This window comes from Zophobas morio, unplaced genomic scaffold, assembly GCF_036711695.1.
Source record: "Zophobas morio isolate AGI-343-1 ecotype UQ-CSIRO unplaced genomic scaffold, CSIRO_AGI_Zmor_V1 ptg000108l, whole genome shotgun sequence".
Classification (NCBI taxonomy): domain Eukaryota; kingdom Metazoa; phylum Arthropoda; class Insecta; order Coleoptera; family Tenebrionidae; genus Zophobas; species Zophobas morio.
In genome coordinates this window covers 5454444-5700230 of record NW_026972213.1, presented here as the reverse complement: position 1 = coordinate 5700230, position 245787 = coordinate 5454444, and the positions used below count along the sequence as shown (strand labels likewise).

At 35.2% G+C, this 245787-nt stretch overlaps 6 protein-coding genes across 11 annotated transcripts; 5 read left to right on the top strand and 1 right to left on the bottom strand.

Moving 5' to 3' along the window:
- Window positions 1–2840: 2840 nt before the first annotated feature.
- LOC135144597 (neuronal acetylcholine receptor subunit alpha-5-like) lies at window positions 2841–5364 on the top strand. The gene is made up of 8 exons (XM_064076624.1): window positions 2841–2893; window positions 3215–3378; window positions 3430–3474; window positions 3742–3851; window positions 3907–4298; window positions 4346–4498; window positions 4553–4728; window positions 4781–5364. The coding sequence occupies exons 1-8, from the start codon at window positions 2851–2853 to the stop codon at window positions 4937–4939; spliced, it is 1242 nt and encodes a 413-aa protein (XP_063932694.1). The 5' UTR covers window positions 2841–2850; the 3' UTR covers window positions 4940–5364.
- Window positions 5365–11731: 6367 nt separating this feature from the next.
- LOC135144724 (neuronal acetylcholine receptor subunit alpha-2-like) lies at window positions 11732–13795 on the top strand. Its single transcript, XM_064076781.1, has 8 exons — window positions 11732–11800; window positions 12094–12254; window positions 12309–12353; window positions 12486–12595; window positions 12769–13151; window positions 13201–13356; window positions 13410–13585; window positions 13637–13795. The coding sequence occupies exons 1-8, from the start codon at window positions 11758–11760 to the stop codon at window positions 13793–13795; spliced, it is 1233 nt and encodes a 410-aa protein (XP_063932851.1). The 5' UTR covers window positions 11732–11757.
- A 3662-nt stretch (window positions 13796–17457) lies between these two features.
- LOC135144596 (neuronal acetylcholine receptor subunit alpha-3-like) lies at window positions 17458–21135 on the top strand. The gene is made up of 8 exons (XM_064076623.1): window positions 17458–17531; window positions 17918–18078; window positions 18130–18174; window positions 19625–19734; window positions 20020–20411; window positions 20461–20613; window positions 20667–20842; window positions 20901–21135. The coding sequence occupies exons 1-8, from the start codon at window positions 17489–17491 to the stop codon at window positions 21069–21071; spliced, it is 1251 nt and encodes a 416-aa protein (XP_063932693.1). The 5' UTR covers window positions 17458–17488; the 3' UTR covers window positions 21072–21135.
- A 2748-nt stretch (window positions 21136–23883) lies between these two features.
- Sbb (scribbler) lies at window positions 23884–206614 on the bottom strand. Of its 6 annotated transcripts, none has more exons than XM_064076923.1 (10): window positions 206320–206614; window positions 171772–172022; window positions 142529–142549; window positions 92898–93194; window positions 82894–83634; window positions 35569–35692; window positions 33035–33122; window positions 29280–30136; window positions 25921–27765; window positions 23884–24807 (listed from the first exon to the last, which is right to left on the bottom strand). In XM_064076923.1, exons 4-10 carry the CDS (start codon window positions 93120–93122, stop codon window positions 24743–24745), a joined length of 3945 nt encoding a protein of 1314 aa, XP_063932993.1. In that variant the 5' UTR covers window positions 93123–93194; window positions 142529–142549; window positions 171772–172022; window positions 206320–206614; the 3' UTR covers window positions 23884–24742. The 6 variants fall into 6 exon arrangements, with proteins under 6 accessions (XP_063932993.1, XP_063932991.1, XP_063932995.1 ...); XM_064076921.1 differs by lacking the exon at window positions 171772–172022 and adding an exon at window positions 163469–163524; XM_064076925.1 differs by lacking the exon at window positions 171772–172022 and having other exon boundaries at window positions 29280–30023; window positions 30084–30136.
- Window positions 57912–59236, top strand: LOC135144734 (uncharacterized). Its single transcript, XM_064076796.1, has 3 exons — window positions 57912–58701; window positions 58753–58988; window positions 59094–59236. Exons 1-3 carry the CDS (start codon window positions 58387–58389, stop codon window positions 59200–59202), a joined length of 660 nt encoding a protein of 219 aa, XP_063932866.1. The 5' UTR covers window positions 57912–58386; the 3' UTR covers window positions 59203–59236.
- Window positions 206615–241463: 34849 nt separating the features above from the next.
- LOC135144695 (uncharacterized) lies at window positions 241464–242974 on the top strand. The gene is made up of 2 exons (XM_064076752.1): window positions 241464–242183; window positions 242238–242974. Exons 1-2 carry the CDS (start codon window positions 241764–241766, stop codon window positions 242925–242927), a joined length of 1110 nt encoding a protein of 369 aa, XP_063932822.1. The 5' UTR covers window positions 241464–241763; the 3' UTR covers window positions 242928–242974.
- Window positions 242975–245787: the final 2813 nt, after the last annotated feature.

The following is a 245787-nucleotide window of genomic DNA, read 5'->3' as shown; positions in this document are numbered from 1 at the left end:
TATGAAGCAATGCCCAATGTACTCTTGATGATCTGATAAATTAAAATATGTAGCGATGTTTTTTGGTATACTCCCAAACGTATACATCCGTACAGGTTGTATGTACAAAAACCTTTCCTGTATCTAACAAAAAATCATTCATAGTTGGTATTCTAACTATTTCCACCATATCAAGTCCCTGGATGTCACAAAAAAAAAAGTAATTCGTGTGTTACGCCTTAAAAACAAAACACTCGGTATAGTAAAAAATAATGTTTTACTATAGCCCTCAAAGAACCGTAGAACTTTAGTTTTTGTCTTTTTTTCTATTTCTAATAAATCTCACCCTGTATATTAGGAATATCGTGTACCTATACGATAAAACGCTAACCAAAATTTGGCTAATCATCCCCACCAACATTTTGATAACGTCATTTCAAAATTGTAAACAGTAAATATAAAAGAACGTAGTCTCCACGTGTACTTTATCAATCCGTGCTGAGTTTTTACCCGAGACATCCAGATATTTGGAAATAAAAAATCAAAATTGTATAACAATATGTTATATCGTAAACAGGGGGCATTTTTTTCCCAAAATATATTTATTTATTCCCTACCCAGCTTCTCAAAATTTTACCGAATAAATCCTATGGAAATTGTGCAAAATATGATGAATTGCATATACAAGGCGACTCAAAAAAAAAATGAATGAGTAAATTTATTTTGTTGATCAATTGGGAACAGGAAATGCAAAACCAAATGCTTTGAAATCTTGGAGATGTTTTAAAGTTATCGTAAGCATGATAGATTTTTAATCAAAATACTATATCCAAAAAATTTATGACGTCCTCTCATTTTAATTTTTCGAAAAAACTGGATATTATTTATTGCACTTCAGAGGTGAAGGAAATTCTGTCGAAATAACCTTCGACCAATTTTTTTAGCTTTTGTTAATGTGTTTAAATTTGAAAATTAAATTTCTTCTACAAGAAAATAATAATTACAACATTTTATTGCAAATATTAAATTATTATTAACATTTGAAAGTATTAAAATTCGTATAATAAATACATCAAAGAATTTAAAAAAATCTACATGAATCTAATTCTGAATTAAAAACAGGGTGATCATTAAAAAAATGTCGTACCCAAATACAAATGAACGTTAAACGTTAATTTCTCAAATCTGAGTACATCGGTATAGTATATTTAAAACGATTTAATTTGACATATTACACACAGTGCTGTACTCGACAAAATAAGACAGCAACTGGCCTGGGCTTGCATTTCGTTGTATTCCACAGTTTTGACCATTCATGCTCACATGGTCTTATTGTAACGGGATCCAAGGAAAAGGGTAATTAAAATGTTGACCCAAAGGGCGAATTATTCATCAATACTTCCATAAATGACTGAGAACGAAGTGAACGAAATGAGAGATATTTGATGACCGGGTTGCAGTAATGCGATTCGTTCACGATGTTGATCAGATCTTCCCATCCATATATGAAAATATTTGTATAGTCCTTTAAAAGCCCCTTTTGCTTCCAGGAATATACCATATCTCTGAGATCAAGATTAATTTTCTCTTAGATTGCCGCGGACAGAGACATCTAACGGCAGTGAAACAAAACAAGACACTTGCCGGGCCAGCAGATCAAACTTCGAACTGCAGTATTTGATAGCACTACTCATAGGAGTGTTTTAATCAGAAGATGACTGATTAGTGATTACCTGGTAATACGTACGATGGTATTCGGGTTCAGTTTGTTTAAATTTAAATGCAGTGGTTAACGTCATTTTTAATTACTATAGCAAACTTATAGTACATGTTTGGCTGAAACTTAAAATTAATAAATTCACTGTTGCTCTGGCAGTTCGGCTTGTAAATAGGGAACTAGAGAGTGTCTTGGCAACTGCTCTAAATAGTTTAGAAGATGTTTTGTCCCATACACTCATCTGACGTTACTGCGAGCGTGGGTGTTTTTAATGATAACTTCCTAAATTTATTTAATCATTTAGTCTAATGCATCACACTCTACTATGGAACAAATAATATGGATGAAGTCACTAGAGAAACGAATATCGACATTATCAACCCTGGTTGATTTTATTTTCATACGTGGCCCAACCTGATATGATTTTAAACAAGTGTACGTCAGGTGATAATGCAATTTCTGTTCATAAATAAATTCATATTGTTGAACCTACCTGAAAAAGTAAAACAGAAAAACTTTTACAGACTTCAAATATTTTAATTGTAAGAAATTTTACACTCATCTAACCGAAGAATATTTGACAACGTATTAAGTTTAAATGACTATTATGCTCCTGTTCGCACAATGAGTGAATGAGACCAAACTTACGATTGTTATAAAAAACGTCCTCAAATTTGCGGCTTTTAAGAGAAAAAAAAAATGGTCGAAAGTTATTTCCCCTGAATTTTTCGCATCCGAACTCCGAGTTCTGCGCTAGTAAGTATCGCTGCGCCACGGAATCGTCGTATTCACTGTCGCTTATAAACGGTTGATTTTTTGTGAAGATTTTGATGCCTTGTGTAAAAATTCTAGTTTTTAATAGTTTTATCGAGAAAAAATTAGACACGCAGTGGTCACAAATACTGAAAATGTGCTTTCTCACATTGTATTGTTTTAAGCTTTAATCTAAAAAGCATACGCTATAATGATTATTTATAACTAATTACTTTTGAGTGCAATATTATTAACATATCATGGACGTCAAATCATTATTTCGAAATTTAAAAACAATCCACTGGATTATCTGCTTTGGTGTTTGTAGTGGGAGTTCCCTGGAGGCACCTATTTAAATTCATTTTCGCCCACATTCAGTTAGTTGAAAACACTATTTGAAAATGCATGTTTTAAATCTAGTGATTCTACTGTTACTTCCAGCAGGTAATACATTTAATTTTTATTGTAGATATGTTAATATTTACATACGAATTGATCTGTTACATATATTACTAGTATATATTATTAAAAATGTACAGTCAGAAACCAGAGTATTATGTAATAAAAAAAGCATGTTCCTCAGATCACAGATATAATTGTGCTAAACACATTTCAGTCAACAGTTTTGGAAAATTGCAGTGGTGAAATTAAGTTTTTTACAAGTATTTCTTTCATATCCAAAAGGGTATACACAAGTTATTACTATTAGTTATTAGTTATTACATCTGTTGTTTTGTTACCACTTCTAGAAAAAAGCTTTTTCAGTGAAAAGTGAAGACGACTGTCCTTCCACTGCCAAATCTCAGTTAGCTGAAATTCGGCTGAGAAGGCATCTGCTGTGTGACTACGATAAGTACGTCCGACCTGTTTTCACGAAAAACCAAACTGTATATTTGAAAATAGGATTGTCGTTAAAATATTTTCAGTTCGTAAGGTACTATACAAAATTGTAAACTGTTTCTCAATGCACAAAATTTCAGGACATGCATGACAATAGTTTTACACTTGAAAGTTGGATGAATTTGGTAAGTAAAAACTTTTTTTAATTTGGTTTTAATGTTATGGTGTTATTATAACTCTCCATATCCAAACAAAATATGACTTAAATCAGTGATGACATAGTCATTTGATTTCCCTTTATTTTCCAAAAGAAAAATGAATCTTTTTAATTAAGTAAGTCCTGCTACAATTTTTGCTTTTCACCATTCCTTCTCTCACCTTCTTCGTTACATTTCATACTTCCAATTTAATTTTTTATTAAATAACTAACTAATGATGCTGACGCTTTATAGTACTGGAGAGATCTACATCTTACCTGGAAACCTGAAGAATACGATTCCCTTGAAGACATCCGTATGCCTATTAACGACATATGGATTCCTGATCTTTCTGCTTATAACAAGTACAAACTTTGATTAAATTTATCTTTATAATACAACTGTCCACTCTAATTCTAGAAGAATTCAAGGTGGAGAACAATCACTTGCACAAAGTACTATCTGTATAGTGGAATTCACCGGCAACGTCACATGCGTACCATCAATAAGTCTTACAACAACTTGTACACACGATTTAACTAAATATCCATTCGACACACATAGTTGTTACGTCTATTATGGTTCCTGGACCTACACAGGAGAAGAATTAAAGCTAGACTTTCTCTCATCTCCGATAGATCAAACAGACCTAATAGAGAATGGAGAATGGAAAATACTCAAAAGCGATTACAATCGTAGTTACAGAGTATATGGCTGTTGTCCTAATAGTACCTACCCAATAATAACTATTCACTTCGAGATTGAAAGAATACCAGGAGCTCATATTATCAGAGTCATTTTACCTGCCATTGGTAGAAAAGTGCAATTTTTTGTCTTTAAATACAACTGTTTCTTTTAGCTTTGGTGATTATCACCTTAACGTCCTTTTGGATTGCTCCAGACAGTTCGGATCGTTTGAATTTATGTTACATTAATTTTATTGCTGCGTTTCTTTATGTGCAGTACATAACATCTTTGGTTCCAATGAAAGCTGATACAATTCCATTAATATGTAAGTATTCCTAACAAAAAAATGTGTATATTATGTGTAATGATTTTATTACAGTATTTTTTGCTAGAGATTCGCTGCTGTTATCGACCTTCACAATAATTTTCAGCTTGATTTTGAAGTATATGGTTAAGAATGAAAATCCAGCTCCGCTGTGGATGTCAAGGGCTCTAATGATCTTCAAGTGGTTCAAACTTAGAAAAGTACTTCTCCGACGGAATCTTTCATTGGAAGTAAAATACGAAATATGTAATTAGTACTATAATACGTGTGGACTTATTCCAGATTCTCAGTTTAAATAAGGAAGATGGAAATGACGTAAACGTGAATGACGACGGTTTGCGAAAAAAAGAGTGTATGATATTTGCTCAATTTTTAGACAGATTGTGTTTCTTGGTTTTCTTAGTTTTATATTCGTGTATGTTTGTGGCTTTTACCCCTTAAAAGCAATCGTTTTCAATAATTACAGAGTAAGGATTTATTCTCGTATTTTTGTGTTTTAAAATAATATTTACCAGTGGCGGCTCGTGAACTTTTCTTCAGAGGAGGCTCAAATTTGAAAAGCACTACTTTTTATATCTTTTATTATCTGAATAATTTTTTTCGTCATGCCCACGAAAAGAACACTCTTGCGTTGACAGATAAATTATATTGCATCGATTAGTCTTTTCAAAATTGCCCAATTTTCACCAACTTTCTCGTAATAGTTCTCCCTTTTATGAGCCGAATCTAAATTATTGGCAATGTTTTGCTTACCAAGCATTTCTAATTTAATCGAAGAAAATATGTGTTCCTGTGATTTTTCATGTCTTTCTATAGCTCGTGACAAATTTTGTAAATTATTATAGCCTGTTTTACCCCAAGCGGAAGATTTATCACTAATACACAATTCCAACAGTATAATTTGTTTCTTAAAACTGAAGCCGTTAACTATTTAGTTTTATTATAATTATTTTCATGAAATGCTCTGTTTTGTTTCTAATTGTAACTGTCAATACCATTAATGGGAGTGATGGTGTTGGTCTTCCCTTTTATACCCTTACCTACGTAAAGCCTAAACACCACCACCACTGAACAGGGAGCTCGCGAAACCACCTCAATGTTTTTCCTACTTACACCCGATTGCTGCAACTAATAAGAAAGAGATAAAGTTATCTGTACGACTTGATCTGAAAAGAGATGAACTAGCCGGAGGCTAGCGGCTTGGAGCGGCAGTGCGATGAACGTTTTAGCCAATGCAATACACACTGACGATGCGTCAAGGTCACGGTCTCATTGTTCAGATGCATCGTCGTTCGGAGGCTAGCGGCTAGCAAGCCTCTGCCGCTGAAACCAAACGCGGAGTGGTGTGAATGTGAATTATGATTGTGAGGGCACAAATATAAATTTTTCCGACATTTTAACCTGATATATGATGAAAGTAAATGAAATCCAAGAAAATATTCTGAAAAATGACAAATGTCTACAAAAATATAAATTCTTTCATCGAAAAAAATTAGAGGAAGCTCAGCTCCAAAAATAGAGGAGGCTCAGCCTCCCCTGCCTCCTCTGAGGAGCCGCCACTGATATTTACCTTTGTCAAAATTCATTGTCTGAGTTTTGTTTATCTTTTTTCTGAGCCCAAAAAGGCCACTATAGACGCTGACAATTTTAGTAAAAAATAGTCACCGTGTGTGATGCAGATGAAAATGATACTGAAATATATTTTTCTCCAACAGGGAGTAAAAATAATTATTTTCTACAGAAATCAAGTCTTGTCAAGATTATGCAATGATGACATTGTAACAAAGTAAAACGACTTTCTTAGAATTACGGCATACAGATTTTTTTGATACTATTCTCTAACTTTCCCCATTCCAATGAATATGGCGTGACTAGCGCTCATTTATCTAGATAGAAACCCAACATGAAAACGGTTGGATTGTACAATTCTGACCCTTCCCACAGTGACATGAACACAAGGATAATGTAACGTGTGCCTAAAAACAGTTTTTTCGATTTTTACAATTACTGATTTTCAACTAAGCTGCTTGATTCTTTAACGACATTGGAAATTACTAAAAAAAAAAAAACTAATAACAGAGTCGTAATTTTGTAAAAATTTAGAATTGTTGCTTCTGTATAAATGATCTTGCTTGCGTTGTCATGTCTAGGTTTATATGTGGGCGCTAAAGGCGAAAATATTTCTTCAGTTGTGAGACTTGCATGCTGGATAGATTTTCTAAGTACTGGAAATCTCTTCCAGTAGATGATTTCAGATGATGTCTTTGGTATTATGTAAACACTTTTTGGTTTTTTAAATTTTCTAAATTAGTTTGTGGTCAAAAGGATATGTCAGTAGCGGAATAACGGAATGTTTTGTTCGTTTAATTAGGTGTTGTCAATGTGAGAAGGCCGATTAAAACCAAGATATTGTATGTTTCATTTCAATTTTCTGCTTCGATCATTTCCCTATTTTGTGTTAATTGTAGGATTAATTGTTTGAACACTTCTTGTAATTGTACTTTACATCTGTCTATACCAAAACGCATTCCGTCTCTACAAAACGTATTCGTTAGCTTTAAGAAGTTGGTCAACTGATTTTTAGTACATACTTGCTTATGTTCATAAAGTGGGCTTTTCCGCACATTTTTCGAGTAAATTTCAGTCAGTTTGGCATATTTTGTGCACTTTCGCACTGGTGCCAAACTACCACCGCACCCGATCGGCAGTTCGGCACGAGATTTGGCAACATGGTAAAGGATCTACAAACATGCAACAGAAAATCATTAATTGAAAGCAGAATTTCTTCTTTCCACAGGTAGATGGCAATATGAGAATATTTATCATAAGCAAAATCGGAAAATAGTGAATAATGCCAAAGTTCGGCGTGCGTAAGTGTTTGACTTCCACCACTAGTCCTCAGTCCAGGTACAATTTATATTGCAGAAATACTTTGTTTTGAGAAATGTGAAAATTTGAACCAAATACTGCGCAGTACTACGTGCAGAATGCTCAAAATTTTCTTACGTATAACGCAAGGCCTTTTGTTGTAGAAAACCAGTTCTTTTTTGAATCTATAATTTTTTGGAAAAAAAATGCGAAACTGCCTGTTGAATTCGTGTTAGCGTACGAACATTCTGAGCATGTTACACTTAGTATTAGTATTAGGTATTTGCTTCATTTTATCAACAACATGGAATGTCTGCAGTATAGATTGCATCTGGGCAAGATAAGTGGTTTTTAATATTTCAACAGACCAATTCAAGCAGTAATTCAAATTTTTAACAAACAATTCTAGTACTGGGAACCAAAGGCATTATTAACTGTTTAAATTTTCGTATTTTGGTGACTGACAGCTATTTTCTTGTGTGCCAAACTGCCTGGTGCATGTGTACGGTACGCAATTAACAGGCAGTTTCGCATGATTTTTATTTTTTTCTAAAATATTTAATCATTAAAAAAAATATTTTTAACAACAAAAGACTTTATATTACGCGTAAGAATATTCGGAGCAAGGTAAGTGTAAGTATTATACGTACAGTATACGTATTTTTTTTATTAAAAAAAAACATCACATTATAAATTGTGTTTGGACATGTTAAGTGGTTGCTGATGTTCCAACAGACCAACTCAGTCGGAAATTGACATCTAGAGATTTTTTATGGTGTAATGGTCCAATTCAAGCGAAAATTTAAAATTTCAACAAAAATGATATACTTAGAAATTAAAAACGTCATTAATTGTCATAATTTTCTCATTTCGCTGACTGTGACATTTTGATAAATTTTAACGTGTGTGTCAAACTGTTGCTGCTTGCGTACAGTACGCATAATGCAGTACTTACTTAATTTTTTCGAAAACAAGCAAGTTCTGCAGTAAATAATGTATCTGAACGTAAAAGTCGGTTTATTAATGTTTCAATAGCCTAATACAAACTGCAATTTACATCTTAAAGAAACAGGAGATACTAGGGAAGTAAGGGTGTAATTAATTGTAATAATTTTCGTATTTTGATGACCTTGACAGGTATCTTTGGTGCCAAACTGCCTGTTGCATGCATACGGTACGCATTTAACAGGCAGTTTCGCATGATTTTTATTTTTTCCTAAAATATTTCATCTCTAAAAAAAGGGATTTTTAACAACAAAAGACTTTATATTACGCGTAAGAATATTCTGAGCAAGCTAAGTGTAAGTATTATGCAGTATATGTTTTGTTATTTAAAAAAAAGTATATTTCTACATTATGAATTGTGTCTGGACATGTTAAGTGGGTGCTGATGTCCTAACAGACCTACTCAGTCGGAAATTCACATCATTAGCAAACAGAAGTCGTTAAGGAAGTAAAAACAAAATTAAGTTTCACCACTTTCGTATTTAGCTTAAGTTGCCATGGATTTACGTATTTATTGGACAAACTAATTAGAGGTTTTTAATGGTGTAATGGTCCAATTCAAGCGAAAACTTAAAATTTCAGCAAAAGTGATATACTTAGAAATTAAAAACGTCATTAATTGTCATAATTTTCTCATTTTGCTGACTATGACATTTTGATAAATTTTAACGTGTGTGTCAAACTGTTGCCGCTTGCGTACAGTACGCATTATGCAGTACATACTTAATTTTTTCGAAAACAAGCAACTTCTGCAGTAAATAATGTATCTGAACGTAATAATCGGTTTATTACTGTTTCAAAAGCCTAATACAAACTGCAATTTACATCTTAAACAAACAGGAGGTACTAGGGAAGTAAGGGTGTAATTGATTGTAATAATTTTCGTATTTTGATGACCGACCTTGACAGGTATCTTTGGTGCCAAACTGCCTGTTGCATGCATACGGTACGCATTTAACAGGCAGTTTCGCATGATTTTTATTATTTCCTAAAATATTTCATCGTTAAAAAAAGGGATTTTTAACAACAAAAGACTTTATATTACGCGTAAAAACATTCTGAGCAAGTTAAATGTAAGTAGTCTGCAGTATGTGTTTAAAAAAACAAAGAATATTTCTACTTTATGAATTGTGTCTGGTCATGTTAAGTGGGTGCTGATGTCCTAACAGACCCACTCAGTCGGAAATTGACATCTTTAGCAAACAGAAGTGATTAGGGAAGTAAAAACAAAATTAAGTTTCACTACTTTCGAATTTTGCTTAAGTTGCCAGGGATTTACGTATTTATTGGACAAACTAATTAGAGGTTTTTAATGGTGCAATGGTCCAATTCAAGCGAAAATTTAAAATTTCAGCAAGAATGATATACTTGGAAACTAAAAACGTCATTAATTGTCATAATTTTCGTATTTTGCTGACACTGTCAGGCAAATAAGTTTGTGCCAAAATGCCTGTTGCATGCATACGGTACGTATTTAACAGGCAGTTTCGCATGATTTGTATTTTTCCACAAAACTGTAAATCGAAAAAAAGCGGTTTTCTCTACTTTTACGTTTTCTCTACCTTCCGTGACACCTACAGTACGAAGGTGTCCCGTTTCTGTCTGTCTGGCCGTCTGTCTGTACGTCTGTCTGCGGTCCCGGATTTTTATGAATTATGATACAGATAATCTACGTCAAATTTTGTATTTATATTAGGAATATCTTGTAATATCAATTCCCGCTTGAATTGGGCCATTGGAACATCGAAAACCATTAGCACACCCAGATACAATCTATCCCATAGAAATTCCTAGTTTTTTAAGCAAAAATAGTATAATCAGCGTGCTTAGAATATTCTTATGAGTAACACAGAGTGTTTTGTTCTTAAAAATCACTTCCTTTTTCATTTAAAATTTTGGGGGAAAATAAATGTCATGCGAAACTTCCTGTTAAATGCGTACCGAACGCATACAACAGGTAGTTTGGCACACACTTTAGTCCCGGTCACTGTTAGCAAAATGCGAAATAAAGACAACTAATAATGCCTTTACTTCCCTAGTATTTTCTATTTGTTAAAGGTTTCAATTTCCGCTTGACTTGGGCTATTGGAACATCTAAAACCACTTTGAATTTCCAGATACAAACAATTGTGTCGAAATGTTTTATTTTTTAAAAAAGTAATTCTAAGGGTGACGTACTTAGAATATTCTTATACGTAACACAAATCCTTTTGTTTGTTTTTTGGATTTACAATTTTGTTGAAACTTACCGCAAACTTTATTAATTATAACATTTTAAATATAAATGCCAAAGTGCCTTTTAAATATAATTAAATTTTGTTTGGCCATCTATCGTCGAAGGGCTGAACTATGCCGTATTTTCCTTATGTGCGAAACTGACTAATTTATGTGTTTGATCTACTACAGTGTTGCCATAGTGTGCCGACCGTGCCAAAGTTCCGGGATTATATACATATATAAGTATATATTTTTATATTATTCGTATATGACATATGACTTACAATCTGTTCCCTGTTTTAGTTGCAGTCGTTGAGAATGTCTGAAAAAAAAAACCGTAGTGGCCTGAGGCAATGTCCTTGAATGATAATTGGTTTGGTTATTTAAGGTTATTTGAAGGGTTGTCTTCCAAAACTTCCTTGAATATTTGAGAAAGTAGGAATGCAGAATTGAATTGTGGGGTACGCGAAGAAAAATGTTGCCTCTCCGGTGGGAATCGAACCGCAACGTTAACTGCTTGCCGGGCGGGTGCCCTTACCACTAGACTACGGAGGAACTTATCTTTCTTCGCTTACCACTACTTATTATTGTGTCGCAACAGAATCATAACCTTTCCATGATCCGTAAAAGCAGTAGATATGTTTTTGTTTTCTCTTCTGTCTTTTTCTAAATGACAAAATCTGTGGATAACTGTTCTTTACAACTAAAGAATCATTCAATACATATTTTTTGTTTTTCGTTATTGATGTTGGAGTTACAACAATGTTGTTACATTTTTTATGTTGTGCATACTATGCTTTGCTATGTCAAACCATTTTTACTCTATTCCGTTGTTGAATATTTTATACCTACACATTTTGTCTGTTATCACGTAGTTCAAAGACTACTGACTGCAGTGACTTCTTATTTTCTTAAATTACATGAAAGGTTTAGTTTTTCTTTTTTTGCAAAAAAAAGTTTTCAATTATTTTTTATTATGTTTATATCTTTTTTACAAAATATGAGTTATTCCATGCTATTTTTGGGCCAGACGATATATAGGCCACATTGTATGTGTTTAACGTGGGCGTAAGATCGAAAAATATCATGTACCAAATTTGACACATGATATTTTCATACACATAAATGTGATTACATTCATACGCGCAGTTTGTTGAAAGCATTACGTGATGTATATGTACAAGTGCCTTACGCTACTTTTATTTTCAACAGGTATAAACGCATGAACAGTCATTCAAATAACGTACTGAAGGTTTATCGTTTATTCTCTGTATATACTCGATTCTTCGTCTCCTAATTTTAACTAAATCCATCTTAACTAAACACTTATGTGTGTATCTAGAAGCATATTTTTTGTACAAAAATATGTCTTTCATTTGTTAAAGTTATATTAAAAACCCAACTCCTATGATTCTTAGGAGTCTGGATTTATAAGTATATACGTAGAAACACAAAAAAAAAAATATATTAATAAGGCTAAAATAGTTATAACATTTTGTATTCAGTGGGAAGCGATAATTCCTGCTTCTCGGGTCTCTCTCAGTCTGTTGCAATTAGACTCAGAAAATATATACTTTGCGATTACGATAAAAATTCGAGACCTATTCGTGATCACAATCAACCTGTAAATTTGTCAATACAAACAAGGGTTATATATTATGACTACGTAAGTTTTTACTAAGTACAGCGATGAAAATATAATACTTAATAAATATTTTAGAATACGTTCGACAACAGTTTCACTGCCGACAGCTGGATGGGATTGGTAAGACAGTAAATGAATAAGCATGGGTAAACAGTTGGGTGCCATATTAATTTGTCTTAATCGATCATATCACACAAATGTGTTTTCAACTTTCAGTACAATAGTTTAAATATTTTGAAATATTTTTTGTAGCAATGGATTGACGAACATCTTGCGTGGAATCCCGCTGATTACGAATCCATAAAAAGTGTTCATTTGTCGAGTAATAACATATGGGTGCCAGATTTTTCAATTTACAATAAGTAAGTAAAACACCTATTCTTTTTTTTTACTCTATAAATTCGACAGAGTCAATCCATTTTCGATTCTATTCTTAAAACATGAATCGAACCCAAATTTTTATTTGTACTCGATTCCAAGCTTTTGCTTGGACCGAATTTTGTTTTGCTCATTGTGTATGCTATCTTTTTTTCAGGAAAAATGGAAACGGTGAGCAATCAGTTATTCGAAATTCTCACTGCACTGTAAAAATTGACGGAGAAGTGCGCTGTGTAGTATCAACAAGCTACACGACGGTATGCATTTCTGACTACACGAACTTTCCTTATGATGAGCACAACTGCACTGTCCGTTTTGGTTCCTGGACTCATACTGGTGAAGAGTTAAATTTGGAAATTGACGTAATTACAGAAGATTTGGTCCCCAACGGGGAATGGAAGTTAATTAATACGAGTGCCTACAAGCATCCAGGAGTTTACGAGTGTTGCCCCAATAATACATACCCGTCCGTTGATTTAAGTTTTAAGATCCAAAGACTATCCGGTTCTCATACTGCCAGCGTGGTTTTTTCTGCTATTGGTGAAATAATAATACGTTTGTTTAATTTTTGTCCAATTATTTATTTCAGTTTTGATTATTATAACTCTAACATCTTTATGGCTTGCTCCCGATAATCCTCACCGTCTCAATCTTTGTTATATCAACATTATTAGCGAATTCGTCTACTTGGAATATTTATACTGGATGATACCGATGAATAACGATTACAGAATTCCGTTAATATGTAATTTTTACCTTTTACTAAATTTTACCCAGTGCTTGATTCATGTTTTCCAGTGCTCTTTGCCAGGGATTCAGTAGTTTTGTCTGTGTTTACGTTGATTTTCACTTTAGGGTTGGCAAATATGATGAAGAATGAACAACCAGTTCCTGAATTGATATCCAACGTGGTTAGTGTTTTGGTGGCTTTCAGACTTGGACAGTTTGTTTTTTTGAGCAATTGTCTTTTCAAGGTATAAATTTATCTAAACATCGAATTGTTATACACAAAATTCATTTTTCAGGGTTACGAAGAGTACGAACATTATATTACAGCTGTTCACAAAAAAGACGCTACTTGGTCGAAGACACAATGGTTAATATTTTCTAAAATTTTAAACAGATTGTGTATTGGCATTTTCGTCCTTATATACTTGTGCATGTTCATAGCGTTTAATCCATAAAAAATAACATTTGATTTTAAAAAGATTTATTTGCAAAAAGTAGCCCGTCACACTAATTCTCTTCAAAATAATTTGTACAACGTATTAAAAATTAACAAACCAAACTTACATAATTATTTTGATTTATGTTGTGACCAGAATATTTATTTTAGTAACATATTTCCTACAACTGTAAACTAAATGGAATACAATAAAATGCGAATAGTGTTAAAAATTTTAACTTTGGCACAGGTATGGTGTTATTAACTATCGTTTTTCTTTGTGTATTATTGTTCTAAATATTATTTAAACTGTTTTGCACTTGTGAAGAATAAAAATACCTGGTGACTATTCATGCGTTTTTGAAGTTCAAAAGTATCAGTAAAAGTGTTGCTGGCCAGTTTTGGCGAAAACTCAAAAGTGTACAAGCGTTCTATTTATAAAGTCTATGTTAAACTCTACCCGAGTTACACAAGCAAGAAGTTGACAATACTGACATAAGACGTATTTTACTAATTTTTGGCTGAACCACACGATAAAATACTTTGCGACAAACAGAAGAAAGTGCTCTACATTTTTACGTGTTGGAGATTGTTTTAATTCTTAGGGTCTCAGGTGTTTGGTGTCATACAGAATTAATTAGCCATGTTGAGGGCAAAGGCGGAAAATTTATTTGGGTTCATTAAGTTCTGCAAATATTTATACTTATGAAAATTGTGTAATTATCATCCGTAAATAATAAACAATTCTTCTGATATATATTTTTTGTACAAAAAAAAAGTGTGTTCTCTGGATTTCCTATAATATTAATTTGGCAGTTCTAATAACAAAAGGCACGTTAGTTTCTGAGAAAATCAGACGTAAATTTGTACCCTTCTAACCTTATCTCAGGAAACTTTGGGTAGAGAACAAAAAAGCGACTAGATGTAGGAAAATGAAACTTAAATATCTAAATATCTCGGACCGTTTCTTAATTCAAAAATAAAATTAATTTATTCCGTGAATTACAAGTAAAAAAATTGATCGAAGGTTATTTTGACAGAACTTGCAAATTGCAAAATGTCGTTATACGATTTTTTTCTCCCAAAATTTGGATGTTTAGGCTAAAATCTCAAGACGGATTCATAAAGCAGTGGAAGAATATGTTATTTTATAAAATTTAAATAGCATTTACCATTGTAAAAGTTGGAGCTGACGTCATATGTTGGTGGGGATGTTCAGACAAATTTTGCTCAGTGTTTTACCATCTACCTACACGATGTTCCTAGTAAAATCTGACAACAATCGGTTTACTAGTTTTGAAGGTTATTTGTCTAATAAAAATTCGGAGAGACGGCAGACAGACAGACGGAGACGGACGACCTATTTTTTTCGTATTATAGGGGTTATGTAAAGTCGAGAAAACATGAAAGTATCCAGTTGTCGATTACAATGCTTCCTTAACTTACCCTCAGAAAGTAAAAAGGTGTAGATAAAAGGATTCGCAACAATAGCCTACACTTGATTTAAGTGGCAAAATAGAATGACACAAGTGACAAACGTAATGGGGATTTGAACGTTGACCTGAGTATGCACTATAGTGTGAACCTAAATTTTTACCACACTGAATTCTCGATAAACCCATCTGAGTATAGCCTGTAATATATGAATTAAGCAACCAACGTTACTTAAAAAATACAGACTTGATTTTGTAGAACAAAAAATTCCAAAGTAGTGCAGTGAAGACGTTGGGTTTTTTCGGGATAGCATAGTTAAGATTTTCAACTTCTTTTCTTCAATTAAAGCACAAGTTGTTCTATTTCTTTAAGTATTTATATACCTGATACCAGTGGCGGCTGGTGGGTCAAAATTTCGGGTCGGCCAAATATTTTGAGTCTACACCTTGGTGTTATATATTTTCGTAATGTATGGCTGCTACTCATTAACCACTAACATTTTACGTGTCAGGATGTACAAAACATCTCAAATGTTTCGACCTGTTAAAATAATTTTTTATAGGAAATTGACAATGTCAGTTTGATTCCAAATACTATTAATCCTTAATTCTACTTGTTCTGCTTTATCATTAATTGAGAACCACCACCGAAAACATTATTTTTACTGAGTTCCGCGTCGACCGGCGGCTATACGGCTTGCCGACCCCGGACATCCACAATTAAATAATAATAATTAAATAATGACATGCAGTTAAAAAATATAAAAAAAGTAATAATAAAAGTACCAACTGTTAACTATCTTCATTTACATTTATTTATTTTTAATGTATATGACAAATTGTGAAATAAATTAATTGAATAATTGAAAAATTAAAATGATTTAAAACTTTAAATTCGTTTCTGAAATATCTGAAAACGCTTAGATGCTAAAAATACAGAAAAAGCGCATTTATGTTGTAGCTAAGTTATGTACGAAAAATAAAATTTTAGATAATTTAATGTAATTTTTTTCGTTTATTATTCATACACAGAAAAATGTATTAAATCGACAATTATTATTTAAAAAAAAATAGTATGCACTGAAGAACATCGAAGCCGTTATTGTTTTGTAATTTGGTTAGCTATCTTAAATATTAAGCGTTTTAAAAACTAAATTCGCGTTGCTGGGTACGGCGAAGGAGGATTTCGCCGGACCTGGCACAACATACGTTCCGCCAGGTCTTTGTCTACTACAGTGTACTAGACAAAGAGAACGATGAAACCGTAAGCTGCTACGAAGTCGAAACATCGAGCATAATGCATTCCTGGGTACGGCTTGCCGAAATCTCGCCGGCAAAGCGTGTTTATCAGCATTTAAAATTAGCAACAAATGCTTTATTTTGTACCTACAATATAATAAAATATATTTTTAATATATATGATCTATCCTAACGTACATTCAAACTTTATTTCTTTTTTTATTTTCTAATTTCAACGCTTACTAAGTATTTTAAAATGACTGGTACGGCGTGGCCGACCCTGCCGCCCCTGACCAGCCGCCCCTGCCTGATACATTCAAGTTTTTTTTAATGAAGAAGACTTTCAATAAATTGATGTGTGTTATTTAAAACTGAACGTAGGCATTTAACAAACCCATACTTACCTACTTTTTTATGTTCAAATGTCCCGATATGTTTATTCCTGTTTATTGTCAATCCTAGAGATAGACACACTGCTTTTTCTGCTATTTTAGCAATGTGATTATTTATTGTTGTTTTTAATCTCTGATGTGTCCATCCGGGATCGATTTTTTTTAAGTACATAAAAAACAAATAGTTTTGTTTATGTTTAAAAATAATTCACTATTGATCAAGCATTTGTTGTGTCAAGGGCAAAAAGCGCCTGCAACCGTTTTCGGTCCATGCTTTTTTTGTACGTATAGAATCAGACATTTAATTATTACATTAAAAAGATAATAATAATTGACGACAAAAATCTGATGTGAGATCGTTTCTTCAACTGTAAAATTAAGTTGAAATTATCAGGTGATAAAAAAATGTACATTCTGTTACCGTCACATACTTTTACAAAGCTTACATTTATTTATCTCACTATTACAAAATATAAGACTTGGTTCAAAATATTTTACCATATACAAATTAATATGGGGTGGAAGAATCGTGTTAACGATTTGAAGATAAATCTGTTATTTATCTATTTAGGACAGGGGCGTATAATATATAAATATCATATGTCAAAATTCTGTCCATATTCAGTGTGTGTAAGACATTATTTCGTGATGCTTGTGCAAGTTTTGCTTACTTTACTTTTACTTTCGACAGGTATTTTTTTTATTTAATCCTAAATTTCTCTATTTCATTGTGCCTAAGCAAAACTTAAACCTGACATTTTTCAGTTTAAATAACAAATTTGTCTTAAATTTGTGATGTTTGTTTGGCTTTGAACTTATATATTGTAAAAATCTTTCGCGAAATTTTTATTCGTCTATGTCAGAAAATGCATGTTATGTTGCACTCAACGTTGTCGCTGTAATAATATAATATAAATATAATTTAATAACAGCAACAGCGTTGCGAACTCTGCATTAGTGTGATAGATCTTTTGGCCGTTTTGCATTTTCTAAAAACAATTTATGTACAAAACTTTATTCACTACAACCGTGTGCAGTGTATTCGAATCATTATTCAACGGATTTTCTTCTCTTCAGCAAAAACTGACGATGACTGCCGTTCTGATAAATCCAAATTAGCCCCTGTGAGGCTCAGAAAACGTTTGTTGTGCGATTACGATAAAGACACAAGACCTATTCGTGATCATACGAAACCGGTGCAGTTGGTAATGCAATTAATGCTCAAATATTACGCATACGTAAGCAGTTTCTATTTTTTTAACATAAGTGTTAACAAATAAATACTTCAGGATATGCACGACAACAGTTTCACCATTGACAGCTGGTTGGCGCTGGTAAGTTAAATTATCATTAGTGTTATTAATATTATTATTAGTTATTACTACCTACGACCCACCACTCATTTCGAAAAAACCGATATTCAAGCAGAAATTTTATCGTTTGGGATTCGAAAACCGACTACCTAATGAATAATGATAGGTATACTTACAGTTTAAAGATTCAAGATAAATAATATTACTATTATTGTAATGTAAGTTATTCAATAAATGTAAAGGCATTTATAAACCAACTAGCTTTTCGTCCGAGACTTCGCTCCCGTAGACGATTCGTTGTGTTGAAGAGCATTATTACCAACCATCAAGTAGAAAATTTGTTGAAGGGCATTAACACAATTTCCAGGAAAAATCGACATAAAAATATTTTTGCTCATAAAAACGTTGTCACTCCCTTTCATCTTCTTAGGGCTGGAATCTCGAAACAATCTGAAATTTTTTCTGTGTTTCATTATTTGTGTTGGACACAAAGTTTCACGTAAAAATTTAAATTTACAATCGAAATATTCCTACACAAATCTAGCCACCATGTTTCACCCCCTTAGCGATTGAATCTTGAAAAATGGTTAAATACGTGTTTTATTATTTGTGCTGAAGAGCATTAATACCAAGTTTTAAGTAAACATCACCATAAAAATATTTTTCTCATACAAACTTTGGCACACCCTTTTTTACCTCTCGGAAAATGTTTAAATACGTGTTTCATTATTTGTGTCGAAGAGCATTGATACTAAGTTTCACGTAAAAATTTAAATATATACAATAGAAATATTTTCCCATACAAACTTAACCCCCACATTTCACCCCCTTAGGGGTTGAATTTTAGAAAATGCTTAAAGATTTAATTATTTGTGTTGAAGAACGTTAACACCAAGTTTCACGTAAAAATTTCAATTTATAGTAGAAATATGGTTCCTATACAAACTTGGTCGCTCAAACTTAGACACCACTTTTCATCCCCTTAGGGGTGAATCTCCCAAAATGCTTAAATATGTTTTTCCTTATTTGTATTGAAGAGGATTAAAATGTACCAGCTTTCACGTAACGATGTAAATTTTATAGTAGACATTGGTCCTATACAAATTTTATCACCCCTTTTCACCCCCTTAGGGGATGAATTTCGAGAAATTCGTTCTTAAACGATGCCTCCAGTATAAAATGAACATTCTCTCCAAATTTTCTAGCATTAGCGGTTTGGGCTGGGCGTTGATAGGTCAGTCGGGACATTGCCTTTTTAAGTTAAATGGGCGGTTAGTATGCCTGTAAGGTTTGGAATAAATTGCATACCGAATTCAGGAATAAAATTAAAAAAAAAAGGCTCGACATGTTAACAATTTTTACGTTGATTATATTTTAGAATTTATTTTTGGGTCCATGGCATAAAGGTGCAATAAAACATTTCCAGCAAACACTGACCATTATAATAACTTTCTTCTTCGCTTCTTTGCAGCGATGGACCGACGAGCATCTTACATGGAATCCTGATGATTATGAATCTTTGAAACGTATACACTTGTCTCATACTGATATATGGATGCCAGATCTTTCCATTTACAACAGGTATATTTTAAAATAAAAAAAGCGTTACTATTACAGTTAACAATACCACGAGTACGATGAATATCTAATGATAATCCAAGCACAAAAAAAATCATCAGAATTATCACAAATATTCAACAAACACCGTTTTTAGGTCCAGTGGGAGTGTAAGTACATCGGGGTTTACCGAAATTATGTTAAATCTCGATTACAATTGTTGTTAAATTATATGCCTGTAATAATCCCTAAAGTTGCATTCGCACCTAAATAAACAGAAAACTAACTTACCAAATCGTTTTCTCGTAGGAGAACTCAAGGTGGTGATCAATCAGCAATAGATAGTGTTACCTGCATAGTAGCAAACACAGGACAGGTGGTTTGCGTGCCATCAACAAGTCATTCAACAATATGTACATCCGATTTAACAAAATTTCCTTTTGATACTCACAACTGTACTGTACGTTTTGGCTCGTGGGTTCATAGTGGAGAAGAATTAGACCTACAAATTTCTAAAGATGCCTTAAATACAGACGATTTAATTTATAACGGAGAGTGGGATCTAATCGACACTAACGTCTTCAAGCATCCAGGAATTTACAAATGTTGCCCCAATAACACCTATCCCTCCATCAATTACAGTTTCAAGATTCAGAGAATATCGGGTGCTCACACCGCAAGTGTGATTCTACCTGCATTTGGTATAACAACAGCAATGTCTTGGTTCTTTTCAATTATTATTTCTTTCAGCTTTGGTCATCATCACGTTAGTATCTTTGTGGGTTGCCCCCAACAATCCTCAGCGCTTGAATTTATGTTACGTCAACATTATTAGCGAGTTTCTGTACATACAGTACGTGTCTTGGTTGATTCCCATGAATGGTGATCGAGTTCCACTAATACGTAACTTAGTTTATAAAGATTTTCACCTGTGAACTTAATGTCTTTGTTTTCAGTGCTGTTTGCTAGAGACTCGTTATTATTGTCAGCCTTCACAATAATGTTTAGTTTAGTTTTGGCAAGTATGGTAGAAAATAAGAAAACAACGCCCGCATGGATTTCAAGGGTTGTTTCTGTTTTGATAGCTTTCAAACCGGGACAGGTTGTGCTTCTAGGAGATTCTTCGTTCAAGGTATAAGTTTATATTTCTATAAACTTCATCTATCGCTCAAATACGGGTCATTTTTTAGGGTCTGGACAATGAACACGGTGATGACGATGTTACAGCGATAATTAATAACAAAGATACTACTACCTCTTTGAACACGGAATGGTTGATGTTTGCTAAAATTTTAGATCGATTGTGTTTTCTTATCTACGTTATTGTGTATCTGTGCATGTTTATAGCATTCATTCCATGAAGTATCTTTAGGTGTGTAGTATTACAAAAGACGTATTTGCTAAGGTGACATATATAATTAGAAATTTTCTCAAATTAATTCATGATTTACAATTACTAACATTCATAATAAAAAACTGTTATCATTAATTTAGTAAGATTGTTTTCCACTACTCCACCATAAAAAATACGCTGGCAGCTCTTTTGAATATAATTGCAGCCATTAATGATTATAACTATACTGAATCAAGAAGTTTGCGTGAGAATAATCATATTAACGAATTATACTTATTAAAAAAATCGTCAAAAATTATTTCGACAGCACTTCCTTCGTTCTTGAAGTACCTATTGTCTAATTGCTGCGGGAGCGCAAATTTGAAAGGAGCGCGGTCGGGAACAGGCAGTCAGTTAATGAAAGATTAGAGTCTAGTCAAATCCACAGTCAAGTCAAAATTATTCGCTGTTATATTTTCGCTGTGTAACTATACTAATTAGTCGTATCAATTTGTGTTCCTGAGGAATAAATTGTTGAATTTTCCCCGCGCCGATTGTAAATTACCAATCAACGTTAACACTAGTGTGAGATTCAAGATTAATAATTGGTTTTACGAAGATCTACGGGCAGATTGGTCGCTGATGACACTAGAGCTAAAGCTGCGAAAATAGAGGAACAACTAAAGCAGATCATGGCTATTCTCACACAGAGAAATGGACGCCAAGAGATGAGAAAATAAAAAACTTAAAGAGCTTTTCCTAATGCACAACAGCATTGAGCTAGTCGATACGAATGTCTGAAAAAACTAGTCTAGAGGCAGATCCGAAGTTTAGATGAGGAAACAGAAAAATTAATACAAAACAGAAATGCGCAAAAATGTAGCACCTCTTATAACTGAAATGTCTTAGGAACTAGAAAGTCCAGCAAGAATATTTGGTTTCATATATGAGGTAGTGAGGTACTAACAATTGAACATAATCGACTAATTCGTTAATACTGACTAGAATCGCCTAAAAATAACATATAGTACACGTAGTACACTAATAATAACTATTAACATTATGATTTTAAGAAAGTGGCAGAATTTTGAAACAAAACAGTGGTATGTAGTGTAAAATATTACAGATATACAGAAAAGAACTTATGAAAGTAAACTTTCAAGTATCTCGAAAAATACTCACGCAGAATTTAATCATGCCGCAGGGAAAATACATTAGTGCTAAAATTAGCTCCCCTCCCCCTCTCCTTGTAGGTGGGGCAGGGGTTAACTTCGAAACCTTAAATGAGAACTGCTATTTTTTATTGCAGATGCGGGGTCTACGGCTAAAACTACGTATGATTTGTTTGAAACATTTTTTTCGATTCGTGATAGATGGCGCTGAATTGACGAATTTCAAATTTTTCCAATTTGTCCTCCTGCGAACCTATGCATATAATTCTACAATACGTTGACAATAAAAAATACCACGTTTTATGTAAATACTTGAAATTTGTCGTCAAAAGTTTATTCATGTTGCAAATTTCGAATAACTTGGAAATTGTGTAAATGTTTAATGGCTGGCGAATAATCTACTTTTAGCGTAACCCAAGAACAACGATTTGATTTCTGTTCCCTTCGGAATGCTTTAGTCCACTCGCCTTTCACCTATCAGGCTGCTTCATTTATGTGAGTCTCTTCGCCTCTCTTTCAATTAAAGTAAGTGATCAAAATGATCCCCCCGAATTCAATGGATATTGAATATACACTGTATAGACATGTATTGTGTCTGCTTGAATTTCGGCACAAGCATTTCTGATTCGCTGGAAAAGAAATCTGGCGAACTAAGATCTGGTGATCTGGGAGCCCAATTTACCGAACCAGCTCTACCGATCCAGTGACCATTGAAATCATGATCAAGTACTTCAAGTGCTACCAGCGAATGGTATGCTGGATAACCTTAATATTGAAATCATGGTACAAAAAGAACGGTTGAATCCACATGTTCTGTCGCATTTCTAACCTCAAGTTTTCAAGTAATGTTGGCAGTTCATTTTTCAAAATGTCTCGGTACGTTTCACCATTCAAGTTGCCTTTAATAATGTGGCAACTCATTTTGATTATTTACAATAAAAACCTGGTATTTTTTACTGCAGAATTGTATGCATAGGTTTTCAGAAGGAGAAAAAAAAAATGAATTTCGTGTATCTGCCATGAATATAAAACAAATGTTTTAGACAAACCCATAGTACTTTTAGCCCTAGAATTCGTATCTGTAATAAAAATTCGGAGTTCCTATTTAAGATTTCAAAGCTACCCCTCTCTCTACCTACAAGGAGGGGGGAGAGGGACTAGTTTTTTGCACCAAAGTATTTCCCCCATGTAATGATTAAATTTTGAATCTGGACATTTTTGTGTAGAGTGCTCCGTAGTTGGTACCATTGATTTGAAAACGATAAACAGGCCTTGACAAAATAGTGAAATCACTTTGGTGTCCGTTTAGTGGGATCGACAAAAACATATTTAAGATTGACATCACGTAATTCTTAATCCTGTCGTTTACTTGTCCCCATTTTTTTTTACTTAATTCCAAATGTTTACGTAGATATTATACTGTTTGGCTGCTTAGTTCTAAAGTTTACATGTTATTAGTGAATTCGAAGATTAGAAAACAAATTAGAGTTGCTACAGACCGTAAATGTTCTAACTACAAACATCTCACGGGGAAACTTGGGTAACGCTACCCAAAAAATTTGTACTGATTATGAAAGACATTTATTTTTTTGACAACAGATGTAACAGTTTTGTACAACATTTATCAAAAAAATAGATAAGTAATAACAAAAAGATTTTAGTTTATTCATTTTTATTAAGCAACTTTACATTAAAGCCCCTCGTAGTCTGTACAATAGGTAATCTTCTCAAATGTTTAAAAAAAAACCAATAATAATTTGCACAACAATTACAATATCACAACTAAAAAACGAAGTGACATGTTTACGCAAGAAGTAATGTTTTCAAAACCACCAATTTAAATTACATAATTAAATTAGTGCTAGAAAATATGTATCATACGTATTGATATTTTTTCTTGCACGTGTTTAATTATATAAAATAGTGTTTTTTTATTGGAGGTTCTCACAGCTAATGTTGAAGACTAATCGGTGATCACGTAACTTACGTATACAAAAATGTAATGAATGAAGAGTTTGGAATCGCGAAACCACATACAAGGCTCTTTGCAAATCGTTTTGTAATAAACTTTATACATTTTATTTTGTCATGGCTTATTTACAGAATATTACAAGATGTACAGACTCCAATGTTTAAGTAAAAAAAGACAGTGTTTAATTATACAAATATTCCAATAAAACTGGAATGGAACAAATAATATAATAGTAAAAATAAAAAGTTATATCTAACCTTATTAAATTTTATAATAATAAAGAAGACAGTTTTACATTAAAAAATACACAGTACTTTTCTAATAGGTCAAATATCAGTCTACTACAAAGTATCAACTAATTATGACTTTAAAAGACATTGGCATGTCTTTACACTATTTACAATGAATAAAATAATAATGTACAATACGTTTGCATTGCAAAACAGCTGTGGGTCTAGAAATAAAGTCATTAGGTTACATCAGCAGTGCACACTATATAACAAGACACAACTATGGAATGCTTTAGTCACTACGACACGGTTCAAGTTCGGGCACTCACTTGGTCGGATAAGGGTTAATTACTGTCACTGCTGCTGCTTGCTGGCTTGCTAACACTGCGGCTGAAATTTTAATCGAATTAGTCCTACTCGACGGACGACAAATCACAACAATTAAATCTCGGCTCGACCCAGAAAAACATACTCCACAAACAAGTCACAAATTTTACTCATATCCCTTTAAGGTTCACTCATTTAGAATCAGCATGTACAACATAAATGTAATGTATTATACACCTATGACAGCCTCGGCAACGATAAAATTCGTACTTCTGTTTCAGTAAAGACGAGCTTCGCTCGTTTTAAAGATCTGTTATTGACATTAAATGTCTTGAATCTAAATTTAGTTAGAAAACTTCAATCTTACGTAATATAACAAAATACCAAAAAAGAGTCTCATATATTTCGATACATACATACGGAAACTTATAAATACTACAAAAATTAAATAAAGAAAGATCCATTATGAATAGTTTTAAAAAATAGTAACAATAACAAACATACAGTGTATTAGTAATAAAATTTTTCAAATAAATTCATTTTTACAATCGGATGCGGCTATTGAAGTATTATGTGCCAATTAGTGCTGGTTGAAAAACTGTAAGTGTAAAGGGTGCTTCTGAAACTAATATAGGTATATCTTATATACATATATATTGCACATATTTACTTGTAGTGCTTTTTGGGGCCATTCGGTTCATGCTAAAGGAATGTCACTTTTTGTCAAAGGAAGTATGTGTGAGAATTTGTCACTGGACTGGCGTATAGAGATGATTGCCGTCATTGTTTTAGAGACTTTGCTGTTCTTACTGTTCCAAGTGTGTACGTCTTTTATTTATTCACGAATATCTTGATGATTACAGCCGGAATAAATATAGTTATACCACTAGATAAAAACATATAATAAAACATAATTTTTACGACACCGCAGATCTAGAAATGGCACTGCTTATTACTGTGCAAGATTTTATGATGTATTTCCAAATTCAATTAAAAGTGATGGCTTTATTCAGTTTAAAACATCTGTTAAAAATATTAGCAACAGACAATGCATTTTATTCTTTCAAAGTAAATTGTTATAAATTTTAACTTAATCAAATATTTTTATTATTATTTGTAGTCAAATCTTTCAGAGACAAGCCGAGATTCTCCTCTAGTTGTAAAAATTGTACTCACCTCCATATGGGGGAGGATACATGGGATACCCAAGGCCTACGTGTGTATGATGATGCGTATGTACGTGGCGTTGCGGAGGTGGCGACCTCGAGTCTTTGTTGTCCCCCGGCGTCTGTTTGCCGCCAGAGGGCGTCGTGTTTGTCACCTGAGACGTCGGAGGTTGCGTCATCTGCGGTTGGGACGTCATAACCGGCTGTCCGCTGTTCGTCGAGGGACTCGAACTGGCCACTGACGTCTTGGGGGTGGGCGACTTGATCGCCCGCTCTTGCAACTCGTGTATTTTGTGAGACGAATAGTACTGAGCGTGGTGCTGAAGCATGTCGAGGGCCTTTGGCGGCGGCGGCGCTCTGGACAAGTCTTCAGGGGCATGGTATCTCGGGATCTGGGCGTGGAGGTACGGGTTACCGCTGTAAGGCCCCGGAACCATAATGCCCCTGTACATGGGGTGGTTGGGATCGAAGGGTAAGGCGCCGTAGTGGGCCGACTGCATGTAGCTGGGATGGATGTAAGCGTACTGGGAGGTAGGGGGCGGCGGAGGGCCTTGGGTCTCCATCGTGGGCTTCACGCCCTCCTGCTTGATGTCCTTCTCCTTCTTTTCCTCGGGTTTGGCATCTTTATGTTTGAGGTTGGGACTAGGCGGAGGTGGGGCCTTGTTGGGGGTGGTACTTTTGTGCTCCATTGATTGTTGCTCTTTGCGTCTTTGATCGTATACGTAGAACCGGCGCACTTCTTCTTCTCTTTGATTGTGGTGGGTTTGCTGCTGTTGCTGCTGACGCGAATACATGTAGGGGTTCATTTGGTTCTTGATTTCGATGCTCTCTTTGAGTATTTGATGATTCTCGTTTTGATGTTTCTCCTTGATTGGAGGTTCTGTTTTCACCTTGCCGGGGGTGGGGACTTGGATGGGATTCGGGATAGGCGCCGGCGGTTTAATCGGCTGATCAATGATCGGACTAGGACTCTCTTTTATCCTTTCTTCTTTGATTTTGTCTTCTTGAACCATGGGTACTCCTCCGAAATTAGGATCCATGTTGTATGGGTACCCTGGCATATAACCATACGGGTAATAATGTTGCTGAGGTAAAATTTTTTGAGGGTATTCGGATCCTTCTTTCTTACCGTCTTTATCTACCGGCTTTTCTGTCGCTTTGTCACTTTCCTTCTTCCCCTCTTGCCCTTGCTGTTGTTGCACGGAGGGAACCAGATACTGCGGTTGTCCGTAGAAGGGATACATACCGTACTGGGGCATGTGGGGCAGCGACTGCCCCGATTCAGTCTTCTTGTCGGCATTTTTACTCTTATCCCCCATGTCGGACTCCATCACGGGAGCCCCATCGTCGGAGATGTCCGAGTAGGCGGGACTCTGCACCTCGTCCCTGGCAGTTTGTTCGACCCCGAACACCGGCTGTTCGGTTTGGGGCGGATGGGGGCTTCCCGCTGGCGATTTCCGGTTCTTCTTCTTGAAGTTCTGGGGTTTATTACTGCTGGAATTTCCGTTTTGTTGCGGCTGCGGTTGCTGCTTATTTTTGTCTTCAGGCATAAGTGCGGCAGTGGGCTTGACTTTGAACTGGGTGATCTTTGCCGCCTGCTGGCCGGGCGACGGTGGCGCGTGCGGCGACATCTGCGAAGAGATCTGGGAGTTGCTTTGCAGATTTTGCGGAGGAATTATAAGAGTCGGAGGCTGGGTGAATTGCTGCGACGGCATGTTCACCTGAGATTGCAACTGATTCGTGAAAGACTGCGGTTGAGCATTTGATTCAGTCTGGGAGCTTGGCTGGTCGGAAGGTAGCGACACAGAAACATTTCTGACTGTCGGTAGAGGACCTGAATTTGACATTGGTGTTCCTGCAACGATACCTGCGTTAACAACGTACTAAGCGAGTTCCTGGTGGATGACTAATGATTGCGTGAGGACGTGTAGACGCGTTTATGCTTATTCGGTTTTCGACGAAATAGCGGGAGTCCTATTATGTCCGTTGCTGTTGTCTTTTATATGCAAATGTACGGTCTTTCGTCGTGTGCATGTAAACATGTTCGCCTAAAAATTACACAAGTGAGAAGTTAAATAAAACACGGCCGTTGTATTTTGCAAGCTTTCAGCGTAATTTGAAACGCGGAAATCAACATGGGCGTCATCTGCTAGCGAGAACATTAAGCAGATTAACTAAATTGCAAGAAAAGAAACAATAAAAGCAGACAAATTACGTTCTTGCTTTGCACTTCCTCAAAGTTTCTGTTCTGAATAGGAGCTTCCTTATGAACAATGACATTATTAAGGAACATTACGTAAGTTGAAACCCGCATTAAGGAAGCAGTAATATAAAATGAGGCGTCGAGACAAGAATGGTACACAAATGAAAATAAAATGAACATTCTTTACGCGCTACTAAAATGCATCCAAACATGTTGGCAATCGGTAGTTCAAACCGAATTTGCAAGTCTGACGTCTGCACTCTGCCACAGCGTAAAAATAATACACATCTCAACAACCTACTTTTACGTTTTTTACATTTATAGTTTACAGTGTTACTAATGTTTTAAAACGGCTGATAAGGCTCTTTCAGAAAATTCTTCATAAATGGGAAATTCAGACGCTTTGAACTTATCGTCGTTAAAAGTAGTTGATACACTAAGTATGATTTGATGTGGATTTGAAGATTCACTTGGTGTATAAGTCATGTAAACCTTAATTGTTACCACATAATAAATTGTGGCTACACCCAAGTCCCTGGGTGTATATGATACATACAAATCTGAAAATTTTAGGCAAATGACATTTTTTTGTTACTTTTAGGTTAGCCTATTGCTGCGGGTGCAGTTTGTTGCCACGTTTTGTCTGCAACTTTACAGTGAATCAGTGATTGTGTTTATTGGTAGGGTGACAGTTAACCCCAGGTCCCGTGTGGTGTCGTAGTCGTTTAAAATCACAGCCACAAGTACTAAAGAAACAGGGCGCACTAGTGTAAAGTCGTAGAGTCCTCTAATGAACATTGACTTTCTATTTCCAAAAATATTTACTGCAAGCCCCCAACAAACTGCTCACGATTATAATAGTGACGATTTACAACGCTTGCCTATTTTTAAACTACTTTGTTCATACACGTCTGATTCATAGAACCTCTGTTTCTTCCGAGCAAGCTATTGGGGGGGGGGGGGGGGTCCAAGGCTGTACATTATCGTTACTATAACCCCAAGCAGTTTATTGGTGCCTTCAAAAACCGAAAAGTTAATGTCCACTATTTGATGGACTCTACTTATATAGTAGTTAAGTTATGCTGTATGTGTCCGTTTACGTCGGCAACTCGCGACGGCGGTGATGGTCATGAGTGACAAGGCAGTCCAAAAGGCCCAGAACCTACCTGTCACTTGCTGCTTGTTGGCGGCGAAGACCCCGACCGGGTACTCCTCCGGCGGCGTGTATCGCAGCACTCCCGGCTTGACGACGTTCTTGGGCTCGACCAGAGGTACCGTGGGCGAGCCCGCCCCAGCCCCCAGGTCGCTCTGCGGCGTAGCCGGCGAGGGCGGCGTGCTCCTCGGTGTCGCCGGCTGACTAGGCACCTCTAGTAGTCCGGCGCCCCTCAGAATCAGTGGCAGCTCCGGCTCCTTCTTCTGCGGCGTCAGCGGGCTATCTTGACTCTTATCAGGCGACTTGACCGGCGTGGCCGGGCTGGGTGCCTCGATGTTGGATTCATCGTTCTCCGACATGGAGGTGACGTCCTTGGTGTCGTCGTCGTCGACGGAGCCGTGCGCGTGCGACTGGTGGTACTTCAGCCCGTTGATATGTTTGTACTTCTTGGAACAGTTGGGCTCGGGGCACTCGAGTAGCACGGGTGAGGGTGGCGGGCTGCCGCAGGGCGTGGGCGTGCTGGGCACGGGCGGCGTCGGTGGCGGTACGACGATCTTCGTCTTCTTGCCCTGCACGCCGGGCGAGGGGGACTCGTCCTCGCCGGCGCGGCTCTTTCGCTTGCCGCTGGTGTCGGGACGGGGAGGCACGAAGGGAGTGGGGGACGAGGGAGCGGTGGAAGGACCTGAACCGTTCGCAGCCCCGCGACGCCCCTTTACGCCACCGTTCCGCAACTTACTGTGCACGGATGAGCGGGTCTCTGTGAAGTTGCTTAGATCAGTGCTTGGTGTTGCAGCGCCAGCAGAACGTCCTCTCTTACCTCGTCCTTTTGGAGTACGATTGTCCAGGTCACTTGTGGGAGAATCACAGAATCTGCGAAAAAAAACGAAAATCAAATTGCAAATGCAACTTAACAGAGAAAGTAGTGTGGTTAATCCGGCATAAAAAATAAGGAGCCATACATTTTGGGTGGCTTGCGATTTTTTTGGGCGTTTAGTGGGGGAGCTGACTTTTCGGGACTAAAGGTGTTGTCATTCGGCCACCATCTTGAAAATGAGGCTGCAATATTTTTTTTCATTTATGTAACTCTGTAATCGTGAATCGCAACAAAAATTTTGTCAAGAGGATTTCTGTAGATACCTTAATACAATTACCTAATAACTTTTAATATATTAATAATAAAAACGTTATGACCAAAAAAAAATAAAACTAATAGCATTTCATAATCATAACAACAATAATACTAATGGCTTTTATTTTCTGCATATGTTCTCACTCATTAGAGGAAATAGAAAATAACTAATCTATCCATACATAATATACAAAGAACATATACTAAAAAAAAAAGAAAATCCTACCATTTTAATTAATACAACTTTATAACTTTACTATATTCCAAAAACCGAGGTAACCTATAAACTACTTCTTTCAAAATTTAAAGTGCACAAATATGATATTCCTTTAACTGCATCACCATGTAGATTTGACTAACGTACTAGTCCTACAGGTGTTATAATAAAAGCAAGTTCAGTATCGAGTGCTAAAACTTGTAACGAAGTATGAATTTTCCTTATTGATGTTGAGCAAAATGTTAAACAAAAAGTAGGCTACTTATGCGTAATGAATTAATGTTAAGTCGTCACACAGGTCTCTTTCAGGGTAGATCCTATGTATTTTTTTTTTATTTAATATAAAACAAAGAACTTTAGGTAGTGGGTGATGTGCAGATTATCAAGAGGTAACTAAAACTTTTACCAATGTTCTAACTACGTCGTTTATATGTTACACAAACATACGTCTTCGCTGAATCGTATCGTAAACGAGTAATCGGAATTTTTTTTTTGCTTAGAGAAGGTCGTGATGAATGTATCAGTTAGGTTTGTTTAAAATTAGTTGGTCTGTTTGATACTAAAGATATAAAATGTTAGTATCCTCTGGAAGAGTTAGACAGTCGTCTACTGAGGAAATCTTCATATTATCCGCGAACAGCAGTTTTTCACATGAAATATTGGCTAGTAAAATATGAACAAATAACAAAAACAACAAGACCGAGATTCGACATCTATGGAAACCCAGATGTAGGAAAGAATAATAATTGGGACAAACCATACGATATATTATGCAATGGTGACGGTCTCTAAAGTATGACCGAAGCAGGAGCGGCTTGTTCTATGAGGCAGATGAAGCAATGCTTCACCAGTGAATTCGTGGTGTATTAATATTTTTGCTATTTCTAAGTGATACATTTCGGACCAATAAAATGTTTTTTTCGTTATTTTAAAAATTAATGTACAACATTATTGTTATTCTGATCTTAGTAGGTAGGTTCGCTGTACAAAATTTCAATAAAAAAAATGTTGTGAAGTCAGTGCGTGTAATTTATGGCAAATTAAAAATTTTGTTTATTTAATGTAAAGTGAACACAATGGCACAGTGTCTTTTTTCTAGAAACCTTTGCATTAATTTTTTAACAGACTGATATTGTCTTTTATCTTTGGCAAAGTAAGTTCGTTCAGATATTCTCAAAGCTAGGAGCTTGTTGCAAACAGCTTGGTAAATTATGCAAATTTGTATGACCACTTTTTAAGAAAATTTATGGAAAACTTCATACTGATATTTTGCCATCGAAATATCGTAAAAAGAACTGAAATAAATGCTAAACAACAGAAATTAAGGCAAATCTTTTCTGAAACTCTTGATATTATAATTATTAAAGTACAAATTAAATTTTCTGTAAAACGCAAGCACAATATAATTTTTTCGATATTTAGATATATAAATATTACATAAATCGTGTGATTTTTTAAAACATCGTATAATTAAAAAAAAATTGAAATGTCAAAATAAAATTTAAAAAATTTTATGAAAAAAAAAAAAATTGACAAATCTCAAAATATTAAAGCAAACAAATCTATTTTGTACAATCCAATTTAAAAGCCTAAATTCTTCAGTAAATTTTCACGATACAACAACAAATCAAACATAATGAAAAAAAAATACAAGAATTTTAAAAATTTTTGAACTTTTGATAACCATTTTACTTCTTGTCCCAGTACCATTCCTCGTAAATCTCCGGCTCTCTCCGGTTATCTAAGTGAATTTTACTTAATTTAATGCTCCATTTTTTTTTAACTATCGTTTCACTCTCCCAAACTGGTTTGCAACATAACAGTCCATTCCAAAAATAAATATGTCTTCTTTTTGTAATATTAAAGATACATCTACATAAAGATAAATAACTTAAAACTAAAGTTTTTAATTCTCTTTTTTTTTTCAAATTTTTCGCTCCTAACTTTTTTATTAATGTTACGCCGAAAAGTACGTACATAATACATGAGAGTTGTCCACAAAAATGTATTTTAAATTTTGTTGTCAATTTCACGATACGCAGTTAAGAAAATTATTGCATTCTTATTTTCATGATAGCGGCCAAATGACAATATCCCTAGTTCCTAAAACTCAGTTTTACGACTGACCCTCTAACTAAACCCAAAAAGAAATCGCTGCCAATCCAAAAAGCATGTTCTCATGCCGTATTGACTGCACTAGAGTGGCGAGTGGCGAAACACAGTGCGGACAAAGAAACAAAATAAAAAACCAATGGTACATGGGAAACAGCTTATGTATTTAGAGTTGAAATACATAAAATATACATTATAAAAATATATAAAATAATTAACATAAGTACTAACTATATTTTGGTAACAGCAAGAACGCAGGTATTGGTGGCTTTTATTTGAATTTTGGGGAAGAAATTAGACTAGTTCTCACCTAGGGGGCGCCCAGTCGTGGCGGGTGCAGTCCAGTAAGGTTCCTACGTAGGTTTTTCCTCTCCAAGTAACGTTGACTACCAGAACACCTGCACAGAGTATGTTCGTACAATATCTGCTTCAATTTGTTCGCATGTAGTGTATGAACGTGCTCGTAACATTGGAAACTTGTTCTGTTTCTAATATTAACTTAGAACAGTAACCTACATGATACTTTTTTTAATTTTATTGTTCTAATTGTTAAGAGTCACGTTTAGGAGCTTAAATTTCGCACGTGACTGAGCCGGATGTTAAATAAGTTATTCAAATGTCAAAAATTCGAAATTGGTAGGTCACAATAGTATTTCCAATATTTTGCCAAAAAGAAATAACATCTACAATGAGCAACCAGAGGGCTCATTTAGTGAACCTACCATTATTGGAAGACGGGTACTTCCCTTCAGCATTAAAAAAAACATAACAATAATAGTTTAATAACTTTCTTAACCACAAATAAAATTATTGACAAATGAGAACATTTAACAAAATTAGTTACAAGTACCAAAAACCAAGTCAATGGGTCTTTTCAATGAATTTATTATACGCCATTTTTACTAAAGTAAAGTCTTGTAAGATGGATACTAGAGCAAGAGTTTTTTATTCTAATTGTTTCATTGAAAGCAAATGATGGGGACTCGCTCACTAAAGTGCATTTTTTGTAGATCCTTTATCAATAATTGTTTTTTTATACGGGCAATACTTTTGAAGTCATTTGTTTTAATAGAATAGAATAGAATTTTTTATTCGCATTTAACGACAATGGTTTATGCATGGCAAAAAATAGAAAAATAAAAGTATGTTAAGTAAAAATTGCAATACACACAACAAACAAACAATCAGCATTCTAATCAATTGACAAATTAAAATATTTATCTAAGATACAACAAGCATGCTTTTACAGAATCTCTTTTACAGCAGTCACGAGTGCCTTTATGGCAGGCGGAAATTTGTTGTAGAGTTTGGGACCATGGTAATTTACAGCGTTTTCTACAAAAGTCGAAATAGATATTATCTAGTCTTGTACGGTGGCTAGAAGAACAAATAATTGTATAGTGTTTTATGTTGTTTTTCATAAATATAAATGTACATATAATCCTGGAAGCATTGTTATATTATCAAATGAAAATCGTTTTTACACCATCGTAGTATGTCATCAATCCAGTTACAATTCTATCGCCCATGTCAATATAAAGCAATTTATGACACAATAAAATAAGAAGAAGTATGACATTCATTTATTAATTGTTAACAAATAAATAACTACTTTAATTGACATTTCATTGACTCCTCCCACGTGCATTTAGAGTTCACAAAAATCTCTAGAAATTTAGCTATTTTCTGATCTTTTACATTGCGAGTGGTAAATATTAATTTTTGTTTTGCTTTCGTTTAACAGCATTTTAGTACCATTAAACCAATCCAAAGCATTTGATTATACTTCCTCCATGTTAGCTAAGTTGTTTAATTTTGTGCTAGAACTGCACATGATAGTTTCAGCCGAAAAAAGTATTAAATTTTTGTTGTTTAGGTACGCCGGTAGGTCCTTTATTTAGATCTAAAAAATCAGAGGACCCAGTACAGAGCTTTGTGATAATCCATGATTCAAAAATGTCTCATTTGATGCTAAGAAATTCTCATTGGAATGTTTCTTACACTTATTGATTGTATTTACATAAAGTTTACAATATATGTATGTACTTTATCATACATATTTAGAAATACATGACTGCATATGTAACTATTTTATTTCAAATAACAGCAGTTCAACGTTTTGTCCTATACTATGCAATTCTTTACTATACCTAGCAAACTGTGCAATGTTTATTTTTACGTATATGCATAGAAAGTAGGTAACTAATTTGTTCGTTTTGTATTAATTGTATTGTCTTATTAAATGTCAAATGAATAAAAGAAAGTCACTTGGTACTGAGCAATTATTATTAGATAGATATCTTTGAGACTATAAAGGGTATTAAAGCAGAAGCTAATTGGTGAAACGAGTTCTATCCCATCTTGTCATGTATAGTCTGGTTGTTGAAGTTTCTTAAATTACAAGTTGCTACTACTATCATTAAAGTCATTACTGTTATTACAAAGCCACAACAAAGTTATTCGGCTTGTCTTGGATGAAACAACTGTATACGTTCAGCATCAGTTCTAAAACGCTTTTTAATACTAATAAAATCACTACATTTGTATAAACAAAACCGACTTTTCGCGACATCTGCCGCAGAAATCAATTCCAGGTCGCTTCCTTGCCACCGATAAGCAAAAAGTCCCCACGTCAAAATAAACAAACTATACAAATTTCCACCCGATCAAAGTGTACGTAAACACGCTAATGGTCCCAAGTGTTTGAACGTAAACAAAAACAATAAAACTACACGGAACCATAAATCTGTTGAGCATCAGCAGTCTGGTAATGTCTTTTGTTTATCTTATCTCCATAATCAAATAGGGGATCTAAAGCGATTACGCTCGGAAAAGACTACTCACCTCCTTCGGTCTCGTGCCACACGATTCCCTCAAGCGTGACACTTGTACCAGGTTCGCAGGGTCCCAAACAATCCGGTTCGGTGATGGTTCCAACACTGGTGCCTATACACACGTCCGATACCTCCTGCAACAAACGTAGCGTGTCAACATAAAACGAGCATACGTCACGCGGAAGTTGTGTATGGCATTCGAAATGGGATACCGAACATGACAGATGCACGAAGAATATCAAGTCGACGACCTAAATACAGCGATAAAAGGAGAAGAACAAGAAGCAGTGACATGTGTTGGGTGTTTGTTTTGTGGTTATCGGTACAGCTATTTGGAAAAGAAAGGGCGCAGACGGTTGACTTTATGATTATGCGGTTAGATCCTGAAATGACGTCAGATTTTAAGCGAGGATAATGAATTGGATAATGACGCGGTCCCGCACAATGGAAGTTTGTAAGTTGGTGCGCTATCTTAAAACGAAGATAATGAAATTGGAGGGAAGTAAGATTCAAATGCGACGTTATGCATACTTTACAAACCTCTCGAAAATTTCGAATTTTAATAAAGAAAGTAATAAATAAGTATAAGAATATATAACCAAATAAAATTTAAACTAAAATTACTTTACAATATTGCTTGTCATTTTGGACTTTAAAATTTACAGAACTGTGGGACACTATTATGTACATTATTTAATATCAATTATTCAGTTGCATCATTTTTTCGCTACGATTTGGAAATCACGAGCTTGATACAAAATTATGCTTGAATCTGTTATTCTGGTGACCAAATGACATCATGATTCTTTTATTGAACTCGTAAAAAATGTATGTGGTGTTAGCTTTTCATCATTAACGTAGAAGTTCATCAATAGGTTAATGAATTATTGGTTTGTCCTGGTAATATTCTGTGGACAGCTTAATATTGTTGTTAATATAGTAACTTCATTGTGCCTCAAGTTGTGAAAAATATAAAAGTATAAAAGTACAGACTATTTGTTACTAATTACGAGTATTATTAATTAAGGTTTCTTATTTGCTGAACGCTACTGTTGTTAATTTTTCTCATATACCTATTCGTAGACATAAAGATAATTTTATTGTGCAACTGTAAGACAAAACGTCATTTGAATTATGTTATTCATTTTGATTTGTTAACTTTTTAGTCTTCTACATAACGGTTATACGTCGGGTTTTGAAATCGTGAATTCTAGCCAACAGATTCTGATGCCATTACGTGGGAAACCCAAGCGTTTTTAGAATTTTAGTGCAAATAAATAGCTTAAGAGTTGCTAAAATGAAAAAATACCTTCAAAACCCACCGACATGACATAATTAACATTCACATTTCAGAACAATAGCTATACATCCGCGTACTGGGCAATGCAATAAAAATTTTACTGCGATATTATTAATATTAATACCAATATCTTATTAAAACATAAAATATGTAATTACTATATCCATTTTAGGATAGAGGCATTTAACCTTGAAGTACGTACTAACAAGAACTTTTCGCATTACTAACTTCGATCATAAACATGGTGATTTTAAATTTTTTTTGAACAAACAAATACCTTTCATTATTATTCCAGAGAACGAAGACGCAGCAGTGCGACTTTTGACGAATTTTCAAAGCCATTGAACTGCAGCATTAGCATTATTAAACATTTCGAGCCCACAAAGTTGGCTCTCTTCGAGAAAAATTTAATTATCTCTAACAAACGACAGGCAATCGTGTCACGAAATAGTCAACAAAAGAGATAAATTAAAAGCTTCCAGAAAACGGGCGTGTTCTTTAAAATTAAACTCCTAAAAGGAAACTGGAATTTTCACAATTTAATTTGTTTACGATTCGCGCAACAAAAGATTCGAGTGGCAAAGGGAAATGTACAAATTGCATTTCCCAAGCAGGAAAGAATTCTTTAAAAATCACGTAACTTTATTAAGGTCGCCATTCGAAAAGCAGGATCGTTCCGATGCACAATTTAATCATTCACGAGTGAAGAAGCACTTGGAAATACTTTAATCGGCGCAGTAAGTGGGAGGAACGCTAATTCGTTTTTAATGAAGCTAATTTCGTACAATGAAAATCGATCGTGTGCTAATTTCAACAGTTTAAAGTGAAGTATCATCCGTTGTAACAACTGGCGGTTATTTGAGAAGCAATTACCTCGGAGGTTATTTTGCAAATTCTGTTGCAACGTGAACCTCATTATTTCGCGAACTGGATCAAACAAAAAGCTAAAAAAGCGTCGAGTTTCATTAGCACGAAAAGGATTAAATTGAACCGTAATTTTGTTAAAACACCTGATGACAATTACGTGTAATTTGGCGAAGATAACAGACATCTGTAAGCTCATCACGCATCTGACTAATGAAATATTTAATGACACGTTTGGTTTAAAAAATCGACACACATTAGCGAGTTTTCTCGGAACACTGAAAACCGAAAAAAAAACGCTCCTGGCAAACGCGGATCGGCTGAAGTTAATTGAAGCATAAGTGGACATCTAATGCATGCCATGTAGAGGTCAATTCGGTAGGATGTTGAAATGACTCGATAACTGTGGGAGAGTATGGAGACAAATGGGTGGGATCTTAAAGCAAAAATATCCGTTGACGTTTTTGGAAAGGAAATACGAAACGACGGAGTATAAAAGTTATGGGAAATAACACGGGGGCGTGAGAAATTCGATATTATCTACAGTTATCTTATCAGAGTACGCCGACGTTTTGCAGAGACTATAATTTAATGATGGATTATTACGAGCTTCTCTAAAAATGGGTCACGGCAATTTAGTCGGAGATAAAGACGTTTTCGATGATGCATTCCAATCGAAATCAACACAGTGTTATCACAAATTTTCTTATTAACAATAGCGTAGAACCAATCTTTAATTCAATTCTCATTTATTGCTCGTTTTTGTAAAAATAATTAAGGTTGCTTTTTTAAAGTTTGCAGTCCTAATTAATTATTAATGCAGCTGGCGTCCCGATTATATAATTTACTTTAACAATAAAATAATATGATAGGAATGATTTATGTTACAGAGGTATGTCAGACTACAATTATTAGTAAAAAATATAGGTGGTGTGTGCGGAACGATATAAGCCATTTCTGCAAAAGTGGCAATGTGCGAAAAGACAAAAATAAAAAGGTGGAACTTTTTAGCAGCTACACAAAGAGTAAAACTTCAAATAAAATCTTGGGGAATTTTTAAAATAAAACTAAAAATATGTTAAACAATTCACCTCTTTTTTATAACCATGTACATCCATCAACTTTTGCCGCTCATCGTGAGCTGCATTTCCGAACATTTTTTCAAAAACTTTCCTGTGCTTGCAGCGTAGGTGTTTCTTCAAACCAGTTGTATTAGCGTTCTTCATCTTTATGATTTTGGGAATTTTCTTTTCTGCACAAAGAATGCACTTGCCAAATTTTTCAGAATCAGTTGTACTGTACTCAAAGCAGGACGCATATCCACTTTTAACTGGTTTAGAAGCTGCTACATGTGTGTTTTCTCTCACATCATTTTGATAAGACAAAGATTTCATGTTTTTAGTAAATGTCACTCACTGAACAAACTTATCTCTCACAACACTGTGTGAAAACTGACCAAAGTAACAGAAGAATGGTAAAAGATACCGCCTTACATCCCCTTGCTATTATGTACAGAAATATATTTATGACAGGTGCAATAAAATTGATGAAATGCGTTTTTCCCAAAAACTAATAAAAAATCTGGTTTGCACTTGTGCCTGGAATCCTTCGGAATGAACGACACTTGGTGGAAAGATGTTTAGCAAATATTATGAGTCCTAGGTATTAAAAAGAATAGATATTTTGTTCTGCTGTCTAGTCAACATCCTTGAAATACTTTACTATGCAGTGATCTTTCAAAATGTTTTTTAAAAAAACCTGAATACAAGAAATACGTACTCAAAAGCACCATTAGCATTTGATTATGCAATTATTCGAATACTTAGTTTCGAAAATGATTAAAATATTAAGAAAGCGCTTTCTATTTGAGCTCAGCAAGGATACGCAGGAGCTTTTTGTGACCTGAACCCGAAAGTATTGAATATGTTGCAAATTCTACCCGATTATGTCAACTCTAAATTTAGGAATGTTGATTCGAATCGATTTTTCTTATGGGCCTTTTTACCATCTTATTATGGAATACATATAAGACGGTTTGCCAAAAATGTACCTACGTTCCCTTTATTGAACAATATACCGGACACTATTTTTGGCGTACGTTCAAGTCATACGTTGACACAGGGATAAATATTTTGCTTTAAAAGAAGTATAACGACTGAAAATCTAGCATATTTTTGGGGGTATTTATTTTTACTTATTATTAATCAGATTCTTATCCAAAATATTTCTATGCAAAAGACGTGTTAAAATTCATGTTTAAGTTGCAGACGGTGCCCTAAAGTTTCAGATATATTTTTGTAAATAGAAAAAACTAACGGGTCGTGTTTTTACGTGAAACACCCTGTATATCAAGATACTATTTTAAGTAACACAAATCACCGATGTTTTTATCAATATGTACTCCAGGTTTCTATTTTTGTATTTCACGCGTTATACAAATTTAATGCCTTTTTTATTACATAACCCCTACTCAACAGTCTATTTGCCTTTATTAAATTTTTATTGTGACATGAACTCGCAACAAACTCCTGAAAAAATAAGATTACCAACAGTCGGGATCAAAATAACAAAGCAAACACTACAAGAATGTTAACGAGGCAAAAATAAAATAGAGTGAGAAAAAAGTGACTGCACTTTACTCCGTTGGCAATTTCCTGTAAAAAGTACTTTGTAACGACAGCACAAATTAATGCAACGAATAAAATAGGTCACGTACGACCTGGTCACATTACGGTGGAATCGATAACATGGCGCAGGATATTTCCAAACACATCACATACAATGCATTTATATATGTATTTACATTCCCAACGAAACTAAATTAAATTTTAAATGAAACATTTTTAATTAATTTTGCATGCATTTATATTCTGCAAAAAGCAGTGATTAATCATTTAATTATTAAATAATGCTGTTCATTTCCGCCACAACAAAGCTCGTATGGACGTTTTTATAAAGCGATTGCTGAAAGTAATTAGCTTATTAATTAATTATTAGCATTATTTATGACTTTGATTAATGTTTCCACAAAGAGAGGACAAATTATAATTCGAACAGACATGTTATTAACAGTGTTATAAATTATCCATACAATTAACATATGATTAGACGACTGGTTTATAGTCGAACTTTTACAATGGAGGAGTTCCCGCGGAGGCAGCGATGGGTGGTTTAACTAAAACCGCGGATAAATCATGCATCTTGTATGATCCCACTGCAGAAATCCTACTGTATTCCCCAAAAGCAGGAATTATAAATTCAAACGAACATCTTATTAGTTGTTGTGCTGATATTTATAATACAATAAATAACCTTCGAGGCTTCACAACGCGTGAAATTTATTGCTGCTTGTTGAATCTTTTATGTTCGGCGACTAACGATACAATAGCCAAAATCATCAAATTAACTACGTTCGAGTCGATTGATCCGGCTGTAAACGTGTCAACTTTATATCGCAATGCCCAATTTAATAAACATTTGTTCATGTACCTAATTGCCCGTTGGTTCAATACAATGTTCAGCAATCCGCGTTTCTATGCACTCGTACCGATATTAATTCAAAGTGGAACAACAATGTTAAACCAACTTTATTCCGAACGCATTCAATAAATTCAAATGACGAAAATTCATTTCCATTTAAATTGAGTTCTGTGTTGAACAAAAAATCAATCATATTTCTGTGCAACATTTCTGTGGATCAGCACAACGCGCAGATTAATAATATTTCGCTTTTATCATTCAATAACCAAGATAATAGCTCGCATTCAAAACGACAGGGTGGCAGAATGACTGATCAAATAACGTACGTTTTGCGGTTATGTTAACAAATCGATACGTAAGGGGGCGCGAGGGGTGGATCCACCCCACAACTATCAACTCAACAGCCAAAACACGAGGGTGTCACGCAATATATCTAGTCGGATACATACATGGCAATACACAAGAAAAATGGTTGGTACAAGTTGTTGAATGTCAATAAAGAAGTGATTTAAATGACTCTCTCGTAAAGCGAAATTGGAATGAATATTTTATCCCCGTTGTGTGAAACTGTCAGTTCCAACTGTTCTTTTTGTACGTCGATACTATTCAGTAATTCCATTAGTTTCCATTAAATTACAAAACAAATAAAGCAGCGCGAGCTGCTCGAGCGGAGTCGATATCATTGAACATTTGCGTGGTTGGTTGCCGCCAATCTTGCAAGTGGGAACAGATTTCCATATTTTATATGAACCAACAAAAATCGCACGTATTTGATTGTGATCATTTGCTGAAAGATTAACTGTGATTAGTAGATTTGTCACTTCAATGTCTGATCAATACACAAAAATGGTGAATTCAAACTTCTATTTTTTAGTATAACGTTCTTGAAGACTGATGCATATAAATCAGGGATGTTATCAAGTATTTATTTTGTCTTTAAACAAGGTTTTATTTTTATCTCACAAACAAACCTACAAACCATAAAGTTTTCCAGAATAAAAAAAAGTTTGGAGGTTAAACTTGTTTCGTAGAAATTATTTGTGAAGGCATATATTCGTACGCTTAAGTAATATCTTCTATTGGGTCAATTCTGACCTTTGTAATCGAATTTTTTGCACAGGTGCTCCATGGCTTTAGCAAAGCTTTCTCGAGCCTGATTCTGTGGGATTTAATTGGTCATGACTGACTGTCCAGAGAAAGTCAAGTCATTGTTGTCTCTGAAAACATGTTTCACATATCTTTTTGATACATAGGACATTTACATGTAGATTTAAATAAAAAATTAAATAAATGTCCCATGTAATCAAACAGCTCTTCACACGACATACAAAATTTTTTGAAACAAAACCACGATAGCAGAAACGTTAAAACGTCAGACACGATATAAATACTTTAATGTTTTTTTCTAACCAAAAGGCGCGATCATAAAAAACTGGACCACTATGTTTTGACACACTTCAAATTTAAAAAAAAATCAGAGTTTAATTAATGTTTTGTTTAACAAATCAAATAATTTCAACAAAGTCACTGTCCCGTTTTTCAATTCAAAAACAACTAAAACTTTGTTATGTCAAAGTGGTCCGATTTTAATGGCTACGACTGTATATCTTGATAGATAAACGATTTAATTTACAAAAGAACCTAGATAAAACAATTAATATATACCGAATTCTTATTATATGAATGTGAAATAATACATAAGCTAGCTCAGGTTAGGTCACGTCATACATGTATAACCGATTTGTATTGGTTGAAAATAAAATAAAAAGGAATTCAACATAAAAATTGCATCTAACAACGAGAAGCAAAAAAATACACTGTTTTTGAATTATTAAATCCTCCCTTCCCAAAAAGACATAAAGTCAAGCGGAAAATATCTCTAACGGAAATTGTGAAATATTTAAACACTGTCTAAATTAGTTGCCCTGGCAACGAAATGACATCAATACTTTTTATGGACCACATTTTTTTATTAGGTTGGATTTAACGATTTTTTGTCGATGTAGCCCGGAATTTATTGGCAAATCATAATAATACTGCTTTAATCACAACTCGATAAAAGCACGAGATATTATCGAAAAACATAAAATAAATCTTCCGACGATATCTACAAGTCGCAACAGGGTATTATAAAACTAATAAATTAGAAACTTAATCTTTAATCTCTCATCAATGCATTAAACGAATGTATTCAGGAATGTTTCTGCAGGTTTGTTAAAACTGTTGTTTTTTTTTTTTAACGGGGGCGACCTAGCAAATCATCGTCCAATATCGTCTTCAGTTATTGCCACAGATAATCCAAATGAAAGATATCTGCTATATAAACTCGTAACTTATTACGAGCTGTATCATTCCAGACGGTTTTAAAAGTTTTGGAGTATAATAGCACCATATTTCTATATTTACGCCAAACTTATCTGTCACACAGTATTTTAAAACATAAATCCTAACATCTTGAAATTATTGTCATATTCAGTAACAGGCCTCTAAGAATACAAAAAGGAAATTTCTGGGAAAGAAAAAATTACTTTTGGATAATACAAAAATCCACATTAGATGCGTAGGTACTTTTTCTATAGGAACTGACGTGTCCATAGTTGAGAACTTTTTAATATCATAAATTGTAAGTTAATAATTTAAGGAACAGAGTATCGAAGAACTCATAAATGCACCTTTAATTAGACCAGTAGACCCGATGGAATTCGTGTATCATGATTTAAGTCAGTGAAACGTCAGCTTCTAAAAATAAGCGAAGTATACACTACGCAAAAATTGAAATAGAATCGTTGCGCTTAATTGATTTTTTATTATAAAAAATTATCTCCAAACGTAAATTTTTGCTACTTAAATATAGAAAAAAATATAAGAGACTTAATAAAAACATGAAAAACATGACACTGTAAATACACAGTAGAGCATTTTTAGAAAAAACTTCTATACGAGAAATCATTATGTAAATAGTTTTACAGCACCTATCGTCAAATCAGCATCAATAAATAATTACCGTTACATACAGAAACGCGGCGATTCAATTAAGTTATGCAAATCCCACAACCTCGCTTATTGATAATGCACCTCCTAAAATCCTGCTAAACAGCCTAATTAATCAAACCACCTACCAAAAGCTGACAAAAGGATCAAGAGACAAAACCCACGCGTATTAAGCAGAACGGGGACGCAGAACAGCATAAATAACGACCACGACCTAAACAGCCCGACTTACTCAATAATAATAAATTCTTCTCTAAGCTCCTCCAGATTTTATTCCATAAGCACCTGGTTCGCACGTTATATCGCCGAACATTAATTCTTATTTATCGACAGCATATTTCTCCCGAAAATTATTCACGTTTGGAACGCTCTGAGTTATGCCGTATTATTTTTAGCGCAATGCAAATATTTTAACAAATTTCCGGATATCATTAAATCCGCACTGAATTTAAATTAGCTTTATGACAGCTGCAGGACGCATTTAGCGAAAAACAAAGCAGGATTAATGTTATGCTCGAGCTGTTGATGTTAATGTGGGTTTGGTGTTTGTTTAGTGTGTTCTTTCGTTTAGGTGTTTGCACTTTTATTTAAAGACATCAATTGCCGTTATGATCCTTGACTTGCGTCTATTTGAGCGGGGGAGTGATCGTAAAAAACAAGAGTTTTACCAAAAAGCGTCTTTGAAACTTAGCCAAGACGCTAAATTCATTTCTACGATTTAAATTAGAATTTCGATTAAGTAAGTTCATCGCTAAGAAAAATGGGATGAATATAATGAGAATTTTTTTTCTTACTAGATACTGACTGTGGGTTTTTCGTCTTGGTTATAAATTTTGTTAGTTGAGGTTTTATAGAATATACAAGAATTAGAGACATTACATTATCATGTGCTGCACATCTAAAAATACAAATCAAATAATTCTGATCACTGATGTTGAATTTTTGCATTTTTGTAATTGTAATTTAGCTCGCGGAGCTTCAGAGAATCACTAATAAATAAAGATGTTAGTACGTGATTATAATATAGGTTAGGTCATGTAGATTTATGAAGGCACTGCAATCTCTTCAATCACTGCAAGATTTATGTATTATTCATGATATTTAAACGAATATAAAATTATTTAATGCTCCTTGAATTCAAGACATGCCATTTATGGATAATTAATGAAATATTATTTATTCAAAAGATAAATTGCAGCTCTTGCTCTATCGCATGATCAAAATCGTACCATTACGTGATATAAAGTTTCAATTGGAAGTAGTTACATGTTGAAGTTTAATTTTTTGTACCATGTGTCATAAATTGTGTTCTTTATAATGTAATCTTGATCAATATTATTACATTTCCTTCCGATTTTATCTTGTCGCTTGTTATCCGGTTTTCAATTCGGTGCACAATGTCAGTAATGAAAAACCACTACAAAGCCGAGTTGTCGGAAAATTCAAGCAATCTAATAAAGCCAAAAGTACAAGTGCTAATTAAAAAAGAAAAGCGGAAGTGAATTTTACGCCGTATGGAAATTTTGAAGTTGGAATTAAATAAATTAGAGTTCACGATGTTTTCTTGCGTAAGCAATGAGGACAATTAACAAGTTAAATTCGTGTCGATTCGGAGGGTTTATTTATTCTGAATCACAGCTGCATGGAAAATCGGACATAAGCTGTTCTTGAAAGGAATCCACTTATCGTTCGTCGATATAAAACTAGCAGCTTTGAACTTCCAAACACTATATTGATGTTTTGGATTATTACGTTTTACGATTCGAGTGGAGGTTCAAGTTATGTTTCATTGTTCGACTGGAAATAACAGAGGAAATGTCGGCAGAATTTATACCGAGCGCGCATGGAAGGTCTCGCATTCATCTTTATTATTCCATCAGAATGCCGTGAATGAAATTGGAACGTGGCTCCCTAACTTCCAGTTATTCAATACGCTTTCGAGGGATGAGAATATCGCCCTAGTCGTAAATAACTGATAAAATTGGTCTATTCATTTATTTCGGCGTAACAGATGTAGAATCTTAATAGACTTAATAGAATTAACCGCTTTATTCCAGCGATCCAAGTTGCAAAGTCAGTTAGCAATTCTGAATTATAATGCGATTGTTGTGAGAGGAATAGGAACTCGAGCCAGAATGGACAGTGGCTTCTTTGTTCCGGCGCGACTGGAAGAAGGTTCGGATAATGAAGACGCAGCCATGGTTTAATTGATAATTGCGGCAATTAACTCAGCGCGAATCTAAAATAGCTGGTAATGACAGGAAACAGAACCCCACCAGAGCGCAAAGTGGGCAAGTGCATGTGTAATGGGCGTGAAGCAATTTTTGCTGTCATATCCATTTTCTTGACTGTGCCTCCACCACCCGACCCTTTATCTAGCCCAGAGGTTTCCAAAGCGTGGGTCAATAAAACACATCAGAGAATCTCCCACATTGCGGAATATAAACGAAATCATAATGTTAATACGAAATAAATTACAAAGTCAAAGAATATTGATCCTATATAAATATGTGCTTCTTTTTTCAGAAACTAGTTTTTCAAACCGGCATAAATATGATGTTAAAAATCGAAGGTGGGGGTTTTCTTTGGTCCAAAACTGATCTGGGTTCTGAGGAAAAAAACTAATTTCAGTTCTGTGGAACTGTGTAAACTGAATTGCACCACTGCAAAAACATACTTTGAACTTATGGTACTCTTGGCTAAATATTTCATGAGTTCTTGAAAGCACTTGAAATTTCTTTTTGACTACCGCAGTCGACGATAAAGCAATCTTTTTAAAAATCCGTTAATTTCATCCGTGGCTATTTTATTATAACATCGCAGCCTTGTAAAACAGTATTCAAAGTATTCAAGTGTTCCACAACATCAACAAAGAAAGCCAGCCTAAAAAGCAAAAGAGAATTGAAAAATAGGTTATCAACATCATATTCCGATTTCTCGTCTTGTAAATACATAAAAAGTCTGCTTTTAACTGGAAAATTCTTCTCAAGACGTTACCCCCCAAAAGCCCTGTGTAGTTAATAAAAAACATTAAAAAATATGAGTCGGTAACGCTTTTCCCTTGATGGAATTTACAACATTAATGAGACTTTTCCTTCACACAAGGGTTTCCCAATGTAGGCATATAGAATTTGACTTTAACCAAATCGATGTCCTGTCAAAGTATTGATGCTTTCGATGGAGTTAGTTAGTGACGCATTTCAACCAGTCAATATTATAACGAACGATTAAAAAAACCCTCAAGTCACTTGTTGATTTAAAATTCATTTCGTTTGTTAATGTGTTTAGTTAATTACTAAATTTACAAGAAATTATGAAAATGCCCATCATCGGCTTGAAGTATAACAATGATTTTAATTCAAAATTTCATTTCTGTTTAGGAAATCTCCCAAATATGTGTCCATATGCCGCACATAATTTTGGCAATGTTCTTGGGTTATTGCCCCAGAAGCATTATGTAATATATAACTCGTGTTCGTTTCTAGGCTGATTTATTTCTGAAGAAAGAAATTGCGTAACTCAGTACTAGATAGCGCAGAGTTAATGTTTTAATTTGAAGTTAACTACGAGAGGGGGTCGCCAACACAATTCTTGCAAGAAGGGGTCTTTTTTGAAAAAAGTTTGGAACCACTGTCCTGGTGGATACGCCACTGGCTGTCATACCCATTTTCTTGGCCGTGCCTCCACCATCCAACCCTTTGTCTAACCACTCACTCCACGACTCTCCCCCAGCTGCCATTGTCCGCGTTAACACGAAACCACTTGCTTTGCATTTCAGCAGCATTTGCATTTTTATCGCGAACCGTTCACCTGACGCTAAACGTCCGTGTCGCCGCCCATCGCGCATACTTCACACGAACACCATGTATAATGCATCAAGTGGTTGCAGAAGTGCATACAGTATTCGCATTCGCATTCGATTAGCGGTCCGAATAAGGCCGTCGGGATGAGGTGGTTACACGGTGCGGTTTGTTCGCACATCCCTCTCTCTCCCTCTCGTACCGTCTTCGCCTCTCTCTCTTCCTCATCGTGTAATTTAATGGAATTTGTCTCTACCCCTGGTCCCCCGGTGCGCCGCCTTTGTTAACCCCCAGAACTCGCGAGCGAGCGGCTTTACAGACCGCAGTATTGATTTCGTCCCCACGTGATGCCCACCCCCTTCAGGCCGCCGCCGCCGCCGCCACCGCCAATCGCGGTCGTTTCCAGCACGCTCCACGGATCATCAGACACGACAGCTTCCGTCTGACAGATGGAACTCGTCACGCCAACCCCTCTAAACCATTTCCGGTTGGCGAAACTCCGGATTGCTTTATTACCGTATGACCGATTGTTATGGACGAATGTTGGTACGGAATTGTGGCAGGAAGCCTAATATTATGCAATTTCGCAATTTACACCGCCGTTAATTATGCAGATTATCGAATAAATGTGTACATGCAGAAGTCTGATATTATTGTTCCCAGATTACCTACTTGCTATAACTTGCTGCGAGTAATCACACCATATTCCACATTCTTATTATGTTTAGTTAAAATATTACAATACAAATCTCTTTCAAAATAAATGAAGTCTACAAGGCATGACAGAGGTAATCAAATAAACAATAAATTGGAATGGATACATAAATGCGATGTTATATTCATTCTATAAATGACAGACTAAAAGCTCAAATGTTAACTATGTTTCTAATGTTATTTGCCAATGACAGCTTGCGCACGGGAAGTTCAAATGGAACTTGGAAACGCGCTACTAGACTCAACAAGTTTACTTCGCGGTCATAAATCAACTCGTTTAAACAATTCGCCCTACGGAACTATTAAGGAACAGAAGAATAATTACACAATGATCGAAAAAACAGCATTTAATCATTTTCTTTTGGGCGACGTTATCAAATTCTACGGTTGAATGAATAAGTACATTTTAATTTTACAATAACTAAAACAATCTGACGTGTCTTACGGAATTTTCAAAAGAAGTATTTTGTCTCGAGTCGGGAGGGTTCTTCTCTATGTTTGAGGACAATAGTCACTTCAGTTATTTCAACATCATCAGCTCATAGCATAGTTGGTGTATGATGTATGAATCAGCGGATCGACCGTCGCAGCGAATCTTAACCAATTTCAGCTTAGCTAGGGGTTCATTTCTTGTGTCGGGGAGTTTTAAGTTTCTTGACTTGTTGTAATATGCATTTCATCACTTTCACGGTCATTTTCAAATAATTGGGAAATTGGAAAATTTTCAAAAGAAAACGGAAACGTTAAAAAGACTGAAAACTGGTTGAGGTGAACCTGTTCGTCTTAATTATACTTACTTAGGGAGCGGAAGGTCAATGTTTTGTTATTTCGTATTTTACGAAAAGCTTTACAAAGTAAGGATAATTAAGATTTTTTGTGGACTGTTTTAAGGCGGATACTTTAAATTAAAATTTAAGAGGTTTAGACCTGGTTTATAGAAACCGAAGTTAAAGTTAATTCGCGATTAACTTTTAATTGAGGTTCGTTGCTAGGCGACGTGCAGGTTTTAACCAATCACGAGCTCCCATTCCACATTTTAATCCAGTGTTAAATTAATCGAGGATTAAATATTTAACTCGGGTTTCTATAAACCGGCCCTTAAAATTGTTAATATTTAAGGGTTTCTGAAGCTGAGTATTTCATGACACATACTACTTAACAGAACTTATTTTAACTATTTGAATTTTTAATTGTGTTGCACACGTATTCGGATTAGTAGTTCTTTTTTTATAGATTAAAACTAGAAAGCACTCTTTAGGTAAGACGTTATAAAATCATTTATAATTTTTTATTCTTAAAAATATAAATAAATACATCTCTTAATAAAATAATAAGTAGTAAACACAAACAGGGCAGCCAAAAATTGTCTGAATAATTAATTAAATCTGGGAAAACTAGTAGCAAAACACTTAATCAAAATCGCCCCAAGAACAATCGAACAAAGACAAATCATAAACTTTGATTCTACAAAGTTTATTTTTTTTACAATAATCACTACACGCATAAATAAAATTAAGGGTTGACTATTCAATCACAAGTTAAGTAGTATTTTTTTTCATTTCTGAATATTCAGATACAAATGCAAATCTGGTACAATCTCATTCATTTTAAGAGGAACTTTATGCTACTACTCACTGGCGAGTAAATTAGAGAGTAATAAAACAGTAATTCTTTGTCTGTGCACTCGTCGCCTGTTTTCTAATAAAACGAATACAAAAGTGGTTGAAGACTGCAGTCTGCACTCGATCGAATGGGCGAGAACGAGAAATGAATGAGAGTAAGATTCGGGAAGTCCAATCTACGAAGTCTTTCACATAAACTTCCTTCTAAACTATTGATTACCAACAACCGCAGAACATCGGTAAGTCACCGGAACCAAGTTCAACACACCGACCCCAATACATCACCTGTTCCCAAAATCAGATATCACCATCAGCCCAAATTTACCCACTAACTTTCCCAAAAAGGCACCTTCCACCATGCCGATTCTAAACACCCCACAGTGGGACGAAACTGAAAGTACGTGGCTAAAATTGTGAAAAATAAACGTTTGCATTTCTGAAAAATATTGCCTGTACTAGAGGCCCAGATGTCTGCACTGTTTACTATTCGTCATTATTGTACGTTTTAACATTTCAAGTTATTGTTTGTACTTTAGATTGAATGACATATTTTAAAAGTGTTACGTTAACTTGGAAAACATTTCGTATGCGACTTATCGTTAAGACATTTAGGGTGGCTTTTTTTCACTTAAATATTCTGTGTAAGGTTTCTTGTTTTAATCTTTTATGTTGTACATATTGAGAATATTGTTGTTTTTAAAAGAAGGGTATTTATTTCTTTTATTTTATTGTTTGTTCTGAGTATTACTTATTAATGATTATTTTTTTTAGATGTTACAGTTTTCATATTACATAATCTACTCTAGTAATTTTTGCGGTCATAAAATTTAACAAACCATGTTGTAAAATTACATCAACACAACATAATCAATTTTATAGCGTTTTCTAATTGATTCAGGCTGACTCTGAATTTCTGTCTGACTGTGTGGATTTATATTACACACACGTAATTTCCAAAACTACTGGACCGATTGTTGTCAAATTTTTTATGTATTTTGGGAATATCATGTAGATAGTACAACACTAACCAAAATTTGACCAATCATCCTCGCCAATAATAACATTGTACTACCAACACGGGATATAAGCATTCGTAGAGCAGTGCATTTTTTTGGAAAACGTCGACCCACGATCGCACGGTCGATGCCGAACTTGGCCGTTTCTTTTTTTTTTTTCTTGAATTGGTAATGCGCTGTAACTATTTTTAAACTTAAACATTTGAAGTTAAGCTTGTCATTGGTGCGAAAGAATATTTTATCCCGTTGGTTATCTGCTTTAAATAAATTTTACATTGTTCGTACTTGGGAGCAGGGGCTGCGGGGGTGTTATTTATGTCGCAGGTTTTTATTTAATAGTAATTATCCCAAAACGAAAATCGCAAAATTAAATTTTCTAATTTTTTCAAGAAGCGGAATTCGTCGGATTATACTTCAAGGGCGAGGGAAGTTCTGTCGAATCCCCCTATGCCTCCGCAGAAATTCCAGCATACGTGTCATCCACAGCCGGCAGGTCCGACACGTCGTCCCACCACCGAACAATTTCGTTACGTCACGGCATCAAGCAAGGCGGCAGTTTTTCAAACAACAACACCTACTCTTGAAAGTTGTATTCAATTAACGCGTACGAGCCGAAAGGGTGTAAATCCCCGGCGGCTGCTTTGTCCCAACAACGTACACCACGATCACAGCAAATGGTTTGCTTTGGATCACACCTGCTTCTATGCTGGGGGAACACAGCTCGATAAGCAGGCAGTATAATTAGCGGCAAATGAGCGGAACCGTGAGCCACATCGTACCAAATTGTAATTGATTAGGTTATAATAAAATTAATAGCTTCCGACAGGCAACACGCCGAGCGATCGGAAAACCGCTTTGAATTTTTTAACAAACACGTCAGTCTGCTGCTATCTGCATTTTAAATGGACTGAAATAATGGCGATTCGTGAAGGACGTTAATATTTAATAAAAGCGGCAACGTATTGGAAATTTATGGCGTGGATGTTTGTGGACTGGTTTCAATATCGGAAGCTCACAAATTATAATATTTACTTATTTACCTGGAGGGAAACGAGATGCATTGTATTTGGTGTCGAAGCTTTGGCGGGCTGCAGCGTACAACAAAGGTTCGTCATGTAATCAATAGCATGTAGTACACGCAATAATTTTCCCTTTTAAGACTTGTTAAGTTTGCACTGTGTTCCGGTGTTAGAACTTCGCACTTTGGCGAAGAGGTGCAAATGCTACCAATGCTTTTCGTGCACAAGCGATACAATATGATGCGATATCAATTGGTCTTCGTTGTAATCTCACCCTATTTGTGCGTTGACACAAAAGGGAGAACGATATGGGGAAGAGGGGAAACGAGGACCCATCTTATACCGACTGCTATACACGAAACGCGGGAAACTGAAGTCGAAATCTGCAACTCTGCATGGGCGTGAATGAGTCTGAGACCGCTGCTGAACTTTTTACGATTTTGATATGGTCATGTTTGGTATAAAATTCGTTCATACTTGGCTTTATATTAAACAAATAACGAAAGCACTACACTGTGGACTGTGGATAATTTTTTTGCAATTTCGCACGTTTTAAATCTTAAAATTTGTCAATATTAACTCATCTGAATTTTTTATTAAGGTATGTCTTTGAAAACGGTTTCTATGATGTAACCAAACATGAAGCAGTCTAGAAGGGTTTAACTCTGAGGGCCCGACTGGCTGAGGGTTATCAAAATACACTTGAAGGCATTTATTGTTCGTGCGTAGTACGAGCTCTAGCCCCATCTTGCTGGAAATATCCTTCAGTTAATTCTTCGCCATATAGCTGGTTGATTGAGGACGTATAAAATATATTCCCTATACAGAAAAATTGAACGATACACGTATTGTGTTCAACGGTGTAGCTCCTTATTGTTTGTTGAAGACAGTTTGGTTTCATAAGGGCAGTCGCTACGTTTTTTGCCTGGAATTTTCGGTAGATTTTCAGAATGTCCACAACTTTCTTTATATAACGCAAGAGCAATTTTGTTTAAAACAGTTTGTGTTCATTCTTTTTTGAGTGAAATTTTCGCATAACGTATGTTTAAAAATCAATATCTCAATTATTTCGACTTTTTTTTGTTAGAAACGATACACAGTAAAAAAAAAACTTGTGTCGTAGAGGCTGCTGAACGTTTATTTTTATTATACATCTCAGTTCCAACAAATAAAGTCGAAAATATATCTGATACGATTTCAAATTTTTTTTTTACTGAAAATAGTGGTGAAAACAGCGCTCCAAAATTTCCATAAATAACTGAAATATTGATATTTTCAAATACGCGATGCAAACATTTCAACAAAATTAAAAAAAAATAATAAACTGTTAAAAAAAGTGCCCTCGCATTATATAGTGAAAGTTGTGGACAAGTTAAAATTAAAATGAGAAAGAAAAACTAAAATAGACATTTATTGGCGACTAAGCGACACGAGGAATATGATAAATGTCGCTACGTGTAAGTGAATGAAACCAAAGAAATAATTTGAAGAAAAAAAGAAGAACAATCACCGCTTTAAAGAAAAAGATGCTTAGCAATCTAATCACGTCTAGATTAGTAAATAAATTCAAAATAAAGCCGAGGTGTACAAATAATACGGGAGAGAGCGGAGGATTGCAAATGTATTAACAATAATAATGTTTCGTTAATCCCCGAGTTTTCGACGTTTTAACATTTCGTCATTTTTAATAGTTCTAAAGGCAGCATTTGACATAGTCAGGAGATCGACATTGTGAAATAAACAACATAAAATTTCATAATTTTCATTTGAGAAAGTCTGTACAAAAAACCGAAGCACAAATAAAAAAAAACACCTATGAATTCACATTAGCCACTGAGAGAAGGCAAGGGAAACGACATATGTCTACGTGGGACTTTATGTATATGGGAGACGTTCAAGATTAAAAATTAACTAAAACTAACAAGAACAAAAATGAGAACCACTATTTTAAAGGAAATCATGTTTGGCGATTGGGGTAAGGTCTAGACTTGTAAATATTTAAATTGAAAGCAAAGCCTCAAGGTTTTACACATAATCTGAGACCCATAGCCAAGGATTGGAAAAGTATTAACGATAATGATAATCGCATTTCGTTAAGCGCTGCTTTTTTGGAAGCTTTAAACATTTAATCATTTTTCGTAGTTCTAAAGGCATTTGACACAAGATAAATAAAAATTTAAGAACATCTAGAGAGAAAACATATTGCGAGACTCAAAAAATTCAGTAATATGAAGGAACAAAAACAGGGGATACAACATATGAAGTATTACAGTAAAGCTACTCTTTAAAGGTTAAAGTGTTCATTTTACAAAGCAGACTTTAAGTAGGACGAGGTGGAGTTTAAGAAATTATATTTTGGTATTAAGTTAAACGAATTATGTATGGCTCATATACAAGGAGTAGCTCTTTTTGGCCAACTTTTATTAAAATAAAAAAAAAAAGAACAGTAAAATTGTTGATCTCATCTCCTTCCACAAGTTGTCTACAACTGTTCTATTTCAATACATTTTATTAAATAAATCTGGGATGTTCCTGTTAATTTTTGACTGCTATAACAAACACTATTCTACTGTCTAATGTGCTCCCACAAGATCGAACTGCAAAATACTTGTCTAATAAAAGGGACACTTTCACATCCAACTTTATTCTAGGAAAGCGAAATATTTTTTGAAGATTTCCGTAATAATTCAATAACTTCTGACCTGGATCAGACAAGAAAACATCCGTTTCATCCATCATCTAAGCAAACAGTGTCGAAACATTTATAAAAAAATAAGTGTATAATCCAGTCGGGAATAAAGAGTTTCCAAGCAGCGTAACGATGGATTTTAATTTGAGTAGACAATGATAATTAGTCTGATTAGTGGATGAAGTTCATGAATTAAAAGTCTTCAAGATAAGCAAGAGTGTGTTATATCGAGTTCCTTTGTTCCTAAAGAGAACAATATAAAACGGCAGAAATACAAAGCGCGGTTCTTCTGAATATAGTTATTGCACGCAATTATGCCATTAAAACCTACTGAATATTTCATGTCGTTATGAATTATGAATAACTACACAGTTCGCGTGATTATCCCGAGATAAACCGATGTAGAAAATTGTTTCATTAGTAACTCTGAATATCGCACGTATTTGCTCATGCCAAACAACGGCTCGGTTTGCATGAAACGGTACACAATAGTTGTCCTACGATACAAAGGTCTCATTAATCTGTTCATTAAAATTAACCACCTGTTCACTACGCCATCACAGTGTAAAAATCCCTTCGAACAAGAGAATTAAACAATGGCCGGTTCATTCCGGTGGAGCACAAACTGCGGCTAAACATAATTGGAAAAGTCGCGTTTAGTGATGCAGTGTTTCGTTCTGGGTCAGGCTTGATACACCATCGACACCATTTCCAAAGTTGGGACAAGCGTAAAATTGAATATTCATGAAGCTCGGGCTTAACACGAATATTTGCCGAAAAACTAATTTGCAGAAAATAGAACGATATATCTTTGTAACACCCTTTTTAGCACGACAATCCGTCCAACCCGACCCAAAAAGTTAATTAAAACGGCTGCATTACGGCGAAAACGGAGGAAAAAACAACAAATTCGAAATACGCAATCTCCCGTCCTGTGCGACACCGCGAAGTTCTTTTTTCCCCAACAAACAGACCTCCTTCCACAGAACACACAAACTATTCTCAAGAAAAGTTTATTCAAGACACTAAAAGCGGTGCAAATACCAAACACCTCTAAAACTTCCTTAGACAAATATTAACACTAGATATTTGTCGACCAACAATTCTTTCTCTTCTTCACTATAACCGAGTTAGGTTCTTTACTTAATTTAATATTTAACTTGTGCTTTCCTGTTGCCGTAACGCCACACACAGATTTAAACCTCCATTTAATATAATTTGTAGGCCATTAAAACGGCAAAGAAGATAAGCTCTTAATACCGCCCAGAAAGGTGTTCTACACTTTAATAATTTTCGACTAATCTACAAGGGTATTTAAATTTTCCAAAATTTATAGCATTCTCAATTGTACAAACACGAATAAATCAGTCTTAAATGTAAAATAGAGGGTTTTAGAATGGCACCAAAGCACGAGACGAAAACTGTTAACGAGATTAATTCTTTCCACACCCAACATGACGAAATCAAACACAGAATAGATTCGCGGGTATGATGTGAACAAATTTTGGCCAAGTTTTTGTGTGGTCAAGATCTGAGTAAACTTCATGAATATAAATATAGATAAAATATTACAAGCAGACGCTCCATTTGGTCGTTTAAGCACCCTTCTAAATATTGCGAGTGTTTCACATCTCCTATTTGTCTCGGGAAGTGTGAACAGCTGCCCTCTTTACATACAAAATCAAATACAGATTAGTGATACGGGGAGGGTGCGAATTATGTTTGAACTGTGATGAGTTGGAAGCAGTGGAAATAAATGTACGGTGAAACTGACTGCTTAGATGACAATTTATATAAGAAGATTATTGCTTTCAGTAGTATGATTTTATGAATCATTGCCGCCACCCTAATCCATATAGGATAAAGCCTAATGAATACAATAAGGGAATTAAAAAAATACTTGGGAAAACAGGATCAATAATAATGAAATCTTTGTAATAATAATTCTTGTTTTTTTAATAATAATAGTAAATTAAAATAGAAATATAATCGGATTTGAGCTGCATTCAACTAGTTGTTTTGGTCACATTACAATCTAAACCTATACTAAGTATACCACAAATTAAATTACACTAGTTTTAAAAAACTTCGACCGCGATCCAACTACAAGAGTAACTGCCGATCGAACGATTGTGGCCAAAGTAATAACGCGTCGTCAAGCTTCCGGTACATTGTATTTTTTTTTTTTTTTTGAAAGCTTATTTGTGGTTTTAATGTTTATTATATTTATTTAACAGGAAGGACTATTACAGTCGGTACATGAAAATTTTGAATTCTATGCATCAAAACACAAAATTAGGTAAAAATTAAACATTCTCAGATATTCACTATTCTTCGAAGATACCCTACACCATGGAAAACTGTAGGTAATTGATTCCTGTAGCAATTGTTAAAAGGTAATAATTAATTAAGTACAAAAACTGGAGCAAATTCGGAAAACAATGTTGGCGAACTCAAAACGCGTCTACATACGTGTGAAAATATTGATCACCTGTAAATAATAATTTAAAAAAAATCGACCACTAAATTTGGGAAAGTGAGAAATAATTTGTGTTTTTTTTAATGCAAAAATAGGTGCGTTGATCGTTAACAGCTTGAAAAACAACAATAAAGTTAACAATGTCGCATTACAAGCTCACCACAAAACAATAACGAAGTAATTAAAATTTCTGTAATTAATTAACAAATAATAAACATCATTGTTGCCAGCCATAAAAATTATTTACGACTCATAAAAGTTCCAAACGAAAACCAATTATTACAAATCATGATTAGCAGATATCGTAGTTTATAAATATTGAACGTTAATGTGTTTCCAACAACGGCGTTTCATTATTACATTATCCATTTTCATTATTAATAACTCACAGTGCTAATTCCAACCTGCCATCTTCGCTGAAAATTAACGCAGTTTATGCGGGCACGAAGGGTGTGGCGGCGAAGCAATGCCACTGCAATGTCATACACACGCATATTAAAATTTAGTGCTGAAAATCGCACAATACTCTGTCAAAATTAGGCATAAACAACAAATTGCAACGCAATCTCCAGGCAACTGCCACTGTCACGCAAAAATCCAAATCCATTTAATTCTCCAGTCGTAAACGCGGATTCCAATTTCAACAATTTAACGCAACACCAACACAAGCTTACGTAATTAGCTTTCACCAGCGCAAACACCGCAATTACATTACATTGCATGCAAGACTTGCCACAGCTCATCCCTTCCCCAGCTCTGAACCTACAACTGCGCAACAATAACCCGCTCAGAAGAGTTCCGAATGTCGTGCAACTCGCGTGTGCAACGCAACATATTTCGTGCAATAGACCAGGATGTCCGAACACAGTGAAGAAAAATTCATGTGGGGTCACGAGGCTACGTGTGAATTAATACAGCTGTATAAAAGGCATCCGGTTCTGTATGCGAGCTTTAACAGCGACTACAAGAATAAAGGCAAGAGGCTGGACGCACTGAACGCAATTCGAAGCGAGTTGGTGAGAAGAGGGAGGAACATCAGCATTGAAGATATCAAGCGGAAGATTCATGGGTTGAGGACACAGTACGCCAATCAACTGTCTAAAATGAAGAAAAACGTTGAAGTTAAACCTACGTTGTGGTGCTTCAACCAGCTGGATTTTCTGAGAAATGTAATTTTGCCTGTAACTACTACTCTTGTCTGTTATTATCACATTTTTTAGAGCTACGAAGGCCAGCATGAACCGGATAATGATAACATACACGAATCCAAAGATCTGGGGCATTATAACGTGTATGAACACGATGATTCTCAAGAAGTGGCGAGTTTCTATGATGATATCAACGTCAAACAGGAAGTTACTCCCACGAATGGTATGGTTGAGACGTCGGTTTTCGTGCCGGTTTCGGATATCAAGAAAAGGGAGAGAACCGAAGATGATTTAAGCACTTTTGGCAAGTGAGTACGTCTGTCAGGCAGTATTTGCAGTATGATACAATGTTGGTGAAATACAATACAGTGGATATGGAATTTCCGTGTATCAAATTATTGTTATCATTGCAGACTTGTGGAGCTCGAGCTTCGGAAAATTACGAATCCCCAGTTATTAAGGAAAGCGAAGAAAGAAATTATCAGTGTTTTGATGGACGCTCAAGACGATTCAGATATTTGAGCCGTTTTTGTAAATAATGACATAAATAAATAATGACGGTAAATGGAGTGTTATTATTCGTTTCTTGTGGCTGTGGAATTACTCAAGTCCCGCAGGCAAACAGTTTGCTAACATTCTGTCTTCGTTGTGTTTAATAAGATGTCTCGAAGCAATGGAAATTGTATCAGCACTGAAATGCTGAAGAAAGAGTTCAAGTTTGATGTTGACTGTAACAAAAGTACTGCATACAAAAACTAGTAAACTGGCGAATCTTTATGCAACGCAACTGTTTTTGAAAACGCTGAAGTTGACTTTTATTTCCCAGTCAAGGTATTATATTACAGTATTATCAAGGTCTGGGACACTTTGTACAATGGCAGGCAGATAACAATATAGATATATATGAGCGAATGAAATCATGACGATGTACTTTTATAAAGTGGGACATTTGTTGACTAAATACTAGAGCTACAAATACAAAAAAAGCGACTGACAAGCTTTATTAATGGCAAAGCACATACTTCTTATGCTTTGATGGCTACACGGCAAACTTTTGATCCATGTAAACATCACTGTTACATGATGCTATAACAGAGGCAAATTGACAGGAATGGAAGTCATAAGATTTTATGCTTACAACTTCCCTATAAGTTTCATGTAGGGTGCTTCTGAAGGGAGAATGATATCTCCATAAAAGTAAGCGAAAGTGTTTATCTCAAGGGATCGGTAAAACTTTACTTGGAAAAAATGGGATGTCAATCATTAGTGGAATGATTTTAAGTAATTACTACTCTTGCTACTTGATAAAGAAAAACACCGAAAGATTTATATTCACCAAGATTCAAATCAAAACAAGAGAAGTTGATGAATCTATAAAAAAAAGGTGTAGACAAAACAAGCGTCAAATTATAACTACGTATGTTAGGAAAAAATTAAGATAGACCAGAGAATATTTGATTAGTTACTGAATCATAAAAAAATAAATGTTAAACTATCATCGATTTGAAATTAGTTTTGTAACGTTAAGTTATCTTACAATAAAATTTTGCTTTCTAACTTATTAAACACTGAATGGAAATTCTTTATGTAACAAAAAATAGTAGTAACAGTTTAACAATTATAGCAAAACATGACAAAGATAATTGGACGAATGATCACTTGAAGTTTTAGAAACATTTAAAGGAAAAACAAGATAAAGTGTGAAGGCTCCAAATGAACACAATTCCGTATTTCAAACTCACAAGTACCAGACGAAATTTTAAAGGGATAACATTTAAACTTTAGCACCTACACAGACGAAATTTTGGAATATGAGTTCCTACCTTAGCATAAGGAAATATCCTCGACTCGCACAGAAGAAGAGACAAACAACTGAAATGAACGGAACCTCCTGAAGCCAAAGGTAAAAGATGTAAAAAATAGCGTACAGAAATTTGACAACGGAAAAATCGTTATAGGAAAAAAGAAGAGAAGAAAATCAAGAAACACTGCACACTAAAACGAAGTATATCGGGGAAAAAATCGGTGCACCTGTTAAAACGCCAAAATTGTAAGAAATGCTAGATCGCAAACATCATCCAAAACTTGAAGAATAGAATTAAAGACACAAGAAAATCCTAACGGTAGAAATCGATGACACGATACTGAGTATTGACTAGGCACTCATGGGCAGGAAAATTTTTGACTTTGAAAATTCACGCATACTCCACAGGAAATCCAGATAAATAATATCCAACGTGACCGCCTTAGATCAAGAACAGCCAAGAGACTATGAATTTGAGAAAAACTGCATAATTAAAAAGCAACTGCAGCAAATCGTGAATTACTGCGAAAATTACCACCAATAACGAAAAGGAACTCCCTACAGGAACAACTGGAAGATTGTAAGGAATCAAAATGGATGCGAAATTTTTGAAAATTGTTGTTCTTACCTTATTGATGTTACTAATTCTAATCATTTTTAACAAGTTCCAGTAAGAATATACTTAGAAGAACTCACGCAAATAATTTACATTGATACTAAATAAAACGTCAATAATTCTACTAATTCATTCATTGGTGTTGTCACCGTGGTAAACTGTGGTAAAATTCGTTACAATTTCAATAGTAAAACATGTGATTCTGAGAATGTTCCATCAGATATTGAAGAACAAAAACAACAACACATTAAAATACAATAACCGTAATTGTGGTAATCCAAAGAAAAATACGGACCCCAGAAAGAACGCAAACATGCTGGCTTTTCCTGGAAGAAAATTGAATTTTTACTAAACTTCAAGGAAAAGAGGAGAACAAAAAATCTTAGGAAATTGCTTTGTCAATTTTAAGGTGGTGGAAAGCGCCTTTTATTTTTGAATGTTTATACTTGAAACACCATTTTTGTTACACCCAAAAACATACAGCTGAGTTTTCTTCTCTATAAGAATGAAAACTGTAAAGATTGTAGTCCAATGGTATCCCATACACTGGGCATGGTTTTACACGAATCCTGCATTATTGTTGGGAAAACTTGCACGAAACAGATAATGTTAAAAAAACAACACTTTTTAAATTCACAAAGAAAATAAATCACACTAGCAACCCCACATTGGTGCTGTCAGGATTAACACAAACCAAGTTGCTTCCAAAAAAATTATAAAAAACAAAAAATAAACCAAATTTTACCTCCAAATTGTCGGGATCTTTAAGAGGATGGTTGAAAACTTATACGAATAATATTAAAATTCCTTTCCGATGTACATTTAATAGTTACATACTTAAAAGCATTTAGTTATTCCACACTGAGAAATTTCATTATTTACAGAACATTTTACATTAGAAACATTATTTTATAAAATCAAATAATTCGGCATCCAAATTAATTTAAAAAAGTTAATATACAAAAGGAGTTCCTGTAGCCTGAAACAAACTCTAGCACGAAAAACCGAATAAACACAATCTTATGAAGTTGTCAGTAACATGTCCTCCCACGCAAAAAATCCCCCACGATCGATCCACTAACAGCAACTAATTGCAGCAGAACCCCTCTTAACTTACACTTCATGATACCTCCATTATAATTTAGCACACTCTCAGCCGTCTGAATGACGTGTAATTGTAGTATCATACCGTCAGTAAAACATCAGCCTGATGGTAAATCAACGGGTAAGTGAATTTGATTTGACTCGACTCTCATTATTAGGTGGTTGAATAATTAAATGGGGTTGTTTTATTGAAGCATGTGCCACACAGACGATAAGGGGAGAAGACCCTCTGCAAACAAGAACGTGCTGCTGCGAGATAATTTTAATTCTGGAGTGGGAAGCTTCTATTGTTGGGGGAACAGATGATGCGGGATTGTTTGGTTTTTATATGCCTCTTGTACAGAACAAAGAACAAGATCAACTATTATAATCTTTTGTCAGGAACTGGACGATATGTCGCCTCGAATACAGAGTACAAATAAGCCGTCAGTCCAATTTACGCGGGTGTTTTTCAGCTTTTGTCGCGGCTTTTATTGCAGTAGATGTGGTTTCGATAAGCTAGAGAGAAGTTGGTAAGTTGATGGATTTAGAGGATGGAGAAATATTAAGATCAGATGACCAAAGGAAAACGTTTGTCAGAGCCTACAGACGGATACATTAGACAAAAAGTTAAATACTTGAATATATTAAAAAATGATCCCACAAAAAATTTCTGTAACATTTATATCAACGTTAAATAATCTACTGTACATTATTATTTGCAATTATATATCTGTTTTGACCTAATAATCAAATATATCTAATAATCCCACACTCAGTACTGAAGGAATGAATAATGGTTATGTATTGTGCACCAATATATAGAACCAGAAAAAATTCCATTAGAATATAAACACTGAACCCTGATCAATCGGTAAATAGCAAAAGCCAAAAAATGAACATGTACAACATAATCACGAAAGAAGAATAAAAAAAATCCAAAAGAACACTACTACCAAATCCATTCTAAGAACGCGATTTAGAACTAAATAAAGGTGAACTAGAACACAAGAAGTGAAATTAACTTTTACACTCACATTAGCAAAAATGGATAAAGAAATAAGTCATGGACAAATATAATTATATGATGCAACTGAGTTACGATAATGTAACAACTATAGGCGGGAAATAATGAAAGAAACATGATATTGCTCTCACAATGTAATAACAACGTGGTCAATCAGGCTGAAGATTAACAATTGCCGCGCAATTGTGTAGGCCTGATTTTTATAATAATTAAAACCAATCATCAGGTGGGTGTTCACATGCGGGCGTTATCTTACATGATAGAATGTATCTGTGAAACCTCTTTTTATCTTGTCGCTTTTTTCCGAGAATATAATATCCAATTATAAACAACCTCCATTCTTGTAATTATTATTTTTGGACGCTCATTCATTGATAATTGCCTACTCGAGACTCGGCTCAACATGGCTAATTTTTTTTAATAATAATAATTACAAGCTTAATTACGTAGATGAAACCAACGAAACTGGAGCTCCCTATCGTTTTTAACTTCTGATATAGGTTTCTTCCGTGAATGTCGTCCGATGCCAGAAATTGTCTTGATGGGTGGTTAAATTCAGTTTTCACATTTTTCACCTACCTACTCGCACTGATGTCAATGGTAAAATTAATTTTCATCCAAAATGGATATTGGTGACGGAAAGCATGCAAAAAGCAAACTAGAAGATGTAGAAAAAAATTGGTCTAAAGAGTTTAGCCAGTACTTCCCTCGCTGTTGGAAACGTGACGACTGCATGCCTATTGTGTTTTTTTTCGCAGTAGATTTCATATATTTTTTTTTGAGTTACCCGGTATATGCAAATTCAAAAAATATGAATGGAATGATAAATTACAAGTACAGACTCATCATATTTTGTATATTCTAGATAGGATTTATTCGGCAAACTTTTGAGCTGACGTCAACAAGTTTTTGGAGGGGATAACCAACTATATTCTGACTAAAGATTTATGATGCTCTTTATAACCTTAAAATATCTGTAAGATTTCAAAGCATTCGGTTTTGTAGTTCTTGATTAACTCAATAAAATATGTTCACGCATTCATTAATTTTTTGGAGTCACCCTGTATATAGAAATCCAAAAAATATGAATGGAGTGATAGATCACAAGTACGGACTCATCATATTTTGTACATTTTAGATATGATTTATTCCACAAACTTTTGAGCTGACGTCATCAAGTTTTTGGAGGGGATAAGCAAATATTTTTTGAGTAAAGATTTATGATGCTCTTTATAGCCTTAAAACATCTGCAAGATTTCAGAGCATTCGGTTTTGTAGTTCCTGATTAAATCAATAAAATATATTTACGCATTCATTAATTTTTTTGAGTCACCCTGTATATGCAAATCCAAAAAATATGAATGGAGTGATAGATCACAAGTACAGACTCATCATATTTTGTACATTTTAGATATGATTTATTCCACGAACTTTTAAGCTGACGTCATCAAGTTTTTGGAGGGGATAAGTAAATATTTTTTGAGTAAAGATTTATGATGCTCTTTATAGCCTTAAAACATCTGCAACATTTCAAAGCATTCTGGTTAGCAGATTAAAAATTAAATTTCAAAATATTGTTTTATAATTTTGATTTTTTTTCCAAAAATCTGGACGTTTCGGGTGAAAAGTCGATTCAGAGTTGTAAACTACATGTGTAGGACTATGTTATTTTATACAATTGAAAACCCATTTACTATGTACAATTTTGAAGTGACGTCATCGCATTAGTGGTGGGGATGATTAGACAAATTTTGGTTAGCGTTTTACCATCTACATGATATTCTTAATATAAGTACAAAATTTCACAACAATCGGTCGAGTACTTTCGGAGATTATCTGTCTAATAAAAATCCGGGACAACAGACGGACAGACGGACAGACGGACGGACAGACGGACAGACGGACGGACAGACGGACAGACGGACGGACAGACGGACAGACGGACAGACAGACGGAAATGGGAGACCTATTTCTTCGTCTTCTAGGGGTCATGAAAGATCGAGAAAACGTAAAAGTAGAGAGTCGACCGACGGACTCGATTACAATACTTCCTTTGCTTACGCTCGGGAAGTAAAAAATGTAATTCCAATGGTAGTAAACAAAATTTGTTAGATTTTTCATAGAAACTGAGTAGGTACTAATTTTTGATGACGCATCTTGTTTTACAAAAGTTCTTCTTGTGTGGTGAAAGATTACAGCAATGCCCGTTATTTATTTTTTTTTTTTTTTGATCGACAAACCACGTAAAATCCAATTTTTTATACATAACTGTATAAATACCTTAAATAAATGGTTCAAGAGTTTGTGTGGAGAATACGCAAATCGTACCACAATTTTCAAGCTACAGAGAACTGTTTTCGAGAACACACGATTTTACAAGGTGAATTAAATTGCCAATAAGAGGTTATTCCACCGAAGTAGTACTCAGAAATTACCTTGAGTGCCAAATTGAAGTCAACTATTTTGAACACTTGATTCTACAAAGTTGGAACAATCTTTTGGCGTGATCAATGAGGAACTAAATTGTCACACTACCAGAAATAATTATTCAAATATACAAGGATTCATACTCAGAAAGTTTATTTTTGCCACAATCTGTCCGTTACTTCTTTATGCCTGTCGTTACCATTGTCCTAGTTTCTTTTTATTATCTTATCAATTTATTATTTTTTTGAGATTCTCCATTTTCTTATCTCTTGATTGTCCCGTAATTACTGTTCCATGGACGATAAAATTTAATGAACAGTAAAAAACTAACTACGAAAAATCTATTTTTATAACTAGGTGTATATGTAGGAGTCCAACTTGGCATTTCTATCACGAATTTCTAGGTAATTTGCGGTCAATAACATTGAACTATTTGCTTGTGTGTGACATTTTAAGTTATTGTTGTAACATAAAATATTTTAAAAGGAAAGAAATTCCAAAAAGGTTTATTTGAAGAACCTGCCGCTATAGAAATGAAAATATTGAGAGATCGTGGGTTTAGAATGCAAACAATTAACAACAGTGTGGGGTGTAAGATGGAAAACTTATTTCTCACGAAATGTTACAAAAATTTCAATAAAGAGTTTGATGTCTTAAAGACATGGAAGTTAGGAACGCAAAAGATTCTTAACGAACCGAATTACAGGTGATTTAATAAACTAAAACGAATTTTAATTACGGCGAAGGACGGTGAACATTTAAATATGATTCAAGCGTGGGATGAAGAAACGCCATTAGGTTTGGAACGCAAATTTTATTGAGTAGCTAAATAGGGGACTCGCGTGGAGAGGTAACGACAGAATATACCATTCGGCAGCTTTGCCGAAGGAAGAAATTCATGACCAAGTACAAATGGGTTCACTCCCAATTTTTTTAAACTTGGAAGAATTGTTTCCAAAAATTGTTCAGAAAAATATTGCAAAAGGAAAAAAATCATATGCTGGAATTCTCCATTTAGGATAAACGTAAGTGCGGTAAAAATAAAGACAACAGAACTGAGTATCAAAAGAACATAATAAAATAACAAACCATTTTGCTCGTAATAATATAATTATCAAAACTGGGAATCAGCAAACTAGAATTTATCAAGATTCAAGATTAATTATCACGAATTAAATCACGTTTGTCATATTACTGTTTCAAATCAGTTAAAAGAAAAAAAATGTAAAACTGTTATTGATCGACACGTTATTATACCATCCGAATTTTCAGTGTGAAAGATCTAAAACTTTAGTTTAGACTTTTGATACTGAAATCAGTGTTGTATCAAACTCCCCCTAGAATTAAAAAGACGATGTCAGATTGATCTAAATTGGCTATGAAAGAGTGGAACCCAAAAAATCGACCCACTGATAAAGAATCCCCGAGATAATCTATTGTTCACAAGTGACCAAATCCCTCACCCCCTGCCCAATAAATCACGTCAAATTCTCCTCCGTGAAGAAGCGACGATTTAGTTAAGTAAAAAACCTTCCGCCCAGATGGTGACCGTTGAATCCCGACAAAAACCCCAGCTGTGTCAGTGACGTCAGCCCGCTTTTACATGGCAATATCCCTCCCCAGGCGGCCGTATACGAATTCACCCCGAGTCATTATGAGTGATTACCGCGCTCGCCCCCGGCCCCCGCCCGCCTTGATTACGGCACATCAAGGGAATTCGCCCCTCTCCCTGATAGAGTGATTTCGGCAAGTAATGAGACTACTGCCGCCGCTCGATTTTCAGTCGCCTTTATGAAGTTTGTAAGACTACATAATAAACGAACAGAGAGACACAAACTTTGATATTACAAGGGTGCACGCCCTGCTTATACGTAATCGAGACTCCGAGGATCAAAGCTGCGCAATCTCTTCGGAAAATTCGACACCGCCGACTCGTGTAAGGGCGGAGCCCGGTGTCACTGATATACCTGACCGTAATTGGGGTGGGAAATGTCCGTTTGGGTAAAACCGACGGGGATTATGTTTTGCCGTAGATGCAGTGTGAGGAGCGTTTTGGGGTTTACAATTTAAAGGGCACGCATTACGGAGGCGCTGTTTTAATGCGCCGAGGGCTGTCTGGGGCCCTCCGTGCTTTTCATACAGACAACTGAGAATTAAATTTCCCGAGAAGTAATATTTCCATTTCAACATACATACATGTTTTATTATTCGGAAATCTGTATCGAGCTCATATTGCTCTGTTTTTGTAGATGTCTTCTGTACACGTATGTTGGAAGCTTTTAAATCTCTATAAAACGGAACACAAAATACGACAACAAAAAACAAGACGTCTACGATATCTACTCAAACTAACCGTGGATACTTGCACAAGTTATAAAATAAGAATAAATGGTCGATATCACAAGCAAGCTTTAAAAATCTTGCAAAATTCGTCGTTCCGTATGTTGGAAGAATGATAATGTATGCATTATTTTATATTCAGTACTTCCTTGTGGGGATGTTTGTATCCTGAATATTATCAAATCCGCGATTTTACTGACTTTTAAGATTTTAACGTTTTCACACGGTAAAATGTTCGACATGGAGATTTCACTAAATTTTCACGTGTTCAGGTGCCCTGAATATTTGTAACAGCCTCGGGTTTTAGTTAAAGCACCTCCAACATTCTACACTTCGCCTTGCACAAGCGCTACTTCCCAAACGCCAATTATAAATTGAACAGGTAAATTAAATACCAAAAGATATTATTTGATGTGATAGTGAATTTTTTTTGAAAAATTATTTGCCGTTTTGAAATTCCTCTGTTATCAAGCTAATTTTAAGAGAGTAATTAATTCCTTAAAAAACGAAAAATATGTAAAAATATACAAAATATGCAAAACATGTCTGATTACCATTTCGTGCAGATCCGAAAAGATTTAGTTGTTATATTATTTATTAATAATCAATATGCAAATTGCATACATTTCGCAGTTTACTTTGAGGAATGTAATCGATTAAAAGTCAGCGTTTTAACGAACAGTGAAGAAAAAATGTTAAATGTTGTTCCGTTCATCGGTGAATAAAATCGGCGTGGGTTAAACTCAACAATTCATTTCTCAGTAACTCGGATTTACACGACTAATTACGTAGCGATTATGTACAAAATAATTCCGGCGCAACATTTACTGGGTTTTCTCGACAGTCGTTGATCTCGACTCGGTTAACTGAATTCAGCTCTCATTGCCTGGAAGACTCGACTGAATCGGCGATCGGGGTCTTTCTGGAGTCCATCGCGCCTTTCGCTTCCAGGCCTTTCTCTAGCGAGCGCCCATCATCCAACACACATACTAGAAAAACGTATAGGCGCCGTACCGGGGCGGCGTATGGGTTTATTTCGTAACAATATGTACAAAGTGCAAGTACACAAACAGAATACACCAAGCATCAAGCAATGTATATCATGTATTACACAAAATATTTTTCTTGTGATTCTTTCGTGTTCAAAAAATAAAATGTCATTCTGAGGATTCTTAAGACCGGCATTTTTCGAAGTAGTGAGAATTTGATCGCTTTTTTAAGGATTGATTTGTAAATCTACTAAAATATACCTTCCGATCTTCTTCGCTATATTTTCTTATAATTTATACCTATCATTTTATTTTTTCGTTCGCCTTCTTTTTTTATTTTTTATTATTATTTTTTTTTTTTTTGTTCATTCAAATACACACATTTCATCAATTTTGAGGCTTATAATCACTAAAGTGAAAAGTACAGTGAAAAACTTACATAAAATGAATGTTTTTTTTTGACAAAAAGAAACATTTTTAATACTGGAAGTCAAATTCAATTTTGGTAGCAACTTTTCAATTCGACCTATACAGATTTTCCGTTCTTTTTAACTTGAAGGAAGAAATTTAATTTGATATATTGAAATATGACATCTATGGCATCGTCATTTTAGATTGCAACTGATTTTGATAGATCATTAAATTAAAATTAAATATTGTTATCAGATTTTCCTTACAAAATCTATGCTGTAAAAATTTCTTAAACCATCAAAGAAATCAATACACTGTACACAAAGTTAGAAAGTTGCAAAATTATTATAATTAAATGCAGATACAGGTTCATATTTAACAGTGAAGAGACATAGTGCTTGAAAGTATCAAGTATATGAAACAAAAAATAAATGTTGTATCACTCATAACTGTCAAAAAAGCTCTCTACATCACAGCATTCTGTAACCAAATGAATTTCATTACCTGACCGTAAAAGTTGAAACATACATATATATGTTTTTAAGTAAATAAACAACATGGCGAAGACAAATTAAAAACTAAACTCACCGAAAACATAATATTTGCCTAGCCAAATCTGTTATGACACCTTTAATACACAGACATAATTAATTTTATCTTTAGCATTGTTGTTTTGATATTTGTAACTGCCTGAAACACTTGACCTCATAATGTCAACTAAAACCATAAATAGACACATCGGGCGCACATCACTGTTACGTTAAATCATTAATATTCAGACCTGTTTCGGTATTTGTTATTTCAAGTGATGTTACCCACAGTAACGTTAAATTTTTATCATTTTTCAAATTGCTCGAGATTGTCTTATTATGAAAAATAACAAATTATATAGAAAGTAAAATATGCAGCAAATTTAAATTACGAAATTTTTTAGAAAAAAAAAAGACAAAAATATTTTGAAAGCTGCAAAAATTATTGGACGCACTTCAAGTTTGAGAATTTATTTCATCAGTAAACTTGTAATGCTGGTTATAAAATTGGAAAATAATTAAAAGTCAAGTACTCGGTAAGGACTTATAATTAAAAGCTTTACATGATTACATGAAGGAAGCTTTAGTCCGAAAATGAAATTTATTTTAACAAGTATGTAACAGAGGCCAGATTTCCAGAAATATTGTCGTTAATAATAAGTGATAATTAAATAATTTTAACGTTTAAAAGCATTTTTCTATGTGCAAACTAATTTCAATAATGTTATTTGGTTTCAAACTGTAACAAAATTATATTCTGTCACGAACATCAATGCACACACTGAGTCCATTCTGTCGAATAAGAACTCTACTCTATTTATTATTTATTTTTTAGTCTTATAATCTTATCGAAGTTAATTACTTAAACGGTTAAACATTAAAAATGTATAATATTGTTTGGAGATGGCTTCAGACAGCCGAAATAAATGCACCCATATTTCATTTCTCATAAAACAACCGTAATCTCCTCACATGGCAGAAGGCATTTGTAAGATCCAAGATTATTTATTATTGTCGTAACGTTTCCCATTGTTCACATTTTAGAATGAGAAATTCATCGTTCTCATGCACGTTGTTTCTTCGAACTCCGACTTCTAAACAAAGAGCAATAAAATCACCATCAATATCCATCACCCATTTTAATAAATTAAATAAACCACCGTAACTTTTAACAGGTTCAATTAAGCAGAAAACACCTGTCTGCCACTAAAAACACCAACCTTCGCTGTAATTCTTTGCGTGTTTTCGTGTTTTTCAGGTAATTAAGTGGAGAAGAGCTCGCGTGTCAGTTTATGGTACAGTAATTAACCCGAGATCTCATGCCATGCTAAAGAATTTCCAATTATCCTGCGGACTGTCCATATTTTTTTATTTTTACGACGTGATGATCCACAATAAACACGGAAACTCTTTCCCGCATAATATATTTTTTAATCTCTATTTCGCTTTGGACCAAACGACGAACGCCCCCATATAAACAAACGATAAAACAGCAACAAAACGAGTGAGAAGATTACGCGTTGAAAAATTCGCAACACTGCTACGACAACGTCCAGGTTCGCAACGATATTTACGTAAAGGTGTTATTAACATCGGCATTACATAAACAATTATGTTTATGGAAGACGACGCATCTGTTGATAGCAGTTCTTCACTCCGACCTTGTTTGTTATCATCGATAACAAACTGACAGTTTACGTCAAGAGGAACGATTATTGTAAACCGTATAGTAAACAATGAGATTGCAAACACAACGATCCTTTCACAATCGACAATCCCACACGTTATTTGCTCCACGGTTCAATCCCATTAAATCTCGAAATTAATTCCGCACATGAAGCTCATTCCGCGGCATTTTGACCAGATTTTTAACGCTTATATTTTTAATGTGGCATGAGGATCGCTCGGACATTGGAAAATTAAATTAGACTTTACTGTGTCAAGAGCAATAAATTAATATCGCCATTAGCAACGGAAGGACTAATTAGGATTTAATAGAAGCGGTACGTTTCATAGGAAAACGCTACCTGAAGCGTTAACAATTCAATGCAAATAAGGCGCTTAATTATGTAATTAGACGATGTTTAATTACGTAAATCATGATGTGGTTCACCTGTTTCGAAATGAATAATGCAAAATTGCGTACCTACGCGTCCATAATCGGTCAGTCAGATGGAAGAAATTAATGAAGGTAATTAGTATCAACAAGAGATACACGTATTCTGTGGATGTAGGAAACGCAAGCTTGCACAATATACACTTTCATAATTACACACATTACAATTCATTAAATTGTAATGTGGAGAATTATAATGGTGGTCGTCTGTTGTTCATTCGCGCTAGAATTTTGGTTTGTGTGAAGTGCATGAAATTACGGATTGTTACATCGAGAACTGTTCAAGGCTTTCGAGTGGGACCTCGATTTTTCACATTTCTTTATAATAATATTTACATTACACAATTTCATAAAAAAATCTTTGTTTCGCCAACTTTGTAACAACTTTTGCCAACATTGGGCCAACGAACTATAGATCCTACAGACTGAGTTAAACAGTTGAATATCCTTACTTGAACTTTAAATTCTGGTGATTAAATTAATATAATTTCTCTTATGTCATCAACACTCAAAATAAGTTATTAAAAAAATAAAATACAGTGTTTACATATATAGGCTTTCTAAAGGTCACTTTCAATGTTGTTAACACAAATACTACCCACAAGTTCAATAACATTACCGTATAGTCAACACGATTCCAACATTCAAACATGGTCTTGCTGAAATCTAAGCACTGTTGGAGAGGATTGTTCACACTGTCAGAAGTTTACTGTTCACCAGCGCGGCTTAATTTACGGTAATGGATATTCAAACATTTATCGTCAAATGCTAAATATTTAAGTTCGTTTGATCTTCAAGGAGTTTGTCTTGTAGTCTCCCGAACAATGCATAAACGTAAATCGGAGTAACTTCTGAGGACACCCCTTTTAAAAAATAATTAAACGGTTTTTGAATGCGTTTAATATTTCTGCTTGTTTTCATTATTTGCAGTTTTGAATTAAGGAACACGAAGCATGATTTTTGTTGGGAGTTTGTTTGGTTATTGCTTCTAATAATAAAGATTTAACGAGACTCTTCACTAAAAGTATGCATCAAAAACGCGAAAAGGCCTTGTCGCAACTTTCCGAAGATATAGTACGGCGGAAACTTTGGTGACTGCATATGCATTTTAAACAGAATACCTCGTATAATTCAAGAAACGCAAGGGAACATTGAAACATTTTTTATCTATTGCTCTCACACAGGTGAACTATTGGAAAAGGGCTTGCCAGACAAGCGGATTTAGTGCACCCCACTGTGACGAACTTGTAAAAATTACCACAAGTTAAGTACTAATTACTGCATATCGTACTAAAGCTTGTCACTGTAAAACACAAGTTTTTACAATAAAGTTCAAAGCGAAACCAAAGGTTGAAATCCAGGGTAAGAACTTTCCGTGTATTGCACTGCTGTAATATTTTGTAGAATGTATATATACTATAAACGACACGTCATCTATATAAAAATTCAGTCTGTTTGCATGTATTACAAGCGGATTAAGTACACTAGAGTTATTGTCAATTCAATAATAGTCAGAACAGGGAAGTTTTATTAGGGAGAACATTTAAAATATGAAATCCAATCCCTGAGGTCGGTGAAAGAATGTCATAACATTACAGAACTACCCTCCAATAATAACCCGCAGTAAAAACCTCCGCGTTATCGATCCATCCTAAATGTTTATAGCTTAATATCTTACGTAGAGAAGAAATGACAACTGCATCCATATAAATTTTCTAACATGTCTTTTTCTACTTAATGAACTTACTAAGACAGCGTAACAGTCATTTGCAAAATAACTTTTTTTACCAGACTAAAGTAAGTACTGAAAAAAATTACATTTATAACAATTTTCAAATTTAGCCTAGGGATAGAAATTTATTTTACTTTTGACAGATCAGTTTTAAAATGTAAATCTTTACGTTAAAGACCATTTAAAGAATATTTGAAGTTTTCATAACCAGCTGTTTATTATTTAAGTTAGACAGATGCCCAGAGGGATATTTCGCAGCAACTCAATAAGTTATTGACAATAACTAATAAATCCACTTCTGTTCTCAAATGTTTTGAATCTTTGAAACTCAGTTCATTATACACAAAAAAAAAAACATTGTTTTTAAGGAAAACTCTCCAAAAGTAAGTTAATGTTGTACATTATCCATATTAAAATTTTAAGTGCTTTGTCTCCAAAAATAGACGTAATTCGGTCAATATTTCCAAAATGGTAATATAACACTTTCCTTAGTTTGCGCAACAACTCCAAAAATTACAGTAAATTTAAAGTAAATAATTTTTGTAGTTGACTGTATAGATTCAACAACTAATTTGAAACTGAAAAACAGGGAATTCACGATATTATTATTAAAATGAGATGATTTAACGTGACCATTCACAACTTAAACCTTAAATTTAAAAGAAAAGCAATATCGTCGATCTATTCACGTTCCTTCAAAAAAAAATAACTAAAATGGTATTACAAATTTCAAAACTTGGTTAGATTACAGTAAATAATCACAGCTAAAGAAAATTCCAATTCTGACGAAATTTATTTCATTACGATCTTAATTTAAACGAAACCGCAGCCACTAGTTATTTTCGCATATGAAGTACAGACCAATACATTTATTTGGTTAAGTCGAAAAAGTGGCAGCTTAGATGAAGACGAAGATGAGACACACTGATATTTTGGCGAAATTTTTGGTGCCGACCAAAAATAGTATCTACTATCAAATAGCCCCAAATTATGGTTTTTCTGTATTAATTACACAGAACTTTAAAAATTATTTGTCACAGTCATAATTTCAATTTTAATGTTCATAAAATTAAAAAATGTTTACGTTGCACAATACAGTAAATATTTGTAATTACACAGACAGGTGTTAGACAGAGATGTCTATCAAGTCTCAATCTATTTGGGAAGTACTTAACCGATGTAGACGACATAATTATTTGAAAAAAAAAACACACATTTAGGGGGCTTATCGCGGAAAAAGAAAAAAATCTGTAGGTTGGAGCATATGCTACTAATCTAGTAACAACAGTGAATGAAAAGATAGCAATAAACTTGACGATTAAAAAATACGGAATGGTACAAAAAAAAACAATACATTGAAAGGGAATGTAGAGAATACCCTAATTTTGGTGTCTGATAAATAAAAATATGAATAAAAAGACAGCAAATGGTACTACAAGAAAACATCTTAGAGGAATAGCGTTAATCGATTACGTACATACCAGGTTATAATTTATGGGACAGAACTGTCAACGAAAGAGATAGTAAAACAGACCAAACTGTAAAAACGTTACGCGTCAAGGAGAAATATGAAAGAATTAAAAAGAAAACTGCTGGAAATAAAGGCAAGAGCATTATCGAAAGAATGAGAGAGAGTGGAAGAGATATGTTGGAAGAGGAAGAATTAGTTACATAAAAGAAATAACAAATAATGATTACCATGAAAGGAGACTATAGAATCCAGATACAATGTACAATAAGAAGAGTTCATATTAAAGCAAATATCACAGTGCTTATAATTTAAAAATGCGATAGAGAAATAGAATATAGAGCGAGAAATGAGGATAGAGAGAACAAATATTGGAGTAAAAAGTATGAATAAAAATGAACAAAACGGACTAGAATGGTGGAAAGCAAGAGGAAAAAGAACCAAGAAACCAAGGGAAAAGAAGAAATGAGTGGAGTTGAACTATGGTTTTAAAAGCTAAAATACACGAAAGCATACATCAAGCGTTAATTATCTAAGTATATCTGTTAAAGCATTAACAATTAACAGAAACATTTCGACTTAGGGTTAGCTTTGATTAACGTGCTCGAAGTGGCAGTACGGATTTGGTTGACGAAATGATATAACAATGAAATGTCAGAATATGGTACTTCACCATTGCATTCTGACAAAGTTGGCACTTTTCTAGTGCTACCATTTAAAAATCAACGCTGTCAACTGCAACTGACTCAAAATCACATTGTTTTCGATCCCACAGCACCATTTGCATACCCACAATGTTTGATAAAATCGCCCGATCTATACATTTACAAACAAACCATGGCTACCTAATTAAGCCAGGTAGCCAGGCAGCTCTAAAAATATACCACTTGCAAAGCTTGTAATTTACTTAAGCAAATATGTACGTTGAAGAGATTAAGCAGTATTAAAACAACAATGCTAATTAGTAAAGCTAATTTTAATAAACCCACTGCCATCACCGTAGCTTATACATATTTCATGCCACAAAACAATGAAATAATTAAGTACGGCGTTCTCAACCCGAGAAAAAATTTGCAAATACCATTTCGTTCATGTACAAGCACGGACGGCAATTTTTCTTCCACGTTAATAAATCGTCACAAACAATTCCTAAATGTGAAGTGAACATTCGTACACGATTCCGTACACCCCACACATTCCCATTCGACTGTGTAAACAGGTCTTTGTCGAAATATCATAAATTCCCTTCCGTTACGTTTACGTGTGTAAGAAAAAGATTTATCGCATGATGAAAGAGCAAGCAACCATCGATTCTGTTACACAAGAAACGTGACAACAGTAACAGTGTTAACATACCTGTCGTCGAGCACAATTCTAGTCGCTGACAGGAGATACCGGACCTCGGCAACAACCGGAATTCACAATTAATTAACATTATCTCGAGTTACTGATTTGACCTAATAAACATAAATTACCATAATGATAATTTTGTGGACAATTTATTTTAATGTGCCTAGCAGAAATCATGTCGCGGATGAATTTACATTTCAGGCGAATGCTATTACGGTTTAATTAATAATTATGGAAATCAGGTCGCTTTTATTTGACATTCGCGTGGAAATAAATGAAATTTATTTTAATTAATAGGTGTAAATGCGAGTTCGGTCTATTGTGTTGTTCGGATATCACGGGAACCGGGAAATAACGAATTTAACAACACGTTTGGACACACGGGAAATAAATGCTAAAATATCTGCTTGAAATGAACCGAAAGTTTTATCCCATTGTTTGCCGAAAAACATAAATCATACGCAGAGACTTATTTGGAATTTGCTCTACTTTATTTTTCCAAATTGTATCAATAAATTGCGGATGCCATGACCCGCAATAAATCGGACCAATAACATGAACTACTAAAAATAAACCAGTCGCACTTATCTGAAAAATTGCAAAAAATACTCTTGACGACGAAGTGATGTCAGTTATTTGGTATTCAGTAAAAATTTTAACGATAACAATTAATCACTAGTTGTGTAATTATCTACATGTCATCTACATTCCAATTAATTTGGAAGCGATACGTCATTAGATATGCTAAACAACATCAAAATTATTATTTTTTACGAGCGCTTAGACTTTTGTGAAATCTGATCAAACATTAATTTGAAAAGTGGAATCAACTTCGTACAAGGTTTTCTCATCAGTGCTTTTTCCTGTCTTTCCGATGTTGGCCTTGTTATATACTCCAGTTCAGGTTTATATGGTCGTGAATTTTACAAGCACCCCCACTTACAAAAATGTAAAAAATAATTATTTTTATTTAGTATCCGAAGTTTTATGTTAGTTTATTCAATTAAGTATAAATCTAAATACATATACGATTTTATTACACGAACATTCTAAAAAAATGTTCACACAACGGCGTTTGGTGATTTTCTGCAAGAGTTTTTCTTGTTATCGGAAATTTCAAGCAGATTACAGCGAAAGAATCGAAAGTTATTAGGAAAAAAATTTGATACCTCCGGTAACAATTTGCATCGAACAAAATATAGATTTCTCGAATTTAAAATTTCCTGATTAAAAAAAAAATGGCCACAAATATTCCTCTTTTAAATGGCTTTAAATTGCAACCGTCAATTTTGTCGCTAATTAGATAACGAAAATTCTCAACAATAAAAAAAATCTCGTTTGTTGGAAGTTTTGTGGTCATTGGTTTTTGCATTTTATTTTTTCCAATCTATGATGTATATGGATATTGAGATTTAAATTGTAAATCACATTATGGCTGCGAATGAACTTCATATGGGTTGAGCATTAAAATTAACAAAAAACAAAGACTTTGTAATAAATTGAACGTAATGTGACATTTTAGCTTAACATGTAAAAAAAAAATGAAAAACATCGTCATACAAATGCAACATTACTTTTAACAGCTACATATTTCCAATTTTTAAGTGTTTTTTCTCGCATATTTGGAAAAAAATCTTAATCAGGTATAATTTAGTATGTGGTAAAGTATCTTGCATGGGATTTTAATCGATTTCTGTCTCACACATCGCGAATCGGCGAAATGTTGCCATGACGTCATTGTAGTTTTATAATAAAACAGGGAGTACTAAACGAAAAGAGGACATCGATAAGACTGATTTGGAAGAAGTAATTTAAACAATAGCAAACTAAGATCATCATTAAAAGAAAGGGTGAAGGCAAAAAAAGTTGACATCTGTAGTACGTCCCTCGTTGGAAATAGAATCAGGCTAAAGTGGAAGCATGGAAACAAAATCAAACGTGTTTCGAAAGGCACAAAAAAAAAACGTAAGAGACAAGAGTGAACAGAAACAATTCATTAATGTTCGAAACTCGATAAAAATCTCACATGAGAGTATAAACAAACATAGCTTATTTATACCTTGAATTTTGTGACATAAAGAACAATAAAGACAAAATTTTCAAATGATTTACAATCCTTTTCACATGCCAACTTGCGGAGTTTTGCCGGAAAACATACAATGTTTCGAGGTGATTAGTTGAGCATGTACTTGGCAATCAAATACCTAAATGTTTGTCCACTCACACTTATGCCAACGAATTATTTATTATAAATTCAATGGTCCGGCACCTAGATCTTTTTCGTTTCAACTTTGTAATATTCCTTAGAAATGACCCATCTTTTAAATGTTAGTGTTAGCAATTTATGTTAAATTCGTGGAAATGGTCTTTTATAATGAAAAGGTCCCCTTTGTGACTCCCTAGAACAAATTTCCCTCATTTCATGAAGAAGGCAAGTTCCTCCCCTAGTTGGCCAACCAACGCCAGCTGTTAATTTTCACGCTCCAAAGCATATTTACGTTGCACATAATAAGAATAAATTATTTATCTTGTTTAACACATTTGTGTGCACACGGCAAACATCCAATGTTTTCCCTTTATTTTTCGAGCAGCAGTGGAAACAAACCATTGATATTTATGACGTAACTAATAAATATTAATATCAAGGTAAAACACAACATGCACCTCGTTAATTAAAGACTACAACATTCCAGAATATGTACGAATGTAACCTTTATTTATGCGGTTCTGAAATATCTCCAAAATTAAACTCCGTGTTATTAACCCGTTAACGCCCATGAAAGAGACCGTTCGGCGAAAAAGTGGGCGAGCTTGATATTACCATTACATCATTACCATATTTCGAACGATTACTACAAATTGCGTGCCACCAGATAATAATTTGCAGGGTTATCTGAGTGGAAAAATATTTTTCGCGCAAATATGTACATCCGTGACGACAAGGATTTCAAAATATTTCAGCGATTTTAAAACGTGTTTACCCTAAGAAAAAACTTAATGATCCTCCGGACATAAAACGTTTGTCGCTGAACGTTATTGGGTTAACGCACGATAATTTTTGAATATTTTCCAAATATTTGAGTCGCTCGAACGTCAACATCACAAGATCGACTCAAATATTGAAAATAACTAACGTTTTATTTGAAAAATAAACCGGCATAAAACAAGCAAATAGCAGCTCAATTTGTCATAGCGGCGTTCGATGAAATATCGAGCGCGGAGCACTCAATAATAGTTTGCATCGTTTCACCAAAAACTGGCCCGACTCCAAGTGCTGGAAATTAATTCACGAAAAGCGACAAAATGTAAACAGAAACGTCTGAGTCGTGAGTCAATTTTAGAAGGATCCGGAGAACACCGCGAACTTCAGCACGGCGGATCAAAAGATTAATGGCACTGATCTCGGTCGACGGAAGAGCCCAGATCAAATGCTAAAGCCTTTGTAATCAATGGAACATGTACGCTGCTGCAAAAATCTCCACTGAAGAAACGAATTTATCTGGATCCGAGATTTATGTTGGTGCGGGAGTATCTGATTTCGACAAATTACTGCGGAACGGCTTTAAAAGCAAAAAGAGGGTTAGATCCACATTCCGGCTCAAGGTGTTTACCATCAACATTCCGCTGGTGTGTCTCGACGACTGGAGGATTTTTACGGTATCCTGCGTCCGGTTTGACCAAGCTGTCGCCAGAATTTGCCCCTGTTGTGTTTTGGCCAATCAAAAAATATGATCGACCAGCGACAATTAATAAATGATTGAAAACATACGTGTTTCATGCAGATCGTACTCCCAATATAAAACCTGTAATTCAGTGCTTGGAAATATTCCTCGAGGCAATGTTTATAAAACAGATAAACATGAGAAATGATCGCTTTTTTCGACACAAAAACTGAATGGAAAACAAACATTTTCCTAATTTAATCAAAATAAAAAACCATTGAAAAAGTAAAGATTATTATTTAAATTGTTTATTTTTAATTTTAAAATATGTACTTACATACATAAATAATGTTGTATAGTCAAGCAAACCATTATGCATCTAATACCTGCCAGTAGCGAATGAAAGCGGAATGTTAATCTCTACACATCGAAGACTTTGCCAAGGATTGATGTGCGGAGGCTAAAATTCCGCTTTCATTAGATACAAGTACATATTAAAAGCATAATGACTTATCGCACTAAGAAGCAAAGTTACAAACGTGCTTGACTATAGTCAACTTGGATGATTATTGTTGATGTACAAAACACTTTTGGTACTATAATTATTACATAGTATTCACAAAGCCATCAAATTTGGTTTAACCAAAAAAAGCAATAACAGTCCTGATTTTTTTATATTTTTTCAGACATTCTAAACATGAAACATGACACAAATCGCAACCGAAAACAATCAAAAACTCCTTCTTCTCGTTTAACTTTCAACTACCCAGTTTTCATTCAAAACATCTCCAACCGCAGCCATCTCCAAGAAAAATGATCCCATTAAAGCCCTGACACCGAATCGATTTCAAGATTCAATTACATCAAACGTCAATCTCGTCCGAGATCCGGACAAAGAACAAGCCGCTTTAATTTTTTCTCTCTGCAATTTCCTACTTAGCTTCCATTCGGTCCAGGCTCTCAGGCCGTCACCGTTTATGTCCACGAGGGGCTGAGAGGAAGTGAGATATGGCATTGCTTCAGAAAGCCTCTTCACGGCGTCTCTCCACCCTCTATCGATCGCAATAAGGCAATCCGCCGCCACCGCACCCACTTGACATCGACATCTCGCTCGGAACGACGATCTAACGATATTTGCCCGTCTATATCGTTCGTCCTTTTCCAAGCCCTTCGAGATTTAATAAAAAGTCTTGACGACTTCAAAAGGATGCACCCACAAGAACGAATCAACTGCTTCCTATTTCAAAGCGTTCATAAACAAAGTGGTCGTGATGAGCAATATAGCCCGCGGATATCGTTTCTTCTTCAAGGAGCTCGTTGCCGGATCGGATATCGCACTTCCAAACATGATTTACGCTGATATTGTGTTCGGAAAAATTGGATTTAACATAAATTGGAACGGTGGGAGACGTGACTTTAGTGATTAACATTTAAATTGTGCATTTATGGCGCTATAAACTTGTCACACGGCGTTTTATTGAATGTTGTGGCAGCTTTGTACAGTTACGCGATTTCTGCGGTACAAAGTATGGAAATCCGATGACTCTTTCGCAAAAAAGTGTGAGTTGGGACCGTTATTTTTACAAAAAAGCTAAATGCAATTTTAGAATGTTAAAAAAAAGTATAACGACGATTTAATTCTAACAGGCAAAAATAAAAATTCAGCAATTTGGAATATTATTTCCAATGGTACTAGCAAAACAAAAAATGAACAATCGTAACATAACACGGTTGATAATGGCACAAATATATGGTATCTATTTAATTAGACATGAGTGTGCCATTCGGATCCATCTTGACCCCCTACTATTTAACATTTACAAGAATGACGTTTTCAATTATATAAAACACAATTAAAATTGTTTAGTGCGTTGTTGACATTAATATTTTAATACGATCTAAAAACTTAATTTTCGCACAGACATCTTGAGAAACATTTTTCAAAAATAATGAAGTGGGTAGATAAAAATATGATATAGAAAGGAAAAAACTGTGTACAATTTAAAATCACCACCTATGAAGCTAAAACTTATTTTAGGGAACGGACATAAAATTTAATTTTTTTTCAACAAAACTATTAGGTAGTTGCAAATATTTTAAGTATGTACTTAATTACGAGACACCGGTATTTTTACATCTACCACATTTTTTAATACATCAGATCAGAATTTAAGTTTTTCAACATTTTTGGATTCACGATCATTACAAAATTTTACTAATAAAGTTATAAATCAAAACAAAAAGGCCAATTTAAGTAATTTCTATATTCTCAGTTTCCCAATCCCATGGACGCCACGTGTTGTAATGACCTCGCCCAACCCTTTCTATATAAAGGGATGGAGCGGATTAATGCCACTGCAGGTAGACGTTTCGTCAAAGCTATCTATTGTCGTGAATTACTCAAACCCGCTGGGTCCATTATGATTTACAACTTTAGTCAAAGTTTCTTATTCTTGTGAGTCGACTATACCAATGACGTATGAATCTAGTAAAATTTAAAATATTTCTTTTAGTCTCTTTGTAGTAGAAGCCGATCATGAATAATCACTATTTAAATAAAAACAAATATTGTGTCCACATGTCATAAAACATGCTTTTGTTAGAAATAAAGACGCACGCTGCTTGGTTGTCCCCGTCCCTCTACTCCCCTCCACTTACCTTGGATTCCGTTTTGAGCTTTTTGGCTGGCGGCGGCGAGGAGCTCCGCTCGTCCAGGTTGGTGGAAGGCTGCATCGCCACGCTGGCCGCCACTTTGGCTTGCTCCGGCTTGGCCGCCGATCCCTGCGCGGTGGCGGCGGCCGGCGACGGCGGCGGTCCCGGAGACGGCCCGGTGGCGGCGGCCTGTGGCGGTCCCGGGCCCGTGCTCGCGGGGAACACAGATCGCGGTGGTCCGGTCTGCGGGGCACTCACTCTCACCATACCGTTCATTTCGGCGACGGAGACGGTCACCGCCCCCGCGGGCTGCGGCGCGTTGACGGTCACTTTCTGTCCACTGCTTTTGTCGCTCGACGACGACGACGACGACGAAGACGACGACGACGAGCCGTGCTTATCCCTGATTTTGTCGCGGCGGTGGCCGCTCGAGCCGCGCTTGCTGTTGCCGGAACTGTTCGAGGAGGCGGTGGGCGGCGGCACGGCGTTGTTGGCTGCGACGTGCTTGGCGGCGCTCACGGGCAACGTCGCACCTTTCAGGTCGCTCTGATCCGCGTTTCCGTTCAATTCGTTCGATTTGACGATTTCGTGTTTCGCCTCGGACGTCTTGGTGCCGGGTTTCGTCCTCTTGATTTTCATCTTCAGGCCTTTGTCGACGGTGGCCGAATGCTCGATGGCCATCTTGGCTGTGGCGGCCGCCTTGGCGGCTTGGGGCCCTCCAGCGTTTGCGGCCATCGCGATCGCCGGCTAGGCAGAAAATGCACTTTGTGAAAAATGTCCAACAAATTATTTGAAGTGAAATCGTACGTGTATACCAAAACCACCTTAATTAAGAATTGAGTTCGCACAGACGTATGATTTTACGACCCAGTATCGCTCGATTACAAGTTATCTACCAGACTTATCTATGATTGATCTTCTTTCACTACAACCAGAAATGCCAAATCAGAAATGTATCTTCAACCCCCCGTCAAACTTGTCTATAAAACTGACGATTCGACTACAGCGTATTATTACTTGATTAACAAAGAAAGGAACCTACCTGAATTTTATACCGTTACGAACTGAAAAACATTCTACCTGGAACGGCTTTATAGGGAGATGGTACGATATACTTATAAAATCCTTGATAAGAAAAGTAATTATTTTAATGTGATTTTATAGTATTATTAGAAATATTGCGCGGATTCAGCCTCCAACGTCTATTCACCTTCACTAATTGTTATGACGGCTTAACCGCGCACCCTTGTAAATTTGCCGTAGTCCAGATGGTTGGGAAGGAGTTTGTCAAGATGGACTGTAATGAAAATTTTGTTACAAAAAATGTTCGTAAAAGATAGAACGAACTTTGAGAGTGATTTATACAGCTCACGTGATAAAAACTGAAATAATTTTTGAGTAATTATTTTTATTATTATTATGATTACGTGCCTATCACGTGATGACTAGCTCAACAGCCAGGTTTACACGCTAATGTTACGTAAAGCAGTTGCGGCGGGATTTAAAAAAAATATAAAAGTAGCAATTCGTCCGATGAACTCAATTATTATATTTCCTTGCTTACGATCGGGAAGTAAAAAGTTTTCAAACTAGAAAATTCATTTTTAAGCGTGGCACACTGTGTATACGTATTTAACTTCGATTTAATTAGGCCGGGGACATATCTGGCGGAACTTCAGCTGCGTAATTTAGCGCGCTGTTTTTCAGTTTCAACCACCCCTCGACAAATACAAGCCGAAATTTCGCGAGGTGTCAGTATCAACTCTACCAAGCTCTACAAATTGACAAAAAAAGAAGAAAATATGGAGTGCATCCATTGCTTTTAAAACGCATAAGCATTGGTCAGTTCAATTGCCAATATGATTTATGAATTCCGCGCGCTAAATTACGCAACTGAAGTTCCGCCAGATATGTTCCCGGCCTTAGAAATGACGTCAACTATTGAAAAAGGTTATCTTTTGTTTAAATATTGAAACTTAAAAAAATTAAATTTCAAGAGACAAAGATAGAAGCCTAAAGGTAGTAATAATGGAATTATTATTGTATACCAACTGGGTGTGAAAGTAAGTTGAAAAAAATTGAAAATAAATTGTTACAGATATTTACTCTCTTTAACAAGCAACTACACACAAATGATAAAACTAAAAAAAACATTTATACAGGGTGATGTTCGATATCATATTAAATATTAGAAATGGATAGTATGTACTTACTAAAAAAATCTTGAAAAAGACTGATTTATTGAAAACATTAAACAAAAAGTTGAAACAAAAACACGAAAAAATAAAAGCGAAATATGTATATACAAGGAACACCAGTGAGGACACGAAAGCTTGACTTGAAATGATGTCACTACAACCAGTTTCAGTTTAAAATTTAAGCTGTATAAATCCGACCGGGAGCAGGTACTCGGCAAACATTCCTTGAATATTGCAGCTTTGAAAATTCATGTCAAGATTATCCACTTTTACAACTCCAGAGCTTTGGTAACCATGCTAAAGCAAAACTTTACAACCCCATTAACGGACAATAGCGAACAAGTAGATACCTTCGGACTCTTTAATTCTCGGAAGGGCTCGTTATTGGAAGGTAATACCTAAATAAGACGATAATGAAGTACCTGAAGTTATACACATGAATAATTTTGTTCTTGTATTGCGTCGTGCGAAGACTGGTGTGCCGATAGTGAATAGAAATTTCATGGAGTTATAATAAGTGTTTGTGTACTTATTATTTATGTTTACACAAATTGTACGTTAATTCAGTACGGTCCTGCATTGCTCAAGACATGTCAGAGTAACTGGGCAAATGGACGGTGAAACCGTGATACAAATTAATGAAAATCCATAGACGCTTGAGAACAAATTTTGAGATAACGTCATCAATTTTTTGGGGTTGATAAACAGATATGTACATTTTGATCAAAAATTTACCATGCTTATGATAACTTTCAAACATCTCCAATATTTCAAAGCATTCGATTTTGTAGTTCCTGATTAATTCAATAAAATAAATTCAGGCATTCATTAATTTTTTTGAGTTACCTTGTAGTATACGCAAATCAAAAAAATCTGAATGGAATGATGACTTGTGACTTACAAGTACAGACCCATCATCTTTTCTACATTTTAGATAGGATTTGTTCGGCAAAATTTTGAGCTGGCGTCATCAATTTTTTGGAGGGGATAAGTAAATATATTTTGATTAAAAATTTATCATGCCTATCATAACCTTTTAACATGTGTAAGATTTCAAAAGCATTCAGTTTTGCAGATTCAAAATTAAATTGCAAAATGTTGTTTTATAATTTTGATTTTTTTCCAAAAATCTGGATATTTACCGCAGGTATGGAAGTATGTTATTTTATAAAATTTAAATTCGATATTTTGCAAAATTTTTGAATGACCTTTTCAAAGTGCTGGTGCTAATGATTGGACAAATTGCATGGCGACATAGAACGTAATTATTAGAATTTTTCAAGAGTATTGTTAAAATCAACTGACACATGTCGCCATGAGGTTTACCATAACAACTAAACATCTAAAAACAGCACTTTCCCAAATTTTTGTTTCTTCAGTTTTCTGAAAACCTACGTACATTTCTTCCTGGATACTGTGTGATCAGATTTTCTTTTCCAGACGAGAAAGAATATGTATCTTCATCAATTCAATAACGACAGAACCACATATATATTCTCCTTCTGTTTAATATATCGTCTTCAAGAGATTTAACACTTTACAAACGGTGGAATATAGACCACTTTGTGGTTGATACAAAGCAGATTCCAACAGTTTTTTTGTTCACAGTACCACTATTTATTAAACTTAAAAATGTTTTCTTTAAATGTTTGTAATAGCTCCCCATTACAAAAATTAGTTATTGACACTGTGAACTATCTAAACTTAACAAACATGTCAAAATACAAAGCTATACAAAGAAACAACTAAATAAGACACAAAACAACTCAACTTTCTTTTCCATGTTTTTGCACAGAACATAAGAACTTTAACTTATTAATGATGTTTTTGTGAAGACTATTTTAAATTCACAGATATATGAAAACAATTACTACATAGGAATACACCTACAACCTATATCTAACTCAACAAAAAAAGTTCATTGGTTCAGGAATATAAACGAAAGTAAACAAAACATTCGGCCAATAAAGAGTCAAACTTTAAATTCAACTTTTCTGACCTTTTTTAATTGCCGCAGACAACTATAGTCGTCTTTTAATTATATTTAAGAGAGATAGGACACATAACTTTAAATATATCTTCTCTGCACCAAAGAATTTCAACGAGAATGCACAAGAAACTATACTCCCACGAACGAGCAGGAAGTGATTTCTACTGCGCAGGTTCGCCAGAATGTATCTAGTAAAGCTATCTCGTACTATTCTGCCTTTGTTAATTTTAAGTGTACATCACAGTTGAAATACAGACGTTTGTCGTCACATATTTCATACACATTTTCGTCCTGTAACATTCGCTATAAACACGTTGATTCTGGAGTTAGGATGGTTTACACATAGTAATTTAATCATTAGAAAATGGAGGCATCTATAAAAAGAAAACGACGTTGCTCCTGTGCTGTCTTGTTTAACGCAAAACGAATAAAAGAATAAGTTTTTTCGATTTCCTAAAATATTGAAACGAATAAGATAATAGGAACCAAACTATAAACACTTATTTATAAAAAAATATTTATTAACTGTTCAAGCATGTTTTGTCGACAGACAAATTATTTATATCAGTATGTCGTATGTAAACGTTTATCCTTTCATAACAACCAACTTTCAAAATTCCCGCGTCGTAGCATCCCAACGAAATAGCTGAAAGTCACCAATGTTGACAGCAAAACATCAAAGGCACCGACACAAGTGTCGCTTTTTGTTCTTTCTCTTTAATAATCTTTGTTTGCATGAACTGATCTGAGAGAGATACTTCCTAGAATAGCCACAAAGGGACACTAAGCATCAGCTTAGAAATATCCGGGTTACGAACGTAATGAGTACCTTCTTGGTAATTATTGTCCCCTGTCTTATCGACAATGTTATAATATAGAGATGTTTCAAACAAAACAAAACAAACAAGAAAATTCTTGCGTGCATGTTATGTCTTCAAAGTGGGTGGAAGTATGAATTATTATTGCCACTTTCTTCGTAGCACGAAATAAATCATGCAACTGTTCAAGTATAATAGAATTTAAAACTATTCACGACTTCATCCTGAAATAATTGAGACTGTATTTAAATTACAACAAACATTAAAACCGCAACACTTTGTTTCAACCAAACAGCACAATTATTTTTGAATTGTAACAAGATAAAGAGGAGTCCCCAGCAAAAATAACGGTAAAATCCGTTTGGGTCTGACAAGCTGTCAGTAGTTAACCACCTACCCTGAGTGTCGTATAATCATTACGATAATTTACAATGTTGCCTGCTGCCGATCCCAGCTTTCAGATTCTGGCCAAGTAAATTCATTTCATCTAGTCTGTGTTCCGAAGTTTCTAGATTATTGCAAAATGAATAAATAATAACAATAAATAATAATTACTTCTAACTACTTGCGTTGTTAAACGTAGAAATAAACACAAATAGATATATAACACATATTTGAAAACATTTAATAGGTAGTTACAAAATTCAAGTTTGATTTGACGTTTTCGTGAACTTGTGACTAGTGACATTTTTGCAGCAAAAAAGTTTGTGTCAGTGGAAACATTATTTTAAGTGCATTTTGTCAAAATGTACTCTATTTTGATTAATTTATTACGAAAGAAGTTATCCGCTTATTAAAAAAAGGAACAAAGACCACCCAACAGACCATGCAACACAAAGGGGCGAAAATATTGAACTTTATTTTTGTTATTTTATTAAAACTTTAACACTTTGAACAGTAATAATAATAATATATGTATCATATAAATATATGTGTATATTTAAAATTAGCGTTCTACAAATTATACAAAAATAAAACAAAAAAATTACTCAATCAATTGTTGTACAAAAAAGAATGATTGTAGAAAATAGTACAATCCGTCGATGAATGAAATAATTTGTGAAAGAGGCATCCCTTTTTTCACACACGAACCACTCTGTCACATTGTGTTTTTTTAGAAAAAAGTGTGGTGGATAAAAAAAATCCCAAAAACATGAAACTTATTTCAGTAACTCACTCTGATCGTTTGCATCCGAAATGGAAAAAATTACTTAATGACGCGAATGTCCCGTCTAACTTCAAAGTTTTAAAACTTATGCAACAAATTCTTGCGAAAAGATCCAATTACAAGCAGTATAATTTTGATTTGGAATTAGTTGAAAGCTCTTTTTGTTTTTCAAACCCATTTATGATTTTAAAACTTTACGATAATGTAACTTTGACTAGAATAAACGGTGAAAATACATCAGTAAAAGGAAACAAATAATAATTATTCATTTTAATAAGATAACAATTGAAAGAATTAATCGAAACCGCAACCAAAAACGTCCAATTAATAATGCAGCATGATTTACTTGAACTTTGTAAGGTACAGTAAAATCATATACCCAAAAATCCATAACGTGGATATTCGTTTGAAAACGGTAGACCGTAGGCTGTACAGAAACGTACGAGTAATCATGAAATCTCGCACCATTAATTCTTGATCGAAATAATTAATCGCTCAATAACACTAGGTAAATAATTGATTTGATATTATGCTCCGTTATTGGTAATGTAATCGAAATGTAATAGATATGTAATCAGCGCGTAAATTGCTTTAGTGACAGCTGAGGTCGTTTGATAATAACAATTCGAAACGGTAATGAACTTTCATACAAATCTCCCCATATGCATTTCAACTCAGTTGAATCAACTTTTAATAAGTAATTTACCGTTAAATCTGATGGGTTCCGATGTTTTCCTGAATACGAAAAACTCTAATTATTGTTATAAATTTCCGTCCGATCGATCAGATCAAGCAGTAAATCACAAAAATCGTTTTATGTATATTGATTTTATAATTTTTACATGATTGGTTATTGGCGTAATTGAAAATGCATTAAATATTAGTTATAATTTACTACAATCAATCATTTTACGTAAATTTCTATTACCTAGAAAAATACAAACACTTTCAATTTAAAATGAGGGGTTCACAGTAAATTAAAAAAAACACATTGGTTTACATTATTTTTAAACAGTTAAAGACGTAATTATTGTGAAATTTCGAAGTCACCTTATTTCTTTTGCAGTTAAGATAAACTTTGAAAAATTTGTAGACTTTGACTAATTTTCGAGTTAATAATCATAAAAATGTATCACAGCATTAGATATACATATCATACAGTTCACTTAATTTCTATTAATTTCACTAAGTAATCTATAAGTGGAATGTAAGATCTGTAATCCCCTCCGGAAGAGCTTTTGAATTAAGATTAGGTTTGTTTGAGGATCAAATCCTTTTCTGTACCTGGCGGGGTGGCTAAACTCAAAGATCATCTCCAACAATTAATTTATATCTTTTAAATAAAATTCCTTAGATTCGTAATTGTTATTTACGAGTACTTAGGGATCATATTTTATTAATTCAGTTGGTCTACTAATTGAGAAGTAGAAGTTGAGAATCGGAGGTTTTCACAGCCAGTCTCAATGATCAGGTTTCAAAACGAGGCTACTTTAGTAAGAAAGCATCTTCAGGAAATCAGGGAGATGACATTAACATGGGAGAGATTCATATTCAGTGAATTATTCCCCCTTGAAAATCCCACGCTAATTTCGTTTACTCTAATTTCCTGGCGTTGCTTCTTACAGCAGTGGGAAAACGTGGAAAGTTTTTTTTAATGCTGTATTCCCGAAAAACATATAATGCTTAAGTTTTTTTTTTAAATTTAAACAAATGTTTCATTAGAGTATTATTATTGGAGATAACCTTTAGTTTTTTATTTAGATATCACTAAATTGTACACTCTAGAGCTTCTATGGGTATCATTTCCAGATATCAAAAATTATTTCCACCACGATTTTTCTCAATTTTTGTTACAGACCGCAACAGACACAATTTAAGACATATCAATTTTGATTTACCGCGACAAACAACACAAGAAATGTCTAGACGACCGTTAAACGATCAAATTTGTACTTTATCCCGTTGCAATTATCGCTATCTGATCGATAACACTCATGAATAAAACATCATCAAATTGACTATCTCAAGTAAAGGGGTTGAAGGCAGTTTAGCCATAACTTACTTGCACAGAATTCAATCTGCTTTCTGTTCTGCACTATCCGCTTTAAACTTTTATGTTCCATCTTATATTTATTTATGATGTCGAGACCCGCAATTTTCATTTTTTGTTCGCTGTCGTCTATTATATTAAAAAACCAAACCGCTTTATTCGAGATAAAGAGTAACGTAATCTTTTTCTGCAAAATTTATAACACCTTACCACTTTCATTTTTTTTTTGTTTTGCTGCTGTAGTTGAATATCTTAAATTGTAGAACACAAAAAATATATACAGTGTTATTCACGACACGCTTCATGTCTAAACACTTCAAAACGCAACCAACAATGCAATTGCCAAGTCGCTAAATCAACTTGAAACTGGCCCCTTTGAATTTACTATGATTATTTTTTCAAGTAAAATATAGTTGGCTGTTTGGTGTAGATAATATGAAAATAAAGGCCAACGTTTAAGATAAAAGCAAAAACAAATTCAAAACAAGAGTTCCTAGGCGGATAATGTTTTCTATAAAAAAACGTAAAGCAGTAGCCGTATTTTTTCTGGATTCACCATATATCAAGAGCAGACGTATGTTGTCGTATGACTACATTTTACAGCATCAATTCTGCCGAAATATATCAATTTTAACATGGTAGTATATCTGACATTACGTAAATATTGTTACAACAAAACAGACAACTAAATTTAAGTTTTTAGTATTATATGGAATATCAAAGATTTTGGTATCAAGGACCGCTCTGGAATTTTAATTATTAATTATTTTACCGCATTACGACCACAGTGAATCAAACGACGTTAAATGCCATTTAAAAACGTTTGTCAACGACGTTTCACTTACGGTCTTGTTGTCGTGCTTGCATTTTTCATTCTTTTGAGTGTTTAAGTCAATAAAAACTGATGGACTTTTTTTTGTGCGTTAAGTTGGTACCTATAAGTTAAAGTAAACCAAACTTACTGATTCATTTTTTAGTGTTTATAGCAAAATAATGGTGAAAGATGATCTATTTCTTGGAACAGAATGCTTTTATAATAATGTGCTATTAACGAAATGGCACTTTCATGAATGGCAATATTGCTGTTGTATGCAGAAATGAGTTTTTTGCAAATATCGAGACATTCAAGTTAAAAAGAAACTTCTCATATCATGAAATATAATGGAGATGTGATCAAAATTGATCGAATAATTTTCAAAGATATGTAAGTGATCGATCTGCATATGCTCCACGTTCTCCGGATTTGACACCGTTAGATTTTTAACTGGTTGGGTTTTTAAAAGATAAAGTTTAATTTACAAGAAGCAACCACATTTTTATGGGAGTATTAATAAAGAAATGGTACACAAAATATTTTCAGCACGCATAATTTGCTGTTTGGTTAGATAATTTGAAATTAAACATCAATTTTGAAAGTAAACGAAGACTAATGAGATTTATATTTACAACAAAATGGTGACATTTTCAGTAAACAGCAAAAAACTGAAAAATTTTGTTTTAATATAATTTACTCTAATTAAATGAAAAGTATAATTGTTTAATCGTAATTTCAAACGTGAACGTGTATTTTAATACAAAGCAATTGTATCTGAAAAAGTGCACAATTACATCGTGACTGCCAGACGGTGAACCTAAGTAGGTATATAAAATATATTATTTATAACGTAGTTCAAAACACTGCACGTACTTACTTACGTACAAATCAAAGCCAAAACTAAAAATCTAGGGAAAAAAATTGAGGCCAACCTCTCGTCGTCGGCCAAATGGAGAAAGAATAATTTCTTACTGTGTGGGTGTTGGCACCCTCGTTGGTCTTCTCTATGTCCGCATCCAAGTCGATAATCAGGTCGCCTATTCCTATATCCCACTCGTTGTCATCGTATTCGAAATTTGAGGGTTGGGTGGTGGTGGTTGCGATGTCTGGCTTCGCCGTGGCGTTCCCTGTCCTGGAGTCCGCCACCCTCGCTCGGTGGCCCGCGTCCTGCGAGCTGGATCTCATTGGGGCCGCCATGCGCTAGTCCGGGCCCCGCCGCCGAGTCTTTGCCCCGCGGCGCCCGACAACTCCACACACTGCATCTTACCCCTGCAACAATAAAAATACATACTCATTTTCTATTCGGTCTATTGTTACATCTACGTTACATTTACACGCAACATCGTTGCTGAGAAGTATTTTCATTAATTTATATATTTTTGAAACGATTTTGAAGATGTATGAACTGAATTTAGCAACACAATAGAAATCTATACCGGATAACACAATAAATCCTATTTCGAAGGCGAGCGGAGACCCAGTCACAGGAAATCAAACTAAATCTCAGGCAATAATCAACACGAGACGCAGGCATCAAGTATTAGATATAATGTAGACTGTGCTGGCGAACTTGCGCATGCGCATTACAGCAATTTAAGACGAAAGTGGTGATTATCTTATCATTATGGATATGAGGCTCAATTATGTGGGCTACAGGTAGGTACTTATATACCTACCAAGCTATTTTTGAAACATCAATACCTTGCTAAGGTCCGTGATGGTAGATCGTCGGCTCCAAAGAAATTAATATGATAGTCAGCTCACCCAAATAGTGAACATTGAATTTTTGTTTTATTGGAGGGCACCCGTAAACCGCTTAGGATTATGGTAATGATAATTTATAGCCCAGATTGCTTGCCTGAAAGGAACAAAGGTTCTGTGAATCAGACGTATATCCATAGATTTTAGATTATGATAGTCAACGTCGTCTGATTCGCAAAAGCCTTGATCATTTCGGATAAACAATTCAAAAGAAGGCTAACGTTGTAAATCATAAATATACACAAGTGAGTCTATATTGTTAATTTAAGATACTGCCTTGTAAGGTTCTGCTGAGAATAAATGCATTTGAAAAAAACTTGTTTGATTGATCTTGTGTGGACAGAACGCAGTGTAAAATGTTAACATTAAATTACTAAGCTAGATGGGATAGCTTAATACTGCCTCCAAAACCCTTTCTAGTGAAATTTTTACATTCCTAACATTTGTAGTTTTCATGTTAGATTTCACACGACTACAAATTTGTATCAAAATTTCTCTCGTCTGAAAAAATGAAATTATGACAAATACTGACACAAAATTTGAAATGCATCAACGAAATAACTATGGGATTGCGAGAATTGTTTGAAAAGAAATTATGATGAACAAAAATGAAAGGGAGTTCGCTCAAAGTACTAGGGGAGACTTCACTGCCAAGGGGAAGTACACTGCAATAAGAGCATGCGGGACCGTAAACACGTACTTGAAAGTAGTTAACGGAAACATAAATAACATTGATATCTATAAAAATTCAGAAGTCAAAAACAACAGTTACGGAAATCGAGACAATTAGCAAACTGCAAAAATTGACACAAACTGGTTTAGAAATAATTTGCTCAATACTATCTCTGTATACACCAGTTTCTATTTTTGGTTTCCACGAGTTACATATTCATTCCAAGTTCACAGATTGTGTCAGTAATTAGGCAAATAATTTGTACCAATTTACGAGTGTTTAGCAATCTCCACACATTCTAGTGGTTTAGCACAGGAAACTGTTCTGTTTTTGTTGTCGTTTTGCATCCTGCTGTTGACGTGAGAATAATGAATTAAAATGTTAACGTTAGTCGGAGACAATAAAACCGTAATGAGAAATTTAAGAGTAAACTTTAGCAGAGGAATTTAATACTTTGAGTTTACTTTCGTGTAAATAATGTTCTGTTCGTTCGTGAGATTATAAAATACATCTTCCGGAGGAAATGCACCTGCCTGGCTTGAATGTAAGATTAATCCAATTACAAATTATTCTAAACATAACTTTGAAACGATATTATCCAACCAGATGAATTAAATAAACAGCCAGGAAATAGCTGAGCAGCTTTAATCTCACTGCCATCGTACATTATCTCTGGATTAATATCAACCGTATAATGAGATGTCGTCGCGGTTATTCCAAAGAGCACCTGTTCGCTAGAATTCAGCGAATGTTAAACATCCCAGAGACGAAAAAGACAATTCCCAAATATAACATTTAACCAACATCTACATCTACGCCAACGACTCCCAAATTTGTAAACTCTGCATTTTTACGTGCAGGTGCGGAATTAATCCAGTGACTGTAACCAAAACGTTACAGCTACGAAAATAGCCAGATAAATTCCCAAAGTTTTCCGAAATGTCGTATATAAAACTTTAATTGATTCCTGTCACTTAATGTAAACATCCAGCTGTATTGCTGCCATAATAAATACACTAGGTAATCGTACCTTCATGGCTTCCAACTTCCGCTCATAAAACACTGATCGATTATGCGATGTAAATGAACAAGCGGCTGAAAAACACACCGGAAGAGTAATTTGGTAAAAACATGTTTTGAATCCTCAGTCATGAAAGTAGCTTTGTATTTTTAATCGCTAGTCGAAAAACACCAGCTTCCGCTTTACTAAATATGAAAATACGTTATATTTATTTATGAGCGCATCTACATGCTACGCTAGAGAGAGGTGTGCAAGTAGCCGAAACGTACGAGGGGAATCTAAAAATACTGGGCTGATTGTTGTCATCATTATAATGATGTTAACCTTATGCCTTCGTCAATGTCAAGGTATGTTGCTTTATTGAAGCATGTTGACATAAGTAGATATACGCATTTAATCGAGTTTTTGAAACGAAAGTCGAAGATACTCTTTCCAGAAAGATCCAAACTTTTAAGAAAAACGAAAATATCAAGATTTACGTTAAAAGTAGATCGCATACAATTTCTGATAACTGTTGTATTGACTGTTATTGCAGGGACCTCTACAGTATTAAAAAAAAAGACTGACATTAGTCTTCTCTTACTAGTGATGCCGATTACATATATGTATTTTCTTCCATTATTTATATATTATCTAATATATGTATATTAGGGTGATTCAAAAAAAAAAAATAATTTTTTTTTTTCGTGCAAAGAGGTTCAAAAGTTTCTTTTCAACGTAAAAAAATACCAGTTAAAATTTGAGCTCTTAATATTAATATTAAGACCGTCCGCATCGCGTTTTTCTATTTCCCATAAGAATAACATGGGAAAATTTTTGTTTGCACCTTCTGATTTTTATTGCTAGCCCGTCGTGTGTCGTGAAAAAAATTCAATCACATATTTTTATAGAGAATTGAACGCTCTACAAAAAGTGTCTCCTATGATTGTGCGAGAAACCTGATAGTTGAAGAGTTATTTTAGGCTAAAGTTAAATTTATCCAAATTTTGACGTTTTTGATGCATTACAATAAATTTGATGGTCTTATTGGAATAAATCACCACAAAAATTTATACACATTTTAAATTTAGTTTTTTAAACAGTAATTGTTTATAATTTTATGCTATAATAAGGCCAGTAAAACTCTTTCCGAACATTTTCAGCATCAGTGGGTTAAAAAATCATAGTCAGGTTTCTCGCAAAATCATAGGAGACACTTTTTGTAGAGCGTTCAATTCTCTATAAAAATATGTGATTGAATTTTTTTCACGACACACGACGGGCTAGCAATAAAAATCAGAAGGTGCAAACAAAAATTTTCCCATGTTATTCTTATGGGAAATAGAAAAACGCGATGCGGACGGTCTTAATATTAATATTAAGAGCTCAACTTTTAACTGGTATTTTTTTACGTTGAAAAGAAACTTTTGAACCTCTTTGACACGAAAAAAAAAATTATTTTTTTTTTTGAATCACCCTAATGTATATGTAGATATCGTTTGTACTGTTTTTAAAGCAACTTTATATTTTACGTTTTACTACTATCTAAATAACTGTTTCGTTGTTCATGTGGGCTTCAATTCTCTCACTTACAACCCATTATTATCACCGAAGGGTGAACCGGCACGGGTCATTTTGCAATCGTCCGCAACCCTGCTATTACACCCTTCATAATTTTGTGAAACAATTCTAGTGGGTTCAAAAACAGCGTTCTTCTGTATTTGGCAAATTCTGAAATGACGTCACCAGACATTTGGTGGGGAGGACAGACGAATTTTGGTTAGCGTTTTACTAACTACACAATATTGTCTTAAAGACGCTTAAGCACACTCGAGAACCAACACGTGTAATTTTCCTTCTGGATTACTCTTGTACAATGGTGATTTAACTTGATAACTATAACTTATTAATACGCAAAGCAGAGAAATGTCTCGTGGCGGCACACCTGTGTTACGATCAGTGCTGCCAACCCACGCGCGTCCACCGCTATAAACTTTCCTAATGAAACAGGCTTATAGATGTCATTCCCGTTACACAAAAAGATTTTCTATTTGCCGCTAATCGCTCCAATTGAAGCTACTCAGCGCCGGTGTGGGTAATGCTTGTTTCGTAACAAAGCCGCCATCAATTCCCGTTTTAATGAAAAAGTGCGTGACGTCGAGTACACATAAACCAGCTGTTATCACCACACGTTGTTTAATAATAGAATTGGCGTGTGTGCGAGTCATTTGTGTTCGGGTGTGTATTTGTTCGTCGGTAGTTCAACAGTAAATTAGTTTCGAGTGGGTGCTCGCGGAGTGGGTGACATGACCGACATCTTCATTACGCCCATGGAGATACTCGTGCACATGTTTTCTCATAATGACGCACTAATTGCACGTTTATCATGCTATTGCCGCATAACCGATTTGCATACCTCTCCCATACAATGGCAAAAGCCCGGCAAAAATGACCGGTTAACGAGACTTGCTCCACATCGGCATGAATATTTATCAGACGGTGGGCTATACAATGACTGAAGAGACGTTTCGGTTGCCAGTTTCAAGAACAATTACTTTTACGGTGGATGGTATGACACGAATTTATGATGTGAAGAAGTAAAGGAGAGGCGGGGCTGACAGATGGCGGGGTTGATGATCTTTTAAAATCGATGGTTTCCCTAGGGTGAGAGGGACGAAGGGAGGCACACGTCGCTCGACAGCTTATTACAAAGAGTGATTTTTTATTGCTACTTTATCAAACACCAGATATGTCAATATCGAGATTTCCTAAAGGGGCCCTTCGTGTGAACCCATAAACGTCAAGCGAAATCTCGTGATACTTGAAGTTTAAATTCAACAAATATGGAAAAAGATAAAAATTTTAATTGTTAAAATATGGTTTATTAACACGATGCATTTACAATAAAAAAATACCGATGTGTCTCATACTTATGTTGAACACATTATTGCGGAATTTAATTAACGACGAACCAAAAATATTCAAACACTAACTTATGAGGCGAGAAAGTGAAACAGGAATTATGTTTAATATTTTATACTCAAACAAAATGAGTTCGTACACAGCGTTGAGGTACATTAATTTTGATTTCCGAAAGAACATTCGGTAAATAAAAAAAAACATCATTGACTTATATATAAAATACAACTTGTGGAACATTCAACACTTTTGTAAAAACATAAAAGATAAATGTCTAATTTACAACACCATTAGTACATACATACATACATACTATCAAAAATCAAAGTGAACATGTTGCAACAATTATTTTTTTTGTTTTAACGTTTTTTCTGAAATACATTGCAACACATTCATGAATAGTAAATGACAATGAATTTATAAACAAAAAAAATGTTTGTAAAAGAATAACATCGTCGCAAGTCATGATTACTCGGTATATTTTGAGATCATTCGCACATAACAATGAATTAGATTGGAATTGGCTACCTATCATTAATAAAAATGAGAAATAATAATGAACAAATCTCAGGTCTGTCCCTGAGGGACACCAGAGGTAACATTATACGGGCAAGATCTGTACCTATTTATTCTAAAAATACGTATGCAATTTATGACATAACTCTTTATCCAGGAAAGCGTAGGTTTCTGCCACCATGCAGTGATTGTTAACTTGTGTATTACTATTGCATGACTGACGACGTCAAAAGCTTTGAGAAAATCAGTATAAACACAATGAACTTCAAATCCACTGTCAACAGCATTAACATGTAAGATCATTATTCGTTACATACAACAAGGCGATTAGTGCTAAGAGTAGACCTACCACTAAAGAAACCAGAGATGGAGTAATTACGTACAACGTTTCGAATAATTTAAGTGTTACTATACTTTCACAAACTTACAGGTACCGACAACAAACTAATCAGTCAATGGTTTGTAACACATTGTTTACTACCAGATTTAAATGGTGACTATTAAATGATTGAAGCAAATTTGTATACTGGCAACCTTGGATTTTTAGTTGAAGTTGGTATCATGTTGTTTTCTGTTATTTCCGGTTGTCAGCTGTCAAGATTGACAGATTGTTGACATTTTTTAATGTATCCAAAATATAATCTAAATTTATCGCATGTTCCAATTGACATATCTGTCACAGAATTACTAAAATAAATAAACTAAAGAAGTAAAGTTCACATTTTTGTTTAAAAGTACTGCTAAAAGACTCAGGGCCGGTTTATAGAACAGCGAGTTAAATATTTAATCCTCGATTAGTTTAACAGAGAATTAAAATGTGGAATGTGAGCCCGTGATTGGTTAAAATATGCGCGTTGCCTCGCAACGGACCTCAGTTAAAAGTTAATCGCGAATTAACTTTAACTTCGCTTTCTATAAATCGGGTCTCAGTCATTTCTGATCCCGCGGTTATGTCAGTCCAGAGTTGTCAATTTTGACATGATCCTCCTAACAAACTTGTTGAGAAGGTAATATGTATGTTACCAACCTGACACAAAAAATCAGAAACATTAATATTCACTCGGTACTACTACATGAACGACTTTCAAAATATCAAGAAAAGAACTGGATTGATTAAAACCGAAAATAAACATGCTAAAGGTACAATATTATGTTTTGCAAACATAATAGATCTCTCGCTTCTAGTCTTCGTGTTTTTTAAGCAAAGGAGCGCCCAATTACCATACCACGAAAAACGAAACCTATAATTAACACCCAAATGCAATTACATTTACGCAAATTGATTGAGTCATATCACATGCCATTTCAAACAGGCATTTAGATATTCACTGGATACACCTACTTGTGGTTACATGATCAATAACAATTATTTTGCTTTATGATTTACACTTATTTTATTGAATGATGTGGCACGCAAACAGTCATATGTCGACGCTCTAAACGTAGAACAAACAAAGTCCGCTAAATTGCGACTTTAATTATTGTTTGGTTATACACTTAGTAATGCCAAATACAATGCTCTAATTACTGCGAGTCAATATTTTATCAAGGAAAAATTTCAACAAAAATGTTTTACTTTGTCCATAATTAATTACGGTGCATTCCACAAAGCACGAAATATAAAAGCATTCCAAATTATGTCGTGCAAGCATTCCATACACTCTTTGTATAAATAACGTTTACACCGTACATGTTGTTCCGTTAATAAAAATTCCACATTGTAAAATACGCCTTATTTGCTAACACTGTATTAACATAAAACATGAACTCTCTACTTGTTCTATTACCTGTGAATGAACTAAAGCCACAGATGGAAACAGTGAAGCAGATCGGTATTTCCTGGGTTGTGAAACGTGGACTTACATTCTTAAATTTTAATTAGAATCATCGGAAATACGTATCTCGTCAACTGATGGCGATTTCAATTTGCGAACTTTTTATTAGCGAGTCTCAACTCGGAAAGTTTCGCTTCCGCTTACAACAAATGCGAAGAACTTTTACCATTCCTTAACATCGAACAAAATGTTACTGTATATAATCTGCTATTTTTATGGTGTGTGATATTAAAACTCGCAGATTTTTGTTTTGAAATTAGATTCAGGTTTATGGCACAAACACAGCGAGTTTAATTGCTCTCACTAGCTTTGGTGATTAAAGCCTCTTTCATGTCAATATGAAACGCAAAAAAGTAATCCAAAAACAAGCGCGGGAACTCTTTGTTCTTTATTATTGGTATTAAAAGCTTCATGGTCATTAAGCACTGATGGGAAGCTTTATAAAGCTATTCGCTGGTAGTACACATGTCACACAAACGATGTTTTTTGATGTTTTTTTGTCGGATAGATTTTTAAGGTTGTCTATTGTTTTAATCACACAAAAAGGGTAAAACATCTATTGATATCTTTTTCATTTGATTTTTATCATTTTTGTAAACTTTCTTTGGTCGCTGTTTGAAAAATCATTGGAGGTAGAAAATACACTGTACCTATGTAGTGAAAACAATCGGTTGAAACTGCCACATCGGATTGTCTAACATGGTGTATACATTAACTATAAGATTTTACCGTAAGAGTTTTGTGGTGTACTTTACAATGGCTACAATACATACAATATACACATTTTGAAATAAACGAAAATTACATCATTATTTATTAGGAGTACATATATTTTTTGAAAATTATAATATCGTATATATATTTAAAGCATTTCAATTGAATTTCTTTTATATTTTCAGTAATGCAGCCTCTGTTCACTCACTGGATTTGACGTATTAAAAATTGTATGTATCTCAGATATTTGAAAAACTAAAAGTTTGAAAAGTCGTATATTCACTAAAAATGCTCCTCTACTTATTTCGATATTCCAGACACACGAAAATAATGTTTTTCTTTATTGTACACTGATAGCTTTACAAAACAGTTAATGTGAAAAATACACATAAATTAAAGAACCATCAATTGTCGGCCACCACCTTTTCTTTTTAAAACATTCTAAGGGATTTAAACGAAATCTGATATCAATGATAAAACAAAAAATATGCTTGACTGCTACTTTTGTTCGTTAGTAGTTTTCTTTTGTAGTAATTTTCCGCCAGAAAAAAAGAAGAATATTATTAATCCTAGAACTACCAAAAGTCTCATTTAAAGTCAAAACAGAAATCTAAAGGAAAACTACCACAAAAGCATAAACAAAACACTGTTTTAATCACTTAATAAACACCACACCACGTCCTCTCCGAAAAAAAAGACGTTGATGTCATCTTCTCAAAAATAAAGGTAATACATACATCACTAACACTATACTGATTTGATACTGTTTTTTGTGTTCATTTACTAATCCAAGTTTGTGATGTCTACATTTTCAAATAAATGAAATATTAGAGTGCAAAAGAAAAACTGAAACACTCATGTTTATTTAAAATTAAGTGGAACAGTGGTGTAATAACGTTTAAAATTTGTTGTAAACTAAACACAGTTAAAAGTACTATACAATCTACAAGGTGTTTCCTCCGCAACAAAAAATAATAAAAGCTCTTACATAAATGACCACATTATTGTTCTACACTACTATTGTTCTGTAACAACCGAAATTTGTAAACAGGGTTTTTGCTTTCTAGTAAACTACTTACTTTAGAACTAACACTGTAGAAGTGTGTCTGAAACACATTATAAACAGAGGGTGAACTTATAAAAAAAAAACTCTATTCAGAAGTATAATCAAAATCGCAAGCTATTCCAATTCCGTGCCAGATTATTATTTCCTAAATACAACAACACGCAAATTGTATCAGGCTCCACGAAAAATTTTCGATAAATATATAAAAAACTTATTGTGCTCGTAACTATACTACTATACAGTACATATGTTTGTTTCGCTAAGCCCAACATGGCAAATTAGCAACTGTTAACTCTACCCTTATAATATAACGTGCATTATATTTCAGGTTGATAACTTCAAAAAACACTCTTTATGTCCTTGCTGATGTCACAAAACAGCAATATTCTGCTACATCCAGATTTCAGTAGGTCGTGAGTTAACCGTGCCAAACCCTTATAAAAGGGTTCGCTATCAAAGTTTCGTGCAAACAATAGCACATTGAAACTTGATGAATAACGCATCTCAAGAGTATTATCTGTAGCAAGGTTATATCACCCTCATCATTCCTATCCCTCATGTCCAGTACAGTCTGCATTTGAACCTCACAGTATGTATCCATTTAGCACACTTGAATCCTATTTAACGTGTCTCACATTTACAACCCGCAGTACTTTGCATGTGTAGAACACATGTCATTCGCCCGGATCTAAGCAAATTTGATCTTGAAAGCGGCTTTATTAAATCCCTTTTCTGGATAAATCTACGATAAAACTGTATCTTGTTCACTGCGGTTATTCTTTTCAACAAGATTGACTTCTACCAAAATTTTCAAAAACCAATGACCACTTTGGGTAGCTTTATTTTTCCCATCTGTTAAACAATAAGTTCTTTCATCTAATTTAGAAAGTTAGTGTGTATATATGGTTCTACAAACGGCGTGTGAATTGGACGTGTTTTAACCCCACGCTCTTTGAAGATTTACTCATTTGAACGAGCCTAATTTCAAATTAAATTACGACTTTTACGTGTTTGATAAATGCAGGACGATGCGGAATGTAATTTAGTTTAAGCCAGTATGTAATTTAGGCATTTACCACCCTTCGATCCACTTAGGCGTCTCTCATCCACAGCCCGCAGTATTTTGCATGTGTAAAACCCAAGCCGTTCCCCGGGGTCTACGTAGATTAATCTTCAAAGCAGTTTTATCAAATCCCCTTGTAGGACAAACTCGTGACAAAACGATATCTCGTTGGCATCACACGCGAGCTGAAGCCCGTTGATTGCCAAGAAAGGGGGAACGCGAGGCCTCTGCGGGACGTTGACTCGTTCCAATGTGTGTAAACTGTAAATTGCTTCACTCTGTACGTTCTCATCGCAACATAAATACACATAATGCACGGCACAAACTGCATGAAAGAAACGCTCTCGACGCAAAAAGATCCTTCTTTGTTGGATTAAGCATAACGAGTGCGTTTGAGTGGAGATCAAACGGTTTCCTTTGGAACAAATAACCCGATTTAAAACCGCCATAAATATGAGACAGTTAAGCCAAACGAGCGAAATAAAAAGAACGTGATTCTTTATCGGAACACCAAACATACCGCTTCTGAAATAAATTGCCCACATTTTCCACCGGTGACCCTGCGGCAGGCACACATCTTCACCCTCTGCCGAAACATCAAAAGCTCATTTGAAGGCTTTCACGGTTTCACGCTATGCAAATGACGGGGTTAAGGCGACGCTTTCGTCGCATTTTTTCGCTGGAACGAGGATCGGCTTCCGACATTCCTGAGTCGGTATCGCATAGAGGTCGGTACGATGTATACAGGAAAACCGATGTATTTTTACTGGTATGTTTAGTCATTGCAAAATTTTGCACATAATAATATAAATGGAAAAAACAATTCAAGAAAATAATAAATTATGCATTACAATGTCTAGTTTATTTTCTCATTACCACATTAAAAGTGCATAAGCAATGTATCATTTTTTTAAGTGAAATATTTACGTCACACAACCATTATATATATATTTACATAAATTGTTTCTAATTTGATATACATTATTATCATGTTACTAAGAATAAGAAAGGTACGTACTTTTAGAAACGACTTACCACAAAAACCACCAAAACCAGAAGCTACGCATTTCCATAGTAGCAAATATTTTTTTCAGTTTCCTCTCTCTTGCAACGCTTTTCTTTGTCTAAGTTCTAGGAGCATTAAAACACGATAATTTGCTAGAAGTGTCAATTGACACAAAATGCAAGTGCCTAAAAGAGCAAACATGTTCATGATATGTGATTTAAAAGTAATACGACTTTATTGTCTGTGAGAGAGTTTCTCTCTCCCCTTCGTCCATCCAGAAATCATTTCCTAGTGCAACAATTAAGAACACGTTTATGGAGATCAAGATAAAGCGGAGAAACGTTCATTGTCGGAGCGGAACTTTCATACGAATTTTATGTTTTTCTCGACCTTGAACGTTCAAATCCCTTTAAATTAGTGTATGTATTAGAAACCATCAAGTACAAAAGCACATCCAAGCAATGCAATTACTTTATCTATCGATTTCGCTTTGTCTAAGTGGCGCTTTGGATGTAATAATATTTTCTGTGTGTGGAAATTTGAATAATTTCATTCTTTGTTTTTTTTAAGACGTTTAGTTTTGTTGCATGAGTATTTAATACTTTTATCGAATCTATAAATAGTAAAATTAAAATTTCCTCTATGCCGTGTGTAATTGTTGGAATAGCGCATTGTTCTTAAATTCGAGAATGATAGAAATACTATTTCGTGTTAGAAACTTAAATACATATTGGAAAAAACAAAATTCTTTGATACTCAAAAAGTAAAAAAAATTGGTCTAAAGAGGTTAGACAGTACTTCCCTTGCTGTCTGAAACGTGAGGACTGCATGCCTATGATGTTTTTTTTTCGTATTATATTTTTGAAGCGGGGCATTTTAAAATAAATTGGGTATTGATTTTTTCAATTTTGTCATTATTTGGCATTGACATCTTTGTCATTTTTTTCTGTGATTGCTGATTGCTTATTAAAAAAAAATCAAATTGGACCAAGTTGTCTCTGGGGTGTATAATTTGATGCCTATGCAAAAACTGTCAGGCGTGAACAGATAAAATTAACACCTGTATAGTACTTGTAATTTAAGACAAATAGCAATAACACGTATAAACCCGTAGACTTGACGGTGAAATACAAACTAAACTAAAACATGTTTTCTACGAATTGCAATAACCGGATGAGAATGTCGACGGTCCAGACTTTTTCATTGCTCTGACTTCCGTTTATTGAATAAAACGGAAAAGTATTTTATTGGGTTTTTGGATGCTGTAATTCACATTTGGTTAATTATAACTTGAAAGTGTTTATGTTTATACATCGGAAAAATGTCACGTAGAAATTAGTTTCATTTGAATGAGTTCGTCCCCTGAAAACAATTAACTAGTAAGCTACAATCCACAAAATGTTCTGAATATCATTATTATAATTCTTATTAATTGAAGACGTTTGTATTCTCACATTTTCGGGAAAATAGGGAAGACTCATTCTTAATTTCATCAATAAAAAATATGAATGCTATGATGAATCACAAGTAAAAACTCATCATATATTGCACATTTTGGGTAGAATTTATTCGGCAAAACTTTGAGATAGATAACAGATTTATTTTGATTAACAAGTTACCATGCTTACAATGACTTTAAAACGTCTGGAAGATTTCAAAGTATTCAGTTTTGCAATTCTTGATTTAATCAATACAACAAGAACAAAAAAAATTAATTGGTTCAGTCATTAATTTTTTTCAGACACTCCGTATTGGCAAATATTACAAGTATAGACTCATCATTCTTTACAAATTTAAGATAGCATTTTTTCAACAAAATTTTGGTGTGGCGTCATCAATTTTTTAGGGAGAATGAGCAAATAAATTTTAGTCAAAAATTTACCATGCTCATGATAAGTTTAAAACATCTCCAAGATTTTAAAGCATTCGGTTTTGTAGTTCCTGATTAAATCAATAAAATAAATTCACGCATTCATTAATTTTTTTCACCCTGTATATGCAAATCCAAAAAATATGAATGGAATGATAAATTACAATTACAGACTCATGATATTTTGTATATGTTCGATAGGATTTATTCGGCAAACTTTTGAGCTGACGTCATCAATTTTTTGGAGGGGATAAGTAAATATATTTTGATTAAAAATTTATCATGCTTATCATAACTGTTAACCATCTGCAAGGTTTCAAAACATTCGGTTTTGTAAATTCAAAATTAAATTGCAAAATGTTGTTTCATAATTTTGATTTTTTTTTTCGAAAAATCTGGACCTTTCGGGTAAAAACTCAATTCGGAGTCATAAACTACATGTGTTATTTTATGCAATTTAAAACCCATTTACTATGTACACTTTTCAAGTGACGTCATGATATTCCTAATATAAATACAAAATTTCATAACAATCGGTCCAGTACTTTCGGAGATCATCTGTCTAATAAAAATCCGGGACGGCAGACAGACGGACAGACAGATGGAAACGGGAGACCTATTTCTTTGTCCTCTAGGGGTCATGAAAGGTCGAGAAAACATAAAAGTAGAGAGTCAGCCGACGGACTCGATTACAATACTTCCTTTGCTTACGCTCGGGAAGTAAAAATCAACAATAATGACGACTATCATCGTAACAATTTATGAATACGTATACGTATCTGTATGTAGTAGTATGTAATCAGTGGTTCGTTTTTCAATTAACATACGTAATAATTAATAATTTCATCAAGTTCTTAATACAGAATTTTGAATAGTATGTAACTGTTTCCATCACCAAAGTGCCAGCAGCTTAATCCCCAACCATTGTTCCCAACTAAGGATTTTACGGCAGTTCGGTCAGGGATTATAAGGTATCAGGTAGTTAACAAAATTTTTCACCGCTCGGTCGAGTATTAGAAACGTAGCCATTGCGAATTTGTACCTGATTAATAAACCATTCGGTTCCTACATACTCACATATTACATACTATACGAATAAATTCCCATGGATTATAATTAAATCCGCGGCGCCGTGTAGTCCTTGTAAAAATTTCATCGAGACCATTAAGATACATCCCTTGGCCAATTAGTCTGGTGAAATGGAAGTGTTTGCTTACACTTTTGTAGTATGTTATGTTAATTGACAGTAGTATTGCTATACTATTTAACGTTGCTATGAAACATCAAAGAATCTTTGGTAGACGCTTATTTTTGTTTATCTTTGAAAACTTGTGTTTTATTATGCGTTAAACTTACAGGCCCACCAGCTCTTCCAAACTCATCATAACGTTACGTTACTGTTGAAAAACGACCACTTTTCTTTCCCGCAACATATGCATCGTAAACACCTATCGTACGTACAATATGTCGAACATCGCTACTTTTGTTTCCAATGTTCCCATCTCTAACCTCTGCTAAACCACATCCGCTGCGAAGTTTGTGACATGACCGGCATGCCGACGATACATTTAACGGAACCAGAAGCGTATCTCAATTAACTCGAGTAAATAGTAAAACCACTTACGAGCTCCCAGCTAACTTATCCATCTGATCACATCTTTAACCTCATTAACAAGTCTACAAGAAGCTCCACATGCGCCTATCCTCCTCCTTTAATCCGACACGGAACTGACGAGTGACAACACACTTTGCCGCACAATTAGAACTTTCGCTGCCGATTCATGGAGTTCCACCGCAGAACTGACACTTCACAAAAAGAACGCACATTCGTGATTCGCTCGTATCAGCATTTTAACAATTCAACACGACCAAATAACAAACACAACGTGCCACCGGCGTTTTCGCTTACAACTTGGACCGGTCGATACTCTTATTTATGCTACGATCTGGTTCTGCATTGTCCGACAACCGACAACCAACGGCACGAGAGATTTTCACAATGCGGACCGGAAACTAATTGCTCCAAAGCTTCGGAAAAGAAGTGAAGACACATCGCGCGATTTGCATTTCGGAACTGTTCTGGAGCGTAACGAGGGTAATTCGGGATTGAGCAAGAACTGAATTAGAATATGAATAATGCAGGGCGAGGACGATGTGCTGTTCGGGGAGGGTTCGAGGACTGACGCCGTGGCGGGACCGTTCAGGTAGTGTGCGAAAGACTGAAATTATGAGGTTTTTGTGCCGAGTTTTATTGGTTTAGAGTCGATTGTTTGCTTGTAGTAGTGCGTCAGAAGCCAATTTGGATTATAATTTGTTACTAAAATTAAAGCATTGCTTTTAACACCAACTCATGCAGTAACAAAATCTAGGTGCGCACAGTGTATTATAACAGACAGAGACATCATAACGGGCCCAAAGAAGGTGGCTTAGATAGTAGCGTTTTTCTGTCCCCTACACCTAGCCCCATCCATATCTATCACATCCCTATCCAACAGTTTCATTGCCCTTGCAATTTTTTAGTACATAATATATGTTTATCGAATATGGTAAAGAATACAGATTTAAAACAAAGAACTGATCGAACTTTGTGTGTAATAAAATTCTGTTAACCAAGAAGACATGTTTTTAAAACCGATGAAATGATAGATGGCATGAAAATAAATTGTAAAAACAAATAGACACAGAAATCATCTTTGTTCAATTGCTTACACCAAAATTAGAAATTTACGAAAAAAAAAATACCAATGTGATGAAGAAGATAATAAAACAGATAAGTTTGGAGATTTGGAAAATTTTTATGTGAAAATTTAAAAAGGCCTCCGGGTTCAGTATACAAGAAAATTTCAAAATAAACTTTTATAAGAAAGAATTACAAATTTTTCCCCCATGATACACATAGTTGATTTAATCTCCCCACAACTACTACAATATGTTGGGGAACAAAAAAGTAAAAAACAATCTACAAAACGACACAGACCGAAAGTGAAGGAAAACATGGAAACGTAGGAACTGAAAAAAGTACATTGAAAATTTCGAATGACTTCTGATCTAAAATTATTTTGCAACAGGTGAAAGAATTGCAACATTGAGAACTTAATAAATATAAAAATTGGTCCAAGGTTACTTCGACAGAACTTCTCTCGCTCTTGAAGTACAGTCCATCAAATTCCGATTCTTTAAAATTATAACACAATGTTTTCTGATAACCTTTTTATATTCAAAACCAGTGGTGTAAAATGACACCTCGAATCACCTGCACCGCGGGGGCGCAAATTCCAAGGAAGTGCCATCCACAGACATACGGACAATACGAAATATATTCAAAAGCATATAACCAACGGAAAACATTATCAGTGTACACGCTTAACTTCGATTGTTTATGTTTATACATCGAAAGAATGTCACGTAGAAATTTGTTTAATTTGAATGAGTTGTCTCCTCAAAACAGAGGACTAAAATTATTAATTAAGCCAAAATGGAACAAAATGTTTTGAATTAAGTATTATTCTTATTTGATCATAATTACATAAAGACGTGGGTATTCTCACATTTTCTGAAAAATGAGGTTCTTAATTTGATCAATAAAAAAGTGACCATTCGTCCGATGGACTCGAGTACTATACTTGCTTAGCGTACGCTCGGGAAGTAAAAATAACTGTTGGTGACATTTTTTAATGCAATAATAATTTACAGTTTTTAACCAGCAAAATCTAGAACCTAAAGAGAAAAACTAAACCAAAAAATGCAACCCAGATTGGCTACAATTGGAAAGAAATCTATAAGAAAAAAAAAAGAAACAATTAAATGTATCACAGTGGCCTTTGATGTAAAAGTACATATGATAAAAAGAAATAAAAATCATATAAAGAAGATCGGTTTTTCTCAATTTCAATAAAAAAATATACAAAATAAAGCACCAAGCACTTAATATCCACCATTCTAGAAGAAATCTCGACGATTAATTTTAAAAGAAACACATTAAACCTGGATAATAAATTAATGAAAAAAATAAAATTATAGAGCAGACACGTATTTGATCAAAAAACAAAAGAAGATTCTTGGCTTATTTCAAAATTCAGTGAATAATCAATTCCGAATCTATACCCAAAAATTAATACATCAAATTTTCTACATAATATCATGAAAAAGGAAAACACATTAAAACTAGATACTTAGATACTTATTAGTTGCAAGAACACTCTTTTTGTCAACTAAAAATACTTCCTTTGGTTACGCTCGGGAAGTAAAAAGTAATAATAACTTAATTAAAGAGTCGAACTCTTGAATCTTATAAAATCATAAATTATAGGTTCTCGATCGAAGTCTAGGTAGTTGTCAAACGCTGAACAGTGACGATTCTTCACTAAAGTTAACTGAAGTGTCTATAGGAAGGGATATAATGTAATATCAACGTATTATAAAATAGACAGAATCCATACTACAGGAAGCAGACAAACGTAATGACATTAAAACAATCAATCAAATCGTAATGAACAAATAATATACCAAGCAAAAACTAACTATAACACATATAACGGAGAACCAGAAAACAGCCAAACAAGAAAAGGAGCCCGATTTGGAACAAAAAATTTGATTGTTGGCACATGACCGTGAATACAAATTTTACGTCAAAATGACAACGACACGGAAGCCATTTAAAGTGTCCAAACGTCTTAATTATGATATTTACACTTTATTATTGCAGAAATATATAATACGTATAAAGCGTGTTTCAAAATGATTTTCATCTAGTTAGCTTTGAAATCGCTTCAACTCCTATCGTTCCCTTGATGAAACCATAGGCGACTAGATGAAAATCATTTTGAAACACGTTGTATTATATGAAAAAATGCTATAAAATTGTTTCTTAGAGAAGGTACGTAAAAAATTAATAAGCAAAGTTTGATATTTATAACTTCTGCCATCAATTCAAGTGAATGTATAAATTTTAACACTGTAAATGAAGACTATTAATTTCGCTGTCGTGAATGTAGCACAGACGCATCATTCTCTTTCCAGAATTGCCCTCGTACGTAGTGTTTTTCGCGCCGGAATACATACAGAACATTCCTTTTCCACTCTTAGCGATGACATCGTCGCGAATTTATTATCAGAAGCCAGTTTGCAACAGATACAAAAGGCTTAGAAGCGAGTAATATGGCTCAGACTACACATAAACACATCCTAACTATGTATATTTTTACGGCGAACAGATTGCATCGCCTTGTATAGTAAAACACGTTGGCAACGTCGTTACAAATAACTTAGTATGGACTAAAAGCAGGTTTGCCGTATACATTAAACGAGATGGTAGCCTTGTATTTCCCAGAGCTATTTATTTATTTATGTCATCATTAGCCCATTACATTAACGACAAACTGATCGGAATAGCTTACAAACAAGATTTAATAACCCTGAAAAAAGCAAATGGAAATTTTAATTAAGTCGACGCTTTGGAAATTTATTCGCATCACGTCCTGGAAAGCGCAGGATGGGCGGGGACGTATTCTTTGCTTCCACACGTGGTGCTATTAATGCCAACAGCAAAAAAGACATCGTCTCCTGCAATGCTCGACTCGTCAGAAGTGACAGTGGATGTAATCTGAAACTTTTTACGGCGAACACTTCGAACAACAGCTTGAAAACAGATCGTACAAGCTTAAAGAAACTTTTGTCACATAAAAAGTTACACGAAAACGCTCGAGTAGTTTTATGCCAGGAGCCTGTAATGACATCGTTGTCCTGACAATGAAAGCTTTAAAAAGTTACTTGACAACATAATACGCTGTTTCGCCTAAAAACTCCTTGGGGCGTCTTGTAAAATTAGTCTGATTTTAAGCATGAATAACTTGTGCCACTGACAATACTAAACTTATAACATACAGGTAGTAGTTTTGGAATAATCTGATGGTACAATTAAGATGGAACGAATAGACTTTACTATGTCTACTTGAATACGAATCACAATTATATATTAGGTATTAGTCAGGGTAAATAAATCAGGTTAACAGACTAACTACACGTATATAAGTGCTACAAAGCTAACATTGTTTTATCTTCATCCATCAATATTCAATATAATAGTCGCCAGAGTTGTTGCTAAGTTAACGGAATCGATGAAGTTATCAAATTATTGGTGATTTTCACTTCACCTCGGCTGTTCTCAAAATTTATGACCTCCGTTTTATTCATATCAAGCGGAACATAACTTTGACTGGATTTTAAGTTTTAAGTTCGATTAACGCTTCAAAGAAAGTCGTCCGCCTACTATCAGAAACCCAAAAACACGTAATTGAAATTCAATCATCGTCGGAGCCATCTCTTACACTTGAACCTTCGCTCTTTGACCTCGCATGCCTCCAATAACTCATTATGTTCAATTCAACACCATTTTCCCAGTTTCCCCTCCATTTAATAATCTTAACGCAAATGGAACACACTCGAAACACGATTGCTGTTCAATTGGCGCGAAATTCTCTTAAACTTCCATAACCGTGTGAACGCTCCATCAGAATCCTTCGGAATCATTAACCGACTGAGAAATCGACCTAGGCAATAGTTTTATAAATGCATCCAAGCTGAATGTAAACGCTGAAACGTGCCCAGAATAAATCAACGTTCCCATTTCCCACTAAATTAATTCCATTCAAGTCCCACTGTCTGTGAAAAAGCCACCAAGCACTACGACGTTTGCTGAAAAATTGCTGCGACGTCGAATTTTAACATGAGATTGCAACAAAAAGAATTTGTAAAAGACGCAAATTATTTTAACCGACGAAGCAACTAATCAATCTGGCTATAAAAGGGTAGAAAGTAAGGCATGAGCGGCTGCGGTTTGCGCAGGGCATCGAAATGCATTTTCATGAGATTGCTTCGGATTACATTATGTCACGAGTTGGAAGATGCACTGCAAAAAATCACCTGTAATGGAGCTCAATATGATGCCGGTAATTGTGCAGGAAATTACGGCAGCTTCGAGTTTCGTCATTATGTAATGGCGGCTGTATTAAATAAAGCAAAACGTTTGCTCCATCCGAACTAATGGAGCAAAACGTGATAATTCCGTAGTAAGTGAAAATCATGCTGGAATTAATGAGATGGATGGGTTGTTATCCAGTGCATCGGTCGATGTAAATTCCATAGTATCTGTTATCTCAGAGTTATAATTCAACTTTGTAACAACGTTCAAATTACTACGTAATCTATGTTTCGAATAAATAGAGGATTGTTGCAACATTAACCATAACTAATACGGAGTGCATGCAGAAATATCCTCACATTATTTGGGTTTTATGGCCCATTAAACACTGAAATTGGGCACACCTTGTAACAGCTGCACGTCTAGACTTCTTGCCCACAGTGCAGGGTGTTGTGCATTTTGGTTGCATGAAAAAAATAGTTAAATGCAATAACTTCTACGATAAGTCAATTATTGAACATGTTTAATTTCTATATGCTTATTTATTAAATTGCCCTCAAAATATTTATCAGGGTTATTTATCCACAAGAAAAAATGTGCCTTTTATGCGAAATCAAAATGGTTGTCACCTTGCCTTCCTATTATTTCGACTTAAAACGGGATTTGTATTTATTTATTTTTTTGATAAATAAAGTTCTTGACACTTCCATTTACAGAAATTTCCAGGTCGAGTTGAATTTATCGCTTTTTCTAAAAATTACACCCCACATACACTTCAAAGAACTGGATTCATGGATTTATGACATCCAAGGCTTCTTGAAAAAAGAGCTACCATATTTATACGAGTATACATGAGCTATCTATACCACTTGTCATAAATTTATAAATCTGGTACAATACACACTTTGGTGAATGACTGATAAACTGATTTAACAATAATCTTATGATAACCAGAAAATATAGTGAGAACAATATCTGAAACGAATTTGGAATCTCTTCATCTCGTTTGCAAGGTGCAGCACTGCTTAAAACTTTCTAAAGTTTAGATAAGCAGCTTAAATATTCATAAAGCATTTCTTACAATTTTTGTTTCCCCGAAATGTTTAGAAAATTTTCACAGCATGTGCTAAAACGATAAAGTAAACTTCTAATCATTTGTTGCGATTTTTGGTAACGTCATTTTGCCTACTAATTTAACAGATACTGGCAACTCTTAAACGTTACTATTGTTTTGGTGTTTTTTTTTTCGCATTACTGCGTGAATTCTAAAACGTCAAAGAAGGAGCTGAGAAGTCGTCGCTTTGGAATAAATGAATTGAGAATAAATAATAAATTAAAAATCATTGAATCTGATAACATTTGTGAAAACAAGAAAGTTTAAAATTGGATCGATTATGACATAATCCGCATAGTGATAGCTTTTCAGTGACGAGAAGATTGTAAACATGCATCCTCGCTGGTGGTAGTCATTTTCAGCAGTTCTTGTGGATCAATAATAATTTTTTACATGTAATACGAACTAAAAAAGTATTGTTCATGCGTCAACATTTCCTGACAATAAATGAGCAAACACATATTACCAGTTAAAATAACGAAGCGCACTTTTATGGAAAATCATCATTTCAGTGTTGATATTCGATCGAATGATAAAAATCTGATATCCCTACGGTATATAATTTCGCAACCATTTGAATATTCATTTTTGATGAAAAAACGAGATATACGCCACAATGCATAATAAATAATTCAGTATGGGCCTTCCGATACAAAAACTCTTTTTCAAATGTCAATTTACAAAATATTATAAATATGTAAATACCCAATCAGGTTCATTTCAGTTAAAAGTCATAAATAATAAATTCATCCGCGATCGATCGTTAAATATGCATCCTATAATTGTGTACCTCTTGAATGCAAACGAGCTCAAGTGCAAACACTGCACGGCACCCGATAAAAACATAATAAACAAATACGCCACACCACAACAAAGTTTTTCATTTTCTGCTCCATCGACCAAAGCGCTACAGAATTAATTATCGCTAAGTCCCTGGCGTCATTTTTATAACCGACATCTTGTTTTTACTCAAGCGTCAGTGAAATGAACTCGCATCATGTTCACGCTTTTATACACTCGAACGAGCCCACGAAAAAATACACCGAAAATAAACCTTCTGGTCAAGCGGGGCAGCCACAGGAAAGGAAAAACTCAGCACCTCCGTTTTTACCAATCTGTAATTAAGTCGCAAAAAATGTTGAAAAATCGAAAGGATACGTAACGTAAACAAAATTTGTCAACCTTTAGCACTTTGAATTTGTTTTTGTCTACGAATATTTTAGCAGAAGTTCGCAAGGTTTCAAAACCGGCCCGGTCTTACGACCCTTGGTCCAGAAATTTCATTACTTAATAGACAGTGGACATTATTTTGATAATGAATAGAACGGATATAAATAAAACAATATTTAAGACTGTGGAATTTCCTGAGCTTTTCTTCGAAATTTGCTAAATCTTAAAATGAGTATTTGGCGAATTCTCAGGCTTTAAAAATAAAAATAAGAAGAAGAAAAAGAAGAAAAACTTACAAAATCTCCCTCTCTTGATGTCCCCGCTTTTTTAGCAAGAACATAAGAACAAGAATTAAAAAATATACAAAGCTTCTTATAAAGTCTATGATATTTCTGACCAAAACCATGATATTAAGAAGTCAAATCCCAAGGGTTTGTAGATCCATTAATTGAAATGTGTAACCGCTATACAGTTGGTGATGAACAATAAAAACAATACGTTTGCTAATCTACACACTATTGTAGATCAATTTGCTTGTTACTTTTCTGACTCAACTCTTTCTTTATATTAACATTCTTACTTTAAAAAAGATTTCTTACTACCTCTATTTCAATGCATATGTCTTGCCCAATTTTATCAAAAAACATCTTTTGTTGAAATTCCAAAAAAATAATAAAAATGCTAGGGATGTCCTATTATATAAGTGGTAAAGACAACATATGTTAGAATGTTACTAACATATGTTGGTCGGCCACATTAGGAAAAACATTTCGATGTTAAAACTTTTGGTTTGTTTCAGCACGAACGACCGACTAGACATGAATCCGACGGAAATTGCCTCAACATCCCGGAGTGGGTCAATCTCGTTACTTCTACTATTATCTGATTTCATATTAGACCAAAACATCCCAACATAATCCGGGCCTTACAAGTGGGTATTTAATAGGTCAAACATCGCCATACGGCCTTACAACCCTCCATAAAACACGTTTTAGCCTATCCGGTAGTTTGAACCGCACCACTAAATTATCGAGTTTGGCAGGATACGAGTGTGTGCCATTAAATATTCGTATAAGGGTTGGGCACCGGTTATAAAGGATATAGAGGGGATCCAGCCCTCGGTTTCGATCTTGGTTTAACGTGTTCACGTAATTAGTAATGGCAACGTTACTGAGAGATCCGAGCTGTGTTTGAAATGCGGACGTCACCCTCTGCTTATCCGACTGGGTTTGCAGATTTAATCACCTTACGCATACAATATGGCGATCCGTGGTTCGAATGTTTCATCTCTTGATTACTTAGCAGACTAATCTCGAACATCCACTTGGATTAATGGTATTTTGGACGACAGCCAATATCATGATTTTGCACCCCACGGAAATGTTAATGCGGGTGAAATGGGTACAGCGTTTTAAGCTGATTTAAGGCAACGACCTGCCAATTAACAAACCGGAGTCTTTAATTGTCTGTTACAAAGCTAAAGATAATAAAGGACCGATATCACCATTAAATCAAGTGTGAATTAATGATAGCCAAAGGTCAAATTTATACAAGTAGAAAACTGGTTCAAAAAATTTAGACATTTCTGTTAAAGAGATCTCTATGAAAAACACCAAGACAATATTCCACCATACAATTTGTTCAGTTTACCTGAACAGGGGTTTGGGCGTAGCCAATTTGTCCACCCTACTCCCACCCGTTTTAGGGTAGTTTACCTAATTTTTATTATTTCACTCTCTCGAGGAGTCGTCGAGAAGTATCGAGAGGGTAAAAACGTGCCGACCCGAGAGACCGGCAATTTATATAATTTTTGTGCGATTAAAGAAACCGTGTAACTAAAAGGTGATTTTTATTTCGCGCAAAACACAATTCGTCAATTTTTCTCAAGCTTAAAGCAATGCTGATGTGGATAATTTTAACTTGACGTAAGGTAAAGTTCCCAGAAAATGTCTATTAACACCTTCATTATTTCCAAGACGCTAACTCCTGTTTGTTTTAATGTTTCATTGTACTTAATTATTTATTTTAATTAACCGTGGTCATAATTCATGGACTAAGGACCCAATTTCACGTCGACATTGCAATTAAATTTGCCACATTGCAACACCAGATTGCCTACATATAACGTAGCAACGATGAAAAATGTATGTTCATGACGTACCTACCATTTTAATGGCGTTAAATTTACTTACCCTACACGGTCATTGAAAAAAAAAAACCACACGACCTTAAAATCCGCGAAACCAGTAAAAATCAAGACTTGCAAAAATTACATATTACATATAACATATTACATACGTTAAACTAAACAAAATTTCAGATAATTGCGATAAATTATTTTCAAGATACATACTTGACAGGTTCCATACTTTTACCCCAACCTGTATATTGCTGTCTTTATCCATTTACTTTCATTTCATTCATGTATTTCCTTAATTTTATTTATACGACGCAGTGAGTTGGCAAGTTTTTAAATCAGTGCGTCAAGTTTTATTGCACAATTTTGAATTTTTATTACAACACTCTTCTTATAGAATAAATAAATAAATTCTTATAGTAAATATTGTTAATAGGGTCCAATTGGAAATGGCTAATTTCATCTATTTTTGCGACGATTCATAACCCCAGAACAGAAGTAGTAGGTCTTTCGTTTCCGCCTGTTATCATCTATTGACAATTTTATAAATAATCTCCAAAACTACTGAACTAATTGTTGGAGTGCATTTTGTAGTGTAAAACGCAAACCAAAATTTGTTGATTATCATCTCCCTCAACAGGTAGCAATACATCCTATGTAATTTTTTATTAAATATGTACCATGTTTTCGTACTTGGGGAAAAATGAAAATTGAAAATTTTGAAAGTTGTAACACAATTTTAAAAACAAGTGTCCAAAAATGTTGTAAAACCTCGGACCGTGGTAAATCCAAATGATATCCACAAAGCCAACTACACACCAATAAAAAAGATCCATAGTAGCAGATACTGCACCATGTCAACACAAGAACTATTTGTTTGTACCTTCAGCGAATAATTTATTAGTTTATATTAAAAGCTTACACGGTATACTTCTCTGCTTCTGATTTAAACGTTTACATGTCATTGCACAAGACTTCAATGACGGCAAACAATCGTGAAACAATAATTACAAATTTGCTACAACAAATGCAGCAAAGAAAAAACATGATTCATTAAAATCGCATGCAAATTAATATGTACAACCTTGGCAAAAACAAACGAAACACAGCTTCGCAAACAGAGAAATATAATGAATCTTAAACAACACATTCTAGTTTTGCAGCCACACTGAAACTAATTAAATATTACAGTACAAATTAAAACAGAACGTATACACGAATAAATGCATACATACGTGTTCCCTCGAGATTTTTTTAACTTAGTAAACGCCACAGGCAGCTTTATTTTAAGTGCTGCAAGCTGAATATAAAGTAAATGTTATTCACAGGTATTGCAACGTTCTCATTAGTATTTACCTAGAACAATGAAAATGTAAATTCCCGCATTTTAAGTACTAGAGTCGTCTACTTTTTGTATGGCATGTCTGGAACGTACAAATTCACAGAATTGAAACCAAAATATATCGGTTTTTGAAAAGCTATTTGCATTGATTTGTAACTCTCGTAAATCAAATGTGAGGTAAATAAAGTGACTTAACAAGTGTCCACGAAGTCTGTTGAGTATCCATCATAAGTGATTATTTATATTTTGAAATTTTCACGTAACGTGGTTTCGCAATGTATGGCGGACTTTATGTCGGGGTATTAATTTTCACTTCTTCCATAAAATTGTGCCTACGACGATACTAAAACAAATATTAATTTTAGCTCTTCTAACAAGATGATTTGTTTATAGCCTAAACGCTTAACGACAGCAGTTTTCCTATTTCGAGCCGTCACCCGACGACTTTAGAGGAAAATTCGAATTGATGACTCGATAAATAGACATCGGTCGTAAAAGCTTCAAAGCTTCTAACGCAAATTCGTAAGTGACGTCAAACTGTTTAAAACTATTTGACTATTTACCAGTTCGGTGAATCGTATTTTCATTACACAACCGTTTCTTATCTCAATCGTGTTCCGTATGTCTGTGTCCAAACCGTGACTAATCGTAGCATTTTGGGACGCACGCACTTCAGCACCCAGTCCTTTTACGCTTTTAACGAAAGCAGTTGAAATTCCATTTACTCTTTCACTTCGTCCAGCCTTCCAATTAAAAGTGCTTCAACTCCTTCATGCCGCACACGCTGTAATAACCGATCATTAACGAAGGGGAAACTTGATAATGAAGCGTTCCCTTTCACATACAAAGTGAAAAAAACTCAAGTGGAAAATCGTCGTTCTATAGCTCGATAGCTCTCGTCCAATCGGTTTTCCACATCGCAGACCACCAAATGACATGCCGTTAATTTTAATGGTAAAAAAAACAATCACACCCAAACAATACCTCGTTGGCTTCTACAGTGCAGAACAAATTACAATGAATGTCAATATAAAACACTGGTTAATCTCCATTTAATTGAAGTAATAAAAATTATTTAACGTAACCGGCTTTTGTGCAGCGTGGCGAAGCCTGACGTGAAAACACAACAACAATAGCTGGAATGCGGCGGTGTAACAACAAAGAGAATTCAATTACCATAAGCGCCCGACAACAATGCCATTTTTGATTAATCTTCCCGAACGGGAGACGTCAAAGAAAAATCAACGCCTTCGATACTAACTACGGTAAACAGTGGGCTACTTTAAATTCAAGCGGGGTGGAAAAATGGCCGTGGGATAATAGAGCTTCTTGAGCAAGAACGAAATTGAATGTTAGGAGGTCTTCTGCTGGATACAACTTCCACATTAAGCCCATTAATATTTAAAGCGACGTCGCCGTAATTTTTAAATTAATTATGGGCTCTCCGGAGATAATGGAGCACGTAGGTTTAATTAAAAGCGACCTAGACATTTACACCTTTTCATAACTGTTACGGACATACCCTGAAAGGTCGCTCCATTTCGACCAGAAGCCAAGATTTCCATTATCATTGATCTAATGCCAATCAATGCCAATTTTGTAGTTCTTTCCTTGATGATGGAACAGGTTGGGGTTTCGAAACTAATAAGAGATAAAAACCAGTTTTACTTCAGTTGGTGGAGTTAACGTATTTCGGACACCAGATACGGGTGTCCCAAAGGTCTGGGCACACACTAGGTATACACTTTCCAAAAAAAAATTTTAACATTCTTATAGAACTCAATTAGGGCCATAATTTAAAATTGTCAAATATTATTGCTGTTTTCAGATATTCAGGTTACACATAGAAAGCAAAAAATGATGTTAAAAAAAATGAGTTTTTTCAAGGTATGTATGTACATTTTTATGTAAAAAATGATCATATTTAAAAACTCTTGCTCTGTTAATTTTAAAAATTAGCCTATCTGAGATTGCAGAAAAATTTATTTTTGAGGTTCAAGGTTAAACCATGGGACACCCTCTATATCTTTCATCTATATCATTTACTGTTCTTCTCTTATTTGGCCGCAGTTCATTGAAAACCAATTACAAAACTGACACAAAATGATGGACACAATTTTTGTCCAAAAGACAATGCTAAAATAGGTAATGACGAGGCATAAGCCGAGTTGAAAGATCATTCGAGAACGTTTCCAGATTTTTTTTACAACTGCATTTTAACAGTAGATATAATTTATTACAATGATTCTACTCATTCACTAGCAACAACAGTGTTTGCTTCACATTTAACAATTACTGGTTTGAAACAAAAGGCGTGACGAAGTATGTATGTACGTACGTAATAATTCTTAACTGGGTGTATGAAAAAATTCTAACGTTGTTTTAACGAAGTATGTTTATTGTGCAGATTCTCAAAATACAATCTCGTGTACACACATTTGGAGCTTTTACAGGCTATCAAACTTTTCCAGCTTCAAATTGCCGTGAACTGCATATCGACTTTCGTAAAACGACACTTGGCACAAATAAGTTTCAACAATGTACGAGCAAAGTAGAACCATATGCATCGGTTGCAATTCCGTCTCTCGCTCTTATACATTACCTTTCATATTTTCGTAAGTTTATATTCCAATAAAGAGGACTGACTGAACCTTTGAAGCCGTCGGTGTTTAGCTTGGAATGTTGCCAAAGTAAAGCTTTCAAGAAAAACACACAAAACGTGTGTTCATATTCATATGGATAAACGGAGAATTCCCCACAACATCGTTTCCGTGAAATATAACCATTGCCGGGATAAATTTAATGTGCAGTGCATTTCATTCCCTTTTAGCAGATTTACTGAAAAATAAAACTCGTCCGGAGCTAGATTAAATCGAACTCACGTATACGGGATATGCATCCAATTTATTTCGCGGTGTGAACTGAATTGGTGCTAAATCAAAACTAATTGAAAAAGCAATTACAAAACACTGGAACTTTTCATTCGGCTCGCTTGGAGTTAACGATAACATCATGTGCGATTTGCATAATGTGTAATAACGGCGTGTTATTAAACTGATTTATTAATGGCGGCGACCTTTCGTTCAATTTATGAGGATTTCGAGCCATACGAACTGCTAAAAAAACAAACACTTGGCATAATTTTACGTTAATTGCTACGAATTACTAGATCATCCTTATTAAGCGATCGCTGTGAGTACTTTCCAAGGTTGCGCTTCGAGGCATGCACATTTACTCGCTCGTTCGACCCAGTCTTACGCCGACACTTCATCAACAATCTAGTTATTAATCGAATTAGATTTTCTCGTTTTATTAATAGATGCAAATCACTTATAAATGGTTAGTCTTGTTGTGTTGGTGCTTTAATCGTGTTATAAACCTCGCAGCTTTTATTCTATTTGGAACAAATTATGTGCTCCGAAAGCCGTGGCTTTCAGTTCTGGTTTCTTCGCTAAACTGAAATAATTGGACAAAGAATGAGAAGCTACGTTAAGATAAACGCTACTTTGGAAACTTGGAGGCATTACATCAACAATTTGCATTCGGGTTTTGTAAGACAGTGTAGCTGTGGTAAAAGAGAATGGGACTATTTTGAATTTGTTGCGATAAATTTACATCTTTTTTTAATTGAACTACAGAGGAATATCAACCCCAATACTAAAAATACGAGAAGTCTTAAAACTAATGTATCCAAAACGATTTCCTTGTATGGTGTATTACATTCCAAATGGTGGCTTAATTTCGAAATCTTTTTAAAAAACAAAATCTTGATTTTTGACAAAATTCAACTTAGGGAGTTTATTTCTGGAAAAGTTATCTAGTAAATAAAATTATGAAGACTTGCTGATTTCGAGAGTCGATGTCCTGTGCCATTAAGAAAAAAAGTTACGAATTTTAGCAGAAGTATTAGAACGAATAATGAAAAACGACCTGGAAGATCAATGTGTCTGTCACTCCCTAGAATTAGTTAATTTGAATGCACATGTGATTTTTGAAGAACAACAAAATGAAAATTAAAAAAAAAAACACTGGACATTGAGCGTATTTTTCTTGATTTTCATGTTTTGGGAACGAAAATTCCTGAGGCAATTTGAGTGTTTTCAAAGACACAATCATTTTGGAATGCAACAGCCATAAACGAAAGATGGGTTTACCATCGTGATCTAAACACCTAGCAACAACCAAAAGGAAGGAAACTGTTAGTTATTTTAATCCACAAAACTTCGACAAATAAATATCGTGAAACACGATATGGAATATTATCTAAAGGTGTGTTTGTACGTGTCTGGCTCTATTACAACAAATCGACCAAGTTTTGTACTTTTGAAATTTTGTTCCTTTATTCGGGTTGTGGACTCAACAACTTTTCAACTTTTTGTAATATTTTTATTCTACTAACTAACACTTGACCCCTTGACGTCCTCAGGCTTTTGAAAAATTAATACAATCAGAAATTAAAATTAAACGAACAGTTAGCGGCATTTGTAACGTGGCATCTTCAAAATGAGACATTTTTTAATTCATATTCACTTGATTTAGGCTTTCCATATTCTGATCTATTTCTAACACCATAAGAAATTTTGAAACGCTCGCAAGATGCTTCAGAAACACAGTTTTCGGAACACAGAAAGAAGACTTTCTTAAAAGGCTAAAACTTATTTGATCCACACTGTATTAAGCGGACACGACTAATATTAAAATACATAAATCCTAATTAGTCTCCAAAGTTTCTTCTTGGAAGATTTAAATATTCATTTCCACGAGCCTGCAACAGATTGCTCGTTCTTTGAACAAACGCTAAAAAGCTATTCCACTTTAATGAAGGGTATAATCATAATCAGTTCTTAGTTTTATTAGTTGGAAAGGTGTAAATTAAGGGTTAAGGAAGTCAGTAGGAAGGCGTGAGAGACAGTAACTTCATTAGGGTTTATCTAGGAGTAACAGATGCAGTCAAATCTTTTCGAACCTTTTTTGTTTACTTCAATATTTTCAAATTTTAGTCTTCTTAGACACAAAATTGGAGATCTCTTGGCCCTGATATTTTCATTCTAGTTCATAAGTTAGATGATTTCAAAGCACTGCAAAAATTCGAAACAATCTATGCAAGCTAGATGTTCACTACCTACGTTACAGCATTTAAAAGAGTAATTCAATTTAATTAAGAATTAACGCTTCAGAATACATTCTTGCGTTATCACCTTTTTTTGCATAGAGTTTAATTTTGAAGTTAAGGTTCCATCAATAACATTTGAATAATGAAATTCAGTTCCACTTTGCTCGGTCAGAATGTAACTGCCATCACCTGCATTATTCATTATTAATTAATAATTTTAATTAAACAAGTTGTGCGGAACTAAATATGTAGATATTGCGTAACCTTATAATTATGGAATTCCAGAGAAGTGGTGATTTTAATTTAATAACTCCAGACTTGTTTTTTAACAAAAATGTGCTACCACAGGATATTGATAAATACGTTTTTTACGTAAAAAATATATGTGTGAATTTGGTATTTCAGGTAAAATATTCATTAAAATTTGGATTTGCGCCATCTAGAAAAGTTGGACATAAAGTAATAGATTTTAGTCTTTTTAATAAACAATTAAAAGTAAGTAACACCACAGCGTAGGTTTTACAATATAATTAACGGTTGTAAAACCAGTGTATGATTTACTGCTGCACAGAATTGAAAGGACAAAGTACGGGATATATAATTCGATCGTAATAGCTGTGTGGGAAGAAAATGTATAATGAAAGAATAAACAACGAAAAAGGAAACCAGAGATGTTTGCATCCACAAATCGTCTGTACTCCCTGGCCCCGCATCTCGAAAACGGATAGATTTTGAAATTTTGTAAACGCCGTTGTGTTGAAGGTGTTACGAAACGAACTTTTTTTTTTAATTTTGTCAAGAATCCCACGATTTAATGGTTACAGGACAACGATTAAAATTTATTTTTTCATCCCTCTCTAGAAAGTTAATGACGTTTCTCTTAGATAAATATTTATTTTTAAGTAGTTCTACACAATGAACGAATAATTAATTTTATTGATTAAAACAAAAATTGTGTAGTTATATAAAAAAAATGCAGAATCAAATTATATATCTATTATATATTTATCTAAGAAACGAGGCAACTTTATAACAATATTACAATTACTTTCAGAAGTAGTAATCAGAAAAAATAACAAAATATATAGATTTATATGTATTGCAAATAAATAACCGTGACGATATAAACCAATTAATTATAACGACACTGACAGTTGAAAAAGAAATATAACTTCTGCCAACTCAACGACCTGCATCTAGCGACAGCTGCAAAATGAATTTAACAAATTCATCCCTCCAGCAAAAAAATTGCTTCCTTCTACAAGTTGATTAACATGGCAAGTCTTCAAGGTTGCCATCAGCTTGTATTTTCCTCCTCATCCAATTTGTCATAGCTAATTAACAAGGTTACTCAATCAATTACGGCGTTCGACACCCAGGCAATTTGCAAACCATAGGTGTTACGCACACCTTCCTCGTGCAACCTCGATGAACACCTGAAATAGTTAATTCCATAGGTGATCACGCACATCCTCGTTGTTACTACAGCTAGCTAAGCTTTTCAGTTATAAACATGCTTTACCGAGTATTAAGCAATTAATTTTACACCAACGTATGATATATGAGACATCATAGACGAGTTCAGCATCCATTAGTGTTCTTAAGTAGACGTTCGTGTGTCATTACAACCCGTATCGCTGACGGGAGATTAAAAATAGAAAGTTCATTCCAGAAGCGTGCATTATAGATTAGAGCCGGTACGCGTAAGGCTACTGCAAGATCGAAGACGAAGAAACAAGAACCTTACATATTTCAAGTTGATTAGCATAAGCGAACGTCTTCGGTACGCGGGTGTCTACGAATTTATTAGCGTGGTTTCCATTTCATTTTATAAATTGATAGCCGTCATAACCATAACTGTCCAATTAAAGTAAAAGAGTTATTTTTATTAATGTTGCATTTAAATATTAGGCAAGATGATTAAAAGGCAGCTGTTGTGTTCTCGATCGTCTTTCCCGGTCGCAACTTGGATACGTGTTAATTAAACGTTTTGTACGTAATCGTAAATCTTAACGAAGGGAAACCGAGATACTTACGACTTCAAATGTGTTAGGAGCAGGAAGTCGGACTAAATGAGAGAGGAAATTAGTAACGAATGGCTGAGATTCCGGACGCCGCACATCCGCGTCTACTTTGACTGACGACTAATTGACTCAAAACTGCCACTGCTACTTGCAACAAGCGACCAGGACCACCGAAGGGTGAAGAACGATCCATATCAAGTTACAACGTCAAATTACAACCCAAGTAGCACACATCGGAAATGTTAAATTAACTTCCGAAACTGAGTTTGCTGCCTTCCACACAAGCCATAAATCAAACCTCGTGGCTACCGGAGGCTCTTGCATTGTTCCCCGACTTTTTCAAGTGGCATAAGGTGTAAGAACATTTTTCAACGTAGCTGCTACGTCTAAATGGGTTACGATTCAATTTCTTTCTTTATTCGGAACACTATGACCTTAAAAGCAGCGCATTGTCTAGCACATACATAGAAATGAAACGGTAGATTTCAGACTTCTATGTGATCCGCTTCCAGTAAAATTATTATAAACTCTAGACCAGTGGCTTCCAAACTTTTTCCAAAAGAAACCTCTTCGGGCAATAATTTTATTGGTAACCCCTGTCGTACCTAACTTCATAATAAAACAACCTGTGATTTTTTTACTTGCTCAATACAACCAGAAAATGTTCATTCACTACTTTTATGCACAGTCCTAACAAGTACTCCTACAATATTGGCTGCCTCGCTGTATGCACCGATGATACCAAGGTTATGACAGTACATCAATGAGAGTCTATTACCAAATCACCAAAAGTAATGCCGAGTGCTACACAACTACACTGTTGTACATATCCGGAAGCTCTTGTTCATGTTAAGTTAGTTAAATGTTTAGGGCATTCATAACACATCCACAAGAAAGTAGGAGTAAATTTCAGACTGTGACTCGCTTACATAAAACTTATAAGTCTAGACATACAACTGAAATTCATCTGATTCACAAACACATTAAATAAAGTTTAGACAACGCAGCGACCTATTCAGAGCGAGTGAAGCTCGATAGTGAATATGTAAAAGATAGCACATAATTAATCCGATACAAATAAACTGAAATTATACGAGTGGAAAATAATATGAATAATTTTAATAGAAAACGTTGTTTACACAGGTTAAAAAACTATTACTATTGACGGATCTATAAATAGCACATGTACTTACGAGTTATAAAAAGCTGCATTATTCATTACAAACAGTACGTGGAGAAGAGTTGTTAAGTTAATATTTTATCTCCTTACCTGTTGTATTTTTCTTATACATAATTAATTATTTCGGACGGCGAGTTTAATGGTTTTAAAACCTGTAATTTGCTTTATAACTTAATGAAGCTGTTCTAGTTTTTTTATTTACTAGAGAATTAATTGTATACTTTATTTATTACTCCGTTTAATGCCACGGTGGTTTTCACAGACCAGTCACCCACCTTCCTACCCACATGGGTTTTTTTTATTAATGTAATCAATTAAGCAAAACTTGAAAGAATTTGCTCGCCAAAATGTCGAAACGTTTTAAATAGCGTTAATAAATCTCTGAAGCTGAAAATGTAAATTAATTTTTGTCTCGAATATCGAAAATACTACTTTCAAAGGAAGCATTTATTTAATTTTCAGAGAAATCAACAAAGTTAGCTTAATTTATCATTTGCGTGCACGTTAATTATAATTTCTGATAACTGTAGATGGTTTGAAGAAAATCTCGGTTGAAGTGGAATATCTAGATATAAAAAATTAGTAACTGTATAATGGCGTTCCATTGTTGTGTCGTCCCGACAAAATAATATTAAGTCGATATGTATTTAAAAATGATAAATATCGCCCACGCTAAAACATTCGTTGCAAAACATATTTTTCTGGGTTGAAAAATATCAGGTTTCTGTAGAATGAATATAAAACTACATGTATACCCATATTTTATTCATCAATCTCAAGTCCTGTCAAAACCTCTCTTTGTTGTTTATACAGTCTTTAGTTAATTATCTGGAGCCGCTGGAGTTTACACTGGTTTTTCAGGATTTCTATTTTAACTCATCATAGCTTTTCCAATCTTTTTGTTTCCAAAGTACTTAAAATTGCAGCCCGTTTTTAATATTAAATTATGACATTTTCAACAGAATATTGACATTTCTCTGAATAAAACAGTGATATCTAGTGCTGGAAATGAATAGTTGCTTTCTAAATCGCTAAAAAAAATCCACTCCAATTATAAAAAGTACAAAAAATAAATCAATTCACTGCAATTATTACAAATAATTTCAACAGAGCCGACATTGACATAAATACAATTTTACATTATTTATTTAATCACTCATGATTTTCCATTTAAAACTCCAGTTCGACAGTTCCAATTAAATAACATTAACATACTACATAATTTATTTAATTAATTTACGTATACTGCGGTTCGTTATTTTAGCAATTTTATCTTTACTAACATTTAAATTTATTTGAGCTAAAAACAAGTTCGTTAGATTTTAAACACGTGTGTATACAGAGAACATGGACGAAAGATTTTTTTTTTTTAATAAAGAAAAATGTGTACACAGGTGTAACTTGCTCGTATGTATGCTTTGTATTGTTCACGTTTGTCTGTCCATGAGTTTTCATCAGAATTCATCATACAGATTTTTTTATCGAAATTACGTCAAAATTAAAAAAGAACAATTGGAAGACTGGTTTTTAAATAAATGTTTCCTATTGTCCACTTCGCGTTAAATTTGCAGTGTACAAAATTAGAACCCATTAGTAATACATTTATGTGAGAACTTTGCGGGAGTGTTGCCAATTTGTTGAAAATCATTATGATCCGACATTCACTAAAATTTTATTTCATTTGCTAAAATATAATTGCAAATTGCAACTTCTCTTGAATTTTTTTTAAATTGTATTACTGTCCCGGAATTTCTGTAAAAAAATCTTTCGACAAAAAAATGTTTGTAAGCAAGCATGTTACTGAGAATGTCGAAAGAGTCTCTTTACTAAAATCATCTACAACATTACTGTTGATCGAATCACAACCGCTTATCAATATAAAAGATACATAGTGTGGAGATATTTTTTTGAAGAAATTTTAACACACTCTGTTCTAAAAAAATATGTATTTAATTACCATGAAAAAACAGGTCAAAAGAAAAGATTAAAATTCTATCATCAAATATGGAGGTGCTTACCTTAGAAATTGCAACTTTACGTGTTTTTATACAGGTGTAAATTTGCCAATTATCTTGGGAAATAGTGACTCAGATCAACCACGGCTTGAAGACATTTTATAATTTCCTCGACCAACAACTTTTGCAATAGAAACACGATTCAATGTGAGAGACAACACGAACTATTTGAGTGATGAAGATGGTTTTAACTTGACTTATTATTTGCCAAAGTGGCAACCTTACAGTTACTTGGAAAAAGTGAGCCTGGATCGTGCAAATACCTATGCTTTATTGGCCAGTTTTATAAACAATCAAAAAACCTCCTATTACACGCAGCACGGACTGAAAGTATAAACCAATGACCCTTATCTTATGGCTTGCCTGTGTTTCCAAGAAAGCGATAGTTCTATGAATGGAATAGGATTCAAATAGTAATACCTACGATTTTGAACTCGTCGAAAACAAACGTGACGTGTCACAGACAAGATAAAATTTTATTTCATTATTTTAAACACAAAGATTTATCAGTATTACTCCATGTGATTTATTAAACCTGGGAAATACATAAATATTATACGAAAAATAAGTACTACATAATCTATTATAGTTTCAACTCTTGTGACTATGATTGACTTTGCGTAACAAATTAAAATCAAATGATTTCCCTCAACCACCACTAGACACTTTCTGGTCGCCTACAATTTTTATAATCTGTGTAAAAATCGTTTCCATTTTAATTGTACCCTACGCTTTGAAACATTAGTAGTTGCATGTAAGTTCTGGTGTGAAGTTTGAAGATTAACCTTTCCTTAATTGGCATTATTACAGTCTCTAATACCATACACTAGTTATTAAGTTGCTTCGTTTCGATTGCAGTCAATTGCGTGATTTATCTGAAGCGGTACATCTTTGACTCTGACATCAACATAACCTGTTCGTTTTTTGTATCGTCGTTTGATCCTACCATTAGCACGGTGAGCAGTAATCAAATCAACATCAAATTTGATGACTGCATTGCTGTTGTGGTTATTGGAAGGATCTTGTAACGCTATCAGCTTTTTGTAATGTCTTAGACGTTTTGGATCTTATTTACAAAGACGTCTTTTTGTCATTGCTTCATAAAACTAAATTAAAGCTAATTCACCTTTCAAAACTCATATTTGCAAATGAACATGCCGCACAATTTTCGCAGAAGCGACTGGTGCAACTGCAAGTTCTATATTATATGTACACACAAGAAACTGCCTTTTTGCACCACATTGAAGCCACACATTTATTGGAAGCTGCATAAAAGCATGACCATCGATAGTTAATTGCACTATTATTCCGCGCATATAATTTAACAACCAATCGTAACTGAGATCCAACAGAAAATGTGCCTGTCCCTGTATTCATTATGCGATGGATTATATTATACAGAGAACGTAATCAAAATAATATAGAATCGGTTAATAGATACTGGAAGTTAGAAGGCAAAACATTTGTAAACATTCTTTTTCTTCTTTCCTTATTGAGTATTTTTAAAGAATCTGGCCTACACGACAGTGAGTACTTAGAAACTAATAACGCATATTTAGAAGTATAACGTTGATACGTTTAATAAATTAAGACAGCAGAAAGTTCAAAAATTCGATATGATCAATTCCAAAGATATAGATATCAACTACTTTGCACTGGAATTACAATTTGTTATCTACTAATGCATGAAAAATTTGGAATCTTTAGTACAAGAGCACCGAATTACATTACCAAACATTTGTTTTTTCATAAATTGAGAAACATGTAAATCAAAATCACCACAGATTTATAGGTAACATACTCCATATGCCTTAACTAGCGTCACTTTACTATTTTACCGAAGATTCAAAGTAATACGATAAAAAAAATAAGAACAATTTTGAAATAACTTGCAACTTTGTAAACCTGATATACAGCTTTTAACATTCGAAGTCACCATACATCATTCCGTCCTCTAAAAGCTGTCATTTTAGTCGAGACGGCATAAATCACTCACTACTCCAAAAAGACAAACCCGTATGACTCAGACTCAGAAGCAAAACATTGTTATCTTGTGTTTCATCACCGACATAGGAAATATCTCCTTCCATATTAACAACACTCGGTACTAACTCTATATCCATGCCAACAACGTGTACATCTCCTGGTCCACCAAACCCCCGAACTCCTGGTCTTCTTCCATTCTCGCAGCATCCAGCGACCCGAATTCGTCGAATTCCTTGTCAATTACGTCGTCCCATGAGCGTGTTATTAGAGCTCCTTTGAGCCGATCTAGATCGGCAGATTAGCCATCAAAGCGTCCGTACAAGCAATATATCCATCCCATGCTGCAGGTATTCCATCTCGTGGTCCTCGTTTACCTGGTCACGACGAACGAACCGGTTTCCTTCCACTTGGAGCGAACATCTTGTACAAAACGAATATCCCACGTCTCGAGCAATTTAGTTTGCTTCTCCCCAGCGGAAAAGAGAGCACAGAGTCGCACACACAAAGAACGAGCTTTGGGAAAGCGGACGAGACGGTGCTTTGTCAATAGTGCGCTTTATCGAACTCCCTATAAAGTGCGGTGATGTTTTATTTATCGCGTACGTCTCTCGCACTCCGAGGGTCTCGCTTCCTCCCCAAAGCGGCAAATGCCTCACCAACAGCCTTTATGTAAATATCAAAGGACTCCTGCTGGTTTGTCTCGTCTCGAAACGCTCGCAGTTCTATTTATCGACTACTTATTTAATAGCACCATGTTATTTATTGTTTGCGTTGCTCCGACTTCTTCCGGAGGTGATAAGAACTTGTTTACAGGAGGATTTCCGACCGAATCTGCACATTTTCAACTGTTTGCGTTGGGGTTTATGTGGGTATTTCCATATGCATAAACTCTGAAGGGAGAACGATGTAAACGTCCGCCTCTAATGAGTTTTAATGATAAATTATCGGGCGTCGGGGAAATAAGGCTGCTTTAAACCAGTTCGTGTGGATTGGCTTATTGTAGCTTTGCAAACCCAAAGCAGCTTGAATCGAACTTATTCCTACGCAGAAAACGACAACTGTGTTTACCTACGACTTTCACAAACGACGCATCTGTTGGAATGTGTATTGTGATAGATTTCAAAAGATCAATCAGTTCTAACGATTACAAATACCCTAGCAATATAAGATACTCAGTTTTTTAGACGCAAATACTTGTACATTAAAACAAATAGATTCCTGGAACTAGCTGTTTTTAATATTAAATTAACTTAAACAATGTCTTGGTAAATTAATTGTTAGTGATATGTGGTTGCTACGCTTGAGCACATAAGCGAAACACAATAAATGCTAGACAACTCGATGGGATGGGCTGTACTGATGAGATCCAACAAGATCGAAACTGCAGTCTGTCTACAGCTTCCCAACGGGTTGTCTAGCCTTCGGTGTGATTAAACAATTTGCAAATTAATTGTTACATTATTATACTCGTTTATACATCATAAATAAAGGGCCCGTCAAATCAACCTATATATTCAATCAAAAATACATTAGGATTTATTAATCAGTTAGAAAAAATGATAGTGAAAGACGAAAAGTTATTCTTTCGTCTCACGTTAGTCAACACTAGCCAAACAAAACTTAATTTATCTTCAAGAATTGTTGGTTCAAAGGAGCTCGAAATAACAATCGTCAAAAAATATATCCAGATGCCTTTTGTGAAACACCACAAGAAATAATGAATCGGAGACTCATTTGAATTTGACCTTATCCTCTTGACAATATCATGTACTTGATCGACAGTAACAAATTTTAGATTACAATCATTTTGGTGCGTGAGCATGATAGCAAAAATTTATAGTAAGACTACATTGAGTTATTTTAGCTTTTGTTCTATATCCTCTTATAACTTTATTAGTAATAAAGACTTTAGATTTAAGGAGAAAAATGTCAAATTATACATGACCTAAATGAATTAACTTTGATCAACATGAAAATTATAAAGATTAATCTACTTCCATTTAAACAAATACAAAACTGATGTGTAACAACAGATCCCTTGAACAATGGAAAATTTTGTAAAAAATATACCAAAAAATGTAGCGCATACATGCATTCTTCTAATTTTGAAACAGTGAATCCCGGCTTGCTGTCAGTGGTTTGCTTAAAAAAAGAAAATAAATGATTTCCTGCGAAACGTTTCGTCGGGAAGAACCGAGTTTGTCACCCAGAATGGTCAAGGTTCATTATATTCCGCCCGAATTATCACCCAGTATGGTATATAGGGTAAAGTCAGGAGAGTTGGACCACCTTTTAAAAAACTCAATATAATTCCTGTATTTAACAACTTAAAAAAATATAAAATTTACAAGAACATAGCTGAACATTTATTCTTTAAGGTACAAGTAATTTTTTTGTTCCAACACAATATGATAATCCATCAAAAAAAAAATGGTAAACGCTTGCAACGGTCCAACTATCCTGTCAAGGGTAGGACAGTCGGACCATTTTAGGTAGGATAGATAAACCACCAAATTTTTACTTTTTCTTTTTGTTAATAGTGTTTCCACAGGTTTGACAAAGGGCCTCATAGCTCGTACATCCCTCGTGTAACCATTCTTTGCATAGTACACATTATTGAATCCAAAAAAGAAGCCAACCATGTTTTGCCCGCTATACCTAAAAATTAGTAGCCATAGAGATTCAATACAAATCTACCATGCGTTGGTTTTTCGTGTGTAATTGCTTGGCATTTTCTAAAAAATGGAACGTAAGTTCATCTCTCCGTCACACCGTTGGACCATCTATCCTTTTATGTTAGGACAGATGGACCACTACATTGCGGCACAACTAGGTGATAAAATCACGTAAAGTGAGGTTAAAATCAAAGACAAAGCTTCCATTAATTGCACTATCTATAACTTTTATATGCAAACTTACCAGACTTCCAACAAACGTTATCGCAAACTAAGCGGCTGAAATTTCAGACCCGCAAGAAAATTTTAATGTTGAATAACGCAAGACAATTAATTGAAACAAAAGTATTTTCACATGTCCCGACATGAATGCAGATAAATGCAACTGTAGTTCGCGGAAAATTTAAATTGTTGCAATAGGTTCAGAGTTATTGCTAATGGACCGTCTCTCCCACTGGTCCAACTCTCCTGACTTTACCCTACGAGTTGTCTACTGGCTAGCAGGTACAAAAATTTTAAGCCGAGGTCGTTAGAAAGATTAAATTTCGGTTTCTGCTAGCTCCTTACACAACCAAAGTTTTAAGTGAAATTCTACACACGCTACTAAAATACTGCAAAGAAAAGAAAATCTTGGATATCATACAAATGAATTAAAAAATAATCAAACGAATCGATCTTATAAAGGCAACATTGTGTTATTTTAAGGCATCAAAGAAATAATGTTTATATTCGTTATTTGTATTTGTAGATATGTTCATACATTTTCATGTAATTACAGTTAGATGAATAAGCATAGTTGTCGCATGCATTATTATATATTTTTAATTAAATTTTAATATTAAAGTTGTTTGATGTATCTCCTACTTCATAAGAAATTAGTACTTATGATAATCTAGTACTAAGCTCTTAATCTTTTTACAGTTACTTGTGGGTACTTAGGGACACTCGACCTAAACCTTTTACTCTTCCGGTAAGCGTTTGGTATAGTTTGTCCAGAGGTATTCCGTTTTCATAACTCTGACCGTTCTGAGTGGTAACTATAAACATACAATAGGAGTTAAATAGTAAAGTAGTTTGTTTAAAGATTTAGACAGCAGTTGGTCCTGTCAAATTAAATACCAATAAAGCAGTAAACACGGAATATAGCTGATCCGACTATATTTGGATGACAACTCGACACTGCTCGTTTAGTCAATGTTCACTAATATATAACTTACACGTGTAACCAGAGTTTAATAAAACAACAATTAATAAGACTGACAAACGAATTTTATGCTCAGGATTATCAGTACACATCTATAAGCAAAAAAAAAACACACGACGAATTTGAAATTTACATTAAAAACAAAAACTTACATTGCGAACAATTATCTCGGAACAGTTAATTCTAAGGTTGTAATTATTGTGAAAGAACGTGGTGCCAGCATTGTATTAAAAACAGAGATGACGGGAATAACAGTTGATTTAAAACATGCATAATTATTGTGTTTCACAAAAACAATAAATTATGTGCATATCATTAAATATACACAATGATCAAATGAAAATCATTTTTACAGAAAATAAAATCAAACAGCCGACTCCTTAACAGGTAGATACACAGAATCGACCACCTCATTTTTAGAATACACCTTTGTCAAGTTTAAAAGATTATATTATTAAATGCGAAGGTAGGAAAATAAACTACCGACTCCTCTCGCCCACTTCGAAAAATCGTTCAAACTGTAATAAAAAAACTCCCATCACCCACGAAAAATATTTCAACAGTCTCGACTACGAGTATAAATTTATCTCGAAGAGGTTATAGGCCATCTGCGTTTGAACTAATGCCACGAAATAATAAGCGCGTCTATCTCCAATTACGGGTTTCATCTAACACAGACGATAGCTACAAAATGGCCCGTAGCTGCTTGATTAACTACCGCCGATGCACAGCTCAAGACGTCCACGCTCGTTTCGAATATTTAACAATCTAAAAAAGAAGCCTCACTAACTCATATTTCATTCATCCTATCTCCCGATCGTTTACTGTTACTCATTAAGATACATATCCAATTTCACGTCCGATCAAAAGTCGAAACGAGTCCCTGTCAAAATCTCATTGACCTAGAATGTCGCCTCAATCAGAATGTCTCTTGTACAATCTTAATCGTATATCCCATTACTTATAAATTCTAGAGAAATAAATTATAAATAAAAACTTCACTGTCAAATCAAGCACGTCCATCTTAACTTACGATAGCTACTTTCACTTCCAAATCTGCCACACATCTCACACGCACACTGACTTTAATGATCCCATCTTCAAATTCGATTTTATCTAACGACTATGCTATGAAATCATTTCTGACGTGAATTCATGCCACTTAACCCATCTTTTTTTATAATGCGAGCTCATTATCTTATCCAAATCGAGTTAATGTGAGAATGGAATTAAATCAATCTGCTACATGCAAGTTCAGAATTTATGGCCTCTAAAATTATTATAATTAAGTGCATTGAGTTGCATATAAAATTCGTGCCACAGGTTGCTACACGCTATAATGAAATTCACTCGAGTAATTAAAAGCGTCGTAATTATTAATTAATTAATTAAGTGCGCTATTTCATTTACATTTACTCGGCAAACCGAAAATCGCAAAGTTAAAAGGATAATCTTGTTGAGGAGGTAATTGAACAATTTTGGGCGCAACATAAGGCAAGAAAATTTTTTACCTTAAATAAAAACGTAAGTACTGTGCAACTAAATATTATGAAACTTCATTTTAAATGACTAGTAGAATAGAATAGCAAACAGACGGCGAAAAAAGTGGTCTAGAAATCTCCTAAAAATTTTCATCATCACAAACACATGAACATTGTCAAAACGCGTTTTTGTTAAATTCATGTTCTTTAAATTGGTGAGTTTATTGTGCAAATACTTAACGTGTCAATAACGACACCGTCACTTATTGCCACAAAATATTAACTATGCAGTTATGAAAATTGACGTAATTTTCCGTCTATTCAAAAAAGTTTAACACATTGTATTGAGTTTAATTAATAACGCGAAATCACTAATTATACCTTTTCGCGCGGATTATAATTTCATTTGAACGTGTCTAGACGGATGCATCCACATATCCTGAATAACAACGCTTTCAGTCAATAATAGTATATAATTAAAAATTCCACGTTTCACAAATACCGTATCTGACGCAATCCGATTCGATTATGCATGCAAACATTTAAAATATGTATAATGATTTAAAACCAACATTACAAAACTCGTGATAAAATAAAACAGTATTTAATTATCCGGAACTCGATGTAATGCATTATCGTTGTAGCATCCATTATCTATATTTCAAAATTCCGCTGTTACATTACAATCGCAAAGCTTATTGGATAAAATATCAGTAACAACGTGGGTACAGAAAGTATAATGGTGTGTGAAAAACAAAACATTTAGTGGAAATAATTTGTTGTCGCTGGTATTACGAAAATGGTAAAAGTTAATAGCCAGAAAATAAACTGGAATGACTTCATTAAATCGTCGATAACAACACTTTATTTTTTTACGAAATTAAGTGGAATGGTACTTACAAAATTGTTGCGCTAACAAAACACAAATTAACCTGTAATTATGAAAAGCAAACAGAATATATAATTACGTAAACATAAACATACGGCGCTAGTTAAATGAATATTTTACTTCATGCTTCCCAGCGCATTAAGCTGATTAATATAAACGCTGAATTCGTTGTCCCTGCCGCGCCGAAGTGGCTGTAAATTTCCTGCTCTATTCTGGAGGATAGTTTTCCAGGATTTTCTTGTATCATATGCTTCTATAAAACGCGAAACCACAGCCTGGACACATTCATTAATTAAAACGTACTAATGATGGCTTTTCAGCAGAAACGTGAAAAAATTAATAACCATAACATTTCATGGATTCCTGTAACAGTGATATTCGCAATTTTCGCACACTCTCATCTGGCAATAATAATAATAACAAGTTTTTTATGTTGAATATAACTTAATTTTCGATGTAGCTTTATGATTTGCTGTTTAAACAATTTATAGAATATGAAGGCAATTACTAGCAAATATTTTTCTGTTTCGTGGAAGAAATACTGTTAAATAGAACCATTTGTCATAAAACACATAATAATGACTGAGAATACTAGCATTCCAGCTTTAAATATACGTTCGTTACATTTATTGCAGTTGTTATCGCTAAACCAAGGCAGTAAACGTATTTTTCAATGTTGAAATATTTTTTTGTGGCAATAGTGGAGCGATATATTAAAATAATTACAGTTTTATTATTCGTAATAGACAAAAATGTCGATGGTATCGTCTGTTACGAAAATTTGTAATCAAGTTATCCTTGGGCGTGAAACTGTTTTCTATTAGTGTCACAAAGAACTCACATATTTGTTCACTTTCCACCCTCTGTCAGTATAACATGACTGAATCATTGCACCCTCGGTTATAAATCAAATCACTCTCATTTGATACAAAAACTCAAAACCCTGGACAATTTACTACAATGGTATATTAATCCAACTGCGCCGATTAAAGCTGTTTGCCGAAATAAAAAGAAAATTGCGACCATGTGACCTTTGCCATTTACCTTCAAATCTAACAGTGTCGTATTCTACCAAACTCATATATTATACAATTAAAATTCGTAGTAGGTTGAAAAAATAAACGTTCTAAAATCAATAAAGAAACTAGTTTTTCGCAAGAGCTAAGTTTTAATCAGCCTACTACGAGAATGGTTGACTTTTAAAGCCATGGCATATTAAGACCCTTTGAAATGGTAAGATAATCTAAAAAATTGGTCTAAAGAGTTTAGACAGTACTTCCCTCGCTGTCGGAAACTTGACGACTGCATGCCTATTGTGTTTTTTTCCTCATTACATTTTTGTAGTGGGAATTTAAAAAAAATTGCGATGACGTCATCAACATTTTTGCAAGGACACGTATATCAGTTGGGATAGATGTAGTGTAATACTAAGAATAAAATTATTATATTCTCAAATTTTCGGGAAAATGAATTGGGTCGTTTTGAATATTGATTTGTAATAATCAATAAAGTAACGAAACAATTTACTCACGTATACGTATCAGAGGCAACTGAAAATCGTGTATGTATAAACATTCTTAATTTAAGATGACAGGCGTAACAGCATACGTGAGAGTCAAACAGAGAAACTGTAAACAAAACGACCATCGGTTTTATTGCTTCGACTTCCGCTTATTATATAAAACATTGGGTTTTATTTTAATTCTTGACGGTGAAATTCACAATTGGTTGATTATAAACATGTCTATTTCACATTCGCGGAACCCAGTGAGCGCATAAAACAAATCCAGGTCTGTAATGTTAAAGTCGATGTAAATAAGCGTGCTACCCTTATGTTTCAACCGAGTTTTTCCTTTAACAAATTTTGTGTCTACCAAATTGGGTTGGTTGGGGTGTAATACTAATAATAAGTGTTGCCTTTAATTTAATCAATAAAATAAATTGACTTCATTAATTTTTTTGAACCACCTCTTAAGAAAATCTAAAAAATATGAATGGAATGATAAATCACAAATACAAACTCATCATATTTTTTGCATTTTAGATAGGATTTATTCAGCAAAATTTAAGGGTGACGTCATCAATTTTTTTAGGAGGGATGAACAAATACATTTTGAACAAAAGTTTACCATGCTTATAATAACTTTAAAATATTTCCAAGATTTCAAAGCATTCGGTTTTGTAATTCCTGATTAAATCGATAAAATAAATTCACGCCTTCATTAATTTTTTTGAGTCACCCTGCATATGCAAATCCAAAAATATGAATGGAATGATAAATCACAAGAAGAGACTCACCATATTTTGTACATTTTAGATAGGATTTATTCAGCAAAATTTTGTGGTGACGTCATAAATTTTTTAGGGGGGACGACCAAATACGTTTTGATCAAAAATTTACCATACTTATGATAATTTTAAAATATCTTCAAGATTTCGAAGCATTCGGTTTTGTAGTTCCTGAGTAAATCAGTAAAATAAATTTACGCTTTCATTTATTTTCTTGAATCACCCTGTATATGCAAATCCAAAAAATATGAATGGAGTGATAGATCACAAGTACAGACTGATCATATTTTGTACATTTTAGATATGATTTATTCGGCAAATTTTCGAGCTGACGTCATCAAGTTTTTGGAGGGGATAAGCAAATATATTTTGACTAAACATTTATTATGCTCTTTATAACCTTAAAACATGTGCAAGATGTCAGAGCATTCCGTTTTGTAGTTCCTGATTAAATCAATAAAATATATTTACGCATTCATTAATTTTTTTGAGTCACTCTGTATATGCAAATCCAAAAAATATGAATGGAGTGATAAATGACAAGTACAGGCTCATCATATTTTGTACATTTTAGATATGATTTATTCGGCAAACTTTCGAGCTGACGTCATCAAGTTTTTGGAGGGGATAAGCAAATATATTTTGACTAAACATTTATTATGCTCTTTATGACCTTAAAACATCTGCAAGATTTCAGAGCATTCGGTTTTGTAGTTCCTGATTAAATCAATAAAATATATTTACGCATTCATTAATTTTTTTGAGTCACCCTGTATATGCAAATCCAAAAAATATGAATGGAGTGATAGATCACAAGTACAGACTCATCATATTTTGTACATTTTAGATATGCTTTATTCCACAAACTTTTGAGCTGACGTCATCAAGTTTTTGGAGGGGATAAGCAAATATTTTTTGACTAAAGATTTATGATGCTCTTTATAGCCTTAAAACATCTGCAACATTTCAAAGCATTCTGGTTAGCAGATTAAAAATTAAATTTCAAAATGTTGTTTTATAATTTTGATTTTTTTTTCCAAAAATCTGGACATTTCGGGTGAAAAGTCGATTCAGAGTTGTAAACTACATGTGTAGGACTATGTTATTTTATACAATTGAAAACCCATTTACTATGTACAATTTTGAAGTGACGTCATCGCATTAGTTGTGGTGATGATTAGACAAATTTTGGTTAGCGTTTTGCCATCTACATGATATTCTTAATATAAGTACAAAATTTCACAACAATCGGTCGAGTACTTTCGGAGATTATCTGTCTAATAAAAATCCGGGGGCAGACGGACAGACGGACGGACAGACGGAAATGGGAGACCTATTTCTTCGTCTTCTAGGGGTCATGAAAGATCGAGAAAACGTAAAAGTAGAGAGTCGGCCGACGGACTCGATTACAATACTTCCTTTGCTTACGCTCGGGAAGTAAAAATCACAAAATCCAGACTACTACACTCTAAAATCTATTTCTGACATATTTCAGCATTTTTTTTTCATACTTTGTTCATTTGAACCTGTTTCAATTTGTTAATTATTATTATTTGTTACATCTATGAACGTATGTAGATATATATTGTTGAAAAAAATGTTCGAATCTCGTTTAATAAAAAACTGTTCTAACCGTCATATAAACTTCTTAAATTTTTTTTTACAGAAGTTGCCTCCATTTACCCATAAAAAAGATGAAACGTCCATGCACAATTCTTATAATGCAAATAATCGGTTATTACGCAAAAATAGCAAAGATTACAGCCAAAATTTCCACGCCCCGCTTTAAATAGATACGAATAAAACAAAAAATTCTGTGTTGCTAGAAAAGATCACCATTCTAAGACGTCCAATAAAATTGATTTTGAGATAAGCCGATCAGCGCAAAAGGTCCTACTTTTATTGATACATGGGATCAAATCGGTAAATCGGCGCAGTTTGGTATTGTTCTATCCCGGAGAATGAAGTATCAATCTTCTTCAAAGAAAACTGTAATTCTTTCTACCACGAGAACGAACTGTCATTTTAGTCTTTACTGGCAACAACTCAAAACAAATGGCCTTTCAGATCGAATTTTCCAACCCAAAGCACTATGAATACATAGAAACATCCAAGTTAAAGTGAAGCGACACAATTTCACCTCCAATGATAACTCACTTATAAGACCTTTAGTTTACAAGATTTATAAACAAACTGAAATCGATCTATGGCAGTCTCAAACGTATCCATCTATTGTATGTTTACCGAAAAGACGCAGATTTTCTTCAGTTTCGATGTCAAATTGCAAGTATGAAGCTTTAATATTGTGCACCAATCTCATTTCCTGCTATAATAGGCAAATGACGAAATGCAGTTAAGTCATCCTGAAAACCACTGACATAACGCGTGCGTAATTTATGGCTCATTACAGTCTTATTATTACTTTGCAAAACACGTTCACCGTCCACTTATTTTTACGTTAACGTAACGAAATTGCAATCGTAGAATACAAAATCTTGACGTCTCATTACTTTCATCATTTTCCATTTTGCCGTTAAAGTAGGTTATAATTATTCATATGACGGGTGTATCGTTTGCAATTCAATTATCAATTTCAAGGGTCATTAGAAAAGACGTGTCGCTAGATGAATGGCAATACTTACACTCGATCGGCAATAATCCACCTGGAACAAAAGACAAGAGAAATTAAAATCAAAATACGGCAATCGCTGGTTAATTTAAATTCAAAATATAACAATAGGGGTTAATGGTCTATAAAATTGCAACAATAGACATTAAAAACGAATTCAACAACTGCCTGACAAATTAAATTAGCCATTAATATTCGAAAATAAAAGTCGAACAATTAGCATAAATAAATTCCGATCGGGTTACGACGGCGATAAAACTTTTTGAACAATAAGATATCGAGTTTATTAATTTAACCGTTCATGAATCTAGAGCAGACATTGCAAAACGAATCAGTAATTTTGTACATACAAGCGCTGTTTGCGATGTAACGGTGATATCCGAAACACAATACGCAATAAAAACGTTTTAATTAACACCTTGGAGCCAGTAATTTGGGAGTTTTGCTAAACAGTTCGCAAATCGACCGATTTTCCAGCGTTTGAGCTTTTATGGCAGCAAACACATTTATTCGTGACTTATTTATTAAATTTGACATTTCCAAATGAGTTAAGTGAACGGCTGTTGACCTTATAAATATTAACAACCAACACCTTAATTTACGAATTCCCAAAGCTAATTACTCCAACTGCGAACCGCACACTGAGAACATGCGAAATGCTAAATGCATTAATTCCTTTGATTATGTACTCACATAAATAATGAATTGAAGTTAGGTCGAAGGTTTTTTCGAGAGGGAGTAACGCGTTACCATCCCGCTGTGTTTTTAATACATAATTTAAGAACAAAAGATTGCTCGCCACTTTCACTATGAAACTTTAATCTGTTACGACACGCAATATAATACCATAAGGTGTTTCCCGTCTGTGTAATTAAGCTCTTCGTGAGAACTCTGATTTGTTGTAGAAATACATAATTAAATTAAACGCGGCAATAATTTACCGTTCAAAGATTGTTATTTATTCATAACAGCTACCGCATTATAATGCAATCCGTCTTTCTTCATGTCTCTATTACCAACTCAAATAATAAATTTAGAGAACATGAGACGAGCAGTGGCGTAACCGGAAATGGAAAACGCCCATGCACTGAATTTAAACACTGTTATGCATCATGCGACTTGAAAAAAAATTGCGAAACGGTAGCATCAAGTGGAGATTAATAAATCGTTCGTTATACATTAAAAACGAGTACGTAAATACCCTTCATCTTTACTTTTCGATGTGTTCATAAAAATTGCAACTTTTTTCTTCTTCTACCTCCTAAGCTACGGAAATATTGTTCGTTAGAATCCATTTGTGTGGCCGTTAATTTGGTAAGTCTGTCCTGCTTACCGTCTAGCGTGTGATGTCAACGATTTTCATACGTGATTTTAAAAGAATTCTACATGTTCAATCGCCTGTATGGAAACCGAAGTTTAATTGAAATTGTAGTGCCAGAATTCGAACAATGGTAATCTATGGTTTAACAACTAATCCTAATATTAATGAAATCAGTGACATCAATCTCTGTACAGTAAAAATATTACTTTATTGAAGACTCACAGTTATTATAGTTTAATCTGACATAAAATACTTATTTCTGTGTTCCAAAGTATCAGAAAAACATGAAATTAAAAAAAAAAAGAAAAATTTCAACAATTGCCAAATTGATATAACTAAGACAATATTCGTTTACATAATCCTAAGAAGTTTTTATTTATTTATTTTTTTAATACACAATAAATTTATATCGCGACCATTAAAAACCATCATAAACTGTAACTAATGGCGCAAAATTAATTTTAAAATGATTAAACAGTCTACTTTAGAATATAATTTACCTCACCGAAAATTGATCTTTCTTTCGTTAATAGTTTTGAAATTATAGGCCTGATTTATTACTTTCGAAACACCTTTCCTTCGCTACCAACCTGTTCAAGCTGTGGTAACGTTCTAACATTTGTATTATCCTACAGCATTTGATTTTCTTGATGCTTCAATTCGTATCGCAAATAGAAAAATTAAGTAATTTTAATACCTTCTCAACCAATAGGTATATTACAACTTAAAAATTTAAGTAAATAATTTAATAAAAACAGAGATAAAATAATCGACTGTGTCGAACATGGTTTCACAAATACTCCTATATGTTCATATAAAACTGAAGTACAGGATTACTTACGAAAGCACAGAGATAAGTAAACATTTTAACAAACAGGTAACGAATTTAGAAAGTGGATACTGAATATCTCAAATCGTAAAAATTTAGCAAAAAACACTCACGTTAAAAGGTTTTTCGAACCTGTGTATGACATACACTAAATCAATACCGAAACAGATAACTTTATCAATAATTTTCGTATTGCTGAAATGGGTAATTCGCATACATTGACTAGTCCTTTTAAACAATGCATAAAGTGGATCCAGCAAAAACATTTCTCATTCTTTGCGAATAGCTAGTAGAAACAAAGTCATAATGTTGAAAAATTGTTTGTTCTTGACTTTTTTTCCGAAACTGAAATAAAAGTACCTGGGTTATGTCTTGTCTATTAGATGATCTAATGAGAACGGATCAGAAGTGGAAAACTACATAAGTAATGTCATGTAATTTTAGTATAACAGACAAAGTTATAAAAAAAACTCGCGTTTTCCTCGTCGAAAGAATTTTAAAATTACAAGACTATTGTTATCTATGTCCAGGACTGAACATTCAAGAACTTTACTACTGTTACAGACCTATCAATGGATCCATGTGATTTCTGACTAGCAATCATACCACTTGTTAAATTCAATAAGCTTTAATGAATCGTTGACTTTTACTGATCAAAGAGGACCGTTCTGCTTTTAATTGTTAATAAAAACATAAAACAATAGGGCAAAAGGCTAAGTACTGTCGGACTTAAACAAACAAATATGTATAGAATACACATTATGTATAAAACATATCGAACAAGTTACAGATATAATCAAACAGATAAAATGAGTAGTAATCAGTCATGAAAGCATCAGAAGTGTGGAAGGTAGAAATTATAGTACCAATACCCTTTCTTCTGTTCATGAAACCTACTTTGAAAATCCATCAAAACCTGAAACGGTCTTGATTCGATAACATCAATCTTATGCTGTCGCAAAACTACAATATTATTTTAAACTAATCATTAAAGTTGTTGGCTTGGTTCATAATAATAACAATATAATACTTAGTAGCATTCCACTTTTAACCGACCTTAAAATGAATTGTGTCAAACGCACAACAACTTGCGCAATTATAATTATGTCAACGAATGAAACAAGTCAATCCAAGTTTTAAACAGCAAACAAAGGCGTTCTGAAATAATTTATAGATTAACTTTTTTCGAAAACTATGTAAGCAAATCTAAAAATTTTCTAATATTACCACAGTACAAACAATATATCCTTCAAAATATGTTTTAATAAAAACGTATTTAATAAATGTTTTTGACATCATCGTCTTTGAGCCAAGAGTTGAAAAAGGTTTTGTCACTCTTAAAGTAATTAACTGTCAAAAAACCTTGGCCTACAACAATGCTATTGCTTTACCAAAATTTGAAAACAATTTGTAATTTTTTTTTATTATTATAACCTCGGTGAGTTAAAAACAAATATAAGCATGCTATGAGTATGTTTTAAGTGATTTTTGCTTAACAAAATTTTGTGATGACGTCATCAACAGTGTACCTACTAACGATAACAGACTGCCTACTCCAGTTTTCGAGAAAATGAGATGAACCGTTCCTGGCCTCATTAATTAATTTTTTTGAATCACTTGCGTAAGTTTTAAAAATATTGATGCACTGACAAATCACAAATATAGATCCATAATAATTCGCATACTTTAGATAGGATTTATTCAATGAAATTTTAAGTTGACATCCTCAATTTTTTGTTAGGACATGGACGCATAGATTTTGATTTACCAGAGTATGACTAAGTTAAATTGCAAAATATTACACAATTTTGATTTTTTTTTTTTTCAAAAATTCTAGATGTCTTGGATAAATACGAATTCATAAACCACAACTGCAGGAGTACGTTATTTTATAAAATTTAAATAAAATTTACTACTGTAAATCCCATTGTTGGCGTATATCAGCAGACAAATTTTGGTTAGCGTTTTACCACCTACAGAACATTCCTAACATACATATAAAATTTGACAACAATCGATCCAGACGGACAGACGGAAACGCGAGAATGTGTATGAGTTCATGATCTTTACCGTATAAAGACTTTTATTTTAACACGCTTGTATTATTTACTGAAGCGACTCCTCTTTAATTTTAGTTAATAAATTTCTTTCTGTTTCCAAAAGTGTTTATTGGAAGCCCTCAATAGACCGGTCAGGATTACGGTATTAGGTAATAACAATTTTCAGCCCTGACTTTCCTTTCGATTGCTTACCTGAAAGGAACAAAGGTTATTGTTATGAATTATCATAACGCGTTTTTCGACTATTAAATATATTTCGGCAAGCAACCAAAAAGAAAAACAGGCAAGAGCTGTAAACCATTGCTCTGAGCAGTTTATTAAGGGTTTCCAATAAACATTTTATGGAAACAACAGTCAATGTTCACTAATTTCTGTCATTACTATAACAATAGTGACTTGTCAAAGATCAAAGATGAAATTTCGGAAAAATTCTGAACTTGGGAAGGAGTAAAAGAGAAGGTTGCAACTTTAGCCCTCTACTACCCTTGGTAATAAATGACGTAACACCGCCAGATTATCAAGTAGGGTGTAGCAAGTTGCAAGCAATAGGAAGTGGATTTGAAAATCAGAATGAGGACAACATAATAAACAATTAAAATTGAATTGAAAAAAAAAGAGAACAGAACTGAGGTATCAGGTAGATTTTTCACAGAAATAAGTAAGTTTTTGTCATAAAAAGGTACCAATCTCAATTTTATCTTATAAATAAATACGAAAAGTAGACTATTGCCAATAAAACAAGAATAGAAGAAAAATAAATGCAACAGAGAAATGAAGTTTCCGAGACAACTAAATAACAAAACGAAAAGAGACAAATTCGTAACTAAATAACCAGAAGGCGTAACCCCAATCGTAGAAGGAATTGATGAGGGAAGACAACTGGCTTATTCTGAATACAAGAAAACGACAGGGAAAAATAACCAAAAAATTTACGAAAAGAAGGAAACAGTAGAAAGAAGAGGAAGGGGACAGCAAGAAGAATTTAGGAAGACTGTTCGGTTCACCCAGGTACACCAATTGAGAGGTGTGCATCAAGCTCCACCCTCTCACTCACCAGTATTCACTTTTGAAAATAGATGCACACTTTGTGTAGATTCGAGATTTTGAGAATAAATCGTCATGGAGTAAAGTCATATTTCACTGAGGCTATATTAATAGCTTCACTTTTTGTCGTCCATTATGACCCAATCATTTTGGTCATCCATTGTGGCCTGGTCCTTCAAGTTCGCGTTTCTTTAGGGCCACTTATATCCACTTATGACCTAACAACGGTAGTAAAAGTTACTTAAAAAAAAAACATTAAATGGGGTGAGTTCGGAATGGTTGCAATGCAGAGAAAGAAGTGGAAAAATATTTGCTGAAACAAACACAACGGGAATTGCTTGATGCTTCCGGATACATATAGAACAGTCGAAAGTCGTCGGTATTGCTTTTCACAAAATGAGGGGTAGTCATTTTAATACTTCGCGCGACACAAGAAAGTCGAGTATTGTAACTAAAGGATATGTTCAAAATTCTTAACAAAATAAGAAGAAAACGCTGTAGAATTCCTTGTCGAAGAACAACCGGTAGAAAGAGAGTCATTTGAACAGGGCGAAAGTAACGTTGCTGCAGCCGTATATCTTAACTGTCTATAGAAATAATTATAGGTATACTAGACACAAACATTTTGTGCGTTTATGGCTTCACACCAATTTAATTTCCATTATAATTCAATAGGCCGTCACAGCCGGATGTCTTAAACCCGTTTACTGATAACCTACCTGAAAAGACCTTTTCTGGTAAAAGCACAGGTCAGTACTGTCTCGGCCGTCCCTGACACGTGACATGGTTTGCATTTGCTAAGTTTTATGAAGGGTCGGTTGTAAAGTACTTCAAAAGTCAAAACCATAAACGCACAAAATGTTTGCGTCTAGTTTACATCACTGTAGAAACTATAAAACGTGAATTGCCAAATATCTCTAATTTTAAAAAAGTAGGTACTTTTAACTGGACCACTTATCTTGTACTCAAATTCTTTTCGAAGTATCGTGAAAAATATGTTTTTTTCACTGATATTTAAAAAAAATTAAATTTTTCACACTCGAATGTAGGAACCATTTTTAAAACAACGAAACAATCGTAACACGCGTTTTTTTCATAGCTGATAATTTTAACCATACAGTTATTGCGGAAACCCATTATATTGAACTAGTGGTTGTTTTTAGTTGACTAACAATGACAAACTCACCTTAACCTTTTAATGATTAGTTCTGGTTTAACGGCAGTTTTATTCATTAACGACATGGACCCGTAAATTTAGTATTTTGGCATTTTTCGTAGAGAGTGAGTTTGTTGTTAAAGTAGCACCTTCGGTCTGAACTGTGTGATTCAGAAGTGTCACTAAACTACCCTTTTCAGAATCACAACATATTACATGACTCCGACGTCGGTCATGTAGATTCCCTTTATCGCACACAAACAAACCACTCGACGTAGCCCTTTTCCCCACCACTCCAAAATCTCCCTGCGCACGCAACGGCAATAAGGAACTGCATTACTTTATTGCTTCCTATTGCAGCACTCGTCCGACAAATTAATCAAGTGCGAACTCATTTGCCCGAAGGCCGAAGAAAAGTGCTTTGACGTAAATCTCGGCCCGATGTAGAGCCCGAATTGAATTTTTTTTTTATTACTACCGCACTTGCCCAACTGGTGTTAAACTTACGAGGGTCAAAAAGGTCCGCCGAGGTCAATCCCATGACCCCAGCGGCGAATGGTTCGTTCATATAACAAGATGGAAGCTCTATTTATCATGTCCCTCTCGATGTTCCAGCCGCAGCATAATGTCGTTACACTGCAATATCCATTACATAGTGTCATCGCGATGTTTATCTTGTGATGCATAACCGCGAGCATTACATTATAATTTATAAACAAAAAGCCGAGTTGCTCCGAGCTAATAAGCGGATGTTGGGGAATCGCGGATGTCGCAAGAAATTTATAGGTTCCTTTCGTGCTGGGATCATCCTACGAATTTTAAATTGTGTACGCGATACCGAGAGGTGTCTATTAATCAAAAAGACGGACCAAGGTTAATTTGTCCACCGGGCTCACCAAACCCGAGTCCATTTGCATTTTAATGGAATCTGTATTATGAGTCGTACGTGGGGTTCTCATTCCAAAGCTCACTTTTTAATTTATTCGGAAAACTTTACTCATCAACGATTCTATTGATTGTCTATTCTTTGAATACACCGCAACCCTCCGAAAGCAACCCCCAAACCGCCTCGTATCGTATCATCATCAATTTCTCATAATAATAAAAGGGTACAATTTCCACTGCTCGAAAACCTCTTTCCGTTAAAACCGGCAATAAACACTGCACGTGCAATCGATAAAATGGAAAATTCATGTAAGGGTTCTACCGCTGAAAGTTGAAAACTCCACCCTCTTCGATATTTAAAGTCATGTAATACTATCAAAGAATTTATGAATAAAACTTTCGCGATTTCATAACTCTGCCCTGACGTAAATCCCAATTCATATTTCAAAAGTGCAATTGAAGAAGTTTAAGTAGGAATGGAGAGGGCAAATGTCCCGAGTTTCCATTTCTCAGTATGTAAAACGTACTGTAAAATGTAAAGCGTACTTTTTCGTTATCTTCGAAAGAGAGAAATAATGTAGGGAAGAAAACGAGAGGGGTCTAATCCGGCTCAACACGGGGCTCACAGTTCGATTTGTCGTATTAAATTTACATCATGGGATTATTCTTTCAGTAGCTTTCCAAGAAGGATTTTTTTTCGTCCTAGATATGGCGTGCCTTTTTGTGCTCAATTAATTCAATCATTCTGAAAACAGAACGTAAGCGTATTCTTCGTCAACATTAACATCGATCTCCTTTTTTGCACAATTTGATAATTTTTTGCACAATAAAAAGATTATTTGTATTTTCGAAGTCACAAGAGATGGATAAAAGTATTAGTTACTACAAATAATTAAAAAAAATGCTGTAAGGAACTTATAATTTGTATAAATAAGTACATAGGGCGTTACCTTTAAAGAACGCGGCTTTGATACCTACTACATTTTGTAAAGGAATACTTGTATACTCGCATATGAAAATAATTTTAAATATCTTTTCAATACTAATTTCAACATAATTTATTACTCAACAACATGAATAACGACAAATACAACTTTATATTTAACAATACGATCTTGTTGCTGTGTAAACTGCGAAGAATAAAATAAAAACAATGATTGGTCGCAGTTGCATTTGATGTTGAAAAACAAATATCACAATTCGAGTTCAATGTATCTTATAATGGAAATTTGGTACATTTAAGAACCTCCTATACATATTTTGAAAACACGAAAATCACGCGTACTACATTCCTCACATTTTTTGTGACTGGCGTTTGACGTTTGGGAATTTTGGAAATTAAAATAAACAAGCTGCATGGCAAGAATTAAAAACACATTAAAGTTCAAAAATTATTTTAGCTTTAAAAAAAAACAGCCCCAACAGCAATAAGTGAACATTGTTCGATTGACAAGAAAGCGTTCTACCACATGCATAATAATTGCAGAGTCAATACCACAACTAGCATTTTTGGAAAAGAATTGTGACTCTATTCACATGTCGAAAGATCCCAATTCTAATGATATATTTAGCTCACATTTTTTTTCTTCCTAGATGATGCAAAAAGCAACTGAACAATTTCAGGTTTTCCTTGAACATTAAAAAATCATGTAAAGCAACAAAGAGACACAAAACTTACCCAAAAATTACGCTCTACACAAAGTACCGGACACAAATTTATGTTCATCAATAATAATGCATAACATTACAACATTAAACGACAAATTCAATAACACTGCTGCTATCAACTCACATTATTGTTATTGACCATATTGACAGAATCAATTTATTTTTATTTATGAAATGAACGCCCAGCACCACTAAGTAATAATAATAATAATTTTAAAATCTCTTGACCGAAATAAAATATATAGTATTGTTTTGATTGCAAAGAAATTGATTTTAAATGATTCAAAACGTCTCTATCGTATTAATGTACATATTATCAGCATAATGAAACCAGTGAAGTGAATTAACTAAATCGAATCATTCTAAATTATTACAAGCTACAAGCTCAATTTTCATCAATGCAAGAAACGAACAGGAGATGTCGGTCTTCATAATCAAATTAAATCTACTAAGAATGTGCTGGGCTACTTATATTGTAAGCACTTTTAGTGCGCCGTATTGAAAATACGATAATTGTCGATACGATAGCGCTTACTTCAAAGTGTCATTCTTGATAGTAGTATAGTTCCAGGCAAAATCTTGTAATAAAAAAGTCATTTCGATTCTAAACAATGACCAAGTATTGTACTTCTAAATAGAATTTTTAGAAATCTCAAGACTAAAAATCAGAATCGCAAATGTAGACGAAAACTAAGTATGTGGTGGGAAAATTTGGTCTAGAATATCAAAACTGACAAAACACTCAATTTCGCGAAAGTTAAAATAATATTAGTAGAAATGTTTATTTATTCCATGGGTGGATTTCTTTTACTTAATAAAATATTATCAAAAAAATTAACGTTAAAATGTAGGGAGGGATTCGAATAAAGAAATCAAACACAAAATTATGAGAGCAACGACACAGGTCTACAACCGATGACAGATAGACATTATAATTAAACATTCCATTAAAAATCGATTAGAAAACAATTTAGAACGATTAAAGACGCTTCATTTAACACAGATATTTCAACATTACTAATAAATAAACAATAGTTTACAAGGAAAAATCTTTCTCAAATTCGTTTGCAGAAATTGTGTATCAATACTTACTACTAGTCTATCTGTGGATCCTAAAGCCAAACAAATCATTTTTACTGTGTGGAGCACATTACAGGAAAGGTTAATCATCATTTTTTTTAGACACAACTATACTAAACTCACTTGACATACACCTAGTAAAATTTGTATGATTTAAGCGGCTAAGGCTTATAATTCTATAATTTAACTCAGTTGATACATACGTAGTAAAACTTTGCAACCCCATTATGACAACAATGAACAGTAATAATCCTTGCGGTACCGGTTCACAAAGCTTACAATAGCCAGTCTGACTTCCAAGGATGGTTTGGCTTAAGCCGCTTAAGTCATAAAAGTTTTACTAGGTGTATGTCACGTGAGTTTAGTATATGTACCCACAATTTCAAATTCTTTGGAAAAAATTACGTAATAAAAATTCAGTGTTACAGGGATACTTTTACACAAAGATTCAAAAGTGCTCGAAAAGAGAAAAATATTATTATCATTAAGGTTACGTAAAGAATACATGATTTCCAAAGTGGATTATTTAACAAATAAACAATTCAAAAACGTTAAATAATCCAAAGACTCACTTATGCAAGTTGAGGTGACATGTCATCGAATTGTTGATGGGGGTGATCAGAGAAATTTTGGTTAGCGTTCTACCATCCACAATAATCTACACAATATTCCTAAAATACCCACAAAATTTGACAACGATAAGTGTAGTAGGTTCGGAAATTATGATAAATATCGACAGAGACGCAGACGGACAGACGACAGACAAGCAGATAGGCAGACAGACAGACAGGCGTGCCGGCACTTATGAAACGTCGAGAAAACATGCAAGTAGCCGTTTGCCGGATGGACCGTATTACAACTTACGCTCAAAAAGTAAAAATACACACTGTGGTCCTATTCATACCTTCGTTATTTTCTTACAGACTTGACAAATTAAGTGTCAATTGCTACTACATTGAAATGGGACCAAACCCACACCCCTGAACCCCTGAGCGTCGCTGTAATACAGAAATTCCTTACGGAACGCTTGATATAACTGACTGCAACTTTCGCTTGTATTTTCAACTATTCTATGAAACCATTACTACTCAAGCAAAACTTAACAAAATGGGATGTACTCGAAGTGCTCTCGGTACACTCATTTACATTGTAAAGAGCAAACCTCTATAGTATAAGCTCATTCTCTCTAATACCTCCCTATAATCGTTACGTTAGTTACCGCAAAATTTCTTTTTAACAGTTACAAAGCAAGATTAATTCTCACTTCTAATTAATGACTCCACAGCTTTTTTACGATCCAATTGTGAAAAGACCTCCTGGGGCACTTTTACCATCACAGTGAGTGGTATCATAATGTTTTGAAAACTCGTTATGCTACAAAATTAATATACACATCAAAGCCACAAGAAGTTTATTATTTACACCGATAACATTCAGAAAACACGCAATTCGTCATGCGAACCCTAGATCAACCAGCACTGTGTAAGTACATCTAATTTCAATGCATTATCGACCCGACTACATTACCCGTTAATGTGTCCCGGGGCCCTAATGCAGACGAGTGGACTTTTACACGAAATCGATTCGACCAACCGGTGTTTAATAACGCCGAAAAATAATTACGCGCAACGTTACCATTATTGATATGTCGATTTCCACGGTTGGCCGAAGCTCGGCTTAATGGCATCCTGAAGAGCTTCTTAATAACCTCGCACCGACTACTGGCATTAACGTACAGACCATCATCCTTTATACACACAAATTTGTATAATGACCAACGCGCGGAATTGTGTTTCATACGCTCGATCCAGTGCTGTCGCGGCGATAGTTTGATTACAAATATATTTTTCTTTTGGACTATATCAACATAATATAACATTTCAAGATCACAAATCTGTGGTCCTGTGTTTGAAAAATTAAAAAGGGCATCGAGTATTTTTATTTGAAGTAATATAGTAATATAGAAGTAGTTTTTTAACAAGCTGTAAACACTCCAAGCGACGCACTGGCTACGACCTTGTGGACCAGATCAAAGCGTCCCCGCTACTCGCCGTAAAACACACCTTGCTTCAACTGGGGAATTGCATCCGTAAGATATTTTTCCGCCCAGTGATAATGACGATATCCGTATTCGAGACATGTAATTTTGCTTTCAGCTGTATCTCTTTTGAATACAGAAATAAAAAACCGACGAGCACATGAATGCTCTGCTAATGGTCTTATTTGCTGCGCCTTTACAGGGATGATAATAATTGATAAGAGGCAGGGAGATCCGCACAAGTTTCTTTATAACCGAGGGGAAAAAAGTATATCGTGGAAGTTTTAATGAGCGCTTCTTGTTGGTTTGGATTCCCGTTTCTTTTTGCCGATGCCGATGGCGGAGCTGTTTAGCAAGTAAAATTTAATTTGTGCAGAAACGCTAAGGATAAAAATATGGCGTAGTTAGGAGCTTTAATGTTTGCGTTTTAATGTTCAGCGACCGTGTTTGATGACGGTGGTGGATCAATTAACACGAAACGTCGTCACGAAGGCTTTTTATCACTTTTATATTGCGAACTGCGATGAGACAATAAAGTAACGTTATCGGCTTGTTATGTATGAACACACTCGCTTTATTGGCGGCTCTTTATCGCTGGCCCACGCTTTCATATTGACACTTGAAGAGCCGCTATTATTTTTCGAGCTGGTCGCTTTAATGGCTTTTAAAGACATCAATGCTCGCTGCCAATTTCGTCAAAACACGATTATTGAATTGACCTCGCGCGCCCTGCTCTATTGTAATTCGTGCCCGTGGAAAAAGTTCGCAATTAACGTCGATAAAACGGAAAAAATATGCACTGGATCTCGGCATAAAAAACGCTATTTATTAGGATCGTTTCCACTTGATTTAGAACATTCTGCTTTAATCTTGTAAAGAGCTTTCCTCGGGCCGGAATAATAAAAGACAGATATGAAATGGAATGTGACGGAGAAAAGAGGAGAAAAAGAATTTTGAAAGTAACACCATTTGTCAAATTACTGTCGGGTTTTAAACTGAATAACAACATGAAAAACGGCCTACAAGAATTTAATGACTTGCTACGTGCAAGCAATAAAACTACTAAAATTACCTTGTTGGGGTCGGCCCGTTGAATGAATCAAACTAATTTAGTAAAGTAGTAAAATTCATTTTTAATTTATTTAGTAGGGGCTTCCTCCTCGCCGAACGATTACTCTCGCAGTTTATTGTCCTTACGTCCAAACTATTTACTCGAACAACTTGTCGGAATTCTTTTCGCTTCGGTCGAGCTAGGAATAGAAAGGATGCAAATATTTTAAAATAGTGTACAAAAAAAATTAAATCACTTTCAGAATTTGGTGTACAAGCCTCGCAAAGTACTCGTTAACATTCATTCGCTAAAAAATGAGATCCGAAGTAATCGATCAGTGTCACCTGTAGTAGCTATTTATTCTGCGGAGAAAAAAAAGATCCCCATCAACCATCTAAAGCCAGTATCATTTCCATCTAGACAATTGTGTTTGTTTTATTGACTATCACAGTCATACGAAATACGAATTATTAATTTTGTGGTGTTCTATCAAAACCTTCACATCAGTCGATGTGACATTGATTAAAAAATTGGGTTGATCTTGAAATTCCAGATTATACGAGCATAAGCAAAAAATACGTTCCCATAATATACTACAACACAAACGTTACTGCACTATAATCAAGTCTAATTCAGTAAAAATGTACATATAAATGATAACTAATAACGTCGCTACCACCAAGACTACATAATCCTTCATGATGTTACATTTTGCACTTTAAATAGGATTTGTGTTTGGCATTTTTTTTTGGAGTTTTTAATTTATTCGATTTTTTGTTGTGTTTGATTTTTTGGGTGTTTTTGATTTTTTGGAGTTTTTTTTTTTTAATTTTTTGGATGTTGGAATTACATATTAGATGAGTTTCTTGAGCTTTTTGGATTTCTTCGATATTTTTTATTTCTTGAATTTTTTGGGACTTTGGGGCTTTGAATTTGTGCTGTCGCAATATCTACATAATCAGCATTACGATAAATAATAGGAATTGTTTTCCATCCAATTGCGTTTTCTGTTCACGTTACTATGGCTATTCTTAATACCCTAGGGTATTATTTGGTCAAAAACGAACCTCAAATCCAAGCCATTGTAAACCAATAATAAAACGGTAAGACACAATATAAATTGCGCACGTTAAAAAATTAGTTAGTTATATGAAACAGATCAGATATTAGATCATTTTTTCAGTGTAATATTAGACTTGCGCTAGATTTAAAAATTTTGAAATAAATTTCATTTGATTTACTGTTACATATATCTTTCAGTACTACAACAAATCATACATATACTATCTGTTTTTTAATTAAGGAAATATTTAACAAATTAGGAACTAAATAAATAATAAATAAAATATTCCTGAAAAAGTGGTTTACGTAATCTTTGCAAATCTTTCATGTACATCCCCCATGTTTATCACATTGTTGTAATTCCCAACTTACGGAAAAATTACTCACATAAAATCTATGATGCCGGAAAGGAAACGTGGTTTCAGATTAACATTACATATAATCAACTTTATCGGATGTTTTCTGTCAATAGCGTTGCTTTATTATTTGACTATTAATTCAACACGCATATAACATCTTCACATTTGATTTAAAAAACAAGTATAGACAGTAGTGGGGGCTAGTGACCTTTTGAAATGGGGGGACACAATTTGATTGATAAGTTAAATATGAAGATAGAAAACAGGTTGTTATTAATAGACGAAATTGTGTGACGGAAATAAATACAAAAATACATTCAAGAAAAGTACTTGTCCACATACCTCTGGTTTTAAATCATTACTGAGCAGCCACAAAAACAAAACAATTTATTATTTTTTTCACAACCGCACATCCACAAAAATTTACCATGCTTGTTACGTCTATTAAAATATCTATGAAATTCTCTCGTTCTGTCATGAACACTTTTTTTTATTATTGCGTTAGCAATATACATATATATTAATATTAATTAACCTAACTAAAATATATAGTGAAGGCAAAACATATAGTCTGTGTTTTCCCCCCCTATTCGTTTAAATTATAGCCGCCGTTATTCAACAGTCTGCTTTTTTGTTTCTAATATAAAATGATTTCCTTTTTCTTCTTTATTCCCCTTTTTAACGTTTCTTTTCATCAAGTAGAGCTTCGGTAATTCATTAGTTATCAGGGTCATTATATCTGAATTGCCGTCATGACATTCGTTTGGGTTTTCAGTTACCTATACCTATAATTTCTATTATTTCATAATCAATTTTTTTTTATCTCCAACGTAAAGATATTCGGCAAAACACCAACCAAAAATTTTCTTATCATTCCCACAAAGAATTTGATGACGTCATCTCAAAATGTTACTAAAATAATTGAATCATATGTTGATAACGTCAAATTTCAATGCATATAAAATGTATCACAAAATAAATGCACATTAGCACATCAAAATTTTACATTTACCTGAGAAACTGAATTTGTTTGATTGTGATTCAGAAATTGTGAGTCGTCAACAACAACGTCTTCAAGATGGCACTTGACATTCGTTATTTTTTCGACAATTAATTTGCAATCCCTCACTGCAAATATGCGGCACCTTCTTTCTTTTCTAATGCCAAAACAGGATTTTTTCATGCATTAGCTGGAAGATAATACATAAACACAGTGCACGTTCATCATCTGACGAACAAAACAACTGAATTTCGAGTGCCAACTTACGAATTTTTTTTATTGTCAAGTGGGATTAATAAAATGGAAATGGGCAAGTTGACGTTTTAATTTGAAATGAGAGAATGTACACATCAAAATTAGATTCGTTAACACATACGAATCAGATATGACTGCAGTCAAAAATCAATATAACATATGTCTACATAGCGTTTAATATTGCAGTGCAGCTCACTGGAACGATAATATCTCCAGTATTTATTTTTGTCCATATTTGTTATGAGTTGCTAGATAAATTTATTAGTAAATCGAAAGGTCAACGCTCTCCCCAACCTGTTTCCCAACTCCATTCATAATTCCCCGTTTCATCAATTTGTGCCTAGCTTTAATTAATATCGGATTATAAAATCACGCGCTCGTTATTTATCGTCCATTTTTAACCGAAAATAAATCAGCCACTTTATCACGTCGAAAAGATAGAATCGAATCGGTGCGTCGGACGTTACAATATTTCGAAACGACAATAAAATACCTAAATCATCTCGATTCCGTTTCGTCCATAAATCCAATCATACGCAGAGCACTGTTATTACGTCCGATCCTCCGTAACGTTAAATTAACAAGCTGCACAACAAAATAAATCAATTACGCCCGATCCATATCAAACCGTGCAATTATCATAACTCCCCAAAATCCGGCGAACCGGAGTCGTATCACGTCAGAGTTTCGACCGAGCTTGGAGTGCTTGCACATCGATTTTCACACAAAGAACGGATAAATTCAGCGTACAACGTTTTCAGGACTCGTAGTACAGCCGAAGAGGACATCGGGAGCGACGAGGAGCGCAGCGCTTCAGGAGAGAGAGGAAAAACGCGAGAATGCTGGGCAGACAAATAACTCTGGTGAATTCTTGGAGGAACATTTAGAGAAGAAGGTTCTTTCAGCGACAGATGAACTATTGGGCAGTTTTTACGAGGCCGCTTCTTGCGCGCAAGATTAATAACTCGAGAAAAAGAGCGGCTGCAACACGATATAATAATGTATTGTCAACACGGCCAACAGCCGTTTAATTAGACAAATTCGTTCCGAAAATCGTCGGCATGTCGGGCCGCTTTGCGAAATAGCCTTCGCGGGCTCTTTATTTCCAGGCAAAGACATTACAAAAAGTAAACCATTAGATAGCAATCTTGGCACAATGTAAAACCGTATCTTGGTGGCTTTTGTCTCGCGTTACTGCTGGCTTTTTATGGCTTCGCCTCATTTTAACCATTTCCATTTTATGGTTATCGCTTTGTTTTTGAATGTTAAACCGCAGTTCGGTTTTATTGGGCGCATTTTTATGCAGACCCTGTCGTATTATGACGTCGTTAATTTTAATTGTTTACCTGTCCGATCCGATCGTATTTTAACCAACTGAAACTATCAGCTTACAAAACGAAAATATCGTCGAAAAACTCTGCGGTTGCGGACAGCCGCAAAAATGCTACATAATAAGAATGCGATGCTCAGCGGTGCGTTCAGCGCTTAAAGACCACGCAACGGTTTGCGATCACGCGGAAAACATTCCGTCAAACTTTCAATAAGAATCCTCGATCCCAGGGTCGCACTAAAGACAGAAAATGTGATTAGACCTTTATTTTTTCGACGCTTTCATCGCTTTTTTGGGCACGCAGGTGAAAGGACTGCAACAATAACAAAACTCTGGAATTCCCAGTCTTGGCATTTTTTTTCTTTCACTTTTGCTTCTCCTTTCTAACAATTTAAATTGTACTAATTAAGTCCGGAGTTAGAATGAGTTGGCAGCAAAAATTTTCCGAAAAATTTAACCTGCATCTTTTTTAATTCAATTTTAACTTGGCTTTTTAACGACGAAACAAAGTGACTTCTCCTTTTTGCAGTTCTTTGGTAACACAATTACACTCGAACCATCCAATGTCATAATGTACCGTCAACCAAAAATTCATGTAGTTTTCTAAAAGCAACAACTGCAGGTTAATTTGAATGACAAATTTTACCCAACAAATTAGACCATAAATTATAATTCGACTTGAAAAACAGAAAAAAATGTGTTTGCTTTTTAACTGCTAATTGATATGCATAGGTAACCGCAGACTGTTTAACTAGTTATGATATACAAACTATCATGTTGAATTCCATTTCATGAAGAATAAAAAACATATTTAATACCAAATCGATAAACTTTATTACAAAATTACTTAAAAATGTATTTTCCATCAATTTTGAAGTGTAGTGTTTTATTTAATTAATTGTTTTTTTTTGACACATACTCATATGTTACAAAACTATAAGAGTCTAAAATCTAATTATACCTATGGTTTCATAGTTTCAGTTTTGTAAAAGTGAATATTAACCAAATAACTTCTAATGGGTCTCTAGCTACCCACACTTACGAAACTGACAAACAATAACGTGCTTATGTAGTTTGCCTAATACTAAATATGTATTTACTAATCAAGGTTCTGTGAATATGATTGTATAGTGCGCGTAATGAATTGACGGAATATGACTTTGAGACCAATAGAACGACAAATACTAGCACAAAGATTTTTTGTAGGAATTGTAAATGAGAGTTTCAAGACCTGTGCGTGTTCCAAGTTGAATTTAGCTTTCCCAATTATTTGAAAGATCGAATTATTTTATCTACTTACCGAAGTTGTAGAACTCAAAATATGCACCTGGGAAGTTCATCAATGATGACACAACTGCCTATAATGTTGCCAAGTTCCACTGATTAATATTTGAACTACTATAGGAATATATAAAATATGTCTTAGTTACTTGTATACATGGTTCGGCGTCAATAAAGACCATAAAACAATATTCTATTGAATATAAATTTTGTTTATATTACTACGTGACTTCAACCAATATCTACAGTTGCGGCCAGAAAATCTTGGACGTCATATTTTTGTTACTTTGAGAATTTTAATGTCGTCTATGCTTTGTCACTTTGAGGTTTGAAGTTTAAAAGATTAGTCACGTCGCCTCCAGTGTTAACACGTCCGCACGGTCGAACATGATAAAACTAAAAAAATAAGATCACAATACTTAAGGTGTTTTACACTTTGTGACAGGGGAATGACATTGACATCCAAAATTTTCATCTTCATATTTTTCATCTTTATATTTTTGATGACACTAAATAGCAATACAATATTTTGTAGCAGATAATTCGACTGTACTTTATATTCAGCTTCTACAAACTCAAGTATGCATTTTCCCAATTATTAAAAGAAAAACAAAAACTTGAAATACATTTTTCCTCACTTTATTACGTTTACAGCGACCTTTAGAAACATTGATACTTTTAAAGATATTTTCTGTAAGTTTAACTCCACGATCACGTAAATATTTTTTTACTTTAATAAACTGACGAATCTAAAAGCAAAAATTATTTTTTAGCCAATGAAAATATTGTTACGATGATCGATAATTAAAATCGGCGTGGGTAAAACTCTTTACTTCTCAGTAATACCAATTTATATGACTAACTACACAATGAAAATATAACAGGGGATAACACTGACTCAACTCGTACTCATTAATCAACTCGGCTGACTTCGACTGCTCGCGAGGGTAGGTTCTATTTAAACCCATACGTTTCTTCTTCACTTCACTTTCGAGGTTGTTCTGGAGTCATAGAGACTTTCCTGACTTCCAGCAAACCGCTTCCAAACTTTTCTTTAGTCAAACGCCGCCGTCACCCATGTTATTGCTGTACATACTAAAAAGCCCATTGGCGTCGTACAAGGGCGGCGTATGGGCTTACTTCGTAACAATATATTCGAAAATAAGAACTCTGCAAATATAACAATTACCGCATCCCAATCGTGCCAAAAGAGTCACATATATTGCTACAAGACAAGTTTCGTGTTCACGTAAAAAAATATTTTCAGGTAATCGTTTCAGTAAAAAACGTTATCATTCTGAGATACGAAGTAAAGAAGACACAAAAGTTTAAATAACGTGAAACTTTAAACCCGCATATAAGTACATACTTAATTTAGGAAACAAAAACTTGAAAATTCGTACAATGCAGGGTTAAAGATTTTGTGAAGAGAGATATTATTTCGTCACTCATCAATGTTTTAGAACCAGAATTATAACACAAATACAAGTGGAGTAATGACCCCACGACGAAAGAACTCAAATAACCGAACGTAATTCTGCTTCACAAAGAACAAAGATTCTGTTATTAATTGTAATTAAACTTGTTTGGACCTACTGGTTCAGCAACCCTCGAAAATCGCACACATAATACTCTACACAAATAATACTTCGTATGAAAAGACGCTCAACACGTTCACCCCATGCATTACCAATAAAAATTCGTCAGGGCACAAGAGAATTTGGGGTGCTTTTGATGTGAAATATAACGCACTGTTACGCACTGCGGGTTTGTGGGAGACAGACGACGACTTTAGAATTTCAAGTTCCCAGTTAATGCTCACATGAGTAAAACCCCATTTGTTGAGAAGATCTACAGTGCTAAATTTATTGCTGGCAACGTGAATGTCAATTTGTTCGAGCATGACAATGCCAAGAATACTACAAACCATGCGGAATTTAACGGCGTAAATTAGATTCGCAAAGTATACAATATCTTGTTTGCGATTTTCAAAAAGTGAAGGTGCGAGCCGGCATTTTTATTACGTAGTTAAAACACCTTGGAAAATAACCCTTCCATAATGCGTTGGTGCTGTTAGTAGCTTATCAGGTTGACATTTATGGGTCTGCTTTTAAACACAACATACAAATGGTTTATAATTGCACGATAATGACCGGTTTTATATATGTATTGCTAAATAGAGGTTTTTGTTTAATATTATTGACTTTTCTATTCAAACTTCTCCCCTCTTTTATAATCATCGATAGATGGCTTAGTAAAATAGATATTTGATCGAGTTCAGTTGTCGAAGGAACATAGGTATAGTTGATTCACGGCTTCAGCAAAATTTTGGAAAATTTACCTAGTCGTTGAAGCATGAAAACGAATCGAGCTTCTTAGACATATTATAAAATTTGATTCTGCGATTTTTTTTTCCGTAAGTTACAAAAAAATGTGGTGAATTATTAAGCTACAGGTGAGTAAAGTAATGAAAGTAAAACATACGTACAAGCATTAACAAGCATATTATTTTATAAAATTTAAGTAGGATTTACCTTGCAAATTTTGAGAAGACGTCATCAAATTGTTGGTGGGGATGAACAAATTAATCCTGCAGAACAGAAAATCGTAACAATATAAAATGGTCGATTGATAACTAAAACCTTGATACGTGAAGCGTTTCTGAAGATAATTAATAGGTTATATATATATAAACCTTTTGAAAAATTAATAAATTAAGATCGGTTTACAAAAGGTACCAGCATGTCTTGTGAAGCAAAACAAGCAACAAGGTCAAACAACGAACTATTCTTTCCGTTTCGAAATTATATAAACCTTTATATAATCAAAAAGCCAGAGAGCATAAAAGGCCCTCAATTATCCATTAGATACACCACCTACAATGCAACTAATTAACAACAGAGAACACAATAATTGCAAAGTCTCATCACATTGCACACAGTCTCCATTATATAGAATTTTCTAATAACATAATTATACGCTATTATTCGCTTAATAGATTTTTTTTTAAAGCGACCTCCTAAATTACAGGTTCTAAAAATCTGGTAGAGCCTTAAAATATTATATTCATGGTACGGACCGCCCTACATCCTGCCCACACGGACCCATCTATAAAAGTATCTCTGGCAAATTAAAAATTGATAGAGTAAATGGTAGCATTTTTTATTTAACAATCACATATTGACTTAAGCAACGACAAACACGAATGTTGATTAAAACAATGTTTACCGTGATAAGTTGTACAAACACGAAATTCCTGTGGCGCATACCTATCGGTATGAATTATTATGAAAACACATCGTGTTTATGTAATATGGTTATCTACTATATTTTTCTCAGGCGCAATCGTTTTTTCCCCGACACTCAAAATATCTTAATTAACATTACGACAACCTTGCGTAAGCATCAGCCGAAATAAAAAGCTTTGATTAATGAAAACCGTCTTGACACAAACACATGCAAGCATAAACCATCAATTAGTTTCACCTGAAGCCAGTGGCAAGTCGTTAAGTGATTAATCGCCCATCTTTGTTTCGTCCTCTTGATTTAACAGTCGTCGACGAACATCGCGAGTGTTAAATTGCAAATTTAATTAATTATCTTACGTAACGTCCGCATTCAGACGAACATAAAGATCAGAACACGAGAACAGGATGGGGAACGAAACGATCCAATAATCAAAGCAACGTTCTGCATTCGCACCAAATGCGGCAAATCGGCTCCGAGCGTACTCTTCCAAGAAACTTCGTCAAGTTAAATTAACATCAATCAAGCGGACTTGAGAAATAACCTCGCTTAGAAAAACGACATGAAATTAAAACGTTTCTCATTACGACGACCAGAATTAGTCAACGTTTATGTGTCTCGAGGGAAATCGACTTCCAGACCGGACCATTAATTTGCGGGCACAGGGGCGTCAACGACCCTGGAAGAATGGTCACACGAGGAGACTAAAAGCCTTTGAAGTGCAAAGGGCAAACGAGGGCACGCAAATTGCAGCGATGGTAAATCATTTGGAGACAATTTTAAGCTAAATTTAACGAGACAAGTGTAAAAAAAATATGTACATACATATCAAAGAATGTGTACTTATTTAGAAGAGAACGGAATCGCCTTGCACCAACTTGTTAAAGAAGATCTACTATGTAAATACACTCCAAAGAAATGTCAAAATTGCGGAGGGAATAAATACTAGGTATACTAATTTGGATATGTAGGGTGTAGCACACAACCTTACAATGGAGCCATTCCTAAATCGATAAAATACGATGAATGTCTAGGTGATAAAAAAAATAAGACAAATGTTACTGACGTATTTACGCACATGCAGTGCCGCACCTCGACAGGCTGTATTTTTCAGTCCAAAGTGCCTTTCTAGTTTTTTGAGAACACATCATGAACTTTGGAAAAAAATGAAAAAATAATCTTTATAATCTATAATTAATCAATGTTAGTACCTTAACAAAATTTCCAAGAAATCCTTTTTCCCTCTAAGATGATAAATTCCAAAATTTTAGGGTCCAAATTTAGTGCTTTTGAGAAAACTCGCACATGAATGTTTCAACTACCTTTGTATTATTAACTCGTGAATAAAAAAACTATGTAGGACTCCTTATTTCAGGTTTTCATTCAGTAATATTTTGAGGTGACGTCGTCATTTTTTGAAAAGGACGAGTACCATTTTTGTATTTGTTTAACTATCTGCTATAACTGTACATCAAACAATTTTGAACGAAACTTTTCTTTCCACCACACTTTTTCGTACCAGTCTCCTTCCTCGGCTCTCCAGTTTTACAAATTTAACTACTCCTGACTGGAAATTAATATTTCATATTCTACCAACTTGTTTTAACATAACCAAGAATGTTATTAACGTTCTGATCTAATTTTCAATTGATCCTGGACTTTCCTGCATTTATAAAAACAATTAAAAAAAAACTTGTACAACTACTGTTTGCGTAACTAAAAAATAACACGTATCACACAACGGTTAAAATTATTCTTGACTTTTTTTTAAGTTCAACCAGACGTATCTGCACGTACTTATTTGATGCGTGTTTATGATGTTTCCTGTGGTTTAAGTGGTGTTGACGATTTCGCAACTTCGACCGAATTTGTTTCCGCTGTGTTGGTTTTGTGTATTAGTTTTTAGTTAACTCAATGTTTGTAAAATTGGTCCGTAAGAAATCACTACCGGTTCATTTAAGCGTATCGCCTCCTTTTTATTCTTTAATTTGTAGATTTAAATCGCTTTTAGTAGAGCGAATTTTCTATTTCTTTGTTCGTTATGTAAAATGTTTATCTTAGATACCGTTATTTGAAATGTGAACATTTTTATTCACAGCTAACGATAAAGGCATTATTCTATCGTCTGTCTCTCCTATACATTTCGCTGCAGATATTTTTATCTTAATCCGCAAACTCCATAACTTTTTTTTTACGTCTTCGGAATTGAAGGCGTTGTTTTTTAACCATTTTCACTCTTCATATTGTGTTAAATTTGTTTCCAAAGTTTTTCTAATTTACTTCTTCGTGCCTATTTTCACCACGCTTTCTCAAGTCTGACTGGATTGTTGGATAATTTATTGTTTACAACATCAAAGTACATCTCCTATATGTTTGTATCTCAGTTTTATATCTGCGTTCTCAATTGTGCAGAAAATTTTTTAATTGTTCAATTTTTTTCTGATTTTTTCCTCCCTATAGACATGACGTCCATCTAGCACTCTCTTCTAGACTTCGATCTTCTCTATGTACCTGGTCTTCATTTTGAATATTTTGTTTGGCGAAGTTTTTTTTATTTGACAAAATTCTGTTCACTGATATCTGAGAATCAAGTAAGTATGTATGTATACTTATTTATGTTGCATGTTTTTCTTTTAGGACTATACAATTTTGTGTCCACTTCTTTTGGTATATTTTTTGCTCACATTTTGCCACACTTTTTGTTAGACTTTTTTTACTTATTGTCTTTTTATTGTATTGTTCATTCGAATTTTAATAGATGTTTTACTCGGGTTTTTGTGTTTTAGATGCACTGCTGCTTACATTCTTGTATGTCTCTTATCTCTTGTAGTCTTCATTTTTCACTATTAATATTGGACTATTTTGTTAGCTTTTCCTATTATTCAACTTTCTTCATTCTCTTTCTTTTTTAATTTCTGTATGTTCTAATTTCTTCCAGATTCTTGACTTGCCTTTCGTTACTCCTTTTTAAGTTCAATCAATAAATGAAATTTTGAAGAATAGTACATATTTATAAACATCATTCGTCAAAATTATCCTTTCAGAATTTTTCGCTCAAGAAGTAAAGTGTTCAAATTCCATATATCATCATATTAGAAAAGCAAAGGGAATGCATACTCCATGTAGTGTATAATACATATTTTATATTACGACGTATTGTATTAAAACAGTGAAAACACATAACTATTCAACGCACAATTTACACTCACACATCAAAAACATTAATTCTATCGCTGCAATTTACAATCACCATCTTAAAGACCATCATTATGCAAACAACTCCTTATTCAGTTCAAATTTCGCCGTGGTTTGGCACTACTTCGTGACCAACTAACTCGAAGGTGTGTTTGCGGTTAGCACCCAAGCAGAATTAACTAATAGCGTTTAACAGAGCTCGGTTGGCACCTGCTGGAGCGCACTCGGAAAGTGTGACCCAAGTGTTAAGTTTCCAGGCCCGGAGCCACCTAAACTTTCAGGAATTTAATAAGGAGTTCGGGATAGTTACAACACGAAGCGACATTAAGTAAAGGGTCCTGGTTCGGCCAGAAGTGAGCTCGAAAAGGGAAACCCCATTCCTTTTTTGCGTCGAGCTGCGTGACTCTGCCCCCAACACCCTTAAACATAGCAGAAGCTTTAACGAATGACTTCCATGATGAGATCGGAGCAAACTAGCAAGCCAAACAAAGCATAATCAAATTGACAGAAAGAACAGAACACATACTCTACACACAATTATGTACAAGTAAGTTGTCGTGGTCAATTATTTATCGGTAGATACAACAACACAGATTCATGAAGGCAAACCGACTGTTAGGAAGTTATACACGTTCGTAAATTATATTTTGAATACTGTAGATGATCTAAATAAAGTGCGACATCAATTAATTCTTCAAAACTGCACAGTTTAGATCATTTCATTTCTCCTCTGTAGATAACTGGATACACCAGAAGTTGATTTTGGAGCCTCTTTTTTTATTTGTCAATATAAAGCATCTTTTCAGTGTTTTCTTTTTTCTATATTCTCAAAATATTTTGAAAAATCGTTATACTTACTTGAAGGCTGTTTTATCCTACAAAAGATATTAAAGATATTATTAACAGCCTCTAATTGGAGTGATTCAAGTCACCTGCACCACAATACAGATAAATCCAAATCCATGACGTTTTATCGACAGGTGGAGACAATTCAATTTGTGTACTCAATAAACAATAAATCTCTAAAAATATGTGAATCCATCTGTGATCTACTGGTGTATCTTGATTCTAAATTCACATTAATATTCATGTAAGCGAAATCTGCGCTGTTTCTACTATCCTAGTTGGTTTCCAAGGAATACTAAAAAATAATTCCAGGGAAATTTACTTTTTGCCCTCTCGGGACTAAAATTGATATTTTAGTACCTGTAAATCGGGACTAAACTGGCTCTTTTTGACCCCAGGTATAAAAAGTGTTTACATGACAACCAAAACACTTTTTAACTTAAAGTCGTAAAATAAACACATCGAAAAATTCAAATTGCTCGTCTTATTTACACCTATAGCCTTGGTTACCCGACAAGGGTTACTATCGCGATTGATGATACGTAATTTCGAATATTTTCTTCCGATTTAAAATTTAGTATCTATAATCCCGAAAGAGCAAAAAATAGTACAGACTAAAGTGCGATTTAAACCATCAAGTGGTTATTACTCTTGCTAACGCTCGGGCACTAATCTCCATCTTCGGGATTACATCGTGCACTTTAGTCTCTTGGTATATAATATACTATTATCTATCTTTTTTAACGCTTTTACTGGCTTCCCAACTTGAATATTGTTCTATAGTATGAAGTCCAACACATTATAAAAATATGTAGAGATATGTTCGGACAAGTCCAACATAAACTCTTAAAAAATGTGTATTTTCATAAACATAAAATATTTATAACTAACAATTGTCTACATAAAGACTTGCTGATAGAAACTGACCTCTCATTATTTGATACGCGAAAGGTAATCTCACAATTATTATTCATTTAAATAAATTAATAAATTTTCACTATTGAACTGCGCTCTTTATTCAATTTTCATGCTTCACGGCTTAATTCTAGAAGTAGTACTTTTCTTTATAACCCAGGTTAGGGCAAAAAACATTATTTATCTGTTTATGTGTAGAAATGTAAATTCTTGTTGTATAAATTTAATCTCTTTTGTATTAGTTTGACTGCACTGAAAAATAAATTTTGTGAACAATTTCTACATTTTTTTATAAGACTTTCTTTGCTTACTTTTACTTTTCTTTTTTTTTAAGTAGAATAATTATTATTTGTACCTACTTTATCGTAATTAGGTATTAGATAAGACTAAATGTGTAATAGAAACTAGAAAGATATTACAGTTTCTCCACTCTCTCAAGGCATACAATTTTTGTGAACAATTATCCTGTAATTATCAGAATACCTGCTGTTGCATAATAAAATATTGTTGTTATTATTATTATTATTACAAAAGTTTAAAAACTGTTGATTTTTGGAGCGCAGGTTGAACCAAATAGGTATGTGTCTTTTCCGCACTTGTTTACAATACAATGAACCTTTATATTCTTATTATTATCCGCGCAAGAATAGAGAAGTTTGGAGCTCCCAAAGTCTGAATAAAGCAATGTTTCATGACCATAGAGCGGAAACGCAAAGATAAAAAAGTTTAACGCTGCAATATCACGATGGTACTCGTTCCAGAACCAGTTCACGATAATCCGCACTACTTTCCACGCATAAATCGGCCCAGGTTGCGTGCACAAGAGCAACAACAATCAGTTTCTTGAAACTACACACTTAGCGAAGAAAAAATCTACACACGCAATCATTCAACAGTAAATAAATATTACAACCCCGCTGAACAAAGGCAAGCACATGCGCTCCACATAAATATTCTCACGACAAGTTACGATTTCGCGCAATGGAACTACCAAAGCTGTAACCATTTACACGGAATGCTTGTTTTTACTAATAATAATGGTCTGAGCACAGAACGTGTTTCTTGGAAAAGGAAAGTTGACTCGCATCTTGGAAATGCAAATGAAGCCACATTAAAATTTTAAATAAACGGTGAAGATGTTAAATCGCTTAACCTTCGATCTTACATGATTAGTTCTATAGAATATCATTAGATAATGGAATAAGAGTTGTAAAGTTCCCATCTGTTTGCAGTTCGCTTGACCTCACGCCATTAGCACCTCCGGATGATTTGCAGCTGGACGTCAAAGATGCTTTTCGTTCAGTTTTATGACAGGCTTTAGATTGGGAAAGAACACTATTTTTAAACAGACTAATAAATGATTGATCGCGAACACGAAAACATCTGTCGAGTGCTAAGACTGGCACTTTCGAAAAATATTAGTGTCCAGGATCGTAGATGAATTTGAGACGCACTAACAAGAGCAATTAGTAATCCATTAGATGTTCACGATATGTGTACAAATTAACATTTGTCCCGACGGAATGCGAGGTATCATTTTACCTCTTCGTAAAAGGTTCCAACTCCATAAATTTAAGTGATTTAATCGATTCGGTCATTCCCAACAACCGTGGAGCCTAATTGAATATTTTCATAACAAATTTCACTCTACTGTACATTAGTTCCCAAATCCCTGCTCGATAATGAATTCAGTGGTAACGCAATCCGACGGAAGTTCTAATGGTCTCCACTAAATTAATCGCTCGAAACTTATTTCCAGTCCAGTTATCCCAAAACACTGTAATCCTACACCTGAAGAGGCTCTAACCCTTTTAATGACGAAATTTGGTTAAAATCCACGAACTTCTGCGCGGCTCCATTACAGCCCGAACTTCTCATTTAGAATTGTCAAAGTTTGTTCTCGAGGTGATCGTGCCCTCCCAAGAAAACAAAGTTTTTCTTTGTCTTGTTTCGACTCTCTAAATCGGCAAGTTAGACCGTTTTGTCTTGGTTAATAGCAAGAAACGGAAGCTCCTCGAGCAGACATAAAACAGACGCGATGAGAGCTCTGCGTCCTACACGTAATCTATTGAATCTATTTAAAAAATGGAGGTGCAGTTACTTGCGGGAATTCACTTAACAGAACGTCAAAGCAGAGTAATTGCTAGAAAGTTCGTGTCCGTCCAAATGTCACATTTCCTGCTAAGACTTAATCAATAAACCTGCAAGTTTACGAGGAAACCTGACATACACAATAACATCTACGGTTGTTGTGTGTTACTAAATAGTTTACTATTCTCTGACATGTTCTGGTTTCGCTCTCCGGCTGCTTTGATTCACGAACAAGCATATGCACATATGCAGAATGAAATATGGGTTATGGGAGCACTTTTTTAATACGCCTATTGAATTTCGGTACTGGCGTTGGCCAACACATCCGGCTCAATTTCGTCGCATCTAATTGCTCCTGACAGTAATCCTCGTTCGAAATAACGCAAGTCGTGGGGAAAAAAACGAATCGTTATTAATGATACAGTACCATAATGCTGCAAACTTGTTTCAGTTCCGCTCGTGATTCCCCAACCCGTAATTTAAACAAATTGGAAGAGAAAAGTGAATTACTGTTCCCTTGGCTATAAAAGAAAATAAGACTCACCTACTAGTGCGCTCTTTAAACGCCGGTTAACCTTACATTCAGCACTTAACACAGAAATTAAGGTGGCAGTTCTACTTTTACTCCACTACTATATGATTAAAGGCTGGCTAACATCGAAAAGCACATTCATACTACACCACTCGATACTTGCGTGAATTCAGGAAGCACTTAAACTTTAACCGTCCCAAAGGAATTTTTCCAGCACCGAACAGACCACTTTCGTTGAACTTTTAACCACCGTTGAAACTCACCTGCAACAAAAGGTTACATTAACATGACATGACTTAAATCGACGCAATTAAGTATACATTTATCAAAACGTGATTACCATAAAATTGAAATACAACCGTAATAAATGTTGATAAATACGGTGCTAATTTTTCACGAGAGTGATTTAGTAAACTGTTACCATAAACGGCCGTTCTACTCTTATTCGAGCGTTTTTAAATCACCGTAACTTGGCATTTACTGCGAATGCAAATAATTGCGGCTCTGCCACGATTAGTTCTGGCAATAGCAACTGTTGTGGATATTACTTTAAATAATCACGGATTACCATAACCGCAATTCCGGTTTGTTTGGGTATTTCCGTTCGAAGCATCGATAACAAAACCGCGTTCTGATAACCACTTTCATCAACAACAAAAAGAACAGAAGCCAATGAACTAACTATTTGTTTCTTACACATAAGGAAAGTTTTGAGATCGTGTAAACAAACACACATGGCGTAGTCGCTAGGATTCACTCCACACGCAGTCAAATAAACGCTTTCGTAAGCATGCCACCAATTTGGTAGCTACCTCGACTACGTAAGGTATATGGAATAGAACCGGCATTCAGGTGTTTGTTCAACGTTAACTACATATGAATTACCGCTACGGCGTCTTGTGGAGACTTTTCAGCGGTCACGTTTCATAACGCTAAGAGCTTTTATATGCTAATTAACTGGTGTTGTGTAAAAAGATGAAACAGATTAGAGGGAGCTGTAAAAATACCAATTATACCTTCGTGTTTTATCCGATAATCTTTCCACTTGATTATACTTTCCTGTTTGGTACAAAAGGGTGGCCAGACGAGGTTATATTTTTTGAGTGGGTTGCTCTTACCTGAGCGAGGACCACCGTTCTACCTGGACGCTTTCAAGCCATTATTTACTAATGACCCAAACCAGCAATCTCACAAATCGAGGTTTCCATATAAAATACAAGGTGGTGTCCGGTTCGACGGAAGCCCCTTCTAAATGGGTGGATTTATGGTCGGGGTGAGAAAAAATCGACTTAAATAGCATTTGGCTCGAGGGCGAGAGGGTTCTAGTGTGTTTGTTTTGTGTTGTGACTAATTTGTATGTATAGGGACCAACCAAAAATATTGGTGGATAGTTTATGGATGTAATGACGGAAACATGATTAAGAGTGGAATGGTTCTTGTCGTTTAACATAATAACGGGGCAAAACTTGTTCTTGCTGGTGTAAAAACCTGTATTTTTGTAATTATTCATGATTGCCAACAACTACATGTAAGCACATCATACGGAGGAGAGAATTTTTGTTCGACTATTAAACTCGGGTATCTTGAACTGGCGAACAGTGTATTTACATATTTCTAGAAGCTGCACTTGTATTTTTTCGATTGTACATATTAACAAATAATATACATATTAAGGCTAAAATTCCGCAAAGATGAGTCATTCTAATAATAATTAACAATCATGTCATGATATAAAAAAAAACAAATGGGTACTTCAGATACGTGTACAAGTTTTTAAATAACAATTACACCGCACTATACAATGTACGCGATTTAAAAATTTCATACAATGAGTTGCACGTTGCACAAACACAGTATGTACATAATTGCTTTTGATAATTTATATTGAATTTTTCAACCTACCTCAAAAAACTGTACGCCTAGCTATTTCGTGTTTTATTATTATTTTATTCTTCCAAGTATTATATGTGCATATATACTTCTACTTTTGATAAATATTAACTAAAATAATTTTTTTTCCATCCATTCCCCGATAATGGATGACGCAATCAAAATTATCGAATAATCTTTTTTAAAAAGTAAGCACAAAGTTGCTTTTATCTGTTTCAAATTTCTCCAAAAAAATCTCGGTCATCACAAAAACGGCTGATCTAATTTTCTTCGAACCGTGGGAATATTTCGATTAATTACTTAGATTAGATAAATTACATTTTAGATACCATAACTGATTATAAAACTTCAAAAACTGGTCGGAACTGGAGAGTACTTCCATTACTTCTGAAGCACAACCACGGCATGTAAAAGGGCGTATTTTTGAGTAAAAATTTACGTACCCAGTTTTTTTATTGTCTAAAATTACATGAAGTCATTTCTAAAATAAAAAATATTGTTCAAAGATTATTTCGACAGAACTTCCTTTGTTCTTGAAGTATAATCCAACAAATCACTCTTCTTTGAAAAATTATAAAATTAGATTTTACGAAATTTTATATGTATGTGGTAACATCTATAGATTAAAAAATATATACATAATAGTAATAATCTAATAACAGTGCAAGAAACAAAAAAGCCCATGAAAGATTCTCACGCGCGATGTTCGCATTGCAAGTCCGAAGTCGCCGACGATAATCAGTGCGCTATCGCATATCCTTACAAAATTCAATTCTGCCAAGTATATTTATTTGTTACAGCAACTATAAATTAAAATATTTCCTAAACCTAAACCTGGCCCTAAGATTCTTTCAAACTTTTTCAAAAACAAATCACCACGAGTTGTTGAAATTTTTCAAATTCTTTCAATTGACTATCTACTACACGATATATTAGGTAGACCTACCTAAAACACACATACTGTTCTATGTATAAAATCGCCAACAGACGACAGATTGATGCAAATAGAAAACCTACATTTTCATACTTCGAGAGTTATGAAATGTTGAGAAAATATGAAATTGCCCTTCGTCTAATGGACTATTATAATTTATAATACTTTCCCAGTTTACGCTCTCGAAGAAAAAAGTCGAAAATGTTTACACGAGTAGTTCGAATATATGTTAGAAGTACATAGTGACCACTTAGTGAGAAAGTGCGAATTCCGATCAAAATGAAAATAATGAGAGTGTAAAAAAATATTAGGCCTCAATTTTCACTGTCGAACTTAATTTACTAACACAAAAAAACAGTCTGTTAATACAAATTGTTTTTTGCATGCACAACATTCATGTACATATGTAGTGAAATAATGCTTTGCCAAAGATTCACTAGTGCTTTACTATCTTACCCCTTCAAAAATAAATTGGATTAGCTAAAAATAGACTTTACATAATCATAATACAAAGTAAGTATAACAAAGTTCACAAATAGACACTTAAATACATTAAGTTTTTTCTCGATAATATCTACATCGTTTTAAAATTAAGAGGTTTCTCAATCGGATTGTGAAGTTATTGGTCATGACTTTGATAACGATCGGATCTATTAAGTAAGTAATATTGAAACCGAGGGTCAAAATTTTAAGAAAAGTTCTTAACTAAAAAAAACTGTTAATACGACTTGAAAAAATGATTAATTATTATGTTTCCACTGTCCGTATTACTATAACGATAAAATTTTAACGATGATGTCAAGGTTGCAATTTAAACGTTGGGTAATACCAGTGTAATTTACAGTGTTGAAATAACTTTAAAATATTCGATTCGACACATCAAACTCTTCATTCCTTCAGTTCCATCAACACAAGATCTTGACACTCACTCCCAACACTACTTTATCACGAATCCCGAAAGTATGACAAGCAACTTTTCGTTAGTCAAATATTTCCAAAACACCTAAAAGCAAATATTTATAGTTTATATAACATGAATTATAATCAAATAGAAAATTGCTCAATCTTGGGCAAACAAAGGTGAAATTTACATACTGATTTGCTTGTTGTAGCATAAAATAACGAAATCGGTGGAAATGTCAAGTTCCCACCTATAATAACCGCACCGCTGAACCATTCCGATTTTAATAAGTCGACCAAATAGTTCACATTCTAGCATTCCGCGACCAGACGCAAACTATTACGGAAGCAATTCATAAAAAACGATCAAAATAACAACAAAATAAAAGAAAACATGTGTTAAATATCTGCCGCAATTTATTTCGGTAAAAAAACAAAGACTCTTTTACAAATAATTGATGTACTTGTAAAAATAGACCGCAAGAGCAGGGCCAACAGCTATTTCGAACGCTCAGGACGAGCAGATTTCGAAATAACGCATCGATTTCCGATTAAAGCTCGTTTGTAAGCGATGTCGAGTATGTTCGAGAGTAAAACGTCAAATTAAAATAATCAGTGAAGTATCGCGAATCGGCAGTAATTATTCTAATTAAGTGCGAGTTTGTTAATAGTAACGGATTTCTCATCCAATTAGCACTTTGCAAGTGTGCAAATCTATTTGGAGGCAATAATCTGTTAATGGTTGTTTTAATAAATGCTCATGAATAGGATAATGCGCGTGAGGCAAGTCGCGATTTTTGCTTGTTTGAATGGCGTTTCCTGACTGATAAACCTGTCGCTTGATAAATATTCAAAATATTCTTATTAAATTAACGAACCGATATCAGCGGGTTATAATACTTTATCAATGTATCGCCAACATGCCCGCCCAACACCTGAAAACGACTCAATTAATTTTAGCTTTTTAATGCCGTTGCCCAATTCGCTTCGATATATTTATAGAATTAATTACCGAGTTGAAAAAATTCCATTTCGAGCTGCTATTGACTTCCTAATTGCAGCCCGGAGCGGAAATAAATCGATGTAATAATTACACATTCGAACGCCGATAAAAATTAATTGTCAACAAATTATTGTTCGTATGGAAATTATGGTCGAAACTTCCTTTTTCGGCTCCAATGCGGAAGAATCAATTTAAACTGTAATTGGGCAAGTTGAGGTTCTTTTGTAAGCCGAGGAGCGTTTTTTCGTGAATAATTGGCCCGTACAGCTGTATCTCGACGTCTGTTTGTGTTAATTTGCCGGGACATTAAATTGAACGAGCTTCCATAAAGATGTTACCACACTTAATATAAATCATTAGAATATTCTCTTGTAATCGTTTTGAATAAACGCTGAACTTTGCACACCGCACAGCCATTCATTTGAATAATGAAAGCCGTTTCTATTTACATTAAATTCCGGCCACTTCAAAATATACTTGTGCTTTTATTTAGTTTTATTAACGATCGAGGTTTTAGTATCTGATGAAAATGTAAACATCACCTATATCTACGGTTCAGGAAACGATGCCAATGCGTATTTCTGACTACTTTACAACGTTTACACGATACATTTCTAAATAAACAGCCGAAACGAATTGTATTTGAAGGTATTGTAAATAAAAAATTTCCCGGCTGGAGTAGTATTTGCGGTTAAATTTTTGTGAAATATTTATCTCTGGTTAAAATAAACCCAAAAATTAATACAAACAGTATCCGAAAAATACGTTCAGGATGTGAAACCACAAAAAGGTGCTAAATCTAACCGCTTGTTGGTAAACAAATCAAAAAATTTTTTTTTAATTTTTTGATTGAATTAAATTTTTGAAATGATATTTAAATGTTCAATAAACACTAACAGTGACATAACTGTGTTCTTCCCAGTTCCAGGTCAATTGAAAAAGTCGGTCCGGAAATAGCCAATAAAATAAAATAGAACACATCCTTTCAGTAATTCAAAAAAATGGGTCTAATAAGGCATCGAGGTAGAATGACAGAAGGGAAGGTAGTTTGAAAAAGTGCCTAGTATCGCGCTTTCGACTAGGATCATAAATGGTTCTTCCAGCTCCTCCGAGAAACTACTCTGGTAGTGTGCTCGAAAGCATTTTCGTGTAGTATGGGAAGGATCATAAATGGCTCTTCCGTGGCGTGCTTTGGCGGGCAAATTTTTAACATTGGTAGAATGAGGCATGCTCCCTCCCCTCATTCTACCTCCATGGTCCAAGATTATTTAAACAGAACTTCCTTCGTTCCTAAATGTCAGTACAAAATAAGCAGCTTTTTCGAAAAATTGTAAATTAGATTTTGCAATTTTTTTTTTTTATGATAAGTCAAAATAAATATCTATATAGTGTTAAAGTAAAGAAAAAGTAGCATGCAATGCAAATGTTTCACATGAGGGTTTTCATTACAAAATTTTGTGGCGACATTTTCAAAATTTGAATAGGTGCAGTGTAAAACTAATAACGCTATTGTACAGTCAAATTTTCAACAAAATTGGGACAGCCGTTGTCGATTTGATCGATAAAATTATCATTCATTAGTTTTTTGAACTACTCTGTATAAATCATTCTAAAAACCATGAATGCATATTTATAAACTACAAGTCATAATATTTTGCACATTTTATATAGGATTGATTCGGAAATATTTTGACGTCATCAATTTTTTGGGAGAGGTTAAAAGGATAAATTGTGATTAACGATATATATACCATGCTTACGACATCCTTCATACTGCAAGATTTCAGAGCAATCGGTTTAGCAATTTCAATTTACAGGTTTGTCATTCAAATATTACATACTACATCCTGCGAAAATGGCAATGCATTTAGTTTGTTTACTACGGTATCACGAATGTTACTCGATAAATTTACAATGTACTACAATCTAGTGACTAAGAATAAAGATTTTAAAATATCAAAAACAAATAAATAAGACCCTTAACTTTACAAAAATGACAAGTTTTCAATTTTTCTTAAATTCTACGAAGTGTATTAGATTGGTGACATGCACAGAATAAAGTCATTTGTTTGTATCTTAATCTCCTCTCTTAAGTACTCAAAACCTAATCCCAGTCATTGCAACATTAAGAATATAGGAGTAGTATAATATAATATACAACAATTTAACGTTTATTTGAATCACTTAACAGTAAATACTTTTAAGTTTTTAAACTGCTTAATTTTTTACCGAATAATGTTTATGTTAGAAAAACCCAATCAGGTTCTTTAATAAGTATGTCCGAACAAACACAAAGAATCTATGATGGAATTTCTTTGGAAAAATACTTACGACAGCTGAAACTGAAATTCATTGAATTAAGTGAAATTGATTTGGAATTCTTTTTTGATACTAGGTGTTTTTTAAGTTGTGGAGTGACTGGAACTAAATGTGAAACTGAACGAATTATTATATGACTCTCTATATTAAACGTAAAAAAATTCATCTTAAGAGTGAAAGCTGATATTATAAAAGTACTTTTTGGCTACATGTAGTCAAGTCAATTTATTATTATTATTATTATTATTAATAGTCTTTCAACAGGCTAGGGCCCCTTTAGTGAAAGACATACATGTGAAAAAGGACACAAAAAATAAAAAAAAAGAAAAGAAAAAGGAGAGAAACATAGAATACATGAAAGTGAGTGCAGGATAGTAGCTACCATTATAATTTGTAACAGATTTTGATATCACGAGTTGTGCAATTGAAGATATCCACCTCGTTTTCTATCTGCATAGAGTTTCTTATCATCTGATAGAGGAGTGACGCTTTAGTACCATTGGTTTTTGGTCGTGGTGCCTCTAAGACTGAACTAAATCTTAAGTTAGTTCCGCAGGCTTTGAAGTACAAAAGGTTCAGAATATCTTCACAATCTACTACTGAATGTAGAATATTGTGCAACAACATAAGAAAGGCAATATTCCGGCGGCATAATAAACTTTGTATTTTAAAGCGTTTGAGATATACATCATTTGGAATACCTCTAGGAGGATACACACCATCATCTAGGAAACTTAAAAGAACTTCAAGAATCTGCGTTGAACTTTTTCTAATGCCGAAATGTGACAATTATATATGGGACTCCACACAACCGATGAATACTCTAGGTGTGAACGAACATAAGTGAAAAACAGAAGTGACAAAACTTCTTTGTCTTGTATAGCACTCGAGTTGCGGATGACGAGACCTAGAGACCTATACGCCAAGGTTGACACATTCTCAATATGTTTGTCAAACTTTAACTTTCTGTCGAAGGTGACACCAAGATCACAGATGTATTCTGGTCGTTCTAGTATAGAATCATCAATTGTGTAATTGTAGAACAAAAATTTTATCTTTCTGAAATAGGATTTAACAAAACATTTATCTTTGTTTAGAAGGAGTTCGTTACTGACTGACCAGTTATACAATCTGTTTAGATTATTCTGAAGACGCACACAGTCATTTATTGTTTTAACTTCGCAGATTAGTTTGAGATCGTCAGCATACATAAGATACTCTACATCAATTTGTTGTCCAACATCATCTATGTAGATACTGAATAGTAAAGGACCCAACGCAGACCCCTGGGGTACCCCCGAGGTTTGACGAAACTTGCTAGAGTAAAAGCCCTGATAATACACATACTGATATCTTTCATATAGATATGATGTGAAGAGATTAATCAAGTCATTCGAGAAACCAAAAGAATGTAATTTAAGCAATAAAATTCTATGATTTATGCGATCAAACGCCTTAGAAAAATCTGTATATATGCAGTCCACCTGACTACGCTGATCTAAATAGTCTGAAATAAACTGTGTTTTTAAAAATAAGTTTGTGGTTGTTGACTTTCCCTTTCTAAAACCATGTTGATTTGAAGACAAATAAGTGGAAACGTGATTACATATTCGAGAATGAAGAAGGATTTCAAATATTTTTGCAAAATTGTTAATAATTGTGATTGGACGATAATTTGTTATGTCACTTGTGCTATTTTTCTTATGGACAGGTGTAATGCGTAATAGTTTCCACTTTTCTGGAAAAATAGATGTTCTTAATATCAAATTAAAAATAACAGACAACGGTTCACATAAAACTGACGCACAATCACGAATTAGAAATGAAGGAATAGCATCTGGACCAGCTGTCAAAGTTGGCTTAAGTTTTTTAATCGAATTGCAAATTTCGCTGGAATCAACATTTTTAACATATAAGATGTTTCTATTTAGACTACTTAAGTTTTCCTCAAATACTACAGAGTTGGTGTTATTATCTTGTTTGAATGATTTAACAAACGATTCAGCAAACGCATTCACTATATCTTCTGGTGACGTTAAATCGCTGTCATTATATTTCATCACATTGGGTATTCCGTGCTGTTTCGTTTTGTTTTTAATAAAAATTTAAAAGGGCAGTTGATTTTTTTACCCTAGTTTCCACTGTAGTTCTATTAGATTTTCCGACCATTAAAAGGTGCTTCTAGCATTAGTGAATCTATTTTTATGTAATTAAATTCCTTTATCAATCACCACAGAAGTACTCGGAAATCTAAATTCGATGTTTCCAGCAAACAATAAAAAATCGCCCAACTTTTCAAACTCTATAAAGCGCATAAAACTTTCTATCAAACCGATGACAGTTGGTATCGTTAGATGGTCGTTCAGTTTACTCAATAGACCCATCAATTACGTTTTCTGAAAGGCGAACCCATTGAATTTCCCCTATAAAATTTATTTGAAAAGCTCCCCACTGACGGACCTCGAGTGTTACGTTCTGCTTACTTACTCGTTTTATATTGAAAAGATCTACCGTTTTGTATGGATTAAATAGAATCCTGATTTATATGACACCTCATTATTGGTCACTTAAAAGTCGAAGGATGAAGTTCAACGATAAATTACACCGGCGCCTTCCTTCCTTCTCATTATAGCCTTGCGGAAATCCGACACAAAGGCTGCACATTAAACCCAATTTGAAAACATCATTCGTTTCCCCTACACGAAGATTTGATCCTGATAGGATCTGGTAATGTAGTGAATGAACGTCAACTAGAATTTTTCCGGCTACATTTAACAAACGGGTGATTTGAATCGTAAAAACGGACTAGTTAACAAATCATCTACATCCCGCATTCCGACTTTTTTTAAATCCACAAAGAAGATCTCTGCGTCGAACTGTTTCCCTCTGAGCCTCGCTTGTATCTGTCAAAATCAATTAAAGCTCACAACATTCTTTAAACTCTTTCAATCTAAATCCGTCGAAACCAAACAGATCCGAATTAACATCACTTCTGTCAGACAACGTTCCGCTTTTATAATTGAACGTTTCGATTTAACACATCAACACGTAATTATCAAAGTTCAGCGCAGTTCAAAGCGAACATCAGATAACGGCGCGGAGAGTAAGAGTTCTCTCATCGCGTCGATCACGATAATAATTACCACAAGCATTTAGTTCTTCAGCTGCAGGTGCGAAAATAGCGTCGAGCAACAACTCGAGATCATTCAAAATGATAAAAGCATCTTCCTTACGCGTAGGCAAGCTGGCCTTCAAAGTCTGCATCTGTTATCTTCTTTCTCACGTTTGATATTCCCAGCTTCGGAAGCAATTGCATTCCGACAAGTAGAGATATGTGTGTGTATAGTTTCAGCCAATTAGCTCGATGACAAGTCGATTAACGGCCTTCGGGAGTCAACCAGTGTGGGAATCGAGAGGGTTCGTCGGGAACCCGCTCGGAGGTACAATGTAGAACACAAAACCGAAAAAACATAAAACACGTTGAAAATGTACTCGGCGAAGCATGAAATACTAAAGATAGGATTACTAATTTTATTTACCAGACATCAAATGGACTATTCGTGATTTAATTGATAAAATAAATCGATCTATGTAATGAGTTTTTAAAAATAAAAGAATACTATTTATAATGTAATATACTTTTGAACACAGATTTAATTCCTATTTTGTTGGGACAACGCTGACAAATTTTAGTTAAAGCAAATCAAAACTACCAAAATTTCAAGAAAGTCTGTTATAATGATCTACTATATTGTTAGACAAATTGTAGCATTTGTTTTGAAAACTTCATAACATTTAGGTCCACTTCCACATACAACCTTAAGTACAGTTATAGTTAAAGGAAAACAAAAAATGAACCCTCGAAAAATGTTTCATTATTGACATCATAATAAGCAGCCTAACTAAGTTTGTCCTGAAGCCTCATTTTTCTCTTTTATCATTATGTTCACAAATTCACAAATATTCTTATTTTATCATTATTTTGTATGTACAATGAAAAAAGTATACTTCAGCTACAGAATTTTATTAATACTACTACACATGTTAATACAAATCAAGTCTGTTCAGGGAACATTTCCCTTGAATATAGTAACAGTAATTGTTATTCATCAGAATAAATTAATAATAATTTTGTTGGCTGAAATAAATAACGCTAGTGTTGCATTAAAATTAACATCTAGTCAATTAAAATAGCTATGACAAGTCAATTTAAAAATGAATATTTAAACAAAAACAGTTACCAATCATACATAAAAACTGTTGTAGATATGCCATGGAACTTTATTATGTTAAAATTATGAATGTACGTATATCTTTACTCAACATATTAGTTATTTACATTGTAAATAGGATTATTTTGCAATTTTTACCTATGATTGCGAAATTTACTCATAGTCCAGTTGTGTAATCACGCGAGAATGACTATGCGTTAGCCTACTCATAACGTAGAAAATTTTATCTACTTCAGAACTTATTTAAAAACAATTTATTATAAATATACAAAATTTGATTTATAAAAAAATACGTTAATGTAATTAACTTATTTGTGTTAAATAAAAATTATGAAAGTACGTCGTCACAACTATAATCAATATTTATTTCTGTACGTTTTAACGGAGAATCTCAACTCCGCTCCAGGTCGGGCGTTCACTAAATATACTCTTATTCATATACAGTACGTGAACACATTGACTTCATTTAGGATTACTGACGAAGTGCCTTAATAATTGTTTATTTAAACAATATTAGCATTCATGGAGTTACAAAATTTGTTATGAATTATAACATAATAATGTTATATTTATATAACACACATTTTTCAAATTGTACTACCTTCTGACTTATTTAAATTCACGTTTAGTTTGGACCGGAGTTAAAGCGAGGGATTCACTCCAGAACGAGATAACCTTCGACCGGAGTTGATGCCCGTTATTAAAAGAATTTACTCATCCAAATCATAATGATATATGAGTATTTAAGGAAGGTACAATATAACATTCAAAAACATAAAAATGGCAACACTTTATTGATGAGTTCATCACTATATCCACAGTTGGTGCGATGTTTCATAATGGGCACTCTGTGCACATGTGACAAACATATAACACCGAAAAACATCATAAAACTTATGTATTTAAGTTCAAGGATTTTATTTATATGAATATTAATTCCTAATTGCTTATGAAAGAACTGCCGAAGATATTTCGATTGGGTGTTTACAGAAGACCGGATTTCATTTAAAAAAAGTTGAAGTGTAACTCTATTTTTACAGCCGAGTTATTTCAACTAATTTTTATTTTTATTACATCGTATATTGGGTTGACCGGTGGCTAAAAAGTAAGACTTCATGTTGATTGCTAATAAATTATTAAACAATTAACGATCGTTGGCTGGTTAATTATCCACTGTTGTCATTAATAAATTATCCGTTATGAACAATCTGTCAACCTTTACGGTGTTTTTTCTGTTTAAAAGATTAATAAATATTTCGCAATGACTAGCAACTTAAAACACTGCAATGTGAAATTAATATTGTAGCAACATTTGATACAGTCATTGTCAGAGCAGTGTATTATGTACTTCAACCAGATAAATTACATGTATAAATGAAACTACTGTTTGCTTAGATTTTATTTAGCCTAAGCGGTAACTGAAAAGTAGCGTCACTCTAATGAAATTTCAGTTTTTTGTTTTTGAATATGAAAATGTACGTTTTCCGTCAATGTCTGTTCCGCGCCGGCTACTTTATTAGACAGATGACCTCCGCAATATTAAACCCATTACATATTTTGAAATTTTAGAATCATTAAACGATTAGCGTAAAGAATGTAAATCGCTAGTCAATATTCATTATCGTCAAATAAAATCATTAAATAAATAAATAAATCTTTATTGACAAATATAATCTTACTTGTGTTTCAGTAATATATTGATTTAAGTTGACACAGAATATTAAAAAAAATAACATGATATAATTCATTTTATCGATTAAGTTAAAAACATTTCAATTTTTTCTCAAACGTTGAGAACAAAATAACGTTTCCTTTCTTTAAAAATTTGATGACGTCACTCCAAAACCACCTGAAAATAAAAACGCTGAAAATATGTATGTTAGTAGTTATCTCGATTCTGATTTTATTGTTCATTTCCCTATCTATACGACAAGAGCCTTTCTTATTGTTTTCAAATGTTCGGAAACATGTTGAAATACCGTAATTAAATTAGCAATTTTATCGCAAACATATTGTAAACAGTTATTTACGATAGTTGTTAACAACAGCTCAAGCAAAATGCGTCACAGTAAAAAAACACTTAAGATGAAACGGTTTTTATTGACTTTAGATACGCTAGTATTTTTAAAACGAAAACTAGACCGACATGAAACAAAATATGAATAGAAAAAGACCAAATCAGCTAACACTTCACGACTTTGCACCGGTCCGAACTTCCCAATAACTACTCAAAAGATCCGAGTTACCCCTTTGACTCGGATCCTCGACAACGGCATTTGATCCTTGCTTTCTTCAAGAGCCAGAAAGGAATCGTTCATCCGTGCCACATTGTTCAGGTGGGTCCGAAGCTCAAAACCGGTTCGAGTGGGCGAAAACTCGAAAGTTTTTCGTCGATTTTGTTGCATGTGTAATTTTAATTGGTACTAATAGACCACAGTTATCAACCATTATCAATCGACGATGACTTTGAACAGGTTAACTAACTTGAATAATCATCGAGAGGCCGCATGGCCAATTACCGCCTATCAATATAATGGGGTCGAAGTGTTACTTGCTGTAATTGCGTATGCAATTAAGAGGCAGTTAACAGATTTCTATCGAAATTACGGGAAAGAGTTTACAGATTTTGTGAGGGCGTTAGTAAGACGAAAATGTTGAACACGATGTCAAAGAAAAAAAACAGCACATTAGGTAAGGAAAAATCAGTGATCTGTATACAAGGTGTATGTATAAGCGGTCTGGTAGCAAAATGTTTATCTTTAGCAATAAAAAAAAATAAAAATTGCACACCAAAGTTGTAGCATTTATTGTAAGTGGAACAGCCCCTAAGTTTTTACAAATTTAGATTCCTTAAGAAACAAGAAACCACTTAGCAGGCAAGAAAGTCTTTTTTACCAGTAATCTTCAAAATATTTACAGCTTGAAAAATAAAATTACATTTAAAATTTTACAGCGACGGGTTTGGAACTATTCACAAAACTTTTTGGTACCATGTTTCAACATACTTGCAAACAATTGGTTATTTCGACAGAACTTTCCTCCCCTTTGAAGTACAATACAAATAGCCTTTCTTTGAAAATATGTAATAAAATTTGATTTTGCGATTTTCGTTTTGTAATAAATAACCACTGGGAGGTACAAATTGTGCGGACATTATGACGTATATTTAAAGCAGATAAACCAACAGGAAATAATGTATTCTCAGTACATCGTTATCTTCCGTCTGTTTATCTTTACATACGTTATGTCGAATTCTTTCGAATATTAAACGCGTACAGATAACCAGCATCAGCGGCGTATCATTTGATTGATTTTGTCTCCTCCAAGGACTAATTATTAATTTATCAAGCTATAATGGAGCAGAACGATCCGAATATTATTTTTGGTTAGTAGCTGTTGCTATGATAATAATTATCTTATTCTTATTAAATATGCTCGGGCGCGACATTACTGTATTCTTACATTTCGAAAAAATGAAGTGAACCGTTCTTGATTTCAGCAATAAAAAAAAAAAAAACTTGGAAATGCCGGGGGATCGAATTCGAACCTGGAAATTTGCAAAGCTGGCGCTCAACTATATATGTACCTACTCCCCGATACCCGATACCCGCTAAAACATAAAAATGTTATCTGTCCTCGATGTACGCGAAATTAGGGAGCCGATAGGTAACGAAACCCCCACTATCGTTTGTGAACCTACCTGGGCTCGATGATTAAAGGTATGATGATTCGGTTGTGTTGGGGATCCCCTGGCAAAGCGATGATTGAAGAATGATTATGGAGAAACCGCACAAAACAACCAAAAAAGTGTTGAAAGGGTGTAAACACGCACCGGTAGCTCGAGATGTTAATACGACCGAATACCGTAAGCCACTGCCTTCCCCAATGTGGACCCTATGGGTGTGGCCCAAACCTATATGGGGATTTTTGGGGTATTAAATGTGTTCGCGAAGACAAAACATTTTCTTTCATATTTTTCAGAAAAAAACTGTGTTTTTTATCGAACATGCGGTAAACTTGACTGAAAAAATGCACTTGAAATTTGATGCATAAATATTGACGTTATATTATAATAATTTATTTTGCATTTGGCCCACCAGTAGATATTAGCACACATTTTGAATAAACGTTGTATTTTTTGACAGTATTCTGCATTCATGACTACTGTATGTTGGCAAATTTACATTGAACTACAAACTTTACTATAATCCATATTGCCATTAACGTTGAATTTCTGAGTCGATAAAATCCCCATCAACGAAGACTACCACATAACATGCACGTATTTTGCGTGGGCTAAAACAAACATCTCGGAAAAATTGATGAAGTTGTAAAAATTCTAAAATTTTATTACTTGAAAGCCGAAATCTCTCCAGTATAAATTATGAAAATAAACCAGACATTGCAATCCGACTCACGGTGTGGCGAATGGCCAAGAACAATACAAGTCTCTTAAACGATATCACGGAAAATGCCAAAGTTTACAACAATCGAGGCCACAAAAAACTCCTAAAAGCAATCAATTATGCGTAAATATTTTGTCAATGACATAAACGAAGCTGAATTATGAGTTGGCATCTTTTACGACCAACTCTGTATTATTTAATGTAAATCATCTGTGCGAGATCAAACGATAAAAACTAAAGTAGAACACTTAATTTTATCAGGAGTTGACAAGCTTCAAATCAATCTTGCCTTTCGAAAAGTTTGCGACAGAATCTCATCTGGATTTTTTATCAGAACGAATCAATGACCCGGAAAGTGAGTCATAATGATTAGCCTGAAAAACGCAAGTAATTTAACAGTTTAGGAAACGAAAAAAATAAGCAACCACGAACCCAATTAAGTTTACCACGAGAGCTATTAAAAGCTAATAAATCTTTGGCACATAGCTGCTTTCATCGCATTCTCTAAATCGCCGGTAAAAAATGCGACTAAATCCTTTGAGCAAATATCGACGTCTGAATTCAGCGGACGCTCCGCGATAAATGAAGTCGAACGACGATCCGAATAAAGATGATTGTCATTATTTCAACAGTTATTACTACCTGGCTGCGGTTGGATGGCATCCAAAAAACCCGATACGTACAGAATGACATTTTTTTCACAATAAATCCTGTTAATATTTGTCACGGTTTCCGATGATTGATGGTTATTAATCGATTTAAACATAAAAACCGCATTCCAAGCCAGCAAACAAATTAAGTTATTTCTTAATAGAAAGTTTTCCAAAAATAAAATCGATTCTGGTTTAGGTTGATTGACGAAGCTGCTCACAAACGAGCATGAAAAAACCCAACGACAAGATCTAGATTCCAAGTTTGTAGAAACGATTTGTGAAACTTACGAAATTACAGAAATTGAGACGATGAGAAACAAGACGAGATTTCTGTTGGTTTTACAGCTGCCGCCCACCCGGTGTGTGAAAGACTTTTGTTTATTTTTTCCCAACTGTAAAAGTAGATTACAGATCGCCGGATCCTTAATCGGAAAATAATTGGTTGGAAGTGGCATATTTTTTGTCGCTATAGTCCGAGATAAAATTACACGAATGATGGATTAACTTTTAAAAGCTGGGAGATTAAAAATAACAAAGCTAATAGTTGGGTTTTAGTGTTAGCTGGTTAGAGATTACGCCAAACCAGCGTCTCTAATTAATAACCGGCATGGATTTCAGCCGGGATTTAATCGCAAGATGTTTCACCACAACAGTACGATTTCCATTACGATAATTACGTTAATATTATATAAATAAATCCGATTATCTTGTTAGGGGAATCTTAAATAAAAAGAAGAGGGATTTAGTCGAAACTTCATCGCAACAACCTAATTCCTTTGTTTATTTTTGCAGGCTATACGTTTGTAAACAGAGCGTTTTCAAACAGAATGGGTTTATTTATGATGTACGAAAACTTAAAAAACGGTGGAAGTTTCTTCAATTCGTGTTTTTCGAAATAAAACTGTTATTTTTAGTGTGTGGATTTCAATAGACGGTATTTTCAAGAATCATGTCAAACCCGGGTGGTCGGTTATTTACCCCGACACAGATTGTAAACTCCACGGGAGACGGAATTATCCAAGATCTCCAGGTAAAGAAAATGAACGACCATCCAACAGAGATATAATCCGTCTTATCGCTTCAAAATGGGTCGTCCAAGAATAGAACCATTAAACTCAAGAAAGATTCTCCTATTTATAGCACCATCGATGCCTACACTGCTGAAAAATCGACCCGAATAGACTGATCTACTTAAAAGCATAAACAACGTCTCGATTTAAACTAAATTATATGATTTACATTACATTACCTACATAATACATTTGTTGTAGGTATCGCCTCCCTATAACTTCATAAGTTTTTATTCAAACTACATCTACATAAAATTAAGAATACTTGTATTAGAGCGTATAGTTCTGGTTTTGAAATAGTGAACAAGTGGCTTTTGACGGGTTTATTTAGGCAGTGAGGATTGGAGTCATAAGCACATTACAAAACTCACCGGGGTGAAACGAAAAATCATACATTATGAGGAACTTTGCTTTAATCACGATTTCAAAAGATGAAATGTAAGCACTTCAAAATTTATCCAAACAATCAACATATTTGCTGAACATTCAGAAGACGTAATTATTCTAAATGTTACAAAAATATGGACCACTACAAAAATTAACTGTCTATTGTCGAAACAATCCACTCTTCAATCGCCCACAAATAAGTCGGCGCATGTTTATTTTCCTTTTCCAAGTGGTGCAAAATTACAAATCTTCCACGAACGTGAATGATTTTCTTGTTGCAACATCACAGAATAAAAACTCGCCCGTTCGCAAAACGACAGACATCAAAGACTCAAACTTTTTTTAATTTCCATGATATTCCTTTATGTTGTTTCCGCTTGCCGAATCTTGAAAATAATAAGCATGTTTTCATCTATAATTTCCAGGCGAGCGTAATAACTTGAGTAAAAGTACTGTAAACGAGTTTTTAACGTTCTCATTTTACGATGGAACAATACCGTACACTTGACCATCACCATAAAAATTTTAATTGAAACAGATAGGCATGCAGGCATAAAAGGCCAATAAAAACATTGCCTCGTATTTTACGGCGTCAATTAAAGAGGTAAAAAAGTTACAACCTATGAAGGAAACAAGAACGGTTTAATAAACCCAGAACATTGATTGCTATTTTGTTCGGAGCGTACGTAAATAAACGTGACTGAGCGACTAAAAATATGGTAAAAACAAATAAAATATTGAAGGTATGTTTGTTTTTGCACTCCCACTATCGATCTCGTGTAGAAATAGGCGACTCCATAATTGATGTTTCAACGAACAATTTGTCAAGTTAATTATTAATGGACTATTCCACCCACGTTGTGACAGTAAAAAGTTTTATTACCATCTAACAATTTAATCACTTGTGTTAACAGTTTATAAATCTGAGTATTATGAAAATAAACAATCAAATTCATGTCATGATTTTTTCATGAAAGTTGGACGCTTCATCTACATTTTAAATCGAATTGGAAGCTTCCGCCCATCGCCTACGCCTAAATAAATTATGTTTATTGATAGACAAATATTGATGCAAAATGGCTAAACATAAATCGGCTCGATTACGGACCAAGATAAGCAAACAATAAGACAATATAAATAAATAATTATCAATACCATTGTCGTTACAAAACAAACGCCGGACTAACCAAACAAACCGCCCATGGGCTAATACAAACGCAAAGTGATTTGATACTGATTGTCAAACATAACGCAAATACACTCAATGCAAAATTAGGAACTTCCCTCGGCTCTAAAGTACAATCTAACAAATCCAGCTTCTTCGAATAAACTGCTTATATAAACAATTCTAAAAATACAAATGCGTGGATAAACCACGAGTATGGATGGACTCGTAATATTTGCACATAGAATTTATTCAACAAAATTTTGAATTGACGTCATCGAATGGGGGAGGGATAAATGATTTACTAGGCTTATAATGACCTTAAAACGTTTGCAACATTTGGTGCATTCGGTTTTGCACTCTCTGAATTAAATTGTAAAATGTTGTTATACAATTCTAATTTTTCCTCGAAAATCTGGATGCGTAGGGTTAAAAATTACGGCGGATTCATAAACCACAAGTGCAGAAGTATGTAATTTTATGAAACTTACATGGCGTTTACCGAGCAAAATCTAGATGATATTCCTAACAGACATACAAAATTTGACAACAATCGGTTCAGTAGTTTCGATTATTTTCTGTCTAATTAAAATCGACACATTCGACAAGAGGACAGACGAAGCAGGAGACCTACTTTTAATTCTCTCAGGGTCACGAAACGTCAGGAAAACATGAAAGTAACCGTTCGATGGGTGGACCCTAGCTTACCCCAGGAAGTAAAAATTCGCAAAATTAACTTTTGTAATTTATACGAAAAACTAATAAGTTGTTTGATTGCATCGGAAAAATCCTATCCAAATGACTTTGGAGCAATTTTTTGAATAAACATAAAATTTGGTCAACAATAAACTTCACTTAACCCCGTAACTGACAAGTCAATTTCTGACGCAAAAATCACTGAAATTTCATCACAATCCACATTAATGGTCAAAAGAAAGTCTATTCTAACCTAATACAGATGTTATACCACATCGTAGAGGTACACTTTGTTGTTTATATTGAAAAAACTATCAATAAACCATTAACCCGTCGATTTCGTCGGATGATAAACCAGACAGGTGCAATAAATCGGTCGGCTTTTAGGGTCAAGGTGACGTTTCGAACCTTGAGACCATCCAACAATTTTATTAGATTAGTATTCGAACAATAAATCAAAGTGCACGTAAATAAAGTGTTGATGTTTCTAATGCCGTAAACATGAAGTGATGTCACGCCAGATCCGCTAACAACTTCTCGTCGAAATTATCTCGTGCGAAAAAATTGGATCCACCGAATGCGGATTACGTCATTAGAAAGGTTTCAGTTTTTTCCGACTAATTAAAATATCGCTGATATTTTCAGTATTGTAAATTGAGGCGTGGCGCAACACGACCATTTTTTTCCGATCACGATACATTACACACATGACGTTTCCCATTATAACATAACTGCTAAGTACGTCCCATTGTGGGAGCAAGAGAGCGATGCGAACGAAGAGAGACGGACGCATCGGCCCATTAATTACTTTAAGATTAACTTGTCATTGTGCACAACATTAGCTTACTTTCGAGTTTCAGAACAAGCAATTTAATTTGATGATAGTAATTAGCTCGGGTACGTGTACAGTCGACCAAAATAACAAACAATTAACGCTCCCATTATGATACTACAATCGTTTGGCATGTTTTCCCGTTGGTTCTTGTTTTGTCTGGCTACGTATTATGCGCATTTTTGTTTGCACTACCATTGTTTGGTTAGCGGCAATTTTTTGCCAACGCACTCGCAAAAAATTAATTTATTTGAATCCGACTCAATTAGCTAGCGAAAAAAAAAACGGTCGTAATTGAAAAAGTCCGAGTGTTATTATTCATTCATCGCACCGACCGAACGCCCATCCTGTTTTCGACTGAACGTCCAAAACCTGTTCCTTCAAAATTTTACCTAGAAGTAATTTATTATAATTTAAAATATACATTTCAAACAAACACCTTTGCGGCAAAATAGTTGCTTTTTTATGAGGTTTCTACCTGTGACGCTAGACGGGATGCCATTGTGCTGTGTAACTACTACCATGTATTTTCGACCGCTTCATGGGCAAAAGGCTTTTACCAGAATTACTGTTATTAACGCCAAAATGCACGACTCACCCGGAGCGTTCTCCATTTAGAGACAGTAAAACCAATAAGGAGAAATTATAGCCCGGTATCACCTATTTGGGCTAATTCTGTTTAACGGTATCGTAAAATATTATTAAACAGAAAAACACCCAAATTAAGAGAATGACTAAGGATGCCGGTACTCATTTTCCATTGAAATCGTTTAAGCTAACGATGACGATTTGACTCCTTATAGAAAAATCTAATCGGAGAAGAGAACATTCGAAACTCATTAGTAAATAAATGACTATTATTTCTAAACATCAGCATTCTAAGAAACACAATAACGGTTGACCAACAATTCGTATTGAATTTTGTCGTTGTCAGCAAACTACAAACAGATGACAAAGCATGGAATCTCAACGACTGTGTAACTTTAAACTTCTCTCGTCTGTCAAATACAGTTCGGTCTGGCGAAAATAAACAATGCGCTTGACCGGACAATTTAAGTTTAAATACTTTTGTGGTTTGTTTATGATTGTCCCCAGCCGTCACTTAAAATGGGCACAGGACAGCGAAGCGAATCTGTACTTGCGATTTTCTAAAAAACAAAAATGTTTACACATAATCAATTGTCTCACCTGACAACTAAAGAATAAAACACGATTGTTCGCACAAATAGTGAATTTAATGTTTATGCCTTCTAATTTTACTTCCCGACCACAAGCTACTGAAGTACATACTGTGACGGCTCACCCGGCGAATGAGTACTTTCATGTTTTCAGGACGTTTCATGATCCCTACAGCATGAAAAAATTGGTAACTGTCTCTCTGTACGTGGTCTGTCTGTGTCGAGTTTTTTTATAGACCGATAATTTCCGAAACTACCCAACCGATTATCCACGCCAAATATTTCAAGGGAATGCTTCACTAACGACGTTCTCAAATAACGTTTATAGAAATGAATACTTTTTCCCACAAATTCTACTTAGCAGAAGTTAGGTAAAATTTAACAAAAATATCTCATGGAACACTTGCACGTGAAGTATTCATTTCGTTGAAAACAAGTTTGTGCAAAAATTTAGGACACCATTATTATTATCGACGGTGACTCATAAAATGTCATCCACTAGTAGTATATTTGATAGAAGACCAGTCAATATTATGCTGAAAAGTGAAGGAAATATCTATCTCGAAAGACACTTACTTCACCATTTTTTTTAAACTTTCTGTATAAACAATTCTGAAAAATATCGACACATTCATGAGGCACAAATAAAAGAACGTGTCACATTATAAATATCAAGCAAGATTTACTTATCATAATTTTCAGATGACGTCAACAAGATTTTGGAAGAGATTAATATGTCAGTTCTAATTACCGATTTACAATGTTCGTGATGGTTTTAAAGTATGTGTAAATATTCAGAGCAATCCTGGTTTCTACGTTAAATTGTAAAATTCGGTTACATTTTTTTTAACGTGCATGGGGTTAAAAATAGAGGTGTATTAATAAATCACAGGTACAGGAGCAGATTTTTTGCACACTTTAAATAGGATTTACTTGGCAACATTTTGAAATGTCATCATCAAGATTATTATGATTAAAATATCTCTAAAAGTTCACAACGGTGATTTTAAAATTGACCGTTTCATAGAATCATCAATAGATAATAGACACACGAAAAGAGCTACAGAACGTTCAGAAAACACGAAATTAGCCAAATTATCTTAAGTAAAGTAAAAGTTTCTACGTTAGACATTAGTCACAAAAACAGAAGCTTCTGAAAATGCTCTCTAAAAGTACTGAATTGTTGGTCACAATAGAACTAGAAAGGCTTAAGTCTTAAGTGACAGTTCACAACATTTGCAATCTTAACGCATAAATTTTAAAAACTGAGAAAACTATTCATTAACTGTTTACTAAAAAAAAAATACTCTTTTACGATAACACTATGTACTACAAATTAGCCTTTGAAGAACGGTTTAGAGAAAAGCTTTTTCCACTGGCACCACCAACAGTGTTACTCTAACGGATAATGTAAATTATGACATAGAAACAGAAAACTCCCGTACTGAAGGTATAAATACAACCTTTTTAGACGAAATTTATCGATGAATACAAAAGAAATATGAAAGAAACATGTTATCGTCGTCGGCTTCTAGTATTCTAAAATTCTAGAGAGCCATATCATAACGAAATATACTTAATGTGACACTGAAATCACTTCAACGTAACACTATTCCAAAATTCAGCAGAAAAAGCTGAAAAAATCTGGGGTATGTTAAAACTATTGTAAATTCTTGCCTCGGTTAAATGAAAACAATTATGGACAACAGCGATTTTGAAAATATTTTAATGCTTTTAATTCTACATTGGTGATTAGTTTATTGGTTATTACTAGGGATGTACCGACTAGTGGCCGACCGGTCGGATAAGCCGACTATTCGGCCATTTTTCATCGTCGGCTACAGTCGGCGACTAGTCGGCTAAACAGCCGATCGGTCGGCTTTTTTTATTAAAATTAAAATAGTATATAAAACATTTAAACCAGGTTTACAGAACCTCAATTGAATATTTAATTGCGATTTAATTTTTAACCCCGCCTTAAAGTACCATGTGACCGACTCTACGCCAATCAGACGTCGCTAATGGCCTTGTTAAATGCGCGATCAACTTAATCGCAGTTAAAATATTGTATAAACTGGCCCTAAATTGTGTTATTCTTTATTTTTGTACTGAGTTACTAAAAAAAATTAAATGTTAAAATTATCGAAACAAATTTAATACATTTTTTGGAAAACAAAGGAACTTTAGTTATTCCTGTTATTAAAATTGTATGAACAACAGTTCCCACAAAATCAGGTGTTCAACCTGAGCGCATTCATAATAATTGTATAAATGTAAATACTTCCGATCTTTCGTCTACCTGCCCTACGCTCCTACATACTTTCTTTTTTCCCTTCTAGAATTTTCTAAACTCCTTCTTTACCTACTTCCACCTCTTCGAAACCGAGCTTACCTGTGTACCATTTAAACACCCTTCCTTCTTCTCCCTGGCACTCTCGAACAGTAAAGAACGAAATAAAATCTGAAAACCGTACCGTCGCTTTTAAATCACCAACAATACCCACAAAATAAAACAAATTTTTAAGGTAGTCAGAGAAATAGAAAAAAAAAACATACTGTCTGTCGCATTTATAAACCGGTTTTAGCAAAGCCGAACAGTCGGCCGACTAGTCGGCTTTTACTGGCCGAACAATCGGCTAGTCGGTTAGTCGGCCAGATCTACAGTCGGTACATCTCTAGTTATTACAAAATTTTTATGTTTATTAATTTTAAAAAACGGTTCCAATATTAATTAATGACTTCGTTTAATTTTCCTCTATACCGATCTATTGTTTCATACCAATAGTTATGGTGAAAAACACCAGTGGTTATCATGAGAGCAACTAAAATGTCTCGAAGTTAAACAGCTGACGCATTAAGAATTTTGCATTGTCTACACTATACAGTGGATACAGATGTGGCTTTGAATATTACTAGTCTGAAAAATTAGTACTCAAAAAGTACAAAATTGTTTAGTGTGACTGGAGTAATAAACACATAAAGGGTGTCTTATCGTAAAACCCAGGACGTAACAGCTTGTATTTCTATATCAAAAATTTCAGTCTGAATTGCCGAATGGTTTCAGATCTAGAATATGTCACAAACAAGTACATGTTTATGAGATAGTATAGTCCTCATCTTCAACCAATAAAAGCTGAAGTTACATATACAAATGAATAACAGAACTCCAAAAAAGGTTAAAAAACAAACTTAGTGATCTCAAGGTTTGAACTTTTAACAGAATGGAGACTGATATTTTATCAGACAATATAATTTCTAGATCAATTCCTTAAAAAACCAAAACCACTATACCACCACATTTAAAATTCCAAATTTTTACCCTTCACGTAGAGTAATATATACTTCTAGTTTAATAATTTTAACTCCTAAGTACTATTTATACACTTCACAAAACTAAAGTATTTAAAAAACACATCACATCACGTACAATGTCCGCTCAGTTGTCAACGCCCTTTTAACATCTTTGCATCAAAAAAATTCAATAGCACGATAGATCATCATGATGACTTAACCCAGCATTAGATAACCAGACTTCGTGATCACACAACACAAAGAAATATAGCTTTTTTAAAAATAACAAAACAAAAAAAAACTAACAGAATATCCAAACACCTTATTATGTTTATGTTAATTTAAGTACCTGGAATTTAAACCCCACCTGTACAAATATTCTTGTCCTTGATTCGTTAAACCTTTTTCTGGATTGTAAAAATAGCTCCAACAATACAAGTTGAGGGTATTATTAAATCCCACACACTTGAAGTTTATCAAGCTACCAGTAAATTACACAATTAACCGATCAATTATCGTGTCGATTCCTTGATTACAGAGTTGACTACCAGTTTGATATATGGATAGATTACACAGGCCTGCGATGGTTTTCCCCCAACAAAATCAAGTAGTAATTTCGGTAGGTCTTAGATACTCATGTATAAAAAAAAATTGCAAAAATTTCTATCACGTACAGTTTCTGCAAAAAATATTTTTTTCAATTTTGTTCTTAGTACCATAAAAATTAACTTCTAGATTTTGTGGTAATAATATGTATGGATAATGGTGTTGATATTTCATTTGCTGTTTAGCTTAGTAAGAGTTATTTGTGTCGACTATGCGCTTACTACCCTGAATTTAAACAAAAATTACTAATGTCTTCTCGGAAATGGGTTAATTCTTCACATAACTTCTGTTACATTTGTAGAAGTTATTTAATCAAAAAACAACAACAAATAATTTGTAAATTTATCCAACAACAATGCGAAAGTTATTTTAAAGTTAATATAAAAAACCAAGACAAAAAATGGGTGCCTCATAAAATGTGTTCATGCACCTCGCAAATGGTCAAAAGGAAAAAAAAATCTTTAAGTTTGCTGACACCAATGATTTGGATGGACCCACAAAATCATACAGACGATTGTTACTTTTGCTGTTCAAATATAAAAAGATATAATGCGAAAAATGTAACAGCAATAACATATCCTATCGTGAATACAAGAGAAAACGCTTAAATCAGAGCTTTGAAGAAAGAAAAAAAGAAGCTTCTTGATTTATTTGTTTTTTTAAGTCTTGTTTATAACTAATTTAGTTCATTTAATAAATAAATATTCAATTTTATATTTTTTATATTTTATTTTTTCATAAAAATTGTTTGAAAAACTATGAATATTTAGGCCTACTTAAAAATAAATCTCGATGTGCTACAAAAAAACTAGTTATATTTTAATTCGGCATACATAAATACCTAAAAAAAAAACAATATTATTTAAAAGGGAAATTAAAAGTTATATTTCGCAGGCCTGTGTTATTATAGTGCCACTTTTATTTAAGGCTCAGCTGCAACAACACGTCATTTGGGGTTCTAAAAGTGTCTTTCGAGACCAATTATTCAAACGTGACACACCGTATATGAAAAAATTCTTTGATGTATGCAATTTGCATAGTCAAAGCATAAAGTGGCAGACAGGCTTGTAGAGCGACGAGGAATAAATCAAATTAACCAACGTTTACCTAACACTAATTAACGTAGCCAGGTGTTACAATGAACCACATCAATGCCAGCTCGATAACCATGATACCGGATATGCTGCTCTAGAAGTTCAAAGCTTCGTTCAAACTCTCGCTTTACTCCTCTGACGCTTCAAACGTCATATGTCGTAAAAAATAAATGACATGTAAAGGAAAAGCACCTCATTTGAATCCTCATCTGGTGAAAATCCCTTCCAAAGCGTCTGCTTAAAATAAGTTCCAAACGAAGCAAGGCACCATTCCAACGAACAAACTAGAAACGTGTGGCTTTGTATAATTTACGAGCTGTTAATTATTCTCCCATTTAAATCTATTTTTAGCTATAATTCGAAAGCAAAAATCACTAACCACGGATTCGTAGGGCAACCCCTCTCAACGTGATTTGTGGTGAAGTCTGTAATCTCTGTCAATCGCATTTCGAGCTCCAACGATTTTATCTTCAAAGAAAAGATTTACAAATGCGTCTGTGCAGTCTTATTTGTGGTAGTAAATCTTTTTTAGATGGTGTGTTAATAGCGACATAAATTGTGGAAAACATAAAGTCGTTTAATAATTTTGATAAAAGCAACACGAAGCAAATAGTTGTGTGCATTCTGAAGTAAAGTGCACAACACTGACGGTGCTTAAAACTTAACCACTTTGTCACGGTTGATGGTCACTAAATTGTATGAAGTTTCAAGAGAGAAGAAAACTTCGGTAATAAATTTCAAAGTTATTGCAATTACGAAGTGCTGAAAGTAGTTCACTAACAAATACACTTGCCAAAACTAACAACTCTACTACAAACTTTTTTTAATATTTGAACGAACGATCGTGACATTATCTAAAACAACATCAAACTGGTAGTCTGTTGGCATCGCTGCTCGCTTTACGACCTATTATTTTATCTTCTTCCTTTGAAAAAAAAGTTGAAAGCATGCCCGTGAGAAATTGTTATTTAAGTAGTTTATATTGTGGCATCAAAATGTTGTAAAAAAAAAACAAATTAAATTGTGCTATTTCCCAGCGCCGACAAATTTGGTAGCGGTTTGAAAAATTTCGCTAAACGCTTGATTCCAATTTTAATTTAGGAAGTTGGCTCAATTTCAACTTCGTTAACGACCGGCTCATCATTTACACATAATCTCGTTAAATACTGAATAGTCTGATAAATTAGTGGTTCTGAAAAGGCTATTTCAACACACAGCTACAAAGTTCAGATTAAAAAAAATCTAATCAAGTAATAAACGACGTACGATTAAAACTTTAAACAAACTATAATCTTTTGTGTATCTACCGACACACAAAACAGGCGAATAATTTCCGGTGAAAGTGATGATAACATTTTTGACCATCGATTCCCATAAATCCGGGTACACATTATAGGTCGTTGGGTCGAAATATGTGACTCAATTCTGATAACGAGTTACGTTCTACCGGTTTTACGGATTAAGAACTTTCCAGTTTTATTATCCAATTCCCTTGAAAGCGACTAGAACTGAACCTATAGACAACTACTGATTTTCAAAGTGATGGGTGTGGACGACTATGAATGTCTATGGCCTATTATGGAAATAACAGACGTGGCAGGACTTGTAGCTCGCATACCAAACTACAACTTGGAACAAAAAAATTCATCAAACTACATCCTAGAGCAATACGTCTTCATTATGCAAAAAATTCCCAGTCAATTTATACGTAAACCTATAATTAAAATGTAATGGAGCGCGTACGGAACCTTGAGTAGCACCTTACGTAGCGCAGGTTCTGCGACAGAAACTGCCGCTTGAAAGAGCCGGTGTGTAACGGACTCAAAAAATAAATCATACTTATTTGTTGCTTTATTACTCCAGTGCGCCCGATAATGACCATAATTGTAGATTACTTAATTACATAAACATGAGGAAGCAATTAATTACAACCATCATCGTTTTAATTCTTTCGACAAAAAGTACGCACCCGATGGACCTATTAACGCTCGAGCTCTGCCAAGACCGTCTTTAATTAAACTTTACCGCTCAATTAAAACCTCACGAAAATAATAAAACGAAATTACTTAGTCACAATAAAAATCAAAATTTTAATACACGAAACCGTATTAAAAATAAACAAAAGTAAATATCCATGCGGCCGTCGTAAAAGAACCCTCTTAATACACCTAATAAAAGAGATACGTTATCTTTTTCCATCTCGTACGTCCGTCTCCGTCGTTCACACATGGCTGAGCACGGCAATAAAACCACGGCTGATACTGACACATCCATTTCAAATGTGTTTGCAGTAAATTTATAAACTGTACGACACACAATTTTTAATAATATAGCTTAGAGGATACGTGACGGCGGATTTAGATGCCGCACCCAAGTGCGACGCCGCCTCATGTCGAGCGTCAAACCAAAATCCGAGAATTCGTCGGTAGGAGAAAAATATTAACGGGAAAAGTAAATATTTGAACATTTAAATAATACAATAAGTAATGGTTTTGCTTTTGTCAATACATGATAAAGTTTACGACGTTTCTGCGGCATCCACACCTTGGCGGCTTGGTAATTAAAATTGCAAAATTTAACACCCGACGTTAATGTGTTCCAACCAAAAAGTTTGTTTTCTTGAAAATCAACAAAGACAGTGACATATATATTTTTTTGAGCAGTAACAGTAACTTATCTCACGTAATCTTAACCATTGTAGTGTGAAAAAAAAATGTTACAAAATATAAAACCACGTATTAAACTGAGCTTGATAACCTAAAAAATAAATTTTTATTATTTTCTTAACTAACGTATCTACGACTGCTATAAATAATTTCTAACTTTTTTTTTTCAATGAACACATTTTGTATGGCAAATTTTATCAAAGCTAGTCATTCATTCAAAAAGGGGTGGATAAAAATATCGTAATAACGTCTCATGCTGTTTGCACTGCTATGGTTAGCAGAAATTTACTAGGTTACATAGATGAATAAAATCATTGTCAAAATGAAAAAAAGGTACTACTACAGTAACAAGTTTTGAGTTTGTTTCCACCTTTTTCATAAAATTTAAATTTATTTATAAATTTCATTTTTTAATAAAATAAGTCAACTTCTGAGCTGAATTAAAATTTTCCAAAAATTACTTCCACTTTTCCAAATTTTTCAAAATAAATAAAACAGCACTGGACTTTCCTCCAGTGTTGTTTTATTTTTTCAATTGCGACTATCAAAAGTGAAATAAATATTAATATAAATATAAAATTTTAATTAACCCGTGACAAAAGCACCTAAAGCACAATTCGATAATTAAATAATTAAAATTACCTGTTTATAGCTTGATTTGTTAGTTGCATTAAAATAAACATTTGTGGAAATATACCAATATTCGTGCATAAATCACTACTAATAAAATTTTAACAATGCAGAAAGGCTGATTTAATATCAAGCACAAATAGATATATTTAAAAAAACAAATTCCACACATGCAACTTTAAAAAAAAAACGAATGCATACTGGATAGGAATCTGAACAATTTAATTTCGATTGATTTTATGACGTTTGATAATTATATCCTTGACTAACAACATTATCAAGGGTTCTAGTCCTTAAGTGTTCGTAGGAGTATTTTGAGTTTGTAAAAATTAGAAATGGAGTGATCGATCGAAGCAGATTCGACACACCGTATCTACATATATCGTCACGTAAAATACCGATATCGTTCTAAAATCTCATTATACTGCATTTTTTCTAGTCACGACAACTACCAAAAATAAAAATGACTAACTAGTACATTTAAAGCCGGTTTAAATTAACCTTACACAAGAGGGAATATCCTATTCTATATGTTGAAATAAACAGTATACTTCCAGTTTTGAAATAATGAACATGATACGTTTGTAGTTTGTTCAAATTTTTGAAAAGTTTGTAGCTAGAGTCTGAAAATATCGCCACAGATGTTAACTAAAAAATGTATGCTCAAAAATCTTTCTGCAAAATATGATTAAATATGTTTTTTAATAATAAAGCACATGTGACTGCACAATAACTTTGCATAAGCAAAATAATTGATTTTTCATACCTAGTCTGTTGAAATCCACTTTATTATAAAAGAAAAACAATTTACAATACATGTTTTTTCAATATTTTCTGGTAGAAGAATGGTAAGAGTACTTTTGAAAAACTTTTTTGGAGACTCTACAACTTCTCCCATTACGACTTTGCTATACAATCATCAGATAAGAAAACTGTCACTTATTTAAATTTACGTGCACCTAAATGTCCCATGCATTAAAAACGAATTACTACCCGGTATGTTCTACTCTATATGTACATCAACTGCAGAAAATAACATCTGTGTGGCTAGTGAGCGAAATTACATTTTACCGCACGAGAAAGTTTAAACACTGTTTTTATTATTGACAGAATTTCCCACAAAACTTTACTCACTTGTTACGTTGACAACGGCGGTTTGAAACAATTTTTTTCTAGCATATAATTTTTTTTTGTGATTAAATTAGTTTAGTTCAAAATGATTTCTTTACGTTTATATAACAATATTTAATTTTTACAGTGCCACACAGTGTAAAGACCTAGAATTACATACTTTGCAAAAGACTTTGTAGGCCGATTTAATATAACAAAGTTGGTAACACAGTATTCTTTATTAAACTGAGTAAAAGTTTTCAGGATAAAAACAGACAGCTCTCAACTACGTTAATTACCTTGCGTCTTCTGATTTTGGTCGAAACAAAATTGTAAAGCAATTTTTTTAACAGAGGTTTCAAAAATAACTTCAATTTGGAAAATTTATTTATACGTACATCAGAGTAAGTTTCAGAACTGAAGAAATGTTTCATCAGAACGAAACGAATTTAATGCCGAAAAAATGCACCCCTCACACACTAGACCACATAACTAATGAACCAAGACAAAAGCAACTACACGGAAAATTCTTCATATCATGTTAACAAGATGTCATTAATTTAAGTAAAAAAATTGGTTGAACGTTATTTCGACAGAACTTCCCTCGCCTGTTAAGTACAATAAAACATATCAAGTTTTTTCGAAAAATTTTAAAATTTGATTTTGCGAATTTTGTTTTTTACGAAAACTCCTTTAAGTTAAAATAACGATATGTTTATAGGGTTAAAGGAAATGTAAAAAAGCCTGCTATAATTCAAGTTTCTCCATTACAAAATTGCATTCTTGCAAGGACACGTATATCAATTTGGATAGAGGCAGTGTAGTACTAATAATAATAGTACATACTATATTGCCAAATTGTCGGGAAAATAATTTGCGTCATTTATTATTTTTTTGAGTCACCCTGTATAAATATTTTTAAAAACTATCAGTACATTGATGCAATTATGAGCTATAATATTTTGCATATTTCAGAGAGGATTTATTCGGCAAAATTTTGAGATGACGTCATCAATTTTTTGGAGGAGTGGAATAAACGAATAACTTTTGATTATCAATTTACCATGATTAACGATAACCTTAAAACATCTGCAAGATTTCAAAGCATTGGGTATTGCTGTTTCAAAGTTAAATTGCAAAATGCTGTTATAAAATTTTGATTTTTGCCAAAAATCTGGATGTCTAGGCTGAAAAATCAACACGTGCAGGAGTATCTTACTTTAAAAAATGAAAAACAAATTTGCTATTACAAATCTTAGAGATGACGTCATCCCATTGATGGTGGGAATGATTAGCCAAATTTTGTTAACGTTTTACTATCTACATGATATAAGTACAAATATGCATGTTAAAATTTGACACAATCGGTCGGTTTCGGAGATTATCTGTCTAATAAAAATCCACACAGACAGACGACAACGGGGGAACAATTTTTTCGTAATCTAAGGATCATGAAACGTCGAACGAAAGGAGAAAACATGAAAGTAGCAAGTCTCCCGACGTACCAGTTACTATAATTCTTGAGCTTACGCTCAGAAAGTAAAAATCTAGTATGTATCCGGAATCAAAAGGTGTTTTCTTTGCGATTATATGGACATATAGAATTACTGAAAACATCATCAAAGATCCAAAAGTAAGAAATGACTGTTGTCATCTTTGTAAAATGTAAACCGATTCAACATATCATTTTTTTCTATAGCGTCCTGGAACAAACTAAATACAAAGCTAGACATGAAAACGCAGACAAGATCTTTAAAAAAAATAACAATTCTAAGTTTAATCCAAAATTGTTCCCTATTACATGTACACTCCATCACCTTTTCTTGAAAACACAGACTATAAATTACATCAGAATCGCATAATATTTACAGACTTAATATATTACAGTCAACAGACCAAAAATAGTACTTATAGGTCTCCCGTTTCCGTCTGTCCGATAGGTCGATTTTTATAAGACAGATAATGTCCAAAACGACCGAATCTGATTATTATAAAATTTTAGTTGTATGTTAGGAATACCGTGTAGACAGTAAAACGCGAACCAACTTGTTTAATCATTCCCACCAACGATTTGATGTCGTCACACCAAAATTTTGCATGGCAACTGCTACTGAAATTTTATAAAATATGTTGTACTGTATGTGTTTCAGAGGCGAGGAAAATTATGTCCACCAACATTCGGCCAATTCTTTTAACTCAATCTGAAATGCTACGGCAATGAAACCTTCGTTACTGAAACTACTTTGATAACTTTCTAACTTTTTTATTAAAAGTAATCAATTAATAAATTAATACTTAATAAGTATGAATAATGTATCATGCCTGACGATGTCAACAAGTCTTCCAATTTCCTATCTCGGCACCAACGGAACACATTAAATTCAATTAATCTCATTTTATGCATGACTCGGTGTCACTGGCGTAACAATCAGTGCACCAGGTGTGTCAAATATACAAAGACCACCAAGAGCACCTAATCTGTTGAGATTGATCTGTTACTTTCCATAGAATCCTTTAACAATTTTTTTACTCCGCTTTTAACCAACAGCTTTCAAAATTCAAGAATAATTAAACGAATTGCTCATTTATCATCTTATCATCTTTTAAGAAGTCATACAAGAAAAGACACACAGATACTTGGTCACAACAAACGTTTCTTTAACTTGATCATCAGTATCTGAAATCGGAAAGATTTTTGTTTTAGATCTTTATTTTGTACTTTCCTGTAGAATGCAAGTCCCAATTACAATTCGATTACGTCTACGACATACCATTACCGATATGTTAAAATTCAAGTCATGTAAACGAGCCCCTTAATTAGAGAGCCTTAAGAAAATCGAGCACTCAACCGAGTTTATTACAGATGTTGAAGCATTAATGTAAATAAACTCATAAATATTTATGCCGGTCCCTCGTATAAATAATTTTTTCTCGTTCAATTAATAAATAACGCTAACGGTCGATGCACATACGTAAACCCGCTGTAATCGTGGTGTTTTTACTATTCTTATCTCTCCGATCTAGTTCCTTATTATCCAATACGTTAATCTATTATGTTCGAAAATACCTATGCGCTGGTGTGGAAGTTGATTAATGGTAATTTATGTGGGCGAGATCGCAAATAGACTGAGGAGAGATAACAATTACGCGATAAAGCGCATGTTGGCAGCAGCGCTCGCAAAATTTTCAAATTTTCCCCAACCGTCGTCGTAAAAAAGCTCGGGCCGTAATCACAAAATGGCTTCCCCCAGCGATCGAACTGTGGAACGACGCTTGTTTACAAACGATCGAGCGAGTGAGAGACAAACAGCTCCACTGCGAGTGTGAGAGAGACGGACGATGCCGACGTGCAGATGCAGGCGGCAGCGGCAAGACGTGCGATAGACGGAGACGGGGCGAGAGCGGGAAGGAAGACGTCTTCCAGGCAGGACAAGACAAAGATGCAGGCGAAAATGGCACCAAAACAAACGAAAACGCTTAGGTGTGGTTCACACTCACCAGCGTCGGTCGGCAGGCAGTCGTTTTATTCCACTGCACACTTGACAGTAAAATTAATCCACTGAGGGAATCCGGCGTGCACACTGGCTAACACCACTTCACACAGGCACTGCACACACTAGGGCACACTCATCTGAGGGGTACGAACTGGAGACGCGCCGAATGCCACAACAACACACTCCGTAGCATCTCATCAACTCGAAAAAAAAATTATTTCATACATCTCAGAATGTTGTTGACACTGCACCGTACTCAGCTCACACGCACTGTTCGCCGCAACAGAGACAAGGCAGCGAACTAGCGGACAGCGATCCGGAGCGCTACCGACACGGTCCGGAACTTGCCGACGCCAAAACAAAAGCGCGCTCGCTGACACAGCCAACTTCGACGAAGAGGTAGAAAACGGACGAAAGTGCAATTATCGTTTACGCACAGTGCAAACTGCTGTAGCTAAAGTCAATGCAATCATTCATTGACAATTTTTTGTAAAAACACCCAAAATTCCTCTTTTTCCTTGTTACTTTTGAATTGTTTATGACGTTTTCCACTTTAACTATTTATCAATTTATTAATGCTAATGCACAACAGTTTAACTTTATAAAAGCCAACTATCCGTTACAGTACGAACTACATTCTTCTATAGACTGGTCTCTGGATAATTTTAAAGATGTCAATGATGCATGATCTTTTTATGGTAATTTGAGTGATAATGCTACGAAATAAACCCATGTGCCGTATGTGCGACGATGAGCGGTGGTGACTCATCATCGGTGACGGTGGTGCTCGAATAAATAAAAGAAGGGTACGACGGTTTATTATTTGAAATTACATATTTTGTACATAATCGCTGTTCTTAGTCGTTTAAATTTGTATTACAGATGCCAATTTTAAATACCCGTAAATCGTAACAATACCTTCGCTGTTGCTATTCCAAAATTCGTTATCAACTCTAACACCAGTCGCAAACATCCTCCATGGTTCAGTCACCAGATAATAAATAATTTAAAGTTAAAATTATATCATTACAAAAAATGCAAACGTTTTAAAACGAACGATTTTCTCAACCAGTTTAAACATTACGGTCACTTTGCAAAAGTCAAATTAAATCGGCCTACAAACATTCCATAATTCATACTTCAAAACTCTGTATCAACAGATCAAAAAAACTTTGGGCATTTATTCGTAATAAAAAAGGAAATCCGAAAATTCCTACAGAAATTAATTACAGAGACACCGATTAGTCTACTCCATATGAAATTATCAATGCTTTCAACGATGTTTTTAGCTCCACAAATATTTTGTCCGATCCCAGTGAGAATCAATTGGTAACTACCAGTCTCTCCAGTACTCTAATTTCCCATGCATCTTTAACTGATGAAGAAATTTTGTACGCTTTAAAACGATCCAAATCACAGCTTGCATCGATGGTATTGAAAGTTTCGTTTTGAAGGATTCTGCTTATACCTTTGTTAAACCTGTTCACTACTTGATTATAAAAAAATTCTTAGTTTCCAGGTATGTGTAAAAAGACTAGCATCACTCGTGTCTTTCAAAAAGGTGGTCCAAAATGAATTCAAAACTATATAGAACTATTGCGCTGCTTTGCAATTTTTTCAAAATCTTAGATTCCACAATATACAAGCGTATTTATTACCGCGTTAAAAGTTTGATATCCCCTGAACAGCACGGTTTTGTTGAAAAACGATCTACCATCACAAATTTGGCTGCTTCAGTTTTCTGAAGCATTTGATCAAAAAAGCCAAGTGAACGTAGTTTATATCAATTTTCAAAAAACCTTGACCAAATTGACCACTATACATATTCTCTTAAACAAGCTCCATAACTGAGGTTTCACTCAGTCGCTGTTATCACTCTTTGAATCCTACATATTTAACAGAGTCCAGTTTGTTAGATGCTGCAATTTTCACATATCAAATTTTTCTCCTACTTCCGGTGTGCCCCAAGGATCTGACCTAGGTCCACTTTTGTTCGTTTTATTTATTAACGATACAGCTGACAAAATTCATTGCTGATGACATGAAACTCTTCATCGAAATAAAATCAACTAATGAGGGCATAGCTTTACAAAACGCTTTAGATCAGTTATTGAATGTTTTTCACAAGGAAAAAAGAATTGTATCGGCATTATTATCTCTTGGGTGGTGGTACGCGTAAATCGTGTTGATTCGTTCAAAAGTTTTGGTATTATATTTGACAAGAAATTTTATTTCGCATATCATACACATATTAGACATCTTAGCTAAATCATAAATAAAACTTATGGTTTAATTATTTGGTATTCCCTTTACAACATTCACGTGAAAGAGTTGAAAACACTACAGAGAAAGTATCTGAAGTTCATATCATATATATTTAACTGATGCTGCTTATCCTCCTTGGGACTTTGATCACTAGTCTGTTAACTGGATTCAGTCTTATCACGCTCCATACTAAGCGTGTTGTCAGCATATTTCGTTTTTTATAATTTGGTCAACTTTCAGATGGATTTTTCGTATCTTCTGCATAAACTAAACTTTCTAGTTTCTCATTTAAACTCAAGAAATTCGAATATACTTTATTGCAGCTGTAGAAGCACCAATGTCTTAGTTAGGTCACCAATCTAATGTCTATTCTAGTTAACAACTTAAATTGTGCATGTGATATTTACTTTGATAACTGCAATTTCAAACACTGTTGCTTCGTCTTTGAAGTCTGATTTTTTCTTTCTTTTTCTCTTTTTTCATTCTTTTTTCCTTTCTTCTTTTTTGTCACAGGATTTTCTAATTTTTACTTTCTAGTCCTTAGTGTTTAAGTTCATTTTTTCTTTCTTAGCTTCTGTTAATATTGAACATACTTTAAATTAGTTACTCCTATATTATTAAAGTATCCGTAGTTTGGTGATACTTTTCCTTTTATTCACAATCATCTTATCCAATGTAATATGTGTGATGGAAATATTATTTTGTCTCCAAAAATATTATATGACAAAACAAGTTAGTTCACAAAGACACAAAGATGCATGAATCTACCTACAAAATGGTGATTCTAAGGAGAGTTATATTTCGTTATACTTACAACAGACTGTTGTGTTTATTTTAAAAAACAACGACGCTCCTTGAATTATAGACAGCGCAAAGATGTTTTTCAAAAATTTTCTTTGTTTTTGTTTAGTATTTTAGAAATAGTTTCCAAAATCTGTCTTCAACCGAAGCGATGACAAAAGTAAACAGTATTATCATTAGACAGCGGATTTCTGTCGGGCTACGTCACGATTATAGGTGGGGACGCGCTGGATCGCCGGGACTCAGTAGCGGGTGATAGATATAATCACTAAATTTAATCGTCACTTATTCCATAAATACAATTAACGATTTAATAATCAAACGGCTAAGTAAATGAGAACGGGAATTAACAGCAGAGTGCAACGAAACAACGTTATTCTAATCTCAAATAAACGAAGTGCAGCCCGTAACTGCAATGAATTCCCATCCCGTACGAGCCGTACTGAGTTTGGCCTTGCCTAGCCCGACAGAAATCCGCTCTCTAATTATCATAAAGAAGTTAAAAAACATTTTTGATGAGTTTGGTACTCAGTTAACACAAAAAATTGGCTCAATTTTTGGAAAAGATCTTGACCCTTACATATTACAGCAATTTATCTCAGAAGACACAGGAATATCATAGATCAACATTATCAGCCGTTTATTTAGTAGTGCAAACGTAAGTAGAAAGAGGATTTTTCTTATTAAAAGATGTGTCGACCCCAAAACGGCAGAGTTACACACGAAAATTCAAGACCATTAGTAGGAAATACATACTTTACACTAATAACTAATTTTAGCAAAATAATTCACGGTACGGCACTGGATTAGGCTATGTTTCTCGTAATAGGAGATGATTCAATCCCGACCGCCTCTAATAACAGTAAACACACGATGAGTTGATGACAATCCAAGAACAAATATTTTCATAATTCCATACATTCTTCCCGAAAGAGTTTTTTTTTTATAAAACATATTTCAAGAAGAACAGAGCCAAAATATACTCTCTTTTCAATGAAACTGCTTTAACAAAGTCAACAATTATTGCATATTGTTTTTGTTCTGGTAAAAATAATTTCTTTGGCAAACTTCTGTTTTTAATTTTGACAAAGTCGTGCAAATGTTCAATCGAAACCTGAAAAATAATAAATGATTATTTCAAACAGCGACAGTGAATATAACACGAAAACAACTATGCACACTGGAATTCACGTTGGAATAACAGTTCACATTGTATGGTGACAATTATAAAACTTTAATGTTCTGAGTTCTCAATTAAATGTACTAAAACATTAATGTTGTTGAGTTTACATAGTAATAACAACAGCTGTAGTACATGTCATAAAAATTTCATGTTATAAAAACAAATAATATTTTACATAATGCTATTAATAACACTAATAATGTGATGACCGATTTCTTAAAGGGAACACCATTATTTAATTTTATTTATTCCATGCTTTTTGAGAACTATTTTCTATTCTTCTTCAGGGTTGCATCCGATTATTTATTGTATTGGCATCTTGGCGGTTACAGTAAGTCAGTGGTGTTAAAATGCTGTTTTTTAAGAAATCCAAACAACGAGAAATCTATTCAAAACAATAATGTATTAATAACATCAGAAAACAATGTTCTAAATAAAATACTACCTCAGAGAACTAAGTAAGAATGCAATTATTAACAACGCAAAAATTATTTTACACATCTAACCACTACTTCCAAATTCGCAAGAGATAACAAGGTTGTGGTTAAAACAGTGTCTTGGAAATTTCAAGTTAATCACTTTGCGCAGTAGAATTCTTAAATTACTAAGAACTTCTGTAAAATCATACCAATAAATGATTGTCAAACAGTTCTTGACAAATTGAATAACTACACTAAGATAACACAAAACTGGAAGTCCCCAAGATCATGTAAAATACCAGTTTTAGCTCACATTACATAAAAATAACTAATCCAATAAAACATGTATCATCATACTTTCGGAATTCTTGTTTCAGGTAACTCAGACATCCTCAAAGAAGAACATATACATATAAAAGCACACACATTATTATAATGAACAAGTAATCATCAATTCGGCGATCTGCAAACAAGCAAAAAAAAAGTGAAACATTATGGACCATCTTAGTGTGTGTTAACTCATCCAAGTATTATTTCCGTCTTTTTGATGTTTATTTGCCATTCTCGTCTTTTACGTTTTTCATGGTGTATATTTTTTTCGTTTTAACTGTGAGGCGCAGAATAGTTTTTTGGTTTTGTGTGAAGTTTCCTTGTTTTATTTTCATATTTACTTTTCGTTTTTCGCAAGTGTTTTACTTCAGTTCTTAATGTTTTACACCTTCTGCTTTCAAGTATAGTTTTGATTTTAAATATTTTTTAATCTTATTTTTATTGTCTTTTTTTTCTCTCTTTGACTACAATGGCCCATAAAAATGTGTTCCCTTTTTGTTGATATTTGTTTTTTTTTGTTGTTCCACAGCTTCCAATCAGTTCCACTTGTTATCGTCCCCTCCTCCATCGTCTTGTTTAATAATACCCTTAAGCTATAGTACTTTGCGATCGGTAAACAAGACACCTCAAGTCAGAATGTTAAATACCAGTCTCATGAGTGCGTATCATTCATTACTTATCCTTAGTGCTGGCAGTGCTAGAAATTTTGCCTGAATGTCGATTACCGAAACATAATGAAAAACAAAAATCTAAAAAAGTTCTAACTGAAAAATGCGTTTAAACAGATGATGAAACAATCATATTGCAGATATATTTTTATCATATCAAAACAAATCGTTGTTTTCAAGCAATTGCAAATAAAAAAAATCCTGTACAGAAAAAATTTGACCCATTTTTTATGTTCCTAATATTTACAATCGTTATTAAAATGGATTATGACAAATTCCTCTTATCTCAAAAAACCAGGATATACGCAATATCAAAACCTCTGCCGTCATCGAGAAAATACTTATGTAATAAATTAATCTCTGGTTTATAAAAAACTTTATAGGAATATATAACTGAAATAAAAAATTTGCCTTTGCGTATTCGGCGATGTGCGAAGCGCGAACAAAAATACAAAGCAGACAGCAAACTGTCGATAGGATAGCAACCAGAGACTTTTAAACATTCACTCTAGATAATTCTGTTCGACAGTGCTTGTCGAAAATTTTATTACTGTTCATTAATAATATGTACTTAGTTGATAGTCTAGATCTGATTTACACATAAAAGCAATAAAATGCCGGATAAGTATTTTATTACTTTATTTCTTTATCGCCTGTACATCTAAAACTACGTGAAATCATCGAGAATTTTTGAAATAGCAGGTCAGACTTTGAGGTTTGAGAACCCTCTTCAGTACATTGCAATAAAAATTGCCAAGTGTACATTTTGTTCAGCATTCCGCTTTTCTTTATGCTATCGAAAACAAAACAAAATATCCTGTCATGTTCAGGTTCAGGAACTTTTTAAACGTTCAATTAGATTTAGAAGTTGTATTCTACAGGAAACAGCAAGGTAAACAAGTACGGCTTGTTACACATGACATATGTCAATGTTACTTTAACCAGTCATCCCACTACACGTACATGGTGGTATAGTAATATTGACACTGCTGATTCTCCGTCGTAACGACAAAACCTCCAGGTCAACAACTTCACCCTTACTAGACACGTGACTAGACCATATGGGCTTAGATTATAACGTGGAATAATAGAGCAACTATTCAATAGCGTGACGTGGCGGTTATTAGAAGAACCCCAGCATCAGTTCACATTCACACCACTATGACAAATTGGACTGCGGCACATACTTATCTACTTTTTTTATTCGAAGTTTTCATGATATCGCGTTCGCATTCATTTCATACCCAAACATGGTATACACGTCCATCAGTCATCACCTCATACTGGAAAAACAAGTTAATTTTTTTGCTCATAATTACAAAGCGTTGTAAAAGCGTTAAAATGGACCAGTTTAAAGTCAGGCGAGATAATGTTTAATGCTGTCCGCAAAAGAGAAAATTTTAAAGGTAATGAGTTGTATGTACACACTCACTTATTTTAAATACGATAATTAACACTTCGAGCATTCTTTTCATAAATGTGCAAATTCTAAATAAGCGCTACAGTTATTTATAAACTGTGAAATATGTAACAATTTACTTAAATTAGCGACGTGCTGATGTCATATTTTTGAACAATGCGCATTGTGTTTGTTCAAACTTAGTCAAAAGAAAAATGTGGAGGGCTTAACCAAGTTTTCCGACCAACTTTCCAGAAAAAAATTTAATCAAGATAATTTATTGTACTGTAAAATCCGCGCATAAACTTAAATAAACTCGGTAAATAAAGAATCTAATTCGAGAAACATAAAAGTTTAGATTTAACACTTCCATAAAGACTTTCCTCGCTTAAACAGCTCCGAGTTATGACACCTTTCTGCTAATTAATTTTTTCGCAGGTACTTTTAATTGTTGTTGAGCAGGTGATGCAAACATTTGGTGTTTAAGCTTAGAACTATAAATAATTCGGAATGTGACTTCCCTTGACTCTTTACGACATCCAAGAAGCGTACGAACAGTGACATTACTTGTCTCTGCAATTATTTAAACATTATCTTGCATGTTCAGTGTGAAATAATTGTGAAGAGGTACTTCACTCTATGTTACATTATTTATCGATGCAATAAAATTTAATTGCTACGTTGTGTCATGTCTGTAACTGTTGACTATACCATGACATAAATGGCAAAACGCGAATCTTGTAATGCAGATAATAGTGCAAGACTCAAGTTCTTTAAACACCGACTTGTTACAAACTCGACAACCGTTCTTACGTAAGCAGGGAATAAAGGTATCATTTAATAGCTGTCAAATAATTTTCTCCATTGTATGCGATATTCGCTCTACAAGCGTGTTGCTGTGATTACCGACAACTTCGACTCTCGATTTTATTATGCGCGTTACGATCCGGTGTTTTCTAACAAGTTTAGGAAGTTGGGAGATTACGTTTTCTTCGATATTATGAGTATGACAGAAGGACGCCAAAACAAGATTTATTTACCTGATCCTGATAAGATTATCTATGTCACATGTTTACCTTCACCTGAACTTATTTTCCGAGCAAGCATTGTTTATTTGACATGCATATTACTCAGCTTTTACATATTAATAGGTTTCGTTGCGAGGGTCTAAATTCAAAATGGAAAACTAACTCGCACGAGACTAAATAAAAAATTCGTGAATGCTAATACGGCCTTGCATTTAGTAATTAAAATTGAATTAAAGTGGAAAATATACATGAGTATTGAGTAGATTATTGTATTTATTTTTAGAAAGTAGGGACGAGCATTAAACATTTTTTTAATGTTACCTAAATTTTGCTTTCTAAAATTCTTTGTTTTAGTTTTTTTTTTATTTCTTGTACGGACTATTTATTTAGACATTATATTTGGTTGTTTTTTATATTTACACATATAATGTTGCTTGCCCAGTTAAACAAATTAATGATTAACAACATATGATAAAAAGTAAGATTGTCTCACATTGTTCTGATGTGATTTTACGGCCAATCTCAGTGCTATTTAATATACATATAGGTATAATATATTATAATAATATATTTAACCACATGGGTATACCGCCTTTCCAAAATAGCTTTACAAAATAAATGTAGCTCAAAACAGTGTATCTTAACTTGAAATATTTCACTTCCATAAAGTAAAATCTTTCACTTTTTTTTTACAAAAATTTTACATGCTAAATTGAACGTTTGAATTTAGCCGTCACTTAACATATACAAAGTAGAAAAAAACGTACATGTACAACTTTATAGTACAGTTTACTGAATGTTAGATAAAGTGCACTTTTCACTGTTCATTTTTATGTGCATTCGTATAATTCACTCACTAATTAAGTAATTATTATCATGTAGATATATGGTGTCAAGACAGAATTTCATACGAGCCAAATGAAGGTAATTTAGCGTTAATTACATAAAAAGTAAAGTAACAACGCTCTGTTTTTAATTTAATTAAGCAATCCGATGTAGTAATTAATAATATAAATACTGAATTTTATTCGTGTCCTTACATCCTTATTATAACTGCGCCGATAAAAACCTGTTACACTGTACAGTACCTACACCTGAGGACTAATTTGCGTCACCAGGAATTTTGTGGTCTACATATATAAATTAGGTTTAAAATTATGTATACTGTCGTTTGTCGTCTGTCTGTATTGATTTTTAGTAGATAGATAATCTCCGAAACTACGGGACCGATTGTTGTCAAATTTTATATTTATAAGATTTTGAATATTTCACAGACGGTAAAATGCTAGCCAGAATTTGTCTAATCATTCCCACCAATAATTTGATGGCGTCTGCTCAAAATTTCGAAGAATAAAGGTTATTTAAATTGTATAAAGTAATGTACTCCTGTACTTGTGGTTTATGAATCCAGTGCAAAATCTAATGGTCGAACATTGTATATGATACCTTAATTAGAATTGTTTTTACAAGGTGACTCAAAAGAGTTCATGAATGAGCCAGTTTATTTTATTGATCAAATCAAGAACGGCTCACTCTATTTTCCCGAAATTTTGGGAACGCAGTATTGTTATTATTAGTAATACACTGTGCTTATTCAAACTGATATATAAGTGTCTTTACTAAAATATTGATGACGTCATCGTAAAATTTTACGATAAAAAAACTCACTTGGGACACACACATAGCATGCTTATTTATCTTTATTTTATCGTTACACGCATTTCTTTGGTTTCCTTTATAGGGATTTCATAAAAAAAATTCTGTATATATTGTGTGCTTCAGGATATATATTGTGGTCGAAATAATCTTAGACCAATTTTGAGCATACCTTTTTATGAATGTTAAGCTTGATATAATTAATGTTTTTAAATTCACACCGACCACATCCATTTGTTGTGAAAAAAAAAATGAAATATTGAAAACTACCGAGTTTTAAGGTGTTTTTAGAATAAATTGAATTCAGCAAACTACTTTATATGTATGAAGTGTAGCCATACGTGTATGAGTAATAAAATATATATTTAATCATGTAGGCGAATTTTTATAGTTGTCAATATTTACAGAAAATTTTGCACATACGTGATAGATATAATTCCTAACTGTGTTATGGACTTTCCAAACCGTAAACTGACCTTAGAGATCAGTTCTTTACTTTCCTCTAAATAAATTGTCTCTACAATATCAAAAATTTCACGTTTGCACTTCTACTGAAACGGTGTCCAGACTCGGTTTTTTCTGATTTTTTACTTGTAGAGCAATCAAAATTACAAAATATGATATACAATTGTTTTAAGTGACCATTAATAAAAATTGTTCTTTAGTTATTTGGTCCTGAACGAGCAAGCTTTTTGTCCATTGTGTTACGCACAACTCGGATGAGAAAGACAACACTACTAGAGGATCATTTTTGTTGATTACACGTTACAGACCGGGGAGAATATATATCTTCCCTTCCCCCTGATAAACAACACCACAGGATTACAAGGACGCTATACAGAAGGGTGTTTCGACTCGAATGAATGTCTAAATTGCTTTCCAAGGTTCTGTCATACGTGAACAATAATTTAAACAGTAAAATGTCTTCCAAAGAAATATACTGCAGAAGAAGGAACACAAGTTACAAAAACTGAATTTTACATGCAATAACTTGTTTACTTCTAACAAAAAGTTGGTCTAAACCCTATAAAATAAGAAAGATAAAATAAAGATTTTTATTTAATCTTTGCATTGTTAAAAGACTGGGCTAAGACAGAACTTCCCTCGTCCCTGAAATGCAATAAATCATATCCCGCTTTTCCGAAAAATTAGAAAATTTTATTACTGTTAAATTGTCAAATGGTTTTTTTTCTCAAAAATTTGGTTATCTACATATCGAGATATAGATACATATAATCCAATAATACAAGTACAGGAATACGTTATTTTATAAAATTTGAATCACACTTACTATCAACATTTTGAGGTGCCGTCATTACATTGTTGGTACAGATGATTAGCCAAATCTTGGTTAGCGTTTTATCATCTACACGATATTCCTAAAATACATATAAAATTTAAGAACAGTCGTTCAGTTCGTCACAGACAAATAGACGACAGACAAACGGAAACAGGCGACTTATTGTTTCGTACTCTAGGAGTCATGACACGTTGAGAAAATATAAAAGTAGCCACTCGCTGAATAGACCTATTACAATACTTCGACTTCCTTAGCTTACGCTCGGGAAGTAAAAATTGTACCATTTTAAACGAGGTCATATAACAAAATTTTGTAATTCTTTTTCCTCACGTGTTTTGTATATTATAACAATTGTGAAATGGAGACTAACAACATACAAAGATTTTATTTCTTTATAATTCCGCAATAAATGTTAATAAAGATCCATATCTTCTATTATAGTGCCACCAACATCCACGACAATCATTCTAGTAATATGTACTTGTACAATGTTTTAGCACCTATTCGTTCTTATAATTTTCCGGTTAAACCCGAAGTTTGAATTAAGGCTCCCACCAAAGTGACATGTTTCCTGTTTGCGAAACAGGTGACAATTCTAAGTGTCAAGCACTTCAAAATTGCAGATTAAAAGAATTAAGCATTAGTCATAAATTTCGTTCGTAACATTCCGTAATGTCACATTACCCAAGGAAAACGTAATTAAGTATATGCCAAGAATTGTTTGTATTTAATTTCCTGTTTATTCGTGAAGCTAAATTTGCGCAATTAAGAAAACTTAAAGAATATCATAATTGCAAAATCGTAAGTTTTTTTATATTTTTAACTGTCTAAGAACGAAGCGTGAAAGCATACCACTCTGCACATTTCAAGTGAGAGTTTTTCTGAAAAATTTTAAGAATTGTAGAAATTATAGGAAATAATATACTCTCGTACTTGTGGTTTACGAATCTATTTTGATTTTGGTTATTATTATTATTATTATATTTCTTTATTGTTTAATCCGCCTTGTTCTTTACGAGCATAGCACGCAATCGTATTACCGCTGGCGTGACAGAGTGGTAATGTACCCGCTTTACGACCGAGGCTCGATTGAAACTCGCTGGCGGCACTTTTTTTCATTAAATAAAATAAATTTAATAAAATCAATCACTTTCTATTTTTTTATTAATCAAATTAAGAACGAGAGACAATGAGAATACGCACGTCTTTATTTAATAATGATAAAAAAAGAATAACGATAATAATATTGAGAACATTTTGTTCGATTCTGGTTTAATTTTTAATAATTTTAGTACTCCGTTTTGAAACAACATGCTCATTCAAATCAAACTAATTTGTACGTGGTGTATGATGTATAAACACAAACACTTGAAGTTAAGCATGTTATTATTGCTCAGAGGCTTTTTTTCCAGCTGGTTATCTGCTTTAAATATACTTTACATTGTCCGTACTTGTGTCCCCTTGGAAATTGCGCCCCCACGGTACACGGGCTGTTATTTATTCCGCTGGTTTTTACTTTACAGAAGTTATCACAAAAAAATATCGCTAAATCTAATTTTATATTTTTCAAAGAAACGGTATTTGTTGGACTTGTACTTCATGTGCGAGGGACGATCTGTCGAAATAAACTTCGACCAATTTTTTCACATCCTAGTAGTTTAACTTTGAATATGTAACAAATTTTTCTTGATTCTTTAAAACATACACACTCTACAAGGCGTTGATGATTAATGCATTTATTTTACGCTAATTTTTGAAATAATAAATTCCATGTAAATTTATAAGGAAGCTTTAGTGTTTGTTTTAACTCGTCTACGTTTCGCGCTAAAGAGTTTAAAAGTGTTGATAAATAAAACTAATAGATGTACAAGCACAGTCATCATTTATTCCAAATGTATTATGATTAAAGTTTTCAGTCATGGTTGCCACATTTATCGCTTTGGCATCAGAAGTGGTGCTTTTGAGATAAAGAATGAGCTTGTTTTTGCAGTTTAGCGTCTAGCGCTTTTTTTAACACATCCATCATCATTTGAACTGTAGTTGGGTGTCTTCATTTAACTTAAAATATTGACTGAAATCTCGAATGTCGAAAGTGTTTTCACTTTTAATATTTAACATTGAAGTTTTTGTTAAAAGAAAATATACGTTTTTTTAAGTTTCAAATCTGTATTGACATAATTCATCTGAAATTAATAATAAATGACTTTTTTTATCTTAAACTGAAAAAATCGCTATTACATTTACAGAAGTAAATTTATACAATCGAAAAAAACTAGAAACGATTTAAAAAAGAAAAGGCATGGTGGAGCAGTTGTGCGTCTTGTAACAATAACACACAGATTTAATGATACTTCCACCCTATCACAAAAACGTTGAATGTTCCAGCGAGCGAATTATTTATTTTCCATGTTTCAATTCCGTGACTTACATTCTTACATCCATACTTTTTATTTCCCTTTTAACGTTCTACATATAAAAAAGAAAATATATCAACGAAATATTTCAGCAAGCATTCAAAAGAACTGGAAACAACCTTCATATAACCATGAACTACATGGCTGCTCCGGACCATTAATCAACTTGTATACTTCAACAAAAGAGGTGTGGGAGAGGGTTCCCCGAGAACTCATCAATTTCAACTGCTAATGCAATAAAAAATAAATAATCTACTTTATAATAAGGGAAGGTTTTAAAGTCAAAACTATGTTTTCCGTAACCTTGAAAAACAAACAGTTTACACGAGACCGTAAAATTAATGTGAAGCAGCTAAACATTGTCCTCACATAAATATTTATAATTTTGCTATAGATCTTGACGTTTTAATTATGAAGCGCATAATGAAATTAATGGGAAAGCTGTTAATTGTCTCACAGCACTAAGGTAAGACAAAATTCAAGTATATACAAACATAAATGTTGCGTAATCGTTGCTGCTACCGTGAAACTGTCACGTTTGTCACTTTTTTAATTGGCAATTTTGAATTGCATTACTGCGTGGAAAGCATAAATCTTAATATAATTTAACGGTTTTCCATTTATGGGACAATGGTGCGATTAATCTATACTGAAAATTCGAGTTTCCTGTCAAACGGCACGATACTATTAATAATAGCGGCGTGGTTTAATACCGTGTTCTTTTACGATTTAATAATTTAAAAATTCTTTCTATTGCATGTTTGGAAAGAATTTGTAATTAATAGGTTTTCGAACTCATTATAGTCGGGCCAGTCATGGAACCCGAAATTAGTAGGTTCTACACTAATAATAATTACTTAGAGCAGCTTTTTGCTTCTTTTCTATTATTTATTCTGCTTTTAATGTGCACCGTGAACATGGAACCTCGGGTTAAACGATAATTAAGCACTTAACCGTTTAAATTCGTGCATTACAAACACATTAAACGGCTAAATCATCGGCGACGGAAATTCAAACTAGACACGCATTTAAATAACAAATAATTATCGGACTGTAAATGTAAATAATACTACTGCATAATAACATAAACGATCGTGCTTGGGATTTTCCCCCGCGTTATTTAAATCATTGATTACACTGTCAATATTAAATGAGCATAACTGTTCGTGTCATCGTGTCTTTTTCGCTGACAAAAGCCCGAAGTGCAGAGATTTCACTGTTGGTTTAGTAACATTCACAATTAACTAGCGTTGGACGCTAGAACCGGCAGGATAGCGAAGCTAATATAGATTTGCTAGTGTATGCGAGCTACTAATGAGTGATAATGTCGGTGACACATATTGCAGTTAATCCATCGTCCATGCCAGGCCTTTGTTTCATGGCATCTCTTTGTCTCTGGTAATTCACCGGCAATTCGTGCAAACGCTAGTAGATGTTGGGCATTTCTGCGCAAAGTTAAAAAGCATAAAGTGGTAATGACAAGGTGATTAGCTTCGTTTGGACGTGCAAAGAAATCAACGACACATTTTTTTTGCCTTCTATTTCTATTTTCAAAAATCCCACTTTTCTATGTAGTGGGTGTTAAACTCACTACTTTTGAGTCCTTGTAAAATTTTACAATTACTTTGTAATTCAGGTAAATTTCAAAAGGGTATGAGTTTATTATATTATAATAGATTCCATCCGTTGAATAGCTACTTTCATGTTTTCTTGATATTCCATTCTCAATAGACTATAAAAAGTAGGTTTCGCCTTTTCTTCTCTATACCTGTCCTTCGCCTAAACTACTACCTGTCTGTCGATTGTGTCTATTTTTATAAGGGCCGGTTTATCAATGCGCAGTTAAGTTAAAGTAACTGGCAGTTAAAGCTTGTCTGTCAGTTAACCTGTTTATCATTACCCGCTAGCTCAAAACTGGTGGTCAAAGTGCCTGATAAATTAACTGACAGTTCAAACTGTCAGTTAAAACGTTATCCGCCAGTTAGTGACAACATAACCTAACAAATCCAAATAAATCTGTTATGAATTTAACAATATTTTGATGAGGACTTATGTTGTGCAACAAATTGACAGAGAAAAGATGAGAAAAACACTTATTATTAGCTGATTATTTTCCAGGTCTAATGTGGGTACCAAAAATTAAAAACCTATCTAATAATACCGCGAGATCGAAAAAGAAATTAATCGAAGTAGGCCATGCACGAGCCGTTTGTCGTAATCACGGTGGTAGGGTAATTTAATTTTTTTTATTAAATGTCAAATCGACAGTTTAGAGATTAGAATTATGACGCCTACTTTTAAAACACATAAGAATGAATTAAAATCACCGTTTTCCAATTTTGTCTAAAATTTATCCCATTTCTGAAGATTCTAATAACAAAAAAGCTTTAATTTCGTTTGATAACAGTGCAAATTACTTTTGTCAACGTGACGATTAATCAAAAATTATTTTAAACTAAGACAAACGCCTTTTCGTGCATGGCCAACTTTGACTAATTTCTTTTTCGATCTCTCTATATTTATTTATAGGTGTACCTACTTGTTTCATTTTTAAATTCCAATACTTTTTTTCTAATGCTAAATTTTGCTTTTTCGTGATTGATCACGTGAAACGCGATATACAATCGTTGAATACCGAATGCGGATCAAATCTGACGGAACTTTCAAGGTCGGGGTAGTTTTGAACTGACCAATCACAACTCATTTCCAGTGGGGTGAGCGTTACCAACTTAAGAGAGTAACAGCTAAACTTCGAGCTACGAAACTGGAAGAAACATCGTGCATTGATAAACACTTTACCTCCGTTAACTGCTAGTTACCCTTATCTGACAGTTACTTAACAGACACTTTTAACTGAGCATTGATAAACCGGCCCTAAGACAGATAATTTCCGAAACTACTGGATCGATTGTTGTCAAATCTAGGACAAACATAAAACGCTCACCAAAATCTGTCTAATCATAACGAACAACGTAATGACGTCATCTCAAAAGTTATAAAATAACATACTCCCTGCACTTGCGGTTTATGATTTCGTCTTGATTTTGTACCCTAAATATTTCGATTATCGGAAAAAAAAATGTTTAACAACATTAACAGCAACTGTTTAACAAAAATTTAACTTTGAAACTGCAAAACTGAATGCTGTGAAATCTTACAAAGATTCGTTAATAAAAATTTATCCATTTATCCCCCTCAAATTGATGACATCATCTCAACATTTTTCGCACCCCATTTTGGAGAAAATTTGGAAATACAGTAAAGTTATTATTATTATTGCACTTTACTACCCAAATTGATATACCTGTTCTTGCTAAATAATGCCGATGTCATCTAAATATTTTTTAATGGAAAAACTCATTTGAGCCATGGCACAGCATGCTTCTTTGTCTTTACATTAATTCTTTAACACAACACAACTTCATTTCAATTTATAGAGGTTATCGTAAAAAGAAAATTGAATTGAATTAAATTTTACAACTTTTCTAAGAAGCTGTATTTGTTCGACTGTAGGTACTTCCGGGGCTAGAAGTTGTCTATCTAAGTAACCTTGAAGTTTTTTTTTTAATTTGGACCGAAAAAATATTCAATGTAGTCGTTATATTTAGTAACGTCAGATAACACCAAAATAAAAACAGTGTCATAAAAAGTTTAGGAATGCAATTTGAAAAAATGTTTAAGACCTTGCACAAGCCCTGCAATAAGTTATTTACGAAAGGATAGGAAAAAAGGATGTCTGCGTCTTCTTGGTAGTTCGGACTTTAAAATAAAATGAATCTTGGCGAAGTACAAAACTACAAGACGATTATTACATATTACTATTATTACTATTGTTATTATATTATACCTAAGTACTTGCACAAGAGGTATACTGGTTTTTTGAATTTGGAAAGACGGTTTGTTCTATGAAGCAAGTGAGGTAATGCCTCACCAAAGAATCTGCACTTTATTATTGTGATAATTCAAACATTCCGTCAAATTGAGACATTTGTTTAAAAATTATAAAACACCAAGACTTTCCTCAAATTGAAACAATTAAACACGCGGAAAAATAGGTATTGAGAGCGGAATTGAAGATTCTCGTCATAGTCTGTCACCCTGGTCCGATAATTTACACTACCACGACAACAAACAACCACGTCTCTACGCCCAAAAGACCTGCCGCATCCTGACCGTTTAATACCCGACTCTACTAAAACAGCCAGTTGTTCTCAAACTGCGATTTTCACCTTGGCATTTAAAAACTTTTTCGCCAAATCTTCTAGCTGAGCTTGACAATAATTCTTGCCAGAGAATAGAAAAATTTTACAAACCTGTTACCTGGCAAGGAGAGAATATTTAAAATAAGGTTATATATAGATGTAGAGCATCTTGTATCCCATCAACTGTGGAAGTCACGAGCAATCCTCTCGTTTGTGAATAAAAAGTACTACCTCTAAAGGAAACTCTGTCTTATTTATGAGAATTGTACCAGTCAAATACAAAGAAGAGTCTCTTTATAAGTATTGAATGATCTAACATTTATACATACATATACTAAAATAAGAAATAATCTTCTTTTTTCGTACTCTAGAGGTCATAACACATCAAGAAAATATGAAAGTAGCAATTCGGCCGATGGACTTGATTACTAAGTATACATACTTCCTTAGCTTACGCTCGGTAAGTAAAAAGAATAGACAGTTTAATACAGAAAATTACAGTTGACTACAAAAATGATGATTGAAACCATATACTCTAAACTATAGTGGCACAAGAAATATAGTGAATTTACAAATTTGACTTGCCAAAATGCCAAAATCTTAAAATTTATAACAGGCGGAGAAATTTTTATCATTCTTTGAACTGCAGTGTTTTCCTCAACACATATTTCGAAAACTGTACTAAGTGTATCATCTTTCGCGTGTGCAAGAAACTACAAAGGACAAGAAGACAGACAGCTCGCTAGATTAGATCAACGTAGCAGAAAGGTCTACGTCAAAACGTTATGTTGAAGTCTTTAAACAAAAAAATTTACGTCCTAAACTCTCTCTCTCTCTCTCACGAAGAAACGCAAAGGTGGACTTATCGGATTTATCGGTACAGGGGACAAATGTGAGCTTTCTTTTGCTGCTTCATTCAATACTGATGTCACACTTTCTCTGTTTCATTCAATATTTGCATGAATAAGATACTTGAGAATGCATATAATATTTCACTACTCTCTACAAAGTGAGATAAGGTATCTATAACTAAAATATCAACATGCATATCGATGGATAGAAAAACGTTAGGAAATGTGTCTTTTAACAGATCTTTACGTTTTAAAAAGCTTTAACAAAATTATTGGGAAGAGGATGCTTCTACCACGTGTGATAACACACATTTTCTATTTTTGATGTGAGCAAAAATACTTACAGTACTCGACAAAGTGCGTGTATCTAGTTTACTACAGACGAAAGTAATCATAATTTCATACTGAGATTCCCGATTTCTAAAATTCATTATTGAACACCTAGGAAGAAACCGACCGGCCACGAATAGACCCCGTTACGGCTAATCGTATTTTCCACACAATTTATCTAAATCTTTATTGATTTCCTCATTTACGTTATCTCCCGCGTCATTATAAAACTCGTACATTTCCGCTTTCGTTCGAAATAATAACAAAATTAAAACATCTCTCTAAGATAAGATTAATTTGTCATTTGAAATTAGAGTGCATTAGAAGTAGATACAAAGTCGTTACGAGAACACTTGAAAAACTGCTGAGTTGTTGTGAAATAATCTCCGAAAAATAGGTCAGTGGCGAGACTTCTTTCATATTTCATTCTCCTCTTCTTTTTGTATATTTTTGGACGTGTTAACATCCTGATTAAACCGCCCTTAATAATAAACAAGATTTCGCTTTCAGATTCACTTGTCAAGCTTAATTTGAGATGTAATTACCATTATTATTATTCCAACACGAAGGGACGAGAGGAATTATGCAACAAGTTATTAAACCTAATGAACGGCTCAATGATATTATAAAATATGAAAAGGCTAATCCACTAATAAATCATAATGCACCTCTGCAGCAGAGGCTGTAAATGAATTCTGTATTACGATCCAACTAACAGTTAAAATTTTTAATGAAAGCATCACAGCCACACACACAACCAATAAAAACAGCATAATTTGTATATGCTGCCAGCAAATCATAACTAATGACTGCGGTTTCAATTCGTTCGGTGTTCTCCGCTTTATTTTTAATCCGAACTGTTCTATTGTAGCGATGTTTGCGCAGATAAGCATCGCCTGTTTGTTTAATTGTTAGCTGATGAGATTCCACCAAAACATCCTGCTTTCGTTTAGCATTATCATAATCTATATTCCTGATGATGCGATAAAATCGAAACTCATCGCCGGCGAGCATAAACACGCTAATTGGCACTATGCAAGGCCGCGTCACATCAATTACATCTTTATGAGTGCTGCAGCACTGTGGCCTTAAAAGACCGTTCTAGAATTCAGCGGTTACTTTTTACAGCTCATTAAGGCAACATTTGTAATGTGGCATTGTATTATAATCGTGCCTAATTTTTATGGACAGCGTAATTTATTGAAAGTTATGGGCGGAGGTAATGTATGCAGTTATGTAAAGTGCCGAAGTCTTTAAATATTTAGTCAAGTGCAAGGTGGCTCGAGATTGCTCGATACGAAACGTGTTATTTTGAAATTTACATTTTTTGATCTAGAACTTGCGGCGAATGGAAATGAAATAGCTTGGAAAGTTTCCGTTATAATGTGGTGAAGCGCATTATTTCCTATCGCAACATATTCACTTATCGGAATAGTTACGGAAATGTTCGCTGTTTGTGAAATGTTTAACGTTGTTTTGACATTTTAACGCGGTAATTCTTACGAACTGCTAAAGCGGAGGCCGTAAACGCATTGTGTTAAAATTATCTTTATGATAATTAAAAAAGTTTTATGTTCGTGTTAAAAGCAAATATTTGAATTTAATTACTCTCTGGATGGTAAGAACAATCAGTACTTAGAGCTCGCGCACACTTGTATGTACAAATGGGAAGTAATTATCGGCTTTCGATTGATTAATGATTAAATAATGATGGTAGGCGTTGATTAAAGAAAAAACGGTTTTCATTCATTTTACCACGGAATGGTTGATGAAGCCGAATTGCTTGATGAAGTTTTTGATCTTTTGTAAGTCCAATAAAATTTAAATAATTAATATATAAAAAGTCAATAATTTTAGATAGGCTACTTGCTTGTACGAAAGGTCACATAACCCCTAATCGTTATTATTGGTTTATTGCTTTTTTATGAATGCAGTAAAATTCCAATTAAAACACAGATAATTGATTTATTAAAGACGGTCATAAAAATATTTATAGTTTCCCTTTATCCTATGCATAAAATAACGAAACTGTTTAGCTATCGATAGGACGAAAATTTTAATGAGTATAACATTTAACTACGAAGATAATCTTTTTGGTATGAACCAAGACACTACAACCTATAGATATAAGTCTGTATACGTTACATGTCAACACGATGCCGATTTTTAGGTTAGAATTCAGTGAACCCACAGGGGCACAGATGTGATTTACACCTACGCACTAAAAATTAGTCCTCTCAAATTGAAATTCTGTATTACAACATCGCAGATTTTTCTAATTCTATGTATTATTATTTATTTAAATTTTGGTTACACTTGCTAATTGCAGCAATGTTATCCGAGTAAATACACCTCTGGCATCGATGGGTACATTTGTTAGATGTAGAATTTACCTAGTCCAAAAATATGAATTATATTTACCACTTAGGAATATGTAATATATTTGTTTTGAGCCAATTACAATAACATGAAATTGAAAAATAAGCGTACATAAAGAAGAATACAGAGCAATAACCTTTGTAGGACACAGAAGAACTTATGTGTACATATAAACGTAAAATTTAATATACACACTTACAAAAACAAAAAAAAATGGTCAAAGGTTATTTCGACATAAGTTCCCTCACCTCGAAAAATTATAGAATTAATTTAGCAAATTTTATTTTTTAATGATAAATCCCATGAAAAGTAAAAATATGCGTAACTGTTAAAGTACAGGTTAAGGAGCAAGCAATGCGTATGTAACAAGTGAGTATACCTGTAACAAAATTTTGTAATGACATTATCAACCTTTTATCAAGAACATTATATCAATTTGAATAGGTTTAATGTAAACTAATAATAACAGTACTGTATACACATATTTTCCGGAAAATAGGGTCAGCCGTTCTTGATTTTATAAAAAAAAAACATTTTTCTAATTCATTGTTTTGTGTCACCCTGTAAATAAAGTAATATTAAAAATTATAAATCCCCTGATAAACCACAAGTAAGGGAACAGAAGATTTTGCGTATTTTAGATATTTATTCAGTAAAATTTTGAGATGATGTCATCAATGTTTTTGGGAGGCGGATCATCCATGCGTACCACAACCGTAACATATTTACAAGATTTCAGAGCATTCGGTTTTACAATTTCAAAGCTAACTTGTAAAATGTTGTTATATAATGTTACCGGGCGAACATTTGGAGGCCTGATTAGTGCGATAATTAGGTTAAGGAATAAGTTGTTTTATTTAAATAATATTTAAGCATGTCCGAGATCTGCGGCACCGCGGTCCGAGATTCGCGGCACCGCGGTCCGCTAATCGGAGCGCGGCTGCGACAGCAGCCGCATATAAAAATACGTAAAATTAGAGCAATAGGCAGTTGAGTCGTGGGTTTCAAGGAAGTCTGTTGTCGTCAGTGCTCGCCCCGGCGGCTAAACGGCCAGACAACCCCAATAAACCGTACCTTCTTCTTTCATCGAGGCTTTTATTCACGAAAAGCCCCGTGCTCAGTTTTTTGCCGTAGCAAACAAAGCACCCACACCGGTTCTTTTCAGAACCCCATCACCCAAGGGCACTCCGACACCCTGGAATAAAGTCGGCGTACCGACGCGGGTAACGACCGGACGCTTCCCCGCTGGAACCGCGAGGTCGCGACGTCCCGGTCCCGTAACACATTGGCGCCCAACGTGGGGCCAGTTTGACAAAGCTGTCAAAAGGGCCTTTTTTATTAAAAAAAAAATAAATTGATGAAGACCAGGTCTCAAGATAAAATGAAAAAGTTGGGGCCTGCCACACAGTCTCCGGCCGTCGAGTCTGACGACACCGTCCCGCCGACCTCCCCCGAGGTCCTCGTGACAGCTCCGGCCGGCATGGCGGCATCCCCCAGCTCTTCGCCGGCAACGGCATTCCCCAGCGACCTAGTGCAGCCGCCGCAGGCGGGGACATCCCCGTTTACAACGGGAAGCCCCTGGTCCTTTCCACCTACTGGTCGGTTTGATCCACCTACCGTGGCCCACGGTTCGTTGGGGGTCGGAATTGCGGCAGAATTGCCGTCGGCGGCCCCGCAGCCTGCCGCCGACGCCATTGTCGACTTCGGCGCGAAGTTAGACAAACTGGTCGAGACAATGATGGTTTGTTTCGCCCAGCAGAACGCAGCCGCAGCCGCCGCTACCGCCTCCGCCACTGCTTCGGCGGCCGCTGCCTCCACCGCCATCCGCTCCGTCCCGGTTCCCACACTTCGAACGGAGGAGTACCTCCGTACGTTCGGAGGCGAGCCCGAGGAAGAGCCAGAGGACTTCATCGCGGAGGTAGAGGCGTACTTCACCGAGGTTGGCGCCCTAAATCACCGCCACCAGGTGTTGGTGGCCCATCGCCAGTTGCGAGGAGTCGCGGCTCGGCAAAACAAATACTACACCGCCAGCGACGCCCGAGTAGCAGACCTCTGGCGCCGCCTCCGAGCCAGCTTCGGCACAGAGGCAAAATTCGCAGAGCTCCTCGCCAAATTCACCGCGAGCTCCTACAACAGGCGCGATCCCCTGGAAGTCTACATAGACAAACAACAGCGGCTGTACCGGCGCCTCTTTCCCAATAGCTCGGATGAACGGGTGGTTGACGAACTCATAAAGCAAATGCCGGCCTCGATCCGGGCCACCCTCGCTGTAGGCAAATACGGCAGCCTCGACGAGTTCGGCCGAACTGCACAACGAGTGCTGAGTCTGTCCGCCGACGGAGAGAGGAAAAAATCGACGGAAAACTGGCGTCGGGCTGTGGAGACGTCTCCACCGCAGCCCGATGCTTCGGCCTAAACCATTCCGGAAGCCCCCTTCCCCAGGTCGCCGCTCTGTTGAATGGCGCACCGATGAAGGTCGCTCTTGATACAAGGGCGTCAGCGAACTTCATCAGCGGACGCGTCGCCACTCCACGAGGAGGCCGACCTGTCGTGGTGCAGCTGGCCAGCCAGGGGATGACCACCACGTCCGAGGGGACCGTCCTCTGCAACGTCGTCATCGACTGTCAGGAGTACGACGAAGAATTCCTGGTGGTTGAGGACCTCGCCGACGACGTCATCCTCGGCGACCCATGGTTGCGACGAGCGCGGGCCACGCTCGACTACGGGCTCCGCTGCGTGCACCACGGATCCGACCAGCGAGCCACCACCTTCTGGGCCGACCAACGGCCCCCGCCACCTGGGGCACCCCTTCCCCACGTCCAGCACAGCTTCCCCGACCAACTTGCGAGTGCGTTCGAAGACGCGCTCCGAACTTTTCGTGCCGTGACGGACCCCAGTAACTGCGTGGGTGCAGTGCGGGCGGTGCGGCATGTGATACGGCTGGAGAAGGACGAACCGTTTCGCCTCCGGCCGTATCCGCTTAACGAACATAAAAGACGAAAAATGGACGAATGTGTGCGCGACATGTTAGCCGCGGGAGTAATTGAACACTCTGTGAGCGACTATTGCTCCCCGGCGGTGCTAGTGACTAAAAAAGACGGTGCGGTGCGGTTCTGTAATGACTACCGTAGGTTGAACGCGCTAACGAAGGACGAGGCGGCGCCGTTGCCGAAAATTCAAGACGCGCTCCGCGATTTCGGGGCGGCGACGGTGTTCTCCGCAATCGACCTCAAGTCCGGGTACTGGCAAATCCCGATGGACGAGGGATCGAAACACCTGACCACCTTCGCGACGCCCGACGGCGCCACCTACCAGTACCGGGTGATGCCGTTCGGCCTGCAGAATGCGCCCGCTACCTTTCAGAAACTAATGACAAGAGTGCTCGCGGGGTACTTGGGAAAGTTCACTCACGTGTACCTAGACGACATCATCGTCTACTCCCGTGACTACATCGAGCACCTGGGGCACCTCCGCCGAGTGTTCGAGCGCCTCCAAGAGTACGGCCTTCGGTGTGCGGTGGAGAAGTGCCGATTCGGCGTCGCCGAACTGCCGTACCTCGGGCATGTCGTGGGGCGCGAACACAACCGCCCCCAAGAACAGCACTTACGCCAAATCGCGGCCGCGTCGGCGCCCACAACACGAAAGCAACTTCAGAGCTTCCTGGGTCTGGCAAACTGGGTGCGCGAATACGTACCGCGATTCGCGGAGTTGTCGGCCCCCATGACCGACTTGCTCAACAGTAAGAACCGCTTCCGGTGGACGGACGAGGCTCAACGAGCTTTCGACGACCTCAAACGCGAAATGGGCAAACCTCTCCACCTGCACCGGCCAGATTTCGCTAAGAGGTTCGTACTGCAAACAGACGCCAGCGGTGTCGGTATCGCCGCAGTTTTATACCAGGAAGACGGGGAGAGGCGTCTAGTGGTGTCATACGCTAGCGCTAAACTCAACCAAACCCAGCGCCGGTACCACGTGAACGAGCAGGAATGCCTGGCCATCGTCTGGGCGGTCCGGAAATACCGAGCTTACCTCGAGGACCGAGAGTTCACGCTGCGTACCGACAACAAGGCATTGCTTTGGCTAAACTCCGCCAAAGACATCAACGCCAAGCTGACGCGCTGGGCCCTCCTCCTGCAGGAATTCAAGTTCCGGGTGGAGCATTGTCCCGGAAAAGATAATCAGCTTCCGGACCTCCTGTCCAGGGATCCTGCGGGAGACGAGCTGACGGACGAGGTCGAGAGCATCGAGCGGATGCTTCTGCCGAGCCTGGGGGCGGCGGAAGACCGGCACGACGACCAGGCGTCCGCCACGATCACCACCCTGGCCGCCATCGAGGTGGTTACGTTCGCGGACGAAATCAGGGCGGCCCAACTGGCGGATCCGGAATTTCCGGGAATGATCCGGCGACTGGAGGCCATCGCCGAGGAAGGACCCCAGGCACCCGGCGACGCCGCCTTCGCTCGAAATTATTACACCGAGGACGGCTTCCTGTGGCGTCGGGGCGACCCGCGTCGGCTGTGGGTTCCGACAGCAGCCCGTCGGAGGGTGCTCCACGAATTCCACGACTCCCCGGAGGCGGGGCACCCAGGACGAGATGAGACCATCCGGGCTGTTGAAAGACATTACACCTGGTCCTCGCTAAGCGCTGACGTGCAGAAATACGTCCGGGGCTGTCTCGTCTGCGCCACTACCAAACGAGGTGGTGCACGACAACCTCGCGCCCCCCTGCGGGCTTACATCCCAAAAAAACCATGGCAGACCATCGCCGTCGACTACATGGGCCCGTACCACGAGACGCCTGCGGGGAACCGATACCTGCTGGTGGTCACAGACATTTTTTCGAAGTGGGTCGAGGCCTTCCCAGTGCCTCGGGCTACCGCGAAGGCCACGGTCCGCCTAATGGAGGAGGAGGTCTTCTGCAGGTGGGGGTACCCTAGGTCCGTCATCTCCGACAACGGGACCCAATTCACCTCCGAGGCATTTCAAAATGCCTGCAGGCGGTGGAAAACACGCCACTGGCGTACCGCCGTGTTCCACCCGCGAGCTAACCCGACTGAAAGGAAAAATCAGGACCTCAAAAAACTCATGAGGGTGCTCATCCAGGACTCCCCTGGCAGACTTTGGGACGAAACCATCCCCAAGGGTCTGTTCAACCTGCGCAGGCGACGTAACGCAGCGACAGGGCAGTCCCCCAGCGAGCTTCTGATGGGCTTCGAAATTACGCGGCCGGGACATTGGGACGCGGACGAGCGCCCCATCCAAACCACGGCGGAAGAGAGACAACGGCTCGCCCTCCAACAGATGGATGACTACAGGCAGCGTTACGACGGTGGCGACCGTCAACCCGCCACCTACGAAGTGGGTGACAAGGTATTGGTCCGCCGCCATGTACCACCTGGATTACGGACACGTTGGGTGGGTCCCCGAACTATCGCCGGCGTGGCGGGCGAAAACTGTTATAAGATCGGTCACGGCACTCACACCTCCGTGGAGCACGTGGACCATCTTCGACCGGTCCTCCAGGTGCCTGAACATCGAACGGCGACCACACAAACAGAACCCGAGGACGAGACCCCAATTCACGAGACGGTAGGGCAGGTAGGCACGAGCGACGACGATGGGCTCGACAACGCGTCGCTCCAAGGCAACCGCCCTAACCAGCGAAAACAAACTAACGCACGACGGAGGCGGCGTAGACAGTAATATCTACCCCCACGCCAGCGTGTCCCCAGACCGACCAGGGGCAGACGTTGACGAACCAGAGCTGGAGGAGACGCCGCACGGTCAAACAACGAACTCCTCCGAGGGCGGCTCAGAGGGGACAACCGCGAAATTTAGGCCTTCGGTGAGGGGGAGTGTGTTGCCGGAGAGCGTGACCGAGGCCTGATTTCACAATTAATTAAGTTACTTTAGGACCTTATTTAAGTTTTAGGATAATTAATAAAGTAGTTTAGCGTAGAATAGGTTCGCGTGCTACGGCGGCTGTTTCCAGTCTGGCCGCCCCGCCGACGGTGGTTATATTTAATACCTCGGTCGGGGCCCCGCCTACTGGTGCAGAATTGCGCGCGTGTGCCGTCAGCTCGCGAAAAAAATAGGTTAATTAGGGTAAGGTAATTAGTAGATAATATATTTAGTGCCAAGAATTAGTTTAGTGTTAATAGGCGATAAGCAAATAACAATTATGCTCCGTTTTCTGTGACATCTGGCGGCAGCCAATCCGCTGCCCAGACGGTGTCCAGAAAACGGTAAAAAAGTATAAAAGGCTGCTAGAAATCCCGCTCAGCATCACCGAAGGCGAAATCCACCCCGGAAGGGGTGCGCATTCAGCCGGTCGAGGTGAGCGACTTCAGAAGCCTGGTAAGACTTCTGGACAACATGAAGGTGCAGTATCACACCTTCACGCTCCCGGAGGAGAAAACTCTCCGCGTAGTCATCCGCGGCATCGCCGTAGGAGTTGCCAGCCAGGAGGTGTTGGAAGACCTGGAGTCTCTGGGTCTCCAACCAATTCAGGTCAGTCGGATGAGCCGAAACGACCGCCCGATGCCCCTCGTCCTCGCCGAGATGCCTATGGCCAAGAAGGCCGAAGTTTTCGAGGTGAAGACACTTTGCGGCCTCTCCGTCAAGGTGGAGAAGCCCCATAAGAGGAAGGATGCTGCCCAGTGCCACCGCTGCCAGCGGTTCCACCACTCCCAGCGGAACTGCAGGGCCGAACACCGTTGCGTCAAGTGCGGCGCCGATCACCAGACCAGCGACTGCGAGAAGCAACGCAGGCAGCCCGCGAAATGCGCGAATTGTAGCGGGCCACACCCGGCCAGCTACAAGGGGTGTCCCAAGTTCCCCAAATCGCAGCAACAGAAGGCTTCCAAGAAGCCTCCCACATCGTCCAAGACGACCGCCCCCAGGACCGCCGCCCCCAAACGCGGTGCCCTCCCCAAGGCCACCCCAAAACCCAAACCCGCTCCCGTTCCCAAGAAGGTCGCCCTCACGGCTCGCCAACAGGCCGACCTGCAGCTCCAGAAGACCCAACTGATGACCGCCATCGCCGCCGCCAAGGACTCGCAGTCCATGGCGGAGAAAATGGCGGCATTCCTTCCCCTCCTTTTTAAAAATTAGATGGGTAGTACGCCACTAATTGTAAATTCATTACAGATCGCCTTCTGGAATGCCAATGGACTCCGGAGCGGGCGTTATGAACTCGAAGAGTTCATGGAAGACCACCAGCTCGATGCCATCCTCGTCAACGAGACGAACCTCCTGTGGGACTCCCGAGATCCCAAGATGCCGGGTTACACCTTGCACCGAACGGAACGCCGGGACGGAAACGGGAGAGGAACGGCCATCTACGTAAGAAAAGAGATTAAACACTCTTCTTCTTACGTCCCCGATCTCCGACAACTAGAAGCGACGGCGGTAACCGTTGTGACTGCGAGAGGGCCTCTGCGCCTAATCGCTTGTTACAACAATTCCAACACGCTCCAGGTTGAAGACATCGCTGACCTCGTCGCAGGCGAAGAGGCCACCATCGCAGCTGGCGATTTCAACGCCAAGCATTCGGACTGGCACAGCCGCCAGAACAACGCGAACGGAAGGCGTCTCCTAACCTTCCTCCATAACACCGCGGAAGTAGACGTCATCTCCACCGAGGAACCGACGTTCTACCACCGAGCCCGACCAGATGCACCAGGTGATGTCTTGGACATTGCCCTCGTCAAGAATCTCCGACACGAAGTGGACGTCAACGTCGTCGACGAGCTCCACTCCGACCACCTCCCGGTGATTATGCGCATCGGGAACGAACCCAACGATCCCGCGGCCAACATAATCACGACCACGGACTGGACGAAATTCGCCGAACATATCAAGGGCAACTTTGGTGAGTTTGTAACGAATTTCCAGGACAGCGAGCAAGTCGAAAGAGCAACCCTGGACTACGAAAATCGTATCCGGGCCTCCATCGACGCGACCTCAATTCGACGCCCTGTGCGGCCATTCAAACGGCCCGCGATACCACAGCGTATCGCGAATCTCATCAGGGAAAAGAACAGAGCCAGACGAACAGCACGACGAACTGGAGAACAGGACGACCGGACTGCAGCGAACCGCCTCCAATGGGAAGTCCGGCGAGCACTGCTCAATCTTAGGAACGAGCAGTGGGAACAACGACTAGAATCCCTGAACACCGTGGACGGATCGACCTGGAAAATGGCCAAAGCGCTGAGAAGCGACAAGCGGCAACTTCCACCGATCCACAGCGCGAACAACGGCATCGTCTTCACAGAAGAGGACAAAGCCGCCGCCTTCGCTCACAGTCTGGAGAACCAATGCCAGACGAACATCGACCCTGATGCAGATGACGAGCACCTGGACCTCGTCGAGGAAACCGTCGAAGAAATTCGAATGGCAGAACCCGACGAAGACGACCAGATCCGCGAAGTCCATCCCGACGAAATCCGCGAAATCATCCGACTCCTCAAACCCAGGAAAGCCCCAGGCCCAGATGGCATCCCGAACAAAGCATTGAAGAACCTCTCCGACGAAGCCATCGTCGCACTAGCAGGTATAATTAATGCAATGTTTAAATTCCGTCTTTTTCCAGCTAGGTGGAAAGAAGCCCACGTCATTTTCATCCCGAAACCGGGGAAAAATCACATTTTCCCGGAAAATCATCGACCCATCAGTCTCCTCTCGTCCGTGGGGAAGATCGCTGAACGTGTGATTCGGAAACGGCTAGCTGAGTTCGTCAACGAACGAGGCGTAGTCCCCGATGAACAGTTCGGTTTTCGCCCCCAACACTCAACCTCCGAACAACTCCTCCGAGTAGTCGAATTCGCCGCAAAATCAATTGAATGGAAACAATTGACTGGCGCGGTGTTCCTCGACGTTGCGAAGGCTTTCGACACCGTCTGGCATGATGGACTTGTTTACAAGCTTCACCAAGCAGGCGTGCCGTTGGCGATGGTGCAGCTCATCCAATCTTTCCTGGATTCCCGCACGTTTAAAGCACGCATTGGGCACGCTTTATCTGCGGAGCATCCAATTAGCGCAGGAGTCCCCCAGGGCTCGGCGCTTTCCCCGCTCCTGTACGCGGTTTTCACCGCGGACATACCCAAACTCCCCCGAACTAGCCTTGCGATCTACGCGGACGACACGGCTATCCTTACGCGCTCCAAAATGCCGCACCTCGTAACCTCCTACTTACAGGAGGCCGTGGATGCGCTGGAGGAGTGGTGCAAACGATGGCTCATTACAGTCAATCCAGAAAAGAGCACTGCGCTTCTTATCTCGAAAAGACGTATTGGGCCTGAAGGAAACGTCACGATGTTTAACCGGGTCATCCCTTGGCGGAGCCAAGCAAAATACCTAGGTGTCATCGTCGACAAACGGCTGTCCGTTATCCCTCATATTGACTACATCGTGGCCAATACGAACAAGATAAAGGGTTCGTTGTCTGCGCTGATCGGAAGGCGCAGTAAGGTGTCGATCAGGAACAAGTTGTTGCTGTATCGCGCCATCATCCGCCCCACCATGTCCTATGCTTCAGTGGCCTGGAGCTATGAACCCTCCAAAACCCAGTTCCACCGTCTGGAAGTCATCCAGACGAAAATTCTCCGACAGGTTTTCAAAGCCCCATGGTTCGTCAGAAACGCCCAACTGCTCCGAGAGGCCAACCTCCCGCCGCTGAAGGAGTTCCTGCACGAAGTCGCCCTCCGAGCCTTCAGGAAAGCTGAAGAGCACCCCAACCCCCTGGTGCGAGAAGCCGTCGACTACGAGTTCGACGAGGAAGCCCCCCCCAGTCGCAAGCGGCCCCGTAGGGCGCTGCTTGAAGACCGAATCGGCAAGTAACACCACCTGCCGTCTCCACCGACCGGCCTTTCCCGGCCTTCCCAACTTCCCGACCGCATCGCCTCCAAGGTGTTGCACATCTAACGCCAGCGCATAGCGCATTTTTTCTGTTTCAGATCTCTCCACCGGCCGCAGGACCGCGAGGAAGAGCCGAAGATGGGGGCCAACTCCTAGGCAATCAATAGCTCAACCGAGCTCGGTAGCGCAGCCCCCGCTGTGTCTACCGGGATGCGCGTTATGGGTGTAAGGGACAATGTCCTGGTACCCGAGCAGAAGAAGGAGGGGTTTTAGGGCGGTAACCATTCCCCCAGTACCACCGTAGGCCGCAGAAGAGGCCAAGAACCATTACGGTGGTCTGCGTAGACATTTCCCCTCCACCAAAAAAAAAAAAAAAAAAAAACGCTCAGCATCACTTGTCAGCTAGCGGTGAAAGTGTACGCTTCGGAGTCACAATAAACCGCTCTGCATTCTCTAACCGAGGGTTTTATTACCCCAAATAAATCCCTACACAAGCACACAAATAAAGCACGCAACCAGTTCTTCTCAGAACTTACAAATCGGAGCATACCCGGCTTCCTGGTTCGGGCCGGTGTCTCGACAGGTGAGGGCAGGTCGTCCCCGTCAACCCGCGACGTCGCGACGCCCCGTCCCCTAACACATTGGCGCCCAACGTGGGGCTCTTTTCTGACAAAGCTGTCAGGGGGGCTCATTCGACTACAAGGAGACCAGGCTCCGAAAAAAGAAAAACGACTTGGCCAGCACGATGCCGCCCCAAGTCCACATTGTAGACTTCTTTCCGGCCAACTTCCATGGAGGTCAGCGCCGTGAAGACGAACACAAGGCGACCGCAATTCTGAAGACGACTTCCACCAGACACCTGGTGCCGCCACTCCAGGTGGTGGAGCCGTCGCACACATTCGAGACAACGCAGCCACTCCCGTCCAGCAGCCGCTCTGAGGGTCCAGCGGCACCCAAGATTTCCTGCGGGGCTGAAAGCCTCGTCGGACCGGCACCGCCCCAGATCTGCGACTTGCCCGGCTTGAGTGGCGATTTTTCGCTAATTTTCCAAGGTCTAATGGAACGTTTCTACCAACAGATGTCAGCCGCCACCACCGCTGCAGCCCCTGCGGCCATGACCACCTCGTTCCTGCCGATGCCGACCTTCCAACCGGAGGACTTCCTTCTGACGTTCGGGGGCGAACCTGAGGAGGACCCGGAGCTCTTCATAGAGAGTTTGGAGGCCTACTTCCTCGAGGTCGGGCCGATGAGTCACCGCCACCAGGTGCTCGCGGCGCACCGTCAACTGCGAGGAGTCGCAGCCAGGCGTAACAAACATTACGCCCGCCAAGACGCCTGCATCGCGGACCTGTGGAGGCGCTTGCGAAGCGAATTCGGCACGGAGAACAACTTCTCCGAACTGGTGGCCGTATTTACGTCAAGTTTATACAACAGGCAAGAAGATATTGACGTCTACGTCACCCGGCAGCTGCAGCTATACCGCCGCCTGTTTCCCGACGGCCCAGAACAACGCCTGATTCAACAACTAATCAGGCAAATGCCAGTTTCAATCCGCGCTGCTCTTGCTGTCCGCAAGTACGACAGCGTCGAGGAATTTTGTCGGACGACTCGGAGAGTCCTCGACATCTCCGCCGACGACGGAACCGAGCCGGCAGAGAACTGGCATCCACCTAGGGGAGCTTCACCACCGAGACGGCCCCCACCACCTGGGGGACCCGTTCCCCAATTTCCACCCGACATCTACGCCGCTCCGATGCTCCTACCAGAGCACATGAGAGTGGCGAATCAGCAGCCAGAGCCAGAGGCAGAAGTAGATCAACCGGCCACGCCGTCCAGAGAACTTTACCTCCAGGCCGGTCCAACGCTCCAACCGGAGTCCGAGGCTGAGGCAGATCAGCAGGCAGTTTCACCTGCGGAACCTCGCCTCCAGGTCCAGTGCGGTGTTCCCGCCGAACCGACACCCACGACAGAGGCAGATCAGCAGGCGGTTCCACCTGCGGAACCTCTCCTCCAGGTCCAGTGCGGCGTTCCCGCCGAGCCGACACCCACAACAGAGGCAGACCAGCAGGTTGTCCCACCTGCGGAACCTCTACACCAGGTCCGACCCAGTAACTATGTGACCACAGCAACGATCTCGCTCCAGGACGTGGTCAAGTCGGCGCAGATCACAGATCCGGAAGTCGCGGACATGATATGCCGACTGCGACGCATCACCAGAGAGGGGCCTGAGGCGAGAGGCGACGTCGGATTTGCGAAGAACTACGTAGTCGACGACGGCATACTATGGCGACGAGGTGACCAACGACGCCTGTACGTGCCGGACACCGCCCGTCCAGCGGTGTTCCGCGCTTTCCACGACTCCGTGGACGCCGGACATCCCGCGCCAGAAAAAACCGTCCGCGTCATCGCGCGGCACTACGCCTGGCCGTCGATGGACGACGACGTTCGGCGACTCGTTAACACGTGCCGCACATGTGCGGGCATAACAGATGGTCCTCACAAGCAGAAGGGTCCACCACGCACCTACCTTCCAAATAGACCAGCGCCCCGGGTCAGAGAACGACCCCAACTAGCGACACCGTCCCAGAACAGGCATCAGGATGTCGTCCAAACCCAGCGAGCGAGCCGGTGAGGTGATGGACCCGGAGTAAACGTCACGGAGCTGGGGTGGAAAAAAAAAACATTCCGCTCCGATGACGCACTTTGACGGTCCCACCGCACCAAAGTCAGGCCTTCGGAAGAGGGGAGAGTGTTACCGGGCGAACATTTGGAGGCCTGATTAGTGCGATAATTAGGTTAAGGAATAAGTTGTTTTATTTAAATAATATTTAAGCATGTCCGAGATCTGCGGCACCGCGGTCCGAGATTCGCGGCACCGCGGTCCGCTAATCGGAGCGCGGCTGCGACAGCAGCCGCATATAAAAATACGTAAAATTAGAGCAATAGGCAGTTGAGTCGTGGGTTTCAAGGAAGTCTGTTGTCGTCAGTGCTCGCCCCGGCGGCTAAACGGCCAGACAACCCCAATAAACCGTACCTTCTTCTTTCATCGAGGCTTTTATTCACGAAAAGCCCCGTGCTCAGTTTTTTGCCGTAGCAAACAAAGCACCCACACCGGTTCTTTTCAGAACCCCATCACCCAAGGGCACTCCGACACCCTGGAATAAAGTCGGCGTACCGACGCGGGTAACGACCGGACGCTTCCCCGCTGGAACCGCGAGGTCGCGACGTCCCGGTCCCGTAACAATAATTTTGATTGTTTTTCCAAAAATCTGGATGTCTAAGGTAAAAACACAGATTCGTAAACTAAAAGTGCAGGAGTATCTAATTATATAAAACCTAAATATGATTTTCTATTGTAAATTTTGAACATAACGTCACTGCTTTGTAGGTAAGGATGATTGGCTAAATTTTGGTTAGCGTTTTACCATCTAAGAATAAGAATAAGAATAAGAATAAGTTTATTGCACAACTAGAGCAGCGTACAAAAAGTTAGAATCTATACATATATATAAAATTTGACAATAATTCGCACTGTGAAACCAAGCCTCACGTATCTCAAAATGTGATATATCAGTGAAAATATAGCTAAAAAATGATCAAAACATTTTTGTTTCAATTGACTATTTATTATGACAGTCAACTATTAGGTGCCAATCTTGAAATTTTGACTTATCACAGTAGTCTAGCTCTCTCAGGGAAAATTGGTCCAGCAGTTTCGGTAATTATATGTCTAATAAAAATCGATACGTGCAAATGACAGACAGACGACAGCCAGACAGACGACAGCCAGCCAAACAGACAGACAGACAGACAAACGACAGACAGACGGAAACGGGAGATCTACTTTTTCGCACTGAAGGGGTTATAAAACGCCAAGAACACTTGAAAGCAGTAATTGCTTGGCTCCGGAAGTAAAAATAGCATATATCTGGAACAGATAAGAAATCTCTAGAGAGTAGCTACGAGAGATTATACTTAGTTCCATTTTATAAAAATGTATCATAAACAACCTATCAAAATTACAAAAATATCTTATTTTTAAATATGGTATAGTAGATATTTACATAAAAGTCAGGAAAATGTCTCATTACTGAAGAGGAGCTATGTTGAAATACGAGGCACTTTGTGCCGAGTATTTTAAAGCTCCGAGTCAAATAAGACATTTTACTGACGAGTTTTGTATGTATTAAATTTTTCCGGAAATCGCAATAAATCGCTAAAAATCGAGATTTTCCAACAAGTTTTTTAATTAATTGCGCAAAAATCTAGTTTGTCAATTTCTTGAAAACGATGGTTACAAACAAAACAATTATAAAATTTTGTGCGTACGTCAGAGCTGTGTGTTTATTTCATTAATTAATTATGAATACAAGCGAAAACACTGGTGAGGATGTTCCTTTTGACCTAAGCAAAGCAGCCGCTGCTGCTACAGAAGAATTGTTACCGTCGAAATCTAAGGAGCGGTATGAAAAGCAGTTCCAAATCTTTGAAGATTGGCGCAGGCTTAAAAATGTTACTTCGCTAACGGAAGACGTATTTCTGGCTTATTTTGCGGAAAAATCAAATTCTTATAAGGCTTCAAGCCTCTGGAGCACTTACTCTATGTTGAAAGCCGTGCTTTTGTTGAAGGAAAATTTGGATATCAGCAAGTTTTGTAAGGTAACTGCTTACCTAAAACGAAAATCGGCTGGTTACCAACCAAAAAAATCGAAATGTTTGTCTCGGGACCAGATAGATAAATTTCTGCTTGAAGCTCCCGACAAGGAATTTTTATTAATGAAAGTAAGTTATTACAATGATTACATATTTAAGTTTTATTAAATTTGGTAATTTCAGGTGGCGCTTATTTTTGGGGTGTCTGGAGCCTGTCGATGCGACGAATTATCAAGGATGTTAGTTGACGACATTGAAGATCAAAATAACGTGCTAATAGTACACATTCCTGATTCTAAAACAAAAAAACCTCGACGCTTTGTAGTTGTTGATGAAAGAAATCTTGCTACATACAGACGTTATTTGGAATTACGTCCGCCTAGTACTCCACACAAGCGCTTATTTTTAAATTACAAGAAAGGGAAATGTACGGTCCAACCAGTGGGCTTGCATTCATTTGGTAAATTTCCTTCTCAAATTGCTACCTACCTTGGTCTACCAACACCTCTGGAATACACAGGACATTGTATGCGGCGCAGTTCCGCGACTTTACTAGTAGATGCAGGAGGAGATATTACCAACTTAAAAAGGCATGGAGGATGGCAAAGCAGTTCAGTAGCAGAAGGATACATAGAAGAGTCCATCGAAAATAAATTAGATATAGCTAATAAAATACAAGCTGGTCCGAAAAAAAGACCCTTCACTAATATCGAGACGTGTCCCTCTACAAGTAGTGATTCATCTGAAATCTGTTGCACCGAAATCTCGACTGAAATTTTTGATAAAAAGGTTAAACTTGATCATAAATCTCTGTCTGGAATTAACATTGCAAATATATCGAATTCTACAATTAATGTTAATATCTGTAAATAGTGTAATTTACGAAATTTTGAATAAATTTTTCTTGTTTAAATAACTAATTATTTTGCGTCATTTTTGTAGTTTTTACAGTACTAGTCAGGGAAATCCAATTTTCCTGCGCCTAATGTCGCAAGGAAATGCTGTTTCAATGACGATTTCCGGAAAAAAATATTAATTAGCGACTTGTGTAAAGAACAGAATAGTGACATGAATTACAAACAGTTACGTTATGACATGTTTATAAAATAAAGGCTACGTTTGTTTATGGATTTTAAGCAGGCGTATAATAAGGTGGAAACAGCAGTTATGCTGGGTGATTTAATTTGGTATTCTCCCTGTTTTATTTGTGGAACTAAAAAAATTACATGTAACTATCAACTTTATCCAGAACAACTGTTAATTTTTGTGAAATAGAACATACTGTAAAGGAATAAAAGACTCTATAACATTGTATTCAAATAAAAGGCAACTGCGTCACTAGTACGAGGTAAGTACCGGAAAAACATAATTATTAAATTGATTCTAACATTAGCTACACATTTTCAGTTTTGGCATCTTTACAATGATATCGAGTTAATACCATATTGTTAGACTTAATTAAAATAATGAAATCTAGAAAATCTGATATTTTCGTTATTTCATTGAAACAAAAGTAAAATATCCTCAGATAGTATGTAATGACAAATTTCAATGAACCAAATATTAAAAAGGCACGAATAATGGAAGGTACAACTTAAAAATATGGACCAATAGTAGGAGCGGAAAAAATCTTAGAAACAGCCAAATCTTCTAAAAAAATAAAATTTTATAAAAAAAATATCGAGTAAGGTATATGGAGCAAATAAGAAATCTGTAGAGACTAACTTCATTTAAATTCCGATATTTTATTTTGGTTTAGATTTTCAAATTGTTTTCCCTGTTTATCCGGTAACAAGCAAGAAAGTCGCGTCTAATTTAATACCAGAAAACGCAGTGGTTGTCATTTAATATTCTGATGAGTAGACGTGTGTCTAACACGATAAAAACCTGAAGATACAAACACTTTTGGAGGAAGAAAAGTGCAAAAACTAACGGAGATGTTAGAAAAGTCAGTAATAAAATTACATTTATTGATTTTACTTCTGAGTAAGCATGGACGAGCTTTCATATTTGAATATAATTCCTAATTAAATTTATCAGCAAAGCTCAAATGGGAGTTAAATTTACACTGTGCCACACTGCTTTAGGATATGTAATCAGAGTTAAATTGTGGGTGTAGGAGATGAAAGCTTTGGAGTGACTGTCGGTTTCTTGCTGTTTGCAGAAATGTTTAATGTTTTATTTTTAGCCTGTTTGGAGATTAACATTAAAAGTAGTGTACTAGCGATACATGAGGAACTCAAAGATAGTAAAGATCTGTTATTTTTCTATTTCATAGTGGAAACAAAAAGGTTCGGCAACCAAGGTGAAGAAAAAAAAACGGATCGAATACATACAGTAAAATAATTTTTTAGTGTGTACTAAACAGAAATAAACCATCGCCTTGGATATCTACATGTACTTATTATTAGAATTTATTAACGAAATTTTTTTGCGTTCGATAAATGTGTCACTTATTGACACTTTTATTAATGTCTATCATAGTTAAAGATATCTTTAGCTATGCTAGTTTGTTGAAAGATTTTTCTTTTAAGTAACCAAACCTTTTGTCTTTTTGTTATAAAAATCGATAAACATAGAATAGAAAACTGTCATTCATTTCGTAAGCACACAGTAATGTAATACATCAATTAAGTAGGTTTATCTCTTGAAATTACAACAGAATTCGTGGTTTTACTGCGATTTGATGATATCTCACAGTTACATAACATACTAGTAACACGTGTCCGCAGAATATTTCTTTTAAATTATCCAATTTATCTTCATGTTTTACCATAAAAGTTTGTTTTCTTCTTATCTATTTAATATCCATCTCATGTCAATTACACATGATTTTATTAAGATTGCGTCATAAAGTTTCAAGAACACTTTAATTGTAGATTGGTGGATAAGTGTTTTAATGACATTATCAATCAAACGCTTAGTTGTACGGAGATTATCGAAATATATTTCGTTATGAGTTTCAAGGAAAAATTGCAACAAATTGCAGTGCAAAGAAATAAATTCCATAATATTGATAATGTAAATACTTTCTAAATAACATATGGACGTTTAATGCAAACAGTTTAACATTAGTTTAAATTAGAGACATTACTTTTACTGTAAAACTTTATCAAGTATGGAAAAATAACATAATATTTTCATTATATGTACAGAAGCTTGGTACATTATGTATTTACATTGGAATTATATTTATTTACACATAGATAATTTTAAAAATAGTTACGTTAGGAGGGTACGTGACTAGACACTAATAAAACTAATAAAAGAAATAGAATTATCTGTGTTTACATATTGTAATAATTCAAGAGGCATTTTGTTTGAGTAAAAAGTTTATGTACATACTCTGTCCAGAGATGACTGATTAATTTCTCAGAAATAATGGTTTCGGAAAAAAAATGTATGACATATTTAAACAATAAAAAAAACAGCAAATTATATAACAAACAAAATAAAAAAAAGTACGTTTTGATAATTCGTGTAACAGAAAACTCGCTACTTCACACAGGTAATAATAAAATATAAAGGTGTTATTTATATAAATTATAAAATTTGATTATGCAAATTTTATTTATATCATGGCACCTCTTGTAAGTTAATATAAAAAAGAAACTAAGAGTCCCCAAGGTTCCTTGAGACTCTTGCAAATATAAAATACCAAGAATTTCCAAGGTCTTCTCAAATTCATTCAAAAACAAAATACAAGTGACTCCTAAGATTCTTTCGAATTCTG

Excerpts from the sequence above, each read along its gene's own strand:
- LOC135144597 (XM_064076624.1), top strand. The coding sequence starts at position 2,851 with ATGCATGTTTTAAATCTAGTGATTCTACTGTTACTTCCAGCAG. Across the intron at positions 2,894-3,214 it reads TCTACTGTTACTTCCAGCAG|TGAAAAGTGAAGACGACTGT; the intron begins GTAATACATTTA and ends AAGCTTTTTCAG. Across the intron at positions 3,379-3,429 it reads CGTTAAAATATTTTCAGTTC|GACATGCATGACAATAGTTT; the intron begins GTAAGGTACTAT and ends ACAAAATTTCAG.
- LOC135144724 (XM_064076781.1), top strand. The coding sequence starts at position 11,758 with ATGTATATGTACAAGTGCCTTACGCTACTTTTATTTTCAACAG. Across the intron at positions 11,801-12,093 it reads GCTACTTTTATTTTCAACAG|TGGGAAGCGATAATTCCTGC; the intron begins GTATAAACGCAT and ends TTTTGTATTCAG. Across the intron at positions 13,586-13,636 it reads TGAGCAATTGTCTTTTCAAG|GGTTACGAAGAGTACGAACA; the intron begins GTATAAATTTAT and ends TTCATTTTTCAG.
- LOC135144596 (XM_064076623.1), top strand. The coding sequence starts at position 17,489 with ATGCTTGTGCAAGTTTTGCTTACTTTACTTTTACTTTCGACAG. Across the intron at positions 17,532-17,917 it reads TTTACTTTTACTTTCGACAG|CAAAAACTGACGATGACTGC; the intron begins GTATTTTTTTTA and ends TCTTCTCTTCAG. Across the intron at positions 20,614-20,666 it reads TGATCGAGTTCCACTAATAC|TGCTGTTTGCTAGAGACTCG; the intron begins GTAACTTAGTTT and ends CTTTGTTTTCAG.
- LOC135144734 (XM_064076796.1), top strand. The coding sequence starts at position 58,387 with ATGTCCGAACACAGTGAAGAAAAATTCATGTGGGGTCACGAGGCTACG. Across the intron at positions 58,702-58,752 it reads AGCTGGATTTTCTGAGAAAT|AGCTACGAAGGCCAGCATGA; the intron begins GTAATTTTGCCT and ends CACATTTTTTAG. Across the intron at positions 58,989-59,093 it reads GATTTAAGCACTTTTGGCAA|ACTTGTGGAGCTCGAGCTTC; the intron begins GTGAGTACGTCT and ends TTATCATTGCAG.
- Sbb (XM_064076923.1), bottom strand. The coding sequence starts at position 93,122 with ATGGCGGCCCCAATGAGATCCAGCTCGCAGGACGCGGGCCACCGAGCG. Across the intron at positions 83,635-92,897 it reads AGGGTGCCAACACCCACACA|CCGGCGATCGCGATGGCCGC; the intron begins GTAAGAAATTAT and ends TTTTCTGCCTAG. Across the intron at positions 24,808-25,920 it reads GTATCCTCCCCCATATGGAG|CCGCAGTGTTAGCAAGCCAG; the intron begins GTGAGTACAATT and ends TTAAAATTTCAG.
- LOC135144695 (XM_064076752.1), top strand. The coding sequence starts at position 241,764 with ATGAATACAAGCGAAAACACTGGTGAGGATGTTCCTTTTGACCTAAGC. Across the intron at positions 242,184-242,237 it reads AGGAATTTTTATTAATGAAA|GTGGCGCTTATTTTTGGGGT; the intron begins GTAAGTTATTAC and ends TGGTAATTTCAG.